The 259,353-nt window shown below is 40.7% G+C and overlaps 2 protein-coding genes across 2 annotated transcripts; one reads left to right on the forward strand and one right to left on the reverse strand.

Annotated features, from left to right (window-relative positions):
• The first annotated feature begins 13,076 nt into the window (after positions 1 to 13,076).
• LOC139217535 (exostosin-1) lies at positions 13,077 to 222,548 on the forward strand. Its single transcript, XM_070848865.1, has 12 exons — positions 13,077 to 13,370; positions 14,423 to 15,174; positions 173,909 to 174,002; positions 178,066 to 178,173; positions 184,126 to 184,245; positions 191,735 to 191,867; positions 197,550 to 197,668; positions 198,461 to 198,556; positions 207,600 to 207,689; positions 215,063 to 215,223; positions 217,170 to 217,341; positions 222,363 to 222,548. Exons 1-12 carry the CDS (start codon positions 13,077 to 13,079, stop codon positions 222,546 to 222,548), a joined length of 2,325 nt encoding a protein of 774 aa, XP_070704966.1.
• Positions 123,053 to 124,320, reverse strand: LOC139217537 (dicentracin-like). Its single transcript, XM_070848868.1, has 4 exons — positions 124,268 to 124,320; positions 123,853 to 123,983; positions 123,520 to 123,559; positions 123,053 to 123,307 (listed from the first exon to the last, which is right to left on the reverse strand). Exons 2-4 carry the CDS (start codon positions 123,980 to 123,982, stop codon positions 123,241 to 123,243), a joined length of 237 nt encoding a protein of 78 aa, XP_070704969.1. The 5' UTR covers position 123,983; positions 124,268 to 124,320; the 3' UTR covers positions 123,053 to 123,240.
• Positions 222,549 to 259,353: the final 36,805 nt, after the last annotated feature.

The following is a 259,353-nucleotide window of genomic DNA, read 5'->3' on the forward strand; positions in this document are numbered from 1 at the left end:
AAGAGGCAGGAGAGGCAGCGGGAGTGTCACTAACGCTGCAGAGGCACAGTGCAGTTGTTCAGATTTGCATGTGCTGCTCTATTTTCATGGCTTTGTGGAACAGATCTTATGTGGTTTTATGATACAAGTCTCCTCAAGAAGGGAAAATTAAAGGTCCCATATTGGGCTCATTTTAAAGCTCGTACTTGTATTTGGAGGTCCGACTAGAACAGGTCGGTTGATGGTCGAAAAACATTCCTTTTCCTTTACTAGACATGGTTGCTGCAGCTGTTTCTAGCCTCTTTCTGCACACTCCATCTTAGAAGAGCAAAAGAGTCTGTGCTTGGCTCTCACTTTTCAGCGTGTTCTTGTGAGCAGGAGCTGGCGTTAGCGAGGAAAAAAAACAATGGAGGAGAGCGAGGTGGATTCAGGAGGATTTCAGGGGGAAAATGTGAGAGGACGGTCTTAGTTTGAGGGTCTCCAGACACACCAGGGGCACGTTTTTCTGTTGAATAGACATTAAAAAGCGCATTTTGCATAATGTGGGACCTTTAAGATCCACGTTTAAAATAGATTTTTTTAAAGAATGTTATTGTGTCAGAGTTTGGCGCTAAAAATCAACAAAAATACATCAGCATGATTGCGGCCTGCAGCCTGGTCATACCAGCATTTAAACCAACAGACGGAACTCAGCAGTGCTTTTGAGTTTAGCTTTGGTCAGTTCTGATGCATACATTTGTGGCGTTGACCAACCGTAAATCATTTGGCTCTGCTGAATCAGGAGCAAATGCAAATACAACTTAACTCTTATGCATTTTTCACCATTTTGTCAATGGTAGCCACCGCATGACCCGCAAGTCACTACAACACCAAGCTTCCAGCACCCCTTATTATGCATACAGGCCGTGCAAATGAACTTTGCTTGATCACTTTCAAGACATAAAGGAAAAACACTTTGACTAAAATATGCGTGTGTCTGCATATTGGATTCTAGCTGCACGTAACTCTCTCTACTTTTTTTTTTGTGTGTGTGTGCTTCTGTTGATTGCATGTGGATCAAGGTGTCTAGGTGGGTTTTGCACCTTTGGATATCTTGAAAAGCCCTTGATGAATGAAAAGCACGAGGCCACTATTCCCACAGCATTAGTTAAGAACTCCACTCACTGCAAGAAAGGAGCTTCCAGGCTTTTTTACTTTCACTCACAACCCCTGAGATACCTGCAAGTTGAAAAAAGTTCATGTTTGTAGGAATTTTCTTCTTCTGTGCAGTAGTTTCTTGCTGCAAAAGAGGGGGGAAATGAGAAAGAACACGAGCAGGAAGCCAATTATAGTGAATTTTAGTTAAATGGGACCTTCTGGGCCTGAACTGATGCTCATTTGTTTTTAAGACTAATGTAGAGTTGGCGGGGCTGACGGTGGAGGTGTTTAGTGGTCATGTTCATTTCTTCTGCACACCTCCTCTGGCTCCTGCAGCGAGCCATCGCTTTGTTCTGCTCACTGATCAATAATTTTGCTCATTTAATTGCATTTGCCGTATGAATTATGTCCAAGGTAACAATATGTGATGCATGGATTCACGTACATACATTTATAAGGTTTGCCCCCACCATGCGATATCAGTGACAAACAGGAGAGCAACTGTTTGTTTTTGTGGCTTCGTGGCTACTGGGGTTGTATTGTTGTCAGCAGAGACCAGAGTCCAAGCTGCATTGTCTGGCTCTGGACCAATCCAAGTCACAGGGGCCGCGGTGAAAAGAAGATAAAGCATGTGCAGCAGGCATAGAGTGCGAAACAGGAGCGGCACAACACGAGATAACACGAAAGAAAGTAACGCGGATAAATGCCGTATTTACAACACTGTGAGATGTAAGCGGAGTGGATTCAGGTGTCATGTTGCTTAAGATAATAACATATTACAGTCGACATCAACACCATGATGCATTCTTTCCTGAGTGCCTGCTTGCTCCTCAAAAGGATTACCTACTAAATTATCCCTCTTCACAGACTCACTCGAAAATGTATGAGAACGTCATTCATTTGGCGTCATATAAATATTTTACTCTGGTTAGTCAGTGAGGCATGGCTCCGACTATAAATCAAAACTTGTCGTGTGTGTGTGTGTGTGTGTTTGCACTAAATGCCTACACAGAGTATGTATTGCGCGCGCGTTCGTGTGCAGGCTTTTAAAACAGAATATTAAAACATTAAAGCTGACAGGATGACAGAGTGTACTGCGCAGGGTGTTGTGGATAATTGAAATGCCAAAACCTCAAGATGGCTGCTTCATTTTAACACAAATTTACAGCTTCCATCACAAGCCATTAATGCTAAAAAATATTTTATGAGGAAGCCGTAAGAATTCATTTATCTGAGCGAATATCCGCCGTATATATAAAACCGCCTCGACGCTGACAGAAGCAGAGCCGCGCTTGCCTTTTTCTCAGGCGCACATCAGTAAGGAAAAGGCAGTGATGGACAGTCGGGATTCATTCACCTGAACCATTATAGGCCCTAATTGTTTCTCGTAGGGATACAAAGCGTTCATGGCAGCTCTTTTAGTGTGCACTGGGCTGAATGACAAAATGTCACCGCATACTTTGTTACATAATATTGCTAAATACATGCTTATGGTAAAGATTAGGATGTGTTAAACACATACTGTAGGGCCTGGTAAACGTCCATTTCCATTAATGTTTGATAAAGTGCATTGCCAAAAGTACAAGATGATCCGAATGGGCGTTTATCTGCAGCCGTAACGGACTCATCTCTTCTGGAAAGACTTCCCAGAATATCTTAAACCACGAACGGGGGCACCAGCTGCGCGTGTTGGCCTATCATGTTTTCTCCACTGGAGGGGACTTCATCACATTTTCTCCACAAGAAGAGCACCCTTGTGGGCACACTGTCACATTTTCTCTACTAGATAGGCACCACAGAGGGCACTTCATCACATTTTCTCCACAAGAAGGACACCCTGGGGGGGTGGGTGGGGGGGCTTCATCACATTTTCTTCATGAGAAGGGCACTGTAGAGGGCACTCTGGATGGGCATGAAGTCAGGGCTCTTTTGCAAGTTTTCCGATCATTTCTTAATGGACCTATTTGTGCAAATTCATTCATGAGGAAGGAAAGGTCGTTCTCCAAACTGCCCCTTCACTGTTTGAAGTGCGCTCTTCTCTCCTTTTTTTGCTGTATCATTAACATTTACCTTATCTGGAACTACTGGGGGGGGGGGGGAGAGAGTCCCAAATCAAAAGTGTATAAAGTTCAGCTCCATTTCTCTCACACACATGACTGAGACACACACACACACACACCAATAATGTCTGTAATCCTCTCGAGAGGGGGAATTAAATCTTTTTTTGGTGGTACAGTGGGATACACCCACATTCTCTTTGCGTTTTATGAAGAAAGACAGAATAGAAAGAGTGAGACGTGCAATAACATCGTACTCATAAAAGTGAGGAAAAATAAAAAGACTAAAGGCAGAACAACACGTAAAATGAAGTCATGTGAAAGAGCACGACAGAGTCACACACATGCAGTAAAGTACTCGTGTTCGTTCCTGAACAATATCTGACTGCCATTCCAGCACATTTTATTTCATTTTTGCCCGGGAACACAACAGACCTGTCCTTATCGCTTATATGAGTTATGTCATCTCCAAAAAAAGGACATTCTGTGGAGGGAGAGAGGATGGTGAAATGAATCCCACAGGAGGAAGTCTCCTCTCCAGTCTATTACATGTCATCTTGTTCCACTGGTCAAATAGGATTCCCTTTTATTTGAAAGAACAAACTGCAATTTGAGATAAGCTGTGAGCAGATTGGTGTTTTTCAGGGGGGGAGGAGAGCAGCCAACAGGCCTTAAAAATGATTCTAAATCAAGTCAGTCAGGATTACAGCTCGAGGTCTGTGTCGTGGTAAAACTCTGCTTTACTAACAAACTAAAGTCGGAGTAAAGCGGTTGTCGAGTCTGTTTTTAACAGGGTTTTTTTTTTTCCAGTCCATTCACACACACGCACGCACGTAAAAAACACATAAAAAATGTGTAAAACGCCCATACACACACCAACACAGTGGTTATCAAACATTTTGTACACACACACGGAAACATTTCTGCTAAAAATGACACAGTGAACATCTGTTGATGAGGATTTATTCTAAGGTGCTGACAAAAAAAAAAAGTAGCATTGATGGTAAATGCATGACATAAACTGTATAGACCTATTTCTAGTCGCTCAGGAGAAAAAGTCAGCAGTTTGAGGTCATTTTGCAGATATTCTGCACAATGAACTGAAACCAAACAATAAATAAAAACTAGGAATGCTAATTGTTACACTTATTTTTATTGTTAAAAAGCTAGATTAGCTCACATTTTAGGTTTTCTCAAAGATAATAAGCAATAAAAAAAAGCATTGTCTCCTGCTGTGGCCTGAAGCTTTAAGTGAAAAAACTCGTTTTAAGTGTCTGAATACATAATGTAAAATGTTGTTAATGTAGACGTTGCCTCGCGGGAAATAAAGGGTTATGCAATGACGGCTGGTGTTTCTCACTCTCACTCTCCAAACGTGTGGCTGCGATGCCGTCTCCATAACAACAGCCAACCTGCGCCCACTGAGCTGATGTGACATTACAAGCTTCTGCTGACATTTCACAGTTTGGGCAAAAGGTCAGGAGTCCCGCGCTAAAGAAGAAGAAGAGAGCGAGGAGAGGAGGTCGGGCAGGATACCCACTTCTTTACATCCCCAGCCCTCAAGGCTTCACCTTGTATCGATTGACCCTGACATGTTTCTTCCTCACGCACACTCTCTGCACACACACACACACACACACACACACACACACACACAGACAGACACACATGAGCACACACACTGCTGGTGAGCAGTGGCGACAGGAAAGAGAGTCAAGCAGAGCAGCTCAGAACTGAGTGTTGTATGATTAGGAAACATAGGTTTGATGTCATGGTACTTCGCCTAATCCAGTTAAAGTGCCTATTAAAAGTTAATAAAGCCTCCATCGTTCTGTTTTTTTTTGGGTCTCTTCTTTCTTTTGTTCTTTATATGTCTTTTGTCGCCAAATTTCATTCGTTGGTTTATTCAACAGGGGCCATAAAAACAAACATTAATACACACAGATAAGTAATGCAGCAGATGCATAAAGGCCGTCTATCTTAAGCTTATTTCACCGATTAGGCTTCAAATTGAGATTAAAACAGCCTAACAAGTGAGATGATAAAACAGATTCACGATTAAAAAAAACTGTGCTGTGTAAAATACACATTGTGGTACACATTAGGGCTGAATGTTTAATCTAGAATGTAAAAAGTGAAATAATGATCTTAAATGCATTAAACTGATGATGCATTTTGATGCATCACTATCTGATATAGTCTTTCTCATGCAATTCTTCAACACTTTGACCACTTAGATTCTAAGTGGTCAAAATGTTGCAAAAAAAAATTTGCATTATTAAATTCAGTAGAAACATACCTTGGCTGAAACAGCGCCCTGATTGCTGTGGATATTGCTCACTATTAACACTATGAACTGGAGCCAATTCCTTTCAAACAAAAAGTGTATCTGAGACTAATTGTAACAGAAATCTGAGGGACAAATAATCTCAAAACTGTCATCACACATACGGCTAGAGCGAGCGGGAAAAAAGCGCTGTGTAATTAGATGAACTGACTCTTTAATATGGCTCTATAATATATGAGTTGATTGTTGAGAAGCATTTAAAAAAAAATGAAATGCTTCATCCAGTTTAACTTTCTTTATCTAAATGCCCATTTTCTCATCCTTTGTTGCTCAGTGCTAAATGAAGTGGGGTCTACAGAGAGTTGAACTATTTGACAGGAGGTAATTATGCTGTCTCTCCTTTTCTCTGTCTGTATCCATGACTACTTGAGTTTGGAAAAGAAATGGCATTTAACCCCCCCCCCCAAAAAAAAAAAAAAACGTTAACAATGTGCGCATAACCATTACTGTCTATGCAGAGTCTGCGTTTAAGACATTTTTTACTGCAGCTGATGCTCAACAGAGCAGGTGACATGTCACGGCTCACAGTTTCTGTAGTAACAGTTTATAATGACCGAATATAGAAATTCTCATTAATCTTCCTTCATACAGCCTTTGTATGAAATTTGATCTGAACAAAGCAGGTGCAAAGATGACATGATGACATGCGGGCCAACAGTGGCCTCCTGAGCGTGACTGCATGCATTATGTTTTAATCAAGCAAACATTTTTAGTACTTCCACTGTCAGTAGCCTGCATTATATTACAATACACTACTATTATAATACTGCGTCATGCTTCATTTCCCTAACACGTGTCTGTCAGGTCAGGAATGACAACTTTTAAAGAGCTGCTGGTTGCATGGCAGCCAGTGGTACCTCAGGGGATGGAGCCGGCAAATAAGGAAAACTTTGTGGATGTTGGAACAAATTCATAATCACTGTGTCTTATCACTGATAGAAATAGAAATAATGATAATAATGTGTTCTTGTGGTATACGTGAGCTTCTAATACTGCCAAAAAAAAAAAATCCCTCTCCATGTCTCTCTGTCTTTGCAGCTGCTTGGGAGTGGAAAAGTTAAAGTTTCCTCGAGCCAGCGAACATAACAAATGCTGAGAAAACTCCATCTGCTGATAGAAAAAAGCCCCAGAACAAACAGTTAATGACCTTTAGGTTTCCAAGGCTAAAGATCAAGTGTAGAAAGGAGTTCCAATTTAAACTATCTAAACTAGCATTCGCCCTACAGAACTAAGTGATTTCTGACCTGTCATCAGTCAGTGCCTTCCTCTTGTTTCCTTTTCTCACACTGTCATGGTTAAAGTTGGTAGTTTTACACAAAAGCAGGTTAAGGAAGCTTTGAGGTTTCGGTTACAATAACTAGTCCTCACTGTTTGGTTAAAAAGAGATTAACTGTGCTAAATCAGAGCTGAATGTGACCTCCTTGTGACTCTGTGGCTGCATGACGTCACGCTGCTTCATCCTTTGATCCCAAATAGTTTTGGGGCATTTGATATTTTGCCATTATGTTGAGACACTAGCCTTTTAGAACGTCCATCATTAAAACAAGCCTGCAAACTTTTGGAAGCCATTTTGGACACACGTGGACCACCTGAGCCCCAGCTATCCAGACACCCCCCAAGTTGAGTCCTCTTGTCAGTAGCGACACACCTTTTTTTTAGCAGTGTAAATAGTAGATTGCAAGACTGGCTTTGTAAAGCTTTGTGGTCAGACATGTTGTCCTGCATTGCTCTAACTGCAGCACTACACTAGCTGTAAAGGAAGTAGGGTAGGGTATCCACTCTGGTGCCAAGCCAGCCAAACTGTCACACTGCTGGCACAACAATCTCTACCTACTTTTTATTTCTCTGGCTGCCTGGTAATCTGATGTTTTCACATGACAAATGAGAATCAAAGATTGAAATCTTATTTTATGTTGTAAATCCACACTGATGTGACTGTAATATATGAATATGAATGACAGCATATAGTCCTCTTCCATTCACAAGAGTGATGTATGCCGTCTTGTGACGTTAGCCACATTGAAATTTGGAAATTTTCCTTATTATTATACAAAATATTATTAGGTTTCACCGTGAAAACGCTGCTGGCTACTGATCCACCATGTGTCACTTCATGCCTTCTCTAGATGGAGTGGGCTTTTAGCAGTCCTGTTGGTTTGTTATGACTCTCATATGGATAATAATTACAGCAGCGCAGCCTCACTTTGCGTTTTGTTCAGCACCAGATGGTCCGAAAATGTGGAATGTTTGAAAATTGCATTGCAGCCTCGAATCCTGAGTTTGAGCATCAGAACAGAACAGGACTAGATTATAGCAGCCAGTGGCCCAGCTGGCTTTCTGTGTGTGTGTGTGTGTGTGTGTGTGTGTGTGTGTGCTGTACGTGTGTGAATGTGTGTATTACATTATTAGATGAGGTTGGGTGGGGGTGGGTGGGTCCACATGTACCCCCAACTGATGATGCAACTCAGTCAGCACTGTTTTCAGACAACTCCTCCACATGGCATACTGAGCAAAGATTTAGATGGAACTATTGAAACGTTTTGCTCCCCCCCCCCCCTCTTCCACAGTCATTGCAATGGGAATTACAGTTTCTCCTGCAAGGAAACCAGCAGCTGATGGCACGAGTATACAGTAAAAACGCTACTCAGCATCAGATACTCTGTGAATCAAGTACAGGACATTAATCCGAATATAAAATCCTTCTAAAGCTGGATCACGGTCTCATCCTAAAAGCTGGCACAGGAGAGAAGAGAGATTTTACTCACAGTCTCACCTGAACTATCCCATAAGCTTCCAGATTGATGGTGAAAATCAGGGAGTGGAGGAACTGAAGCGATGTACTGAGACTGGAAACAGATCAAAGTTGTACCAGCGGGACCTTTTCAGATTTTTCATCTCCTAATTGACCATGAAGCCATCAACACCCGCCAGTCCTTCAGACTTATAACGGCGCAGGTACATAAAAACAAAACTGGTGTGCAGAGAAAGACGGGTAGTGTTTCAGACAAATGCTGGTCAGTGCACTCTCACCAGCCACAGTCATGTCTGTGGATTTATTCCGCTGTTGTACAGCCAGAGATTAAAGATGAGAAATCCCCATGAAAAAGTGTTGTTTTCTGAGAGCTCGAAATAAATTCAGAACGTTCACCGGACTCTATTCCTCAACCATTTTGAAATTCAGGATTTATACTGCTTCTACCTTCCAGTTTTGGCACCAGAACAACAGAAACATATAAAACTGCACGAGCTACAAGTTTTGTAGAGACGTTTAGAAGACTGCAGACCTTCTTCTAGTATGGACTTGATAGCATTTACGACTCTATTGGCTAGGAGATTGATATTGTTGAAATGGAAATCTGTAGTTCCACCTACCCATACAAGATGGATTAAAGAGGTGCTCGATTTTGTTAAACTTGAGAAAATCAGACTGACCCTGTCTGGTACTGGTAGTAAATTTGAAAGGACCTGGAATCCCTTTTTATCTACTAACATACAAACTATTTTGTTAATGACACAGCATGTCATATTCCTGTGGACTGAGCACTGTGTAGTTCTTGATTCTTTTTCTTCACTTCTTTTTTTCTCCCATTTTATGTTATTTTTTATCTTATATATTTACTTTTCACTTGTGGTGATTATTCATTTTGTCCTCCTGATCAACTTTTTATTTTGGAGGGGATATGTGCCAGGGTAGGGGGGGGGGGGTGTTTGTTGTTTGTTGTTTGTTCTGAATTACAATAGCTATACGTTATTGAATATATGACTGTAATTGCTACTTTTATATGTAAAATTCAATAAACAGAATTGACAAAAAAAAAAAAAGAAGACTGCAGGCCAGATCACATGTCTCATGTCTAATCTAAAGTTAAAACCAGGAGAGGAGCTGTAGTACAGTTGTCTATACTATTAGTTTAACCTTGCCCTAGGTTTGTGCCTCACATGTAGATAGTTGAGCTCACATACTGTTAGACCTGGAATACACTTAAGCATAATGATTTCAGCCATGAAAATGCACAGAAAGTACCAAAATTGCGTGTGTCAATCATGTGCAGTGCAAAGTTAAGCAAGGGGAGATAAAATGACTTTACAGCGTGTATCTAACTCCTCCAAATCAAACTCTTGCATACACCTTTACACCAAGATTCTAGGCACGGACTGTGTCGGGTTTCTGTTTCTGTCACTGCCTTAGCTATAAAGCATCGCAGGCTGACTGAATGGATTCACATTGAATTGCTGTGTGCAGTTTGCTGGTTTCACAGTATGTGATGCAGCACTGCGCCTGCCAGTGTGTAAGAAGCATGGCACAGCTTTAAACAGGCACAAAGGGTCACCGCAACAGCTGAGCACGAGAGGGAGATCACGTGCTCCAACATCACAAGGCCTCGTGTTACTTTGAAACGGTAAAGTACGCGGGGAGGTTTTGATCTCTGATGCCTGAGAAACTAATGTGGCTAACACCAAGGTGATCATCCACCATCTGGAAACTGGATCCACATGTGCTGAAGTGCAACGTGGGCCACAAGATGGCGCTGTTCGTTACATGATGCTATGCCTGTGTGTCCAGCCTCAACATCTGTAAACCCTCTATCTGATTTATGGGATTGACTGACATCTATTTAGATCACGAGCAAAAATGAATTTTTACTCAGTCAGTGGCACCTCCACAAATAAGAGCGGGATGGATGGAGGAAAGATGGAAAGATAAGTGGTCAAAGTTGATTAAGTGGGTCGAATATTCAAATCATTAAGTGATTTAATGAGGTAAAACTTCATTAAAAGTGCACAGATTTGCAGAGGAGTCAGTTAACTAAACCTCGATAACCCACGACGAATCCCTTTAACATCATTTGCCACCAAATGATCATGAGCTCAAGGGGAGCACACGAGATTTGCAGATGTGACATGTGGATCACCGAGCTCTCTGTGTAGACCACTTCCTTCTTGTAAATCTTCTTAATTATAGGAGATGTGACCTGGCTGATGCATCCATTCAGCACGCGTGCTGCAACAAGCAGCAGAAAACAGAAGCAAATTCATTTAAAAAGTTGACATCTTATTGGAACAGCTACAAGCTGCATGAGAGATGCATCCAAAAAAAAAAAATCCCTAAACGCCGTAAAGTCGTGTTTTACAATTTACTTAAACCCATATCTGCCGATGACGCCTAAAAACTCGCAATTTCTAAATGGAGTCTGGCTTGCAAATTAAAAACAAGGATGACACGGGCAGTTTAGAGGTCCTGAATGCTCCTGTGGGACCTCTCAGTGATCTCAGTGATCTGTACATTTCTTAGGACTTCACTCATCATTAAACTGGCGCAAACAAAGCTACAGATGCAGACCGAGAGATGCTGAATTATGGCGAGCTGCCACCCTTCATCAGAGCCAACTGACGCCCCATGCGCGCTCCGATCCCCCCAACCTCCCCTCCCTCCCCTTCCCCTTCCCCTCCAACCCCCCCTAGCCTGCCAGCTTGCTGCTGTCTGGCTTATCAGCGCTGCTGCTGCTGATGCTGCTGGATGCTGCACGGTGGCGCAGCCCAGATCCAACTGAGGATGTGAGGATGGAGACGTGAGGACAACGGGGCTGTAGTGAGGATGGAATAACCCAGAAGAACCCCCAGCATAGTCATGGTGCTCATCTGATCTGTTACTTTAACCCTACTGAGAAGCCCTCGCTGCCTGCCTGCCTGCCTGCTCTCATTCAGCGGGGCGTGAAGTCGCTCCTAACAGGATTTTACTGAAGCGCGTCTCTCAGGATCAAGCGCAGGTGCGATTTCCTTAACTTACCTGGGAGGATGATTTCTGCTTATTTGTCGCCGAGCGCACAGGTGGGAGTGTGGATTTAACATTCCAAACTTTGGATCTTCTCTTTCCGGGATTTTTTATTTTATTTTTTTCCTAAAGGGGGTGGCAGTTGGTGATTGGAGATGCGCGCGTCTTGTTTAACCCACCAGTTTATTCTGGGTGGATGCTGTGGATGTTATCACAGCTGTTCTGGCAGATGATCGTGCGTTCAGATCGACACCGTGGATATACCTGCAGTGTGGCTCACGGGTAGCTGCGTGCCTCCCTCACATGAAAATCAGCCCGCGGTCCTGTCTCCAGGAAAGTTTGTGACTGGGACGCTGTGGAGGATGAAGGCAGCGCATCATTTCTGGCTTCTCTACGGAAGCAGAGCTCAGTGACTGCTCCTCAGCACGTGGTCGTAACATCATTTATCACTGGTGGATGGATTTGTGATAAGGTGATTCGGGCTGGAGAATGTGTATCCGAACTGTGGGGTCCTGCTCAGGCCGGAGGGGAGAGCAGCAGATGTCCCCCTTCCTGGGACCATAGGTGTTCCCGGTAAACAGGTAGGTTACATGAGTGGGGTTTTGCGATGAGTATCATATTATAGACTCACGTTAAAGAGAAAAAACGAAAGAGAACATTACTGTTTGAAAAATCAAGGGCAAATGTTTAGTGAATGGCACAAATAGCCCACGTGCTGTTGTCTCTCACGGCGCACCAAACTCCATTCAGAAATCCTACAGTTTAGTGCTGCATTGCCAATCGAACATGAGCTCTTTCTCAAATAAATCTCCTGCTGACTTTCTTTCATTCCGCACCAGTTGCACTATACTGTAGTTTGTACTGATGAAAATGTTTGAATTTCCACAAGTGAGCCCATGGGAAACACCAGCTTGTGTTAAATGCCTCTGAGAAGTTCCAATTTTTTGCAGAAATAAAGTGCTTCACAGTTTAGAAATTGTTATTTGTAAGCTGGATTTTAGCACATTGATTGAAGACAAATGAAAACAAATGTTTAATTACTAGAACTGTCAATGCCACACGCCGCCCAAATGTTATAGAGATATAATTGCTGCTTGCTCACTGCATCTAAATCATTACAAATGCCTCTTTGACTTTGGCTGAGGATTCATATGATGTTAAAATTTGATGAAATTAATAACATTAGAGGGTCAGCAAAAATAGAACAATTTTGCAAGGTGTTCCATTTAGTTAAACAGCACCAACAATATTGATTTTTTATATGGACTACAGATGGAGGAGCCATAGCCTTAATCAGCTTTGTCACACAAGTCATGCAGTGCTTTTACAGGAGTCTATAGCATTCACTTTGTAACAGTTTCAAATCCATCATTTTTCAAGACTTAGTTGGTTTCTGGTTACTTGATTCATTCATTCATTCATTTCCATTTCTTTTTTCTTTTAGTGACTTCAAATCCCAAAATGCCAAGCTGTGGATAGACAGGCTTCCCTGTGGGTCGAGCTGACCTGTGTCTGCCTCCTTGCACCTCCTCTCCTCATTTCCAATTTCCCCGGTCCTCTCTTCACCCCCATCTTTAGCCCTTCATCCTCCCCTTTCCCTTTCTGCTTTTCTCCCTCATCTCTTTATCTCTTTCCTCTCCCCTGCATCGCTGTCCGTCTCTCACCCCCCTTACCTCCTTCTCCTCGTTGTTGTTGTACCTCCCCCTCCAGTCCTCTCTCCCACCGCCGTTCTACCCCTCCCCAAACCCTCCACCTCCTCCTCTTCCTCCCCCCCACAGCACACATGCAGGCCAAGAAGCGGTACCTGCTCGTGTCTGTGGGGGCCGGTCTTCTCTTCCTCATCTACCTGTGGGGTCTGCAAATTGGGGAGTTCCAGCAGCAGACGTACCAATATCACCAGTTTCCCCAGTACCCCCAGTACCACCAGTACCATCAGCAGAAATACCAGTACCACCACCAGGGCCAGGGGGTGTACCAGCCCCAGCCACTGCCCCAGAGAAGCCCGTCCAGACCTCCCAGGAACTGGCCGGAGTCGACCCAGCTGCTGGAGCCGTACCTGGAGGGGGGGGAGCAAGAGGTAGACGAAAAGACACAAAAAAGGGTCTTGTCTCACCGTATATTAAACAAAAAAGGAAACCTGGTGGCTCATTTAGAAGCAGCTGTGGAGGAAGTATCCAGATACCACAATATAAAACTACCAAAGTCCTTCATTCAGCAAAATAATTATCTGCAAAATGTTCTCATCCAAAGTATTCATTATGCAGTGGGCCACTTTCTTAGTGTTATTTTAAATGATCAAAGAAATAAAAAAAGGGACTGTACATTTCCGCTCCATACAGCAAGTAAATAAATTCTTAAAAATGCATAGCTTTAAAATTGGGTTAAAGATGAATAATGAGCTTGCAGCTGCTTTAAAAGCTTTAAGCCAGTGGCTGCAAGATGTTTAATCAGGTCATTAAAGGCAGAACGAGTTGGATGAAAAATAACGTGTACATTCACACCAATATTGTCCCTCTCACTCATCACTTATGACCCATTAGAAGTGTGTGGCAGTGTCTGTATCCGCAGAGATCCCGTGTTTGGGACGTTCCTGATGCCTGATGTGTAGCCCCCGGCCAATGAGAGGAAGCTACAAAACTTGGCGGACACAGTGCCAAAAAAATATAGCAAATACAGGAAGGCGAAACGCCAAGCAGACAAAAGTGGTTTCAAAGCGAGAGTGAATCTCTTGGGTTGTCATTTACCTGTTGACCAGCACCCTGACCCTAACCATGGAGGAATCCTTCTGATTCTGCCTTTAAACAGATGTAGAAATAAGAAAAGAAACACATCTGCTACATTTTGTTTATTCTCTCTGACTTTTCTCTAATTGCTGCTTTATTATTGAGAAATACTTGATAGATTCACCCTCTTCTGGAACTTTAAAACTGCTGTGGGTGATGCTCACAAATTTTACAGACCACCACTATGTTGCACCTCGCAGGTGTCATTAGTACTCTCACACAATGTTTTGAAGGTGGACGGATGAAATTGATTCATGCACCGTACATATAAACTGTGAATTTTACTATGTGGTGCAGAAGATGTACTTTTGCTGTATTTTAACTGCTTGCCTGTGTGTGTGTACAGGAGGACAGTCCTCAGCTCCACCATCAGCACACCTCGCCCCGTGAGCGCCGTGCGATCCGCGACAACATCTACAAGAACAAGCGCTGCCGCATGGAAACCTGCTTCGACTTTGCTCGCTGCCAGTCAGGCTTCAGGGTTTTCATCTACCCGCCGCAGAGAGGAGACGAGGTGTCCGAGACCTACCAGAAGATCCTGTCGTCCATCGAGGAGTCTCGCTTCCACACCACGGACCCTACGCGGGCCTGTTTGTTCGTTCTGGCTGTAGACACGTTGGACAGGGACCAGCTCTCGGCTCAGTACGTCCAGAACGTCAGGCTCCGCATCCAGAGCCTGCCAACGTGGAACGATGGCAGGAACCACCTCATATTCAACCTCTACTCTGGCACCTGGCCGGACTACACAGAGGATCTGGGCTTTGAGGTGGGCCAGGCCATGCTGGCCAGAGCCAGTGCAGATGTGGTTAACTTCCGGCCCAACTTTGATATCTCCATCCCTCTATTCTCCAAGGATCACCCTCTAAAGGGAGGGGGCATGGGTTATCTGACACTCAATGATGCACCGCCTTCCAGGAAGTACCTGCTAGTTTTCAAAGGGAAACGATATCTAACTGGCATTGGCTCTGAGACAAGGAATGCTCTGTATCACATCCACAACGGGGAAGATATTATTCTGCTGACCACATGTAAACATGGCAAAGACTGGGAGAAACACAAGGACTCCCGCTGTGACAGAGATAATGAAGAATACTCAAAGTAAGACACACGTTTTAATTCTCTATATTATTTACGCTGCTTCCGTGCGCTTTTATCTCCATTTGAAAAGAGCATCAGTGCTTTGAAGATCTATCAATTAACAGGATTTACTAGTGTCTCATTACAGCTCACATCCACAGGCTTTGTTAGTGGTTGTCACCGGCTTGCTGTCCTGCAAAGAGAGCAGACAGCCTGCCTTTTAGGATATTAGTGCCGTGGCAGTTCTCTCATTATCGGCTCTTATTTCCTGTTAGTTATTTCAAATGCAGTGTGTTTGTGCTTCATTACAGCTCATCACAAGTGCTCGCTGGGCTTGTGTGCGGGGATGCGCATGTTGATGCCGTCGATCATTATAAATGTGGTTTATTTGGCGGAAAACTCTGCCGCTTGAGAGTGTCGGGGACGAGCTGCTGCTCACAAAGCTCCTCTCCTTCATTTAAATGAAACAGGCTGGATGCTCTTATGTGCATATTTTTTTAACTGTCATGGGAGTTGAGCTTCACTGTCGCTGTGCTCCCAAGACAAAATGCTATGAAAATGCAAGTGTGTTTGTGCGTTTTGTGCTACAGTGTATGTGCGTGTATGGAAGGGAGAGAGAGAAAGAGAGAGAGAGAGAGAGAGAGAGAGAGAGAGAGAGAGAGAGAGAGTCTGTTGAGAGAAGGAAAGTTTTGTCAGCTCAGCAGTTGGTCGAGAGAAAAGTGATCTGAGCCAAGAAGAGGAGTTCACCTTTTGAAAATTTTAGGGAGGCTGGCAGCTGAAAGAGGAGGAAACATTGGATGTGGAATGAAATGGGGAACAGCATTCTCAACTTCTCTCTCTTCTTTCTGGATATGTATGGGTATATTATAGGTATGTTTTAGAATTAGATATTGCTGAGACTAAAATGAAAACCACTATGGATCCAGGTTCCCTAAGGACTAAGTGCAGCCGCACAGCAAATGAAATTTTTACCGTGAGCACCTGCTCACCGTTGTAGGCAAATATTAGGACAGTGACACATTTTTCAACACTTTGGCCCCATTCTAGCGGATAATGTCTGAAATTAAACAATGACTGTGAGGCTAAGCTGTGACAATCCATCCAGGGCTTCCCTCAGGAAATTGGTTAACACACTGTTTTTCAGTCCTAGTCCCGGGGAACGGTCTGTATTTGGTAAATGGTCTGTATTTGTATAGCGCCTTTCTAGTTATTTCAACTACTCAAAGCGCTTTTACATCACATCCTCATTCACACATCATTCATACAGGAGGAATGTAATTCTGGAGGAGACTATTCTTTCACACTCATTCGTACTCTACCACTGAGCCACAGCTGCCCCACCCACCGCCCTTGCATGTTTCGTGACATACATGAGTCAAATGAAAGGGTCGGCTTCTGCAGAGCTTGATGACAGGCCAATCATTTGAATTAGGTGTGCTGGAGCTGGGAAACATCTAAAACATGCAAGGCCCTGGGCGATGATCAGGGCTGGAAAACACTGGGTTAACAGGCTGCAGAAGTACGGCTGTGCTCTTCTTTTGGAAAACTCTCCAATTAACAGTAAAACATGAGTCTAGTTAATCAATACCCAACTCACTTCAACTTGACATAGGCCGTGTTGGACAGAATGTGTGTCCAGTGTTATTATCTATCTCTTTGGTGCTTGGACAGTATGCTTCAGGCAGAGGGTGGCGCTGATATAAAATCCTGTGAGAAAACCCTGCTGTCATTGTCTGTAAATGATTTACAACCAAGTTTGAAATATTATGACACATTAACGTTTATTTCAATTCAGTAAATACATATCGGTCCTCTTAAATTAAGGTTATATATTAGAAAGGCCACATGTCCTCTACCATGGTGACGCAGACGTGAACACCTTCAAATTAAAGCTAAAAGTCAGCAGTGACTTATTGTTTCCTTTCAACTGTGTTGCAAAGCCAGCACAGCAAAAAACGGGTCACTGTCCCACTAATGGACTGCAGTGTGTTTCTGAAAGTGCATGGACTGTAATCACTGGTGGATAATATTATTTCTATTTGCTCCACAGGCGAGTCCCAACACTTTATCAGCTGCAGCTCACATGCTGAGAGTAAACATCTCTGCGGCGCGGACTCAATTCAATACACAGCCTTTTTCAGTTAAAAATAACAATAATAGGAAGTGAATATATGTGTGATCGTTGATCCCGTATATCATCCTGAGTGCTCCACTGGCCTTAAACTTTCTCTTGGATCGCTGTGTTTTAGGACATTTAGGACATCTACAGGTGTGCCGTGTTCTAAGATGGTTTTTGTGAGTCTGACCTTATGGCAGCAGCAACAATGGAGGAAAAGCTTTTTCTAGCAAACTGGCTGCACGTTAAAAGGATGTCGTGGTGCATAAAAATATGCTCGGGTATTAATGAATGTGGTTGGTAAAACTGGTGGTTTTATGAGCTCTTGCAGCTTTAGTAGGGAAGAAAAACAAATGGTTTGGGTTTCAGTGTCGACTCCATAATTCATGTAAAAGAGAACATTAATGAAAAGAAAGTGGCTCCTTCTTAAAATACATACTCTATTAGTCTTTTCTCTGTCTCAGTATGACATGAGCCTGATATCCAAAACCAAAACTAAAGATCTTATTCTGAGAGTGGCATTGAGTTTAGCTCTCAGGACAGTTTAGCTTTCATATCTCACATTTAATGTCTCGCTTTCTGTCCGTCTCTTATTTGTATCAGTTTACTAGACGACATATTTGAAGATTGCAAAGCTTTTTATGAAATAATGATAAAAAACTGTAAAAAAAAAGCTGGTATCAATCATTATGTTGTAATTCAACTAGTTTGTTCAGAGACAAACAAAGACGGGACTTCCGACTGTTTGTTCTACCAGATGGTTCCTAGCAGTGAACAGGTGATGGTCACAGGTTTGAATATTATGCAAGGATTAAGATTCTCTAAAACTATCCACACGATATACTCCAAACACAAAACGACTTATTTCCACTTAGATATGCAGACGTTTGGTCTTGCTCGTCGTTAAGAAACACATTCGAACGCAACACAGCAAATGCAACAAATGAAATTGCCAACAAACGGCCAAGCAATGCCCCAATCCAACGAGAAAATAAACTACGGAATGCGTCAAGGACAGGACTTTGTTCCTGAGAGTCACATGCTGTTGAACAAGTCCGACCTCTGTCTCTAAACAACGTAGCATCGCGATCCTTAGAATCTTGACTTTGTGATTGAGGAAGCCTTCTTGTCTGTGCGATGCTATTTTACACACAGCACATCGATACAGACATCACCCAGTGCAGTTGAGGGGGATCCTGCGTAGCGAGGGCTCCCTGATGGGAACAGAAACCAATGAGGATCTTGAAGCCTCGGGCGGTCGATAATTGCCCTCCAATTGAATTAAGCTGTGAATGAAGGGGCTAGATAGAGATCTCACCTCCCACTGAGCGGCGCTGGATTGAACTCAGGCTGTTTTACTGTACATAGATAACAGCCAGCTTCACCAATTAAAGCCTTTCTGTCTCAAGTGTCTTAAGTGTCTCTCCAAAGAATGTTTGATAAGGCAGGCTGGAAACTCAATTTAAAGAGCGGCAGATAAAGAAATTAATTCAGATCTCTGCCATGTCGTTCATGATAGCTGTCGTGGTCCAACGTGAGGAGAGAAGAGGATAGTGTATAGATACAGGAGGGTCAAATGTGATGATGCTGACTGCACAGTAAAACCCTTAAACATCTCCTTTCTTTGACCTCCTCTCTTTTTTTTGTCTCTAACAGACCTTGAAGCCATTTTAGCTCCTTCTTTCCTTTTTATATTAAATACAGCCATGTTTCCTGTAACTGACAAGAAAGTTCTCAATGATTTTTTTTAATATTGTTTCACAAAGATAGAATGTGAATTTAGTGATCAAAGCCAGTAAAATGGATTTCTCCAGCTTGTCATGTCATAACCATGGACTATACACTACAAGACAGATAGCTTTGTATAAACTGTCACTGCTCTTTCAGCTAACACCAATCATTGATCATGGTATTTGAGAGTCGAGATAGCAAAAGAAGTAAGTTACATGGCGTTAAGCTCACTGTAACAATTCAAGAAACACCGACTCCATAACGTGACTATAAATCAGGGGCTAAAGTGGGATCTGGAGAAAGGCACAGAAGAATGCCTTTATTCATATTAATCACCCACAGTTATCATACAGCAGCAGGAACGTTAAATGTATCTCCATATTTAGAATAGGCACTTAAACACATGGTAACTTCATTAATTATTACATTCTGTACTTTTCTGAACATCAGACCGATAAGCTAGAGAAGTCAAATCTTTTAGAATAAACCAGTGGAGTCCATCAAATCTGTTCTTTTTATTTTTATTTTATTTTATTTTACTGTAGGCAAAGCAAAAGTCTAAACTCTGAATATGACATGTTGCCAACCTGTTCCACAAATCAGTGAAATGAAACATGTAAACTGTGGCTCTTAGTTTGAAACATTATTAATATGATCAGCTCTGTAAGGTCTCTGCCTTCTGAGTTCTTCCACGTCTTGTTCACTTGTGCCCACATGTATCCATACTGGTACATTGTAAAATTACATTTTAAATCAGGAAGGATTACACTGCACATTGCGGACCGTCATCTAAACTGTTACCAAAATATCATAAAGTCACTACGGCTGATTTATTAGATGATGGTTATTGCATGCAGCTTATTGTTTTCTTACTAGACTCAACTTTTTTTTTTTTTAACTTTTTCCACTTTTACTGCTAGCTTAGCATACTACACCACCACTTTGACTCTGTCTTTCTGCCAGTCCACACCAAGTGAGGGCACGAGGAAACACAAAAAAACAAAAACTTTTGAACGGACTTCACTGTAAATAAAATGCCTGGTCTTTCAGCGAGGATAATATAATCAACAGATTTTCAGCGATTGTGCCGTTGACTGGTCAGAAACAGTGACATACAGAATGAGTTTTGACAGCTTTAGAGATAGAAAAGATCTGCCTCACTGAAGAAGGGATCTCACAAAAGCCTCACTCGACAAAATATCAGTGCGCCAACCAGCAGACACCCACACATGACAAAGACTCTCTGTGAGTGCAACGCATGCAGTAATTGCCACACACTGGACCTGCCATAGAGATATGAGAAGCTGTCCAGATCCGGGGAAAACTTTTCATGAAATTGCTGCTTTTCTGGATTGTTGGGAAACAGGACACTATCCTGACACGTATACATACAACATCTCTGAAAGATAATGATGGACTGATATTTGCAATCACACGTTACTCTGTCTCCATTTAAGAAAAATGTGTTTTCCACACTAATTGTTTCATAATAAGCAAGGAAAGACTTTGAATTAATTAGTTATAATGTGCTCTTTCCATTCAGCGTTCCTAATGTGATGCGTCCCTGTATGCATGAAGATACTCAGATGGAAACACAGCTGCTGTCACGTCTGTGAATGTTTGCAGCTGCAGAATTCAATATGTATGATGGGAGAAAAGGGTCTGGCAGTATTAATTAAAATGTCAGCTGTGGTCATGTGGGTGGCCGGTGCTGTGGATGTGTAGTGGAGTAAATACAGTGTGTGTGTGTGTGTGTGTGTGTGTGTGTGTGTGTTGTGAGTGAGCTTTTTGAGTCTTTCTTTTTTGCTACTTCTTCCCAGCCTTGTTGTGAGATGTTCTATTAAAGCACATCAAAAGTCAAAGTGCTCCCTCCTTGTTGGCGCTTATCTCCTTCCCTCCCCATCCTTCTCTCCACCTTCATCTCTCTTATTCTGCTCCTCATCCTCCCCTCCTTTTTCCATGCTCTTACTCTCTCCGTCATTCCCTTATCTGTCCTCGCTCTCACTTTCCTCCCTCTTCCCTTCTTGTCTGCCAAGCCAAACTAAACCATGCAAAAGGCTTTACTGCTGTCTCAGTGCATCTTTTAATGCAAGTCATGATGAGGAGCACCATGAAGAATATTAACTGTTTGCCAGTTTCAAAGAGAGAGAGATAAATTCAGGACTTTTACGAAACTTTGATGTGCGACTGATTTAACAATTTAATTAAAGAAACAAAAAGCAGGCTAAACCAAGTTGTTTGTGAAAATACGCATGTGTAGGAGAAGGAAATAAACTCTCATGAGAAATTGCCTTAACAAGTGCTTTAGAATGTGTTTATAAAGATGCCTAGTGAATATAGCAAATAATAAATAATACTTGTTTTGGTAGTTTTTCCATATCTGAATCGAGGGTTGGATAAAAAGGTTGCACAAATTTGTGATTTGGGGCTTTATAAAGCTCACTAAATTGACCTGATCATCTATAAAATCTGATATATATGCATCAGAAATAGGATCACACCTACAAAAAGTCAAGGTTTGAAATATTCAAAACAGTTGAGAGAGAAATCTCACCATAAGGGCTATTAATTAGCTCTTGTGATGTGTTCAGTCATCAGCATTATCACATTATCTTCACCAGCATCTTTTCAACTGCTCAGTCTAAGAAGGAGCCACTTGCTGTAGCAGCACGTATACCTCGTACTGAGAGCGGGCAGCCACCCAGCCCATCTGGCTCTTCTGTTCCTGTCCCTCTCTGAGCACTTTGTAGTTGCTGTTTCAAAGAATGCTGAATAAATAAAGTTTGCTCACTCTCTCCATCCGCTTCATCTCGTTGGCCTTCTTCCCTTTCCTCCACAACCACGGAGCTCCGTAACCTGGCCAAAAGGGCCTCCAAACCCTGGCATGTCCTCAGTGGACCGAGTCTGTCTCTGCACTGTATGCATGTTGTGTTAGTTTATGCATGCATATGAGTGTGCGTGTTGGTTTGTGGTACCACTTGGGTACTATTACGTATGCGCAACATGCACTAACATGCATGCACGGCTGTCCTGGCAGCCAAAAGCACAGATTGCAACACATCCGCAGGCAGTGTGACACCATTACTCCACTGTATCTATAGTTATAGTAATGATATATTAATGTTCTGAGTCACGTGTAGATAATCTTTAAGGACTTTAAAACAGCATTTAGGAAAATAATATCACCAAGGTTCATTTTGTACTTGTTCTGCAGCTTCAATCTTATCACATGATCTTCGTCTTTAAGGACGTTCTCGTGAAGCAGATGACGTTCGAGCCAACTCCAATTCCGCTGATGAAGATCACGAGATAATCTAAAGATCCACAATAGCTACTAGACGGACCAAGTGATGAGATTATATTTTGAAGGCAGAAAAATAAACTTTTAACTTCAACTCTGAAGGCATTAAATACCCTTTTCAGCAGCAAAAAGTAGCAAAATATATTGGTAATGTGCAAATAATCATTTCCTATGTATTTTGAGCAGGCTTGTGAGAAAAGTAAGAACTCTTTGGACGAGCTGGAAGAAAGTTATTCAATATCAAAAATTAAAAACTCTAAAATCTAGAACTTAAGTGCATTTTTAAAACAATTTGACCTAAATGACCAACTGAAAAACTTTCGTATGCAGGCCTCTTTGAAATGGTTAATTCAGCATTGTCCTCCTGCGACACTCAGCTGCAGGAAGCTGAAAGAAATTAGTCATAAATGGTGTAAACCTTCTTTAGCCAAAGCTGGCCCATGAAAACACTGGCTTAAACTAATAAGAGTTGTGGGTGTGTGTGTGTTTGCAGACATTCTTTACGAGATCTTTAGGGTTTCTTTGGGGCATTTAAATGCCTGCAGATTTCTCACCCAGTGGAAGACAGCAGCTCAACTCATCAATACATCGAAGGTTTCTGCCAAGGCTGGTTGTAGGGTAAAAGGAAGCACTATTGATCAGGTTTGACTCGACCACTGCAGCCAATCAGTAGATGAATAGAGGTTAATGTTCCTTCTCGGTGTGTGAAAGCCAAACATAGATTGGCATTTAGTTGGACAAGGCCTTGGCATTTATTTTAGCTGACCTTCTCTCAGCCTTAACAGGAAAAAGAAGTTAATGTATCAAAGGCTAAAACAGTCTGTGAAAGATCGCAAACTGGGACACTGCAGTCGTTCCCATTTGTTCGATTGATTGAATTAACATTTTGTACTCATAGAATTACACAGAATAAATGGAAGTGTTTATTCTATAAATCCAAGCCCACCGTTTGTTTGAATCTAATATTCACAAACCAAAACTCATTTGAAAAACAGCTTAAAAGTTTCAGCTTCTTTTGAAAAAATCTGCCAATCTTTTGGTCAAAATTGCTAAAAGTCAGTATAATGAGGAAATTGTTTTCATGTAATTTAATGAATTTCATAAGAGCCAGATGATTCCCTCAGAAGCTGGTGGAGACCAAAAGAGAACTAAAAGACAGTAAATATTGAACTTACGGTCAATAGGTGGCTGTAACTATTGGGTGTGTAAATAAGACGCTGTCTGCGAACAAGTTGTACTTTTCTCAGCTGCCTTTGGCTGTAGATGTTCAAACTTTCCATTATCGTGGCCACCTTTAGGACCTTTCCTCCTAAGAGCGCTTAAAAGAAGAGCTCGGGAAACAACAAGCCCTCTGGATGCTCCACTCAACAGTAACTTAAGGTGATCTTTGCTCTTTGTATAAGAGTACAAATGTTGAACCACTTCTCTCAAAGGAATGGTAAGAGCCCATTCCTCACCACATCTGTTTTACAGTTGTTACAACGCACTACGGAGGAACAATCTCTTCAAACGACATGCTGTCTGTCTGCACAAACCATGTGGTTTTCCGCAGCCGTGTGAAGTGTTGCCAGGCTTCTCCTTGTGTCCCCAGAAAATGAGCCACGAATACAATTCAACTCAATCACGTTTTTTTTTTTTTCTCTCCTCCTTTAATGCCATCTCATTTCCGCCTCTCTGCCTGCCGCACTCTCATTTCCCTGTTGTCGTTTACTGCCTTTCTTCTTGCTCCTTCTCCTTCTATTTGTTAGCCTGACGATCTGAGCTGACGAAGTAAAGGTGCGCCGGCCGCTCGCTCCCGGATGTTTGCCATCCATCCTCACTGGGAGAGACAGAGGACAAAATTAGAGAGGCAGTAAAATAGTGGAAACTCTGCGTTGGCAGGATGGATTGCTGCGTAAATACATCACGTTCTCACATACAGCGCTCTTTAGTCCCCTCTAAAAAGAAAGTTAGAGGTTTACTAGAGAGAAACAAGGACGTGTTGGTATGGCACTTTCTGCATATTTGTCTCTCTTGAGCTGACAAAAATGGTCCAAAAAGCAGAAAGATGCTGATTTCCTGTTTCATTTCTAGTCGTAGATCTTAAATACACATACATTACCGAAGATGTTTACACCTATTTCTCTTTTATAGTCCCAGGGACACACACTGGACAACTTTAGTGGTTGTCCATTTGGAATTTAACAGTTTTTGTATTGCATCTTCTTGGAGCACTTCACTCCTCTGCTTTATCGTTCACTCTCCAGCCCATTGAACAACTATATCACAATTTGGACAATATGTCTATTAATGACTTTATTGGCCCTGCAGTTGCATTCACTAAATTTCAGCGTGTCGTCATTGTGGTGAGGTCAAGGTCTGATAAAAGTCAGGTGTGAAGCATGGGTTGGTTATCGTTAATGGTAATGGCAAGCCTGTAAAGAATCAATGTAAGTCAATGCAATGTCCTGAAAAGTGTGTCTGTGTGTGTAGCATAACACGCACACACACAATCACATGCTCCTACAGGTATAACCAGTGAGAGTTGGGAGTCTCTTTGCAATTAATTTGTTTTTAGCTGGTACATTTATTCTACTTTTGTATGAGCTGAGGTCTGAAAACATCGCCTGCAGTAAAAAAATCGCCCCAAAATCTCTTGACTTGTGCCCAAGTGTCCTTGGGCAAAACAATAAATGGCTGCCAGCTACCAGACAGAAGGTGCCCTCAGAACAGGCTAGTTGTCCTTTTTCTTATAAATATGCAGGTTTAATTCGAAGGAATACATTGATTATAAGGAATGAAACATTCACCGGGAACAAGTCTACTCAAGTCAGTGCATCTGTGGACCATGGTCCCCCCCTGGCTCCCCCCTACACCACTGGATCCAGAGAATCTGCTCATCTACACCTGTTTACATCCTGAATGATGAATGAAAGATTGAAACATTATCATTATTAGTTTTAACAAATTCATCACCACATTTGGTCTTTTTAATGTTATTTTCACCTGAAATCAGTTTTTCCTTTTTCCCAGTTGTTCGTGTTTATTTTTCTGCTTTTATTGATATAAGATTTTTAAAAACCCACATGAGGAATATTTTGTGTTTCATATCTTGCCTGTGTTTTTCATTACAATGTGTGTTTGAGCGGAGATTATTTTTGCAATGCAGTATGCTATAAGCTTAGATCTGTTTTTTACAGCGGTTTTGCCGCCATCAGTAGTAACCGACGCTACAGTATTTATCCATAAAAAACTCAGAGCTAACAATATAACAATAAAAAAAACAATAAAAGATTTATTATGCTATAAACAAACCAGCTGCTTTGTCAATAGTTTTGTTTTGTCGCAGATGAAAAGAATCAGTCCTGTATAAACAAACTCTTTCTCTCACACACACACACACACACACAATGGCAATGAGGGATCTGCTTAATTAAAGAAAAGAAGCTTGTAAACCAGGAGAATCTAAGCGTCACGATGGGAGTTTAGCAATGAACCACCACATGCAGCTGTTTCTTGTAATGCTGACAAACACATATAAGTAAATATACAGTATACACACACACACACACACACACACACACACACACACACACTGCACCTTGTGCCGGAGGTAGGCGACTGTTTAATAGTTTCAGTATCGCCATCACAGGCTCTTCTCGCTCCATAACTCTGTCAGCAGGGATTTACAGCTCATTGGCTCTCATTATGAAAATGTGATATTGCACTCGAGACCCTCCGGCTATTCTTGGCCTATGGACTTCTGCAGTGTCATGGTTAGAGACAGTGGGAGACACGACCGGCGGCCTCCTCCCCATCCTCCTCAGTTCCAGAGAGTTTATCCTGGTTTTTATTTAAGAAGCGTCATCGCACCTTTTTAGGTGTAAACTTAGAACACATACCACATGATACTAGCACGTTGCTGTATGAGGACAAGGTCTTTTGGGGACGAGGAATGGGACAGAGGGGTTTTCCTGATTAATAAAGTGATTAAATTGTGCTTTTATTTTAAATTTTTTTGTCATTTTGCTACAGTTTTATGTCATAAAACATACTAACTATTGAGTTTATCAGAACTTCTGTGAATACACACAAGAGTAGCTCTTAACTCTTCAGCCAAACTTCAGGTTAGGGTCTCACACTAATGCTAAAGACACTTGTATAAATGTGGACTAATGTAGATACACTTAGCTGTACTACATACACTATATGCTCTGCACATACCCATACATATTGGTTATATTTAGCAGTTAGTACTTTACTGCTGCACATATATTTAAACTTATGCATATTTACCCCTTACTGCTTATTCTATATATTACCTCTGTACGTATTCACATTCATTTATATTCCTCTGCACTTAACTGCTTTAAGCTGCGGTTAGACTTCATTTCTTTGCTGCACTGCTGTGCTTCATGACAGTAAAGTTAAATCTAATCTTTCTTCTTAAGTCTGTTTTAGGCTCCACAGAGACTTTTCTTTCCTTAGTGATGGACCCACCAGCTTTGCTACAGTGAATTACCAAATTATGTCGTGTGTTGTATGCTAAAACAGCATTAAAATAAGGCAAGGCAGGGCAAATGTGTGTATATATATATATATATATGGCACCATTAGGACATGAGGCAACTTTACATAAACATACATAAAACATAACACATTAAAAACACAATACAAAAGAGATTAAAATATAAAAAAAAATACAAGCAAATAATAAGTGAAGATGCATTTGAAAGTCACTTAGCTGATTTATTGGAGAGCCACAGTAAACAGTAATGTTTTAATGCCTGATTTAGTGCCTAACATGTAGGGCTGCAACTGATAATTATTTCAATTACTGATTATTACTGACCTTGGTTAATTGATCATCGGTTTGGTCCATAAAATGTCAGAAATGCAGTTAAAAAAAAAAAAGAAAAGCTCATCAGAATTTTCCGGAGCCCAATCTGACATCCTCAAATTGCTTGTTTTGTCCAGATCTCAAAAAATATTCAAATTATTATCATCTAAGATAAAGAAAAACCAACAAATGTGGGGAACTTTGGCTTGGAAAATGGTTGGACTGATCGTTAAGCATTATTTATAGACAACAGAGAGATGACAAGAAATGGCGAGGTCGGTCGGACTCACTTAACTGACTGTGGTAACTTTGTAACTCACATGTTGGGAATGAAAACCAGCAAAGTGTCCCTTCAGAGTGTGTGTTTGACAGTGTGTGAGTGTGTGTGTGTGTGTGTGTGTGTGTGTGTGTGTAAATATGATCGGAATAGATTACCTCTTATCTGTTTCTCTCCCCAGGCAGATAGAGCTGGATAGCTGCTGCTTATCACCTGCTTACACTCTCAACAACCCAGCAGTCTGCTCCTCCTTCTGTCCTTCCTCCTCCTCCCTCCTTCTTCTCTCTCTCTTTTTTGTTCTCTTTTTTCATTTTTCCTTCTCACCTTCATTTATATTTCCTTGCATATTTCCTCCTCTTTTTTCCTCCCCCCCTCCTTCTCCTCTGTTTTCACCCTCTCCTCCCACTCTCAATACCTCCTCGCGTTTCCTCTTCCTCTCTTCATTCTCTTCCTTCCTTCAGTTCCCCCTTTCTCTTCTTTGTCCTCCTGTTGCCTCCTCTCCTCTCCTCTCCTCTCCTCTCCACGTTGTCACCTTTCTTCTCATTTCCCCACATTTTTCTTTCCTCCTGTCTATTCTTCCTTTTCATTGTCTTCCTTCACCATGCTTTCACTCTTTCACTCAATCCCCTTCTCTTTTCCTTCCCCTCTTTTTGCGCCTGTTACTTTGCTCCTTCCTCCTTTTGATTTCCTCTGATTCCTCTGTGATATCCTCCTTTCTGTTCAGTTCCTATACTTTCCTCCTCTCCACATCTTCTTTTATTTCTTCCACCCACATCTTATTTCTTCTATCCATCACTCTACCAAACCGTTTCCTCCCTACTGTCCTTTCCTGTTCTGTCCTTCCTGCTTCCCTCTTTTCTTTCATTGGCATCTCCATTTACTTACCTGCTCATTTGCTTTTTTTCGCCTCAGTTATCCCTCACATCTCTCTCTCTCTCTCTCTCTCCCTCCCTCCCTCTCTCTCCCTCTGTCACAGTGTGAGGTCTGGTGCCGGTGTTGTAGCGTGACAGCGGGTTGAGAGCAGGTCATTTCAAGGTTGGGATCAGACCAAAATAGGGCCGTGTGATGATAATGTGTATAAGTGTGTATGTGTGTGTGTGTGTGTGTGTGTCTGCTTGACGCCTGTTAGTTCATCCTTACATGCTGAGAGTTTGATGTGCCTGAGGCGAAAAAACTGCCTACACACACACACACACACACACACGCATGCACGCCCACCCGCGCACCCACACACACACACAGTCATAAATATAGAGCAGAAGTAGCCTCTGGGTTGGTGAGGTGAAAATGGTACCACACCCTTTGACTCCTGACGGCAGAATTGTAAAGGACCATTTCTAGTTTGCCTGGTCTACAGTATGTGATATAAGTGGCGTATGTCTGTTCAAATAAATCACACTGACCTTTTTAGGATATGGTACTTTTGCATTGTAGTAAAGAATGTCATGTTTAGATATGCTTTCTTCGCTCTATAATGGATTTCTTTAGCTGTTACTTCAGTTCCAGCGGCCCAGTTTCCTTTTTGTGTTGTGTGAGTTTGTTTTATTAAATTCACTTATCATAACATGAGAAGACAGGGGCATAAAAAATTAAGATTAAAAATATACAGAGAAACCTTAATACAAACAGATGATGTGCACATCTCTGCCATACACATCTGAATGACAAAATGTAACCCTACAAACCAACCGGGTATCTCTATGGCTTCAAAAGGAGGAGAAAAATCAATTCAATTTTAAATATTATCATTATAGATATTCCTCCTGTTTTGAAAAAGACATACAAGCAATTTATTAATTTGATATCAACATATCATTACCTTTTTTAGCAAACAGTTGCTTATTCAAACACACAGCAATCTGGAGATGTTTTTAAGGCCAGCCAACGAATGTAAGTCTAACATTCATTCTCTTTTTGCTCTGTTTTTGGTCCCCTCCTAGTCTTGAGGGAAATATCTGGCTCTTTAGCTGCTAAATGATCCACCATGTTCACCAGCTGTGTCACTGACTGCGTCTGTCTGCAGTTGTGGTGCTGAGCAGGTACTCTACAGTGATTTTCTTTAAAGCTTTGAGCTATACGCTACAACCCCGATGAACCCAAACAGTAAAGTTGGGGCTGGACAACAAAACACACTACACTGCACGCCGCCCACTAAAGCTACAGCCTGAAAATGGAAAGTGAGATAAGTGAGAAAAGAAATTGTGCCAGTATACATTGTGAAAATATTAAATACTTTATAGGATACTAAATTAACTAGATTCTAAATTTCACAGGTTTCTTGATCCAAATACAGGTGTTCCTTATTCAAAACTATAAGACAATTTATAAGGTGTGACACACAGTGGACCTTTTTCGATAGCAGACGTTTTGACATGTCATGGCAGGAAAAGCAGACATAACAGACATAATGAGTGCATTCCATGTAGGCGAACCAGTTCCAGGTTCGTGGTATGGTGCGTGCCGGCTCACTGTCATGGCTGACTGGAACATTAATTGAAACTGAGCCATCATTAATGAAATTTGTTTCACCTGCGTGTTTCCTGCTATGACAAGTAAAAAATGTCTGCCCCGAAAAAGGTCTTCCTCAGAGTCACTCACAACCGTGCACCCATATATGCTGATTCTTCACAATCACACACTCACAATAACATACATTATTGAAATGATCGTTAAGGAGCCAGGCGTCGTGAAGGAGAGCAGATTTTCACACTAGCAGGCTGATTATAGAATAGACAAGATTAGGATTGAGTGTTAATTAGTTCCTCATGGCAAACTCATGATGCCCGTTTTCCATGTTACTGACAAATAGGAGCAGCGAGTTCAGTCGAAAAAAACATAATCGAACAAACAAAATCAGAGAGAAAAAAAAAAACAGCTATGTGTTCATTAATTCACACCAAGATTTATTATACAATCTGCTTCAGTTTTGCTTTATTGTTCCTATACACTGACTCGTAAAAATAAAAAGTCCTGTTGGTGGTTGTGCTGCTGTGTTGGCAGATCTAACCTGTTCTAGTAATTGACTTGTGTTAGTTTTAATGGAGCCATATGTTGTTCTTGCTGACTGCGGCACACACTCGATCACATCACGCACAAACCGCGCTGCCGCTGTTTGACACCTTGTCAAGATTTCCTCTGGATATTTTGTATCGGTGGCTAATTCTCAGACACAAGATCTGCACCTCAACTTTTGTTTTCCTCTCTCTCAACAATCACGCTATTCGCAGAAAGTAAACGAAGGAAGACAGAGAGGGAGAACCTCTGGCTTCTGATATAAATCCCCAATTCTCCCTCCTTCTTTTTTTATTGTTATATAGGAAATAAGGGCCAGAACTGACAAATTAAAACAGATGCGCCAGGCCCTGCAAACACATGCACGCAAATGACACTTAAACGAGCAATGTATTACAAAACAATTAATTAATTTAAATTTTTCCCTTCATTTTATGTCTTAAGACAAAAGAAATAAAACATTTCTCAATAATGTAATACTGTCTGGCAGTGTTACTGCACCTCAGCAACAAGATAATGTGTTGGACTGATAACCAAACAAGTTAGTAGAAAGTAAGAGATCCTGGAATTGATTGTGTTCAATTGATCAGCTCACTTCCAGTTAATGGATTCCAATCAATTGGCTGCATAATCTACATTTGTTAGGTTCTGTTCAGAAGAACGTGCAAGACTGTAACATCAGTCTGCAGACAAGCATGCAGTCCAACTTGTGCTCCAGCATTAAAAGAATAATAATAAATACCTTTTAGTTTTTAAATGCATTTTAAAGTGTTGATCTTGAGCAGTTTATTAGTAATGTGGAAATTCCTGGTAACTAATTAAACTCATAACATTCTGTTTTTTGAAATTTTTTTTAAATCAAATTTATAAATATTTATAAGGAAATTACTAACTCACAAAAAAAAGAATTTCTATTTGATTTTCAATTCATTTCATTTCAGAAAATAAAGCACAATAAAACATATCTGCAGTAAACTAAACCTAAAACAAGTTTGCCACAGGCATCCAACCCTTTCCGCACTTCTGCCAAGAATGGAACGTCAACCAGAAGCCACAGAATCCTTCTTCACAAATTTCACAAAGCGAAAACTTGTCAGGGAAAACTTATGGCAGCCTTTGTGGTAAAAATTCTGGTATTTGTTTTGAAAGGAAACGTGTGAATCTCAGTCTTCTCGCCGCTCACGGAGCCTCGCATCTCTGTGATGTGATGACAGCAGTTTGTCTGTTTCCCAACTTTTGTTTTTCCTCGTGACCTGCTTTGTGTGTGTGTGTATGTGTCTGTGCGCATTTATGTGTGTGTGTGTGTGTAATTACGTGTGAGCTTGTGCGCGCGCCATCACCACCGTCTCCTGTGACCCTGTCTGCTATCTGCTGACAGCTTCCTTGTTGTTTTGTTTATTTCATGTCGCCATGTATTTGTTCCATATGCATATGCATGAGCAAACACACAGGCACACTAATGCAGTCTTTCCTCCCCCAGCGCAAGCGATGACACGTTCCCCTCTGAGTGCTATGGCGGCCGATTGGAAACTCAGACACACTCTCAGAAGTGAGCGTTCAAAGTCGTCTCTGTTTGTAAACGCTTAAGGCGAATTGGCTACGGCCGCTTCTCAGATGCTCCGTGTCAAAGCTGTTGGAGGGCTGGAGAATAAGAAAGCAGTTTAATCGAAAGTCTAATCTCCATTCTTATTACCTCCTACCTGTCTTTCTAACTGTGCTGTGTGTGTGTGTGTGTGTGAGAGAGAGGGGCTCTGGCAGCTCAGAGGGGTGTTCATCTCCACTGCTGTCACATTTCCACTTTCACACATCTACATGAATTGGGCTCCTTTCTGCCCATATAAATACTTTATTATTCGTAATAGCGGTACTTATTCATGTTAAAGAACCATTTCACTTTCACTTGTATTATCAAGCTGTAACTATAGCGCTAATGAACGCATTTTCAAAATATACACCACAATGGCGGAAGACTTGATTGAGCTGAGCTGAGTTTTTCCTGCTATGACAAGTAAAAAAAAAAAGGCCTGTCATAATTATACGTGAAGGTGTAATAACATAGTTACACTTTGATGTGCATTTCCACTGCAAACCCTCTGCTCGCTGCAATCATCACAGCGAATGAAAGACTGTAAATACGGCGAGTAGAGTCCAAGTCATTAAAGAGACACGGCCAGCCTCAGTTTGAATTATGCGGTAAATAGAAGAAGGTAACTGTGGTGGGCTGTATTATTAAAGCACAATAATGCTCGATATATATGTATATATATGACAATACATACATCTAGTGTTTGGGGGAGGGGGGGTGCTATCAGCAGTAATTGTCTGATACTAAGCTATAAATCAAAACCAGGACTGTGAGCACAAATCCAGCGTTGCAGGTTTACTTTATCGAAGTTATAGCTCTGACTTCTGTTAAAACAACTGTTAAAGTGATGGCAAAACGTTTTGATGTCATACTGGTTTTACCGCCAACATAAACAATTTTCTTGAATAAATAATCAATTATTTGTTCAATATATTTTAAAGCCACCATGTGTAACACCACCTTCAGTGGGATCATACGTTTTCCTGCTAGTCGTAGTGCAGAACACCTTTACCGCACAATTAGCTTTGATTACATTGCCTCCATCCTAGCCAGTGGACAGTTGGTGTGAAACCCTGACCTCCAGTGCTGAAGTGAGTGGGCAGTAAAATATTTAGTGCTGCTTCAGAAAAGTACTTGGTTTCCTCCTTGTTTGATGTTTACGTGAATTCAGCAGACACTTGTTTACCACAGCTCTCTGCCATTTGGCTCTGAGCAAATAGCGTACAGTTTGCTGTGTTCTGGGAGCTGCTGTCCACAGATTCCTATGGGGGGGGGGGACTAGTGAGAGCCGTTGGGGCGCAACCAGATGGTGTGGAGGACCAAAACAATGAGCTGAAATATGCTGAAAGTTGCAGAGAGCTGCAGGCTGTTGATTCTCAGTGGGATCTGCAGGACTAGAAACCTTTTTTGACAGTAACAGGAGGTGTTCAATTTAATTTTAAACATTTTTATTGTTCAGGGAGTCTTTTGAGCAATATTTTATGCAGGAGTACAATGTTTTTTTTTTTTTTTTTATGTTTTTCACTCACACAGCTATATGTAACTGGGTGACATTATTCACAGGGTTCTTGGAGACGGGTCCAGCTGTCGGCCTCGTACAGTATCTGGGGACCCCAGATCTGTGAGCCAATAAAAAGAGAGTAGGGCTCACATAAGTGGGGCGCATCACTTCCTTACTTCCTCGTTCCTTATTGATTTACTTTACATCTATTTTGCTTTGAATTCATCAGATTTGATTCCTGCTTCTCTGCTCAAGACTTAAAGTATGTGTTATGTTTTTATGAGCTAAAAAAAAACAACCAAAAATATTCTTTTTGTTGTGTACGAGGTGTAAAAGAAACACTGGGCTTAATTACCTAAAAAATGCAACCCGTTTGATGATATACTGTAAATTCATTGAGAAACACTAAATCACTCGTTTGGATTTTTGGTGTTGATAAGATTGTATACTCAGAAACTTTAGGAAAGTAGACTTCCTTGTACACAGACCTTTTTGTGGATTGTCTCACTCATTAGCTTGGCATTGAAGTGAAGAAACATGCTGAAAATCGTGTGTCCCTGTTAGATAACGCGTCCTGTGCACACATGCGCCATGCAAACGCAGCACGTCTCCAAAACGACTTTCGAGGTGATAAAATGAGCAGGTATGTAACATGCGGAAACAAACAAACGCTGTGTGCACCAAAAATGTGTTTTAACCTCATAATGTTGCCTCAGTGATCCATCACACACACAGCGGTCCTCACCGGCGCAGACACTGTGTTGTACACATCAAACGTGTCTGATATGATCGAGGCAGCTCAGATCAGTTTGTGATTCAGTCTCTTTGGTTGTGATTGAATCTGAAATCTTTTTACCACCAGATGGATGATCACTGGTGCCAGCTGAGCTTCAGATCACAGACTTCTGAGCGTCCAAATATGCTCACATCATCCAAATTTTCCTCTTGTGTGTCGCAGGGCCTTAAGTTTTGAAACCACGCAATAGGATTCAGTTGGGACACAGGCAAACTTTGAAATTCTGAATGTTATTCTAAAGGATTCCTCCTCTGTTGATATGAGCTGTAAGCGCACAATCTGACCCTGTGGTTTCACAGATATCGAAGTTTAGCAGCTTAAAATTCTGGGAAATGCTGCAGGGAAGTATGAAGGCATAAAATGGAAAGTGGAAAGTGTCAGTGTCAGCAGTGGGATCATATTTACATCCACACACTGATACAGCACAAACAGCCTGAAGTCAGGTTTTTACCATGTATCTATACTTTCCTATGCCGGACAAATATAGCAGTATCTAAGAGCCGCTGAGCTGCTTCCAGTAGAAGACTGTGGTTGCACTGGCTGTGCTGAGCAACTCTCATTATGCAGTGAAGTGTGAGGGAGTTACTTTGGGTGTCTGACTGTTAAGTAAAACTGCAGGCCATTTTCTGTACAGACAATATGAGGTGACAGGCAGTTGGAGCTTTACCACTTGAATCGTGAATGCAAAAATCCAGCCGTTTCTTACAGTACCCCAGTGATTTATTATTATACTTTGAAGGAGAAGTGCAAAATGGCTGGATCCTACACTTCCCATAATGCAACTTGAGAGCATCTTCTCGTTAGATGCTCCCTAGCTGGTAAGCAGATACTTTTTCAAACTCTGTATTCAGTTTGTAACATAAGTTTACTGCTAAGGATGAGTTGTTTCCTGGAGTGTGTCTTATTTTTTAGGTTTAGTTACTTTCTGTGCCCTCGACTGCAAACCAGTGTCCCATTATGGATAATAAAGTCAATCAATTCAGTAGTCAATCAATCATCAGAGTTACTTTCTTTCAGAATTGACTAGATAGCATGTTAACTGTTTACACAGCCTGCTTATTTACTACTTATTTGATGAATTAATAATACAATAAAATAATTTAGTTCACTTAATTGAGTGTATCACTTTTTTTAAACTTTCCAATACTGATCATTCCACAATCATGCCCACTTCTCCAGGCAACTGGCCGGGTGTGCAGGGGTGAGACAGTAGACAGTAATTCAACGTTCATAAGCTTTTTCACACAACTACTGTACTCTAGTCATTTTTTTTACGAACAACAAAGCACATGAATGCCCTCCAGGAGAGGTTGTCTAGAAGTGTGCACAGTCATCCCCAGTTGTACAGTTATTGCATCATGCCCCTCAAGGTGACTGCCAGCTTTTCACTTCCCTTTTGAGTGTGGCCATTTGAAACAGGTGTCAATACGTTTGCCTCGAAAGCATAGGATTTAGCAGCTGCACCAAACATATCTGCACCAACACATTCTTCGTCCTTGTCGAAACCCGGGCGTATTCTATAATAATCCTTTAATGGTCAATTTTTCACAGCACACTTTTTACAAATTGAAACTAGTTCTCTGTATTTAACCCATCTTATGTACACACACATGCCCCACACTCATGCACATGCATATGAACAGAGGGCAGCCATACAAGGTGCCCGGGGAGCGATCTTAGGGGGGTTAAGGGCCTTGCTCAAGGGCCAAAGTGGCGCTGGCGACGCTGATGTGATGGCGGTGCTACACCTGTCGGCCTTTTGGTCACCACACCAAGTCTTCTTTCCTTTGAGGGTTCTCTCAGTCCACAAACTCGTCTCTCGAACCACTCGGCCACCACTCCCCCCAATGCATAACCCACAATGCAGTTTGGTTTGAGTTTTGGCTGTGTTATGGGTCCCCCGAGGGACTAGCATGAAGCAGAGATGAGGAGTGGGCTACAGAGGCCTGGTGAACTCGCCTCTTTTTAACTCCGCACCCTCAGATTTTTATTTTCAATGCTACGTTCTTCATCCTCAACTGAAGTGACAGCACTCGAGGCAGTTTTTCAGATCTCACACAGCTCTTTCTGGAACCACAACATACTTCACACACATGTTTTTCACACATGCACTCGCACTCCTTAACACCTGTAACAACTTTGATGTGCAAATTCGGTGGATGTTCCTTTTAAGATGTGATCTGAGGACAGTTTTGTCTAAAGTAGTTTATTTACAGCAAACTGAGGGGGAAAATGTGATTTCTTAGAAATGTATGTAAAACGTCCAGCGCTGTGTGTCCCAGCCGTATCATAGTTTTAATTCCACCAGGAAATGTTCACGTGTCGAGAAAAAATTTCAAACACTTTTTCAAGAAACAGCTTTTCAACTGCTTTTCTGTGAAAGGGTCAAACTGATTGGATATGAATTAAAATTTGGCTCTGAAGAGGTATAAAGACCAGTGAACCCATGTCCACACACACACACACACACACACACACACACACACAGACAGACAGACACTGCTCTGGATTTGTCTGTGTTGATGCTGTCCAATTACAGGCCAGGATCAATGGCCTTGTCATGCTGCTGCAAAAGGTCGCTTATGTGAGTACACACAGACACACAGACGCAGACGCGCTCGCACTCAGACACACACACATACATTACCGTCATCCCCTGCAATGCGAGGTCAGGACCATCCATCAGGGTTCGTGTAGAGTTTTGTTCAGTGTCAGAGTAAAGATCAACCATCTCGCTGCTCGCCAGCCTGACTTCTTCAACACCCCTAAAAGCGAGGAGTTTGCTTACCCCTAAAGTGAGGGAGACAAACACACACACACTCACACACACACACACAGACGAATACACACAGGGACACAATAAAAAAGGGAAAAAAGGTACACTAGAGGAGCGGAAGCCAGGGGAAAGAGGTAAATAAATCAAGTCAAGGTTGTGGCCTTCCTGTGTGAAAATGAAGCCCGTCTGCAGCGTGAGGGGAAGAGGTGGAAACTTTTAATGCATGTGGGTTGTTCGTCATTACCGCCCGACACGCCAGACACACTCTTACAGCGTCAGTGGTGTGTGTGTCTGTGTGTGTGTGTGTGTGTCTGTGTTTGGGATCATCGGAGGATGTGAAAGGAGGTGAAGAGTGATGCTTTCAAATGCCTCTCCAGCTGTGCGTTGGGGAAAATGGAGCTAGCTGTCATTTGCATTTGTAACTCAAGGACGAGAGTAACATTAACCGAGCGTAAGGGATCACTCTGATGGCACACACTCGCAAATGCACACACATTTTTGTGTTTCTGCTCAAATGAGGAACCTTCCACTGGCTTTATTCGAGCCCTGACGTCTGAAATCTGAATTCAGTTTTAATCTCGCCCTGAGCCCCATGTGTTAACTCTAACTACACTACATCAACAATAAGCAAATGATGCTTATTTAAACCCACATGTAACCACAGTGAAGCTAAACAATAATGGTATATTTTTCCCATGAAAACCTCTAATGGACTATTAACCCAAAAGCCCAAGGCATAACTCAAAATTAGTCTTTTTTTAAGGATGCAAGAAACTTTCATATAGAACCTTTTCAAAGCAGGAATGTCACAAAGTGCCTCTCAGGGTAATAGAGCATCAACTTAAATACAGAAATAAAATGAAATAATTACAAAAACAGAAGAATTACACAAAGGCCAGTTGAGACAAATGGGTCTTGAGCTGCTTTTTATCCGCAGTCCACCGATCTGAAATGCAAACGAAGAGCATTCCAAATCTTATCAATCCCAAAAGCACAGTCCAGCAGAAGAGACGAACCATCTATATTTACCCTTATTTAACAAAACTGTGTCGTCTGCAAAGGTCTGTTTCCCAGACTGCTTCTTATGAAAAGAGAAAACACACAACAGAATACGGAGAAGACCTCTCATCTCTTAAATTTGCACCATTAATACCAGTCTATCCACACGTACACTCAAATTACATCCATACACAATAACAATCACTATCAAATAACATACACACATAATAACTACTATTTTTCAGGAAACCTTTACTCAGGTTTTTTTTTTTTTCTCCGCACTATAACCACAGGTTGTGTGTTACTGGATATGTATTTGAAGATATGTTGGCAGATGCTGCAAGTAATGAGGAAGGCTGAGCTAATTTAGAAAAACGGCGTCTCCGTTATATTGTTTGTTTACCGCAGAGCGCAGCTTATTCTTCAAGTGCGAAAGGCCCCACTCGCTATGTTTCTTGATGACAAACAAATTTAAGGGTGCGTTAAGTGTTAATGTGAAAAAAGAATAAAAACATCAGCCATTTGAAGCCATTTGAGCCATTTGATTTTTGAAACCCTCAAATATCAGCCTTAAAAATGTTCCATCAGAGGCTCTCTGACATTGAACAAATCTGCACATGGCTCATTGTCGGGACTTTTTATTTCTATTATTTCCTCCATTATCCACTCCTGACCGACTAAAGCATTATGCTAATGTCCAACCAACTCAAAACACGTGATTAAGGTCTGGAAAAGAGTGCGGTCACGTGCTGGCTTCACTTTTTCAATATTTAGCCAAAACCATCATCTTTCCCCAACTGAGCTCTCGTCTTAAGTTTAAATGATCTCTTCCTCTTTCCAAGTATCTTAGTAGCCTGATTAAACAACCCCATGACACAACGTTTTTTAAAAAAAAAAGCAAATAAGAAAGGCACAATTCCTTAATTGATGCCTCTGAATATATTCCAGGCTGGTATTAACTTTTCTCCAAAACATATGATTGCTCATGACGATGAACAGGATTCAAAACGCTGCCCTGTAATCTGTACAGGACAGGAGCTGCAGTACTCGATCTGACTGTCTCAAACACACACAGTCATTCCCGACACATCAGAAGATGACGGCAACCAATCATGTCAACATGGAGGTCACCCAGAAAATCATCAGCAGTAAAAGAAGAAAGCACTTCCTGTTATTCTACCATTTGTCAGCTCATGCGAACTTTATTTACGGCCCTCATATCGTGCTAAATGCCTCACAGAATGCAGAAAAAAAAAAAAAACATCATCTTCTACACAGCATAAAAGGTAAGCGGAAAGCAAAGGAACGTAGCGGAGCAAACGTAGGTGGTTTCATTCTGCCAAATCGTCTTCCTTTATCCAAAAACACAGGATCAGAGTTCGGCTGGGAGCAGGAAAGAGATCAGAAGAGATTAAGAGAAACAGAACTGGAGAGCTGGAGAGAGTTTAACAAAGTGAACATTAAGAGGTCACATGCTGTATAATTAATCAGAGCTTTGCGAGGAAGCGATTGCTCAGAGATGATAAAATATTTATGCGCACACTCACATACATTCACGTCCTAATAGGTAAAGAGCACCGAGCTTAAATCCGCCGTTCTTCTTCTCTGTTTCTGCCTCAAGGTTTACTTTGCACCACGGGCAATTTAACAGCAATTTTAGCATTCCTGTGATTAATAACAGCAAGCAGGGACAGGAGTGTGTGCTCTAGTTGCCGCATGTGTGTTTGTGTGTGCGTGTGTTTGTGCGCGGTATAAACAGAGAACGGCTTAGTCAAGGCTTTTGCTCATGAGGAATGACAATGTCTTGTTTCTCTTGCTTTGCTGACTTACATTTATAGGACAACAAAAATTTACACAAAACTATACTTAGCTAGAATCCAGTAAACTGATAAATGCTGAAACCAGAACAATTCAAAGCCTTTAATGTGTCACCCAGTCTGTGAGTTCTTGTAGTTTTTTTTTTTTTACCTCAGTCTAGTGTTTTGTCTTCCTGAAATAGGGTCTCGCAGGGTTAACAAACCAGGAAGCATTTGTCGGTCCCAACACAGCAGCTCCTCAAATGTCCTGCTATTTTCTCTTTGCCGTTTACACACCCTGGCATGTTCTTCTCAGTTATTCATGTTCGTTCCATGAAAAGTTGTTAAAGAGTTCCATGAAACGATATTAAAGAAGTGAAAACAAGCACACAAGCCTGACAGCTACAAAGTGATTCTACTGCGGACCTCCTGTGCCATAAACGTCTGCAGACCATTTTGTGGAGCAGTTTATGCTGTGACAGAGGAAGTTAAAGAAAAGTGGATTTTGCGACACAGCTAATAAGCTGCAACAGCTTCCTCCGGTTTGGACTCTCCAGCTCTCTGTTTCCCCAACCTGATCTCATGGACTGTGTATAAATAGCGTGGCTTTCTGAGGACAGTTCTTCTTTTTTATTTTTTAATGCATTTTAAGCTTTTTTTCTGTGCCATTTAATGTACTTATCACTCTGAAGTAAAGTTAGCGATATTAAATATACAACATAACGTTACACTTTCAAAATAAAATTTGCCGAAAAATGTTTCGGTGCTCAACTAACATTGCACGGTTAGGTTTAGGCACAAAAATGACGTAGTTAGATTTAGGAGAAGTTGATAGTTTGGGTCAATATAAGTATGTTTTGCTTTTTTTTTTAGTTTTCACGCGGGGACATAAACCCTGTGAAAAGTCTTATGTTTGACCCATCTAATCCCCCCAGCCTCTTCCTTTGACGCATGACAAAAAGTGCATACACATGACATGCTAAATGTCCTTAAGAAGCCATGCTAGTAATGCTCTTTTGGCGAGCACTGTGAAAGAGGAATTTGCTACGGGTCAATTTTGCCATTTTGGGAGATAAAATTCACCAAAGTTGAAGTTGCCTCATTATCTGCGCTTTGAGTTAATCCACTGACATGAATTGACTTGAACAAGACAAGAGAACACTGACCTGTGATCCCAGATGAAAATGCTCTCACTGTACAGTGCGGCTGCATCATCAGAACAACGTTCTACAGGAAAAAGTAAAGGTAAGCTCTTTAGGTAAAAGAAATTACAAGGCATATGCTAACCTGATTAGCTCAGCTACTTTAACCCTCCTTAGACAGCACTTCTCACTAATTGGTAATCCTGTCTTTGTCCACATTGTACTTCATTTTATGCTTCTCGAGTCTCCAGGAAGGCAGGTAGCTGACTGGGAAAGGAGAAAGTTTGTGTCTAATCTGTCATGACAACGTTTTAGAGGACAGAAACTGCAAGTAAAATGTAGGACATCTACAACCCCCCCCTACCCACCGCTGTAATTTCATAAAAACAGAGGACACTCTTGTAAATAGGCTAAGCACTCTCAGTGGCTGAGAATATTAATTATCCTTTAATGGAAGCCCCAGTCTGTAAGTAACTGTTCAAATTGATGATTTCAGCAAGTGTGAACTGCAGCAAAGGTGTGTGTGTGTGTGTGTGTGTGTGTGTGTGTGTGTGTGTGTGTGTGTGTGTGCTTCAGCCCCTCTGACAGCAGCATCTTTTTGCCCAAAGCGTCTGTGATGTTTTTTCACCTCACCATCTGAGCTGTTTGCCTCAGCAGACAGCATTAGTTTATGACGCAGTGGTTCTTAATGGGCCACTCAGGTGGACTATTTATATGTCCGATACTGCAACAGCACAGCTTTTTAATTTGACTGGATCAGAACTTTTTTTTTTTTTTTAATCAGCTGTAAAATAGTTAGAACCACAAATCAAATGCAAAATAACCTGTGGAAAATACCTTTTACTGTTTGAATGTGTTAACATTTCAGACGTCTTTCCTCTCAGTTCCTGGCGGGAACTGAAAGAAATTCTTGTGCTTACGATGTTTTTGTTTGTAGTCGTCGTTAAAAATACAAAAAGGCGACACATCCAAGGCAAGGAGGAGTAGCAAAGAGAATTAAAACTCAGTTCACTTAAATCACTCAAATAAAGCACACCACATTTTCCCACTAACTGCTAGCAGTACAGCACGTATATTCTAATGTTAGACACGCTGATAATGTCAACGTTTTTCACCTTACCATGCTAACATTTGCTAATTGGCAGTAAACACACATACTGACGGGAAGTCATTAGGTATTTGGTCAAATGATGAACTGATGATGGAACGAATCTAGCGGATGCTGAGATATTACATTAGATAAAATACATTTTAATGAATGATGAATGATAGCACTAGATTAAAAGTCACGATTGATCCTCTGGGGTCTTAAATTCCATGGAGATCCCTCCAATAGTTGCTCAGATATTTCAGTTTGGACCGCCGTGGTGGACTTAACTGCATATATTTCTGTTCCTAAAAATTCCGCAGTGATGTTTATTTCAAGAAATAAGCTCTCCACTCCCACATATTATCCACAGACTTCAATGTAAACAGCTTTTACCGGGAAGTACTTTCTTCTGAAGAAATGGTCACACTGAAAACTGAATAAACCACTTCAAATATTCTTGATATGACTGCACCCTTAGATGATGCTCTCACACGATCTCTGCAACAACAACTTATCAGTTTATGTCAATCTATTGAGACAGACTCTGGACTGTTGATATTTCTCTGCAACAGCACTTGGCAATGATGCTTTAGAATGAAAAATGCCGGGTCCTCGCAGCACTTCGGAGTCAGACATTGAAATAATGATAACAGATAATTCACTGTAGCAGAAACTCTGTTTAAATAAAACTTTTTTTGAAGACTAGGCAAGAAAAACTAACTTTATTTTGAAAAAAAAAAGAGGGTGTGATTGTGAGAGTAAAGGAGAAGAGGTAAAAAGGTGAGGATTGGACAGTGAGACAGCTCTGCCTCCCTCTCACCATCTAACACCCCCACCTCTGTCTTATTTTAGCCTTCCTCTATCCTGCAGGCTCTCCGTGTCTGGCTGGCTCGCTTTCCCTGTCTTTCCCCATGATGCAGACACTCTCTGAAGTTCATTTATTCAGATCCCTCTTTCTCCTCTCTCTCCGTTTGACTCGGCTGTCTCTAGTCAGATACCTAACAGGCTTTCTAAGAGTTGCCTGAAAGCGAAAGTACCACTTTTATATCCTGAGAGAGAGAAAGAGACAGAGATGAGAAGACAGACAAAAGGAAAAACCGATGCCTTGCGGGAGTTTCCCAACATTGCTCGGCAACAGAGTGTCAGGAATATCTGTCGAGGGTAGCGTCTCGCAAAGCCGAGCTGAAATGAAAAATAGGTACGTGTGCGTTTAGAGAGCGTACAGCAAGAAGCGTGTGCATTATTTTGGGCTGTTTGTGGCTTTGGAACCACATTCTTGTACTAAAAGTTTGATCTAATTTAAAGCTTTGTCAGCTATTAACAAGAGGCACATAAAACAAACAGTCACATATGCACCAAAAACATTTTTCAGCATGATCACGCTTTCAAAATAAAAGCTCAAATTCAAACACTCTCAGGCATTCAAACTGTTTATGACGTTGTCTGTTGTCTGACCTTGAGTTTCTTCAGTTGCTGTCTTTTCTGTCTCTGCTTACCTGTTGACATCCCATCCTGTGTCCTGGTATCCCATTTCTTAATTCAGGACTATTATGTGATTGATGTTTTAAAAGCCTGAGCAGCTTTGTTTTGCATATATTCATTTTCAGTGATGGAGCACAGCGGTTTGTATTTCCTGCTTGATTTGTTTGTGGGGCCCTAATGGACTCAGGATATGTTTGTGTGTGTGTGTGTGTGTGTGTGTGTGTGTTTGTAAATCTATATGCAGCTGATTTAGAAATGCCTCCGGTAGCTAATGCAGTAGCTAATGGCTGAAATAATGATTGTCGCAAATGGAACTGCCGAATCCTGTTCTTGTGTAAGGAAAGGATAAAGACCGCTGCTGTTAATAGCTGTGATACTACAGTAAGCGAGACATTCGTTACAGCTTGATATACATTAATTTGTTTCATACATGAATAACCCACTTGTATTACAGCTTCATTTACAGCTCACACTATGAGCTCATATTGTATAAATAAGAAGTCATGCTATTAGATTTCCTGTTATAGGAGTAAATGGAGTTTGTCAGTTATGAGCGGGCAGATCAATACCTGAAGTATCCATACTACTAAAATGAATAAACATGTTATTTACTACCAAAATAATCTTGTGGTTTCATCTGAATCCATCCATCCATCCATTCGTCCTTTTTTCCCTTACACTTGTTAAGTACTATATACAGTGGAATAATGAGTTTAACACATTTATGTTAAAAGAACGTTGATCCACACAAGCATTAATACGGCCAGATTGTCTGTTCAGTGCTGTTTTGAGTTTTTTGGGAGAGTGGCTCCTGGCCAATGGGCCTCAACATTGTTTCGAATCGCTAAGAGGTTTTTCTCACCATGTGAGAAAAGATTTGTTCAGCTTTGGTACTGTACTGTATTTCTATTCCACCATGACAAATACACTGCCCTCATTCTTTCAGTATTCCCATTCTCCTTTTTGCCTTTTGCAACAAAAAAACAAGAGAGGGGCGAAGAAGAGAGAGAACGTTAGGTGTGGGAAGGAGAAGGAGAAGGAGAGACCAGTTAAGAGGGGGAGAAAAGGGCGAGATTAGAGTGAAATCTGAAATATAAATAGAATGATTTCAATAAATAGAAAATCTGTAGAGTGCACCCCCACAAGAGCCCAAAGGTAATAAGCAGTCTTATTGGTATCATAAATTCATACTTTGAATCGATGGATTACTGCACTTTTGAGTACAGGCCCTGGGTTCCTGGACTGAACCTCTGTATGAAGTGTGTGTCTTTTCTTGTTGGAACATTGACTAAACAACAGCGAGGAGACACAGTGTGACTACGAAGAGGTGCAAAATGACCAGACAGATGAAAAATGAGCATAAAGACACATGGCTGTGTTATTTGTAGTAGTTTTGTTTCTCTTTCAGTCTCGATGTGTGTCTTGTGTCTGTGTGGGGCGGCGGGGTGTCTCATAATCTATCCATGGCTATTTATCAACATTACTTTGTATTAATATACAGGTACAATTGTAGTGATATCAAATGTTTTTTTTATTTTGCATTATTTTATTATACCAAACAAACAAAGTAACTTAATTCTATATGCTGTATCACTGCAAAGAACCAGGGCTTTAAATGTGACATTTTAGAGACCCCCCCCCCCCATCCATTCACACGTTTCCCTGACTTCTCACTTCTACCCTCACTTGAAAACTGTCCCGCTTTAGCATATCTGAGCCCAGACATGGCCGTCATCCATGGACCTTCATCGACCCACCACATGCAATTGACCCCAGCCACAGTAATGGAAATGGCTGTGTGTGAGTGTGTCTGGGTGTGCGTTTATGTGTGTGGAAGGGGTGGTGACGGCTTGATGGAGGAACCACCTTTGTTACTGAAAGCATAAAAAAAAAAAAAAAAAAAAAAATCAGCCATCCAGCTGTTGGCGCTCCAATTAATTTCCCTGATACTGTAGTCTGAGTTGCTGCTCACCGCCTGTTTAGTCTATCAAATGTTTCCTCTCTCCCTCTCTGTTACTCTCTCTGCTGAGGTCAGTCGTATTTGTGACAGAAGGAGGTTATTACTATTATTGTAAGCAAGGAGCAGCAGAGAGATGAAGTGAAAGCAGAAAATAAGAATTGAGAAGCGAGGAAAGCGGCGAAATGGATGTGAACAGCTTTTTGCCTTTTTTTTTTTTTTTTCTGTACTTCAGCCGGTCAAGGTAATGCCAACTGAAGCTTTTCCATAAAGCTGTAACTTTAAAAGTGAAATGGCCTGTTTTTCATCATCAAAACAGCGTATAGTATATATGATATTAGCCTCGGTGTATGGGTTGTCTAATATTACTCTTCTTAAAAGAGAAAAAGGAGGTCATGCTTGACAAAACTTCCATTAGTTTGCACAGAATGTTGTTCATTGTATTTTCACTTTTCTCCCGTGTAGGTCTTCATTTTATCCTCTTCTTCTCCGGCATAACAAGGAATAGAAAGATACAAAGATATGAGAAAGGTCTCAGCCCTTGTACCTTGTCATTTCCACTGCAGCACCATAATGAGAAAGAACATGACATGAAAAGGCCGTGCTACTAAAATGTAGAGGCATGTCATGAATATTACACCGTTACACGGAGAAATCCCTTCCCGACCCACACCGGAGGAGAATATTGGGGTTTGGCCATGGACTAGGGAGAGTATATATGCAGAGGACCTACACTAGGTGGGTTAAAATTAGTAATTTAAACGACAAAGTGAAGTAAAATGACCACAAATACAAAAGCCGACACATTTAGAATAGACGGCCAAGGGTGTCAATCACCAACAAACAGCTGAACATACTTTATACTTCTATAAGAATGTATGCCATCATATAAGCTCTTCAGTTTCATTTCAGTAGGTTTTACATGTGAAACCCTTAATGGAACCCACAATTTGCTACAATGAATTCAGGATTGAACAACCCAAATGAAAGACTCGGGCTTGTATCCACCGGAGACGTCTTCAGACCAACCCTCAAGGACCATTACGTCCAATCAGGCGAGTGACAACACTGAACCAATGAACAGCAGCGAGACAGGCCCCATTTAGTGTAATGAATATCTACACCGTATTCGAGCCCTGCAGACCGATCCCCAGGCCCTGAAACTAATTGCTGGATGTTGATTTTCGTCGTCTGGAGTGAGTTAACAGGAAATCGAACTGACGAGGTGGCAGTTCGTTAAGAGATATCAATAGTTCAAGATATCAATAGTTGATCTCGTTTGCATGGCACCTAATGAGGCAAAGCTTCAGGCTCTTTGTTATTGGATAAGTGGAGGCTGAGAGGAAGACATATTAACATGCAGCTTCAGCAACCAGGTTAGAGTAGAATAGACTAGAATAGAACACTCCATGTAATACTGCTTAAACCGTACAGTATATGAGATTGACACTGTTCATAATTGGTCATAATCCAGTTGTATACTTCAATCTTCTTATTGGTTGCTTCTTTGTTAATAATGGAACAAATATTATTTTGCTTAAGGGCAATCTTTCCTATTAAGTTCTAGACATAATAACTTTATTATTATCCCAAGGGAAATTTGGTTTCGCTGGCAGATATTAAACACATAAGTCACAGGAACACACTGATAACGCTGAGCTGCAGCAATATATAGTCAAAGATGTAAAATCAATAAAAAAACATGCTAAAAAAATCAATAATTAAAATGTATATTCAAATTAAAGCTGCAAGCAGCGTTGGAGGGCCCTCGCACGTCCGCGCTCGTCAGGGCGTGCGGCGGCTCCGTCCCGCCGCCGGACTCCGACCCTTCCACGCGGCTCAGAACGTGCATGTAGTTTGGACAGCGCGTGAAGGACTTGCACGTCACTTCCCGCGTCCCCCATGTTGCGCTAGAAAACGGCTGCTAATGACGTCCTGTATTCCAGTATATTAAGTGTTGACTTCACTGTGAAGGTCTTGAGGCTTTTCAGACAAAACATGAAAAGTGTGAAACACACTGGAGAATCTACAGTGAACTTAGAAGAACTTTCGGTGCCATGGCGGGACACTGAACTTTGACAACTCGCCACGGGTAAATCGTAAAAGATTATATAAAGCTTTTGATAACTTTTCATCTTGAATAGTGTTTTCACCAGCTGACTGAGTTTGAAGTCGATCGCTTTGACCCCCTCGGACTAGTTCGCTCATTTACGACCCCTATAAATGGCTGAAATTTTGACACTTAATTCAAAATGGCCGACTTCCTGTTGGGTTTAGGTCAACGCTCCAAGAGGCTTTTTTGTAGGTCCTATCGTCCAGCATAAGTATACCGAATTTGGTACATGTAGGTAAAACGTACACCGGGGGCTAGTTTGTCAAAGTTTTGTAGGGGGCGCCGTAGAGCCATTTTGGCCCATCCAAATCTGTTAACCCAATAAGATTATTCATTGTAGGCCTCCTGACGTGTATGCCAAATTTCGTGAGTGTGCACGCATGTGTTAGCTCGGAAATTAAAGTCGTTTTTCATGGCGAACGAGGGGTCGCCACGGCGACAGCGTTTGGCGAAACCTCAAGCCCTTCATACCTTTGCATCAACCACATCTTGAGAATGTTTGGCTCAAATTTGAGGTGTCTGTGGATAACCTGCTGAGAGAGAGACGTCCGAGAAAGAAGACATGTACCTCCTCCCGCCAGTAGGTGGCGCTATGACCATGGTTCAAAATGGCCATGTACATGTCTTCAGAGCAGGACAGTCATCAAACTGTATGAATTTGGTGAAGATAGGACCTTGTACAGTGGAGTTACAGCAGTTTTAATTTTGATGGCGAAAAAAAATTTTCAATCGACAGTGTCTGCGTCGCCACGGCAACAGCTTTTGACACAGAGTCACGGCGTTCGCTCCAGACCAACATCAACATCTTGAGGCTTTCCTGACCAAATTTGAAGTGGATCCGATCAACTGGCTGGTCTTGAGCCATCATAGCGTAAAATATAAAGTTTCCTGTCACCACTAGGTGGCGCTGTGACTTAGAATGAATATTGACATGTAGACTTGTTCGGGGCGGGAGTCTCATCAGAAATCTGAAGTTTGGTGCATATTTGATCACGTACAGTCAAGTTATTAACAACTTCCTGTTTGACGGCAAGGCTCAGAATTTTGAGAGCTCGCCACGCCCAAACCGTTAAAGATTATACAAAACCTTTGATAACTTTTCATCCTTGATATTGTTTCTACCAGCTGACTGAGTTTTATTTCGATCGCTTCAACCCCCTCGGACTAGTTCGTTCATTTACGACCCCTACTTTTCGCCATAAAATCCAAAATGGCCGACTTCCTGTTGGTTTTAAGGCATACCTCCAAGAGACTTTTCTGTGCGTCTTTAAACCATACATATACCCTACAACTTTCGTACATGTACATTATACGCAGTTCCGGGGCTGAGTTTTGGTGGCGCTATAGAGCCATTTTTTCACGCCCGTTTACGAAACCCATGAAATACGAAAATTTTTGATGTGCTTGAATTTTGTGCAAATTTTCCTGACTTTTCGTGCATGTTCAGGCCCCCAAATTAGCCTTTGTTAATACACAAGAAAAATAATAATAATTAAAGCTGCAAGCAGCGTTGAAGGGCCCTCGCACCTCCGCGCGCGTCGGGGCGTGCGGCGGCCCCGTCTTGTGTTGGACTCCGACCCTTCCATGCGCTTTTAGAACGTTCATGTAGTTTGGACAGCGCGTGAAGGACTTACACGTCACTTCCTGCGTCCTCTATGTGGCGCTAGAGAACAGTCACTAATCACATCCTGTATTCCAGTATATGAAGTGTTGACTACACTGTGAAAATTTCATGCAAATCAAATGATCATTGCCATAGACGTGTTACTTCCTGTTGCCACCAGGTGGCGCAATGACTGTGGTCACTAATTGGCATCTAGATGTCTTCAGGCCGGGACTCTTATTAAGCGTGACAAGTTTGAAAGAGATTGGATAATGTACACTGAAGTTACAGCAATTTCCTGTTCCATGGCGAACAGCGTTGCCATGGTGACAGCGTCTGAGAAAACGTCAAGAGCTTCATAACTTTGCATCATCCATGTAGTGGGAATGTTTGGATCAAATTTGAGGTGTCTGTGATCAACCTGCTGAGAGAGAAACGTCTGAGAATAAAACATGCACTTCCTCTTGCCACTAGGTGGCACTATGACTTTGAATGAATATTAACATGTAGACGTCTTCAGGGCGGAACTCTCATCAGACATGTCAAGATTGGTGCTGATTGGATCACGTACAGTCAAGTTATTAACAATTTCCTGTTTGATGACGAGTCATGGCGAGACACTGAACTTTACCAGCTCGCCACGCCCAAACCGTTAAAGATTATATCAAACCTTTGATAACTTTTCATCCTTGATATTGTTTGTACCAGCTGACCAAGTTTGAAGTCGATCGCTTGAACCCCCTCGGAGTAGTTCGTTCATTTACGTCCCCTGTAAATCGCCAAAAATGTGTGAAAAATCCAATATGGCCGACGTGCTGTTGGGTTTTGGTCAATGCTCCAAGAGGCTTTTTTGTAGGTCCTATGGTCCCGCATATGTATACCGAATTTGGTACATGTAGGTAAAACGTAGACCGGGGGCTAGTTCGTCAAAGTTTTGTAGGGGGCGCCATAGAGCCATTTTGGCACACCGAAACCCGTGAACTAAATAAGATTACTCATTTTAGGCCTCCTGACGTGCATGCCAAATTTGGTGAGTGTACACGCATGCATAAGCTTCGAAATTACGTTCGATTTTCATGGCGAACAAGGCGTCGCCACGGTGACAGCGTTTGCCGAAACCTCAAGCCCTTCATAACTTTGCATCAACCACGTCTTGAGAATGTTTGGCTAAAATTTGAAGTGTCTGTGGTTAACCTGCTGAGAGAGAGACGTCCGAGAAAGAAGACATGTACCTCCTCTAGCCAGTAGGTGGCGCTATGACTATGGTTCAAAATGGCCACGTACATGTCTTCAGAGCCGGACAGTCATCAAACTGTATGAATTTGGTGAAGATAGGACCTTGTACAGTGGAGTTACAGCACTTTCAATTTTGATGGCGTAAAAAAAATTTCAATCGACAGTGTCTGCATCGCCACGCCAACAGCTTTTGACGGAGACTCACGGCGTTCGCTCCAGACCAACACCAACATCTTCTGGCTTTCCTGACCAAATTTGAAGTGGATCCGATCAACTGACTGGTCTTGAGCCATCATAGCGTAAAACATAAAGTTTCCTGTCACCACCAGGTGGCGCTGTGACTTAGAATGAATATTGACACGTAGACGTGTTCGGGGCGGGACTCTCATCAGACATGTCAAGTTTGGTGCTGATTGGATCACGTACAGTCAAGTTATTAACAATTTCCTGTTTGATGGCGAGTCATGGCGAGACACTGAACTTTGCCAGCTCGCCACGCCCAAACCGTTAAAGATTATATCAAACCTTTGATAACTTTTCATCGTTGAGGCCTTCTCTACCAGCTGACCAAGTTTGAAGTCGATCGCTTGAACCCCCTCGGACTAGTTCGTTCATTTACGTCCCCTGTAAATCGCCAAAAATGCGTGAAAAATCCAATATGGCTGACTTCCTGTTGGGTTTAGGTCATCGCTCCAAGAGACTTTTTTGTTCATCCTGAAGAGATACACAAACCCACCGAATTTCATACATGTACATAAAACGCAGTTCCGGGGCTGAGTTTAGGTGGCGCTACAGAGCCATTTTGCCACGGCCATTTGCGAAACCTTTAAAATACGTAATTTTTCGCCATGTCTGAATTTTGTGCAAATTTTGGTGAGTTTTCGTGCATGTTCAGGCCCCCAAATTAGCGATTCATTGTTTATAAAAAGGAGGAAAAGAAGAAGAATAATAATAATAATAATAATAATTAAAGCTGCAAGCAGCGTTGAAGGGCCCTCGCACCTCCGCGCGCGTCGGGGCGTGCGGCGGCCCCGTCCCGTTACTGGACTCCGACCCTTCCATGTGCTTTTAGAACGTTCATGTAGTTTGGACAGCGCGTGAAGGACTTACACGTCACTTCCTGCGTCCTCTATGTGGCGCTAGAGAACAGTCACTAATCACATCCTGTATTCCAGTATATGAAGTGTTGACTACACTGTGAAAATTTCATGCAAATCAAATGATCATTGCCATAGACGTGTTACTTCCTGTTTCCACCAGGTGGCGCAATGACTGTGGTCACTAATTGGCATCTAGATGTCTTCAGGCTGGGACTCTTATTAAGCGTGACAAGTTTGAAAGAGATTGGATAATGTACACTGAAGTTACAGCAATTTCCTGTTCCATGGCGAACAGCGTTGCCATGGTGACAGCGTCTGACAAAACGTCAAGAGCTTCATAACTTTGCATCATCCATGTAGTGGGAATGTTTGGATCAAATTTGAGGTGTCTGTGATCAACCTGCTGAGAGAAAAACATCTGAGAATAAAACATGCACTTCCTCTTGCCACTAGGTGGCGCTATGACTTTGAATGAATATTGACATGTAGACGTCTTCAGGGCGGGACTCTCATCAGACATGTCAAGATTGGTGCTGATTGGATCACGTACAGTCAAGTTATTAACAATTTCCTGTTTGATGGCGAGTCATGGCGACACACTGAACTTTACCAGCTCGCCACGCCCAAACCGTTAAAGATTATATCAAACCTTTGATAACTTTTCATCCTTGATATTGTTTGTACCAGCTGACCAAGTTTGAAGTCGATCGCTTGAACCCCCTCGGAGTAGTTCGTTCATTTACGTCCCCTGTAAATCGCCAAAAATGTGTGAAAAATCCAATATGGCCGACGTCTTGTTGGGTTTAGGTCAATGCTCCAAGAGGCTTTTTTGTAGGTCCTATGGTCCCGCATATGTATACCGAATTTGGTACATGTAGGTAAAACGTAGACCGGGGGCTAGTTCGTCAAAGTTTTGTAGGGGGCGCCATAGAGCCATTTTGGCCCACCGAAACCCGTGAACTAAATAAGATTACTCATTTTAGGCCTCCTGACGTGCATGCCAAATTTGGTGAGTGTGCACGCATGCATAAGCTTCGAAATTATGTTCGATTTTCATGGCGAACAAGGCGTCGCCACGGTGACAGCGTTTGGCGAAACCTCAAGCCCTTCATAACTTTGCATCAACCACGTCTTGAGAATGTTTGGCTAAAATTTGAAGTGTCTGTGGTTAACCTGCTGAGAGAGAGACGTCCGAGAAAGAAGACATGTACCTCCTCTAGCCAGTAGGTGGCGCTATGACTATGGTTCAAAATGGCCACGTACATGTCTTCAGAGCCGGACAGTCATCAAACTGTATGAATTTGGTGAAGATAGGACCTTGTACAGTGGAGTTACAGCACTTTCAATTTTGATGGCGTAAAAAAAATTTCAATCGACAGTGTCTGCGTCGCCACGGCAACAGCTTTTGACGGAGACTCACGGCGTTCGCTCCAGACCAACACCAACATCTTCTGGCTTTCCTGACCAAATTTGAAGTGGATCCGATCAACTGACTGGTCTTGAGCCATCATAGCGTAAAACATAAAGTTTCCTGTCACCACCAGGTGGCGCTGTGACTTAGAATGAATATTGACACGTAGACGTGTTCGGGGCGGGACTCTCATCAGACATGTCAAGTTTGGTGCTGATTGGATCACGTACAGTCAAGTTATTAACAATTTCCTGTTTGATGGCGAGTCATGGCGAGACACTGAACTTTGCCAGCTCGCCACACCCAAACCGTTAAAGATTATATCAAACCTTTGATAACTTTTCATCGTTGAGGCCTTCTCTACCAGCTGACCAAGTTTGAAGTCAATCGCTTGAACCCCCTCGGACTAGTTCGTTCATTTACGTCCCCTGTAAATCGCCAAAAATGCCTGAAAAATCCAATATGGCTGACTTCCTGTTGGGTTTAGGTCATCGCTCCAAGAGACTTTTTTGTTTGTCCTGAAGAGATACACGAACCCACCGAATTTGGTACATGTACATAAAACGCAGTTCCGGGGCTGAGTTTAGGTGGCGCTACAGAGCCATTTTGCCACGGCCATTTGCGAAACCTTTAAAATACGTAATTTTTCGCCATGTCTGAATTTTGTGCAAATTTTGGTGAGTTTTCGTGCATGTTCAGGCCCCCAAATTAGCGATTCATTGTTTATAAAAAGGAGAAGAAGAATAATAATAATAATAATAATAATAATAATAATAATAATTCCTTCAGTTTCAACTATGTTTTTGGCCCCCTGGTCGCCTGGTTTTTTTCATTTGACGTATTTTTTCAAGGCCTACCTGCTCGGGGCCTGTGAGGTCCGTACACCTCTTGGTTCTTGGGTACTTGCACGTTTTCCTCCCTTGCTCGTTTTCCCCCACACAGTTACAATAGGGTCCTCGCACCGCTTGGTGCTCGGGCCCTAATAATTCCTTCAGTTTCAACTATGTTTTTGGCCCCCTGGTCGCCTGGTTTTTTTCATTTGACGTATTTTTTCGAGGCCTACCTGCTCGGGGCCTGTGAGGTCCGTACACCTCTTGGTTCTTGGGTACTTGCACGTTTTCCTCCCTTGCTCGTTTTCCCCCACGCAGTTACAATAGGGTCCTCGCACCGCTTGGTGCTCGGGCCCTAATAATAATAATTCCTTCAGTTTCAACTATGTTTTCGGCCCCCTGGTCACCTGGTTTTTTCCATTTGACATATTTTTCCGAGGCCTACCTGCTCGAGGACTGTGAGGTCCGTACACCTCTTGGTTCTTGGGTACTGGCCCGTTTTCCTCCCTTGCACGTTTTCCCCCACGCAGTTTCAATAGGGTCCTCGCACCGCTTGGTGCTCGGGCCCTAATGAAGCCAAATATAGAACAGACTGCCTATTTATTTTGCACCCAGGTATAAATAGCCAGACAGCCACTATTAAGCCATTTACACCAGACTCAGTGATGTAGTGCAAAGAGACACAAAAGTCCACAAAATGAAGAGGATGTGGTGGCTGCATGGGTCACACAGGATTTTCACCCAGGAGACGAGTGTCTGAACACTGTGTGAGGCCAAATGTTAAGATAGACTTTTTACTTTCAGACTTTTGACTTTTGTTTTATTATTATTAGTTTGCGGTTGCAGTTTGGTTAGGTTTAAGCACCAAAACTACTAAATTATAGGAAAGGATCATGGTTTAGGTCAAAATAATAAGTCAAATAGAAGTATAAAAAGTAGAGTTTTTCCCACATACACCTTGGTGAAAATTGCCAAATTGGCTATTCCACCCTCGGTGCAAATAGTATTGTTGGCTACTGACAGCAGACTGCAAATAGCATCTTCCTTAATAGAAACACCACCATCTTTGTATCTAAAAAGTGGATCTATAATTCAAATGAAATTGGATTTACATACAGCATTTATAGCTCGTATCTAAACATTTAATATATGATCTCTAACATATAGCAGTGAAGTTGTAAGGATATCAGCATTTAGTAAGAAGTAACATTTCCTAATATCCCTTTCTTGGTGATATATTGATTCAAGATAACTAGAAAAATGAAACACAAACTCTTCAAACAGTAACTGTATATTTTAGACCAAATCCTTTGTGGCAGGAAAGAAAGTTCCTTTGTGTCTTTTTTCTACTTTGCTGTCAAAACTTTGCTTTCTCCGCAAACCATGCCAACTGCCTGAGAGGGAAGCTCACGAAAACACAAACTTCTCTCCTCCCACCATCCTGCGAAAGAAACAAAGTTTCCATATTCTGTTTTTACTCAGTAAATAAATGAACAAAATTATTAGAACACACCGAATTGGATCACACTGGAAGCAGTATTGGATAAAAGGGTCAGGCGTGATTCAGGATGCATGTGCATATTACAGAACTGCAAGTGTTTAGTCGTACAATTTTAGCAGCAGTAAGCACCTTTATAATAACTTTTTGTTTTACAGCAATGTGTGGCAGGTAATTATCATACTGACTGTTCAAAACGCCCATGCATTGAAAGATTTCAACGGCAGCGTTGAATGATGACGGCAATGTGGCACTTTATCATTTTAAACACGTTTTATCAAAACGAGATTAGATTCTATGATCAAATTTAGAATCCAATTCAGCATCCACATCTTTCAGCAACTTTCATCATCTTTAAATCAAACCCTTTTATTTATCTTAGGGAGTCTCAGCTTATATGATATCAGTGGAACAACAAAGGAATAAGATTTTATGTTTTGCAAAAAAAAAAAAAAAAAACTGGCCACGACTTGCTTTCAGAGTACACGGGTGATATTTAGGCTTAATTCTGTTTGAATGCATTTAAAACAAAAAGTGTTCACGTGACACTGTGTCCCAGTTTCATACTACATACTGATGCCAAGCAGGTTTTTGGTATTGAAGGTTCACACGGAAAGAGTGACAAAATAAGGTACGCTGAAACCAAACGGTATGCATGCTGAATATGAAAATATTCTCCCATAATGCAAAGGAAATTAAGGAGTAAAATCTTAAAAAAAACCAAAAAGTATTTTAGAAGTATTTTTGGAAACAAAGTCTTTTGTCAAGTTTATTCAGCAGCAGCTTTACAAAGTTGCAGTTTAATTGCCAACTGTCATTATACATATTGAATGATGTCCTGTTAGTATAAATACGTTAAGTACAGTATGTTCATATTATTGTATACTATCCGTTAAACCCTCTACTATGACAATGATTATGTAGCACATACGGTATTGAATTGAAATGTGAAGTAATATGGATTTGAGACACAACACGTACTGCACAGAGCTAAAATCACTGCCTGTGACGACATATAGCCGAAGCGGAGACCAGCCGTCCCGCCTCGTCCTCCTGAGAGCTTTACATCAGGATGGGATTGGACAGGCGTGCACAGGAACGGCGGGAAACACGCCGTAATGTTGTGGGGATGTAACTGACAGCAGGGCAGCCCTACTGTACCTAGAAATCCCTGGATGCAGCCGAGAGCACTTCGCTACTGTTTTATTTACATGGCCAGTCCTCATGCCATAATATTAATCAGCCTTCATGTTGAGTTAGTGACACAGCACTGAGGCTGCGCTGGGTCAAATCCTTCACGCTGACTTTAGTTTGTTTGCACTTTATATCGTAACTACAGGTATTACTTGCGCCTGACTGGCTCGCAGGCTAAAATTGGACAGCAGGAATCAGTGCATAAGGTATACTATACTAAACAGCAGGTAACAATAGAGAGAAACATTCTACTTTATGCTTAACCTCATTATCATGTCAAACCTAAAAAGTCAGTGATATTTTGAACATATAAAAATAAAAATAAATAACCACATTCATAGTATGTGTAATAATACACTCTGTATTGTCCTAATATACAAAAGAAAAGGCTGATACACAAAATGATACACAATATAACAGCCTCATACAAAATTACAGGCTGATATATAAAATAATTGACCTAGATATGAAATAATGGACTGTTCTACTTGAAACAAAAACTGAAATATAAAATATTTTGCTGACATACAAAGTAATGGGTTATTATAATGGACTGATGTAAAAAATACCGCACTTTTAATTAAAATCGATGCTGAGTTACAAAATAATAAACAGTTGTAAAAAATAACAAACTTGAAGGACCGGTATGTAGGATTTAGTGGCATCTAGTGATGAGACTGCAGATTGCAGCCGACTTAATATCCCGTTTAATATCACCTGTTCCAAGCGTGTAGAAAAGCTAAGGCGGCCAAAGGATTCATGCTCTCTTGCTTTACCTTGTGCTGGATGGTAAACGGTCTGTATTTGTACAGCGCCTACTCAACGCGCTTTTACATCACATCCTCATTCACACATCATTCATATTGGAAGAATCTAAGTTGGAGGAGACTATTCTTTCACACACTGAGGAGCGAGTTGGGGTTCAGTGTCTTGCCCAAGGACACTTGGACATGCTGACTCAGAGGAGCCGGGGATCGAACCTCGACCTTCCGATTGATGGACGACTCACTCGAACTCTGAACCACAGACACACAATAAGAATGATCCTTCATTTGTAGCAGCATAATATGATGCTACTCCTCTTTCTTCTTCTTCCTCTTCCAACAGGAAGGGTCTCTTTAACATAAAAATGCCAATGGCACTTATTGTGTTTGTTCGGGGCTACTGTAGAAACATGGAGAACTCCTTTAAGGAGGCCTGCTTCATACGCTGATAATAAAGGGCTCATTCAAAGCTCAGAAAAATACAACAACTCTTAGTTTCAGGTGATTTCACACTGTTGAAATCACCATTTTTGCCAATAGATCCCCCTAAATCCTACACACTGCTTCATAAAATATAAAATCATTGTCAGATCTACAGCGTAACAGACTGATATACAGACTAAAAGACTGATATACCAACCGATGCACTTCTAAGATAATGAAGTCATGCACAATTTCCATTTCTTTTCATTTCTTGTTATGTATGCTTAGGGAATGACTCTACAGTTTTATTGAGATGTTGCAAGGTGACAAGTTGAGACGTATGGAGGACCCTAAAGAGAGAGATGCCAAAGAGAATTTTCATAAGAGAGGGAGAGCTCAGATTGAAGAGTCAACAAAGGGCTTCGGCAACATCTTTAGTGCCGCAGATTAAACTGTCGTGCCTCCATCCTTGGCTGTCGTCATCTGAGGGGATTCAGGGTCTGGCCTTGTTGGGTTTGATTGTCACGGGAATAAATCTCTGCGTTGAGGGGCTGACAGATGGTGACAGTAACTGAGGCATTTTGGTTTGGAGTATATCCGAAGGGCAAAACATCCAGATAAAGTTGTTAGCGCCGAGAGCAATTTTATCTGAAACTCTGGTTGTCAGCAGCGTCTTTACAGCCGGGCTGTCTGAATGACTGAAAGCCCACAGCCAGCTCAGGGGAAGGAGCTGCTCTGGATACATGCCTCATGATGTAAAGATGTCCTCAACACAATATGCCACATAAATTACCACATGAACTATTTCTCTCATGGGTGTTGCTCATGACTCTAACCCTCAGAATGAAGTATGAAAAAGTGTCCCAACCAAAGCGACAACAGTATTCTTTATCTCCCACAAACTTTGGTCAAGCTTTTGCTTGAATCCTGCTCATTTAAACTGAAGGTTGAGGGCACTTTTTGATTAGTTTGTATAAATCGCTCCAAAATTTTAAGAAAAACTTAAAAAAAAACAAGAAGTTTTTGAGTCAAATCGTGTCACCACAAAGTCCTTATGAAGTGATGCTTGTTAAGGCTGCTTCAGGCAGACAGTTTGAGTCGCGCTGGATTAGCCGATGTGTCAGCTGACCTCGTGTAATTGCCATCTCATATTGGGAGGTCTGTTTAAGCTGTCAAACTAGCTGCTCATTCTCTGCTGCTGCTGCCACTTCATTCACACCCGGCATCCATCTGTAAGCTCTGTTTCTTCAAGGCTCCCTTTTGGGGCACTGCATTAATTTTTCTGCTGCTTCCTCCATAAACTTTTTGTTTTGTTTTGTTTTCCTTCAGAAGCAGAAAGAAAAACACACATGAGGAAACACTCTAACGAGTCATTACAACTAAATGACAATATACCGTTGGCCGTGTTGCAGAATGAGCCATATGACCTTTTCCAAAAACAACTCATTTGGGCATGTTTTATCTACCACGACAGTATCATGACAATTCACATCAGTTCACTTATCGGGAAAAAACATGAACATGCGACAATCTGAGCACCACGGCCCTGACTGCAACAAACTCTATTATGAGTAAACAATTGACATCCAGTTTCCTTTGGGAAGGAAATTTGGTCACATACTGCCCAATTGTTTTTTGCTTTAGTCTGAAATTGAAAAGCAAATACGTTCTGCAATGTGGCATAATTACATTTTCCTTAACTTTGACCACAAAACCATGCAGACCCACAATATGACTGAGCATTTGTTACCAGTTGATCTAAAGCTGCTGCATAAATGTCATTTCTGGTATTCTGTGTTAAAAAAGCAGTTGGACATTGAATTACCAACTTAACGGGATGTGGAGGGAATTTTTTGGCCTTTTGTTTTCAGTTAAACCTACAGGATGCTGGACTACCAATCTTACATGGCTGGGCTGTCCTATCAGCCACATAAAGTCAGCACATTAACCACTTTGACCCATCTAAATGAAGCCATTTTTTAGCATGCTGACCCTGACATCCGCCTGACTTTTTGTTATTTTTCTTCAACCAAACCTCGCTGTTCTCTCTCTCTCTACCCCTCCGTCCTCACTGCCTCGCTCTCTGTTGCTCACTCTCCCTCTCTGATGAGAAGCGACAGGCTCAGAGACAGTCTGGATAGATATGAGGAGACATGGTGAAGATGGCAGAGCTGTGATGTGAGCCTATTACGGCGGTGGCAGCAGCAGCAGCAGCAGCAGCAGTACAGGTAGTGCTGTCAGCCCACCATCCCCCTGCACCACCTCCTGCCCTAGCTTCATCCACCTCTAACGCTCTGTGTCCACCTCTCACCTCCCTCTTCCCCCCTTTATCTCCTAACCTCCATACATCCCTGTACGCCACATAGAGGCGGAGAGTTATAAAGAGCCTGCTGCTGCTGTTTGCAAGTATCTGCTGCATCTGTACAAATCATGTTCGCAGTCATTGGATGTGATGTTGCACAAGCAAAGACTCAAATGGGACTGCTTGGATTAGCATTATTGAATAAGAGAAAAGGAAGAAGAGAAGCTGAGATGAAGTAGTAGATGAAGCCATTATATGCAGATAAACATTTCTGACAACTTTGTGGTACAGAAAAAGGGCTGAAAACAGGAATCATAAACAGTATCGAGAGCTTAATGAAATTAAAAAGATTAATTTTGATGAGTTTAATGTTGTGGCCAAAGTGTGAGAAGCTTTAGCTGTTTTTATTACCAAATAATGCTGATTGGTTGTGCACTTTACGTTGCTGAAGTCATCTCAGACAGTGTGCACTAATATTTTATCTTTTCTCAAAGGATTTTCTGATAATAGTCTATTTTTTGTCTGTTTTTTTTTTTTTTTTGAGTGGGGACACTAAGTCTGCCTGTCATTTGAGAGTCTGCCATTCCCTTCCAGTCCTGCAGTAGTCCTCAGTGTTTCCCACTTTGAGTCATCACCTGCCTCTCACACCCATTTACACACCTGTTCCCATTATATGAAAAGGTCATTTTCCCTCAGTTCCCTACCAGATCATCCATTGTCATTTCTACCTTAGTGCCCAGCCTTACCCTGTTTCCTCTTTGCCTGTTACGACCTTCGCCTGCCTGCTTTTCTCCTTTGCTTTGTTTGCTCCTTTTGACTTGCTCCTGAATTGAATTACAGTTGCAGATAACCTTGTTTTAATTCAGCTCCCGGGTCCTGCATTTAGGTCATTTCAAGCAAGCCTTTACCCAAGATGCTGCGTATTACTCTGGTCCCTTTACTGTGTGAGTATGTTAAATATTTTATTATTAGAAGAAACAGGTAAGACATTTTATTATTCAGCAGGGCCAATCTAGCAAAGGCACCAGGCGAATGTTGGAGCTGGTGATTTATGTGCTTACCCTCCCGTTCAGACAGGTTACAAGCAGACCTGGCCATGGCCGACCCGGTCAAAACCGTTACGGGGTTTGATATGATACGACAGAGGAACACCATTGAGATATTTCTGTAAACAACTGCCGTGGAATGTTCTGAATGTTTTGAATGCCGTGTTCAGAATTGCATATTAATGTTGTATTCATACATAAGTATCAAATTCGGTATGTAGTGCGTTTCAGCTGTGTGGATTATGTGTAGGTGAGAAATGTCTTATTTATAAGACTGAGAGTATGTGTCATGAGCTCACTCGCCATACCCAACCCCCCACAATGCATTGCGTCATGTCAGACTGTCCAATGACGGGCAAGGCATACAGTAAAAATGTACTGTTTCACCCACCTGCAACCCATCTGCAGCAGGCAGTATGTTAGTGTGTGATTCAGAATACAGCCAAAAAGCAAACAAACAAACATCAGTTTAGGTCTGCGCTATAGTTTAGATGTATATTTAGAACATTATCTTGCTGCCAGACAGCCGTACCCGCTGGGGAACTCAATGGTGGGGTTGCTCAATCCTGTTTCTAAAATGAGTTGCATACATTGCCTTTAAAATACTATTGATTTGTTTTAGGTGGGCATGGACACGCGTGTTTATTTTAAATCACTTTTTCTGGAGGAGGGCCGTGTTAGCTACTGTGGATTGCTTGAGCCAGCAGGAAGAGGAGGAGTCGGGTGACCTTTACACTTGCCGGGTGGATTCATTTCCGATTGCATCTACACCTGACGGAGACCCAATCACAAGCAAGCCAGACCACCTCCACACAGGGTCTGTCCGTGATCAGATACCCATAATGATCTGTCCTGCACGCCTTTACACCAGACAGGATATCCAGATACAAACCAATGCCCCAGTGCCACCCCAGCTACAGATGTAACTACATCACAGTCCTAGTTGAAACTGGAACAGTGGCTTTCATTGCTCAGGCTGGGTCCCCAGTCCTTCCTCTATTTTTAATAAACAAACCAGAGACGTAAAACTGACTAACTTAGCATCAACCTCAGCCTCATTTCATCACTGACTCCAGTGGCCTGTCTCGGCCTGCTTCTTTTTCCCACTGTACTTGATCATAATGCCACACGTCACACGACTTGCAGGGATTCCAGGTAACAGAGAGCGCTCGCTTGTACTATAGTGCTTGTAGTGCTCTAAATATTCTTTATGCATTGCTTGTCCTGCCACACTGCGTTGCCCTCAGGTAATGATGAATGATCCCAAAGAATTCTGGGAAAAATGGGCTGCTGGAGTTTACATCGTTGTTGACTCTCTCTCCGTGCTCGAAGGGTGTATTTTAGGAAGTTCACCTGAGATACCACAGTAATGGAAGAGCACTTAAGACAGCAGTGAGGATTCTCTCCCGAGGAGAGGAGCTAAAGGGAAATCTGTGAGTGCACGTCAGGTCATCGAGGACTCATGACTCACGAAACGAGGCCAGTGTTTAAAGCATTAAATGCTCTCTGCGAATTGGCTGGTGTTGTTAGTTATTCCTTGAAAATGGCATTTATTTATATGGAAATGCAGCAGATTACGATTTGAATTTAGCCGAACTTTTTACAGGCAATCAACGCGGTCACCGTTAAACAAAAACAGGTCAGGGCGATTCAGACTTCACCGCGTTTGTGTTTCTGCATATCTGCAAAACATTCCTCTAACGTAGAAAAACATTGTGCTTGCCATGTTGAGACAGGAATAGGACTTAAAGTTATCAGTTGTTGTTGCTGCAGCCTCTGTCTGTGTCTAAAGCCTGAAATAAATGTGTTGATCTGCTGTGATCGCACCCTCCGACGCTGTCAATTACACTCGAGTCTTTCTGTACACTGGAAGCACTGACGGGCTTACAAGGCTCTGCAAAACCATCAATTTGTTATCTGAAGATAATGAGACCCTCGTCTCTGATCTTAAGATAACAGAATTCTAAAAAGATGACACTGAGCTTCCATGACCGACATGCATGGTTAGAAAATACCAAAATATGTCTGATTGAATAATCCACTCACCCTTAAAAATCAAAAGATTAAGCAGAAATTTAGCGCCGTTCATCGGATTATGATTGCTTCCATTTTGACCTTACCCTGCTAAAGAAATAAAGATTAAACCATTTAGGAAACAAATTGGATTAAGGCTTATTTACTCAATTAAGTGCATGTAAACATATTCAATATCACTGTTTAGACACAAAGACAGACTTTTAAAGGATTCCAGCGTTTTTTGTCCAACATAGTTGACTCCTAAAGACATTGTCAAGTCAGATTTTATTCACATATCCCAGAATCTGTCTTAGTGGATGCTTTTGCAAGGGGGCCCCGTGACAACATTGAGTTCTGACCCTCAGTTAATCCTCTCACTGCTATTTGTGCATTTAAAATGTTTTATGTTGCCTGCCTGTACCTATAAGGTACCGACCACACTGCAGACAACACCTGCATACTTACGTTTTGCCTAAAGCCCCCAAAAAACAACCAGGCATTCATCCTGCTGGAATTCCACCACTCTCCATGTTTGCTGTATCAGTTTGTTTGATGTGATTAAAGGTAACTTTACTCTGGAATATGCACCATGTAAGCAAAATATTAAATGAATAACAAAGGACCCTGGACAAAACCAACCATACCTTAACATTAGTTTTGTTTTCCATAGCCACCATCTTTCCCTGAGCTAATAATGCTCCAGAGAGTAAGACCAACAATACTGGAGTTGGACAATTTAAAAAAAAAATGTTGGCAATGAATATAATCTGGAGTTCACAGATGATGCTCTTGTGTGACGATAGGGTTGGTGAATATTCCCAAACAAATTCACCACAAACAGTGAACCTGGTTAACAGTGACCAGCAGGTAATTCACCCCACTACAGTCTGCAGTGAGGGATGAAGAGTAGAATATGAAGTAAAGTCATAAAAAATTATTAAAATGACATAAAATGACTAAAATCACATGAAATTACTTGAATGATTTTAGTGTTTTCAATTCCAACGACCAAATGTTCAATATTGTCACAAAAGATGAGAACCTCTCTAATAATAAACGATGCAAACAGGTAACTGACCACATTGATTGAAAGTCCTTAATTGAGTCCAAATCTAATTTGTTTGTGTTTGCACATTTGTATGTATGCCTACCTGTGCTTTGAATGAACATGGTGGGAATCGGATATATTTCTCCCTCTCCAGTGAAAACACACTGATTAATGAGCAGACGCCGCGGTCTTGCAGGGCCATAATTCATATTAATTCATAATTCATATTTCATTGAGTGGATTTTTGTGGGGGCTTTGTGAATGCATATCAGGCTGACGCTTGCTCTTTGCCGATGTTTACTGTTCACGGTCGATTGTGCAGATGTAAATGCTGTGCATGTGTGCATTGTATGTGTGGATGCAGTTAGAGTGACACCACCGACTGCTGTCTCTCTCTCCCTCCCTCCCTCCCTCCCTCCCTCCCTCCCTCCCCCTCATCCTGCTCGCATTGCCAACCGAAAACTTAAAGCAGCAATTGAGTGTTGGCCTAACTTCCACGGACAGTGTTATTCCTCACTGAGAGTGAACATTTTCACTCCCTCGCCTATTCTTTCTCCCTGACAGTCCTATTTATTGGCCTCAACAGCTGAGGGAAGGATTATGGAGGGATATAAATGAGAAGAAGCACACAGAGAGTTCTGTTGGGACTTGAACCCGGGAAAAAAAAGAGAGTATAAGCTTTTCCAGGAGGGCGATCGCCTTTGTTTTACAGCTGTATATGACTCTTCCTCTGGCATGCCGCAAGGAGAACATTAACACAAAATATTAATACCACTGTCACACTTAAATACCAGTAATATAATACAAATTACTTGGAAATACAAAGTCCTGCATAATAAGTACTTTTACTTTTGCTACTATAAGTAGGCCGAGCTTGTAAATATCCCCCTGGAGAACAATAAAATCTTGTTGATATCATAATATAGTAAGAAAGTCTTTATTAGTACCATGAATCAATATTGCTGTTTCACACCTGCACAGAGTGTTGGAGGAAGTACTCAGGTCTTTTACTTCAGTAGCAAGTCCAAAATTGTATTCAAGGAACAGGACAAGAGTGTTAGCACGAACATATAAGCCTACTTAAAGTACCAAAAGTAAAAGTACTCATCATGATCCAATGCAATGAATATTATATTACTGGGAATACAGTTACTGATGTGTCACAGTGTAAAGCTGGGCCTAATTTTAATAACTTTGTTTAATGTTGGTGTGAATTTCATACAAAAAATGTACAGATGTTTTAATATTCCATATTTAATTCTAATATTTGAGTAACAGCAAATAGAATAATTCAAATAAAGTACAAATCCCTCAAAATTGGTCCACCACTGCTGTTACGGCCCCACTCAGAACTGCCTGTTGGCCATATTCTGGTGTCTGCTGGCTAATATTTGCTGTTATGTCGCTGCCATCTGTGCTGTTATTTGCTTTGGTTTTAATTGCGAATTAATTTCTTGTTGTCGTGGCTTAGCTTATTTTACTTTGCCATGTACACTGCTGATGCTTTCATGCAGTTTATTTACAAAGCAGTTAAATGTGAGTACCCGTGTTTGAGGATAAGCGCTCGGTATTTTGGGCTGGTTGGTTTTGGTTTTCCACTATAAAACTCACAGGAAAGGTAGTCAAAGGTAGTTTGGCACACACATAGAGAAATATTCAAACGCAAAGCAGTGTGTTTATGTGCCAGCCATGACAATAACTTCCTTTACTATTTACAAAAAATACAGTGCACCTTAACTGCTGTGCTCCTGGTTCTCTGCTGCGCTTCAACACTGCATAACACTTTGTAAATGGAGTTTTTCAACTGGTGGTAATTTAGTAAACATAGATGTACAATAGAGAGCTCAAACATTTGAGAAAACCATCTTTTTTCAAATGTTTCATGACTTAAGGAAATGCATTTGACTCCTCACGGCAACTTTAAGTGGTTTTAATATGACCAGGAGAAGTGGAAAGTTCTTTCCCATAATGCACTGAGATGAGTTGTTAGGGGCACGCTGTAGCCTTTGCAGTTAAGTTAATTACTGGGACTTGCAGAATGCTGTTGCGGTGTACTTTTGGTGTGTGCGCTTATGGGGGCAAAGGAAATGCATTAATCCTTGAGTCCATGGCTTTGGCTTTGAGTTTGCATTGTGTGATTTCACTGTGCACATAAAGGGACCTTACTTATGAATCTGTTGTTAAATTAATCCAAGAGAAGAGTCTGACATCTGCTGTACAACTATACCCATATGCAGACACATTTTTTTTGTCATTTTAAGAGTACTGTGCTGTGCATGCGTGTGCTTGTTTGTATTTCAGACTATGCAGTGCTTCTTAGGGGTCCTCAGCACTTTTTGCACAACAAGATTAAAAGGTCCTTCATGAAAAACAGAGATCAGGAAATATGTGACGAGACAGTTTGTAATTTATTTACTAATGAATCTGAACTCTGTGAATTAATCATAAAGTGAACAACATCAGGCGGAACAAATAATTAAAGCAGGTGTCCTCTCAGCCTCTCTTACTCTCTACTCTCTGTTTGTTTCTTTGAGCGCTAGGTGACGAGCACTCCCCCTTCATCTCTTTCCTCCTATCAGTATGTGAAAAACACCAACTGATTTGTATTCCATTTTAATGCAGCAACTAAAATGTTTTTTCACAAGTACGTCACAAGTATTTATACATGCCAATGCATATTTATACAATTTCTAACGTGAATGTGAAGCGAATGCATCCACAACATCCCTGGGTTAAATGCAGCTGGGGACGTGTCACCCTTACCCTAACGTTTTTCTTTCCATGTTTCTTTTTACAACTATCTCAGTGGGTGAAGGGAAAAATAATCTCTTCAGATTTAGAAAAGGTGAGAGTGGCAGAATAATGTAAAATAATCCGTCAGAGTATAGAATGTGGAAGTGCATTAACATGATAAAGTTTGTCATTGCATAATCTACACTGAGATCGGCTATTCTGGGAGTAGAAGTAAGGAGGGAATGACCTTCCTGCTCAGATTTTGAAATTGTATTCAGTGTTGTTTTTTCATAGGGGAGATCATGTTCATAAAACATCTATCATTTGTTGTGCTTGAATGCACCAAAAATTCAGCTACAGCCAATGGGAAGGCGCGATACCTTGGGGTCCTCAAAGCAGCGTTTCAGGGTCAGCGTTAGTAGTTGGTATGGGTAATGCCAGAAAGTGTGCTACAAGCTACTGAAAGCTACTTACTGTAGCTTGCGAGTTAAGGACAGAAGGTTTCATTAGCCCTTGTGCAAAAGAGTTGAGGCACCCCTGCACCCCCACCCCCAAGCATGATTCCCTGTCAGTCGTGTCCATGTCCACCATTGATTGGACAAATATCACCAGCAATATCACTAGTTGGTCCAAAACTTAAATATCTGCCAAAGAGTTTTAAAACTGCAGGAACTTTTGAAGCAAAAGCATCAGAAAAATGCTGTCAGCCGTGCTCCACCTCCCTTCACTCCACTTTGCAGCAGTGTGAAGGGAGGAGCTGATTGACAGCTGGAAGTGGAGGCTCTGTCTTTAAAGTTTAGCTGAACTGGTCAAATACGTGACACACAAAAACACTTCTTGAAGCCACAGCAGAGCAGAAGTAATAGTACCACGGCCATGATACCGACCTAGTATTTCAAATCGGTCCTTCCGTCCTTCCTTCCTTCCTTCCTTCCTTCGAAAGTGTGCTCTCGCTCACTGGACAGCTCAGAGAACTGTTGCTCACTCATTCATTTAGCTGCTCCTTCACTAGCCTCCACTTCACTTTGGCATTGCCAGCGGCGGCTTGTAGATTGCATCATGTTTGCTTCAGCGCTGCTCATTATCACTCAGAGAGTCTGTCAGGAGATTTATTACAAAGTGTAATTAGTACCAAAGGCAACGGCGTTGGGCTCCGGCTTGATAACCATGTCCTGTCTGTCCTGCCTTCTCAAAGGGCTAATATGTCTTCTCATTGCATTCTGTAGCACTTCAACCCTCTGTCTGTCTCTGTGTCTGACTGTTTGTCTGCATCCTCTCCTCTCTCCTCTCTCCTCTCTAGCTCCCTCTTTCCATCCCTCTCCTCCTCTCTCTCAGGCTTTCTAAAAGGGACTTTGATCATTTTAACAGCTTTATAAAGCTGACAGGTTCGCCAGAGAAAACGTCCTCTTGCACCAGAGTGGATGTTGGAGAAGTGACGTTGAAATGATCTGACATTTATGGGGTCGCCAAGGACTCGGATGACATGCTAGCCTGCTGAGGGTGAATGTCTGTACACAAAAAAGTGGAACTAGCCTGTAAGAAACTGCATGGAGGTGCCGGTCAGCTGACCACGCAGCCAGTTGGTCTCTCAAAGTTACACTCGTATTATCATGATTGGAGATGAATTTTCCCAACTTTTCATCCACTGAAACAATTTTGTTAAAAAAAAACACACTGGTTTCAAGTGTGAAATCCTAGAACATTTCTGTTTTATGTCATGGTAAAATGGGTTTTGGGTTTTTGCTGCTGTTGTTTAGACAAAATAAGCAACTTGAAGAGGTTCCATTGGGTTTTGGATTGAGAAAAATCACAGATAAATTCATTAATTACTAAATTAATTGTCAGCTGCAGCCCTGGTTCACACAGCAACTTAGGGATTAACGTAGAAGTGATTAACTGATGAATTGATCAACCAATTCAATTCATCAAAACCAATAAGTCAAACATGACTCAGTGCGAGCTGCTTAGACTTGTCTTGGTCAGACAAAAACAAGTCCTTTGAAAGGTTTTGGGACATTTTTCACCAGTTTGTAGAGCAAACAATTATTGTTTAATCAAGACAATAATTGGCAGATACATTTTTTTCCAGCTTCTTGTCCAAAGCTAGCTGCCTTTATTTTGACAGTACAGTGTACAGGTTTATAACTCCAGCCCCCCTCTGGCTGTCTGGGTTTGTCCTGTTCCTTGGTTGACTTCCTATTTATTTACAGAAAAAAAAAGAATAATTTCTGCAGAATATGGCTTACATCTAAATTGAAGCAATTATTAAAAAGTCACAAAACAGTCACTGGATACTGTTAAACTCAGTCTGGGGCATTTAGGTATATTAGGCTTTCAGCCATTGGGCCAGACAGCCAGTCAGTCTCCTAACTCTCTGCTCCATCTTGTGTCGACTGACTGACTGAGTGTAACAGGGCGTTAGAGGAAATGCATGGCCAACCAAGCATTGCGTGCCTCTTGGGGGCGCATGCATGTGTCTGTCAAGTGTGCGTTCAATTTGTGTATTCATTTGAGTGTGTGCGGGTCCAGGGGAGAGGGGTGAAGGCCGAGCTACGAGGGCAGTGGAAAGTGAAAAGCTTACAGACCGTAGGACAGCTTTATTATGGTTACACACTGAGGCAAAGGCTTGTGTTGTTGTGCGCGCGGTGGTCTTGCCCTTGGGCAGTTTTGCCATAGATCAAGGTTGTTTGTCTTAGCCTCTGTTGCGCTGCAGGCCAGAAGAGTTAACTATACATTTAAGAACAACAAAATGTCCACAGAAGTATGAATCCCAGTGCAACTGGATCAGAGCGTATGCTCAGGTTGGGTGTTTGGATTCTGTATGTGAAGCCGGCCTCTGGCTGTTCTCAGCGGCCCGTCAGGGCTCTACGAAAGAATAAATGCTGTCTGTCCATTTCTTTCTGTCTGCTGGACTGGGGATAGCACCTGCGTAACAACTGCATTTACTACTACACCTGATGTGTCTGGATGTATTTTGCTCTGCATCACAGATTGAAAAGTTGTTTTTTTTTTTAAATATAAGATTTTCTTGGAAAAATGTTACCACTTACAATACAAACCAACCGATGTTAGTATATCCAGCTCTGATCATAATAATTATGATGCTCTACGAATGTGCTTTTAGTGTCATATGAGCATCATTTCATGTGAGGTGCCACAATTTTCTCTGTTTAATGACCAGGGTTGGCGACAGCCAGTGAAATACTCAGTTCCATTTCAAAGGTTTTTTCTCCACTACTCTTTACATTACTGCCAGCTGTTTCTGCAAATCCTTAATTTTGTATTCTCATTCAAATATGCTGTGACTCGGCATTAGATCCATTAGTCACCTCCTGACATGTTTTAATCAAAGTAAGTAACACAGAAAGAAATTACAAAAGAGGACAATGCAACGCAAGAATACACAAAAAATAGATGCAGCTCTGATGCATGAGGGTTGATCAAAATGACATTCTAAACAGGTATGTCTCTTATTGCTTTTTAAAAGACAGCAGATCATAAGGGCAGGCAGAGTGTTCCATAGTTTGGGTGCTACTGCCTCAAAACTTGGGTCATAGGACGGTTGCCTGGGACAGACAGCAAATTTCATACAGTAGACTAAACCTAAAAGAATGAGCTGACGAGTAGGGATAAAGTAGTTTGGCCATGTAAAGAAGAGTCTGGCCATGCAAAGCCCTGTAAGTAAGAGGGAGAATTTTTGAATTTGGTCCGATGAGCCACAGGAGGCCAGTGAATGGATCGCAGTATAGGGGGAATGTCAGACCCCTTTGTTTGCCCTGGTGAGTAGTCTTGCAGCAGTGTTCTGGATTGTCTGTAGACCATCAAGAGCAGACGTAACTAAGTAATGAGAAAAGTACTGTAGTCAACGCAGGATGAGATAAAGTGATGTATAAGGATCCACTTCAGCAGTTGAAACTGTGGATCTCAGGATCTCAAGTTGACATGTCATATTCATGAGCTTGAAGGTTCATTCTTCATCTTGGAAACAGCAGTTTGACAGAAAAAAAGATTTTCACTAGGTTCACTTGGTCTTTCTGGAGCTTTCAGTCACAGTTGCTTGATACTGTCAATAATGGAACAGGGAAGTTTGTTGAGAGTTTATCCCTGAACTAGAACAAATGAAACTTTTTATTATCATTATTTTAGCAGAGCTCCCTGCAGACGTCACATGATAACAAGTAAACCATCTCCGTGATAAATAGGCTGCAGGCCACAGTGTCATCTTTTCAGAGGTCTCCGGTCAAGTACAAGTGAGTGGCATCCTGCTAAATTCAAGAGGAATTAAGATGAGAGTTGCATTTGTGAGCGTGAATGTAAAGAGACAAAATGAGACGTCCACCGTCTCATACACCAAGCAACAACTAGAACTTTGGTGACTTAATTCTAAAGTAGGAGATGCAGCAGAAAAAAAGTTGTGACAGTTTTGGGTCGCTGTGCGTTGACACAACAGTGAGTTAAACAGCTGAGCATACACGCAAACATCTGCAGACTTGTTATATCTCCATGTGCCTCATGAGAACCTTGATGTGCTAATTTACCACTAATAACTTCCAATCAAAGAGCTCCATGATTTTCGCAAGTTTGGGAGGTTTATTTTTAAAACTTGCTTGAAGTTGTGTACCGTCACTCTAAATCAGTATAGAGACCACAGCATCAGTACCAAAATCAGAGCCCTTAAAATGTTTGGCAGATGCTATTTGCACCCGTGTGTCAGTAGCCAACAATACTACATCCACCTGGATGTAACCAGCCAATGTGGCTATTTACACCAAGGTGTAAACTGTAAAGAGTATATTTTGTGTTTAATGTACTGTAATGCCTTTTCTGTTTGTATATGACTCATTATTCTAACCCCAACATGATCCTGCCTAAACCAAAATACCAAAACTTAACCAAACTGCGACTGAAAACTGATAACGATAAAAGAAAAGTGAAATAGAAAAGTTAACTAAGTCTACAAATAAGTTAATGGGACCAATAGTAAATCACATTAACAATCATTCTTTACACTGCATGGCCAGAGCAGGTGTACATAGCTGAATGGCGGCCTCTGAAAACGATATCGATACCATTAGAGTACTTCATTCGATACTTTCTCTCCATGCTTGATGAGGATCTTTGTCATGTTACTCCTACTTCAGGCTTTTCCAGGGACAACCCTTCCATATTTTATGCATTTATTTTTATCAGCTGCCACAGGCGGATCGTATATGTCTGCATACTGAACTGCCAACTCCGTCACATACAATGCACTTGACTTCACTTCACCACCACTGGCTGTATGGGTTGTAGCTGCCGTGGTATTGTGCCAATCACAGGTCGCGTTAAAGCAAAGACTGCTTGCAGTGATTTGTTGTGAGAAGTTTGAATGCTGCTTGGTATTGGGTTATTCCCATAGATACCTTAAAGGTATCACGTGCCACTACCCAGCCCTAAAGTAGCGATTGGGTTTTATTACATTTCCAGTTATGTTTTTGATGTTTTTTGAAAAATGTGAATGTGAAAAATGCCAATTTCCTAAAGACCAAGATGATATCTTCAGCTTGCTTTTTTTTGTCGGACTAACTGTCCCAAACCCAAATCTATTCAGTTTACTGATACATAAGAGCAAATCATCACAAGTAGCAAATCATAGCAGTTAAAGCTGTGAAGCTTGGACAAATTATGTTTGGCATTTCTACATAAAACAAGTAGCTGACGATTCACTTCCACTCGTATTATGTAAAGCAATGATGAAACTTTACACAGCATTTAGTAGTTTCTCGGTTTCTCTTTTCTCACATAATCGATAAAAATTTTTGCAGACTCAGCACACTGCATGAACTGTTGTATTTTTAGTAAAGGTTGGTTGTTCATCTTCTTCTGCCTCACTTTGTTCTAAAGCTATTGTAAAGATATTTCTCTTTACTTGCTGTTTGTTCTATTCTTAACTTGTTGTTTTTGTATCATGCAACTGTTTCTCTGCACTGTTTCCCCACTGGGATCATTAAAGTTTCATCCTCATCAACGGCTGAAGTAATGTGCAGGATTTACCTGATGCCCTTGCGTGCGTGCATGCAGGCTCTATCTATGATCCTGGCCCCTCAGTCCCTCAGTCCCTCAGTGGCTACTCTACATGACTTTGCTGAATATTATGCATATTTAATAGGGTATGCTTTCCAGCTAAACTGACCCATTAGGATGAGTTTCAGTTACAGCTCAGTTTGGCTTGAATCTCAGTGTGTATTTGGGTGTGTGTGTGTGTGTGTGTGTGTGTGTGTGTGTGTAGCCCCCTCAGCACCCCTTCCCACACCCTCCCCTCCTTTGCCTATCTGCCTATAATCAATCTTTCCTGGTCTCAGTGTCATTTGTCTAATGTGCTTCATGGTACTTTACCGTAAAGGCCTTGTGTAAATCACACTGCACTGCTGAAAATTCATCTCTCCTGCACACACACACACACAAATGTACAAATGCAATGAGGTGTATCACTGACTGTAAAGCTGTCTGTCATACCCTCATCCATTCATTCACTCATGACAGGTCCTAGTGCTGTATCGATTGGGTTATATTTAATTTCCCCTAGTTTCTCCGTTCTATTTTTCTCTTGCTTTATGCTCTTTGCTGCTGCAACAAGCCTATTTCCTCATCTTTGAATCAATAAGATTCAACTATTCCTGACTTTTAGTTGACTGGCCTGGACTGTTTTCTCTTCCCTTAAATGTTTGCAGTCTTACGGTATATATCATGAATCTGACATTAAAAGATACACACTGGACTCATGACCTTCGTTTTCCACATTTAGGACTAAAACAAGCAAATCTCTAAATCATTTAGTACAAAGCTGAAAGACAATGTTATTCTTAAGTTTTGTAGGATCAATCAGAATCAATAAGAAGTTATACTGGGAGACAAACATGTTTCACCCCTGAGCCTTTTGGTTTTACTCCAGACTGGACCTTATTCAAAAAATGCAAACCTGTCTTTATATTAACTTTGCTTTATGTTATGTCCCTTTATCCTTATTTTCCGACTTAAATCATAGTTGCACCGTGTATGTACGCTTCTCTTTGGTTAACTCTGCCTAGAAAAAAACACTTTTGCGTCATTTATTTGCATCTGCAGACAGTGGTGCCGTATGCTGCTGAGCTGAGGTCGAATGTCTGACAGGTTTGCTTTGCAGCTTCAGGTGATGTGGTTTTCTGATTTTGTCTTGGCCTGTCAGGAGTGTTTTAGATTCAGACTTTACAGGATATTTGAAAATGTAACCCTTGGTAGCTCCTAAAGAAGCTGACAGCATGAAATATTGTGCTATTAGTTTGGGCAGCATCATTCTGGATGGTCAATATTGATAATAATGCTGCAATAATGCTGTCCACAGCTGGTGTGCCACATTCCTGAACCTCTGGAATTGGAGAGTTATTGTATGTTGGCCTTAGCATCAAGATATATATATATAATATATATATAAGAAAGCAGTTTTTAATAATGTTTTAAAAGTGAAATGTTGTCATGCTCTCGTGCCTTTGCTGTGCTGTAGTTTTTACTTAAGCAATAAAACAATAAAATACTTAATACTACTAAATACTAACATTCTATAATTCCAGGTGAGGGAGAGTAATACAATCCTATACAATACCAGAAAAAATATGAACAAAGACTATTGTTTTATTGTTTCTATTATATTGAATCATATTAGAAATATAAGGAAATACACATGACTAATTAATTGATAAAATAAGATTCTTTTTCTATTCGCCACCATTTTAATACTTGTCTCAATTTATGTTCTTATACCTTCCTGTCAGGCCCATTCTTTGTATTTCATACATTTTTACCAGCCAAGAACTGGTAAGGCTGGCTAAAAGGAACTGTGACACAAATGCGTTCACACACACACACACACTCACACAAGGCACACACACACACACTCACGCACAGCACACGCATTGCATGTCAAGGCTAGTGTCTGACATCGTTAACCATAAAGTTAAAGAGTGTCCCAATTAACTCTGGGCTGTAGAGGAAACTCAGTGTTACAATGTGGTGACTACCCACTCATTAACCTTTTGATAAGCGCCAGACAGACAGACACACACACACACACACACACTAACAGACACACTAAAAAAAAATAGTGACCACAGGCAACCATGCAGATCTGCATGTACGCACATTGACAAAAACATTAATCATTGAGATACATGGAGGGGGTTGAGTCTTCATTATAGCAAATCATTTGGAAATAATGACAGCAGTGATCTCTCACTCATACCAGTGCGACTGTTATGGCTTAATGTAACAGAGACTCTGAACATGAAGGAGGAAGGTGCTGTGTGTATCATTGTAACTAATGTAGCACCATCTATTATTGTCAAATTGACAGTAAGAACTTGAAATGATTGCTGTGAAACGAGGCTGGAGTTCAGATGAATAATGAATTTCTACTTCCAATTATTCCCAATAAAGCTGTGTTGATGTGATTTTGTAGACTACGTAAATTCCCCCAAATGATCATGTAGTTCTTTGTGTTTGTAGTAAGGTGGGCATATGATCAGGTCTGCTTTTTAGCTTTTTAGCCATGCTAGCAGCATGGTCGTTGCCGGTGGCTTGCTCCACTACTTTGATCCAGACTGAACTCTATCTCAACTATTGGTACATAAATTGATGTTTTACTCAGGATGAATTGCAAAAACTTTAGTGATCCCCTGACTGTTCATCTAGCACCATCGTCAGATCAATTTTTTTTCTTCAGTCTTTTTGAATTATGCAAATCTGTGAATTAGCATATGTTAGCATGGTGTTCTGACACTAGTGCCTTGCTCAGGAGCAATGGCAGGAGGACAAAAATGTCTTTTGGGGTGGCCTCTAGAGTTTTGCATTCTGTGAAGTTTTTTGTACTTTAAGATAAGTTATTGTTTTATGTTACCAATTTGTATTTTGTTGCCTCACAATAAGAAGGCTCTAAGTTTGAAGCCGCCGGCCAGCTGGGGCCTCTCTCTGTGGAGTCTCATGTTCTCCCAATGCTTGTGTGGATTCTCTCTTTGTGCTCTGGCTTCCTCCCAAAGACATGCTGGTTGGTTAATTGGTGACTTGCCCATTGGAGTGGATATGAGCGTGAATGATTGTCTGTCTCTATGTGTTGGTCCTGTGATTGACCGGCACACAGGCCAAGGTGTACCCCGGCTCTCGACCAGCGTCAGCTGGGATTGGCTCGTTTCATTATGAAGGAGCATAGATATGGAAAAACAATAAGTTACACAGAATGGTGAACAGTAACTTGAGTAAAATCAATCTAAAACAGATTAGGATCCGTTCTTATTTATCAAGGCAATCCTCCCTTAACTTAATAATCCCTTAATAGATTATCTCGGCGCATCACTGTGGGGTATGACAAGAATTGGAAAAAGGTCAAGCGCGTTTGATTTTCACAGATGGACAGAGATTTGTATTAGCGGAGCTTGGAAATGCTATAAATAGGCTCGTTGACAAGCGCCAAACTGAGATCCCTGGGAATCCGCTAAGCCAAACTTCTGGCAACCTGTCTGTTCAATATCCCTGACCTTCTGCCAGTTTACCACAGAGGAGATATGAAAACTGTCACATGATAGCTATCACCAACACCTCACACTGTGCTGTGTTATAGGATCCTTTTTTCCTTTTTGGTAAACATCTTTTATCTTCTTCTCTGACCTGTATTTCCTCGACTGTGATGGAATTTTCTTTTAGCAAACTTTCTTTGGCGGCAGGTGATATGGGAACTGAGGTGAAAATGGAAAGCGCCATCTCTGCTGAGTGCAGAGTTAGGAGGTCTGTTTTTGCCACAAAGTCACACCAGAGCAGCAGCATTTGGGTCGCTCAAATGGTCTTTAGACATCTCACTAAGCGAGACCTGATTTGAGCCAAAATATATTCCAACTTTAGCATGGAAGTTTTTATTATGTCTCATCAGGTCAGGAAGGGTTTCATCGCCATTGTCTCAGTTCCCTGTGTGAGTATGTTTCATAGTAGAGTGGATCCCAACAGACTTAGTGTTGACTGTGATCACACGAAGCTCATGTTGATTTTACAGTAGCTCTGTCCCTGCTAGGTCAAATAAACTCAAAGCAGTGTCTGCCAACCGTCTTTTCATCTTGGGCTGTAGAGAGAGGAAGCAAGGTTCTCTCTTAAGACTACTCTTGAACCTTTAGCTGACGAGTTGCTACCCTCTGATACATCGGGTGTTTTTAGCAGGTACCTGTCATGTTTCTGACACCCCACCCACCTGAGGTGAATGCAGTGAAATACTCGTCACATTCCAAAGTCAAAAAGACCGTAATGTTGAGTCACACCTGCTAGCAGCAGTAAAGCGAAATGTTGCTTTAAGAGCACGTTGGAGAGCCAATCCTGAGACAAACTCAGGCTCAATCACAATCAGGATAATGGAGGCTAGAGGACATCTGCATGGAGATAACAGATGGGACAGAGGAGAGCAGGGTGGATGGGGATGATCAGACAGTGCAGGAAAGGCAAGGTAAAGAAACGTGAGTGTTCATCGGACAAAGTCAGAAATGGTGTGATCCCTATGGTGTGATGGTGTGATGCCTGTGCATTTGTTCACCTGCTTGATAAGCTAACAGGTAACTTGTTGTGGTACCGTACAGCAAACATCTTTGGACTTTTTTTTTATCCATAATTCAGCCATTTACACTATGAAATATTGCTTGTCAAAGGCTTTCCTCTATTTTTCTACATTGAAAGAACACCAGTCGTCTTCTTCATACAATATGGCAATATGGTTGTCTGTCTCCAGTGCATTTTAAGAACGCCCCCTGCTGGCATATTAGGGAAACCAGCTGAAAATGTCAAAAATACAGATTTTTGAATTTATTACAGATGGAATATTTCATTTATCCCCACATTTGAGTTTTAGAGCCCCTCTGTGTTTGTATGTGTACCCATAGGACAGACTGTCATGTGATTATGTAGGGGAGAGCGCTTGCTTGAATTAATTTGAAATTGGGATTAAGAATCTCTTATACTAGTTTACTTCACTGCACTGTAGAGTTAACCAGGCCTTTTTTTTAGCCTTCCTTTTAAATGAATTACCTATAATTTACTATTGGTAATTATCATCAATATAAGACACATGATGTCAAGTGTGTCAGATTACCTTTTTGCCTTTGAGTCTTTGCTTTGAATTAGTCATGAAAAGTGTGAATTCACACACAGCCCGATCATTTGATCAGACTTTCGTTAAATCGTAACAGTCAGATTAAAGTGCAAAAAATCTGATTCAGCCTCTGTAACTGTAGATAAATTTGATTCGACTCATCTATGCTGTGATTTATATTCTGTGGTGCTTGAACAAGTTAAATCCACACGAGGAAACAGCTGAATATGAGCTTCAGTCCCGTCTTCACTTTATGTTAAATTTTGCAAATATGATGAACTGTTGAATGTTGACATCCATCCCCTTACATCCATAAATCATTGTGTCATTTCCTACAGTTTGGTTCAATTATATTTTACTTTTAATGATCTACACCTGGAGCACTTCCAAGACTTAAGATGTCAGTTGTCTTTTTTAGTGCCACTTCTGTTTAATTAGCTTTGTTCCAACCAGTCCGATCAAATCAAACTAAAGTGGTGAACTCACCACAGTCAAAAATGACTGCTGCAAAAATTCATTCTAATTTTGGACTTGTCACCTCCTATGTGCAGAAAATATTTCTCACGGTATAGGACACCAGAATTTAACAGAGCAAATATAAGGCATCTAAAGACGTGGTCATATTTCAGCCTAATTTTAACATTAAGGCTTTTAAAACTGCTGGATTTGCTTATATAATATCATTATTTGCGGGTTCACTGGTTTTTCCTGCTTTCAGTGGCATTTCATTTAAAGAGAGATGTTTTAGAAAGTTATTGAAAAAGCTTGTAAGTGAGCCTTGTGGTAAGATTGTTGCGTTTCATTTTCTTTTCTTTTTTTGGCAACTTGCTCTGAGGAATAGAAACTCAGACGACAAGCAGTAATTCATAGACTATACCTAGATAAAACCCTTTTTTTTCAGCATCATTTTTTAACTTTTTGTCTGACAACAAAATTACAAATCTAGACCAGACATTTGATACCATCTTTCTTGACTGGTTTCGCCATTTGCGATCACATTAGTGTTTGATACCAACCAGGTCTGGAAATTGAAACAGAAAACCAGTCCTCACATTTTGATTAAGTGTATGTGTGTGGGTATGCTTTGCTTTGAAATGACAGCCCGACAGATCCAGTCAATCTCCTGTTAAATCTCTCCTCCCTTCTTTGATCCCCTGAGCTCATCCAGCTAAACACTATTGTACAACAGACAATAAAACCTCTTATTTATCTTTTCCTCTCTCTATTGCATTCTTCTAAAATGCCATTGTATAACACACAATAAGATTCACTCGCTTTCCTTCTGTCTCTGTCGCCCTCCTAATCACTATTGTATGGCAGACAATGCAGCAGCTGCCTCTGCTTCGCAGCGATGGGATAGCTGACTGTCAAGCCATTCAGCAACACACACACAGGCTGACAATGACAATTCATTCAGGGACTAAGTGTGTGTGTGTGTGTGTGATTTTGTTGACGGGTTGTTGCAGCATACGTCTAGCTCTCTCTGACCCTGAGCTTTGAGCTCATGTCCCTTATCATTTATTCCTATGTACACTGAACACAGGTATGTGTGTGTTTGTTACCTCCCACTATTATGTGCTTCCATGTGCTCTCTGGATTTGTGCACTTTGCTCTCACTTAAACACACACACATGCAGACACACACAACTATACCACTGCATGCAAGTCTCATTAAAGCAGAAAACAGGTTTTTTCCCGCATAATGAACACAGGTGGAGAGAAGCTGTGTGCTATTTTAGACGGAGATGCTGTATGAAGGCATCATGTTGCATGGATACAGAACATCAAGGAGTAAATCATGTGGTCATCTTTGCAGGAAAACTGCAACTAACAAACATTTTTCAACTAGCAAATAGTAAGTTAACTGTAAATAAATATGTCAGCCCCAATGAATGGTAAGTCCATGTAACGAAATTACTTTAAAATGTAATGTAATGAATTGATTTTGGACAGTACGTGTGTGCAATCAATTGCTAGTGACCGGTCAGTGCAAAACCAAACTGTCCCCGAACAGCAAACTGATTTGAGAGACAAGGAAACATTCATTCAGTGTGATCGTTAACCTGGGTTTGTGTGTGCCGAGCTAATGATCACATCTATTTCGGTTCGGTCCAAACACATACCTGTTGACTCTGTCGACTGACAGAAAATAATGTATTTGTTAGAATTACATGTCAAGAAAAAAAATAGCTGGTTCGAGCTCTGGCTCACTGTAAATTGAGGGGAATTGTTGTGGACATTTTTCATTATTTCAGAGATTTATTGATGAATCTAAAGGAATATAATAGCCAGTGGAACTAATTTGATCTGTCACTTGAAGCGTAAAGCATTCAAGTGACATTCAAGAGTTTGGTATCATCACAACATTACACTCAAGTTAAAACAGTAATCCATAGACTTTTGTTGGTTACACATGAATGAAACTCACAAATAAATTCTAAATGGCTGTATCCATGATGCTCATTCACTCGCTCAATCACACGATAATGGCATCTACCATGCCGGGTGCTGGCCTGATCATAGGAAACAAATTGGGTTTCAGCATCCTGCACATGGACACGTCTGCATGCAAACAGGAAATCACCAAACCTGTGATCAGTGGGATAGATCAGTGATCTATCCCACCCAGGGCAACACATGGCCCAACAACCCTGCAAATCACATCTTTGTTTGCAGGCGGTCATTTGCAGCATTCATTTATTCTAGAGAGATGACACAAAACACCACTTTTGATAATTCAAACATCCTTTTGTGGATTCAGTTTACCGACATGTGCTGAAGTAGTGAGGCCTGGGTCAGCGGGGCCAGGTCCCAATTATATTCAGTCTAATCCGATTGGGTCCAGTCCTCTTCTGTTGCTTCAGCTTCTTGCAGACTTTCCAACAGCTCTGATCACATGGGTGGGGCATCAGGAAAAAAAAAATAAATCTAATTTTTGAGGCGAGATGGAGGACATGACATTCATTGCTACTCTGTGTAACTGCTGTAGCTTGCTGATTGATTTGCCATCATTTTCCTGAATCTGCCAGGTTGACTGCATTTTGTAGTCTTATTATCCATAGGTGTGACTGTCCTCTAGTCAAGTCCTTTCAAACTGGGTCTCCTTTTTTGAAAAATTGATTAATGCAGTTCTGGGACCTGTTAAGTCCTCTAAGCTACAGGGAAAAATCTGATATCGCAGATTTACATGAAGTAAGGAGACTTATATGTAATGAGACTTAACGTAATACTTTTTGTTCCAGCGAGCACACGTATAACAAGTTGAACTTTTGTGTTAGAGCTCTAAAATTCTGACACTAAGTACCCTTGTACGTTCTACTCCAAATAGCAATGCTTAAAACCTCTCCAACTATATCACAGCATTCATTTAACAAGCAGGGGAACAATCAGTATGTTGGGGACACATGATTTTGTCATTCTTTTGTCACCGATTGACAATGATTTTGTATTCATAATTTAAAAGGCTACATTGCGCAGTGGTAGAATTTAAAAAAAAAAAAAAAAAAGATGAATTAAGCCTCTGAGACTTGTCCAGTTAAGTCAGTGGAAGCAGCGGTCCATCAGTAGGCTGTATTGTCTGTGTTTAGTCGTATTTTTGGACCTAACTGATGTCTGAGGACTGAAGACCAGGCAGTAAGAGATAAAAGCTCTAAACAAAGGAAGGTGACAGAGTTACGCACTGTCTTCTGCTGCTCTGAGCAAAGGGAGAGTATGTGTGTGTGTGTGTGTGTGTGTGTGTGTACCTTCGTATGTGTGAGTGTATGAGAGATGAAAAGACAGAGGCAGAGAGGGTCCAGATGAAGGGATTATATCTCAACACACTGTCCAAACAATTGTTCCCATCGCTCGGTCTCTAACAATCGCGTTTGGCCTGAGAGTCAACTGCTCAGGGAGCACTGTGTGTGTGTGTGTGTGTGTGTGTGTGTGTGTGTGTGTGTGTGTTAGTTACAGGGAACTGCTATGTTACACAGGCACACATGCATTGAAAGACTCCCCGTGGAGCTCCTTAGTAAGTTTGATTTAAGTCGTTTTCAAACTCATGATCGATACAGTTGGAAGCTCATGAGAGCTGTAACACCGCTTCTTAAGACTGCTTTCAATAAATCTGTCCCTAAAATATGTTTTACAGTTCTGTTTTCACTAAACAGGATACGCTGTATGTAATTACCATGAGCATTAATAACCGGCGCGGCTGAACTGACAGGTGCAGCCAACTCTTCCTCAACAGGAACTCCAGCGTTGTCATGGTGACCTCTCAAAAGTGTAATGCAGACACTAAAGCTAAGCAACATAAGCACCCATAATCCCCCAGCTCATGCAGTTAATTAGTTCATTTCATAAATACCACGTTTCGATGACACCGCTCTGCACCCCACCAGCAACCTGTTTGAGGACATGATCAAATTTGGAAGCATGTTACACTTCTTAGAAAACATTTTTGGTGGCTGAAGTGTGTCGGCAGTGTTTGGGTTATATGTGCCAACTGTATTAGGACACCATGCCATCTCCTCTTTCTGCTTCACTTAGTGCTATTTCTGTTTCATGTATTGCTTGTTTAGCAATAGCCTCTTGTCCTTTCCAGTGGTTTTTGATTGTTTTCTTCTCTGGAGTATTGTGTGGTGGAAGGAGAGCATGCAGAGAACGGAGTAATCGCCGTCTGGTGGATGTTGTTTTTTTTTTTTTGTTCTTTTAATTGTAGCAAGCAATTCTTTTTTTTTTTTGTTGAGGTTATGAAAAAAAAGAGGAACTTCTAGCTCTTTTGAAGTTAATTCACCAATGAACACAATAAAAGCACATTTCTACAGCAAAACAACAGCACAATTTCAAATCATATACTTGTAATATCAGAGAACTGCATTCCATGGCCGGAACAGAGGGAGAGAGCCCGCAGGTAATATGGATGGGAGCCCACTAACTTAACTGAAGTCAACTACAGAGAGTTTGTTTTTTCTAGCTCCTCACTTTCGCCACTGAGATGTTTTCTGTTGAAGCAAAGGTGGCGACATCCTGCCCAGTCCTCTTTCTGGGAAAACGGGACAGTATCTGGCCATGTGCTCCGCTTGCCAACTTTGTCTTCCCTTTATCTGAGACGAGTGGCCAGTCAGCAGGGTCTAAAGGTGCTGTCTCTTTATTCTCACTTATTTAGGGTTCAGTTTGTGCTTGAGAATAAGTGGCTGCGGTCTGCAGGGTACATGTAGCTTCAGAATTGGTCTTTCAGCCGCAGCCATATTGAGACATAAATCATTCCTTTTAGGAGAGGAGTGTGTGTGTGTGTTCTTTTATTGGTCAGGCGGGATGGCACGGAAAACATGAGTAACAGATTTTATAAAGTATTATCAATAAGTCATGTTTAACTACAAGTTAACTTTCCTTTCCAAATATTAATATAGCATTAAACAACTATTTACTACGTACATGAACAGTGGAATAATGGTGCTCTGAGCAGAGGATGAAGTGACACTCACTGCATAAGATTTTTCTCATACAGTCTTATACGTCTTTCTCTGTCCTTTGTTTTGGTTGTCAGAACAGCTGCGCGTGCACGTCAGTGCGCACATTTGTTTTGGTCTGTGATTCTGTGATCTACAGACCTACATTATTCTTCTTACACAATACTTGGCACATTTTCATTCACAGGAAAACTCCACAGGCCACCCTTCAGATGATTGCAGACAGATGTCACACATGGAAATAAACTCATCAACTTTACATAATGTAGTTGTTACTAACCTGGTGATAAAATATGCAATACTTTAAAAGTAGCACATTTACGATGAGATGTAGGCTGACTGGTTAAATCAGATTCACTTGGGGATTTAAATGATTTAGGTAGAATTATAACTACAGTAGGTAGCCACATACTGTACCTGCTATCCTCTTGCCTCTCTGTATTCTGTTGTAATGGAAGCAAGAGGAATACACAGTATAACCTAATGCTGTCAATTATGATGATAGTCAATTATTCTTATTCTATTGTTCTTTAGTTTCAGCTTTTCCTTGTTTTATATAATAATGAACTGAATATTTTTAGACTGTTACTGTTGTGTAATAGTTTTAGAAATGAGGAATTAAGGAACGTAGATTTGGCATTTTTAATTGTTTTCTGCCATCCTATATGTTAAATTACTAACCAATTGTCAATCAATGAGAACATAGTAGATATTGCATTAATCAATCATGAAAATAATTGTCAGTTTAAGTCTTTTTTAAAACTAGTTTCAAAATGTTGAGCAACTCTTAATATCTTAATAACCCTTTTACTTCTTCTACAGTATGATGTACACCTGAGGGCTCATTTTATAATTAAATAACTCTAGTCAGGGCAGTTAAAAAGGTATGTAGTATAATGTGAGCACTGGTTCGATGCCACTCTGACATATTTAACATTTCACATCAGACGTAGATGTTTTTTTCCCCCTCAGCTACAGGGTGCCTAGAAATGGACATTTTAATATAAATCACACAAATCCTGCTGGTTCCTCAAAGTTTTACCAAATCGTTAGCTACATTTCCTTGATGAATGTCAAGCAACAGTGGCATCTTTGAGCTCAAGGAATAGTCAGACCATATAAAACAGCAGGCCAATATTGCCTTACATGCTCGAACGTCCCGAGCTCACAGAGCAGATGGTGCAGTGTGACCATTACATGAGATTCACTTTTATCACCTAACATACCTGCTTAATCACGCAACAGAAGGCGGACGTTTCAGAACCACTTTGTGTCTATTGTCTGGTGGCTGCGTGTTTCAAACTGACAGGCTGCGTGTGAGGTTAAGATAGCAGAGCTGAGGCCGTATGATTTTATTTGAGATGACTGTTGGCTGTATAGGACTCCAGCGCACAACAGTTTTCACTGCTTATTAGTGTCAAAGAGGAGGAGAGGAGGAGAGCAGGGATGAGGGGGTTAAGATGGGAGACAGAGGGTGAGAAAGACAGAGCTGAGAACAAAGTGCAGGGGATGAGTTATATAGTGAGAAGGGAGGCAAGCATTTCTGCATGCGGTTATATTTACTTCTGTTAACTGTTTTTGGGTGTAAACTGTTGCCAGCTTCTTGTCTTCGCACCTGATTTTGTAAATACTGCACAGAATTTACCATGCACTCCGCAGAGATACACACAGACATTTAATGAAATTAAAGATCTGTGTTATGTGCCTGTGCAGCTTTATATATAGTATTGTCCTTTTGTGTGTGTGTTCAAAGATGCAAAACAAAAGATTATGAAAACGTTGAAACGCACATAGAATATTTGATAATATATATAACTTTTTTCTCACATTTTCACACGGTTAGCCAGATTTGTCGCAACCTTAATTGATATAAATACTGTATGTATGCCTGAGCTTTTCCCTGCAGAGTTTTAATGTATCAAAAGCTTCTTCAGCTGTCATACTTTGTCAAGATTTTAGAAAAAATGTTAGCATGAAATTGCTACAGATGAGAAGCAGCACTGTTAGCAAACACAGAGCAGGCGATTGTTATCTTAAGAATCCTTTAATTAGCAGACATAGCAGACAAATCATTTAAGTTGCTGTGGATTCAAAATATGTATTGAGGTATCGGCATTAGATCTCTGGAACTCTGGACATTTTCATTGATGGTGAACGTATTAAGTTGTGTGTCAAAAACAACACAAAACCTTGATTGTGACTGGAGATTCAGTCAAACCTTAATAGGAATTCTGGAATTCTGTTTTGTTTTTTGTTTTTTTTTCCCATCCTGCAAAAACACAACCTTAAGTCAGTTTGTCCAGATTAGATGGAAAAATGGGACTGTGGTGATTACAGGAAGACTGAGATTCAAAAACATTTCCTCTCGCTGTAACTCTCAAATGTGAACAGTTGCCTTTTGCAGCTTATTACAGCAAATTACACGACATTGAGAATCCTCAGGCGCTCTCTGAAGCCAGCTGTTGTTTGTTGCTGTTAAAAATTTACTTCGGCTTCAAACAAAGCTCTATTGCAGTGGAGAAATCCCTCAGACTTTGGTGGTGTGAAACCCATTTATCAGCACAGAGGCATGGAGTGTAATGCAGTAATGTGAACTCTACATTAAATGAAGCATGCTGTCATCTTTCTTACAGGAGACACATCCACAAGCAGGAGTAAGTTACATTTACCATTGAACTTACTAATTATCATTTTAAAAGTGGCAATTTTACAACCTGAAAACAAATTTGATATGTGATATATGGCACATTAAACGCCTGTAGCATATGCCTTCCTCTCTTCTTCTCCTTCGCTCCACACCCTCCATATTAAAACCCCGCTCGGCCATTATGGCTACAGGTAATTGATGACAGTGTAAAGTTCATTAGCCGTGTTAGCTGATATTTAGGGGATGTGGGCTGCGGGCTAAGAAATACATTTCATTTCATAGCTCATTAACCTAATGGTGGCTGTATTCTGCACTCTCTCTCTCTCTCTCTCTCTCTCTGGCCTCTGCCTCAGCCTGATGATTCAATTTCCTTAGTTCATTCTAAAGGTAATCAGACCCTCGGTGTGAAACGCCGCCTCTGCAGCCAGGTGTACATAACAAAAGAACGAGTTTGGATTTGTCAGTTCATTGTAACGAGGTTGTCCAAATGTGTCACGAACGTCTGAGCCTGTGTAGCCGACGCCATTGGTGCTTTGGAAACCTGTTCGTGCTCCCCTAATGGCAGCAAAAGAGATAAAGGGGTTGTTTCTTCTAGTGACTCATGACCAGTCTTCTAATTTCTGCAACAGTTTATTATGGGCTTCAGCTGCAATAGAATCTTTTAAAATTGAAGCTCTACTTACTTTCACTTTCATTACCCTATTTACTAGTGGTTTAGCAAAACATAGGACTTCTCTGTCAGCCATTATCAGCCACCATCACCATTAATTGTCCCACAAACCAGATGTATTTTCCAGACACGGAGGGTTGAAATAGGCTAAAATGTACCCATAATACGTAAAAATGTAGAGTAAAGTATTCTAGAAAACAGCCACAACAAGTGTTGTGGTGTTCGGTGTGTTAAGACATTTAGTTCTGATGGGAACCAACAACTGCCTGTAAGGAGAAATTTGGTCAAAAATCTTTGTTTTTGTTTCATCCATCGTTGGTGTAATGATTTGATCAGACTTTTATTTCAATAAACTTTTACGATACGTCAGGCTCGTGCTTCCCAGAAAGATGATGAAGCCCAAAATGCATGTAGTAGTTTAGACAGTGATGGTTCTGTACTGTGTGTTGTGCAGTGTAGGTAAGGTGCTACGGTGCTTTAGCAGGTGAAAATACAGTTTTATTTGGAAAAACCAGTATCTGCAGTTTACCTTTATATTCAGTTCTTCAACAGTTTTCTGCATGATCAGGATAATCCACATTCATTTACATTCAAACTCCACTGTGTCCGTCTCTCCTCAGCACTGTCCTGAAGGTATACTCAACATTTCCTCTGTCATCATGAAACGGTCAGCGAGATAGAAGTTACTTATCACTGTGAGCAGGGCAGCAGTCGCAGGTATTAAGGGAACATTAGCTTCTCCCCAACCTGAGGTGTGTGTCTGCATGTGAGAAATGCTGACTGCAGGTCTAGCAAAGGTGAGCTCCCTAGATCACATTCAAATGTTAAGTGATACACACACACGCACAAATGCACAAATACTCAGGCACACACGCGCACACACACACACACACACACACACATGCACAGGTGAGGTCCCACACAAATGTTGCTAATAAGCAGCACCACTGGGCCAGATCCTATTTGTCAAACCCCTGGGTGCTGCCCGCCAGACGGGGAGTAACCTGCTGAGCTCACACTTCTGAAGCACAGACACACACACACACACACACAAATATGCAGACACGCAAACCTCCTAGCCATCTGCTCGTCAGCGAGGTGTAACAGTAGTTTAAAAAGACTTAAAATGTACTGCAGCATACCTTTACTTACATTTATTCAAGTTTGCTACAACTGTCTTCACTAATGAAAACTAACTGTTGCAATTTACCACCACAACGCTCCTCTTGTACTACATTTACATTTTTCCATTCCACCTTATTTCCATTTTACTTATTCACTGATGAACTTCATCCAGATGAATACAATACAGCGGCAGTTATCATTAAGCCATAGTTACTATAATTCCTCCTCCTTTTCTTATTATGTTAACATAATGTTAATAATTAGTGTATATTTCAGCTAAATGGAATAGTCCTATAGTTAGACCTGTATGTTGACCGAGCAAAAAGAAAATTCTCCTTGTGCATACTCTGCAATACGCATAAACAGACAGACAATAAAGTGTGGTCACACACAGATATTCAGAGCACATAGTAACACCAGCTGACTAATTGGGGAGCATGTGTTAAAGGTAACACACACACACACACAAGCACACACGCACTCGCACGTGCTCACAAAGCAATATTGAGCTTTGGTGTCCTTGCTTTTTTTTAGTAGATCTGTCGCAGATTCCATACACATTGCAAAACAAATATTCACCTGAGACCCATTTCAAAGAGCCAATAATTCCAGCATGTTTTGAAACTAGTTTTTGTGTGATCTAATACAATGCCAATGCAATTCAGTGCTTCAGCTGTAGTTTTCCCAAACTCATTTCCGAAAGAAATCTATATGAAAAATCAATATATCTATGCGTAAGAGAGATGAGTCTCATCTATTGATAGTGAGGAAATCACCTCTCCAACAGGCCTTTGTTTATGAATAATGCCTCGCTGCCATGTGTCTAAATGCGCTGGCGTCAGTAATGGATTCTGCCCATGCAGAGCTGCTGGCAAGTGAAGCATGGAGGAACATTTGTGATACCTTTTTGTTGCTGGTGTTACTGCTGGCTGCAGCTGCTGAGGGGAAGCAGGGCCTCTCTCCCCCGCAGCGGGTCCATGCCGGCTCTCAGAATGGGCCACCAGATTAGTGCGGCTGGCTGAATATTTCACCGCGGCTCTGCAGGTTTTACCCAAGGGCCTTTGGCAGCACCTTTATCATGTTTTTGAACTTTAATGCAAACCCTGGTTTGTGTTGGTACTTTTCAAATGTTTACTCCACTTTGCCAACATTACAAAACAGTGGAGCCAACATTATTTCATTGACTCTTTCTGGTGTCATTTGCGCTACGATTCCCTCACTGCTTCGGCCTGATTTAAGCTGTTTGAATATTTCAAACGTTGCCGTATGGCGTACTGATTCCAATCTGTAAATTGATACAGCACTGTTTGCTGAATGAGCACACACTCTTAGCATCTAAAATTAATGGGACACTGCAGTCCCTTCAGTCTGGCTTCGTAACACTACATCTGCTCGCTTCCACAAAGTGCCAGCAGCTCCGAAAAAAAAAAAGAGAACGAGACAGAGAAAGAAACAGAGTCAGATTCCAACTTTTCAGAAGCCTGACCTGCTGATTTCGATTTTCTTTCTTTCTAAGGGCTATAATTGTCACAACACGCAAACACGACCCTTTTTGATGCCCCTTCTTGTCCCTTAATGAAAAAACTCAATTTCTTGTCCATAAAACATTGACCGTTAAATAGCTTTTACATTTTCTGGTTATAGGACTATCACTCACGCTCACACGAAACATATTTCGAAATAAAAAAAGTGATCCAGGTTACGTTTCAGTGTTTGTTCCTCCACGTGTATCCTTACATGTGTTACATTCACATGAACAGCATAAAGCTGAGCCTAAACATTTTCATTAATATACAAAAATTCGTATAACTTGTTCGTATTATTATTTGAAGCCTGAAAAGTTGATGGCGGTGGTTCATTCTTCATTGCTCATATGATGATGCTGTCAGCTGACTGCCCTTCACACTGACTCTCCCTCCCTCAGTAAACCTGTCCATCATTTACCCTCTTTTTTCTTAAATGAGGAGTCCTGGCTGGCCTTTTATTCATCTTTTTAACTTAACTACTAACTCACTAATTTAACTGTGACAATCAGTTTTACAAATTTAGCTCCCTGGACCTTGTATTGTGTTAACTGGATTTTTTCAGAACTTGCACACCGCTGACATGTTTCAAACGGGTTACTATGCGCATGAGGCGGACCTATTGGTGTATCCCTAATTGACACATGTATTTCTTTAGGTTTATATGCAATATTGTCACAGGGATCTCCAAGATGTCAGAAACTAGGAAAGACTTAAAAGAAAGACTTTTGGTTGTTTTGTTTCAGGTTGTGTGACAATGTGTTTTTGAGATGATGGATGGATCCATGGATGGACTTCTTTATTACCTTTTCAATAATTACTTGATTGTTACTTGTATAACTAAAGCGTATGTGCCGTCCTATATATACAGTTTGTATTGGCGCTCCTGCTGCTATTTTAAACTAAATCTTCACACTTTATGAACTACAACATGAACTAAGCACAGACAAACGCAGAGACGAGAATATGCCGCAACGAAAATAAACTCCAATCATCAGCAACCACAACCATTAGAAGCAGGAGCTCATGTATGTGTCATGTAGTCCTCCTGATTAGCAGCTGCTGTGTGCCACACAGTGTTTACACCTGCTCCAGGCATCCACCCCGCCGTCTCCACATGGGTGTGTTTCTAATGGATGTTCAAACCTGCCGCAGTTATCGTGTCCTGGATAGTGTCCTATTTTTAGGGAAGTAATTTAGGATTTTCTCAATTTAAGAGACTTTGGCGAGATCTGACATCTTACCCTTGGAGAAGATAAGATTTCAATCCCAACTGCACTCAGACCCAGAATCAGCCAGAATCCTAAATGACATTCTTTAACAAGATGTTTAGATAAACAGGTTGAATGACTCAGTGGAAGATTGGTGGTCGGTTTTGTCCACTATTTGTGCCTCAGTGTTTGTCCAGAGCACGGCGTAACCAAAAAGAATGGAATGGGCGATACAACAAGGTGACGGGAGACGCCACTCACAGGATTTTCCAAATGTGCACTGAAACATTGCTGCTGCCTCAAGTGTAACTGGGCTTTAATGTCGCACTGACAAGTTGGCCACTACGAGTGCGCTTAACTTTATAGCCAGGCCAACATGTATGGAGAGCAGCTAAAAATCTGACTTCCATTGGTGTAACGTCTGTCCCGGCTGCAGTGATGTAGACATGTACTCCGAGACATTGTGACATCACAGCTGGGCGTGGCCAGAGGTGCAACATGCAGAACACGAAACTTTCAACTGGAGACGGCAGTGTACTCTTACACTAACAAACATTTGTCTTTGGTACTGCTACTTAACAGCCAACATATTCACAGACACTGACGTCACTGGCCAATGACATTCGCCCGACACCTGCGAATGGGAGAATGTGAATCTAATGTTAAAGTGCTTTGAGTGGTTGAAAAGACTAACAAGACCACACAAGGACAGTTCATTTACCATAACTCTTGCAAGTAGTGGACTGTGTGTGTGAAAGTGCTGGACGACGTTATGAACAATGAAGTCTCTCTTTCTCTCATGGAAGATTCACCCGTTCTCCGCCTGTAACGTTATTTTAGAGACTCCCACAAAACTCAGATTATAACTCAAACCCTAAATAACGATCAACATAAAGACAAAAGCCTGCGACAAATCAAATTTACAGACCACAGTTGGAAGTTTTTGAACCATCTCTGCAACAGAAAGAAACATTAGGAGAACATGGAAACTCCACACAGACAGAACCTGGGCTGAGATTCAAATCCAGCACCTTGTTGATCTGTCAGTGAATGTTTTTTCCCCCCCGTAATTAAAATTAATGTGAACACACTCACTTTTTTTGGTAGTTTTGGGCAGACTGAGGTAAACACACACTCACACAGCTCAGCGCAGAGTTCAGCTTTTGGACGTTTAACCTGGTCTGATCCCAGGGTTCCCAGTGGCCATCTGGAGGTCCATTTGGCTTCACTGACTGGAGGTGTCCGGACCACTCGACCAGAATGTGCGGTCCCTCAGACACACACACACTCACACAAGCCACCACACAAGCCACCACACTGCCAAATGGTCTTTTGGCCTTTCGCCCCCACACAGGAAATAATCATAGCAATTACAGAATCATAATAATAAAAGTAAAGACACGTTCTATCGCTCACAGGAACATACAGTACAGTGCGAATCACGTCCAAAACAAGATTTAATGAGAGGTCACGAGTTGATAAATTGATTAAGTGATTGACAGATGATGAATTGGCAGCTGTTTTGATAATGAATTTATTTATGGATGATTGTTTTGAGTGATAAGTGAATATTTGCTCATTTTCTTAGTCTTCGACAGTTGAAAACTTTTGGACTGCTGGTTGACCAAAACACAACATTTGAAGATGTTGCTTTGTGCTCTGAGACACTATGATGGACATTTTTCACTATATTTTACACACCAAAAGTTTCATTGATGATGGAAAATAATTATTAGTTGCAGCCCGACAAATATGACCAAGGAATTATTTTCTTTCTCATAGTGCCTGCTATTTTCTTGGATAAAGGATGTAACATAAACAAGCATTACACAAATAAAAAAGAAAGAAATATATGGTTCACTTCCAATGGTGAGTCTTAAAGTTGAACAGCAGCTGCAGCACTTTAAACAACATGAAAAAGCACCTTCTTTAAATCTCCACAGCATGAAAGTTATTTGAATTCAGATGATATTTTATGCATGTAAAGCTGCGCTTACATGTTTGCCCAGAAGCATAAACATGCAAACATCCTGTGAACCTCTATGTGTGCGCATACTCACAATCTATCGCTATTTTTTTCCCCACTCATACACATCCTTAAGAAACAAGCCTGTTTGACAGCTGGAAAAAAAAAACGTCATCTTCAACTGTGAGACACACAACATCGCTTAATTGTGAAGGTTGAGGTTGTGTGCTGGTGGAGCTGTTTGGTAATTGGCACTAATTGATGAAAACACTGGCCCCAGCAATCAGTCATCTCTGGCTGCATAATCTGATATAATATGCAGCTGGAAAGGGTAGGCCTCTATCGAGTTACGTTCTCTATATGCTTGTCGTACACACACATACATACTGTTTTGACATTTAAATATCAGTTTAAGGTTAATGCGTCTCCCTCCCAGATGGGAGAGATGTGTTTAACGCCATTCTGGTTGGCGCACGGAGCTCTTACCACATTTATAATAATAGCTCTTAATAAACCAAGCAGTCTTTAAAATATCGCCATGGAATGACAGCAAGTAATGTGTTTTTTTTTTCTATTTAGTATCATTTTTTATTCAGATTCCTGTTTTATCCTCTGGCGTGAGCTCCGATCCTGTGACCCAGAACAGGATAAAGAGGTACAGAAAAACGAATGGATGGAAACATAAAAGCCAAGACAAAAGACACCTCATTAAACGTGAAAAAGACATGCACGGGCAAGTGCAACTATGTCAGTATTTAAAGTGCAACACAGTATATAAGTAATTAGTATCATTAGTAAGGAACAGGCGCTCGTTCCCTTGTTAAAGTCCCACTGATTGGTCTAGCCTGGCTCCAGACCCGTGGACTGCCACACACATCTCAGATTTGTTCAGTCATTCAAATAAGTCTCCTGTCGGTGCCCACTGATGGCACTTCCTGCCAGCTGGAGAAACAACTGACCAGTCAGTGCTTCGTAGGGCTGAAGGGATTAAGAATGCTGATGTAATTTTCCTTCAAAATCATGACAGTAAAATGGCCACGACAATGATGATGAGCGTGGACGAGATCAACGCAGCTGTACAAGCTGTTTTACAGAAATCACAACGCGCAAATCAATATATTTTTATGATCCTTGTGAAAAACATTCAGCTAACTGCTCCTAGCAACCGCTCCTGTTGCTTCTGTGTTGAATCACGTCGGCTGAATGGATATTTCACTTGCTACTGATTGATTAGAGTAATCCAAAAGTAAACTCTCTGCCAACAGGAAATTGGCAAATATACACATGATGTCAAGCTGAAGGGATGAAGTGAAATGAAGTGGCTATTTAGTCAGGCTGTCATGGTTGCCATGGTCACAATGGGTCCCCAAATATTTGGAAAAGTTCTCAGGGAATCATTTCCCAGAAATCTTTTTCAGGATATATCAGAGATATGCGTTTGGTAACATGGAGGGAAGAGATTTTCATGAAAATAATCTGAATCTTAGTTTTAATGGGTTCATATATGGGTTTAGCTTTATTGTGCGGAAAATAGTGAAGCTTTATAAATTAGTTGGTAGTCAACCTATGTTTCCCACATTGGGAAACATGGTCTGACTGAGACGAAAGAGGCATTTAAATACGTTGCAACATGGTAGATGATATTTTGTTTTTGTATCAGTCTTGACTGTGACGGATCCCTGTGCCTATTTGTATCAGCATCAACACATCTGTGATGGCATAGCAGCGCAGACACTTAAAGTGTGAATTCATTTAAAGGACTGGTATTTTTAAACCTGGGCCCTATTCTTACATATTCTAGGTTCAAAATGATTGTATGATTGAACTGAGTGGTTGAATTGTAATTTCACCTCACATAACACAGGAGTTGCTGGTCTACCGCTGCTTCAATAGGTTACTTTGTTTGTATTGTGTGCCTTTGGTGTTTTAAAGATGTAGTTCAGCTCTGAACTAGCATGTTAAAACATGAAAGTCACCAAAAGTAGACTAACAATGCCTGTGCTCTGCGAGGTAAAATCATTGCTTTTGTCAAGGGAGTCTGGGGCTTTGAACCAGGCAAAATAAAAGTTGTTTTTGGCTACACAAAGAGGATCTTACAGGGCTATCTCTCTGGATCCTTCCCGTTATATTGTCATACACTTCAAATAACAATCTGAGACTGTCCGTGGCAAAAACATGCACTTTTAATGGACATGACAGACACGGATGTCCCAAAGGATTACATTGCAGCCATTGTAGTCTGTTCACGGCTGAGGCGATCTAATGGGCTTTTTGTATCTACCAGTCATTTAGAAAAAATATGGCCCAGGTTTAAAAATATTGGCGTTATCCTTTAATTTGGGAACAAGGGTAGTTGACTCAACCTGAGATCCATGCAAAGCTTTGTTCTGCCCAACAGGAATTCCCCACTGTGGAAATCAAAGGCCTGTTTGAGGACACGATTCGAAGGACTTTATTAATGATACGAGCAGCAAAATAATTTGATCAGTCCAACATTCTAGTAACCGTGGCTGGGCAATATTTGTTGTTAGCCAGAGTTGCAGAAGTTGTGCATGTGGTATTTAATGAAGGCATCACATGTTTGTTAGTCCATTTTCAAGTAAGGGAGCAAATACTAATATCCACTTTATGTATATATCAATTTGTGCTACAGCATACCCTTACTGCTTTATCTAGACACCATGTGATTTAAATGCTTTAGTTACAGAAACAGTGTGAAGACAAGCACATGTCAGCAGTGTGCCTTTAATCAATAGACACAGTTAATCTAAAGAAACACACTTGGGTAGTTTGTAGTTTTGCAAAGAGCAGCATGTTTTGGGATGGTGTTCAACATTTTTACAAGTTTTCTTCCTAAAGGGACAGCCCATAAAATATGCTGTTTCTCATTTTAAAGGATACATTTATCAGTGTGCAGTAAAACAGTGACACTGACTTGGACAATCTTTGGCCTGTGCTGAAAGAAGCTTATTTACTGGATCTGAGCGATTGTTTTTTATAGGGCTGGATTAAAAGGGTCCATATAAATGTAGACAGCTGACGATGTTTCATGTCTGTCTTTAATTGTGGTTTCGTTGTGTTTGTCTGACAACTGCCAATATTTCTGAAAGGATAACAAATGAAACTTAGTAAGTAACTAGTAACAATATAATCATTTCAATTGTCCTTGTGTTTAGCGATGGTTACACTGTGCAAGAATCAGAACTTCTCAAAGAAAACATTCCAGTGTCAGACAAGGATGAGTCAGTCCTCATCTGTCTCCCTAATCAGTAAACTTTGGCATACAAGTATACAACTATGCTATGCTTGTAAGTGTGTGAAAACATTACACACATTATATTACTGCCTACTGCAACCTTATAAATAAACTGTGAACGGTTCGTTTAAGGTGGTAGGAGACTCTGTTACCTTGTCAACAATATTTTATCCATTTCTGCCTTGACAAGACTAAATGCATAAAAGAAAGTGATCAATTTTTCTGGTATGAAAATGCACAGAAATTGCGAAAATATCAAAACAAAGATTGATCAAGTTCTGTTTTACCTTTATCCATTATTAATTCAACATCCCATATTTTATTAAATCATGAATTTAAATTCAGTCATCCTAACCCCCACTGATGACAGCCAATTTGTGGGGGGGGGAAACGCTGTGTGCTCCACAGTAGTCGTGGCAGCACACAGAAACCCGCACAGACACTGTGAGCGTGCACACACAGACGTCCTGCTGAGCTCTGGTGAAGTTAGCAGCGACACCTGACAGAGCTCCCACAGTGCACCACTACTGTGTGAACACGGCCTAATCAAAGCTTTTTCTAAGATTACAGAGAAAACGACATTTATTATGAAAATATGGAAAATTTGCATTCAGACATGGGAGTAAATCTTTCAAACTCGTAATCTGTATTATTAATACCATTAATGTGTATCTGAGTATTACCAGAAATAGAGGGATATTAGAATAAACAATAATGCACTTTTTTTTTTTTTATATTACGACTTAGTTACTCTGTCACCCTGGCTATGTGATATGAGATGATATGGGTCTCATGGTGAGAAGCAAGTAGAAAATAAAATTTTATTCTGTTATCTGTTATGTGAAAAAGCTTTATATATATATTAACTGTACTGCATGTTGTGTGTAACTAGCACAATTTAGCTTTTTTGACTGGTTCATTGCTGACGTTGTTTGGGATAAAAAGTTTGTCTCCTGTAACTATCTTATCCGTATGTAATATGAGTGGGACTGGCATGACTGGCAGTATGTGCAAAGACAGATAGGCAGAAAATAAAGTAAAATCAGTATTTAAATCAGCCACACTGGAGCAGTAAGTCAAGCTGTAAGCACAATATTGACACAGTATCACCTTAAAAAGTAATCACAAACAAGTTAGCTACAGTTGCCTTACATATCCAGCAGAGAGAGAGAGCAACATTAGCATTTGAAATCACGCGTCTCGGCCATCAGATGAATCCAAGTCCAACATTTAGTCTCACTTTAGCTCTGTTTTGGTCTCCACCAACTCCTGAGAGCAATATCTGAGAAATATCTGCTAAATGCTCCGCGATGTTCACCAGCTAGACATAAACAATGTCTGTTCTGCTGTTTTGTGCTGGACAGGTAGCGTGCAGAGGATTTATCGAGCTTCTTTTTTGCAGAACAGCTGCCTGCTGCTGGAAACAGGAGTGGACCGCATACTAATATTTGCTGACCATGAAACCAAAACAATAAGATGCATGTACAAAAGTTCATTTAGCAGAGGGGAACTGCAGAGGTGGGTGAAAACTTCTCATCACTACTAGCAATCCTGTTCTCATCACAAATATGATCCACTGTTAACGTAAAACTAGTGTTAGATAAAAAGGTATGTCATTTTGGCCGAGCTGGGTCCTCTCAACAGGTGGGAAAGCAGCTTTTGCATGTGACCCTACTCATGGTAGTTCTTGTCACATCAGCTCTCCGTCACATTAAGCCGTTGAGGTTTTCCTTTCCAATTCTAGACTGGCTGTGACATTAGATTTTGAAGTGACGGATAGAAGCCAAGAGGCATGGCTTAAAGTGAGTGATGAATGGAGGAGCAGAGGAGAGATGATAAAGTATTCTTCCGAACTTAACTCGCACTAAGCTTTATATCTCTTCTTAAATGTAATTTAAAAAAAAAAAACGAAATCTGTAAACAATGGGAAGTCAATACAAACATAATAAGATGGCAGGGAACCCAGTTGTCGTGCAGGAAAACTGCACATGTTGTGTTGATGCTGGTCGGAAGCTTGCAGCTTTCCAGCACTTGGCAATGTCAATTTCACAATCACTGTCGCACAAATAAATTCCTTTTCTAAGGTCCACAACCTCAAAGACTTTGCACAGCGGGATCACTTTCAGAATGACTGCTATCACTGCACATTCAGAGCTGCCAACCAGACTTGCAAATATGTGATAGGAGACTCTGCCAAGGATATATCTCTTCCAATTTCTAGAGACTTAAATCATTTGGAGGCACTGGCTGAAAAGATATTTGATTATTGCTTAATGACAAAGTCAGCTTTTATTAGATTAGTCTTAAGCCCACTGTGCCTGGACCTGGTGATGGAGAAAGGTTATTTGGGTACACGGTATTCTTTTGGGACATAATTTGCATAGATTGATGTATACAAAACACACCGTGGAGTGCTGTTGAATGAGAGCAAAGTTTTGTTTAGTTGTGTCATTTTTTTTGTTTCACAGTGATTTTTGTAAGGCAGAGTAACACTAAATGGAAAAATGTTGATTAAATCCACGCTTATTATAGTCAGACACTGACTGCAGCTTGAATTAAAGCCAGTAATTACAAATTTAAAATTTCACCTTTATCTTAATTTATACTTTTTCGCTGAAAGACTGCGCGGCCACCAGTTCCTCTGAATATGGAGCTTAAAGATAACTGTCCTCTGGCCTGAAATCATTACTTTATTTTATACTCATTCCACGCTTCAGTCCATCTGAAATACAACATTCACTCTCAGCAGCGCCGTTTGAGAGGAAGAGGGGGAAAATGCGGCACGGTGGAAAGGGTTCCGATGGATGCTATCTTTACACGCCTGCTCCACCGAATCGAAGCCTGTTGAAGCACCTGTTTAAGAGGATAGATTGCAGGCTGATAATGAGGAGCAGTGATCTGCAGCTCAGACATGTGATCTCAAGACCGGAAAGTCACTTGTTCAAATTCTGTCCAGTTGGGAAAAGCTGAGTGGGGAAATTGGTCATTTCCTGCGCATTTTTGCAATATCAGTGTGCATTCATGCGAGACATTTATTCCCCACCTCAGCAGAGCTGCTCAGCGGCCAGCAGTTTGAAGCTGGTTGTACTGGGCACTTTCCAGATATGAGAACGTTTTTGTATAAATCTCTCGCTCCCCTTGTTGCTTTAAAAAAACGAAGATAAACCAAATTCATTCGGGTAATATGTTTTGCTCATTCCAATGTTCCAAATAGGCACACAAACACATCGTGCTCTCACAAAAGTTGTGGGACTGAGTGGCGGTGCTAGCCTAATCCTGCTCGCCAGTTAAGTTGTCAACTCATGAAAACAGGTTTTTGCCTGGGAAGCTTTCATTTTCAGGAAAAAGTTTCACTTCACAACTTTGACACTAATTCCTGTGATTCTCTAATTTCTCTAACAACCAAAGTTGTGGATGGTTAAAACTTTAATAACTTCGTCTCTGTGGTTTTATTTGTCTAAATGAACGGTTAGCAAATATCACTGCAGTATCACATAATCCCTTTGTGGGAAGTAATTCAAAGTTGCATTAACTTTATTATAATTAAAATGATCAAACTGGAGCCAGCCTCCTTTGCTAAGGAAGTGAGATGGGGCTGAAAGCTTGGAAAAAACAGAGTTTGCATCTTTGACACACACACACACACACACACACACACACACACACACACACACACACACACACACACACACACACACACACACACACACATACACACATATGTGTTTAACCCTTTCATGCACTGCAGTGTGCAGCCATTCAAAAGCTGTTTTCTTGTATATGCATGACTTTTGATGGCATATCTGCACATCAGCCACTACCGGGGAATGATACTGCATCGTCTCATCCACTGCTACCCAGTGCCAAAGCCATTACAAGTGAAAAAAGAGTGAAACCAAGATGGTCGACAGACAGCCAGAAACACCAAGTTGCTCATTTTTTTCTGTTCAAACTCTCTATAAAAAGAGACCCTGGCAGGTAAGAACAATATGGGAACATCAAGTAACATCTAAGGAGTCGTGCAATTGCTAAATTTTCCAAGTATTGGTTTTATATTGGGAGGAAATTATGATTCATCACATGTCCACTGAAGTGTACATCATGCATCACTAGCTGTATTTCAACTACTGGACATGTTAAAAAAATATCTGTATAAGTAAAAATCTTGTTTTTCATGCCTAAAGATGAATAAAAACATAATTCATGCATGAAAGGGTTAAATTGTAAACATTTCACAAAACATTATTGGACTTTAGGCAACAGTTTCCAACACAGCAAGATGCCAACCAGTGTGAGCTTCGGTATAAATGTTGACTTTCTGGTTGAACATTAAAAAGTCGTGGCGTAGCTACACGTAGAGCAGAATATTATGATTATGTACGACACGTCCCCCTAGCGTTGTGGTGGTCAAATCTCTATTAATCCCCTGTGTCACGCATAACTCTAGTTTAAGTCCATGAAATCAAACACGTGGCAGCACAGGGTGTTGGAGTTGTGCTGTGTGGAGGAAAACAAATGTCAAAGTAAACATTTTGCTGCTTTACTGGATGTTCGGGAGACTTTCTCAAACAGTTATTAACACTTGTGTATGAAAGGCTCACTTTATGGAGAGGCTGTTGCATCATTTGTAGTATACGGCCTCCACGTGTGAAGAGCCATCAGCGAGCGGCGGCCACGTTCTCAGTAACGACTGAGCAGCAGCAGCAGCTGCCGCCTTTTTAAAATAGAACCAGTGAAGGTTGCACGTCCCCTCAGGTTAGTTTAGCTTCATTTTTCCATTTTCTTTGTCCTTGCGACCTCTCCGGCTCTCTATTTCTGTCACTCACGTGTCTTTTGGGTCACAATTACTTGATCACTAAGTGCCTTTTAAATTGAGGACGTCCACTAATGTTTGATATGTTGTGTAACTGCTGCCAAATGAGCTGAACAGATTCATGGCACAGTCCTGCTGCTGTTCCCGTCCACTGAAGCATATTTGCTGTATTATCCCCGGCCGTCTTGTTTATTTCTCTTTTGTCATTGACAGTGTGCCTTCTTAGATTACGTGCTGATTGATGGCACTGTCCCCTCCAGCATGTTTGCCCTCCTCGGACTTCTGAAACCAATGTGTCCCCGCATCACTAGAGGACATTATAGTTCAGATACATAGAATTGGTGCCAGACATGATGGATCAGACCTATTTTCTTTATGTTCAGAATACCGTTTTAAAATACCATTTCTGGCTCACTGCAGACAGATTATGCAAATATTATTTATTTAACGTCCCTTAAGTTCACATAACTGCCACCACAATAGACTTTACAGGATATTAATAGGATTTGAAATGTAGAATGAACAGCATGGTCGGGCATTTTGATGGCTGCAGCTGTGACGGATGAGCACGCACGGACGTGTGTGAATTCATCCACTTTCCCTCACTTCCTTCATGATGGTGCAATTTGTGATTTTACGAGAAATAAAACCAGATTTATTCCTTTTTTTTGTTTCAGTCGAAGCGGTATTTTATCTTTGAGTATTTTTTTGTCTTTCAAACAACTTTCTGTTGAGTTTTTTTTTTTTGTATGATAAATACATAGTTTCTCTCAAAACTGCTCTTGAGAAGTGTACCATAAGCTTTTAGCCATTTAAAAAAAAAAAAAAAGATTCAAATTCACCTCGTCGTTGGATATAAATACATGCTAAATGTACAGTTTGGAGTCTGTTGGTTTAATTTATTGATTAGTGAACTGACAGAAATTAGTCAGGAACAATTATGATAATCGATTAATTTTTCACATTTTTTAAGGAAAGGTTAACTGGTTCCAGTTCCTTGGTCTGTATCTTTTGGATTTAAACGGATGTTTGGACTCAAAGAAATTATAGAGAGCAATTTCATTATTTTCTGCAGGTTACAGTCTAAACCAGGGCCACATCAGCATAATGGTGTCCCTCAAAGGGCCACATGTAACTGGAAGACAGTATAAATGTAACTAAATGTAATGTAAAATAAATGCAACTACTCCTTAATGTTAAATAACTCTCAATTTTTTACTTATTCAACTTACAAATATTACATATATATTTGCATCGATGTAAAAAAAAGATGTTTGTTATTATAACATAAATCCTTTTAATTTGTCAGGTTATGAAACCCACATTACTCCATCAATCAACGATCAAACGTCGACACTTTGGCATACGTAGCTCCGTGTTTGGTGTCAAAATGCCGACGTAGATTGTACTCTTTGACAACCGCCACCGCCTCATAACACAAAAGACCTGCCGGTTTTTCTCCTTGAAGCACAAACATGTATTCGTCTTCCCATCTTTCTTGAAACAGCCTTCCATCTGCATCAATTTTTCTCTTCCTGGACATTTTGGGTCATTGTTTGTATTTCTAAATTCCACATCAATCGCATTGATGTGAATACACTGCAAGCTAGTGGTGGGATGCCGTCACTTCGCGGCATGCATTATGGGAAATGTAGTTTATGGTCAATGCACCCTTTAGGTTTTTTTTATTTTAATACGATCAGACCTTTTAAGCCCTCGCGGGCCACATAAAATGACGTGGCGGGCCACATTTGGCCTGCGGGCCTTGAGCCTTGACACATATGGTCTAAACGATGAAGTGGTTAAGAGGTTAAGTGGGTAAGCAGCTAAGTGAGAAAATGACTGGCACTAACAATAATCTTTAGTTGCAGTCCTAAAACAACAATGTGTAATATTTATAATATCTATTTTATATATTAAGTTCAGGAAAGGACACTATCAAAGACAAACCAGTGAAAATTGGGAAAAAGAATAATGATATCTCTTTTTTTTTTAATACTTCTTTTACAGTTAATAAAATGTACGCAATATTAAAAATGAACACCAGTAAATTAATGCCACCACAAATGAGATGTGACATCTATGTGGCATTTCTGTAAAGATATCCGCCATGATCAGTCTGCACGGGGCCTCTCCGTCACACAGTGTGACAGGGGCCTGCAGGCCACTCCAGGACTCCTCTTTTATGGAGGGGGGGGGGGGGTGGGGCCTGTTGGAGAATACTCTTTAAAATATTATGCATGTCAGACAGCCTACACTGATTTACACTTTTACACTAATGACTTTTACACGTCCGTGTCCAGGGGCCCATTGTCTCATAATCCATCTACACACACACACACACACACACACACACACACACACACACACACACCTTTAATGTCAGGTAATTTAAGTGAAGCTTGAGCGGAAAGTATCAGAGAAGTTGGCTGCTACATTTAAGTAATTAATACATCATGTTGTTGGGGCTGCAGAGTTGACCTGAGCAGCTCTGTTATGAATGAGCATACGGCAGCTCTGATGATTGATGGTCCTACCAGACAGATTAATAGAGCTGCTATTTCCAAAGTATAGCCGGAGAATTAGGCTGCTGATTTGCATGTTGCTTTGATGGCTAACACTAGCGAACACCAGCCAATGCTTTCAGGTCCCTGGTGGGTTTATAATGTAAAACAATGACAGTGGTCTGGCTTTTGACTACAGAGGGAACTAATTGAACTCGCCTCTGTGGGTCGGTCTGCTTTGTGTTCTGCGTTTAAGAATTTTGCACCTGATGAGGATGTAATTAATTCCAATCAAATTAGATTTAGACGTTAAGTCAAACATGTCCTTTCTGCCAGACTTGATTCGACTCTGAAAATCAATCTTCAGTTCATCGCAGGACATAAAATGCACAATAAAGCTGAAATAATAAGTAGATTAATCACAGAAGTGATTTACAGAAAACTGAACTATTTTTCATAATCTTTTAATCATCTAAGACAATTTTCATGAGAATGCTTAAGATAAACCAGAGTCTAATAGGGAAAAGTAGTTTGTTCTGTATTTTACTGACAACCCTTTGGAGTCCTCTAAAAGATCTGTTTGGGAAGCCCCGTCCCACAGATTCAAACTGGCAACCTTCTCTCACGGTTAACTGATTCCAGGATGTCCTGGACTATGGAAGTAGTGCATATACTTACATACAACGCTTTTTTTATATTGATGATACAAATGTTTTCTCAGAACATACAGTTATTCTTGTTCACCAGAACACCATAGAGATAGAAAGTTTTTTTTTTTTTTTTTTTTTTAAAGGGAAATGTGTTTTTTCCCCAGAGCAGTCAGTCTTTTGACCATTACTGAACTACCATAAAGCTTTGTGTGACAAACAGACGTAAATGTTATGCAAAGACTTAACTTCGACTGCTTGAAAACATACAAAACCTGTGGAAAGACTTTTTTCAGGCACAAATTCACATTGTTTTATGTTTAAATACCTGTTTTGATTGACAGATCTGTCACTTAAAAAGATTCAGGTGTACGGAAAAGGATGTGCTCATTTTTTTTTTTTTTTAAAACACAGGTGGAGGAAGAACTGGGTGTTCTGAGCGAGCAGTGATGGGAACAGTCGAATTCACCACTCACCAATTCACGCTGTTTGATTGACATGTGATCTTTGGAAAGTGCAGCTCTGAAAGAGCACAGCAAATAGCATTTAGTACCTATAGAGAAATGATAACAGAAATGATTTGTGAACGTACATCTGCTGATGTTTGAAGAAAAGATTTAAATATTAATGTTGAAAAATGGAGACATTTCCCCCATACAGACCTTACAGAGGAGTTCCCATTGAGTAGTGATAGGTTTAGCATATTAAGATGTGCTTGTAGCAAGGTGGTCAGACCCGTATGAGGAAGTTCCCATACCTTTGATTTTTTTTCTTTTGCTCTGACTGTGCAGACTGTCTGTTTGATGGATTGTCTCTATTCTCTCCCTCAGTTCCTCTGTCTACTGCATACTGCAGAACATAATGGAAAATGCCTATTCCATCTCGTGCACACACGCTGCTTTCTTTTAGGGAGTTTTTTTTTTTTTCCTGTTTCACCTCACCTCCATTTTCTACAATCCATATTTATATTTCTTGTTCTTTTATAGTATACAATAGCATGACTTGATGTTGAAAAGCAACAGTTGAGAAATAGGAACTTGGTTTTTACCTTTTTCTAAAAAAGTGGTTTGACACAGTGGAGGTAATGTAACTTTTCACCACTGGACATCCTTTCACTTTTTGGAGTTCGTCTTCGAGTGCAGTGAGCTATTGGAACCATACAAGGTGAAATTGAAGGTGTTAAAGGAATAGTCTGATGCTTTTGGGCTGGTGTGATTTTTCTCTTCAGGTGTTGTACTAATACATTTTCAAGCTGTTTTGTCAAAAGAGAACCTTCTTTACAAGAAAATATGGTTCACAGCGTCTTGTTGCTGCAGGAAACACCACAAATTATAGAGCACTTATGTGCAAGTTCTGGTCTTTGTACAGCGAGGGTCGCAGGGGGGCTGGAGCCAATCCCAACTGACTTTGGGCGAGAGGACTGGTCACCACTCATGATGAAACATTGTCTTGGTTTTCCAGTTGCATCGCTCCTCTAATAGTTTGTCTTTCCTTCCGATTCTCCGTGTCCCTCGGTCTCCTGCTCATTTGATCTGATTACTAAAACTTGAACAAAAATTCTGAACCTATAAGCATCCATATTACCGTAGATGTCAACTCAGAGTACAATACAGGTAGCACGAGGATTGAAAAAGATTACAGTTTGTTTCCTCTGTTCTTGTTTCCTCATCAGTCTCCACCTTTTTCTGCTACACAATCAAATGTATGTTTAATCCCCGTCTTTTAGGGGTTTCCCCGCTGCTTTTCAAAGTCAGTGCTGTTGGCACTCAGTTGGCAGTTGCTGGTCGTCTTGTCTGGATTTCGGCACCCGTGACGGCAGATCTGCAAGCACACGGCTATGACAGTGATACGGAAAATGTATCACAGGCTGATGGAATACAGATACAAACCTACATATTTTAAAGAGACAAAGAAGAAAGACAACATGCATGAGTGTCACACGTGGGCAAACTGCATGTTCAGCTCTCTCAGCTGTTTACTGCTAGCTGTCTGTCTCAGCATGCTTTTACATAAGCTGACAGACTGTGGAGCGGAGGCTGCGGAGGAAAATGAATTCAGGGAGAAGAAAATGAAAAGCAAGGTTGAAAGTGAAGGCGCAGAAATGTCCTTATTCTCTTTCTAGCTGAGCATTAGAGTTAGACGTGACGATTTATTGACAACACAGCCATGATAGACATTAAACTGTTGTACACGGTTGTTTGAGGTTGAAAAGTTGGTGTTTCAGGAAAAGCAAAATGCAACACAGTGCAATGGAAACAGACTTAGCGAGTGAATGAATGATGTACAGTACATGAAGCTGTGAAGCTTTCGCTCCAGTGAAGAGGAGAAGAAAAACTGCCGTAGATGGAAACAACAGATCTGTGTGGAGCAGACAGAAACTGAAACAAACGTAAATGCCATGTTTGTTTACTTCATCTCATGGTGCCCTCTTCTGCGCTGGTTTAATGGCACCAAAATTGGAGAATTAGCGTCACCAGCTGTTGATCTTGCTGCGCCTAAGTCCTTATATTCACATAACCACAGTGAATGAAAATACAAAATTTGTGCTAAATTTGGATAGAAATTTTTACTGGGAGGGAAAAATGAGAGATAAAAGGAGCAGCATCACTTATCAGCAATCAGTTATCAGCTACTGTTCGTCTGGTAAAAGGATTTGTTGACACTTTTCTTATTGTATTTCCAATAGTTAATAACATCCCTTCAATTCTTGAAAATTCTTGGGATTCTTGAAAATCACAGATTCTGTATCCTCCTGTTTCATAGACATGTTGTGTCTTTTTGATAACATATGTCTGGTGTCTGTGTGACCCTTTCATACAATATCTCTTTTTTTTTTTTTTTTTATTGCACACACCCTCAGATACTGACTTTTTGCAAAATTCTCCTTCTTGTTTATTGTCACCCTAAGCATCATTGACTTGATTATCAAAATGCAACCCATTTACAGCCTTTAAAAACAACTGATAATGATGCTGATTAGTTCTTTTCGACTTTTGAGATGACCCATTTATCAGCAGGTATTTTATTGTTTTCTTGTTATTTACTGTCTAAGCACTTTATGGTTAGACTTCTTTGTTTCAGACTGCAGTTATCAAAGATGCTTATTCTGCTGTTTAGAGAAGTTTGGTGACATTTTTCCTATTATGGATCCCAAAAGAACATATGTGACAGCTGGCTCTGTCTGCGCTTTGAATGACAAGTGGATGAGAAGATAGATGGATGAACTTTCTAGCCTCCGCAGCTCTTAAGTGACCTGATTAATTGAAGGGTAGAAACGGGATGAAGTTGTGTGTGCTGGCAGGGAATCGTTGAAAGATCACTTTACACTGATGCACAAACTTTCCACACGCCGCAATTACCTCTCCATCGGCGAGAGGTAATTGGCATCTTTGCCGTATTTGGAACATCATTTCAGAGTTGCAATGGCAAAGTTGTGTGGAAGCCTGCTGATTATTTCAATCAGCCCTTTCAAACCTTGAAAAAAAAGTGCCATCTAGTGAAGTGCGATCCTTGGCTTGTATTTGACGTGGACAAATACAAACAGTCTGAAACATTCATCTTTCTGTTTGCTGTGTTTTTTAATGAATGGACCTTTTGGGGTCCGTCACAAAGGGGCCGATTTAACAAGCTCATTTTTGTGGACCAGAAAGAAGATTATGAGCTCCAATATACAAACATAATTCATTAATGACCTCATTTAGTATGCTTTCTATTAAATATTTGCTCATGCCAAGTGTCACTTGAAAAGAAAACATATATTAAGATGTAGATTGATGTCATAGGTAACCGTCTCAAGTGGATATGCAACATTAAAACATTTCAATAGCAGCTACATAATAGAGAGAAACACAGAAAGGAAAAGAAAAATTACACTGGCTTTTACGTGATGTAAAAGACAGCTTAACAATCTGAAGACCCAAAGGCACCTCATTCAGTGAATTGTTGAAGTTGCCTGTAAGGAACAAAGACATCCTCGAGAAAGTCTTGTCATCCGTCTTCATTCATCCCACTCTGACTCACGTTAGCGCTCAATTATCTCTCCACAGTTTGTCTTCATTCTGCTCGAGGAGATTTAAAGGATGGCGAGGAGAGTGAGAAAGAGGGAGTGACGCTGACTGAGTGATGTTAAATAGGAAGCAGACAAACAGCGGTGGGGAGAAGTGGTTGTGTATTCACTGAGGGAGGAAACGGAGGGCGGCGGTATGGCCGGAGAAAGTGGGATATCTTACAGTATGAAGCCTGGAAACCTGCTAAGCTGTTTTCCACCACACCACTTTCAAAGAGCAAATACTGTCATTAGGAATGAATTAAAAAAACAGTTTATATTGTCAGTCCTCCAAATTAAATGTCAAAATACAATGTTTTTCCAGAAGCATTTATAAACATTTTCTGGTGAAATATAACCGTGGTTACATTTCGGTTAGGTTTAGGCACAAAAAATGACTTGGTTAAGTTTAGGGGATGACTGTGGTTTGTGTTGCAACTCTCAGTTTGGGTCAGGGAAGGATCGTGGTCACGCTTAAAACTGTTGACTGTTGGTAGGAAACGAACGGCAGTTTCCCGTGAAGTCCAGTATCTCCTGGACTCATCCATTCACCACCTCCTCTGTGCTATCATTCAGTAACAACATCACCTCATTTCCTCTTTTGGTCCTATCATAATCACCAAAAGGGGACTTTGTCACTTGAATGTATACATACAGTGTGTTGTCGGGAACTCGATGAAAAAAACTAATGCTGTTTTTATTTTATTTTGAAGGGCAATCTCCATATTAGTATGTAGGCCTATGTATGGCCTACAGTGTAACTGTGTAGGGGCTTAAAGCTTAAAGGTTCTAAATCTGTGATGGACCCCAGGGGTCCTTGAGAGGGTTCCAGTGGATCCTCAGAAAAATGTTTATTAATCACTAGATTTTAGCCCAATGACAGAATCTATAAGAATGAGTTCTCAGTTCATAGGTTTTACAGTCTTCATTGTTATAGACTATGGATGTGCATCTCCATCACTGAAGGGGATGACTTTAGCATCTCGAGGCACTGCCAACAACAACAAGACAGTAAAGATACTAATGAAGCAACTACCAATGTGACACAATACAATATGATTCACTCCTCGACACAATTGCAAGAGAACAGGACGCTATGCAATACAAAGGGTTTGATTTTACCACTGCAATTCTTTTTAATCTTCTCTAGCACAGCTTACTGGGCTGCTGTTTCATTGTGACTTCTGAAAAACACTTGGCCCTGTCACAAACAGGCCTTTTCACAAGTCCTCTGTGGTGCAAAAAAATATTTTAAAAAAGGAAGTAAATTATTGGCAGTTCTCTGATGCCGCTGGTTGGCACAAATGCTCGACATGACTCGACATGACTCGACATGACTCAACATGACTCAACACCTAATTTCAGTAAACATTTGTGTACATTAAAACGTAGGCCTGGAAACACACAGCTGAGACCTTAATCTTTAATTTGCTGCTGGTTCAAATATTGTAACATAAATCAAACTTGTAAAATATGCAGAGAGTAAAAAGTGTTCCAACTAGAATCATCCTCCTTGACGACAAAGATAACAGATATATTGATTGATTAGAATTTACCTGGTATGGAATTAATCTTTGGATGCTCTGAGTCAACATGCAGGTACAGGACAAGAAGATACAGGTGCGCATGCGCACATGCGACCGCGCTCGTGCCCGGCAGAGATAGTGAGAGGTAATGGGTTGATTTGACCAATGCTAAAATGTCAAGTTCACCCCAACCCACAATCTTTTCACTGTGAATGGATATTAATTAATAAGTATAGATGCTTATGGAATCACTAGATCTTATCAAAGAGAGTAGGGATCTGGGGAACCACTAGCTTAGTAAATAAAGCTCCACATATCCGTTTCTTCCCCCTCTGAATCTGGACTCACACGACCAGCTACTAACTGGCATCGCCATCACTCACCACCACCATGGATCAGGAGCTCTTCCTCCACCCTTCAGACAGCGATCCCAAAGAAGATCAGCCCCCTCCTCAAGTTTCAGAGTCTCCTCCATCCTTCGGCGGCCCCGGCTGGACTCAGCTGTCCACAATCCACCGCGCTTTCATCCTCCGACGGCTCCAACGATGTCGGACCTTCATCCACCAGCACCAGAGGAAGATCCCGGCTTCAGAGTCCAACAGATGTCGCTCCCTCCAGACGTCTCTCTCCGACCCGCTCAAGATCCGGGCACCGACAGGTGAAGCACACCTGGCCGTCATTCCGACCGTCACTCACCTACAAACATTTCCCGGCGGATCGTCGCTGGCCAGAAGCTCTCCACCAGCGCAGCATCCCTTCCCGCCGTCCTGACAGTAAGGTAAAACTTTTCAAACTTTTCACCGACTTCCATCAAAACAAAACTCTCCCTCCAAATATTTCGAGCACTTCCGGGTTCCCTACGGCGCGTCCGCGGCAACGCCGGTGACGTCATGTCGCATCCCACCTGGGCCGAAGAAGCCCCGCCCTCCACAGCAGGTCATATCTCACCCTGCACAAGCTCTCCCTGTTCCAGAGCCTCCTCATCCCTCTGTTTCCCTCCAACCTTCACTCACAGCCCGATCACACAACATGCATCCCTCCATCCCTCCATCCTTCCTCTTCCCTTTCTTCTGCCCTTCCTATCCCTTCTTCCGTCGCCACTTCACCTGTGGCTGCCACCACCACACCAGTCTTCTCAGCACCACCCACTGCACCCACTACAACAGCCTGCAGCAGAGCCATCAGCCAAAACCTTATTTTTCCCTCCTGTTTCTTCTTTTCCGCCCCCTTCACCCCCCCACCCCCCCCACCCCCCCACCCCCCCCACCCCCCCACCCCATAACCCATACGTTGCTAGTTCGGTGGCAACGGTTTCTATACATACCCAGTTCTTTTTGCATCTCAAGCTGCTGGACGCTTACAGCAGTTCAACCAAGGCACGTACTGGGGAACTCTAGATTCTGAGTTATATTGTCGAGTTTCCATCCCGTCACAACACGTTTCCTCACAACCTGAAACGCTCATAAGCACCTCACCGTCTGAGGCACTTATTTTGGGGATCTGAATACCTAGACGTCTTTGTGAGTGAATAAAGAATTAAGAACAACATGTATTTTTTTGCAACATGGATCCTGTTTTTGTTGGTTTTGCATTGTTTCAGTCGAATCATTAATGGAATAATTCTCCTGAAGTGAAGTGCTGAAATCTTGCCAATATAACATTTTATTACGTTATATTTTACACATTTAAAGATTAGTTCACTTGTCATGGGGAAAATAAAATCCACCGCCTGTGAAAGTGATATATGGCCTTCTGTGGTTCGGGGGTTTTTATTTAATTTTGTTGAAGCAGAGAGTGGAAAACAAAATAGTAGTCACATTATCACACTCATTCAATTTACAGTTAAGTGGTTTGTACACCACAGCAGTCTCCTACTGTCTGTAATGGAGGGTTCAGGTGTTGCAGCATGCTAGAGTTACTGTCTACAGTGTATAACAGGAGGAACGCGAAGATGACATTTCCCTGCGGCATGTCTGCCCTCAAAAGACACTGTTTCGCTCGGATCAGCAGATCAAGACCTGATCACTTTACATAGGGCTGTATTGTAACTACTGTAACTGCTCGCACACACGCACACACACACCTAAAGCTAGCTTCAGGTCAGACGCAGATATGCTGGAGTCTGCTGCCCATCATAGCTGCATTGATTTCCTTTCTTCTGCGTCAGGCTGTCTTGTCAACAGACTCCTCTGAGCATGGAAGATGAATTATTCACAGGACAGCTAAGCCAGGGTCTGTAAATAAATACTTAACTAATATTGGCCCCCACAACCCACAGGTCTTAGCTTACTGTAAAGGGGGCTTTGAGACAAAATGTTCTAAATGCACATTTTCATTCAGCCGTGTTGGAATCTCTTTAGTATTTAATAGCTGGTGGTGACGTTAACCCATAATAGTGTTCCCTCACCTCGTACTGCACGGATGGCTGCAGTCTGGGCAGAGTTATAGTTTTGTCAGCCCATCACAACGTGCAGTATTTAGGATCTTATGTCAGTTTATTTTATCTTTTCAAAAAGTTTCAAAATCACACGCACAAATCCGCGCTAGTGTTCTTCACAGAGTACGCCATATGGTCACTGATCCCTCGCAAATGTGAGAACAGATACAGATACAGAAATCACAAATGTGCTCATCCCTCAGGTTTTTTTTTTTAATCTAACGAATGGTTAGACACTGCTTCCACTGTTGTTTCTATCAAACTCCATTCCAGGCATTTTGTGATGCTAAATCAAGCAAAAACAATAAACGAGCAAGAAAATAACATAATTACACTATCTGTGGAGTAGCTCTAATTACACTAATGGACACTGTCTGAAATGTATCTCCCTCTATTTTTAGGCGCCTCCATCGTGAAATCCTATCAAAGGGGTTTTGTGCGGCGTACCTGAGAACACCACAGCAGGGATTTCTAGCAGTTTTTTTGCTGAATCTTATGCTACACATGATATTTATAAAAACCCCAACATAAAACCTTGACTGGAATAACATATAGTGAGTGATGCCTTACATATCATACTGATTTCAGAATAGTATTGTTGTACCTAACTTCAGGTACCAACGCAGTTCACAGTTTCTGAGGCAACTCTCTGAAAAAGGTCAAGCAAAGTGTCAGAGCCCCGTGATGTCTCTTTCAGGCCTCCACCCAAACCCATTTTCTCCTGTCTTTCCACCTGTCAATCTCTTTGCATTTGTACATTTTGTCTGCAATCACTCAATTTTATATACAGTTTATTATAATCTTATAAAATCCTTCCCACCAGTACACAGTTTTAGATTGAAACCATAGCAAACTACAACAAATATCATTCTTTACAGATTTTAAAAGCATGAGAGAAAACCAGAGGAAATGCAACATATGAACCATAGGGACCAATCATGGGGAATCCCACCAATCTACGTCAGACCTCTTTCTTCTACGCTCCCTCCTAAGCTGTTAACTGCGTGGGATAAATGACGGCATGAGATTCTTTTAATTTAACAAGGGGGCGGTCATGTTATGATTGTTACGCTTCATAGGTTTAATCCTACAGTGTGAAGCAGCAGGTCTTAACCCCGATTTGTGACTGTCTGTCTATTTTATGAGCTTTGGATTAAAACATCTGCCATGTGGCGTTTGCTACATGTAATGAGGTTTGTAATAAGATCAGCCTGCATGACAGTGGGATCACAGCTTTTTCTCTGTTACCAAGCGTTGGGCTCCTGTTAGACTTTGATCTGAGCGGACAGCTCTTTGTCTCTCTGTATGGATTTGACAGAAGAAAAGGAGTTAGTGGTGTTCTCTCTGTCTGCTCTTAATGTCGAGCTCAGGCACTTTATCTTGTAACTGTGGCCACTTTGGAGAAGGGGGACAAAGATTCTTAGTAATAATGGTCAACTCCTCTTCAGCTCTTCTTTTCAGTTTGAACGGTTTGTGAGTGAGTGCATGTGTTGTGGTTATGTCTCTTCAGTTGCGTCTACAATGCTGCAACTAATGATGATTTTCATTATGGATACGTCTGCTAGTATTTTGGAGTGAGTTAATGTTGGTTCAGCCGAAGATATTTAATATCAAGTGATATAAAACAGAGAAAAACAGCAAAATCACACATTTTACAGGGTACAACTGGAAAGTGTTTGATATTTTCAGTTGATAAATGAATTAAATTGAATCATTCGTTTCTTATGGAAAATTGTAGTTGATACATTTTTCTGAATTATAATTGAATTTATGATTGAGTGACAAACATACGCAGACTTTTCAAGGGTTAAATCTCAATATAAGTGCTCCATGTGCATGTGTGCATCAGTTGGAGGCCGCACAGCTTATTGCACTTGTTTTTTTGTTTGGGTGTAAATGGTTAACACTTTGTTTTACCTTAATTAATTTCCTAGAAAGGTGCAACTGTGAAGTAATCTGAAGGTTCCCGTGAAGTACTGGGTCGTTTGGTGATAATTGGTGTAAAAGGAAAATGTTCACTTTCAAGTCATTAAAGACTGGGCCTGGAACACTGAGGACACTATAACAACATGTGCTTCTAAAATAAGTTACACACTCTGTATGACCTGGATAGTCTTACAGTCATTCTCATCATTTCCTCATGGAAAGTTTTTGCTGCTTATCATATCTGTCAACAATACATGTTGTGGAAACAAACTCAAAAATACACAATATGTCTCTCTCCATTGTAGCGTGGTAGAAGTATGAAGTGAAATGGAAATGCTTAAGCAAAGTAAAGTACTTTGAATAATATTTAAGTAACCGCTCTACTTAAACGTAATGCTAATCCTCCTCCTAACCTTCAAAGCCCTCCATAACCTCGCCCCTCCATACCTGACTGACCTCCTCCACATAAACACACCCAGCCGGACTCTCAGATCATCGTCCTCCATCAACCTCACGATCCCTCCTGCCCGTATGACCACCATGGGGTCCAGAGCCTTCAGCCGCTCTGCCCCCCGTCTCTGGAACTCCCTCCCACCGGACATCAGGAACATCAACACTTTGACCATCTTCAAATCTCACCTCAAAACCCACCTGTTTAAACAAGCCTACTCACTGTAACATCACTCTGCAGATCTCCCACCCCTTGGTTTTTTACATTTTTTGACTTTTTAACTTGCTTTTTCACTGTTTGTTTGTAACTGTGTGTTGTACGGTGTCCTTGAGTGCCTTGAAAGCCGCCTATAAATAAAATTTATTATTATTATTATTATTATTAATGTGCAGACATGAATAAGACTCACGTGCACGCGTCACACAGCTATGCGGATGAGGATGACACAGCTGTACAATGTCCTCCCGCAGTGAGTTTAGGCAGCTCAGTCAAACCTGGAAGCAGAATCAAAACCGGCTTTTAATGGATTTACTCAGCGGGAGAGGGGGGGGCTGCGTATGCGTTGTAACTCTGGGAGGCTTTTGTTTGTGCTCAGCTGAAGAAGAGTGGACATAGCAAAACAGCGCAATGACTCACATTTGTCACTGCAGAGAATACAGTCATTGGTTTCAACATGACTGTCAAGTCATTTTAAACACCTAAGACATCATTTCCAACACTTCCGCCACAGTGCACTGCATAACGTTATGACACATGTCAAGTGCTTGTCATTATAAGTCATAGCTGTACATGAATTTTAAGTCAGTAAAGTGCAGCTTGAAGTTGGGTCTGCACTTAGTTCTCCGTTCTGCTTTTTCTTTTTTCTTTTTTTTTACCTCTTCATGCCATTTCAAAATAGGAAGTTGGTATTTACAACCTCTCCCATGTGATTTGAAAAAAACTGCATAAATTCCCGTTACTTCAAATGTCTGCCATCACAGATTGACGCGTGAAACTGACTGAGGTCTTGGCTCTGCAGAAGGAGGAGAAGCAGCGAAAGGATGTCTGCGCTCCCTGAGTTTTTTTTTTCCCGCCTCCGATGCGCAAACCCATCAGAGTGGAGGCAAAAATGACATCAGTTGCGAACAATGCTTACAAATCAAAATTGCTCATAAGAAAGATGTCAGTATGTCTAACAGAAAGAAGATAACATTCCTCGAGGCAGTGAAACAACAGAGCATTTAAAGGGGAAGATATTTTTGATATGTTTATTGATATCCTGTATGAACATCTGTCTGTTTTCCTGCCTGTCTGTCTGCCAAAGTGTCTACGTCTCTGCTGCTCTGTGTTGAGCTGACAAATACAGAAGGATAGAGAGAGAGAGAGAGGGAGAGAGGGAGGGGGAGAGAGTGAGGGAGAGAGTGAGGGAGAGAGGGAGGGGGAGAGGGAGGGAGAGAGGGGGAGAGGAACTGCTCCACATTCGGCCACTGTTTGGGAGATTGGTGACATCCACCATATTGATCAGTGCATTAACACTGACACACACACACACACACCTATGCTGGAAGAGTGTGACATGATCCCTCAGCCTCATTCCTTATTTCAAACCTCCTACATCATTTACACTCTTTTCCTTGCCCCCACCTTCCTCCTCACACGTTTTTTTTATTTTCTTATTTCTACCATACTTGCATGTTTTTCTTTGTCGCTCCACCTCATTTTCCACTTTCACTGTATGTGGCATTCAGGTTCTTTTGTTATAAGCAGCTCTCAGGGTGAAGCAACTTTTTCCCAAAGAAAAGATTTGGCCCCAACTGTGTGCAGCTACGACAGTTCCTCTTTATGACGGAAGAGTTTTATGTTATTTGCAGCACATCTGGATGCCGACACACAGCAGCAGGCACTAACAAACAGTAATGATAATGTTGGAATTAATTTGCCTCCTAACAAATTTAATGACAGTCTTATAAAAGTTGTCCAAATAAGAGAGTACAGAATGTTTGTCGATGAGACTTTCTGGGGTTTGTGCTTAACATTAAAATAATAATACTAGTTGTTCTGTATATATATATATATATATTATTATTATATACTATTATTTCTTTGGTATAGATGATACTGTAATGGACAAATAAGAAAGTCAACTGCACAAACTTTTCAATTACAAACATAAGAAAAATTGATCTTGATTCAGAAATCAGACGGGATAATTACTGGTTTGCAGCGAGTTAGAGAAGAGGGGAAGAAGACAGATGGGCGAGGGGGAAGATGGAGAAAATGGAGTGATTGCGCTGCTGTGTTCCTGTCCTAAAGCTTTTATGATTGATGGCATATTTGTCCCTTCTTTCTTCTTTGCCCCGTCTGACTTCTCACAAGCAGGCTTGTATTAAGAGGCCACTCCAAGACGGCAGGGGAAAAAAGCTCCTCAAAAAACGTCTCATTTTTCAGATGCCTTGTTGAAAACATCGAAGACATCTGATTAGAAATAAACTTTAGAAATTAGATTAAATCTGCTGATCAACTGGTCTTTAATGCCGTGACAGAATCATGGGACAGTGATGTTTCCATGACATAAACCAACTGTTGGTCTTCATTTTTACTTTCATGTCTCTTCAAATTGTTAATTTTATTGCATTAAATTACATTTTTCTCATGAATCTGGCTACGTCACGGGTGTAAGTATTATAATAGTGTAGTGTTATAATTACTCCACCGCTGTGGTCACGACTGCAGGATTGTATTCTGTCCCACTAGAAATAAGAAGTTGAACTGTGCCACATCTGTATGTCGAGGGTTTTTCAAAAGCACATTATTATTATTATTATTATTATTATTATTACAGCTGATCTTCACCCACTGGGCCGACAGCTCGTATGATCGGTGAGAGTCTGTAATGCGAGTAAGTGAGGGGGGAGTCACCTGACTCTCCAGTGTGGCTGAAATCACATTGACTGAGCTGTCATTGAGACATACAGACCTCTCATGCACTTGAAATGCAGATGTCAGGATCCACGCTGACTACACGACTGTCTCCCCTCTCCCTCCCTCCTCATGTATTAATGACATGTCGATAAAGAGCTCTCCTGTTACACACACACACACCCATCTTTAACCTTGATGCTGATCTGTGTGTGTGTGTGTGTGTGTGTGTGTGTGCCCTCTGTCGTAGCTCTTCTATTATTTACCACGCATCTCTGTCTGGGTAGGGCTTGTGTGTGAGGCCAGCAATCGCCTCTAGGTAAACAACCGCGGCCAATGACACGGGTGACCCTCACACACACACACACACACACACACACACACACGCACACCTCATCCCTCCTTTGACCACATCTCATTTCCGATCGATGTGTTTTAAGCAAAGCCCCATCCGCCCAAAACAAACTTTGCCTGTTCAGTTGCTGTGTGTTTGTTTTATTTTGTGGGGGTGTCATTTTCAGTGTTGGTCCATGATGCCCTTTAGCTTGTCGTCAGGCGACAGTAGAGAGATCTATCATCCCTATCTTTGACACCCCGTCCAGCCTGGACTACTCTGTCTGAAACCAAATTAGCTGGTGGAGTGTAGGAAGGAGGCAGGAGGTTTACACACATGCAAAAGTTTAATTGTCATTAACACCACGTGGGAAAATTCCGTTAGCACTCTAATTAGTTTAAACAAATGCACGTAACTAAATGATAAAATACATCAATACAATACAAACAACCACTGGATTAGTTTGCTAATGAAGAAAGCTTAAAAATGTGATGATGGTTAAGTTCTGCAGCGTCTTTTTTTTTCTTCTTCTATGATTTCTAAAATCATATTTTCTGCTCTGCTACTCTCTTCCTTCCGTTCCAGTATTTTACACTTCGTTCCTATATCCTCCACAGCCACTGCAAACGGGCTCTACGCTGTTGGTTCCTGTAGTGCCGTAATAGGTAATGCTTTTTCTCCTCTTTATTTAAGTAAGGGAGGACAGCGATTGTTATGTTTTTCAGATAGCCACGTTTCATTTATTTGACCGACAAAATCACCAATCACAGGGCCCCTACATAATTCTATGCCAAATAAGTACACCTAAAAAGAAGGAAATGAAAAAAACTGAAACATGCAGACATGCAAACATCACATGCGTCACTCAGACACAGTAATTCACCAAACTACATCCCAGGACCACAAGTTATGGTGTGTATCCAGCCAGCGCCAGTGATCTTTACATATCACATATGTGTTGCATTAACCCCTTGAAGGTCCTCAGAAATAATCACGTTAAAGATCCTTACACACATAAATGTGTATGCATAAAAACAAGCCATAAAAATGTTAAAAATCTTTCTTTTTTTAAAATTTTTTTTAAATAGTTTTTTAGACCAGCATCACCCCTAATCATACATATCAAATTTTAATTAGTTTTTTAAAAAATTAACCCTTAAATTGCCATGTTTTTGTCATGATGCGCATCATTTTATGGTCTAAAATACACAAAAAATACATGAAAAAAAATGAGAACTGAAAAATTCACCATCTTGCAAAATTATAAGCAATATGCATGAAAAACTGATAAAATATGCTAAAAATAAAAATCATAACACACTAGAAAGTGCTGAAGACCCTCAAAGGGTTAAAGACAAATGAAGACAAAATATTTGATTTCACCTTTCTACAGCTGGATAGTAAGAGCCAAAACACTGGACATTGGTGGAGCAAAGTGAGGCGATGAGAGACCTGCAGGTGATGAGCCAGTTGTGAAGTAACTGTGTCTTGATGAATTCATCCTCACAGCACTTGCACGCTGTGTTAGCAGCACTGTATTGTGCAAAGCATTCATTTTGTAAGTATTGCTTGATCACCATACAGTATCCCACTTGTTACATGGCTATTTACTACAGCAATCAATAACTTAACACAAAACATCAATTTAAACTTTATCTGCTAAACAGGAATGACGGACTGTAGAATGCCGTAATTGACCAATCAGAGTGTTCAATAAAGCTGTGTAATGATAATAATTAACCAGAATCCAAACAAGTTAAAATGAGAATATATTTGATAGCAGAGCACACCATGCCTCTTAACTGTTCAGACATGGTCTGTAAGAGAAGAACAGGAAGGATTTTTACCTCTTTTATCTGCAAAATGTTGTGTAACCAGCGTGCATAAGGCCTTCGAGTAACAACAGGATGCTCAGAACAGTCAACATCCTGTTTGCTGTGTTTAAAGACTTCATAATATCCACTTTTAACCTCACATGTATTTTCAGGGAAACTGGTGCCCCTGAAAATACATGTAATTACAACAGAACAGAATTTTCCTATGACGCTGAGAAGAAAATGTGTCTAATGTGGATCTGTTGCATCATGGCTGACACCTGATTCACATAACAAGGTAAGTGTCTGCACCAGTACCAATCAGACACCAAGCAGAGACTGACTTTTTGCATTGCGGTTTTATTCATCAGGACAGTTTTGTAGTAGCAAGCCATTTCTACATGATTCTGCAAACCTGAGACTTCTGGTCTGTTTGCTGATCCATTTTTTTTTTTTTTGCACTGCTAAGCACAAAGCATAGTATTTATGGGGCAATGATTACCCCTCCAGATCACATCTTAAAAAAGACCCTGGTAATCTGCAGGTTGTTGACCTCCGTAATCAGGTTGTACGTTTTGGGAGCCTACACGACGCCAGTTAGATCCATACCTTGGTGAAGGAAGGAATTAGGAATTAGGAATTTATTTTTTGAATATTGACATGCGTCATTATTCAATCAGTTACAGTTATCAGTTAACTATTAGCCAGGAGTCCTTACTTTGAAGTCATCTTCCTCATAGCACGGTCGTATCGGTGCGCTACACAGAGGGGATGAGAATGAAATAACATCAAAACAATATCATGGATTTATATTATTACTAAAGATTATTTAGTAATGTTGAAGATAATGGTTACAATTTAACAATTCATGTTTATTCTAATATATTAAAAAACAAACAAACTATAATGTAGTTGTAAGCAGATATAGTGTGTAGTGTTTTATGACATTTCTAAATGAATGACAATAAAGTAAACGGAGCTGCAATGATACAAAACATGGCTCTATAAAAAGAGTTGTTGCTAAATACTATACATTGATAAATATCTATAAATAAATATAAATAATAAATGATAAAAATGTGCTTATATCTGCTTGTAACTCCAATGCTGTGATTTTGAGAGAAACAGGTATGATGTGCGACAAAGGTCACCGAGGTCACCTGGAATCACACCAGCTGCAGCCATTCTGTCTTATGAAAGTCTTGTTTGAGCCCGCAGTTAAGTGCTTTGTAACAAATACTGCTGAGCTCCCAGAACTAAATAAATGATTTAGTAAAACATAGAACTTCAACAACACAAAGTACGACCCTAACTTTGTAATCCGTTTAATAACTGAAGATTTTCAAACTAAAAGTTGCTGGAGACAGCATTAAAAATGTATCTGAATGCATTTTTTTTGCATGTTTTATACTAATGCTTTGTTCACAGCTTAGGTGAACCGACTGAAGTAGCCCATGTAAATCAAGGGAGATTTACCTCTCCATCCCTTCCTTGCTCCTCTGACAACGGCCTTAATACCCTTAAAAAAACTCTCCCCGGGGTCAGCCATGAGGACAACCAGCGACAACACCAGAAAGACAATAAGATACTTCATCCTGAAAAACAAAAGCACATCACAGTGGCCACATCCAGAGTCAGAATCTCTTCGCTCACTACTTTAACTCATCCGACAACAGACTTTGCAATCATTAACATAAACGTGATGATTACATTTTACTTCTTACCTTTCACCAGATCGATTGTCAGAGCCAAACAGCTGAACCAACTGTGAGGTACCTGTCTCTTTATAAGGGCAGAGGCGAATTCATTTTCAGTGTTGTCATGTTGTATTACTCACTGTATTTTGCAATGCCAAGTTCTGCAGATGGATGACACGATGGTTTTATATAATCTTAACCTCTAATCTCATTTCTCCAAATTCAAGAACGTAGAGGTGTGAGAAAGTGATCGAACCAAATATATTTTCAGTTTGGGGAAAACATCCTCAAACCAAACAACTTGCTTCCAAAAACCTATTTCACTTCTTTTGTAATTTTGAGTATCTTAGGCTTTCGGCCATCATATTTTCAAGTCTTAAAACTGTAGTGAGACACTCATGTGTGCATGGATATAGTTTGGAATAATATTATTTTTCCTTCTGTCCATACATTTCTTCCTAAAGTGATTTGAATAGAAAAGCTGCACAAATACACTGTTGCCCATAAAGTTGGAGTCATTTTTCAATCCCCCCATCTTTGTTAAAGCCTGAATACACAGTTTGCAAAGGTTAATTGTGGTTTAAGTTTCACTGTGACATGTTTGGAAGAGTTTGATCAATAAAGTTGAGAAGATCTACACTTTATTTATCAAGAATAAATCACATTGCCACAATCATTTCATGAGAAGAGGTAAAAAAAAAACATTTTATTCCAACTTTATGGACAACAGTGTATATTCCAAAGTTTGTCTTGAGTTAGTTTGAGGCTTCAGCAGTCTGAGTTAGACAAATTCAGGGCATTTAAGCGTCCACCTACACAGAATTTAAACAATTTACAATTTACATTAAGTGATAATAACTAAATTACTGTGATGCTTCATTCTAATCAATTATAATTCATATTTAAACAGCTATATTTGCATGCCCATTGTCAGTGAATGGATACTGACAACCAACTAGAATTAAAAACTATAATAGAGACTAACGGTCGTTTGAACCATAGACTGAGGCTTGCACGGACAGACCGACATCCTGGTGCGAATGAAAGCATTTAATGTCGAGTATATTCTGCCTGTCATTCGTCAGTGTAGGAGTGTGTGTCCTTAACCCTTCGGAGTCTAGGACCGCCACACGGCGTCAAAGTCACATGTCGCACGTTTGAAAACGTAAAGCTGTGACACAAGCAGGCAGGTGCTCCATTCAAAGACTGTTGGAAAGCGGACACTTCAAACTTTTTACAAGTGTTTGAATTTTGTCGATCAGCCTATTAAGACTAAATTTATGAAGAGCCGAAGTTGCGCACTACAGCTCTTCTACGAGTTAGAAGATGCTGAATCTGGGGAAGAACGTTCTGATTCTGAGGAAGACTCCTTTCAGAGGATGAAGTGGATGCTGCGCGTGAAGACGAACGAGAGGAGGTGTCCGCGCAGACCCCCGCTCCTCCAAAGATCCAACTAGTTCCTGCTCAGATTTTGTGTTTCTTTTGCACTTTTACATACAGTGTGTCCATATATTATGTCAAAATAAATAAATACTTGTAGAATCACATAGGTGAGGTTGTGCTGAAAAGAAAGACACAAAGAAAGGCAAGCTAAGCAGTTTTAATGGGAAACACAAAGGTAAAATGAAAAGTAGCAAAAAACGCTGTTTTACCCCAGACTCTGAAGGGTTAAAGGCGCTGATTGCCACAAACTTCAAGTCATGACATTCTTAAGTGGAATCACATCTAGTGGCGGATGCTTTGCTAAAGGAATTCATGACCTTTTGGTCTTTTTGAAGGCATAACTGAGGGAGTCTGACTATTTACTGACTATCAGACGCATCACTCCCAACACCCAAAAGCCACAATTCTCATTTTATAAAAACCAGAACAGTACAGAATGAGGTTTCCTTCTCTAACAACGTGTCTTTGGCTAAGTGTGACACTGTTTTATATGAAATTATAAAATTCAAACATTGTAATGACGGGAGATTTCATGTACAAAGACTTTGGAGGAGCGATTCTTTTAGAAACATCACAACTGATTTAGCTCGGACAAGATAAAATGATGATGCAAAAATTGTGATATAAAATCAAAGGAATAGGAATATTAGGAATAGGAAATAGGCATATTGACTGAATGCCAATAAAGTAGAGATTACCTTTCAGCTTTATTTATCAGGATAGTTAGCAATATGAAGCAACTTTACATTTTATAGAGCCAATTGGAGCTGTGCCAAAAACTGTGCAACTACTGGTTTGTCATGCAAAGCTCATCTATACGTTTCTTGTTTTGCAAGGCAAAAAACCCTCAGCTCAAACCATCCAAAATGAGCAGATTCAGTAATAATCTGGCTGAGCATCAGTGTAGTCCGCTTGCTGCTGGTTTTGCTGGGCCCTCTGTCTTCTGAAGAGAGTTCAAATGAAAGTTGAAACAATTAGTAAAACGATCAACAGAGGTCTGTCAAAGAATGTTAATCCACAAAGATTTTAATTAGCGAATAACATTTTGCAATAATTGTTCGATTAAAATGACAGAAATCTGAAACATGTGGACTGCTGTACTTTATGACGTGTCTCATGGATATCAACAGTGATTAACTGGTCAGAAGCGCTTACCCTGAAGCCATCTTACGCATGTTACGGCCGTTTCTGTAGTCTAGATGGACAAAAAGATGAAAGTGGCATGAAATGACAGTTTTCTGTTGTTGTTCAGCCAGTTTATTAATACTTATATAGGTTTGCAATTAATAAATAAGATGAATAATGCTCTCTTCATCGAGGGTGAGGTTTAGTGCTTTGTAACAGATACAGCGGAGATGTCAGGACTATAAATAAAAGACTTGGTTAGTCCAGTGGGGAACATGTTCTGTAAAGTCATACCTGTTTGTTGATGTGGGACTGACATAACCTGCTGTTTGTTAAAGTCAACACAGAATCTATGTGATTTACCTTTCCATGCTGACTTGACACCTCTAAGCGTAGCCTTGGCCCCTCTCCAGATAGATTTAAAAAAACCCTCCCCGGGTTCAGCCATGAGGACGACCAGCGTCAGCACAAGGAAGATCATGACACACTTCATCCTGGAAAACCAAAAACACACCTGGAGTCGGCTTTGCTTTCAAAGTCAGCTTGCACAGTTTATTTCGCTGTGAAAACTGAACATTTTTAGTACAAAAATTTTCTTTGCGGTGAAATTTTTTTTTTTCATAATATCTTTTCTTAGCTGTCACACATCTGTTCACTCAATTCATGGATTTATCCAACAATATAGCAAGTCCTGATATATCTGAAGGGCCAAAGTGACATATTCTAGTGATTCTAGTGCAACATAAAGTAATATAAAGTTTAAGTATTAGTTTTTTACCTTCCCACAGATTGATAGTCAGAGGCAAAAGACTGTTGTACTGTTGTCCAAGAGTAAAGTCAGACGTTGTGGCATCCACACTTCAAGTTAATTTTTGTCCTCACTGGTTAGAGTGGGTGGGGCTGACGTCAGCGTCTAAGGACTGGCATGACAGTCAGCAGAATGTGGTTTAGATTCAAGATTCGACTTCCATCTGTGAGCAGACTTTGAAAACTGAACAAAATGTGAAACTCAATGGAGTTTCATGTGTTGGCATATACTCAGTACTACGCACTAAAACAAGGACACAATGACTTTGACATGTGCCAAATGTTGTGATGAACGCTTAAAAAGATTTTGTACTGTTTAGGGTAGCAAAGAAATACTAGGGTTGTGTATGTCAAGGTTCAGTAAGACAATCTGATGTATCAAGTACATTTTGTTCAGCCTAAAGTGACTTAAAAGGCCCGTAACTGTAGACTACATGGTTTTGCTAAATGCCACCGATGGGATGCTCCATAGCTGTGACCATGTGGTTTTTGCTGAAGGGGCATGATGTTTCTACTCAACAACAAGATTCAACTTCCATCTGTGAGCAGACTTTGAAAACTGAACAAAATGTGATGTATTTGCTGTTATGTTATTAGTATTGCTAGTGCACACAGGGTCATTAACGTCACGGTCCAAAAAAAGGGACCCATAACCCACACAGACAAAAAGCCATAACATCTTTTGTGGTACAAACAAATACCTGGAATGACCCTTTAAAGTCTGAGCTAACTGGCTTCACTGATCTCTTTGGACGCCGCAATCAGTGGTGTCAGCACAGATGTTTTTCTATCAGTCCAAACACACGCCGTGTCTGATTGGAGCAGAAACTCAAAAGTCCTCATTTTCTGAAACTCCATACAGTTTAGCATCTTCTACTGAGTGCAGGATTTTTAAGGATTCTGTCAAGTCAGCAGCTTCCATATTTTTATCTATTACAGTTCAGAGTGAAATGTTGTTAAGGTTGATCACAAATGGTGGAGCATTAGGTTGAAATGCATCTTCTCTTCTAGTATTCAAGAACTAGAATTTGCTCTTTGAATGTGCACAGGGGTTATTACAAACCAGAACTGGAGCCTCTACAATTGGAGATTATTTGCTGGGACTGGTCACCTGTTGCCTGACAGTTGCTCACATCTAAGAAACACCTAAGGAGCTGATAGGATCATGTAGTCACCTTTGGACAGAGCCAGGCTTATTGTTTCTGCCTATTTTCAGTCTTTGAAATAAACTAATCTAACTGGCCGCCAGCTGTAGATTCATCTTTTACAGGCAGACATGAGAGTGTTATTTCTCCTCATCCAACTCTATGAGCATATTTCCTAAGCCATCAAACTTTTGCTTTATGCATTCCAAACTAATTGCTTAATTATTAACATTGTGTAAAACTGTATTTTCAATCTCCTACACATCGACGGTCCATTCACGCAGGTGTTTTCACTTATTTTGCTTCAGTTTAGGACTGTGTGGGCGTGGATAGGCCCTGCTTGATGGAAATCTGCAGTAAAGAAAACAAAAGGTGGCATGTATTCCCCAGCATAGTTTGCCCCAAATTCAACCTGAGGAGATGCCATCATCATCAGTGTGGGTGTGCAGGATCATTTAGGGCTGGTTTTGTTACTGCATTCCTTTGTGCATGTTTTATGTCAGAGCTTTGTCCATGACTGTTTAACATAGTGACCATGAATGTCCATTAATTCATCCAACTTTTCTAGCAGCTGTCGCAATTTGTATTAACTGGAAATTCTCATCACACGATCCCAAGACTTTGCATGAAGGACAACAAAAGACTGAATATTTACTTCTTACCTTTACCTTTACCTTTCTCACCCACTGATCTTCGCTCAAGCCGAGCAAATAGAGCAGTTTGGAGACCTAAACGATGATGCGGCTCTCTGTGCCTGTGGCCTGTTTATGAAACGAGGGTTGAAATCATTTTCTCCCCGTCTGTGTAGTGAAAGCGTGTCTCTGATTGCTTTATCCAACACCAAGTTCTGTGCACAGACAACAGGGTGTTTATCTAATCTCAACTCTCAGTGTCACAAAAGTTCATGCTTTTTAAACTATGGGAAATAATTGCTATGGACTCAATGGAGTTTCATGTGTTGGCATATACTCAGTACTACGTACTAAAACAAGGACACAATGACTTTGACATGTGCCAAATGTTGTGATGAAGGCTTAAAAAGATTTTGTACTGTTTAGGGTAGCAAAGAAATACTAGGGTTGTGTATGTCAAGGTTCAGTAAGACAATCTGATGTATCAAGTACATTTTGTTCAGCCTAAAGTGACTTAAAAGGCCCGTATCTGTAGACTACATGGTTTTGCTAAATGCCACCGATGGGATGCTCCATAGCTGTGACCATGTGGTTTTTGCTGAAGCGGCATGATGTTTCTACTGTAGCTTTTCTTTTCCAGCAATATGCTGTGAAAGCAGTTAGACTAAGGCACCGAGAAAACCAGCGAAGGGAAGCGGTCACCATCCTCATCGCTGTGTTTAAAATGATGAGTTTGGAGTGTTCTAACGTAACACTACAATCCATCCTGAAAATGAATCTAAATGCAAACATTTAGTGATCTGAGTTGAATGAGAATTTTTAGGACCATTATTTATTCATTTATTTATTTAATCATTTATTATCTGCCTCTGGCTTTTCTCTGAAACACTGTCCACTGGCAGTCTTTGTCGCTGGCACACCTTGTGCTACACGTATTTGCCTTGAAAAGTACCTCACTAAAACAAATGCATCCAGAACAAGTCCCTTCGGTCACAGTCTTTGTCATTCACAGAGTCTAAATTCTCACAAAAAAAGTGGGAAACATTCCCTTCGTGATAATGGTTCCTACATGGGGGATAAGAAAGCAGCTGGTGTGAGGCTTTACTGTTTTGTGTCTCTTGGTGCTGAGTGAAAGAAATGGAGATAAATACATGTTTATGGAACACTGAGAGCCACTTTTATTTAAATGCTTTGACAAAAGTGTCAAAATATAGCTGAAGTACTTGAAATTTGGTATTTGCACAAGATATTTCTTTTTATTTTTTATACTGTATACTAGTCTTATGTTATATTATTCTATTATTATTCTATTTTAGATTGTACATATTTTATATTTTCATATATTGTTTCTTTTTTTACTATTGTTTTTGTGCCTTAAGTGTTGGTTGACTTGCGGTGGCTGTTTTCTGTGGGGTGTCTGTCTGTACTGCTGCAGTAACAAAGCAATTTCCTGTGAAGGATTAATAAAGGAACTACTCTATTCTAAGCAAGCCTGTGAAGCTGCAGTGACTGTGGGAAGTGCGCGGATGGTCGCCGCATCAGATGTCAAGCCACAGCGATTGTGTAAGAACATTTATCAGCAATCAACACATTGATGCTGCAGGGTGAATAGTTTCACATGCAAAACCCTCATGGGAGGAGGTGATCAGCTGGATCAGCATGTGGAGGAAATTACAATGCAGTTTTCTCTTATTTGAAGTAAAAACATATGTTACATACAAGATTTTCAGTAACTTCTGTGAGATTTGTTTCCCGTTACTTAGAAATACTTTTTTCTGAATATAAATAAAGTAAATCTAAAATGATTCGTACACACATAAGTGACTGACTCACCCAAATTCATGAAAATATCCAAACACAATAACCAAATGCAAAAATAACTTTGATATAATAATAAATTTTTTTTTTAAAATCATTTGAAACGCAGCAAAATGAGCCTTTTAACCACCTATTAACTTACTCAGTTTGTACTTTTTAAGACTTGTAACCACTGTGGCTTAAATGAAAATAAAACCAAAAACAAATGAACACACAGTCTTGGGAAGCTTGATAGTTCTTTCTTGACGGGCTGCAGCTGTACATTTTAGTCCTTTCAGAAATAGATAATCACAGAATTATTTTGCAACGTAAGATAATGACTCATGCTTCTTCATGTTAAGTGGTGTGAAAGAAGAGGAAGTTCCCACACTGCTGCTGTCACTTCACATAAAAGAGGTCGACATGTTCTTCATAAAGTCTGCAGCCCTTAATGTTCTCTTTATGGTCGGGACTTGGTCTTCTGGACGGCCATTTTGTCTTAACAACATGCAATTTGGCCCCTGAACTTCACTGCGGTACTTTGTTGTTTTCCATGTATTTTGCAGTACATCAATTGCAAATGATTTCTTTTTTTAAATTCTGTGTCTTGGAATCCACATTTTGTTATTTTCACATATCAGCCTGTCTTGGGTTATCACTTACTGAAGCCTCTGTGGTCGCATCAGTCATCTCACTTCATACTTCCATTAATATCTCTGAAATACACTACTCACAAAAAGTTAGGGATATTCAGCTTTCAGGTGAAGTTTCAGGATGAACCTAAAATGCATTCTAACCTTTCCAGGTGAACTTAATGTGACCTTCTCTAAACCTTTGAATGCACATGTCCAACTGTTCAGTGTTTCAGTACTTTCTGCACCAGCTGCTGTTCTCTAACAAGAAGCTTAACAGCAACATTCACAACAGGTTTGATCCATGAATCCACCAATACATTTCCTGCTTCAGTTAGAATTGGTATTTAAACAGTCCTCCTCATCCTGCTGTTCACATTCTGACATCATGAGACCAAGACGACACCTAACAGTTGATCAGCAGCACCTCAACACTGGAGGCTTCAAACAGGAAGTCCTCAGACGGAGGTGTTCACTGAGCTTAGAGGGTCACAGAGTGTCATCAGGAGGTTGCAACAGAGATACAGAGACTGGAAGAGTCACAGAAAGGAGAGGAGTGGACGTCCTTTGGCCACATCCCAATTTATTGAGACACCAAAAAGTTTTTGTTGTGGTATACCTACCACTGTTGGTAGATTTTCTTCAAATGCATTGTTTAAGATGAAGAAACTACCATTGCATGCTTCTACTTAAATGCCCTACTTTCATGATATAATATCACTGTAGCATTCACTTTTTACATTTTCCATATATTTCACCTAAAAGTCGAATATCCCTAACTTTTTGTGAGTAGTGTAGATGTGTGTAGCGACTGACTGTAAAAACCGGGGCATAGAGGACTGTTCAGCTGTTACAACAAGCCAATATTTGTTGTAATGATCCTTTCAGGAGCTCAAAAGTCTTTCAATGAAATGCAGTGTTCATTTTGAACACTTTTGAAAAATAAAAAATAGCAATAGTTCAATGTTTTGTGTACTTTGATAATTTATTTATTCATTCGATACCAACTGTAAACTACTATTTACTATTTACATCAGAGCTGTGCAGTTACGTAAAAGATACACCTTCCCAGCAGCCAATCAAAATCAAGTATTCTCAGAACTCATATGACTTTGCATGGCCGATTTGGCATGAGTACAAAGAGCATCACCACAGCGAAGACACTTAATCCTGCAAACAAAACACACTTAATGAGTGCATGAGCTCTCTCTCAGAGTTATTTGATTTGTGTGAATGCTAGTTTTTTTAGTTAATTCACTCAAGTGTTATTCAGGCTGCTAGTCACAACAAGCTATATTCAAAGCCAATTCTCAGCTCCCAATTTAAAGTCTGCTTTGATCACAAGTTAAGGCTGGATGAAATATTCAGTTCTTCATTTTTGCATGGGGTGAAAATTAGAGTGAGCGAACTGAGCAGTGTGAGCTCTCTGGCTGGTGCCAAGTGAGTCCGATATACAGAACATGTCTCTTTATGTGGAGTTAAGCTGAGTTTGTGTTTTCTTATTCATGCCACAATACCCAGAGCAGACCTCGTCTAGTCCAGAAGCTGATGCCAGTTCACAGAGGTCTCTCATCTTCAAGTTCTTCTTGATTCTGTTTTTCAGCCGTCGACAGTGTGATTGGATTAAAGATAATTTAGCATTTCAAGATTAAATGTCATGTGCTTCTTGAACGACTTTGAGGACTAATGGAGGGTTTTTTTTTTCTGTATTTCAGCTTTGTTGGGAATTCAAATGAAATTTCTATACACAAGAGTGGAGGTAATGCTAACCTATTCATAGATAAATCAGTGGCACATGGATCTTGCCATGTTACAGTTTATTAGTTTTGAACAATTCGTTTTCTTAGCTGAAGTTTGTACACGTCAAGCACTCTCATGCGTCCTCATCTCATCCTGACCAGAAACTGAAATCAGTGGATTTCTATGTTTTTAATGGCCACCGCAAAGTTGAAGCCAACTTAAAACCTGAAACTCCAAAGGACTGATTTGTCATGTGTTATACTTTTGATATAATACATTGTATTGCCTCTTTTTTACTAGTCTACTAGTGGTTGAAAGTATAACTTTGAATTTCCCAAGATGCCCCCTGCGATCGAGGCATTAGGTGAGGCAGAAACAGGAAATATGTATGAGGCCCAAAACACAGCAGATGGAGTTGCTTGTGCAACAGCTTGTACTTTTTCTTGTCCATGTTATGTAATTGTCTGAGGTCCTTATGACGGATACTAGTTGCTGCAGCTAAACTTCAAGTTGTAGTTTCACACAAATGCAGTGCATGGGGAAAAAAATATACAAAGGAAAGAAGAACATCCACCTTCAAATCTCTGCTCTATGGGCACTTACAACAGAATCTAATAGCACTAGAGACTCCTGATGCACTATTTGCAGTCCTATAGCACTGTGAATTTTCTGTTTCCCTAAAAAAGTGATCTTACCTATCCTAGATCTGTGCTGAACGCATGCTTTGAGTAACATCTTGTTTTCTTTTGTTTCATTGTTGGCCGGTGAGACAAAATTGTACAACAGGATCATGTCATACACTTCATTAGAAACTAAAGATCCCTGTGTGCTCTGTCTTTTTTTACACCAGGTCACTCGTGTTTGTGGTTTCAGTCCATCACACAACAAGTAGGAATCAGCATTATGTATCACCTGAGTGAAATAGATATATATAGAATATGTTCCTTGACATGCTCTTTATAATGTAGGCTCTACATTTGAGGATTTCGTTTTTTCAAAGTAAAATTCTTCATGAATTTAGTAACGTTTTTAGTTACTGTGGTCGAATAGGAGACCCAGATACCCAGGACAATGCCCAAAGGAGTGGACAGTAACAGTGAATAACTAAGGTAAGCTAGAAGGAAAGCTAGCTGATTGTATTTAGTGATTTCATTTAACATGTTTGGATGCAAATGTGTATGAAAGTGTGATTGTTTCAAGTTTTCGTATGTGTGCATTTTGTGTGCATACTGGAGCTGACTTGTCTTGTGCTTTTGGGTCAGTAGCGTTGTATGTCTTGGAGTTCGGGCATAGAGGCCTTCAAGCGTTTAGTATTACCATAGAAACTGAAACCTCAATGCCTGCTGCTGCCAAGTCTTGCTGCAGGTCTTTTTGCAGTCACTCGAAGGTTTTTGGCCACCTTCCTCCTCAGAAATCTGGTGGCAGCCATTGATAGCTTCATCTTTCTGACACGTCCAGGTAGTGTAGCCAGTGTTCCTTTAGCTTTAAACTTGCAAACTATGCTTCTCTGGGAACATTCAGTGTCTTTGGTATCTTTTTATATCATTTTCCTTGTTTGTGTAAGGCAATGATCTCCTCTTTTTTTGGACAGTCCTCTTGACTTCTCTTGACCACATTTCATATTTCATGTCACTGTGAACAAACCCCCCCCCTCCAGCCAGTCTGGGTATTTGATATGTTCTATCTCAAGCACACCTGATGCAACTAATGAGGCCCTTGATTAGTTGCATCAGTTGTGCTTGAGACAACAATGGTTTGCAAATGAGTGCTCTTATGAGGGATTCTATTCAGGTATCTGTATAATTTTGAGACTGCTGTAGTCATTAAAACTGACATATTGTGTTGAATTTGAAGAAACCGGCTATTAGTTGTACTGAGCTACTTGAATTGTTCTTGTTTGAGTTGCACATTGAACACAGCAGGAAGTTTTTGAATTTGCCAACACACCTAATTTGCAATGGGGGTTGAATCATTTTGAGTGCAACTGTATACACACACACATTTTCTGAATATTTTGTTTTGTTCACAAGTTAATGAGATGTAAAGAGTTAATTTGTACCTTTCAACTGATTCAGAGTCAAAGACGAAAGGCTGTTTTCAAAGTGAGCCGTGTGATGTAAATATCTATAGGTGATGTAGCTCATGTAGTCAATGGCCATGTAATATTATATAAGTATGAACATAAACTCTCATAGCATTTCAGAGGGATAAATAATTGACCTAATCTAAATCTCAAAACCAAAGTCATTTCATGCACAGATTCCTCTTCCCATCACTTCCTTGCATTCAATTTTTAGGTCAGCCCAAGTGGGCGAATGATTAGATTAGTGCTAAAACAATTAGCCAAATAACAAATTAATCAACTTGACTCCCATTAAAAACACAATTAAAAGTTACAACAACAACTTCTTTGATAATGAATCAGTCATTTGATAAGCAGAAATGTAAAACATTCACAGGGCCCAGCTTCAAAAAAATTTATGTGTATGTGTATCTCTGTTATTTATCATTTTAATCTAACTGTTTTTGGGATTATTTCTAAAACCATTATTGAATACATTTGTGTTAATTGGTAAAAAAAATTGGCATTCTTCACTATCACTGTCATTTTAGACAGAGAATTAATCAATAAAAATGTATTAATAATAATAATAAGAAGAAGAATTCAATACTTATTATATATAACATTACAATATTATTGTTTTTAGTTGTGGTCCCATATGATGTTCAAGAACTGACCATGACTTCAAGAAAGCTGCAGATTTCTCTCAAATGTAGCTGTAAAGAGTAAGCTAACACTTTAGCACTTTAACACTAACAAGACATTATCACATTATACATAAATCACATTATACAATAATCAAATATCACCTGCATAAAGATGGAAATTACAAGTATTTACTTAAATAGCATCAATTTGTGTGTGTGCATATCAAATGTAATATTTCTCAGCGACTCTCTTTTGTCAGAACATTACATTAAGAACATTTGCCAAACATTTTATCGTGTGGAACACAATACAAATGCTCATACAATGCATTGAGCACCAGTGCGGAAAGGATTTTAGAGACAGTGTTTAAAGTGAGGCTATGTAACTCTTGACAGAGAAAATAACAGTCTCTCTCTTTTACAAATGAAATTCTCAGTGCTTTCTGTTACCTTATTTGCTCTGGTATGACCACTAGCTCGTGTGGCTAATTTTAGTAAACATTAGATTGATATTGCTTTAAAGCAACTTTATGACTCTTTGGTACTGTTGTTGCACTATGTTTTCAAATCTGAGATGTCCAGTAACTGAAGACTTTTTGTTCAAATTAAAACCCTTTTCTTAATATGTAGATTTTTTTGAATAAGACAGTAAAAATATTCGGTGTATTATTATGCAGATTTATTCAGAGTGACTGACATTTAATTTAGGCAATCCATTGATTAAGTCAATGCAAATATATTTTTTTAAAAAATGGTTGCCCCCATTGATAGATAATTTGCAAGCGGCATTCTCGTTTCACAGTTGCCTCCACAGTCTAGTCATAACCAGCGCGTCCTGGAGCGTAATCAAATGCACGTTTGTCAAGCTGCTCTTGCTGCTGTTCCACCTTGTGGTGCCCGGTAATGAGCCTAGAGGAGGGAGAGATTATAGTGTTGATATTAGTATTATCATATATGAGCGATTTTAGATATGAAGTTGTATCACATTCAATGTGACAATTACATAAGTGTCAATTTATTGTAGCAATAGTAGTTTAGTAGTTGTAAAAATAATAACATTTATAGAGGCATAGATCCTTACCCATGGATCAGTTTGCCGGCTAAATAAAAGAGACAAGAGGAGTGAATGATTACATTAAATCTTTACTTTATATCATGCATGAGAGAAAAAAAAAAGGTCACAATATTACAAAAACATCATTGTATGTACAGTACAGAAGAATCCGATGTTAGTAATACACTTTATTGTTATTAAAGTCATGTATCCATATGTGTAATTAATAACGAATGCCCTGATGCTACTGAACCTGCTGATTTTAATTAACTGGCAATATTCCACTTGGCAGACAATATGTCTGTGAAACCATTTATTAGTTATTAGTTACACGTGTGCTTTTCCAGCTATGTTCTGTCAAAATATTTGCTATTAAACAGCCAATTGATTCCGTGACTTTACCGTGAAGTGCTCCATGGAGAAGCATTCCGAAAAAACACTCTCCAGGTTCAGCCATGAAAACGACCATGGACAATACAAGGAAGATCACAGTACACTTCATCCTAAAAAAGAAAAGAAAGAAAGCAATAGTCAAATACTTTGTTTGTTCACAATGAACGAGATTGAAATATTTAGATCTTACCCTTCCACTAATTCAGAGTCAATCTCTTATCAAACGGAGCAGAGAGAGGTTTATACCTGTGGGCCGCCGCTTACTGGTAGACTGGTGCACCTCTTTTTATATATGCAGGACTCAGTTCTTGTGTAATATTTCTCAGTCACTTCCTCACATTGAAGGTTTCTCTTTAGCCCGAGTGGAAGAGTGATTATTCTATTGTATCAAATAATAGTTACTTAAGGAAAGAAGTGTTCTTTTTATTCAGAATTTTAAATGTTGATTTATATCTCTTGCTATGTTAACACGTTTCAATGTTTCCTGGCAATTTTATCCCTTATTTTTGAAATAACAAATTACTAACTGAAATAACCTGTGAATTCTATGAAACTATGGCTGTAGGGATGGTTATTTAAAATGTTTCAATACTAATGGATACGATAGGGTTTCTACCTGTACATTGGAGAGGTGTTAGGCTCTACCCAACCTCACACATTTCACCTCATTTCAGTAGTTACTGGATGACGGTTTAAACACTTGTCTCCCTCATTCTATATGTGCCCTTTTTCCTGTGTGATGTAGCACCACTGTTCATTTCAGTCGGGAACTATCTGATTACAAAACATGCACTCAATGCTAGTTTTTGATTTTTGATTAAACAACAACCACTATATCAACATCAGCTGACTACATTGGTTGCTGCCATAGTTGGACTACATTTTTGAGTTAAGATTTGTTGACTTCTTGAAATGATTTGGAGATTTACATTGCCATTCATCTTGAAATCGTAATCATTATTTTTGCATATTGAGTGAGCAAACAGTGAGCAAAGGTAATTTTAAGGTAATATCCTTTGTGTGAAGTCTTTTGTTTGGTGACTACACCTCTACAAATCTAATGCTCTAACACCACTCTTTGCAGAATGCATTGGTGTTGGTGTTGAATTAAAGAAATAAAATGTGAAACTTGCATCAGGGATTTTCAAGATAGCATTCACTGCTTTTACTAATACTGCTATTTCTACTCATACACTTGCATTCCCATTCTTATCCCAGTTTAAAAATATATTTTTGAGTGCATACTTGGTTGACCTTGGTTTTATTCTTGTTTTTACTTCTATCCCTCAAGTTTCTCCCATTTCTCTGTGCTCTTTTTCTATTATTAACACAGAACACCAATTACATTTTGTGATGTACTGGCAGTTGCAGAGAGCGTAGTATTAACGGTTCTGTGTGACATGACTGAGAGGAGGCACATTATGTTTATGCAATTTGAGAACAAAAGTGGGCCAAGAATGGATCCTTGGTGAATACCACAAATGAAATGAATACAAATGAAATTAAAGCTGCAAGCAGCGTTGGAGGGCCCTCGCACCTCCGTGCACGTCCTGTTGCTGGACTCCGACCCTTCCACGCAATAAAACAGGGATTTTACCGAACATAACATCAGTGCTTCTCTTCTACAGCTGACTCAATCAGTGAGTTTGTTTATTTCATTGTGTTACTTCGATGCTTTTAATGGTTAGTTTGGATCCAAAGAAATATTTATATAGCACACAACAACACAAACATACTAACCGAATGAGGCAGCAGCAGAACAGCAGCTTCCTGTGTTCTGTGTGGTAAAATCCCTGTTTTTGTGAATGTAGTCTGGTGTGTGTGCAGAGAGCGATATAACGGCTGTTTGTGGTTAAACCAAAAGGATCTTCCAGGTCTCTCTCTCTAGGGATCCTTTCCATGATGCTGTCACACACTTAGAATAACACTCTGAGCCTGTCAGTGGATCAAACAAGCACTTTTAGTGGACCTACTGTGATCAGGTGCAGTTGGCAGTCGACTGAGGCAAACTGGACCAATTGAGCAACTGAGCTGCAGTGAAACGAGGAAAGCTTCAGTGTGACTGCAGGATTAGTTGGTTCTGTCATGAGGAAACCAGCTGGAGGTTCCTGCAGGGAGACTCTGACCCATGTGACGACGTGACACCTCATCGCTTCACACCGTCGCATACTAAGAGCAGAAGATGGGCCGCATGTGTCGTACATCCAGATCACACACCTGAACACAACACAAGCTGATTTGTAACGCTGCAGTAGGAAATATTACATTATAATTCTGGTTGAAATAACCCATTTTGTCACTACAATATTTATTTGAAGGTTTCCTTTAAAAACAAATGTGTCTGAGTGCTGTTCCCTTTGTGTTTAGATTTTTTTTGGCCTGTAAATGCACCAGTGATAATATCTAATTATATGAAAACACACTTTGTCCGTGACTACTCAATTTAAAAGAAGAGCTGGAGCTGGAGGCAGGACGTGGTTAGCCTAGCTTAGCATAAAAAGTGGAAGCAGGGGGAAACAGCCAGCCTGGATCTGTCCAGAGTTCAAAAACACACCTGTGAACACCTCTAAAACTCATAGACGAAAACACGTCCCACGAGCCTCGGAGCGACGGGAGCACTGACCGAACGCTTCATTGACTGCCATGTTAAAATGACAGAGGAGGGAGAGAGAAACACTTCTCTTGCGCTCATTTCACCAGATAGAGACCTCAGATTACATCTACGTGTTCAGGAGACTCTCTTATGTCCACTGGTCTGCACTTTATGGCTGTGACATGGACCGTTTTCAGTAAAACCTGCATTTTCAGGGCAATGCAATAAAAAAAAAAAAGTCAGGGCATTACGGAATTTTTCACCACGACTGAATTTTCTGCAAACTTTCAGGAGTTTTAGTGCATGTTTAGGCCCCCAAAAATGCAATTCATTGGGGAAAAGGAGGAGGAGAAGAAGAAGAATAATAAGAAGAAGATTTCCTTGCATTTCAACTATGTTTTTGGCCCCCTGGTTGCTTGCATTTCATATATTTTTTCAGCCCCTTCGTGCTCGGGGCTATGGGGTCCGTACACCTCTTGGTTCTTGGGTACTGGCACGTTTCCTCCCTTGCACGTTTTTCCTACTCGCATTTCTATAGGGTCCTCGCACCGCTTGGTGCTTGGGCTTGAAGTTATTAACAACTTCCTGTTTCATGGCGAGTCATGGTGAGACACTGAACTTTGACAGCTCGCCACGCCCAAACCGTTAAGATTCTGTAGAGACTTTTAATAACTTTTCATCGTTGATGCCTTCTCTACCAGCTGACCAAGTTTGAAGTCGATCGCTGGAACCCCCTCGGACTAGTTCATTCATTTACGTCCCCTGTAAATCGCCAAAAATGCGTGAAAAATCCAATATGGCCGACTTCCTGTTGGGTTAGATCATTGCTCCAAGAGACTTTTTGTGTTCGCCTTGAAGAGATATATGAACCCTCCGAATGTCGTACATGTACATAAAACGCAGTTCCGGGGCTGAGTGTAGGTGGCGCTACAGAGCCATTTTGTCACACCCATTTGTGAAACCTATGAAATACGTAATTTTTCACCACGACTGAATTTTCTGCAAACTTTCATGACTTTTCGTGCATGTTTAGGCCCCCAAAAATGCAATTAATTTGCCTAAAAAAGAAGAAGAAGAATAATTCCTTGCATTTCAACTATGTTTTTGGCCCCCTGGTCTCCTGGTTTTTTTCATTTCACGTATTTTTTCGAGGCCTACCTGCTCGAGGCCTATGAGGTCCGTACACCTCTTGGTTCTTGGGTACTGGCCCGTTTCCTCCCTTGCACATTTTTCCCCCTCGCAGTTTCAATAGGGTCCTCGCACCGCTTGGTGCTCGGGCCCTAATAACCTAAATATTTTCCTAGATTTGGCAGGAGAACACATTGATACACTGTGTTACAAGTGTTTCAGTATTAGTAGTTCTCAAATCTTACAAAACTGATAATTAGTAGCCACCTCTGTCAGCTGTCAATGCTAAAACCTGACTGAACACTGTTAAGAATTAAATTGTTTATCATAAAAAAACTTCACTTCACTTCACTTTTTCACAAGATTATTTTATCTCTTTTCATAGAAAGACAAGATTTCACCATCACTGAAGCTTGGTGTTAAGCACAAAACTGGCTAATTCATTATAAAATTGGAAAATTATTTTATATAAATTCCTCCAGAAACAATCTTTCTGTCATACAGAATCATTTAATGCTCTGTTTGGAGGCAGCACCTCTAGTACTTTTTTTTTTTTTTCCCCACAAGGCGCTGTGTGAACATGTGTGTACATGCATTATGTGTCTTTGTGTGGTTTATTTGATCCAAATGAGGCAATGACAATGCAAAGTCTTTGCTGTATCACTGTTAACAGCTTGATTATTATCTTATCACCCACGCTCTGTTTCCCCTTCATTTGCCACATTAAGGAACTATACATTCTAACAGTGAGAAAGTTCAAAGACAGAGTAGAAAAATACGGAAGTTCATTTAAACTTTAATTGCCAAGTGACAAAAGACAATTCCCCATAGTTTATCTATTGTTATTACTACAAGAAAAACTGAAACATGTTTATCTATGATTAGTCTATTGAGGATTTTACACTTTGTACTAGTTTCTTCTGCTACTCTGTTTTGCCAAACATCTATTTATTTTATGCAGGCCAAGACTGCTCAGGGGTCATTGTAGAGTTCTCCTTTTGGATATTTAATGTTTGAAACAGCAAATGTTATACCCTCAATGAAATGCTGATTTACCAAACATATTGTACGAGCAAACCCTTTGCAGTTATTGTTATCTCACTTAATAGTTCACTTTCATGTCTCACCTTTGATCACCAGGGCTCCGAATTAAAAGTATGTACAATAAAACATGACATTATATGTGAAATGATTGTCTGCAGTGGCAGCAGGGTGGAAAAAGAAATGAAATGCAGCACAAAAAAAAAAGAATCCTGCTCAGCGGCATCAGGCATTAAGTTGGCTCTGAGGTAGGAACCCATGCTTTTATGTTCATGCACCTCTATATAGAAAAATATCCATCTCCACTGACATATGATAATTTCCTTTTGTTAATGTTGACACATTAGGAGCACATGAATGATAATTGGTTACCTAGATGGAAGCCATGATGGAAAACAACCACCAGGCATTCAACCAAAAATAGAGCATATTTGTAAGATGAAACCTTTCCCCTGACCACATTTCCAGTGTGTGAACTAACTAAATAATGTAAAGTGTATTGATTTAATGGACACATTGTCAAGTAAAAACGTGCTGCACATCCATCCAGCCTGACCTCTATGGGTTTTTTAACAAGTTTTCTCACCTGGTTCTTCCATTCGTGTGACAGGAAAGATAGTGAGATGACTTAGGTCTTAAGGTGATGTGGAATGCCAAGAAACAAGCATCTCGGGATGATCCTGACAAACGAACAGACAAGAAGGAGCCACGAGCAGAGGGCTTTTGCTTGATCCTAGCGTAAGCCCCTCTCTGCCGTCTTAGTCAAGTCTCACTGTAGCACGGAAATCTCAGAAGGACGCAAATTCACAGCATCAGCTAATATAGACTTTCTCAACAATCCTCACTTCTCTGCACTTTGTTTTATTCCTTCATGCTTTAATACTTCTGGCCACCACTTTTCTGTAACACCAAGAATCGTCTGCTACGGGTGGATTTTTGCTGTTTGAGACGGACTTCGAGTTTGTTGAAGCACGAAGCTTTGCTCCTCACCGCTGCAGCTTTTTGGTGTGATGACACTTCAGCAAGCCATTCTGAATTACACCACTGTTTCGCAACTGGAAAAATTGTTGGAGAAGGCCAAGCTAACATATTGGCAGCCAACTGAGGTTTTTCAATCACGCAACTAACAGCATAATACAAGTTGGTTGTGGGTAATAACCTTTTACAGATGTGAAAATAATCACACTGCAAAAGTAAAATATACATAAATATAGTATCAGCATGGGAAAAGAAAACAAAACTAGAAAATAGAATCTATGTGCAATTTATTGCTTCACTGCTTCAAGTATATTTCATTTTTAATTTTGAAGACTGAAAGGAGGTGAAGCAACATGATGGTCTTAAAACAAATTCCTTAAACTCCTCTTGAACTAATTTCTACCTTCCCACCTCCGTATTCTTACTGTTCAATGTTAACTTTCGGCACAACTTTCTAATGTCAAACCGAAGTTATTCGCAGGACTTGGCTACACTGAGCTGGAGCCACCAGAAAGCTACAGTAGCAGCCACGGGCATGTCTAATGGGATTTTCAGAATAATCTGCTACTTCCATAAATTCTCATGCGTCATGAGTAGTTACAAATTAATGACGCTGGAGAACAAAAAGCTTACTCCAGCCCGAGCAACATTAATTCAATAAAATCCCTGGATCTAATTTTGAAAAGCACTCGCAGCCACCGAAATTTCAATGACAGGAGAGTCATCAATAAGTGTCAATTAAGAGTCAAACTACTACTTTAGATGATCCATTGAAGTGGTTCTCCCCACAAATCCAAACTACCACCTCTGTAGTAGTAGCAGCAGAAGTAGTTGTAAAAGGGTCCCTCTTTCATGGCTGCGATGAGCTTAAAATCATGTTTATGATCAGAACTGATTCCAAGAACCAAATTCTAATGGTGACCAAGTATCAACATCCACACAAAAAAATCACTCAAACCTCTCTTGTAGTGCAATTCACTTCTCCTGCACACCTGGATGTTACAGACCTTCAAAATATACATTTTTCACAAAAATATGGCTAAATATTAGCGCTTTGGTTTGCATTCTCATCTTTGGTTCCATACCCAGTAGCAGTGGTGGTACCTCTGGCTTGTTTGTGCTTTCCAGGGAACATAACTGCTAGCGGATAATGATGGGGGATGAAATTGCATGAATAGTTCATATATTTGATGCACTGCTAACATCTAAATTATCGTGCACCACTCTGTTGAGAGCAGCCCCCAAGCTGATGCCTGGTCTGTGAATTTGGGAGTTTTGTTGGGGTTTACAAACACAGACTGTAATTTCTGGGTATGAGGACATATTTCCTCCCATGCAGGTGCAGCACTTGGTCACCCAGAGAAAGTTTTTCAAAGTTATTGGTGTTATTATCCCCAACTCTTCTATAACAATGCAGTGTTAGCTACACACACTCTCGGGCACTCTTCTTTTCATTACAGTTAGAGCTGCCACTCTCTGCCTGCTGCCTGCTGGGTTTTAGGGGTCCTGATGCCACTCACTGGCTATTGAATAATGACCCCGTGAGACCCGGCTTTAGCCTAATCCCTACTTGAAAGCTGTCCTTCCTCTAATTCAATCCCACTTTAAACCCTTGCTCGAGACAGACGAGTGGTGCATAACACACACACACACACACACACACACACACACACCTGGATTAATGCCCGGCTTGAGTGGCTGTTCCACCAGCATACTGGAACTGGAAGAAAATCAGGGATCTTTACTGCCGTCATGCTGTTAATGTAAAGAGAGACACTACATGGCAGAATTCTGAATAATAACTAAGTGGTTGCTGGGAGTTATTTGACCAACCAAGTGCCGTATGTGCTGACATGGTTTTTGTCTTTGGGTCTTTAGGATCGGTTTTTCTTGAATTCTCTTTCTCTCTGTCAGTCTCAGCCTCTCAGTGCTCGCTGTTTTCAACCATATCAAATGGCCTTCATCATCAGCCGTTATGATTTCGTCCATAGGTCTTGTCAGCATCAATGCCCTCCACTGATTAAGAGTGTGTGATATGGCTGAAAGCTCCAGAGACAAATGGACCTTGAGTTAGGAGTGCTTCGTCAAATTGTTTTTCATTCCAGTGACTGCTGAATAGACCGCGCTGTTGAAACATATCGATGAAGAACATCAAGCATTGGATATGTTTTGTGTGTGTGTGTGTGTGTGTGTGTGTGTGACAGGCAGTCTTATAAGAACACACAACCTCTGACAAAGAGACAGTTGGGATGCACAAACAAATTCACAAACACCTTCAATGCCAACTTGGTTCATTCCAACAGAGAGTACGTCACATTCTGCTTGTCAGAGGACTTTCCTCACACACCCACAATATTAAATACATGCATGTACACAGAAAAAGAAGACAAAACATACAGAAACGGGTATTTATGAGAATGAACCACGCCATGACGCACGAGTATTCCCATGAAGATACAAAAACATTTTTGACTTAGCTTAGCTAGGATGATATCAAAAAGTGAATGAACTTGACTATCATTTATTTATTGTACACCACAGCAGCCCATTGGATCTCCCACTTGAGTTTCATTTAACAACATTTCAATAAGAAACTCAGGAGATTTATAGAAACACAAGGAAGGATTTGTGTGGTTTGTGACATCCATATGAGAGACTTATTTTTCAGGGCCAGCAGTTTAAGAAAAGGACACAAGCATTTACAAATACTGCACAGTCTAAATGTTTTTTTTAATAAACTAGTTTGATCAGAAGGGCTTTAGAGAAATGTTTAACTTGACACACGTGCACAGTACAGCACAGCATAAAGAATAAAAAGGGAAGTAGTTATTGTTCCAAATAGCTGTTTAATAGGCTAAAAGCACAACATATCAGCAGCCTCTTTGAATTTTAGCTCACAGCTCAAATGCTTCTCTTACTCATGAGCATCTGCACCTTTCTGTCATAAATTGAAAGAGGAAAGTCAAGAAGGAATAAAGGCTTGTGTGTGGAGAAACCCTCAGTGGACTTAATAAATACACTGTTGGTATCTTTGGTTTTTATGCATAATACAAGATTTTAACAGTGACTTTTTACGGTGAAGAAAAACAAACCATGGCACTGCTTTGGAAACAACACATTGTTGGTCCTGACATTACAAAATTACCACCACAGATACAACGACAGTCTCAGTTCCCTTTTATACTTCATTTCTTATGGTATTTGGTGTCCTTCCAATATTCCAAAATGTTTGCATGGTTTGTTGTCCTCTTTTTTTCTTTCTTTCACAAGTTCAGAAAATGTCTTGGAAAAAAAAAAGTCTTTCTGTGACGATATCAGTGTCAAAGTCAGAGAATCATTTCTTGGAAATACAGAGAACTGAAATGAGGCGGGAGGCACGAGGAATGGATTCTCAACGCTGACGAGCAAACCCACTGCCTGCTCCTCTGGCTTTTGATATACAGCTTGAACACACACACACACACACACACACACACACACACACACACACTGAAGCTCTACCTCATCATTGCCACAGAGCATGGAAGATGAAAAACCCATGAGTGTACGCATTTTGATTCTTAAATCAACAGTGTTTTGATTTTGGTTTTGCTACAGCAGAGCGTGAAGCAGCTTATTATCTGCTTCATTACTGGCAGGAGGACAGGGATGTGTCTCTGTGTGGTGTGTATGCGCATGTGTGTGTGTGTGTGTGAGTGAGAGCTTTGTGTGTATGTGTGTTTTCCTATCTAGATGTGTGTGAGCCAAAAAGTTAACCAAGCCCATCCCGCTGTCTTATGAGAAACTCGTACAGTTTTCTATTCCACAGAGGTGGGAACATCTTAGATCGAGTAAACTGAAAATTTTTCTTCTTGCGTCCACAGACACATCAGAAGTTACTAGATAAAGCCCATTATGAATTCACCGCACTGAAGTTACCAAACTATATTTCCATCTCTTCACCATTTAGAGCGTTAACTAACGTCCCACCTAACTAACTAACTAACTGACTGACTGACTAACTAATTGAACCACAATCAGGACAAAGAACATAACCTACATCCATACAATCATTCTCTGTTGTGAAGATCTCAGTCCACAGTGAAAAGCCTGAACGATAGCTTTTGCTCATCAAAGAAACAAAAATGTGCTTCACGGGCAACATCTGGTGAGGCACAGCTGGTTCAACCTCCAGTCTGTCCTCTCCTGCCCTCTGTGGCCACTTAAACTCTGTTCAGTACAGCAAAACTTGTGATTTAGGAGATCTTAGTTTACATACACATCACTACAGGAACCGCAGTCTGAGGTCTGCATTTTCAGATTCGTTCACTCTGGAGAGCCTTTCCCTACGTCTTTTTTGGGTAAGATAAACTGATTGTAAGTGAAACATCACAACATAGACAATATTTAGCTATAGGATGCAATGAAAACGTTAGTGTGTGTGAATTGGTTGCAGCATATTTAGAAGTGTTGTCAACTTAAAGTCCCTGATATTGTGTGACTGTTTGTGTTACTGCTGAAGCATCTGCACTGCATATGTGTGTGTGTGTGTGTGTGGGTGTGTGTGTGCGCGCGCGCGCGCGTAAGAGAGTGAGACAAATGAAGGACCCCACATGACTTCACTAAGAGGTTTCCTGTCTGAACTTGAGCGCTCAGAGGTCTGCTGTGGCAGATAGGACTGCTGCCTTTGTTCACATTACAACCCTAATTAGGCAGAGCATTGTGTGTGAGAAATACGAGAGCATTTCTCAGCGTGCGCCCCACTGAGTGTGTGTGTTGTTTGTGTGTGACTGGGATATTGAGAGTGACAGCTGAATGTTGCCACCAGCACGCTCCACTTGTCTCCTTGTTTCACTTCAGACCAGCTGAGTGAACTGCTGGCGGCAGGCCAAATGGAAAACACACACACACACACACACACACACACACACACACACACACACACACACACACACACACACACACACACACACACACACACACATATTTTTGTACTTCTATACTTGAAGACTCTTACTGATTGAATTCTGTTTGGTGTAGTTTTCCTTTCCTTAACCTAAACCTAAACCCAGTCTTAACCCTCAAACAGGCGTTTGAAGACCTCAGGGCCGGCCAAAATGTTCTCTTGTGAGCTGACAATGTGGCTTCTCAACACATTTTTTTTTTTTAAATCATCGACACTTAGGGGGGCAGCCTTAGTTCTCATTTTCCCAAATTGCCCTCCTTCTCAAGGTCTAATTCTCTAATTAGTTCGCACAATGCTAGAAACACAAGACTACACACAAACACATGCTGAGACAGATACTGTAGGGCTACATTATAGATGTCCGTTTTCTAACATAGACTCCCAACATTTCCCCGGAGAATCAGGTCCGAAATAAGAACACAAATAAGTCGCAACCTGTGTTGATGGAAAGAGGCGATGTTGATCATTTATTTCTAAACGTGCATATGAGGACTTGGAATTTGGCTAGTATTTTTTAGGGTTTGCTTTTTTAGGGTTTAGAGCTACTTTTTTAGGCTACTTAGTTAAATACTTTTACTTTTTTCATTGTGGATTAGAAACTGAAATGCACGCCGTGTCGAATCAGGTCACAAATACAACAAAATACCTGCAACTCACAATATTTTGTACATTTTTATTTTGCTTATTTATTTGTTTGTATTCATGGTGGTGGTCACTTTGTAACACCAGAAATTCCCCTCGGTGATCAATAAAGTATTTCTGTCTATCCATCTAAAAGCTTGGTTTTGAATCGAAATAGGTTGCTATGCAATTTGTCTTGGCAAACTATGAAATATATGCATTGCATAAACTCTGAGGCAACATTTAATTGACTGCTCAATGCTGAAACTAGAACAGAGCACAGTGAAAAACTAATATTTTAAGGTGGAATATAAATGTAATGTTAATTAATTGTCACTAATTATGCACCCCCACTTTTAACTATAACTAGGCGCTCATGCGGATATAGTACAAACGCACATACAAATAGAAATATAGAGACGAACACATGCTCACAGCAAAAGCAATATACATTACCAGGAACTATATGCGAACTCAGGCAAAAAAATTGAACATGGCTGTGTGGACGTATGCATAGTACCCATGCTGCAAATGTACTGCTACATATTTTACATACATACAATAAAACCCCGAGACAGCAACAACAAATTATCAATAAACAGTAATATATGAGGTAAACAGGCGCAACTATGAATGCAGAAACAAACAAGAGATATGATTAACCGCTAATTTTACTCAAAAGCTCCTCTGTAACAGTGCTCCAATACTCCAATACTTTTCACCAGTGACATCAGTGTCAGTGAACCAAGGAGGGAAGAGGAGCAGCAGCTTTACAGTTTCGTGTGAGAAGAGAGATTCCCATACGAAACGGGAATAGTGTATTTAAGCTGCAGTGAATACTTTAACCTAATCGTGGTTTTTAGGTGAAATAAATAAAGTGTTGCTGAGACACTGATTTCTGTTTGCCAGTGTGTTCCCAGAGAGCGTGATTCTCCTCCTGTCTGGCCCTTCCTGTGGGACGCCATCACTGCTGAAGCTAGAGGCAGTTTATGAACAGGCCACCCACCACCAACTGCCTGCGCCCGCGATCATGTGCAGGTCAAAGTGTGTGTGTGTGTGTGTGTGTGTTGGTGCTGTTGGAATATTTAAGTTTTTCCCTGGTGAATGGAAGGCATATCAAAGACAGAGTCTGCCAGCAAAGCCTGTGGTATATACACACTGATAACATATATTTATACACAACTCAAAGGCATAGCAAAGTGTGCTTGTACTGTAGCATCACACTGCCCGGGGCGATGTTGATGTTATTTTTGTTTTACTCAACGCTGTCCCTTAAATACTTTAGCATGCAGACAGCTTGGCCTGTGGCTCGCACTGTTGTTAGCCTGAAGCTAAGCCACCCGGCTGTTAGGCGGATGCAGCCACTTACTGCCCCCGTGTTCAAAATTAAAATTTACTGACTTTAGCGGTTAAATTATACATTACCCAGATTTTTAGTTGTCACAAAAAGCCCGCCGGCCCTTGCCATAAACCCTGCCATACTAATAAATATCAAAGAGACAACACCCAAAAAGTGAAAATCAATAGCATCAAATATTCAACTTAGTGATGCTTTCTCAGACTTTGGAATCACCATCACTGACCCAACCTGTCCGTTAGGTTGATAGCGGACTCTGGTGACTGTACAATCACTCAAAAAATGTGAACATAAATCCTGTCTGCGTTCATCAAGACAAAGAGCAGAACTATTTAGACAGGTTGTCTGTCCACCAGGGCTTTGTCTTTGTATGTGGGGAAGGAAATGGGTTAAGGTAGCAAAACATAGGCTGTTCTCTCGTGGATGGTTAAAACTTTTTGTGTACAGAGTCGTGACTTAAAATATTTAGTATCTGGCCTTGTGCACTTTTAATGTTAGAATAACACCATGAGAGATCTGATTCTGATTCAGACTTCTTTTTTTTTTTTTACTTTTCTTTTCTCAAGGCGATGGAAACTGGACTTTGTCAGAGTCAATAAATAGATAACAAAAGCTTACCACCACCACCACTACTACTACTACTACTACTACTACTAACTACACCAGCCTGCCTGAGCTGATGAATGAAGAGATGAGACAGTTTCCTACAGTGGCTTGTTAAAATCATTAGTTAGTAAATTCTGATTCTTAAATTCCGCAAATTCAGATCTAGGATTCAGGGAGAACGCCACACTCGCTACACAGTGTTTCTCCCTCAGGTGACTGTCTGTTGCCCTAACATAGCATATGTCACAGCACTAAGTGTGTGTCGCTACGGCTCACTGGAAGTGTGACTAATGTGCTGTACGTGACTGCTCAGTCCACCCTTGCCTCCTCGAGCCCTCCCTTCATGGTCATCCACCCTTCTGGTGTAATCTCTAATATTCTCCACCTCTTCTCTGCTCTTTCTTCACGAGGCACTTCGCTTCACCAGGATATTTACTTTATGATTGATGCAATCTATTCATTTTTCACTGTAAGCCCATTTCCGTCTGGTGTTAAGTGCTTCATATCCTCATTATGTCCCGACTTTATGTAGCTTGATTTGCACTTACACAGGCTGCTGTTTTACTTGTGTAATTACTATTGTTATTTGATAGTTCAATCTTCAGTATTAGACATAAAATCTGACCTGCGGGTGTTTTGTTGTCCTATAAAGTTTAGAGATGCATCCTGATGCGAATAGGAAATGCACTGCACATACTTTGTTGCTCCTTCATTAACCTATTGCTCCAAAGGAGATCGGAGGCACGTCTTACATTCATTTGCTCCCGTATGATGTATTATTGAGTTTAATGCAACATAAATGAAAGTGTTGCCTTTTTTTAAAAATTTGTTTTGCTCAAATCTGGATGCCTTTCTTGTGAACAAGACGGGGGAATAGAAATCCCGTGTATGCTAAAGCACATCACAGGATCCTAAAGTGATGCAACAACCCGTGTGACAAAAACAATCAGAGTTTTAGCTGTGAGATGCATCTGGAAAAGATGTATATGTGTCAGGAACAATGAGCAGATATTTTTCTCGAGAGCAACTGCCATGGTTTTACATTTTGGAAAAAACAGAAACAAAGACCCATGACAAGCCAGTGAGAGGTGTGAAGAATCGATATCTGAGTGATGGTGAGAACTGTCAGTCATCTACTGAGCTCTGGTTCAAGTAAATGGAGTCTTGCCAGGCCGCTGTGAGTGAAGCAAAAGCTGTTAGGTAGTAGTTATTAGGTTTATCAGAAGATATTGTTATATCTTGAACGGAATAACCACTAACCCATGAATTACCATCATGTTGGACCAGTCCACATCTCATGATTTAGGCCCAGTGTGAACATTTCGTCCCAGTGCAGAAAGTATTGTGTCCTTTATGTAAGGAGGCAGGAAGTTATGTTAAGGGAACAGCGGCAGAGGGAGAGTGGTTTTGATCACGGGGTACATCGGTAGGGGTGTGAAGCACTTACACCCATGTTAACCTACACTGATTTTGCTAGTAGCCACCAGGCTTTGGCCATTCAAAACGAAAGAGGTCAAGAAGAGCGATGAGGGAGCTGGTACCACATCCATGCTGATAATGCTGGTGTCCAGGTACCTGCTAAAGCTAGCTTCTACACAGCTACTATTTTGGAAAACACATGTTTTTTTTATTTTTTTATTTGATGTGTAGGCTAATTGTATCAATATTGTGTGGAAAACAATGTGATGTTTTCTCGGGAATACTCTTTCAGATAGGTGGTTGTCAGTGAGGTTGCTTGCACACAGGTGCAAAAAGACCTCAAGGATGGAGGTTGGTTGGTCGATAGGTGTGTAGTGTGTTTGACTTGCGTGCTGGACATCAGATAGATTTGCATCCTTAATGTTTGCCATTTTGTATATAGTGGTCTAACTCTAACCGTAGTTTAAGTGAAGTCAACAGTGCAGCCTGCTGAAAATACAGTGAAAGCTGAGACGCTGCTAACTGACATGTCTAAGCTCAACATGTCATAGAACTAGTCAGGCATTTTCCATGTCTGTTTGATGCATGAGTATCACGGTCTGCTTCATTAATCACACTGCTGCCAAGCTGTCTGAGGTTTCTACATGGTCGGTCCTGCTGTACAACAGGCCCACTAAACTGACTGTAATGGACTGAATATAGGCTCATGTCTACAGTCCGGGAGTCTCTGTCTGTTTTAATCTTGCTCTTCTGTAATACCGACTTGGTTTAGATAATTTGAAGAAGCTTTATTGACTGAAAAACAAATCCAATGATAGAAACAGGTTTTGTGAGTGTCTTTAATGAATAATAATGAACGCTTTGAAAGTATTAGATAAATTAACTACATTTGTGGCTTTCAAAACCTGTTCATTGTCAAACTTGTACTCTCTTTGAAACAAAACCTCATGTTCTATTATTGTAATTTCAAGATTGTCACAGTCCCCTGAGTAGCAGCACATATTTTATAACTGAAAACAATGGAAGACAAATAATAATAGTAATACACTACTGATAACCTAGAAGAGAATAACACTAATATGGAAAAAAAGAATCAGTATTATGCTAAGGAAATTGGGATGCTTTGGTCATTTAGAGACTATTTTAAATCAATCAGACAATATTCTTACACAACTAATTTAACTACACACTTAACAAAAATACTCAAGTGACAGAACAGTATTACAGCTTGGACCCAGAATCAGGATGGACTCACATGCACGACACCAGACACTTTTTGACAGTTGAACACTCTTTTAATTCCACAATGATAACAATACAATGGCTTACAATGGCTTATACTTGAATTTACTGGCAACATGAAACGCTTGGACAGGATAAGATGATCTGGCACAAGACAAAGGGAGACGCAGACTATTTGTACATGAGGTAATGGGGAACAGGTGGAAACAATCAGGGCGGGGCAGACAATCACAAAGGCGGGAAACACACGAGGGCAGGAAGTCAAACAGCCTGAAACGAGAGGAGAGTTAGGTTTCACAATAAAACAGAAAGTGGGAGACAAGACTAGACACGAGTGAACTAGACAAACTTAACAGATACGACGAGACATGACAAACAGAGGTGAAGGTTTAAAAGAAATAACATTTTATGCAGGTCAGTGAATGTCTCTCGCAAGAGAAAACCGATATAAAGCCACTATGTGTAGAATTTCAAAATGTTGGACTTTTGCACCCACTAATGGTAATGTTAAAAATACACTGTGGATCTGAGCCATGGTCACAGAATGAACCTTCAGACTGATGTAGCCCAAGTATGTGACGATATGTGTGCTAGAACCTCAACTTCAGCTTCAGCTCTTTTTTCTCCAAGAGGAAATTTGTCTTGTTGACCGACACAAATTTCTAATTTTTTTCGTATCCCTGTGTACAAATCTCAAGCAATGCATTTCTATGGGATCATCTTTTTGTGTCAATATTACGTCTTTTTCTCTCTCAGTAGGACATAAATTCATAGATTGAATTTGTGACTGTTTCACAAACTTCTGTGAGACTGGGTTGTGTAGCCATGTGAACCTCAGCAAACCCACAGAACTGCACATACGATAGATTAAATGTACTATACTATACTCTACTATAGATAATAAAAACAATATGTAAATAGTGTGCTATACCTACCACAAAAACAAGTACCAGAAAGTGGTACACAAAATATTTAGTGCTGGCAGCACGGTTAGGCATTTTCTTCACCATCGTGAACTATTGTGTTTATTTGAAAGACAGAGATAGTAAAAATAAAAGTGGATGGAGAAGCACACCTAATAAACTATGATAGCTTCCTCCATTTTGGACTCTCTGTCCCCTAACAGATCAGCAACAGTCTAGACAACTCGCAGCAGGTCAGCGTTGCAAATGCACTGGTCAAAGACTGACGTTTGACCTCAGCACAAAATAATCATGCAAATTGACTTCACCCCCCGTTAGGGAACCCACTGATTCTGACGATTTCATTGGAACAAGGAACAAGGTGTGACCGGGCCCTAACGCTTGGGTGCTGCTGAGTGCAAAAAAGAAATGGCCCAGGAGAAACACCCCTCAGACTGGTTCTAACCTTTCAGCTCATAGTTCTTTAAATGATCAGTGACAGCGATGCCTCTGTACTGCTGGTGTTCAAATTTGAAAAGGGCACATGTGACAAAAGTGGCAGAAACTGACAGCCCCTGAGCACCCATCTGAGCATTCTTATGAAATGTCCCATTCTACATGAAATTATATGACACCTCTAGATAAATAAAAAAAAAAAAACAGTGTAAAGCTGTTGGAGCTCTGCAGAGAACATCAGCGCCTTATTATTTTCCTATTTGTAACATGTTATATTGACCTATATAACAGTCAGGATTAATAAACCAAACCAAATACTGGCGGGCAGTAATGTTATCGTGGGGAACGGGTGCTCAGAACTGTGTGTGCGCGGAGATCGTACACACAAACACAGGCACACACTCTCTCTTGCCTGAGGAGACAGCTTGCAAACAGCATGATTTAGGAGGTAGGCCACTGGGAAAAAGGAGTGTTTAGGAGAGGAGGAAAGGAAAAAAAAAAAAAACAGAAAGGAAGGATGAGAGGGAATGGAGGACAGAGGACAAGACACCCGGCCCCATCAATTACCCAGTTAAATGAACAAAGAGCAGCAACAGTACACAGGCTAATTTTAATCAATGGAGACACGTGGCATTCTTGGGGCGGGCAGCAAATTAACACTTGGAGCAATTAATCTGGTCCCGAGCACACCCCTTTACCCTTTACCTCAAAGAAAAAGAAGAAACAATGAAGATTCTCTCCTCATTCAATCATGCCGGCATAATTGATCTTGTAGCTTAAGGGTGCTGACTCGACGGTAGAGTAATTATCAAAGATGCATTAATTCAGTATTGTTTTTTTTGTATTTGCAACGGACGTTTCAAAGGCTACATTTCTGAGGTCTACAGTCACACGGCTGGGGAATAGAGGGAAAGCAGGTTGTCCACTAATTGCAGAGTTGATGGTTTGATCCCCAGCTCCTGTCCTGTACCCTAATGGTGCACCCAGTGCCTTACGGGCAAGCTCACCGCCTTTGGCACCCGAGTGTGTGTGTGTGTGAAGGGGTGAATGAGAGGCACATTGTGTAGTTCTTTAGGTAAAAGTGCAGTTGTTCACCTAGCTCATCAGATTAAACTGTCCAGAAACAGTTTTACTGTAAATTATTAGCATCGGTTGTGTTTTAATTTCTCGGGCAACCTTTCATTTCTAAGGAAACAGTTGATATGATGGAGGCTTGTTACGTGTCTTTTTATACACGCGTCATGATCTTATCACAGATGAAAAATGAAACCATGAAGACACCGTTGGTTGCCTCTTCTGCCAAACCCAGTTTGTCACACACAACTAATAACAAGTACTGTTTTAGTTAGATTTAAGGAAGGCTTTCAGTCCAACTTTTATCTTTTTCATTTTTCGCCTGACATTTATTTTTCAATTATCTAAAACTCAAAAAAAGCGCATTCTTAATTAGCTCAGAACAGCAAGTGTTTTGTATTTTTTGCTAAATTAATTACATAAAGATAATTCTATTATCAAAATTGTAGCAGAAGTAAAGATATCTAGATAATTTCCTCCTTTATTATAGTGATATGTACCTGTCAGGATTAAAAGGAACAGCAGTGAGACCATTAGCACAGTTTCACAGTTAGAAACTTAATTCACAACAGAACTACTGTTAAATAAAAGTGAGATAGATAGATAGATAGATAGATAGATAGATAGATAGATAGATAGATAGATAGATTTAAAGAAAAACACTATGTCTGCTACTTTAATGCTGCTTTTAGTAAGAGAACTGAATGAAGCATCACTGTGTTCTCAGATGATTTTTTGGGACCCTCATCTTTCACCATCCTTGTTAAGAAATGAGTCAGTGAGAACCATGGCGACAGCAGCTATCCAGGCTCGGAGCCACTGTGGCAGCTTTTTCTCACTGTAATGAATTAGACCAGCAGGAGGTCAGCACCACAATGAAATAAAGAAGATGTCGGGCTCTCATTTTTTCCCCATGGGTTATCAACACACACCTAGCCATTAATGGGAGAAATCTGAGTTTTCAAATATCAACATAATAAAAATGTTAACAACGTGGGTGATGTTAGGTTGTGAAGAAAACAAATGATATTTTTCCCTTGAAGTACGTGTTGTCATGCACCATATCTACTGGCAATACAGGAGACAGAGGGAAACAAAACTCACACGGCTATGTTAAAGGAACAGTTTAACATATTATGTCGGCATAATGGCAAGCAGTCGGTTATCTTAGCTCTGCAGAATTAAAACAGTGAGATTAGTAAATAAATCTACCAGGATCTGGTAAAGTTGAACTGGTAAAATGCGACATACCTTACAGGTAGCATAGTCCACCAAACTGAGTGCACCGTCATTAAAATGAATTAAACTGGCTTGGATTGATAGCAAGAGGATCTTTGAGGAAAAAGGAGGGAGAGAGCAAAGGAGAGAGCAGATCTTTTGGAACACAGGAGGAGGAAGGCACTCGGGTAAGTGGAGGGCTGGGATATCACAGGGAGCGGAGAGTAGATGATCTGCGAAGATAAGGAGGAAGATCATCTCAAAGGAAGGAGATCTAAGAAAGAGGAGCAACGACTCCAACACAAGACCAATTATCCAACGTGAAATGCCTTTTCGCCGTGGACAGATCCCATTTCAGCTTTGGATCATGTTCCAGTAAAACTGAGCCTCTGATATTCCTATAACTGATGATCCGTATTAAACAAGGCTTCTTCTGTAATACATTTTGCATTTCCTTTGATCCTGAGAGATTTATTGCTCGCTTTCTTCAGTTTAATTAGAGAAATGACTGCTCATTTAATCACGCTGTCTGTTTTCTTATCAGAGCAAACACTTGTGATTCTTCATGCACAGTGAAGTATTTAAATGTTAAAACATTTAGTCTCTGACCACAGTTGCGCTCATCGAGGTTTTCGTGGGAGGTTTTTCTTGTTCTCGCTAACAGATTAGCGGGAGGGTTAGTGCGAACTACGCCAAAACCAGATATTCTCGTCAAGCCTAAAGCTGATTGTCTCAGCTAGTCAATTCAATTAATTCAGTCACTTAATTGATGAGTTAATTGGAAATTGTTTTAATAACCTATTAATAAATTCTATAGTTCTCTAGTTTCAGCTCCTCCAATATGAAGATTTGCCGCCCGCTTTCTGTCGTATATGACATTTTTAATCATTTCACAAATTGAGATGTTTGCCCACAGAACATATGGAAATGCACAAGAACAACTGACATGATTAGCTGATTAATCTATTGGCAGATATTTATATGGTAGCTATTTTGCTAATAATTTTTACGCATAAACATCGATGGTGACAGCCTCTCAAATGTGAGGATTCGGTTCTTTTTATAATTACTTTTACCACATTCATTTGTCAAAACCAAGCAAACGCTCGATTAATTGAGAAAATATTCAGCAAATGCATCCATAATGAAAACTAGAAGGGCACCAGACGAGCACAGACCTCCACCAAGGCCAGTTTCGAAAAAACTGTGAAAATTATATCAACACCATTCACTTTGCTATATAGTGTTACAGTTTGTTCATTACTGTTGCTTGTTCATGAGTTGGAGCCAGATGTGCTCTGAAATTCTTCCTTTTTCCTTTAAGTTACATTTGGCCTGTAGTTTTTCTACGATCCTGCAGACAAACACATAAACAAATGATCAAAAAAACCTCCTTGGAAGAGGCGATAATAATATATCTAATTATATGTAATAGTACAGTAATAGGGACATTAGTCTGCATTGCGTACATTTTTCTTATGATACGTGCGCATTTATATATTAAGTATTCAGTATTTGGCTTTCCACTCATCAAGCTTATCTCCAGCCATAACAGGAATCTGTTTCAGCTGGCCAGCACCAAAAGACACAAACTGGTTAAGTGGAATATCTAAGGGATCAAAAGTTTTTTTTTGTTGTTGGTGAAGACCAAAACAGAGTTAAAAGGAGAGGGATTTACCGTGTGATTTTTATTGATAACAAATTGAAATGAAAATGCAGGACTTAGTGTAGTTTTACAGTATAAAAATAGTATTTTTTACTCATGTAAAGGATCTGAATAGATCCTTTACATAAGAGTCTTGGATTGTTGGCCAGAAAAAAAAAAGAAATGTGAAGACATCAACGTAGTTAATTGAAGTGTCTAATCATGATAAGTGGCACATTAATCATTATTGATAATAATTGTTAATTGCAGCCCTAATCATATCACATAAGTAAAAAAAAAAAAAATCCAGAAAGAGGTCCGGCCATGACGTTTCATTTAGTTTCTTTTCTTTTCTTTTCTCTAGCTTCATGTTTAATAGAACGATGCTCCACTCAGAAACTACACAGTCTTACATGTTCACACAACAGGGACACACACACACACACACACATACATGCGCCCTACCACTCCATCAAAACTACATAGCCACAGGCCTCCACATTAACACTTGTCTCTTGAAAAGAAATGAGAAAAAAGTGTAGAGAGTAAGAAGAAGTATGGCCTTTCCCATTTTTATGTTTGAGGAAAAAAAAGAGGGAGAGAAAGAGAGAGAGTGATTGAGAGAACCAACTTCAATTAAGCATTTGAGCAGGAAAATCAATATGGGAACTGATGACGTCCCGGGCCTTTCATTCCTCACTTAGGACCCGGCCCGTCTAGAGGCAACGTAGACACACACACACACACACACACACACACACTGTATATAAATACTGACTGGGTATAAATCACGCTACAGCCAACAAGAGCACGGCCTTCGATCTCATGCCTTGGGCTTCACCATCTGCGTTTCCCATCCATCGATAATGAGTAATGATCATCATGTGATTGCAAAAAAATCAAGAGTGAATAGGAGAAAGCTAAGTATTGTTGTTTGGCTGTATCAATATTATATGAACTGTAGACATTTCTGATGATACGTCTAGAAAGAGATCTCACTGTAATGATACTACCACAATGTAGAAAACAGCCATTATAAAGTGAAACTAAAGTGAACTCATGATGATGTCACCTTAAGAACATGGCTTCATTCCTATTTTACACAGGACTTTTATCTTCAGTTAAACTTTGAATGTGTTCAATAATTAATTACATCTTCTTTGCCATCTCCACCATCATCATCTCCACCATCATCACTACCACCATCATCATCTCCACCATCATCATCACCACCATCATCATCATCACCACCATCATTATCACCATCATCTTGAATATGTATTATTTCCAGAGAAAGCTCCATAGACCTTATCATAGTTATTGTTCTGCTTACGTCCTTGCTAGTAATTAAATACACACTAAGAACAAGCAAGAAGAAAATGCAGTGGCTGAGAACTTAAAGGGTGTATTCACCCAAATTACAAAAAAAACCCCAACCTTTTCCTTTAACTCACCTCAAGTGTTCTCAACCTTCGTAGTTTTCAGATATCCATCTCTGAGGTCTCTCGTTCCAGAAACAATGACAGTAGAAGTAATTATCCCAATGAAAACTACTACATCACTGTTTGTGAATTAGTCGGGGGATTTCTGCTGACACTGATTGTCCACCCATTATCAGTGCCTTCAGGGTCGCGGGGGAGGCTGGGCCTAGGGTACACTCTTCACTTGTTATCAGTCAATCACAGGCCCGATACACAGAGACAAGAAAACCACTCACACTCACACTCACACTCACACCCATGGGCAATTTAGAGTCACCAATGAACCTAACCAGCATGTCTTTGGACTGTGGGAGGAAGCCCACACAAGCACGGGGAGAACATGCAAACTCTGCACAGGCCGGTTCCAGCTGGCCAGCAGGCTCGAACCCGGAGCCGCCTTGCATTGAGGCAACAGTGCAGAATTCTTTTTTTTTTTTGTGAAGAGAGAAAGGTGGGGAAAGAGACTTGGGAAATGACATGCAGCCATGTGTCATCAGGCTGCCCCTGTTTTTTAAAAAATCATAAACGATATGACATTCAGATCCAACTTACATTGTGGCAGAGGTTTCTAAAAACACACCAAACCCTTGATGTGATCATAAAGTTCCCGCAGTTCATCATTTTAATTCATCCACAAGTAGTGATTTAATGCGGTGTCCTGAGAAATAAAGTGTCCACTGGTGTTTAGGGAGAAATAATCAGAGCTCTTCTGTAATCCTAATGCTGAGACAGAGATAAAGAAAATAACACGCTGTCTGGGCCATCTCTTATCAAAGTCATCATCAGGATCCCTGCATGAAATTCCATATTAGTGTGTGTTTGTGCATTTAAGCGCGTGCCCGTGTTAGCTACCTTTGTAGTGTTCAATAATTCAGCAGCAGAAGACATCGTCACATCTCTGATTTCCTGCCTGATGTTGTTTAATGCCTGTCGCTATCTCTGGAAACAGGGAGGACTTGGAAGTGTTCAGCATGGGGGGGGAGGGGGAGGAGGGGTGGAGGGGGTGACTTTGACCCGCCTGTTCTTCTTCACTTCTTCGTCACTCCTCCTCTTTTCTGGAAGGAGAGAGATAGGGAGCGAGCTACAGTGGAGGCAGAGCGGGCGGGAGTTAAGTGGCGTGTATTCAGAATTATTGATTTCTGGCTGCCTGCACTGAGGGTAACCTCACAAGTTTATTTTCCATCATGTGTGAGTGCGAATAGTGTGCCTCTGCGGTCATCACTGGATCTCTACGAGGAGACCGGAGCCTGCCATGCTGAATAAAACTGAAGCTTTGAGGTTTAGTCCACATGAGACAGTTCACATGATGAATTATAAAAAAAAAAAAGAAAAAAGAAACTGCTGAAGAGGAAAAGCTTTGTCTCTCACAGAACAACAGTCACTTTCACTGCTGCGTGTTTTCTGCTGACTTATTAGTCACATGATTAATTGTTTGAGGTATTTTCAAAGCAAAAACAAACATTTGCTGCTTCTGTGTTCAACACGTCACCTCGTTGACTCTTGATATCCTCGCTGCATTTGAAATGTTAACTGTATATACTGCAGTTGTTACGACATATGTCGCCTTTTAATAACAGAATGATTAAATCTGTCATTGACGTGGCCCTTTAGGAAGGAGCTGTATGTCCATTTTGGCTGTTTGAAATGCTTTTACTGATTATAACCCACAAAAGTGTATTGCTGCACTTTATACATTTAGAAAATATAATAATATCATATTCCATGCACAAAATACTGAACACACTCAAAACTGCAGTTTGTTTCCATTTATATTTCTTTTGTAAGTGTTGTAACTCATATGTTTTATTTTGGTTCCGTCTATTCTTACCTAATACTGTCTCAGTAAGCAGATAAGGAAAAAAGACCACAACAGAGAATCAGGAGTGAAACTGGTGTGTTAAGTGTTTTAACACACTTGCACCACACAAACACACACACACACACAGAGACCTTCTCCCTCCATCCTGGCTCTATAAAACCTGCAGGGGCACAGGGAGGGTGCTAATGGTGCCTCACAGCAGACACATCCACACACTCCTCCTGGGTATGTGTGTCTTTTCATGTCGTAGAGAGGCATTACTCATCAGAGGCAACTGGCCAACTAACAGGCAGTGAGATAGATAGATAGATAGAAGATAGATAGATAGATAGATAGATAGATAGATAGATAGATAGATAGATAGATAGATAGATAGATAGATAGATAGATAGATGGATAGATAGATGGATAGATAGATGGATAGAATAGGAAGGCTTTCAGTCAGATTTTTAGGTTTTTAATTTTTTGCCCAACAACGTCCAAAACCTATTTGCATTTTTTTTTTAATGATCTAAAACATTCTTAAGTAGCTCAGAACAGCAAACGTTTCCTATTTTTGCTAAATGAATTACATTAAAGCTGAATCTATTATCGTAAATGCAGCACAAGTAAAGATATGAATTCCCTTCTTTACATTAGTGATGCACGCCTGTCAGGACGAAAAGGAACAGCGGTTAGAACATTATTTCAGTTTCACAGTTGGAAACTTCACTCACAACAGAACTACTATTAAATAAAAATGAGATAGATAGATTTTTATCAGCACAAAACATATTTACTTGCATATTAGTTATATAGCATATAAAGTTCATTTGGCGCTGCAAACAGAATAGAGGCCCACTTGTAAAAACATTGTTCTCTAACACAACTAGAGGTCAAAAACATCGCAGGGTTCCTTTAAGCCCTCAGTGGCAAATGATTTGTGCCTTATTTAGAGATTGGCCTAATACATACTGTACTGTATTAACTTTACACGCCTCTACATTCTGCATGTCAACTCTTTTGACTCGTAACAAAATTGCCATTAATGTTCACAGCCTTTCTGATAACAACACACACACACACACACACACACACACTCTCACACAAGCCTTGCTGATAACGCACACAATAACCGGCTCTCACTTTGATTTGGAAATGTCAACCCTTCACCCGCTGATCTGTGCTTGGGAAAAAAAATAAAATAAAGATGCACTGTTTGCAACTTTTTATTTCTCCTCTTTGAAGGGATTTTTGTTCGCGGTGCTGAGGGAGCAAGAGGATGTCGTCCATGAAAGGTCACAGTTGATTGGTTAACAGCAGAAAGCTTTTACCTGCTTTGTGCAAGAATGTCTACCCGATGACAACATCTCTTGTTGGGCCCACTCGAATGAGACTGGATACCGTGCCACTAAATTCTTTTTAGATGTACCCGCGGCCGCATAGTGACACGCCGTCACTGAAAATGGCTAAAAGATAAAAAGGAGTTGAACGGTCGTTGTTGGATGTGGAGAATTTATTCAACTTAAAATGATAAACAGTAAAAACTTATGAGCCAAAAAAATGAATAATAAAAACTGTTTTTCTCTACAGACCTTTGTGCACTCATTATATATAAAACAATCCCCAATAATACAGAGTTTAGCTTAATTATATTAAAAATAGTTAATGATTAGAATTCTATCTCTACTTACTTTACTAAATCCATTTTCTTTGCAGTTTTAATTATGACATTTTTCTTCATTGTGATGTATGATAATTGCAGCATGTATTTGATGAGCTTATTTTTTTTTTTTTTAGGATTCCATGTATTACAAATGATACCTGTGGATTATAGATGGTTAGTTCAACATATTGGTCCTGAGTTGTACTGTAGTTTCTCCATTTTTCATGTCCAGCAGCCCATGGATGGATGGATGGATGGATAGATGGATAGATGGATAGATAGATAGATAGATAGATAGATAGATAGATAGATAGATAGATAGATAGATAGATAGATAGATAGATAGATAGAAGTGTAACCACAAAACGGCTTTGTTAGACACTGACCTTCAGCAAATTGGATGTCAGCCATGTTGTGACCTATCCACATTGAAGGATACGTCTTGTGTTGTATTATTACTATTTTTCTTATTGCCAGTAAATCCCATGAAAAGACTGGGAGCAACCCCATCTGCTCTCGTTGAAACCGTAACTCTTTAAAAACATGAATGCTACTTTCATGTAGTTGTTGGCGATGTCGTTTTTTTTAGCGCGTTACCCAAACAGGATTTCACACTGTATTTGTCTCAGATTGGATTTGGTGCACTTAAAGTACATCGCCCATGTTCCTAGTGATAAAGGGAAATGTCACCCACTAGAAACAGCGTGGCCCACTGCTGTGTTTTTACAGGCTTGTGGGTGACTATTGAGCTCTGTGGCACATCAGGCTGTGGCCACACAGACAGTACTTTTTTAGGCTCCATTTGTATTGTTGGGTTTGGTGTTTTGAAAAACATTCAAAATAACCAGTCTTATCCTTATCCTATGTGCAGCTTGTCAGCATCATAAAATGTAGTGTTTCAGTCCTGTTTCATTCGTGGCAGAATCCCTGGCTTTATGTAAGCGATTCAAATCCGTTAAGGAATACAGCATAGAGGTATCAGGTTGGTACTCAGCACTGACAAATATGATCAGTTGAATTATTGCCAGTAGTATGTGAGGAAAATAGCTGGATTGGTGATTCCCTAGTTGCACGTTGGGGTCAGTACTCTCACCTGACTTGGGCATCCAAATATGCTATTGGGAAAAAATAATAATTATCAAAGATAATTAATAGTTATATTGACTAATTGAGTAAAGGTTGGCATTATTCACTCTTGTGCAACATTTAAGAAGACGGCATGTGTTGTCTAGAACAATAGGGAGTGTGTGTGTGTGTGTGTGTGTGTGTGTGTGTGTGTGTGTCTGGAGGACTACAAAAGTGCCCAGTTAGAGTTTGTTACCAGTCCTCAAAAGGGAAGACGGTCCTTCAGTGTGCTGCTGCTTTCTCAGCCTGTTGATGAGTCAGGCTGGAAGGAGAGAGGAAGAGCAGTGGGGAGACTCTGCTCTGACTGACCTGACGTTGTGGGGGTCATGTGGCACACGTTGACCAATGGTGGCTGGAGAGCTGGGTCCAGGGGCGCATTAAGCACATAGGTGTGAAACTTAAGGACTCTGGGAAACTGAGTTCAGGGAGGGAACCCCGATAAATGAGTGGGCCAGACATCGTGTTTCAGATTTTCGATAATGATCAAGGAACTGTGCTTCTGTCTGCGCTCCAAAGCTGTTCTATATACTATTCAACTTTTTTAAACCGTCCATACAGGTACTTTTCCAGCATTTATGTTTTTTTTCTGTGTGTGTGTGTTCTGTATATTAGCTCAGCTTCTGTGTGCCTATGTGTGTGTGTGTGTGTGTGAATTAATATTCTGAGTCAGACCAGTCTGCAACATTAAGCTTTAATACCAGCCCAGAGACCTGTGTTTCAACTCAGCCAGAGAAGGGAACAGTCTCAGCTGTGATGTTTGTGTACACACACTCACACACATACCTAAACACACACACACACACACACACACACACTGAGAAATATGGAAATTTCTCTCTGTCTCAAAGATACACCGACACACCAGTGAACATGCAAATGATTCTCTCTCAAGCTCACACACACACACACACACACACACTTGAAGCTATGGTGTTTCTGTGAAGTCGCGCCATCTGTCTTCAGGAATTTTGATTAAATTTGACGGGAGCAGACCTATATAATAATGGCATTTTCCCCTCAAAGTGGTTTTGGTGTAATATACATTTTGAGGAACCTCCTCGGGGACTCCTCGGCACCCCCAGCCTCCGCCTGGCCTGCCCTCCCGGAGACCCCCGGAGCTGCTGCTGCTGTTTGGATATGAAGGTTAAAAACATTGTTAACGAAAGTCGTGCAGACAGTACTCCCAGCATGTGTGCACATAGCGGCACACACACAAGTTTGTTTTTGCCTGTTTTTACTCTGGGTTTGTTTATGTGTTTGAGTCCAATACAGAGTTCGATCCCCCCCCCGTCTGACCCCACTGGCTTGCTTTCACACTTGTGTTTTGCTGTTTGTGGTGAGCTTGCATAGTCCCTCCATCGACGTCGTGAGGGTGTAATCCTCCTGTTGTCGGGAAATTACGTTGGTGGCATTTTTGAGGAAGAAATAGCAGAGCATGAAAAGGAAAAAAATCACATAAGAGCCCCTCATCTACTACCACTCTTGGAAAGGTTATCACAGGACAGGAGTGAGGTATCTTATCTAACATTTCCGTGACGTGGGAGCACCGTTTGACTCCAGCTGATCTCAGACCAGCTCCATGATAGTGTCTTTCATCATACATGTGAACACAAGCAGTCTTGTTAACTTTAAAGGTTCAGAATGCATCAAATATCGTCCAAAAAGTGTTTGTGCTTGTCCTGATGTCCACACTCTGTATAAAGGCGGTAAGAATTTACTTATACAAATAGGAATAACAGTGCTGTCAGACAATCTGTACAACACAAACAGTGTTGTGCTTGTTTTACACTTGAAAAGTGACTGAAAAGTGATGGAAAAAAGAAACGCTAAAATCGTCTCTCACCCCCACAAACCTTGTTGATCGCTGCATTAAGTAGACGTGCTTCTCTAGTTACTGGCTCCCAACGATTGTCGGATGTGAGGATACCATGAAAAGTGTTTGGGGGAGGAGCTTTTTTAATTTACCATACACTCAAATTAGAAAGTTTTAAATCCCAATGTTCTCTCCACTCAACTGCACTCCTATTTCCTCCCTTTGTTTGTGGCCATCAAAGCATTAAACATTTTCCATATGGCCTCTGAATTATGTGATTTGTTGACTGCAGATCGGAGACAATGGAAGCGCTTTTAAATGCACGGGCACACCTCCGCACTAATGTGGGCAGACACATTCACGAGACGGTGCCAGAAAGCAGCTCGTTCTGCCTCTCTCTTCACACACACACACACACACACACACACACACACACACACAGAGACACACACACACACACACACATTCCCCTGCTACGCTCTTTGGTGCTGGACTAAATAGCTTGTTGATGCTTTGACGAGTTTTTAAACAGCTTCCAACAGACTCTAAAGAGCCAGGTGCTGATAGACTCTGCTAGGATGCTGCAGCAGCTCGCGCTATTCCCTTCAGTCAGTTTTTAGCCTTGACCACGGTTCTTTTCATGGTTTTATCGAGATGGATTCTGAGCCGTGCGCTTTGAATTGTTGTAGTTGACACATTTCCCCTCTGTATCCTGAGTTATGACCACTTTTGCCTTAAAACCTCACACAGGAGCAGCTTGCATACTTATTTAAGCATTTCCTCACTGTACTGAGCTGTGGGACCATATACCCAGCCGTGCTTTGCATTTATATTGACACTAACCCCTGATCTTTTTTTTCATATATATGACACAGAATGATTAATGGATCTAATTAGTGAACCAATGTTCAAGGAATCATCGTACCATCTATCTACCTACATATCTAAAGTGCATACCTAAATGGAATGATGTGTCTTTGTTGCCTTTTGACAAGTATTAGCTGCATTTATACTTTTATTATATTCACACACACACATAGATGCTTGATAAGAAAAAAACTAAGTAAAGAACAACAACCTAGACTACCCATGTGCTACCTTTTGCCCCCCTGACTTGTTTTTTTATTAACACTCACTTATGCTCTTTTAGGCCCACAAAAGGTAAAACTGTATTCGATTAGAGCTTGTCAAAGAGAAATACAAACTTCTAAATCATAGACCAGAATGGGAGCTGAGTGTAGACAAAATACTGGACAGGTGGACAAACTAGTGACTGTTGATGCGTCTGCTAGATGTGAGAGTGGGCAGCTGTTACAGTGTAAAGATACTCTGTTACAAGTAAAAGTCATTTTACTGTATTCAAACTGGTTATCATCAATATATACTTTAAGTAAAGTCTCTTACAAATAGCTTGTTCTTAAAAAACTAGTCCCGTTGCCATGCCACGTCAATATGCCATGACTACTGACTATTGTCTCTCCAAATTGCAGTAGAAAATGACTATGCTAATTAGCATGATTAAAATTAATTTAAAAAAGTCACTAGTTACTAATCAGTTGCGTGTAATTGACACACTCAGGGGATAACAGAAATGAAGTGTTTCCAGTGAGAAAAACGTCTGGGAATCTACTACAGTTGTGTCCAAGTCAGCTTCTTAGACACACACACACACACACACACACATATATGTACATACACACATACCCCTCAGCTCCCCGGCCTGACCTAACAAATCACAACCACTTCACGTCTTGTGTCACCGAGGGTGCCTCTCCTTGTGACTCCCATTTTGATTCAAATTTATTAAACCACACACTCTTTCTTCCTCCATTTTTGTTTTCAACTCCGTGTTGCGTCAGTGCATACACCCTGACACACGTAGTGTAGCTGCACAAAACTCAAAGGGGTTGAAGCAGGGAGTCATCAATGAGTTTATATCCTCCTTGTTATTTTAACGTGCTTCATTTCACATCTTTAGGCAGTGGAAATGAAAGAGAAAATCAATTTGAGGTTTTGTTTTGATATTGTTCACAATGGGAAATGTTCCTGAGTTGATTCTGCTGTATGTGGTGGCTCTTCACTGTAATCAAACAACACTTGCCATTTTTCTAAGGGTCTAAAACAACCAATGTGAGCGGCCTGCAGTGGCCATAGTAATTATGACTGGAACACAGGACGAAGTCACGTGACGTGGTGTAAAGTAAGTCCAGGGAGGGAGGAGCTGGAGTGTTTTAGTGAAAATAGACCAGGTACGTATTTCGTAAAGCAGAATGCCAAGCTGCTTCTGGGATGCTTAGGAACACCAGCGCTTCTGGTGGAATTTGAAGTATCAACTAGAGCGGCCGCGATCACACTGGACTTTCACCCAAGATACCGTTGATCATGTTCCAAGTGAAACGGAAAGCCAACGATGACGTGTTAGAACTGACATGTAACGTCACATACATTATGTAACTTTTGACTTTTAACTTCACTTCCTTAACTAACATGCTTCTTCTAACCCAAACCATGATCTTTTTTTCATAAACCAAGTAGTTTTGGTGCCTAAACCTCACCAAGTTGTTACCATTTCACAAAGTTAACTTATGTCCTTAACAGCAGTTGAGTTATTTGCTTGCTTGTGGCTTGTTCACACATATAAGTGTTGTGATACTTACTTCTAATATGGCAGTAGCTTGTCTTGTCTTGTCTTGGTAATAAGATACTCAGAATTTTCTCCTTTGGTTTTCCACTTCTGATTGTTCACAGTTGCATATTAGCTGACTGAGCAAGTAAGATCAATCTACAATCAATCCATCCAAATTCCTGTGTTTTTAGATGATTTAATTTCAAAAGAGAGTCAGACCAGAGTGTTCATATTTGTGGTGCATTTAATGACCTCGTCTGACCAGATTAGGCCTCTCTAGACTTCGTCTTTCACTCCTGACTGCCCGTACATTCTGTTTTAATGCTCCTAAAATCTTTCTCTCCTTTTTTGCAGCACTTTTCAGCGTAGCATTCCACTTGTTCCGTTTATTTACATTCTTTTATAAATTGTGTGAGCAACATTTTAGCCGCGTTGGCTTTTTAATGAACAAAGGCTGTGTTTCTCTTCAAGGGCATCCCTGTGTAAGTGTCTCTCTTTTATAATTAATGGTTCCACACGTGTGAGGCCTCACACACACTGAACAATTACACCAAGAGGGACCACTGTGGATGCCAAAGCCTTCAGTTCTTTTTTTTTTTTTTTTTTTTGCCTGAATATGTGTGTGTCTGTGAGTTGCTTATTTGTAGTAATTACAAGTAATGCCATTTATAGTTTACATAATGCACTGCATTTATAAAGATAAATGTTGGGGGCCTGGAATCCCAAGGCTTTAGTAGTTAGATAAGTGTCCTGCTTACAGTGAGGTTAGGAATAAGGTCAGAGTGTAAACCACTGTTAATACAATACAACGATTTTTTTTCCATACCTTCTTTGTCAGCAAAGAAAATTGTAGGTTTTTAAAAAATATATACGAAATACAACCTGGATGCTTTCAGGCAGACGTATGTATGTGAGTGTGTAATATAGTGTAAAATGAGCAACGTCTAGATCGGGACATTTGATGAGACTATTTGATTAATAAACAGTAAACATCATAATCAGACCAAGCATGGAAATTCCAACCTTTTGACAGATCAGAGGAAGAAAGAGTGCACGCTTTGACTGTTTTTGATACAAGGTCATATTTTAGTCTCAGTAAGTGTTAAAGATGCCCTGTGGGGGTTTTCTTGTAAACAAACAAAGTTTCTGTTTACACTCAGCGTTTCTCTCCAAAACATGTAGTTTCTGTCCTTGACACCAAACAGACATCTCAAATGAGTTTTCTTCCTCATAAAAGCTTTTTTTTTTTTTTTTGTTGAAAGTTTTGAAACCTGCATTGTCTTCATCCATCTTCCTCCTTACATTTTGCTGCATCTCTTGGCACTTCACCTCCATCGGTGGAATATGTGGAGTATGTGAACATATATGAGGCATCTGACTTGGGTTTTTTTCCACCGCTCTCACGTACTTACATATAAACAGACAAAAAGGGAGACAAGAACAGCACAACTGAACGACGGAAACACACATTTAACTTAAGCAAAAAACTGTGAGGAAACATAGATGTTTGCATTATAATGTAGGTTCAAATAGGAACCTCTCCAAAATGACCCCCTTCACACACTATTCTGTGTATAATAGACACTAAGTAGTTCACTCAATAGACAAGGCAAATAGTTTGTATAGCACATTTAAACAAGGCAATACAAAGTGCTTTACATGAGACATTAAAGGAATTAAGAGAAAAAACACAAGGCTATAAAAAAAGAGTAAGAGAGGAAAACTAAAATGGAAGATAAAAACAAGAGAATAAGAATAGAGTAAAAATAAGAGAATAGGAATAGAATAAAAATAACGTCTGGTGGATTTTGGCTTTTTTCAGACAGAAAAATGTTATTTTCAGTGAAAACCAGGCCTCAGGGTCCACTCTGCGAGGCCTCGTATTGATCCATCACCTCTGAAACTATTCAGTGTCCTCTGCTGTGAGAGCCCTTTTACTTTATAGTGAACAACACTATTTCTTTTGTTTTCCAGCTAAAATGTTCTGAGTGATTCTCTGTGGCATGTATTGATTTTTAATTTTCTCTTATTGGGTATCATCCAACTCTGTCTTTCTCTCGTCCGTCTCCCCGTCTCTTTTCGTGCACACACACACACAGAGGAAAATACCACACATTGTTCAACACCCACACATCGTTACCACAGACCAGCTATTTTTGAAAGGACCAGATTCATTCCAGCTAATTATACACAGATTTTTTTGTTCCTGTGCGTGCAAAAGTTGTTTGCTGTTGTTATTCCTGCTGCAATCAGACACTGAGCTCCATAGCTTAAGGTAATCAAGTTCCTACTGTGACGAGCACAGCTCAGCTAATTGTAAGAGAAGAGAAAAGTGGAGGTCAGGTGAGAGCCAGTTTTGCACTAAAACCTATTTAAGTGGAAAAGAATGGAAAACTACACACAACTGTGGGAGAACTGAGTGCTTGCAAAATATTTCTTTTAAAAGCGGCTTTCACCCAGATTCTTTTAATCTTTATTTTTGGTGATCTGATTTTGTGTTTTCTTTAAAATACACAACAAATCCTGGATTTTTGATTTAATTTCATCTTATCTATTAATTTGGAAACACAAAAACACCAAACCCTGTGTGTTAGATTATATAACAAATAGTGCTCATGTACACATATACAACATAATCACACATGCAATCAATTAAATTCAGACATCCAGACAACACATCCTTCTACACAGAGTGTAGTGATGCAATGATGCAATGATTGTGAAAATAGTGCATGTACACCACTTCATACTTGGCTAACATGGTTATACATGGTGTCATGTGACTGTATCATGTGTATATTGAAGATAGCAGCATGCATTGTCACTTTAGTCCACTGAACAGCAGTGGTGTGAGCTGTTTATTTGTGTATTTCACCATTTGTTCACTCTTGGCTCAGCTCCTGCCCTCTTTGGTTCGAATATGTGTGCACACTCCCATTTGTACCCCCCGTCACACCCCCTCCTCTCTCCCCATGTTTCCTGCCTACCTCTTAACTGTCCAACAAAGCCAAATGTGCCAAACACGTGCCAAAAAAACAACAATTTATCTTAGCACTGTTTACAAATGGTTATGAACACAAAAAATGCAGCTTGGCGGAGTTTGGCAGCTCATTGCGGGTATAACGTTCACGTAACGTTCATTTTTAGATCACTACTCTGTTCTGGGTGTCAACAGCCGATGCAGAGCATGGATCTTCTCCTAGAATATCCGGTCCAGAAGAAGAGTGGTAAAATGACTTACTATCACATTACTTTCATCCAAAGCGACTTAGAATAAGTATATTCAGCCATGAAAATATAGCCCTAAAAGTGCAAGAGTTATACAAGTACATACAATTCATCAAGTAGGCCAACTGCCTCAAGAGCTAGATGTTAGAAATAAGAAGGTTTTCGTTTTTGTTTTTTTTTTTCATTTAAAATGCAGCTTGGCGGAGGGTGGCAGCCCAGTACGGGAGTAACGTTCATGTGACATTCATTTTTAGATCACAATTGCAAGTTGTGGTAGTGTGTTATTCAGCTAGCTGATACTATGCTAGCTAATGCTGGCTTCTGGTGTGTTGCTACTAATTATGTTTACTAGCTATTAAAGAAAATCAAACATTAATAGCTATACAAGCCCATGATGATAACTTCTGATGATGATGACACTTCAGTGGCAACGCAGCATCACAGTGGCTGGCTGTGTGGGCCGTTTTGTAACTTTGTCGTGGCGTCCTTGATCACTGACCTTTTCATTTCTAAACTCAGTGTGTGGAGAGTGAGTGGACAGCAAAGTAGCATACTGTAGGGAAAGAGCATCCAGTGCGGAGGGTTCACTGAAACCTCCAGCTGGTCTAACGTGAGCGCCACTCTGGTCTTAGATATTTCTGCAAGTGATCCGCGCCTTCAGTCCATCGCTGTTAGTGGGAGAAGGCTGTTTGGTCACAATATTAGTAAAGTTTTACCTTTTAAATGCATATAGAATGCATTTACACTGCATTTGTTTCAGCCTCTTACCCATATTTGCTGAATGTCTTTAAATGTCATTTAATGCCACTCAGATACTGTGAGTTTCATCTTGAAGTTTATTAAGCTTCATAGATTTATGTAAGGTTTTTTTCTTGCTTGCAAATGGTTGTTAATGAAAACAACGCAAACCATTACAAAAACAAAAAGATAGCAGTGTCCATGAGATCATACAATCCCCTGCTGCCGCTCCCTGCACTATAAAGTAATGGTGTGTGAGGCATTAGTCGCCATGTCACGTCTGGGCCAGTTTTTCCAGGAGATGCAGAGCCTGCACCACCTGAAAGAATCTCTACGAGGTGTAACACCTCACATAGGAAGTCTGCTCTGGGCCGGCATACCAGGAAGCACCAGCACGAGGAGGCTGCTGTGACAGCTGAATCAATCAAAGTACGAGGCCTGGCAAAAACCTGTGGCACCCTGGGCCAGAGAGTCGAGGAAGCTCCTCAGCAGTTGGTTTATTTGAGAGGCAGTCAGCATCTGATCCAAGGGATATTTACCCCAAACATCTGACACACCATCTACAACTTGCTCATACAAAAGTTTTTATCATCTAAGACTTTTCTTACGTTTTAAGGTTGCGACCGGATTAGTAAATCATTAGTTACCGAGAACGTATTAAGGCTTTCATGCTACAAATGTAGTGTTAGATTCATGGTCGCTGGTGGAGCATGCAGAAATTCTATTTCCTCCATGTATTTCAAAATAGTACTTCAAAAATGTCGGTATGGTGCAAATGTGCACTCTTTATTCATGCTTAAGGGCAAGTTAAGTGCATGCATTTGTTAAACTGAGAAACAAATGTTAATATTTAACAATCTTCTATCTGTGATATTTTAGCCAATTTCTTTGTGCAGTTTGGACTCGTAGTTTCTTGTTGTTATTTGGCCCCGTTGGTAATCTCACTGTTGCCATTCCTGCTTGCATCTCAGTATCATTATCGTTTGTGCTTATTTGGCCAGGGACCTCGGGTGCTCGGTATTCCAGAGTCAGGCTACAGGGTGCAGCTCAGGACAAAGCGGCTCTACTTTCATGGTTCTGTCCAAATCCGGCTGAAAAACAAGACTTTTTTCCTCAGAGATAAAAATGACATTACAAAAAAACTAATCGTACAAGAAATTAATCAAGGTCGTAAGACTAGCGTGAAACAGAGAGGCTGCGTGGTGAAGTGAGGTTTAAGTGTAGTCAGACCGTTTCTTTGTTGTTATTCCCGAATAATGGTGTGTGTGTGTGACAGGCTGTCTCTGTCTGTGTGTGCCTCTAGGACGACCTTGTCTTTGGGTGACAAACTGGACACCTGACATCTTATTTTGCTTTCTCTCTTTCCCACAAACACACACACAAACACACAATGGCACACACACACACACACACACACACAGTTGCAGTGACAGTAAGTGATATGCCAGGTATTCTGTCATCAAAGACTTATCATACACACACATTATAGAAGCAGGGTTTCCAGACAGGTGGACACACACACACTCACACGCATGCACGCACACACACGGGCACACACACACACACACACACACACAGGTGACTAGTGGTGAGGTTGTGAGGACAGTTGATCCCCAGACAGATTAGGCTGCAATCTGAAATCTCCTCAGGCCAGCCCTGAGATCATATGTGCACAGACACACACACACACACACACACACACACAAACCTACACACACACACACACACACACACACACACAGAGTGGCACCAGAGCTTTAAAGTCACAGAATCTGAACAGACTTTGACTTTCTAGTTGAAAAACTCCCCAAGTTTGAGGGGAGTGTGGGACAGTCCAACCATCAGGGAGTTTATTCAGGGCTGCTATGGGGAGTGTATGAATATATTTACTTTAACTTGCTAGTTAAGATGAGCTTAGTAGCGTCAATTTAATTAGATCAATGTTGCATTTCCGGCATTTCCATATAAAGCCAAATGCTGTTTTCAGCTATTGTTGGCACTCCAGAGTTATGCAGAGGCCATAGTGGGACACAGAAATGGTGTATTTTGCTATGTTGTGAAGAACTTTTGAGTTAAAAACACACCGAATGCGAGCATCTGTGGGACAAAAAGTTAATGACGTGTTTTTCCACACCAAAAGCACAAGTTTGACATTGCACGGGCCAAGATTCTATTTACAATGGAGATGCAGTGGCACACCCTCTCAGGCAGCTGCACGAGGAATAATAACGGCAGGTTTTGCGGGTCAACTTAATTGAACTTTGGCGTCAGTCGCGATAACCCGCTCAGCACACATCCAACAGGATTCTGGCACCGACAGGAAGTGGACGCTATGACTGTGATAACGTTACTATAGAGAAGCATAAGGTAAAAGTACATTTTGTGCATCTCTGAATCCCTGGAGTTCTATAAATGTACGCTCCAATCCTGTCAGGATTTCAGTAAAACAATCTCAAGCGTGACAGAAAGTAAGCACAAGAAATACAGGGTTAGAAAATGACGAGTAACAGAATTTCGAATGTAGTCCATAGCGTCCTTCTTGGCTGCTTTGTGAGAATATGCGCGGCTTTTGTGTTTGTGCACTTTGAAACCCGGAGCTTTTGTTGACCGTTTTGACTCAAACCTCAGTGAAGTGTAATGGTGAATGGACGGTCCACTTGTGAAGAGCCTCTCTGTTCTTTTCAGCCGCTCAAAGTGCTTTAACCCTACATTCATACGGGAGGAATCGAATTGGATAGAAGGAGACTCTTCACACACAAAGCTATGCTTTTAGTGCAATTTGGTTCAGTGTCTTGCCTCAACAGGAGGACACTAACGCAGGGGCCCGGGGATTGAACCTGCGAACTTCTTGGGATTGGTGAATGACCCGCTTCAGCTCCGAACCACAGCATGCACCCGGCGCACTGTTGAAATCTGTTGTTCCCGTTATAAATCGATGAAGGTGCAAGCTATAGGGAGGGAGTTTTGATACTAAAAATTGATTTTCGGTGGCTTCCTCTAAGCTTTACAGTCATGTTAGCATAACTCAAAATCTGCTAAGCCCCAGCCTGCCCTAAGGGGCTGCTAACATGCACTAAAAGATTTTATCAGTAAAATATTAGTATTGGCCGTCAAACGCTCTCATTGATCCCACTTGATGGATACACCAAGCTGTTTGATTAATAGTTTCCCCAACACGACAGAGCGAAACCTTCACTAAACTAACCCTGTGTGGAGGATTCTCTCTTCACACGCCTTGATCAGATGAAATGTGTTAAGGGCCATTGGTGTTTGATTATATAACAGCTGTGGACTGCTTTTTTCCCCATTTCATTATTTATCTACCTTGTATCCTTTGATGTGCAGAAGCTGCCACTCTGCCTGCTGCAAGAATATGATATATGAAAAAGACCAAGTCCTTGAAAAAAAATCTTTGCCAGCCGTATAGGAGTCAGCTGCTTTTGCTCGTTCTTTGAAATGCGTGTTTGTGGATGCTGAGGAAACATCGATTCAGGATTTCATTGTTTTTCATTTTGGCCTCAGTTTCTTTAAGCTCTCCAGACGTCATTGTCACCTGGAAATGTAATAAAAATGCCTTTATGTTTTGGATTCTAATTCTGGAATCTGATTCCTTCTCTCTTTTTCTCTTTTATTTAGGTTTATAGTATTTTCCCCCCTTACAGTACATTGTGTATTAAAGCCCATCAGATGAGCACGTACGCCAGGAGAAATGTCCCTTTCCTTTTGTGCTTTTTCTCAGTTTCTTCTTCTTTGGTTTGCTGATGCATTCTTCTCATATTCTAATCTGATTTTTTATTCATGTTTGTGCAGATTCGACTACCAAGAGCTGCTCCATAACTCCAGCTTCTGCCTGGTGCCCCGGGGCCGACGTCTTGGATCCTTTCGCTTCCTAGAGGCCCTGCAGGTGTGTGTGTGTGTGTGTGTGTGTGGTGTGCATGCATGTGTGTGTGTGTGTGTAATATGTGTGTTTGTTCTGCTGTGTGTTATGTGATTGCATTGGAGTTGACCGATGGTGGATTTTTGGCCGATATAATGATGATTTGCAACAGGAGAAAGCTTATAGCTGCGGGGTAAAATACGTTTGACTCCGGCCACATTGAGCCGGGCACTCTGCACGCTGCACTCTGCACACAGGGGAACTTGCCAAAATCCGACCAGTGTGCTGCCGTCGACTTCCAGAGATGGACAGCCTGGGAGCAGAGAGGCTGTCTGCTGGAGGATGAAGTTGTTGGACGTTAAAACCATAAAGGACGGACTTTTTCGGGTTAGCAAGCCATAAGTGTTCTGGGTGAAGGTGTCTAATGTTGGAAAACTCATAACACTGTAATTAAAGTCAAAGTGAAATTCCTCACTAGGCCTCTCTATTGAGCCGTTTCCACACGGATTCTAGATATTTAACAGTAAACTGTGCACACATGACATCACATATAGTATATTTTTAGGTGGGCACCTTGAAATTGTCTTCATTCAGTGAGAAAGACCAAGTTAGGAGATGAGAAACGCTGAGGTCTCCCAAACGGAGCCCCAGTTGACTCAATTTCCACCAAAACTGCAAGTGAAATATTCATATTATTGATTTTTGTTCTCATTTTATGAATAATTTACCCAGCTTACTCCTGTCCGTTTTATCTCCTAAATTAATCATCTGAATGCTGCTTGAATGCAGCGTTTCCCCACACCGTCCGGACGTCATTCTGGGGGAGAAATGATTTAACTCTTTATTGTGTTTCTACTTGTGTAATAAACAGTCAAATTTATAGGAGCTAAAGAGTCTTTTATGTGATTTATGTGAGGTTAAACAATATAAACTCCTCCTCTAATCAATGAATTCCCAGAAACAATACCAAGAGCGTGACATTGGCGCTGTAGAAAGGTGAAATAGCTAGTTTGATTCCCCATCACTGTTATTCTCATGATTACTGGTAAAGGCTTATCAGACAGCCTGTGGAGCTCCAGCTGGGACCTACAAGAAATCAAAGAGTTCCTCGGCCTCCTCTTACCAACAGTTGATCTTATTACTATTGACAATCTGTCATCTCCCTGCCAGAGAAAAAGCCTGTTTCTGTAGATACACCACAGAGAAAAGAAAGAGGACGTTTATACACGTCCTCAGTCCACGGATGTGTTCATCTTTCATTAGCACCTTGTTTCTCTCTGTCTCTGTGTTGTTTTGACACTAAATATCCGTCAGTCTTTGGCTGTCTTGTTTTTCCTCGCTTTCCAATTATAAGTTCTGTTGAGGACAGACTGCCCACTTTAGGCTTCTTTTTCAGACCTTTCTGGTAAAATCGCCCATCAAACTGAGTTGATTTGTTAAGCTATGAAAGTGAGTATATGCCTTACGTACATGCCTTTGATTGTAGTGCATTTATTCTACATGACTTCATTTTATTATACTTACTTTCTTTGTTTATCTATCAATCAAGCAGGACATAAACTCCACAAATCTCTCCGTAGCGTCTACATTTCACATCTTGGCACACTAATATTCTCTGTATTTCATCAAAAAGTAATGAAATAGATGCCAAACTTTCTGGTTACATTATTAAAACAAAGAGTTTTTCTTGAAAGATGCACTCAGGGATTGGACGAATGCTTGGCAGGAAAAAATGAACAATACTTTAAAACTAAACTTTCATTTTAAATGCATGTCAATTATTTTAAGGACATTCTCAGCAAATCAGACCTGTTTGGCAGAGGTGAGAAAAGAAGAAGAAAAGAAAAAATACAATAGAAGTTTGATGATTTCGATACCGATCATCAAAATTGAGAGGACAACAGAGGATATGTGAGGAGGATGACAGATAGAAAAGACGAGAAAAGAAAAAAGTCATCTCCCAAAGCCAGACTAGACTTTGTGTAGACAGGTCACTGATCATGTCCTCGGCATTTTGTGAATGTGCTTTAATCTCTCAGCTTCACTTGATTGAGAATCCAGTCATACTTGAACTTTAAATGAAAATACCAGACTCGTTGAATTTTTTTTTTCCAGCTCTTCTCCGACACTGCTTGAGATCAAACCACGCAGTGAAGATCCTAACCCATTTCAGCCCAGGATCACATGGAAGTGTGTAACAGACCAGCTGATTCACTAGACAACACCGTGTCACTGTCACATTTTGAAAAGCACACATTCATGAATAACGACCACAGCAAAGGACAAACAAAGAGACAAAATCCACGTAGAGTGGAGGTCATGCAGGAGGAGGGGGTCGTTTCCCCATGTGACACTAAAAGTCAACACTGGTTGTTTTAAGGAAGCAGTTATTTCGAAACAAACCATGATCTTTTCCTAAATGTAACAAAGTAGATTTGGTGCCTAAACATAACCAAATGGTCTTTTCATAAATCTATATAGCCAAAATATCACCAATACCTGAGATGTTTCCCAGGTTTGTTTTGTTCTGAAAGTATTCTAAGACATACATTTCATATAAAGTATCCTAACTATAAAAATAGCAATGACATCACGAATATTGTTAAAGAGTATTATAACAGAAGTAAGATTAACACAGAAATACAGTAGATTACAATTCTATGAGATAAACACATCAAATGGATTCATGTAAATACAATTCTAAAACAGTTGATCAGCGCCAAAAGACACTAAAAGCCACATCACCTTTATTTCAATTCAAAGAGAAGGGATTTAAAAGCCTGCAAGGAAAAGGGTTCCTGCATCCGTCCTCTTGTCACCTCTGAACCTTACAATTAAACCCTTTTTTTGGTTTGGTTTGATTTCTATCCAGGGATCATGGATATGTGACTTGACAGCGTTGTCTTGTCTGGCACAGATGAAACTGTTTGAGAAAAATGCTGGCTGTGATGATCAGAGTTCAGACTTTGACACACACCATGCAAAGTCTGTTGCCACCACTTAACTTGACATCAACTCAATGCTCCAATGTTGCCTTTTGTAAGCTCCTTTAGGCTCGATCCCTCATCCCCACCACTACGGGATTAAAAAACACAGTTATTCAAACCTGCCTGCTTTCTATTTTACACACTTTTAGCACTGACGTATTAGAATGTGAGTTTTTATAATATTTCTCATAAAATGAACTGTCTTAGATAAGTAACAGGCTGTGGTTAATTTCCCTTACTATTAAATGAATATCTGAAATGTAATTTGAACTGAGAATATACAGTAATGAAAGTACACAACAGATTTATAGATTAGAAATATGTAAAGTGAAAGAAATTATCCAGAAAACAGCATATTTTCCCTTTGAACACAGTTTAATAGTAGCAGCAGAGTGCACAATCAAATCCGATCCATTAACCACAAAAGATGAACAGTTGCAAGAGCTTCGTCATAAAATGAATTTACGGCGACGCCGAGCGCTCCTGTGGGAAATGAAAACAGTTCCTGATGAATTAAGTCACATTAATGAATCTTCTGAATATTGATGCACACAGGGAAAATAAATAAATACACTCTATTTTGTCCTTAATCTTTTTGGCAGCTCCATTTGTGTCGGCAAAACTCTTACTTGGAACACTTTGAAAGTGTCTCATCAGACAGAAATTAAATCCCTCAGTGGAGGGAAAAATAGATCCCTCCCAGTGCTCCGCTTTAAACTTCTGGTTAGACTTTATGTGCTACTGGGATTTTTCTGCCTCTCTCAAGCTGTGAAAAATTGTCGACAGAGAACTTTTTTTTTTCTCTCTTTGAGGCAGAAGAGTTGAAAATGATGTTAAACTACAATAACATCCAATACTTTAAAAGAGTTAAACAATAAAATTTTAAAACAGGATTCTGGCTAAACTCATGTATCCAATAACTGCATCTCACTTGACACTGTATACAAAAGACTTCCTTCACTCACACAACGTTTAGATTCATCTCAATAAATCACCATGTACTGTAAAGATGATTTGCTGCCCACTATCATTTATTTAACTCCAGTTCCCAAGAGGAATTATTTCATGTACTACTGATGCTTTTTCTCTCTTTATCCTACCAGGCGGCTTGTATCCCGGTTATCCTGAGTAACGGTTGGGAGCTTCCCTTCTCAGAGGTCATCGACTGGAGGAAAGCAGCCATCATCGGGGATGAGAGACTGCTGTTACAGGTACGGAAAAACGATGGAGTCATGGAAGGGTACAGGACGGCTTCTGTAGGATTATTGAAAGGATGGATGGGTTTTTAGATAAGACGAGCCTTTACCGACGCTCGGTTGGGAAATTCAGGTGTTGTAGCGGCAAAAGTACAGAAATAAGTACAGATAGATGAATAATTAGAAGTATACAAATTAAGAATAAGAATGGATATATAGATAGAAACTATACAAGAGCAAATACATGCAAAATTCCAAGTGAACTAATAATGCAGTACTGTCTCAATTAAGTCTCAAGTGACATTGTGGTTTGAATAGGAGCATCAAAGTGTAGCAGACCTATATGTGAGAATCATTTTTTCTTCATAACATAGAAATATGATGTAGCACATTATGTAACAAAGTAATGAAACACAATGACATAATATAATGTAATATATTACAGGGACATATATACACACACACATATGTAATTTTATTTATAGCATTGTAAATATATTAGGGATATAAAATGTAATTATACTTTAACATCATTTATAGTATAATCCATCAATAAGCATAGAATCTAAAATATAGCATTGGTATCGTATTCATATAAAACACAATACATATTATCTATTTTATAGCATGCACACAGAAAACTGAACAAGTTAGAGTGAAGAATATATAAGAAATGTTACTGATTATTACATTTCACCACTACAGTAGGTATGTGGACAGTGGTTAGTAAAAGTGACCACAGAGTGACCTGATGAAGAGGGCGAATCTTCATCACACTGTGCAGCATTAAAAGATAAAATGTGCCCTTTCATCAGGGGCTAATTTAGAGTCTGGATGGTGAAATGTCAACACCTTCCCTGATATAATTGCCATCTCTGGCTCCAGATCCTCCTGGGCAGTCTCAAAGATCCAGCTGTTGGCTGATTCAAACAAAGAAGCACAATAAATAGATCGGGAATCGAGAAAGGAGTTTTATTAGCTTGATTTCTCTAAAACATGTGATAATTAAATAATGGTCTGGACTCCTTGCAGATTTTCTGACCACTGATGGATGATGAGCATGTGGGGGGGGTGGATATTTGAGTTGTTTTTGCCCCATAAACTGCAGAAAAGTGGATGGAAAATGTTTAAATGGTAATTATCTCAAGCAGGTAACCTGAATTTCAGCTCAAGGTGCATCATTAGCCTTTAGCGTCTATCATCACATGACTGTAAAATCTATTTTTATAGTTTTATTTTATTCTAACCCAACAGCTGCGATATTCACAGTCACTCACACCTCCGCCAGGAACTATTTTCATCTTAGTCGGATTATTCTACAATTGGATCACCTTCTGTTCCCTGTAATTACGGCAGTGGACGGAGCTTATGAAATTTACATTCTCTAATTACTATCTATATTACTACGTGCCACCTGCGTGACCCATACCACCCCCAGCGCAGCAACACAGAGGTGTAAAAGTGTGTGTTTTTGCGTGTGTGCCGGGGGGTTGGAGACTATGTGTCTCCCTTTAATTAATGTGCCCCTCTTCTTCTCTTTCTCTGTGAATCACTCGACAGCACACACAAGCCATCATTAAAAATAGCCCAAACTTGGCTTTTAGATGAAATAAAGGCATATTTTTTTTATCGTTAAACATTACTGAGACTCACAATGATGCACCAGTGTTGTCACTGTTTTGCCCGTCAGCGAAACAAAACCATCGATCTAAAAGTGTGCTAATTGTTGGTTATGATAATATATGTATGCGGCTACTGTTGTGTTTTGACAGGGTGAAACACTGAGGGTGTTACGTTTATTACAGAGTTAGTTTGATGCAGACATGTGAGGAAATATTCAAGATAAATACAACAAAGATAAAAACAAATAATTCTAAGGCTTTCGGGATAAAACATAGAATTAAAGATAAAATTAAGCACATGCTATCTGCGTTATACACATTTTCAGCCCATTGCGCAGAGAGCAACACACTCGATGACCTGTCACGTTTAAACACACATCATGCAAGGCACATTTCTACCCAGCAATCTGGTGAATATTGTTTGTCGCTGAATTGCGTACCTCCAATCTTTGCCAGATTGTTTCCTCTCCTCCTTAAAGGAAAGTGAGTGAGGGAGGTGACCAGAGTCGGGGCAGTTAAATGGGCCCATTATGCAGTTTGTTTCAGTACAGCAGCCCTGTGGTTTCTCAGATATTTCCCTGTGTAACCTCCTCAGTCCACCGTGCTGTCCCCCATTGTTTTTCCTCACTAACACCAGCTCCCGGCAAAGCGAAGGTACTAAAGGCAAAGCTAAGCTCACAGATTGTTCTGCTCTTCTAAAACAGAGCGTTATTCTAGGACAGAGGCTGAAAACAGCTGCAGCAGCCGAAATGTGTTTTGTGCACATCAAACCATGTAAAGCTGTTCTAGTCGTACCTCCAAATGAACTTGAGAAAGAGCAGAATAAGGGACCTTTAGACATTTACGTGAGCAGCACATGCTGACATTTTAACATGCGATATCTTACATTTGTCACGTAAACAACCCAGAAAACTAATTTGTCTATATGTTGATTTATTGGATGTGAAAAGGTGTATTGCATGTAAGAATTAATAGATTTAATATTGTACAGAGCAAGTTTTTTACTAAGAATTCAATCAGTTTCTGGGAAGGGCGTGTCAGAATGGGCTCTTCCAAGATCAGGACTTGGGGTCCATTGCGCGGTCGACTAAAGACCTTGAAAAAGTCATCAAAAGCATCAAAATACCCAGAAACCATTAAATGATTTGAGCTAAATGTGCAGCATCACTTCAGCATACTGGAGGTACGATCACAGACACGAACATGAAGGCTATCTGGCTGGTAAACAGATTCTGGGTGGTTGCGTCTTCGTCTCTTTGTCACACTCACGCAGAGACTCACTGTTCGACACATCGGAGCTCAAACACCTGCTGAGAGAGTTGAATCTCATTACTTTCAATTACATCACTGAGAACTGCAGTACCTGGCTGTTTAATATGTAGAGTTTCTATCCCCCCTGTGGCGAGGAGACATGATCAACACGCAAACGCCCAGACACGCACAAATAACACACACACACACACACACACAGACAGACACACAGAAACACACACACACACACAGACCCAATGCCCCTGCTGAGAAACATAAACACTATTAGAGTCAATCGCGGGGAAGAGAATTGAGCTGATCTGATTGGTGTTGTTTGTATTCCACCTCAGAGAGCTGAACAATTAAAGCTCACTCGTCAGTCAACAGATCCCAGTGACGGCAACAGCAGCACACACACACACACACACACACACTCTGCTCTCAGGCTCCTTGGTGAATGTGGGGTTTACTAAAAAGTACACAATAAAGAGAAGTCTTTGTCGTGCACTTTTTAGTGGTTACCAAAGGGGTGAAAGCAATCAACAACTCAAATCTGGGCGAAAATCACATATTGTAGTTTAACTGTTCATTGGGCTTTAAGAGTACTTAATTAAAGGTACTTTGGTGCACATCCAGCGGCCCAGCTGTATTCTACATGCCTGCCTTTGTCTCTTCAACATGTGTTTCAAGAGGACTTTGTTTACAAAGGTGGTGACCAGCGTTCTTCTGCAGCAGGAAACTAAGGAGCTCAAACAGTTGTTATAATTATCCAGTCAATTTAAAAATCACAGTGTATAAGCGCATCGGGCTCGTGCCTTGTACTCGAGTAGGGGGGGGGGCGTTCCTAAAGTCTCTCATCTTTTTGTCTGCTGCCTTTACAGAATGAATTTTCCACAAGTTCCTTTGTTGCTGCTTGTATTATTCTGCCAGGCTGTTAAACAAGGATATAAACACCGCAACCAGGATATATCCTGAATGAGAGGTTTGGAATATCAAAGAGTACATGTTGGTATCACACCCTGTTTCTAATAGAAATGGAGGGGTGAAAATAATGAGTCATATCTGCCAGCTGCAAAATATTTTTGGATAGATGGACAGGCTACATGTGTTCTTTGTTAGTTTGAACTTATTTGAAACTTGATTTTTGAAAAACCGACAGCCCGGGGGGAACAGCACCTTTGATATGTGAGAATATAAAATCCAGGTGAAAATTGGTTTACCCTGAGCATTTCTTCTTTTTTCATTTTGGTAGAAAAAAACCCCATCCCAGACAGGCTCCATGTTGCTTGCAGCTGCATCATTAGGCTCCAGGATGCTCTACACCTCGAGAAGAGGCTTCTTGAGAGATGGAGCCAAGCAGCTTTGGACTCTCTGATTAAAACGTTCTCGTGGGTAACTGCCAGCATTTCAGCTCCGGTTCTTCTCGACAGACTGACGTTAGCGCCATTAGTCACTATGTCACTGTTAGACCACAGTGGCTTTTCTGCTGGCCATGTTTGGCAGGTTGGCACCACAGCTTTTGTTTGAAGAGGTTTTTGGGTGTGTGTCCAGAACACCAGAAGAGTCGTGGGCTCCAAAGACACCACCTCTTGAGGGTTGATGAGGCTCTTCGGGGAACACTGGCTACAAGGCTGCTTGCTCTCTTTTCAGCTTCATTGTCAATCCGAGCTAGGGCCCCGTCATCCCCATCAAGGAGGTAGTTTGTTTCTCTCCAAACATCCTGCTCCATCTTCCTGGCATACCAAGATGCTAAGCTCCCTGGTCAGTTTGGCAGGATATTCGTCTCCCTTAATTTCATCCCTCCTCTACCTCTCCCCGAGGGTCTTACTGCTGCAGACCACAAGCCAGCTGCTCCTGTCTTCCATGACGATGTGAGCTGGGACCTCGGCTTGCCTCTGGTGCACCGAGAGCGGGATATTTTGGGCTCCAAGCGGATCAGCACAGTTTGATCAGTTTGTTGGTACACTGCCATTGCAGGGCTCCCCTGAGGTACAGGAACAAGTTTGTCGTCGCTTGATATGTATCTGAAGAAAATAAGTGAATAATTGGTCAAGTTTCTTCCATTCAAGCACTATATGATGAGTGGCAACGCGCTTCAACAGTACAGAGATGAAAAGATGACTTGAATCTTAAGTTTTTTATTTTTTTTTTTAAAGGTTTTCAGTTTTTTTCCTCTGTCATGTGTTTTTATATGAATAATAATTGGATTTTTTTTGCCAAATGAGCCCCTTTGTAGAGCTGAAATAATTAAGTGATGAACAGAAAATGAATTGTTGACAAATTTGATAGTAGATCAACTGTTCGCCATTCATCAACCAATTATTTGCACACAACAGCTTCTGAAATATGAGGATTTGTTCTTTTCCTCCGTTTTATGTCACTGTGGAGTGGATATCTTTGGGTGTCGATCGTTGGCAAGTTTCAAAAGGTCGGCTTTGATTCTGGAGGATTGTGATTGACACTAACTGATGAATTAATAACAAAGCAGCCCTACTCTAAAGTAGGTACCCTCGTTCCCAGGGGGTAGTTCTTTAGTGCACCGCTAATATTACTGTTGTTAGTAATGTTAGCATTAGACTGTTTGTTTGTAAATGTAGAAATATAGTAGTTTAGTACTAGTAGTGGTAGTAGTTGTATACACCAGTTGCATGGTTACGGCCTCCTCTGCTGGGGGGGGGGGGCTCTGGAAGCAAAACTGAAGGATGATGAAGGGTGGGGATCTGGAAGTTGTACTTCAAATTCTAAAGGAAAGTCCACCAATCTTACCCACTGCACTTTTAATAACATCGACCATAGGATCTGAATACAGTGAGATGAACAGCAGGTGGTTTAGTTATCATACTGTCCAGGGGGATAAGCCGGTTGATGGACAGAGTAAGATGTGGGGGTAAAAGAGTCTTGAGGGAAAGAAGAATTTCCTTAAATCTTTACTGCATGTCCACAAAATTACTTATGCTTCCTCCACCTGTCTGCCTGGCTTTTTTCCACGCAGCAGTTCTCAACCCCTCACTCACCATTGTTTAAAATCTAATTTAATCTATCTCACTGTCATTTTTTTTGTCCTCCTTCTTTTCCTCCTCTCCACTTCCTCCAGGTTCCCTCCATTACCCGGTCTGTGGGCCATGACAGGATCTTGGCTCTCCGCCAGCAGACTCAGTTCCTCTGGGATGCCTACTTTTCTTCTGTAGCCAAAATCGTCTTAACTACATTGGAGGTAGGCTTTTAAAAAATGGTCTTAATGGGAGTTTTGGATTTAGTTTTGTCAGGAGAGCTTTGCTCAATCAACTGCTACGTCTTGCTCTGTGCTGCACATTGCCACGGGCTCATATATAAACTTTTAAAAGAAATCTTCCTCCAGCTGTCAGTTATATTCTCTGACCTTTTTTATCCAAAGAAGGTTAGCTGAACGTGCCCCCTCTTTGCTGGCACTGCCCTGCCTCATATTGATACATTTCTACCCAGAGGCTGCTCAGAGCAGTCTTCTAATAATACATTGGAGTGGAGCTGCACTGAAGCTGCACTAAAGTAATTGGGGGTTATTTGTCTTGCTCAAGGGTACATCAAAAGTCAGTTTTGATGGAGTGCATTCTCAGGTCAGTCTTACTTTTTTTACAGAACTACATGGGACATGGGATTAGTGCCAGCTTTGGATTTTTGATTTTCAAAAGCACACACAAAGGGGATAATGCTATGACAACAGTGACATTATCTTATTATGTATTTGTATATTAGCAAGCAGCTGCTTATTGACATATCAAGCACACATACAGCAACATTCTCATTCATGAGGAGTTCCACATTCATTCGCCTTTTACTTCTGTTTTGATCTCCACCTATTGCTACCAGATGCTGAATGGTCTATTATGTTCACCGGCAAGTCCCACTGGTTGCCCGTCATGCTGGGCAAGTGGCACACAGTCGGTTTATCAGAGCTCTTTAGCTGAACAACTGCAACTGCAGACAAGGTTTCTGATGAGATGACACTGAAACATAACCGTAAATTAGCAGGCCATTATATAATAGAATACTCTGTTTAGTTGAGGGGAAACTGTAGAGTGGTCATTTTTTCTGTAGGTTTGTCACCACAAGTGACAAGTTCAGCTTTGAATGATGATATTTTGTTTGCTGGTTACTGGTTGCATGAACATATGAAGAGTTTAAACTTGAGACTTTAAACTATTGAAAAGTCACTGGACAGAAAGAGAGAACAGAAGAGCCATTTTTTTAGACATCTGCTACTTTACAGGGTAAAAGGAAGAACGAAATATTAACACACTTACACCTTGTGCATTTTTCCAAGAATATTCAATTAAATACAGCCAGCAAACCCCTTCATAGCAATATTATGAAGTAGGGAACTGGTGCACGCAGCAATCTGACAATCTCTGACACAGAAAAGCAACATGTATTCCAACACGGCATATGGAAATAAAGTATGTTAATGCCTGCAATCTAAACACAATGTGGGCATGAGCTGCAGTGCGAACTGCCAAATGTGAGGGAGGTGCGTACTGCCTGGCCAGCCTCAGGTTAGAGAGGCTGCACTGTGCGTGTGTGGGCGCATATACCTGTTCTCAAGACTAGAAGGCAAGAGGCTGGCTCATTAAATGACCTTGCTAGCTCAAGTGGAGAAGATGAACTCGTCTTACTGCCGTATAAGAGCCTCCATTCTTCACAACCTTGATTCAGACCTCAGGGACTAGTCGCTCTCTGTGGCATCTTCGAATGCAGACGCAGGAAATAATAACCCTCTTATTACCACCACTATCATCATCAGCAGCATCATATAAACATCAGTATGAACTCTTGCAGAGCTCATTATTGTTAACAACGATCACTTCTACCACACATAATAGAATCTTTATCACCATCACTTTCTAAAATCATTGCAGTAACAATGAGGGCTTGGTCAGATGGGATTAGGATCCCAAACATCTAAGATATAATTACCAACATGGGCCTTCGGTTATTTGCATATAGAATGAGATTAGAATCACTGTATTTTGTGCACAGTTTAATGGTTGACAGGTAGAAATTAATGCAAATGCACATGAGTACGAATTCAGAGTTTGAAGGTAAAATCTGCATTTCTTTTTTTTACCTCACGATTTTGAGTTTAATTGTTGCACGGTACATATTTAGAAGAATTCCACTTAGAGAAGGAAAATCAGCAGCTAGAGAGGTTCGTAATTAAGCTTAATTGAATAGGTTGTGTTTTTTTTTTTTTTTTTACAACTATGCCTAGTGGGGAAAGAATCTTTACCAGCATCACAGCACTACAAATTTAGATTTTGTCATTATGTTGTATTGCTCTTTTTGCCTGGCTCACATTAAACTTGCAATTCATTTGCAATTAACCGAACAATTAAGTTTTCGGATTTAAAACAAGCCTGTGTAACTTTTGATGATGATTGGCGACTGCGGCCACAAGTCGTTCAGCAATTACAGGGTAACGTTAAATGTTTAAATATATAGTGCAAGGAGAGAAGAAGCAAGTTTGTGATTTACTGCTTGTGAGTTCACCTTTTTACTTAGAAGGGAATCGCACATTCTGACTTGAAGACCTTTTTGGCTGGATAGATTTCTAGGTTTGCATTTTTATATAATAAACAGAGACAATAAATCAACATCTAAGAATTAGGAATGAATATTAAAATAATCATGAAGACGTGTGTAGTTTTAGCTCATCATACTGACATACAGCTGCATTTCTTTACTATAATAAAGTACAGATTTGGTTGTGTAGCTTAGTTAGCATGCATGACATGCCCCCGTATTTTTTACTATGTCTGTAGGTGTTCTTATTTATGCTCAGCTTAATAACGTAAACATTTCTCAAATTGCAGCATTTTTCTCTTGAAATCGCAGTGACAACAAGACCTAAGTGACACCACCAAATGCCCAGTGCTAGCAGGGTATGAAATTAGAAGAAGCCCACTGACAGCCATATACAGCTGGCCAGATGTGCTAAAAACTCAGAGCCAGCACGCCACCGGGCTAAATGGGTGAAATGAGGCGTTGTTGATAACTGTTGTGTCCCACATACTGTGAGACTGACAGTTGGTGTCAGGAGGTGTGTGTGTGTGTGTGTGTGTGTGTGTGTCTGCGTGCGTGTGTATGTGCGTGTGTGTGTAGAAGGTGGAGTATGGGTGTGTGTGTTAAGAGCCGGCTTTAAGTGCCAAGCCAATTCTCCACAGATGAGCAAACAGCTCTGGAGTCAGAGAGTAAAAAGAAAACCAGGATGCCTAATAAATGTGTTCCTTCCTTACTTTGTTCTCAGTTCTCTGTTTTAAATGCAAATAGATTTTAAAGCAGAGTTTAAAATGTTAATTTCCCATTTTCAGATTTAGAAAATCTTGCTTACGGTGGATATCAATTGTCTAACTAACTATAAAAGAAGGTGTGTGTGTGTGTGTGTGTGTGTGTGTGTGTGTGTGTGACCTCTCCAAGATGGCAGCCACAAATACCACCTCTTGGCCTCGGTGCCTCAGATGTGTGTGTGTGAGACCTCTCCAGTTTGGCAGCCTATCTTCCTCAGCCGGTAGCTAATAGGATAACACAGCTGCTGCTCCCCTCCCCCCCACAGCACAGTGGTCAGTGTGTGTGCACCTAGAGAAAGTATCAGGCCAACATTAGACTGGAAAGGATCTTTGAGCTCAGAATTTCGCTTGTTGGACTTTCTTTTAACTATAAAGGACTATACTTGGTGGGGTCCAAAAACTGGGAGCACTCACAATGTAGGGCCCCACAGTGTTTTATGGGGCCATTTTGCTTTGCACCACTACATTTTTCTAAGCTATGTTGTTATTGTGTGGGTGTGTGTACGTGCACGGGAGCCTAGTAACACCTGAAAGTGCCATTTCCTACAATATAGAGCCTTCAAGTCTCTTTCAGTATAAAGCTCAGTTTATAACAGCACCACAAAATATTCGTTTTGTCATTGTGTTTTGTTCTAGTTACAGCAGCGAGCGATTAAATGTTGTCTCAAAGTGTACGTAATGCAGATATTTCATAGTTTGCCAAGACTAATTGCAAAGCTACTTTACTCATTTGGGCATATTTCCACTCAAAACCAAGCTTTTGTTGTGTTTGTGACCTGATTCAACATCATGTGCATTTGGGTTTCTAAACCACAATAAACTTGGAAAGTAACCATAAACCCTAAAAGAGTAACTCTAAACCCTAAATGGAATATTAGCCAAATCCACATTGTGTGTGTGTAAAAATAAAATATCAATGTCACATAAAGGTGGGACTCTACATCGCCTGATTTCCTGAAGTCTTTCCAGCAGAAAGACCTGAAGGTAAACTTTTCATGCTCAGTGACTGAAAACCAACCACACAGACATCCAGGGCACAGTAATGTAGATAGTTAGCATATCTTAAGTAGTTTTCCAGCATTTTGTTTGGACCACAGCAGTGTAGCTGTTAGTTCTGACTGGGCCTGAACGCTCCGCTGTGAAGCTAGCACCGATGGGAGAGAGGACTTTTTATGATTTCTCGTAAAATAAAGGCTGGTTAGTTTCTGGAAAACACTTTAAAATGCTCATTTACAATCACGGCGTACTTGTGCATCATGGCCTGCCTCTCGCGGACGTCCTCGTCTAAACCAAACAAAGTGTTTCAGTAGGTTGTAACACTGACAGTCTCCTGTTGTGTGCTGCACGTATGAAAGGGCGACTTCTGATGTCTGGACCTGACACTCCATGAATTTTCACAACTTTATATGAGAACATGACTTAGGTAATGATGGGAAATGGTACATTTTTCACATACTGTTTATGCCACAGCCAGATATAACAACTTTTGCTCCAAACTAAAATGTTTAAGAAAGGCAGAGTTGTCTGACCAAATAGTGGTGGTGCGAGAACACAGGTTTGTTCCCCTCAAGTCTAATAGTGGAGGAGCAGCTGCTCTGCCTGCTCCATTGCCTATGGTTGTGCATGGGTGTGCATGTGTGTGTTATTCTGGGGGCCAAGCAATCGGCCCACTCCTAAAGGACTCGTGTTCTGAATGGGCACTACACTAGTTTTCCAAAAATCCTTAAAAATCAAAAAACTAGTCTTTTATTTTGTATGTTTTTGTAACGACAGATCGGGTAAAAGTCTTTACTGGCAGATTCGGTACACAGGCAGGCAGTCAGAGTGAAGGCAAACAAATCCAAGAGGGGCAAGGCAGAGTCAGAGTCAAAGGCAAGAACGGGAATTAAAAACCAGGAATGTAACATGCAAGGAAAACTGCTGGAACGCTTGTCACGGGGAACGAAGACAAACTGGCACAGAGGACAGGGGAGACGCAGACTAAATAGACTGGGGCAGGCAGGTAACGACACACAGGTGGAACGGGTGGAGACACAATCAGTGATGGCGGGAAAACACACAATGGGAGGAAGTGACTCTACCTGAAACGAGAGGAAAGGGTAAGAAACCAAAGGAAATAAAGAAACATGAAGGACGAACAGCAAAACCAGAGGTCGGGTTTGTTCTTTTAAATACTTTACACCTTTATATGAGAAAGGTATTTTTTGATGGTTTCCTGTTGCGTAAATGTAATTCAAGTCACTCTTTTCGCAGTCATCATCATAACAAAAATGCCAGTAATGAGCCCTGAAAATCCCATATAGCGTCAGTCTAACACTAACTGGTATTAACACACTCACACTGCAAACCTGTATCTCCCGCTGACTCGATAAAGCTTGCTTTTATGCCGTAAAAATACTTCTTTATTACCAAGTACATAAAGCCATCACACCTTCAGAAAGTCTGCTGGTGTTAGTCACCTGACCTGAATTCATTACCCGAAAAGGTGGCAAGTGTAGAGAAAAGGAATTAAACGAGAGAGGAGGAAAAGAGGAAAACGGAGCGAGGGGTTGTGAGATTTCCTTGTGAGAAAGACATTTTTTGGCTCAATCCCACCAAAGCTTGTCACTCAGCATCTGGTGAGGCAGCCAGCTCCACGATCATCCCTCTGCCAGTGTCACTCGCCAGTTTTAATCTCTTAAACAAGTGTGTCAGTGCCGGGAAAAAAACGAGTTCTCTAAAAGTGGGGCTGTCTATGCAGGAGGAAAGTGCAAATATTTTTGGAAATTGGTGTTTACATGACCTGACAAACAGAAAAAACAGCTGTGGTGTTCAAAAGGTAGGAAGCTTACAACAACCAGGGTGCATTGTGCCGCTATCCTCATCATTTTACAGCAGGCACACAAAAAGTACAATCTGTGGAGGACAGTTAAACATTGTTTTTTTAGCATATGCTACCCATACTGTAATAAGCCAGTTGAAAATTGGCAAAATATCCCTTTAATAAACGCCTACAAATGCACGTGTCACTTCACATCACATCAGTTTATACTTGTACTGTACAACAATTCAGGGGGGAAATACTTCTATACTACTACTACTACATTTACAAGTTAGTTTAAATTAAGATTTTACACACAAAACATAAAGGAACTAATAAGACATGATACTCTGTTGTTGTTAAAATCACCTCAATACAGTGAAAAATACTTATACTTGAAATTGAAAGATGAAACATTAAAGCATCAGTATTAATAATTCGTCAGTGTTCATTTCGCTAATAATACTTACCAACAAGTTCCCCAAAATGAACAATAAAACAGAATAACACAGATAAGTCATCTCTAATCTGACACCCCTGTCGGCAGGATGTGGTACTAATACTTAGCTTGTAAAACTTCACCATCATTTTAAAATGAATACCTGAGTTTAATTGTGGTAAACAAGTGACATCCCTGTCTCTGAACTTTAGACATCTGTGTATTCAGAGGCCCAGCAGCAGGTTGAAATGTGTCATTGGTCCTCCTCTAAGGCCCCCTGAAGACTTGGCTCGTGACCTTTGATAACAAGCCAGAAGGATAATATTAGCTAAATAACTAATGGCTTCCTCATGTTGGGAGCAAGCTGATGCCCCGAGTGAGGCAGTTCAAGTATCTCTGGTCTGTTTCGCCTTCTAGAGAGTTCCCCGAGCACAAGCTGCGGCTGAACAGCTGGCTACTTTCGTTTCCAAATATCAGTGCGTGTTGGGAGTGAGTGGGAGAGAGAGTAAAGAGGCCGTTGTGATGAAGCTTGCGTTGGTTTAAATGAGCCACATTATGTGTCCTTGTGCTCGCACGGCCAACCGATCGTTCCCGGATCACACAGAATAGTAGAAAATAGAAACGTAGGAGTGATTCTTTCAATTTGCGTCTTCCTTAATTAGCTTTAAATTCAATTCCGATTAGTGCTTTAAGTGTATATGTGTGTGTTCATCGCCTGTTTCCAGCTTTGTGACAATACACATTTAAGCTGGCACAGAACACGTTCGATGTGATGGTTCAGCTTATGAAGTAGGAGAACGTTCTCAAACCATTAAGGAAAGTCCCCAGTTCATCTGAAAAATTCAAAACGGACAAATTTTGAGATATGTGGTCTTCTTTGGAAATTATATTATATGTTATTGTGTGTGTGTGTCTGTGTGTGTGTTAACTATTATTGAACTAATCACGTCTTTCATTTCATCTCGTCACACCATCATATCCTCACTATTTTCTCTCCCCCCTGTTTTCTTTGCTCTACAATCTGTTTCCTCCTTTTCCTTTTTTTTCCTTCTGTTTCACCTTTGCCCTCACGTGTTTTGTCTCTTCTCATGCTTCCTCCTCCATCCCCTCTTTTCGCCCCTCTTCCTCTGCTCCCTCCATCCAGATCATCCAGGACCGTGTGGACTCCCACGTGTCCAGAAACCGGCTGTTGTGGAACTCCCTACCTGGTGGTCTCTATGCACTCCCCCAGTATTCAACTGATCCTGCCCAGTTCCCTTTTTACTATGCCATACTGGGTAAGTGCTATCATCATTGCTAGGTTGATCATTGCTAGGTCATGATGCAATGAAGGTGATTTAAAATTCTGATTAAACAGACATATTACAAATATTTTTAAAGTGCATGCATACCTCTCAGGGATATCATCATTTCTATATTTCATATAAATGTCCATAAAGGCTTAATCATAATAATAAGGTGCTCCTCATAACCTCAGAGTTTTATCACATTTTTAGGTGTTCTAAGATTTCAAAGTAATGGAGTAATAGTTCTCTGTACATTGCAAACACCAACACCTATTTTGGTCAATGCAATCACGCAAATTCCAAATGTTTCCTTTCAATTTATTTCCAGGAAGATGTCGCTTCTGCCACTAACAGCTTGCCTGCACAGTTTTTTCTGGATGTTAGTAGCACAGTCTTGACTTATCAAAGAGACAAACATGAAATCAGCAAATGTTCAACCTCACGTAGCTGCTGCAGATTGAAGTGCTGGTGAGTCTGCTGCTGAAGTTCAGCAACTTAAAGCTCCAGGCAAAGACTGAAGAGAAAGTGTCGTTTGCGTTGTGTATATTTCCATGTGGGTGTGCATAGACGGGCGTGCGGACTGGTCATTCTCAACAGACTGAGGCCGTAACTCAGATCGATGTCTGTCTTTCTCGGAGGAATTGCGGACACGAGTGTTAGAGGGAAGAGAGAGAAAGGAGGGATTGAGTGCTAGAAGGAGAGACGGAGCAGTATGGTTTATGCGAATGCAGTAAATCACCATTTTAGCTGCTGCCATCTCCGGTGCTGCTGCTCAGGGAACACCTCGTCGTCAATGCCATGTGTACGACGGTCTCGCTCTGCCACCCTCCCATAATTTTTGATGGCAAAGCAGTTGCAACTTCTGGCTGATAGTTTGAAAAAGTTTGACTCACTGCTCAGATGTAGTGGCCTGAGGAGCTGTAAGAATATACTGATTTAATAGCTCCAGTTTACATCTCTACTTTAGTTTGTGAAAGTTGCTGCGGAGCCACTTTAAGCTGTTTATGTTGGAACGGTTTGATTCTGTGTTTCTTGGTCGAGATGGCTCGGAGAGCATAATGCATCAAAAAGTCATAGCCACGCACGCACAGTGCATGTCCTTTATCAGTCACACACATTAACCCTACCATGCCCGGTTGTGTGGCTACTATTTTATCATGCATGCATGCAAAAGGGGAAATATTACGCAAAGTGCACTGGTGTGCAGAAAGACCTTAAACTATGAGAAAAGACCATCCTCTCACTTTTTCTCCTGGTGCATCTACCTGCAAATGTGTGTGAAAGCAATCCGTTCAGATTTGGCCTCTCTTGTTGAACATGTGACCTCCTTCAGCCCATCAGCAGGCTGCTGGTCCCAACCCACTGAAAACCTGAATCCACCTCGCTGTCCACCATTGCCATGTGGCTAGCTCTAGCTCTGATAATACAATGCTGAAGATACAAGGAAAGCACACACTGTGCCGTTGCTGTCTAAACAAACTGAACTCTCTGTGGAGGTGAAGACGCAGCAGATTTACTTTATTTCGCATGGATTTATGACACAAATGTCCCCATAGCGACGACTTTCAGTCTTGGCCTCTTCGGTGTGAGGTGAGAGTGAAAACTTCAGGGCTCAGGAATGAAAACTTCAGAAGGATTTGGCCCCTGAATTCAGACACAGCTGCAGACTGTTGCTCTGCCTATCTGTGGTCACATTCATGAGCTAACATCTACGGTGCTGAAGCGTCTCTCTCCAAGCGTCTGTCTCTCTCCAAGTGTCTGTCTCTCTCCATGGTGCTGAATTGTCTGTCCTTTCCCAAGTGTCTGTCTCTCTCCATGGTGCTGAATTGTCTGTCCTTCTCCAAGTGTCTGTCTCTCTCCATGGTGCTGAATTGTCTGTCCTTCTCCAAGTGTCTGTCTGTCTCCATGGTGCTGAAGCGTCTGTCTCTCTCCAAGCGTCTGTCTCTCTCCATGGTGCTGAATTGTCTGTCCTTTCCCAAGTGTCTGTCTCTCTCCATGGTGCTGAATTGTCTGTCCTTCTCCAAGTGTCTGTCTGTCTCCATGGTGTTGAAGCGTCTGTCTCTCTCCAAGCGTCTGTCTGTCTCCATGGTGCTGAAGTGTCTGTCTCTCTCCATGGTGCTGAAGCGTCTGTCTCTCTCCAAGCGTCTGTCTGTCTCCATGGTGCTGAAGTGTCTGTCTCTCTCCATGGTGCTGAAGCGTCTGTCTCTCTCCAAGCGTCTGTCTGTCTCCATGGTGCTGAAGTGTCTGTCTCTCTCCATGGTGCTGAAGCGTCTGTCTCTCTCCAAGCGTCTGTCTCTCTCCATGGTGCTGAATTGTCTGTCCTTCTTCAAGCGTCTGTCTCTCTCCAAGCGTCTGTCTCTCTCCATGGCGCTGAAGCGTCTGTCTCTCTCCATGGTGCTGAATTGTCTGTCCTTCTTCAAGCGTCTGTCTCTCTCCACGGTGCTGAAGTGTCTGTCTCTCTCCACGGTGCTGAAGCGTCTATCTCTCTCCATGGTGCTGAAATGTCTGCCTCTCTCCAAGTGTCTGTCTCTCTCCATGATGCTGAAGCGTCTGTCTCTCTCCAAGCGTCTGTCTCTCTCCGTGGATCTGAAGTGTCTGTCTCTCTCCGTGAACCCACTGAAAGCATATGAACCCACTGTCTTTTTCCTCCGTGCTTCTCTGTTTACATCAATTTGAGTTCACAAACAGACATAATGCAACACGTGACGATTACATGTTGATAATTCTATATTCCTTAAATTATTTAAAACTCCATTAGTTAGAATATGACAATACTGTATATGAATGTAAGATGAAACGTCAATATTTCTGTGCTTATTGAGCAGTGCAAGCTACTATACTACCTCCTGTATTTACTTAGTGCACCGCGTGTTACACGCCACATGCTCACTGCTGATATCATCCATACCCATTATTATATCATTGATCAATGGGCAATGCTCGGTGATAAAACAGGCGTCCTCCAGGCAATGAAACACAAAGTGCTCCTGATGTGTGTGTATGTGTGTTACACCTCCCAAAATACTGGTGCCACGTATATATATTGTTGTCACCTGTGCTGTGACATTCGGCAGCGATCTCATGTATAGTTCTTTTTTGAAATTCACAATAAAACATATCAGATCTGAATGAAACGTATCATTTGATTTTCACTCATTTGTTTTGGAACATTGGGTTCTTTTCTTTTGCCCTCTCAGCGAACACCTCCTCAGTGCTCAGCCACTATGTTTCTGCTACTTGATTTAAAGGTGAGCGGGCCAGTACCAAATAATACAATACCTATTCAATGTGACCGGCAAATGCAATAGAGTAAAGGGTAATAACATACTGACACTCGCCTGCAGACGGGCACAAAAGACAGTAAACTGTCCACTCACCAGACCTCGACTTTTACTGAAAAAAGTCATAGAAAAAATACACCACTTATCAGCCACTTACAATGCCATCCTGATATCTATTCCCAGGTGGTGGAAGACCCATTCACATATTGATTCATGTGACTTTAACAACTCACACCTCACAGCCAGGTGGACTAATGACCCACATGTGACCTCAACCAATCTCAACGTGTTCAACCACCCCACAGATATTGAAAGAAGAAAAATGGTCACAATCATTGCAATTACTACCACTACCACTACCACTACCACTACTATGGATAAAGCTCCAAAATGCTTTGTCCTACACTAAGAGTAAAGTACTATTGTTTTATCCATTAAAAAAATAATCTTGTTCTGCGTAGAATAATTTATCTGCAAACAATGCTGCAATTAAAGGTGGCATAGCTTCCCTTCCAAAAAAGCAAAGATGAAACGGGAAGGACTGAGCCTATTTCTGTGATCCCCATGAGGGCAGACCTCTTGCTTCCATAAATACCGCTAAGCCCACCTGAGATGGCTGGTCAGGGGGCCTGGTGTCAGAGAGATGGATAGAGCAACACTAAAGAGCACTCTGGCTCCACTTATCCATGAGGCTGTGTATTCCCCTATTCCCACACCCACCCAACACTTAGCATGCCATGTGTCTGCAATCCTGTGCCTTCTTTAGTTGTTGTGCACATATTTTCCCCAATTTACCTTTTTCTCTTGATTTTGAGTGGTTTGTGTAATGTGAAATGGGTTGTTTGTCGTGACGAACCCAGTGAAAAGCATCATCTGACCCTGCAGTTCCGCTCGGCTCTAAAAGGGTGTTTTAGTGTCTTTCAGCTTCTTGTTTTTTCAGCCCGTAGCTTCAGTGTTTTGGTTCACTCTCACCAGTTTCAAGTAGCAGTAGCGACAGACAGCTGCTTTCAGCAACAAAAGGCAAAATTAGGGACCAGCTAACGCACAGTGGAGCATTAAGCAGCTAATGAGGCAGATATTTCCCTCAGGAGTTGGTGGAGACCAAAACAGAGTTAAAAGGAGAATGAATATTGGATAAAAACATGACTAAAAAAAGAATGCTAATGGTGCTCCGTGTCTCCTGGATGTATAAATAAGCAACTGTAACACAAATGTTCAGCTTTATAAAGATCAACTTTAGAAGGTGATGATATGCTAATGTTGTGTTTACGGCTTGTTCTGCCGCCCCCAGAATCTATTGATACTACTTTTAAGAAGTTATGCGCATCAGATTTCAGAATAGCTGAAATTATACAATTAATAAGAAAAGCTGTCTCCAGCAGGTGTGTTGCTCGCTGTTGCAGAGATGAATTTTACTCATCCCTTATGATGGAGGCTCTGTTTTCAATTTGTGTGATGCAGAAATTAATCTCAAAATATAAATGCACAGGCAGTATATTATAAACTGATCGCCTCGAAAAAAACAAATACATTCTCGGTTCAATTAAACAGTCCCGATGTCCCTAATATCGTCAATCCACATGATTCATTCGATAATCAAACTAATAATCACTTCATTCTTACATCGTTCATGAACATTGATTATAATCTATTAGTGGGCATGTGAACACACACTGACTGGTGTTAAATACCCAGTGTAGCGTGGCTGTAGTTCTGCATTGTACTGCACTACCTTTCTGTTCAAAGAGGGACATGAATGGATTCATTTCTTATGAAATAGAAAATGTATTCAGAAAATAAAATCCAATCGTGGAGACCAATGCTTTATAATATTGATACATTTCTTTGGCACAGGCTGCCACGGGGGGAATCAATTTCCTCAACTCCATTTACCCATTGTACCGTATGCTGGGGATCATTTATCGGAGGTAGTAATTTAAAGTTTGGTTCCGCTTCATACATTCTCTTTTTGTCCTGTTTGGTTCATTTATTTGCCTCAATAGAATGAAAAAAAAGTAACTAACAAGAACTGTTTTATTGTAAGGTTGTAGAAAATGTAATTACTACTTATAGGAGCAAATCAGCATCATTCACAATTCACTAAAGGAGGCACCCAAAGCAAACTGCTCACTTGTGGATTAGATATGTTTACTCATGCTCAGTCATGGGAACCAGGGGTATATATTCTGTCAGAAAGATTGATGAGGGGAGCACCAAAGAGCGCTCTGTGTCCAGTTAACCGTTATAGAGCTCTATGGAGAGCTACATCTGCACAAATCTGTGTTAAAAACATAGATACAGTTCACCCAGTTCACAGCTGTTTCTATGAATGTGTGTGGGTGTATATGTGCGTGTGGTGTGTGTGTGTGTGTGTGTGTGTGTGTGTGTCCAGGTAAGAGCCCTTCGCAGGAGTTCACAGCTGTGATCCATACAGTCACTCCTCTGCAGTCCCTGATCTCCCCCGTGGTGAAGCTCATCATCGCTGTAGCCAAGTCCAAGTTCTGTGCACAGGTAGGAAGTGTGTCTACATCTCACTGTAATGCGGTGCTTGTGCAGCAAAGGAAAATAATGAAAACCAGTCTTAAATACGACCAGTCAAACGCAAAGCTAAGCGCGCACACCATGCTTCTCAGTATTTTGTGAGAGAAATGTATGTCATGTTTTAGAAAGCTCTGATTCCTCTTTACCTTCCCTCTGCTATTCACCCTCCTCCGTTTCCTCCGTCTTCCTATTATTTTCCTCTGTCTTCATCAATTTGTACTTTCATCTTATACTGTTTGATGAGGACCTACAGCCATTCCTCAAATACAATACAATACAATACAATACAACAGGGCAATATGCGTCATATTGGTACTGGATATTGAAATGAAATACCAATGATAGAACGACATTCCAGTCATAAGAGAAACAGTAACTGTACCGAGGATCACGACAGGAAGGAAAGACTTCCATATGTAATCTTTAAATCTCTTATAATCATAATACTCATCATACTGTACAGATTTATTCCCTTAAAATGACAGTTGTATTGCCAATTTTTTGTTTTTCAGAATAAGAATTGTTGCCTTTGCCTTTGCATGACTTCAATAATCTTACTGATATACTATAATTCCACTGCCTCCAGTAGAAAAAACACAGCCTGAAGTGAAGATGAAAAATGCATCCTGTGATTCTAATGCATCTTTCAGCTTTATTTTGTGAAAGACATCCACCGTTTCAGAAACCTCTATGCAGAGACTAATTCCACATATGTTGAGGTTGATGGTTACGTGATATTAACCGACTCCATTCCCCACACAGATTGTGGTTTTATGGAACTGCGACAAACCTTTACCTCCCAGGGACAAGTGGCCCTCCACCAGCGTGCCTCTCACTGTCATTGAAGGACAGACCAAGGTAAAAGCTTGTGGGATTTCTGCATTATTTATCAAAAGATTTTGCTCGGCAGTGAAGGCATTTATCTCACCTTTATAAAACAGAGCTGCTCAAAGGTACTTTGGCCAAAATTTGCCAGTGGTCTACATCAGAAATCGAAGCATCAACCCTTCGGCTTCTACAAACCCACAATACCTAAACATTAATACACAAGAAAAGGAAGGATGAGATAGAAATGTGTAAATGGATATAAAAGAAATGTAATCTTATAGATGGTTCAGAGAATGACACAAAAAGAACAGGGTGGACTGAATTGAACTGAATACCACAATTACTGATTTCTCACCAAAAGGTGTTTCCCAGGAAAATATACTTGTGGGTTCTTAGGATTTTGAGCATGCATGTACTTGTGTGTTCATATCCTGAAGAATATCTTGTACTGAAGCAAAGACTCTCCGAACCTCATTAATGCTTCCTTGCAACCGTCAAAGATATAGTCCAACTTTACAGCAAGTCCATTTTTATAGCCGCAGCTTTTCAGCAGGAGCATTTTCTCCTCTGATTACTTTTCACGCTAAAACTGAAGTTTAGAGTTAAGCTGTGTCGCAAAATGATTTGTGACTGACGGAGAGTACGAAATCTGTAAACATAAACTACGCAGACAGGTCTCAAATAGAGCCGTGCATTTAGAGATAGAGCGATAACTGCAGGGGGAGGAATTCTGAACACTGTTTAGAGCTTCACATCGTGATAAATGATTCAGGAAATTAAAGTAAATACCCTTGAGTACGCCAGATGTTCAGAACCCTGTGGGCTCTTATTATATTAAAATCCGAAGAAGTACAAGAGTGGACTCTGATCAAAGCTCACTGACGCTGAAATGTATCACTCTGTTAAATGAATGGCTTTTATTTGCTCTATTATGGGGGTGCCTCTTTGGTTTCGATCGTTTGCTGCAGACAGTTCTGCACTAGGTGGCACCTGGTCTTTGTTATTTGGTCTTTAAGTGTAACATATGAGCATATGAGTCATACTGTTTCTACTGCTGCTGCCTAAAGAATCCTGCTCAAAACCTTTTCTTAAACATTCATCAGAAATCCCCACAATTTAGAGGTTTTGGTTAAATTTGATCTTCCTTCCAGACTGAGATCTGCTCGTACCACATACATAAGCATCAGTAGCATCTGCCTACAACCTACAAAGCTTTTCAAACAGTATAGTATGATGGATTTTAAACGGTCCTAATTACCCCCACAGGTGTATTTAATTCTTTTTTGGTTTAGCTGATTTCACCTCTCCACAGGACTGTGTGGGCGTGTGTGTGTTTGACAGACATCTCCCTCGCTGTTAGTTTTGTCACACCCGTTGTCCCCAAATCAATCTGAGAAAAGGTTAGACTATTTAGAATGAAAAACACCTGTGTGTTTATTGGCTACCTTCCTAAAAACTGTCCAATTGATGATAATAATAATAATAATAATAGCATTTCATTTTTTGGGGGTGTGCCACCATCTGGTTCAGGCCAGTTGCCAAGTGGGGACATTGGGGTAAAGTGCCTGCCCGCGGTGCATCACTGACCCCCCTTCATGCTCCCAAAATTAATTTTCAGGCAAAATAAAAAAAATTAGACTGATTAACAATTAGCGTGTCCATTTTAATGTGTGAAAAGTTATTCTGAGTATCTAAAAGGTTTTCACATAGAGCTGCTGAAAGTGCTGCAACCCCCCCCATCCCTTAGGTCGGTGAGGTATGTTTGTATTTAGTTTTTTTGTCATGTTACACTATATAATATAATATGTGCATATCATAATGCAAAAGGTGCATCAGCCTCTAAGGCTATCACTGACTTCCATCCAACAATATTGTAAAAATGAAATGTAAATCTGAGATGATTAACAGGTCAGGAAACAGTTCTCACAACACGTACTTCAGAATGTCCTCCACCATTGCTCTCATCTCTGTATACAATGCCCGTGTGGCCTTTTTGAAATATTTCCGACCAGACATTTCATATTGCATCCAGGGTCTCCAACCCTTTATTTTCTAGGATGCCGTAAGGTCTAATCAGCTGCTTTCCCAACTTTGAAAAATGTGGCTCTGCATATTTGTTGCATTTCCTGCATATTTTTGTTGAGCTCGACAGGTTTTACACACAACAGTTTGCTTGTCAACAGAGTTTGATTCATCTCCGTTCTCAGACTTGTATGGAGACGCTGTACGGGTTTACGTCCTGTAAATGAAACGAGCTCTCATCTTGATTAGTGCCCTCTCTAGGAGTCATGAATAATGACATTCTAGTGAGGTAACGGTCAAAATGCAGGAAAATCTCAGGCTGCAGTGATCGTAAAGTCAATAAAAGACATCGATACTTGATGCACATTTATCGATCATGCATCACGGGACCAGAGGTGACGATATGTGGACATATCGGCTATTTGTCCCACCCCTACTTTTAATGATGAGACTGAAGCAACATCGGTTTTAAATCTCCGCTATTAGAGTCAAGCTGGGAGTGTGACATTGTTGGGAATATTCTCATTTGCAGTATTATTGAGCAATATTCTGTCTGCACATACACAAAACTGTTATGTGATAAAACTGTCTCACTCATTTTCACAGTTTATATAATTAAGCTTTGTGGTCTAATTGCTTCTGTTTGTTTTCATGTAAATTTGGCCCCCTTGAAATACAAGAATAACGTTTCCACTAGTGACGATAACACACGTCTCAGAGGCAATATACAAGTGTGTGTGGTATCCAACAGCGTCTATGTTACTATAATTAGTCTTGTGGTGTATTGTCATGCAGCCCAGGCAGATGCTCTTCGGTGCATTTCCTTCCAAGCACTTGCTGTGTTTGTTCCCACTATAATGACCACACACACAAAGTTTGTGATTTGCCTTGACAGAGCGCAGCAGCAGCAGAGTCATTTGCTGTTGGTTATGAGTGTATGTGCAGTACTGTGCAAAAGTCTTAAGCAGGAGTGAAGAAGTGCTGTTAAGTAAGAATGCTTTCAAAAATATAAGATTTAATTGTTTCTTTTCATTGATTTACAAAATGCAAAGTGAGCGAACAGAAGAAGACTCTAGTCAGGTCCTACAATTTCATTTGTAGGTTGAAACAGACATTAACTGAAACAGAAACAGCTGTAGGAGGCTTAAAACTGGGTGAGGAACAGCCAAACTCTGCTACAAGGTGAGGTTGCGGAGGACAGTTTCATGTCACAGGTCGTCATGACAAGACTGAGCACAGCAACAAGACACGAGGTAGGTCTACTGCATCAGCAAGGTCTCTCCCAGGCAAAGAGTTCAGAGCAGACTGGTGTTTCAGGATGTGCTGTTCAAGCTCTTTTGAAGAAGCACAAAGAAACGGCCAACGTTGAGGACCGTAGACGCAGCGGTCGGCCAAGAGAGTGCAGCAGATGAAAGACACATTATGTTTACTTGAAGACGTCCAACAGAGCCATCATCTCAGAACCAGCAGAAACCAGTGGGGCCCAGGTACACCCATCTACTGTCTGGAGAAGTCTGGCCAGAGGTAGTCTTCATGAAAGAATTGTGGCCAAAAAGCCAAACCTGCAACATGGAAACTTGGTCAAGTGACTCAACTATGCACGGAAACACAGGAACTGGGGTGCAGAAAAATGGCAGCAGGTGATCTGGACTGATGAGTCAGAATTTGAAATATTTGGCTGCAGCAGAAGGCAGTACAGTAATGAGTGTCTGCAGGCAGCAGTGAAGCATGGTGGAGGTTCCTTACAAGTTTGGAGCTGCATTTCTGCAAATGGAGTTGGAGATTTGGTCAGAGTTAATGGTGTCCTCAATGCTGAGAAATACAAGCAGATAGGCAGCCTACATCCACAGACAGTCTGTGGTTAGTTCTCCAAGATGTTTAGAACAACCTAGAATTGATGCTACGTTGAAGGCAAAAGGTGGTCACACCAAATAATGACTTGGTTTAGATTCTTCTTCTGTTCGCACACTTTGCATTTTGTGAGTTGATAAAAATTCAAATAGGTTTCTTGTCCTTAGGATATAAAAATTAAATACTTGAAAGGAAAAATAGTCGTAGCTAAAAGAACCCAAAAATGAATGTTGGTTGGAGGAAGCAAACCATAGATCTTCAACCAACAACCCATACCACATCCACCTGCTTCTGGTAGAAGCAAAGGATAGAATAGTCAATATTTGCATAGTTACAAGCAGTCACTTGACAGACTGAACAATCACTCATTTGTTGCTGTTGCATACAAGGAATTTGACCCCAGTGTCCAGACCAATAATCATGACGAATCTAAAAATAGTAGGATATATAGTAGTAGTAATAGTAGGACAACTAGGAAGCATTACAATGGGACTTTTAGGAATTTAAACTTTTAACATTTCAGAAAGAAAGCTTTCTTTCATGCAGATGTCGTCACTATTAATAAAAAGGTTTGAAATTATGCTGCGAAGGATGCACTGAATGTATGTAATGGAAGTGAAATGTGGCATGTTTAAACTGCTATAGATCAATCTAAATTTGTAGTAAAGCCCACATTGTCTCAGAATATTCCAAGTAACCAACTCCTGACTGGCTAATATTTTATCATCACTATTATTATTTCTACTTTAACCACCTTGACAGAGTTATGGACATTAGAAAATCACGACCCCGTCACATGTTTCTGTTTCTACCTTTGTTCCCCTTATTTTTAAATTGAATACAAATATGCAAAATATAAATCTTTAGCTGATGACCAGTACATTTTGAATGTGCAACAAAAAATAATAAAGTATGTAGTAAGTTAAAACATATTAAATAGGGGCTACATTAAACAGATCTTTGAAATATAGCACTGTGTGTTCCCTTCTGTGTTGGTTGTAAGGGGTAATGTATTGTGTCCACATACAGATTGAATTCAACAAGAAAAACGTTCAGGTTTAGGCCTTATGTAGGTGAAACTTACTAATTACAAGAATAAGCTTTGTCATGTAGCACAAAGGTCTGAATTTAGTTGTAATGTCGTTTTGTAACGACTGGGTAACCACAAGCGGGAGGACTCAAAAGCACAACTCAAGACAACACTCAGTTCAAGTAAAAGTCTTTACAGTAGGCAGTCAGAGTAAAGGCAAACAAATCCAGGAAGGGCCGAGGTAGAGTCCAAGGCAAACCAGGAACATAACACACAAGGAAACTGCTGGAACGCTTGTCACAGGGAACGAAGATGAACTGGCACAGAGGACAGGGGAGACACAGACTAAATAGGCCTCTGGCAGGCAGGTAACGAGACACAGGTGGAAGGGGTGGAGACGCAATCAGTGGTGGCGGGAAAACACACAATGGGCGGAAGTGAATCTACCTGAAACGAGAGGGAAGGGTAAGAAACCCAAATAAAATGGGAAATAATGAAACATGAAGGACAAACAGCAAAACCAAGAACGGGTCATGACACACTTGGCATGAGTGTTTGCATTATGTCCACTCTTATGCCAGACAAACCTCTATATGTTTCCAAAAAGCAGATATAGAGAGACCTGCAGGCGGAACCTTAGAAATAACTAGTAACTAAAGCTGGTAAAAAAAAAAATGCAGTGGAGTAAAGAGTGCAATATTTGCCTCTAAGATGAAGTGAAGTAGAAGTATGAAACTGCAAAACATGGAAACACTCATTAAAATGCAAGTATGTTCATTTGTATTGAAGTAATGTACTTTATCATATTCTACCACTGTAACTGGACTAATTTGATTGTAATGAGACTGATCTGGAGACTGTTTGGTCTGAAATGACACGAGATCGTACAAGTTTAAATGACTTAGCACATAGCGGAGAGCGACTGGTTGATGATCACATGACTCTGGTTCCTCACAGCTTGGCCTTGCTACAAGTGAGGTCCTGCTTGCTCAGCATTTATGACCCACACGTCAATATTATCAAAGGAGTGACCTATGGACTCCTCGCCACTACTGTTAATATGTCGACTGTATCTCACCTTCATCAATCACCTTGCCACCTAGCGTATCTTTCCCCCACATCGTTAATTTTATATTGATAAGTTAATCTTGAACATTGATCCTGACTCCTTAGGTATGCATTTGAATTATACCAAAAGGAGCATGGAAGATAAGAGTTCAAAGGTCGAGTGGGACCTAATGTTGAAACCTGATTGGACAGAGGGTCAGGGCAGCAGACTTGAGTAGAATCGATGGTCTTATGTTGACCTCAAAATATTCCTCTGATATTTTATTTTAATTAGACTGGAATGTCTCTGGGGCTTCATCCAGCCAATGACACGGAGCAACATTAATAGTTCTTCTGAGTCATGTTTGTGTCCTCCTGGTCAATGTAGGTCCGGTCTGAAGTCCTTTTATATTTGTTTTCTGACTCTTCAGCTGCTAAATGTTCCAGTTTCTGTCTTCCAGTTTGTGCTTGGCTGGTAACATACAGTGGGTGTGTTGAAACATTTTTTTGCTGAAAACAGCTGGCAGATGATATATAACATCACTGAGATATAGCTGTGTCTGGAAGTAAGTTCATTCTTAATCCTTAATCCATTTACATCTATTCAACCCTGTTAGATTATTAAAGCATTGAATATAAGCATTCAATTGCCTAATCAACATAGAACTTTTGAGTCATATTGCCTACACAGAGAGGAATCAGGTCAAAAGGACTTTCCTTTAGATTCTTTCAGATAGTGACTGAAATAGTTGAAATATGCACACAGTAAGACATCAGAATAGTGGTCCGGAAATGGGACCACTCTGGTACATAACAGCTGAAATAGTAAAGAGCATTTTGTGCGATCCTTTGTCATACCAATAATGACAAGTAAAGTGTTCATCACGACAGAAAGAGGCTGTCCATAGTTGACGACGGTGTTGCAGATGGCCATGCAATCTTTGACTTTTAACTGTAATTTACAGACATCCAGATATATCTGTGACATAAAGACAGAGCAAATACCTACAGACTCCCCATGAAGTAGCAGGAATCATGGCAAATATAAAGAGAGGAAATGGGTGGAAGGAGAGCAACAAAGATAAGGTTCAGACCATTGAACTGCCAGCGATCTCAGTGGGATCTAATCTCAGTCCAGGGGCAGAAAAGCATCGACACCAGCCGGAGGGAGGGAGGGAGGGTTGTCACTCAGACAGGTGTGCTGACAGACTTGCAGTACATTTGGGTTCAGCCATGAGGGTTTGAAGGCCTGTGTCAATTTTGATGTTGAGCAAACCAGCGAATGCACCCAAAGTGTTTCAGAATTTAATGAAAATGGCGAGAAAAGAGAAAGAAGAGAGAAAAGCACGAGCAAATCAAAAAGGGGGGCCACAGGAAATAAATGATAAAGTGATAATGTGAAGACTCCATGTGCTGCAAGACCGGCCCATGACAACGTGTGTGCATTGTGCATGTGTGCACATGTGACTCTTTGATATTATTACATTCAGACCATTAGTCCAGGATGAATGCAGTTGATTACTAAGCAAGTGGCTAATTTACTACAGCCAATTACACTGTGATGGTGGTTTTCATAGGAAAGCCAAAGAGACTGTTCCACTACTGTGAACACCATCCTGTCTGAACTAATTACCTGCCTGCTGATTGTAGGGCATCCATCCAAAGAAAATACATTTTCTCACTTTAAGCATGGATTTAATCCATTTTTTTTTCATGAGGCCCTCTCAAATAATTGGAGGAATTCAGGGGATTTGTGTTCAAATTCGTTTGATGTTACGCTTAATTTCTTGATGAATTTGCACTGAGTCATTAAGCTGAGATGGAAGTAGACATTAACCTTGCAGATATTTGTGGTTTTTACTTTGCAAAATAAGCCTCTTAATATTACCCCTGGGGCTGTAAATTCAATCGACTTTATTTCAGACAGAGAATCCAAGTTAAACGTCACTGCTGTGACAGTAGCTAACACGGAGCTTCAATTCAATTATATAAACTCTTAGATGATCAAGATTATATATATATATATTATATTATATATATATATATATATATATATATACACACACTTTGGAAAACTCAGGAGGTTGCTCAGTAAAACCTACAACATTTTGGAAGCCAAGTGTACAACCAACAGGTGAACAGTGAATAATATTTTTGCCTAAAGTGTCGACTGGACATCTGCTGCTGTACATCCGCTATTTCATGCATGGATTTAGAAAAAGGAATAATGTTTTCTTGTGCTGCGTCACACGTTTAGGCTTCACCTACTGAATTTTGACCTACTGAACTACTGCTTATCAATTGGACCAATGGTGCGGTCACACGACCCTTCTGTACAACTAAATGGCTCCACGCAGACGAAAAAACGGACGTGATGATACGTTTCTTGTGTCTTGATCGCAAAAGATATAAAATGAAAAAGAAAAAGTCGTAAAAGAACATACCATTTTGAAAAACCCAGTGAATCAGTGTTTTTCTTTGCCGACCAGTTTGTTCAGTCCACATTGAATAGAGTCGAAACACGAAGCCCTGTTTGTATGTTTTCAGGGAAAAGAGCCGTTTGAAATCTTGGCTGAACCGTAGCTACTCAACAGTTAAATAATTCACGCTTTAATTACAAGTCAATAACATCATCAGCAGCTCTCTTTGATGGATCAACGTCCAACTACGCTTTCTGTTAGGCAGTGAATTGATAAAGACTCGCACAAAAGTTATTAAGTCAGCTGGTTGATCGATGGACACACAGCAGGGTGTGAAACAAACACATTTTCTCGATGGCCGTTTCATGCCTCTATACCAACTCTTTTAAACCTATCAAAATTATGTATTATGGATGCAAATATATTTCCTGAGAATTCCTATTACAGGCTCCCTCGTTTCCTGTCATCTAATAAAAGTTAACAAAAAGAAAAAAAAACAACACAAATTACTTTAAAGAAGCATGAATTTCACACCATCACTCAACACATCATTATGTTCTGGCTGAAAGTCACTTACCAATGACGCTCACTGTGACTTGGGAATTTAAAGCAATTGCAAAAATGTATTATATAACACAATACAGAGTTGCTTTTGATGTGGTATTATCTCTTTGTGTGTGTGTCTCTCTCTCTCTCTCTCCAGACGATGAGCAGTCGTTTTTACCCCCACAACGTCATCCTCACCGATGCTGTTCTCAGTCTAGATGAAGACTCGGTTCTCTCAACTAATGAGGTGAGTCGCTGAGGACTTATCAACCAATTGGCAAGACACTGCTGGTTTTATTTTTACGAACTGGTGAACTGAGACACTGATGCTTTATCAACAAAATGACGTTAGACGGCCACACTCCCAAGAGACGAGACCAACGCAAACCATTATCAGGCATCTGGATTGGAATCTCAATTACTGAATTAATCACCAAGTTGCTTAAGTAAAGAAACCAATTCAGCATGGCAGCATGCAAATAGACTGAACCTTTTCTGTGTCACACTGTGGAGATTAAAAATATTATCTTTTAAACTGAAATAATGGACTGTTCACCAACCCCTGCCCCCTTCAGTGAAGCTGTCTGTTCTCAGACACCTTAAAAATGCTAACAGCTTAAATGCTAAATTCATCATTCTTATTTTAAACAATAGGTCACAGGTACACAAAAATGCCTTCCCATTTGCAGCTAAAAGCCACTAAAATAAAAAAAAAATATATAAAATTAACTATAAAATTAATCTTGATGGCTAAATACATGATATTGTGCTAATAATTCGAGGCTAAAGCTGCTAGGCAAAAAGTTCCCCTTAGTGATCCTGTTTATATTTCACTTTTAATAAGGGAAAGGGGCATTTAGGATATGGACTGGCTGATGTGTTTGGTAAACTTGACACTTACTCAGGTAACATTTGGCACAAAGAAAATGTATTTTTTACTTTTGTATGCATTTCAAAACAGAAAAAGCAACCGACTGTGGAAACCCAACACTTGAATGATTTCACCAGCTGACAGCCTGCTTCTGGAAATGTTTTAATAACCAGCTGCAGTCTGCATGGTTTTATGTCAGCCAAAGGTGGTGATGTCTTAACACAGTATTGATCCTTTGTGAAATGAGGCAGTCCGCCCACGCGCGGTCATGAATACCATTCATTGCAAATGAATTGCTCCACTCCACCAAACATTACAATTGCCACTGAATAGGGGAGGAAAATGTGCTTTGCCTTTAAAAGGAAGATTCCAAATGCATTAGATGAAAACGATCTCAGTAAAATGTCTGGGAAGTTTAGCGAAACAACAAAGTTAAACAACAGGTTTAAAATACAAAACAAGTTCTAATTACAGACATCAATATTGTGGAGGCTCAGTGATTTAACATGTTGCCAGGATGCTCAAGACCCGGTCTTAATTAAATTACTGTGCAATGCGTGGTGTTAGTATAGATACTGTTAAGGTGGTGTTCTTTTAATTCAACTTAACGCTGATGAAGGGAAAAAGAAAAATGCAAAGGAGAGAGAGGGCTAACAGGGAAAGGGGAGAAAAGGGAGAGAAAGGGGATTAGAGATGGGAAAAGCAAAGAGGGGAAGGGAAAAGGGAAGAAAAACACACATATAGGAGAAAAGTGAGCAGGAGGAAAGATAGGAGGAAGAGAAAAGTGCAGGGGGGGAAGAAAGGCACAAGAGAAGCAGGGTATGAAAGCAGGTTGAAAAGGGTGTAATGAGAAACAAAGTGCTTTCACAGAGTCAGGAGTTTCACGAGATCCATTACTTCTGTGTCTGTATCATTACACTGTCAAAACACAGAGCACCTCTTTGATTAAAGTCTTACTTATTACTTAAAAGACAGGATGGGAAACACCCTTGTGGTTTGTTACACTGATACCTGTTTTAGAGCAAATGAGAAACCAGTGAATTATCCAAAGTGTTGTCAAGGGAGAGAATAATGTGTCTATTCTCTCTTTTTTAATCAAGACTTTGACATGTAGGCAGAGTTAGTGCCGTGCCTCTTTAAGCTCTCTCGAACTAACAATGCAAATTTTACATGTAAGTGTAAAAGCATAGGTATCCTATATCTCTCATATGTATGGGGTTTTTTTAGTTCTTCATTTCAAATTATTAAAATTTTACTAAGATTTACGTTTTTCTGTGTGGCCTTAGGTTTTTTTTACAGGTAATGTGTCGCACGAATACTTTGTACAGCCACAAATCTGAATCATAACTTGTCTTGTTGACCAAAGACAAACACAAAAATATAAACCCATTCATGATATATTCTGAATAATAAATGCACTGCAAAATTTAAAGCCAAAAAAGTGCTGAAATGACAGTCTTGCTTTGTAAAAATAATTAGCTGTGTTTCACTAGTTGAAGGCTTTTAATGTAAAACTAGCAGCAGTGGTGAAGGTGAAGCGGTGGATATGCTAATGAGCTGTTCCCGCCCATATCTGTGTGACCTAATTATCGCCGTGATTGTGAGATTCCAAATAATATGAATTGGCTCCTACTCATACATTTTTTATCAGATACTGAGTTTGGGATTACTTCTTTAATCTTGTCTTTACGGGGGGGGGGGGGGGCACAAGCGGCCCATGTTAAAATGACACTTCCTGCAGTCTGCACATGGGCTCTGTAGTCAGTCACGGCTTCAACGTGTAGTTTTACTTCTGAGGAGGCACACATTGCACCTCAACCCCTGCACGCTACAGTTTTTCTTATACTGAAAAAGAAGATGTCAATGAAGATGATGAATGAATTAGTCTTTCCAAAATTTGTATATCAGTTAAAAAGGCTTCTTGGTTACGTCAGGTTAGGTGATAACTTTCCGCTGAGTGGTCAGGGATGGCAGCAAGTAATAATCTGTAAATGTAGTTCCTGTATTGCAGGTAATGAGTCTTGATATGTATTCTCTTTCCGTTAGTGATTAGTGTTTGAGCCACTGTTTATCTTTATTTGCTGTTTAAGACAGGCAATAAGACATTACCTTCCAAACTAAGGGCAGGCAAATATATATATATATATATATATATATATATAATGTTGCACCACAAGTCACTAGTAGTTACATTCTATTTTAAATGTTGTTTTTAGGCAGTGAAATGATCAGAGACAGCAACTTTGTTTCTCTCCAGCGTTTCAGCGAGTAAAAAGCTGCAATCCATAATGGATTGTAAGGCCCGGAGAGCCAAGAGATCCAATATATCTTTAAGCTCTGAGATGTTTTATTGATGGGAGCAAGTCAATGTTCACCTTTTCTACGCTGACAGGATCACAATTACACTTTATGGCACTACAATTTGTGGCACAGCAATACGAGGGAGTTTGTACAACTAAACTTTTATGGGTGCACAAATTGTTTTATGAAACGAGAGTAAGAAAAAGAAGATGTCAGAGAGGAATCGTAAAGAGGAAGTGGAGTGAATCTTGTGCTGTGCTCACGAACCCGATGCTTTAATTGCCCTTTTAGCATGGTGAGGGGATTTATTGAAAGGAGATGAAATATGTCAAGTGAGTGAAAATGTGCGAGAGAGAACATTACACTTTTAATAGGACTTACTTTCATATCATAATACCTCAGTGGAAGAATGGCTGTGCCAATTTCATAATTACATTGTTTCAGCTCATTAAATGTATGATTATTCCATGAAGAGGGATTAGAGAAGGGAATACGACTGAAAAACCTGACAAAGCTTTTGTTTCTCATTGGGCGGCCAAGCATGCTGCTACGTTATGCCCTTTGGAAGACATTTTCAATATGGCGGATATGGAAGTAGTTCTTCAGCAGCGATGGCAGAAATTTGAATCCTCTTGTCATTTAAAGGCCTGTCTAGGTTGTTGTAGAGTTTGGGGCGCATTTCATCAGTTCTGCGAGGTGGTCAGCTTTGGACTTCATCATAATCATAAACCCATGGAAATAAAAATATGACCTCAATGGCCTTCTTTGCCCACTTAGTTCATTTTAATTAATGTAACATTTTGACACTTTTAGCCCCCGTGTGCTGCTGTTACAAATGGGGTTTTTTTAAATATTTTTTTCCCACTTCATCATCAGCATTACACATGAGGAATTCTAGGGGACAAAAGGAGAATAAAAGTACACCACAAACAAGTTTTCATCCGGCTGATTGCATCCATGTTTTGAGGTCCAAAACTATGATACTACCAGATATTGGACTGACATGTAGGATTTGACTATATTGTGGGAGTGATGGACTGGTGCATTGAGGTAATATATCCTGCTTGCTCTCAAGCGTATAGAAGGCAGCATGGAGGCATTTTCTAACTATTAAAAGCCAGCAAAAGCCACGTACAATAATTGGCTTTTATGGGTAAAGACCATGTTTTTGATTCTTCTAAGAATTATAGATTACATCAACTGTGAGGTTACACAAACACGGAGAAAAAAGTCATGTTTTTTTGTGAACATCTAAGTAGATATTCAAAGCAGAAGCCCGAGTGTGAAACTCTGCACTCAGAGCTCAAAATGCCACCTGTGACTTAAGTGTCACACGTGGCATTTTGAGCTCTGCTCACACACATCAAGTTACAAGTTTTAATTTGCGCCCTACGTTTGGTTGTGACAGGCAAACTGGAATTACATCATTAGAGTTGGAGGAGGGGGGGGTTGGCACAATTCACTGCAATGAATCTGTATCCATAGATTTTTTTGCACGCTAACAAATTCTTTTTCACAGGTTTACTGAAGGTGATATACAACCACAGGTTATCTTACTAACTCAGTGTTGGCAAGGTGTTGCTGTGGTTACCACCTCCTGTTGAGCCGAGGAAATGTTTGATTTATAAGTACATTCCATGCACTTATATATATGTTGTCACTATTTAGTGTGTCTGAAAGTATGGGGCGTACTGCAGTGGTGGGCCGTGGCCTTGTGGTGCAGCATTGCATGCCAACACTGTCATAGAATAAGCCAAAAGAAGTCAATGAAAGAAACCGGAGAGAGAGTTGACAGCAGATTACTTTGGGAGGTTAAAAGTTTGGCAGGACAGAGTGTTCTGTAGCCTATAAATATTGGAAAATACTTTAAGAGTGGTCCAGACCAGACTTCACTCCACACCGCAGAGAGTACCTGGTGAGGACAGCCATAATTCAAAAGATTCTTCAAACTACAAACCTGCAGTAGTCGCTTTTGGCCGCAGCGTGGACCTTACATCCCAGCTGGTTGTCTTGGATCACACTGAGACTGTTGGTGAAACTTCATCAAAGCCACAGCACTCCAAAACTGCTGGATACAAACTCACTTTAAGACACATTTTCCTCACTTTTTATCATCATAAAATCATTTGGAGGTTTACAGCGAAAGGCTTCAAAGGGAGCAAAAGAAAAAAAAAAAAAAAACAGATTGAAAACACAACTTGTCAAAACACATTGGAAAAGACCACATACTGAGGGAGGATAAGGGCGCGAAAATGTGATGTAACTCCTTTTCATCTCATAACATTTGGACATGTTAAACCTAAATGTCGGAAGGGATTTGTAGCAGATCTATTGCTGGATTGACCCTCTGCTCCTGAGATCAATTTTGGCCTTGTAGAATCTATTAGTATGTATTACACACACCCACCCACACACACACACACACACACACACACACACACACACACCTACAAGCATACACACGGTTCAACTTTCAGTTCAGCTCTCAGTTCTCCCTTGAATTCCTTGAGTCATATCAAGTCTCTGATTTAAGCCGTAATTAAGACAGACAGATTATGAGCGCAAAGAATCTGAGTTCTGTCATTCACTCTCACTTGTAAGCTCCCACACAGCCATACACACACACACACACACACACACACATGCCATGTCACATTATAAAGAGCTTTTTAATCTCTGAAGGCAAAATTATATTTGCATGATATCATTAATCCTTTCAGCACAGCTGTGGAGACATCTGATACATCTCACATACAAACACAACCACACACACGTACAGAGAGTGACACACACACACACACACACACACACACAATGCGAGCACATGGCTAACACATCCGTTCATCAGGGGCTACACTGAGAATGGCAGCTCCAACCTTTCTCTCGGCTTAGCGCCGACGCTTTACAGTAATTGCTCACGCGATTCATGACAGAAGCCGCAAGGTATCGCTAAAGAACATCCACTTTCGGTGCTCCCGTCCCCGAATCCATCTCTCCACCGCTACTATTCTGGTAATTAATTTTCTCCCCCGGCTCCTGAGGTGGTGTGTGTGCATGTGTGCATGTGTCTGTGTGCATTACCAAGTATTTCATTATGTGCTGATCCCCTTATTCTCTGGTGTGTCTGCCTGCGTGTCTCAGTGGTGTTTTTGAATTCAAAAGAGGCACTTTCTCAGGTAGTTCAAGCTTCCTCAAGGACACCAGGTGCTCCAGACAGCTTCACATGAACATTTCTTCTCCACGGGGGAGCCTGAGGGGGATACAGAGCCGGACAGACATGCTTCACAGGCATGGATGAAGCATATGTAGCTCCAGAAGCCCTCTTGGCGCGCTGACTTATTAGAGAATCATGCAATTGTGAAGCATTAGCATGCCTTTTGAGTTGCTCAGTGCTTCTAATTGTGAATTCCATTTAAGTCAATAAATTTGACGAAAAGACATGAGCGGAAGCGGACAAGCATGGGTCTGCTCTTGGTGGTGCAGACAGAGGAATTTACAACAGAACTGTTTTATAGTCAAGTAGGTTTTCAACATGCAAGGAATTTGCCTCACTATTTTGGTGCATAATGCTCACAACAAACAGTAAGAGAAAAGAAAAAAAACTGCAAAATTGACAGCATTTGAACCTGACATGATCACAAAGCAGTGCAGACTGTTTTTATTATCTTATACTAACGGTATTTAACATTTGGATACAATGACAGTGTGCATGCTGGAGATCAAACAGCATGTTTAATAGTGATCAACTAACAAAAAACAGCAAAACATTCATTCAAGTATATTATAGTATATTATTACTATACTAAACTATACTAAAATACCCTCAGGGACTGGAGCTCATTCACAATAAACACAGCCATTTTCATTTGAAGGCTTTTACACTGAATTAATTCCTGACGGTTGTCTGTTAGGGTTTCTCTTTTGGACAGCCAAAAAGAAATTCCGACAGAACACCTTTATTTTGAAAAGCTGTGATAATTTCACAGTACATGCTCTGGTTTAAAGAGGCCACTAATAAAAATATCAAACCTTCACCTGACCCATCCTGTAGAAATCATTAGAAATTAGAGGTGAAGCCCATACAGGTTCAGAGTGAGAATCAAAGGTCTGACTTTCTAATGAATCGGCTGTAACGTAGATGCTTAAATGAAACTTTTCAGGTGGGAAGGAATCTGCTCTTAGTGCTGAAATGCCATTTGAAAAGCTATTTGAAGAGGCAGACAGTTGTTTTGATGATGGCCTTGCTGGCTATGCAGAATAAATGCCATTTGATTTGCTTTTTGAATAACTTGCTTATGTCTGTCTACCTGTTCTACAAGTCGCTAAATTCTAAAATGATTTTTCATGTATTTGAAGAAGCTTTATCACCTCTTTTCCTCCTACAATATCTTCTCCTCTCCATTTTTTTCATTTTCTCTGGCCTCTTTCTTTACTTTCTGCTTCCTCAGGTGGATTTTGCCTTTATTGTGTGGCAAAGTTTTCCAGAGCGTATCGTTGGTTATCCAGCAAGGAGCCACTACTGGGATAGTTCCAGATCCCGCTGGGGCTACACCTCCAAATGGACCAATGACTACTCCATGGTCCTTACGGGGGCAGCTTTCTACCACAGGTGCAAAAACAACATGGTCTTCTGCTGATCAGTGAAGCTTTGCAAGAAGATAGCTTTTCATTGCTACTCATTCAAATGACTACCAATAAACTTGAAGTACTTACATTGTAGGACATTCATAACGACTTCCTGTCATTGCCTGAAGCTCTGAAATCTTGAGTTCTGCTTTTCATCTCGTTTTATGTTGCGAAGCACCCTCATATTGCAGCAGCAAGTCAACCAAAACCTACTAAGGTGTTTTCTCATTTGATCTCCAGAGTTGCCCCTTCACCCATGTAATACTGAACAGGAGATTTGGTCTTTGTCAGACCTGTCCTCACCTACTGGAAATACTCTAGGCCAGGGAGTAAGACATGCAGGAGGCAGGATGTAGAAAGTACAGTAAAGAAACGTAAAGTTTCTTTTACAGCGCACTGAAGACGGCAGATCAATAATGACATGATCGAAACGTCATCTATATGTCCTCTCACTCACTGTAAAACCTCCAGGCAGTGACCTGCGTTATTCATACATGTGCTCAATCGGACATCACACAGACTTTGTACTGGAGGGCAGGCAGGGTAAAGCCTGTTTCATTTCCAGTCTGACTGTTTTGGACATTTGCATTTTCACACACAGCTCCTCCAGGTAATGTCTAGATAAGTTCAGGGTTGCAGTGCATGTGTGAAAGAGGCTCTAGAGGAGGTGAATGAGGAAGAGGTTGCATAAGTTAGGAGGACCGGCCTACACAGTTGACCTGAGGTGTTGTGTAGGTATGCTTGGATTGTGCCATTTTGGAGCATATTAATCATGATTTTCTTGAGACAAGCCAGCATTCATGTAGAAGAGGTAATGATTCGCTGCTTTTTGTGCATTACCTTACAGGCTATTCCTTTAGATGCATAAAAATAAAGATGAAAAATAAAAAAATTATATTCTTAAGACTAGTAATAACATTTTCACTTAAGTCAAATAAACATCTGATGTGGTCTACCACATGGAAAAGATATTTATATTATATTATCATTTGTTATATATTTAGCTTATTCTAGGTGTTGGTCTATTTACTTTGAATTTGGATTGATGTATGATTTTGAGATTAATTTAAGCGAAATACTTAAGTGCATGCAGGAATTTGATGATCGGTTAACCTGTGTTAAATCTGCTCAATTCTTGCATGTTATTATCTTCCTTTAATAGATTTTTTTAAAGGCTGGAATAAGCTTACATAAAGTATGAAAGTATATGTTTTATTATGCTGTTTGTTTCGATGGTGATCATCAACTGGAGCTGTAACACAGCATAATGACAATATAATATACATGAGCATACTGCTAATATGTAAATTGGCAGTGACCAACACAGACTGTCTTGTGGTGCAGCGGGTGCAAGATACAAAGCACATTAAAAGTAAGCTGCATTTTATTTTTTAGTGGAGTAATAGAAATGGAAATGGCATAATGAGATCTTTCTCTGCCTCTGTTGTTCCATGAAGTCATTGTCAGAAACACAAAGCTAGGACTGAAAGAAAAGATGGTAAACTGAACAGAGAAGAGTGTTGCACTCCAAAGGGATTTGAAGCATCTTTTCATGCAGATAAACAGCTCTATTATTGTTCTATTGTTTGGACGCTCAGTGCAACTCTTTAGTCCTTTTGTTATTCAAATTCTCAAATGCCAGCGCAAGGCCGGAAAAATGAGTCAGCGAGTGAGAAGGAAAGATGGAAAATGTGTGCGTGTGTGCGTGCACGTGTGTGTGCATGAATGTGTTAGTGTGTGAGCGAGGGACAGCAGACCTTAGCAGGAAGGTAACAGAGTTGACAGTGATCTAGTGCTGCATGCTGCTGAGAGTGCAACACAGCAACCGTACATAATAGAATAAAATAGAAGTTCAGCTTAAAAAAAAAAAAGAAGTAAATACACAATTAACCTCATCTGTCTTTTTTCCTTTATGTGTATGTATGTCAGATACTACCACTACCTGTTCACCCACTACGTCCCGGCCAGCCTGCTGACCTCGGTGGACCGCATGGCTAATTGTGAAGACATCCTGATGAATTTCCTGGTTTCGGCTGTGACCAAGCTGCCGCCAATCAAAGTCACACAGAAGAAGCAGTACAAGGAAACCATGATGTCCCAGGTAGAGCTTTATTGTGCCGAACATGAAGTCCTCAGCTCCTCTCGTAGAGGCGTCTGTCATGGTCATTGTGATTCTGACCAACCAGTGCTCCACCTGCAGGATGCTAACACTGCAGGATGGCTAGTAGTATGAAAAAAATTCATAAATATGCATATGCAATTATTGATTAGACTTTTGTCTTTACTGTCTTTGAAGTAAGAAAGAACGTAAAAGCTTCACTGAGATTTGTGATTTTTTTGGGCTCTATAAAAATAAAATTGAAATATATGACATCACACAGGTACAAAGACCAGGAATACAACCTTAAAACATGCAGCCATCCCACTCTCTGAGCAGGTTGGTTATCCTGTGTTATAATACATCCTTTAAAACGTGTATAGTAATTAAATTATCCACTAAAATTAATCAACTAAAATCAATACAATCAATAATCACAGATGTGACGCCTCGCCTAAAGTTAAGTTTAAGAAAACCAAAAAAATAAAAAGATTATAATTGGTGCTTACATGAAAAGAATCGATGTAAAGGCAATGACAAAGTTTCCATAAAAACACAAACTTGTATTGAATAGGATTGAATGCATTTCCTTTCTCATTACACATCTGTGGAACCTGTATTTTCATTAGCGTGTATGTTTGCTATCAGTCTTCCTCTGCCCTGTCCTTTGCTACAGCATTTCTTCCGACTGATCAGTGGAATATTTTTAAACAGGCAACAGAACGGTGTATCATATCACCTGCATCCTATTGCGCAAGCTAGTGAAGCACAATATACGAATACAATGGAGACGCCTTTGTGAAAACAATGATCCTACTAGTGGTCAAGAAGTCAAGAAGTGGTAAAAGTGGTAAAATAGTTTTAGGGAAAGTAGTTCTCTGACTGCCTTTTTATGAATAGCAAATGAGAAAAGTGATACACCTCTTTGTATTGGATGAGCAATAATGAAGAACCTTCAGGCCACACACAGTCCTGACCTTCTCTTTGGGGGATCCCTATATGTGCATGGTTTGTGTGTGAAAGTGTGTGTGTGTGTGTGCTTCATGTGGCCAGCCCCATGTCAAGTTCTGATTGATGGCCTGACCACAGGCAGGATGATGACTCAGCAGTATGGACTCAGTGATTAATGTCTTAATTGTGAAGGCAGCACGACAAACCGAGATTTACTCCCTCCCTCCCTCTATCCCTCGCTCTTTATTTCTTTCTTTCCTTCTTTCCTCCTTTTTTCTTTCTTTCTTTCTTTCTTGCTACTTTGCCTCAAGCAACAGCAGACGGGCATTTAACTGGATACGGTGGAGGAATCTTTTAGGAAACTTTGAGTGGCAGAAACAGTTTTGAAATAGCAACAGAGGCCCAATTTGTTGGCAGATTCTTATTATCTCATAGGTGCCAAACCATTTCTTTGACTTGACTGTTTGGTAGTTTCATTGTTCTATCTGACTCTCAGTACCCCCCGCTGCCACCCTCCTGCAGCACACATGATGAATCTTCTCCAACTTCACACCCCTGTGCCACAGCTTATCAGAGGAGGCTGCCGCCCTCCACCTTGCCCTCAACTGCTCCCCTCCTCAGCTTGTCTACCAGCAGCCACCCAGAGACCCCCCCCCCTCCGGCATCCATTTCAGATAACCAGGTGAGGAGAGAGAGCAACAGGATACAATATCACCGTGGAGTCGTCCAGCAGCTATTCGGCAAGCTTAAAGTGCTTTGAATACTGAGGAGAACAAGAAACAGCATCTACACAGTTCCAATAACTGTTATACTGCACATAATCAAATATCTCCATGACCCACTGGAACTTACTGGAAGGATTTTTGTTTGATTTTCAAACGTTTCATGGAACTTTAACACCATCAGTTCCTTCCAGATAAGGGGACAGGCTCATGAAGGTCCAGATGGATCCCCTAATGTCAGTCTGGGCAAAGGACGACATTCATTGGCAGATGCATTAAGTGCACCGGTCCAGTTTTACAAAGCTGACATGCTCACAACCTCACTGAGTACTATACAATACACCGTAGCAATGTGGGTGATAACGTTGGTTTGTTGTGCCAGGTGGAACATTTGAAGCTTGATGTCAGTAAAACACAGCATCTGCTGGTGATAAACACCAAACCAAGGACTCTCTGGCTTCACAGAAAGGTGATATGTGGATAATAAGCTGCAGCCAATAGTGAGACCCTCTAAAGCAACAATACAATTTGTGAACAATTTTTGGCTCTATAAAACTCTCAGGAAATGTTTACCATGGCAGAGTGGGTTTATTTGGACCAGCACACTGACTGACTGACAGTCAGTTACACAACCTGCTAGTTGGAGACTAAAAAAAGTGGCGGAGCAGGCTGCACTTCAAACAATATGTGAAAGACACCTAATTGCACGTTTCCTACCAGTCAGAATTTCTGCGCTGCTGTTTGCTGGAGTGTCAACAACTACTCAGGGGATTCCCACCAGCTGGTCAGGCCGACGAGCTCTGTCAGTGTGATGAACCTGGATTGTCTGGAAGAGCAGGTGGTGAAAACAAATTGTGGGAGATACAGAATGTGTCAATGTCATGACAAGCTGTCAATGATAAAGAGCAGCTTCACCGGCATCTTGTTGCTCCTACAACCCTGAAACACCAGACTGCAGTCATACGAACATTTGGATGGTAAAAATGTCCCGTCAATGCTCGTCTACAAGGGATGCACATGATGTTGGTGAATGAATCTGCATGCCAGCATTCTTTATGCCCTGATTCCCTAGTGAAACCCCTCCAACAACCTTTCCCTTAATAACAGAAGTAAAATCATCAACAAAAACAACAGATGGGCCAGAAGTAACCATGTAAAGATGCCTCATAACAAATGCACAGACAACAAGTCAACAAATGGTTCTACCTCCCACCTCTGCCTTTACCCGTGCATGCTAAAATGATAAATTGACTGCATTTATATTGCACTTTTCAACTTGGATAGGACAAAGTACTTAAAGCCTCTCATTCACCCACCCACTCACGCTCACACACAGATGGCCAGGGAGGTGTTATGAAGGGTGGATTGGGTTTCAGTGTCTTGTTCAAGGAGACTTCAGCATGTGGGCAGGAAGAGCCAATGATCGAACCACCAACCCTACGATTAATGGATGAGGCCAGTGGCAAGTCGTTGTAACAGTGCTGACTATTGACTCCATCCTCTCAAAAGCCCAGCAGAACATACTTTATGCATCAGCTCAGGAAGTTTAACCTGCCTCAGAAGCTGATGATCCAGTTCAATTCTGCAATCCTATAAACTGTCCTCTGCATTCGGTTTGGTTTGGATCAGCCACCCATCAGGACAGGAACAGACTACAACGTACAGTCAGGACAGAAGTGAATTCATCTGTACCAACCTGCCGTTCATCACTTGTGCCCAGAGTCAGGAAATGTCACTGCAGACCCATCGCACTCTAGACACAGTCTGTTCCAGCTTCTCCCTTCTAGCAAGTGCTGCAGATCACTGAGGGCCAAAACTACCAGACATGGACCAAGAACAGTTTCTATCCACAGGACATCACTCTGATGAACATCAGTCATACAGCAAGAATCTCTATGCAATAACCCTGTTATACCAAACTTCGGCTGTACCTTTATACTCTAAATCATATTTCATCAGCAAGAATTTGCTGATGCAGTATAACTACCTTGTGTCTTGTTGCTGTGCTCAGTCTTACCATGATCACCTGTGACATGAAACAGTCTTCCACAACCTCACCTTATTGTAGCAGAGTTTGGTTGTTCCTCACCCAGAATTAAGCCTCCTACACAGCTGTTGCTGTTTCAGTAATGACTGTGTTTCAACCTACATATGAAGTTGAAGATCATTAGCACTTGTTTGCTGTAATTGGTTAATCATAAACCTGACCATGATCCTACAAAATCCGTGACTTTGTGCAAGTGTACCTAAAAAACCCCTTGAATGTGTCAGCTTGGCAAATAAAGCTCATTCTGGTTATTATAGGAAGCAAAGAGTCAGAGGTCCAAAATGGAGGAAGCTACTGGTTGCTTATTAGCTGCCTTGCATCATTCACTTTTATTCAGTCTCAATCTGTTGGAGTTAGGCAGTCTATATCGGAAGAATTGTTTGTAGATAGTTATGAGACAGAACTCAATGATATGTTAATAAATGGTGTCAACCTAGTCTTCCATCAGCGATCCAAGCTAAGAAGCTTTCTAATAATGTACAATCTAGAGAATGCAATGCCAGGTGCGACGTAACAGCCCAGTACAGTGAAATAGAAGAAGTTATCATAGTTTATTAGCTATATTGCTTCATCCACTTTTATTTAACCTCCTGTGTTGGTTTATAGCCTACTCTACAAAAGAGGAACGGTTATCAGACATGAGTCAATGGTACAAATACTGTTGAACTCACTGTTCCATTACCAACAGACCTCACAAGCTTGCTGAGTGGCAGCTATTTTTCCCTCTTCAGTGACTCTTTATTGAATGAAGTAATGTACGATCCTCTGATCAAAAGTTTTTCCCAAAGTTCAGAGTAGTTCAAAAGTTCAGGGGGTTATTTAACGGTTCAGTAAAATAGAGCTCGGGTAGCCATTGTGACTGACTAGCATAAATACGTCCCAGCTGGCTAGCGTGTCATTAGCTCTCCAGCTACATAACTGACCACCTAACCCTGTTAGGAGTCACTATATCATCAAGCTTTTAGAAGCAAATACTTAACAAAAATGTGCAGATGATTTTTGCAGAACCATTTTCTGGTGTGACAAGGCCTTCATCGTGTGTTATGTATACCTAGGATTCACTTCTAATTCTGATGTTTCTTGTGCTGCACTAATAAAAGTTTACTTTTTACTATGACTTACCGTGGCATGATTAAATAGCATTATAATGTTATTTATAATGTCATTTCTGTTGTTACAAATTGTTAGGATTATTGTCTTGTTATATTATCTCCTGCCACGACTGTTGATTGCTGTTATTAGTTGCTCTTATACATTCATCCTCTCCCTCTCTCTCTTTTCCACCCCTGTTTCTCCAAACCAAGGGCTCCAAGGCATCTCGGTGGGCCGACCCAGACCACTTTACTCAGCGACAGACCTGTACGAACGCCTTCAGTCACTGGCTGGGTTTCATGCCCCTGGTGCACTCCCAGATGAGGCTGGACCCTGTATTGTTCAGGGACCAGGTTTCCATCCTGAGGAAGAAATACAGGGACATTGAGAAGCTGTGAATGCACAAGGATACACATCAAATCATTGGCAGAGTGAGAGAAAGTGAGAGAGGCTGACCACGTGTTTGTGTTCTTGCGGTTCCTGTCCGACAGGCCGTGACTAGAATACATGCACTGGAAGTGAACATTTGTGAGGCTATAAAGGAAAACTCACACATGCACTGGACATAAAAATGATAAAACACTGAGGTACGCATAAGGCACTTAACTGTGTATTTCTATGAGAAAAAACACTGATTCTGTATGCGTGGTTGATAACAGTGAGGAACTGCGTGTACTCGCCATCTGTGACAATACACATAAATATGAACGCATGGATACACATGCAGCAAAGACCTGGACATATTCAAGACAGTCCTGACCACAAGCATACAGTATGTGTTGCATGGTTTGAACAAGACAACTGTATAAGGACCTGAAAAACTCAATGTGTTGTTTGAATTAAAAAAAAATCTAAGAGCTATGTTTATTGTGGAAGTTGGACTGTTGGCAATAGCGAAGTATACAGTACAATGGGGGACAATTATGGAATTATGGATTATAGGTTGTATTCACAAGTCAAAGGACACACTCTCTGGGGTTATGTATGTACAATAAAGACATATTGTGGACAAAAGGAGCAAACTGTAGATTCTTGGTCAGGCCACATGACAGCTGCTACCCCAAAATACCCAGAGACAATGGCAATATGCCTCTTGTATACTATAGTAGATTTTCAGCAGCAGTTCTTGTCTGTATGAAGAAAATAAAAAATAAAATAAAGAGATGTTATGTTATAAGACAAGAGACCAGGTCTCAATACCATTTCTTGCTTCCTTTCTTACTGTGTTTGGCAATTTTTTGTTTCTTTGACATGATTTGTTTTGCCTGGTTTAGGACAAATGATATAAAACAATCTGTCGTGTAATGTGAAGATAGGAGACGGTCTTTGAAATGGAGGAAATTGCGAAAGCGGTAAAGGACAAGAATTTCAATGATAGTGATCAGAAAGCTGAAAATGTTAGAGTTAGACCGAAGGTACTGGTATTAGTACAATAACAAGGATATTGTTTTTCTTGACAGAGAGATTAAGTATTACCAGTGAAAGGTAAACATTATGTGTCCATAAAAAGAACAACACTAATCAATCTGGTGTAGCACAGGGATGCTCGGACTCATGCAGGGAGGTAATCAGGCGAGTGCATAAGCTGATAAGTGGGCTCATGGACGGCAGGTGTGGAGACTGCAGGCTGCCCTCGCAAATTGTGTGTGTGTTTTGTGTGCTCTCTCTGAGCCTAAACCTGAACTCTGAGTTGATTAACCCTGAGATGGGACACTCCAGACTATCTGATCAAACATAGTGCAATCAAGTTGTTCACGGTGAACATAAAAAGCCACTGTGAATGGAGCGAAGATAGCAGGATTCGCAATGAAGAAGAAACTGCAAAAAAAAAACTAACACTGCAGGAGTAGCATGACAGCATGAGTTGGCGTGGAGAAAAAGGCTGAAGACGTGGCCTTCACCCAAAACAGTGGGTGGCCTATTACTGAGGGCATCCCTGGTGGCAGCTCATTGGAGCCCATTACCTCCCAGCACACAGGTTTCTATATAAAGGGTAGGTTTAACATTCATCCTTTTGCCAGTATTGAGGGGGGCTGGGGACTCCCTTAATCCACCCCCACCCCCCCTCAGTACCTCTGAGACACTGGGGAACCCTGATTAACCCCTGGTCATATTGCCACACTTACTGATGGAATTATTAGGCTCGTTGAGACTCCTGCACTCCACGGCAGCAGCTCTGCGTGACTGTAAGTAAATGAATATTCCACAGACTTTGTGTGATGGCTTTGAGTATACATCAAACAATGTAGCTCCTCTGATTGCACCGGAGGATGATGATGATGTCAGCAGCTGTCTCTACTACGGAGGATACAGTGGTGCTTCCACAGGTATACAGGTTAGAATCATACCTATCATTGATTATTCACGAGATATGACTGCCATAGATGTCTCACTATGACCTATTTTTTGATAGTCTGAAATGACAATGTGTGTATGTATTGATTTCACCATTATGCTGTGATGATAGAAGTGTTGTTTTCTGCTATGGACTGGCTACAGTGGTTAACATTAGGCTAAAAGTAACCATCTTAGCTAAGGCTACCTAAATATTAGCTTTGGGTACATCGGCAAGGACATATGAAATGAATGTTACTTTACTGTCATTTCAAAAGCATCACACATATCCCAACAATAGATACAATCGAGATACATCACTTTATTTAAGGTGCTTTGGTGTGACAATGTGACAACACTGCCTCTGACAAACACACTTTGAATGGCGCAGGCCGTAACCAGCCAATCATATGACTTGCCTGACCACAAAAAAAATAAAAGTGGCTGCGTTTATATTTCCATTGAATGTAAGAGGATGCAGCTGTCAAAGAGATGTACTTCCAAAAAAAACCAGTCTTTTAAAGTAGGTGTAGATCAATGTGGATCTTCTAAAACCGATAGCAAAAAGTTTTGGATTCAACATGCTGCTCACCGATGTTTTGTGCCAACCAGTAGGAGTCAATAGCGCAGAGACGAGGTTGTGAGCCCTCATCGACATCCCGCTCAGAACATTACCTTTTGGACCATACAGCCAAGCTGAGGCTCTGCTTCTTGGAACTGAAGATCTCTGCAGTGGTCAGTGAGTGAGTCAGATTTCTTTCTTTCTTTACTTTTGGTTACACAAGATGCTTGTCCGAACTGTCTCTCACCTTTTTTGTTTCAACCGTGTGCTCGTGGTACAGAATGTGTAGCACACATCAGACATGTGTGTCATCTCAGTGTACTTCAGCTGCAGCTACAACTGTGCTGCACCGTGCTGTACATCAGTGTAAAAACAGGCTCAGGAACGGCCACCACCAAGGCAGTCGTAGACAGGACGACGTAAGTTTTCTAGTGCAAGCGGAACGATTGCTAACCTTCCCTTGTCCGGTTTTATTTTCAAAATCTTGTGACGATAAAGTTGGTGAAAAGGCAATCCAGTAACTAATGGTTAATAATAAACCTGGCATTTACCACAGCAATGCAAGAGCAGTTTACCCTGATAAAAGTTTAACAATTGCATCAGTGAGTGAATGAGTACATTTCTTGTAGTCTGTAAATTCTATGTATGCACACTCAGTCACATCCCTTTCATGTATAGTGTGGAGGGTTGTCCCACAGCCATAAAGAGGCCAATCAACCATCTTTCCATGTCACTCTTCATTTGTCTCTCCCTTCATCTGTCTTTCATTGATTTTTCCCTCTCACCTTTCGTATCCTCCCTCCTCTCAAAGACAATAATCTTAATCACCTGATCTTACTGTCTAGTTTTCCCTGTACGCCAGTCCTTCATCTAACCCCCTTCTTTTCTTTTCAGATTCTTCTCCTTTGTTCCCTCTCTCCCAACCAATAACCAGGATCTCTTTATCATCTCCAGGTTGTTGGAGTTTTTTTCTCCTCCGATATGCTCCAAACTAAGATCCACAGTCTCAGTGTCATTCCTTTCATGTAACATCTTTGCATAATGTAAATGAAGACACCAGAATTTCATACGTGCCAGCTGATTTGATGATCTGATTCTGCCACAGTAACACAGTTTTCCAAAAGGCTGCAGTGAATTTTATTCTATTAAGTTTATTCTTCATAATTAAGGGGCCATTTTTACCGCTAGTGAAATGCCTATTTCTCTTAATTTTGGCAGCTGAGTTTCTTAAATGATTTCATAAGCTATAAGCCACCATAGTGTGAGGAAGCATCAATTACTGTAACTGTACTCTGCATGAATAAAATAGTATTTTATTTCATCTGGTTATATTTTGTTACCTATGATTTTCTATCATGACCTCACAGTTTTTGTAAAACCCTGTAAAATATGATGACATTTGCTGATTCTAGATGAAGTTATTACAAAACCGATTGATTTCCCATCATCGTGTAAAGGTAGCACTGAAATGATTGGTTAATTAATCTATCAATCAATCAACAGAAAATAATTTGACAATCGCTTTGGTAACTGATTGATCTTTGAGGTCATTTATCAAATGACAAGCTTGTTACAGCTTTTTTCTGTTTAAATAGTTATCTGTCTTTGGAATCTGTTGCTAAGAAGAAACAAACAATTGTTAAGGTGTCATCTTGGGCTCTGGAAAGTTATAACGGGGATTTTTCACTGTTGAAAAAATATACAGTTTCATTTATAATGAAATAAGCATAAGGTGCAGCCATGATCTCCAATCAAAACAATTATGTCCTCTCAGGTCTGTCTTCCACTTCCCTACACACTGTATCATAATTCTAAATGTTTCTTTATGTATTAGTTTAACTCCAAAAAGCTTTTGTATTTATCCAGCCTTGATCAGCCAAAGTGTTTGACTGTCTGCCAGCCTGTTTGTAATAATTAAACCTAGAGATGGTTTAAATTTCTGCCTGTTAACCACCTGAAAATTATTCCCTAACCTTGCGTCCAAACAATCCTTAGTGACAGTCAGGTAGTTGAATATGTACTCATATATCATTGAGATTTAACAGTAGCCTGTCAAAATGAAGTGGCACCATTTGTACTAACACTGAATTTCAGTCAAATTTGTCAGTGTATGAGACCAGAATTGACAATTTCCATTAAGCATGAACTATTTTCCAAACACATTTGTTCCCTCTTTTCTCACTGTGCACTCTCTTTTTCTACAGCCTGGCAAACCACCAGAGCCAACAGATGATTTAGTGTGAGCTACAATGGCTCTCATTTCAGTTTGCTTTAGGGAATTCTCCTTTTCTCTCATGATGCATTATCATGGTACCTGCAGCCTGTAAAATGTCTGTGTGTGTGTGTGTGTGTGTGTGTGTGTGTGTGTGTGTGTTTGGGGGGGGGGGGGGGGGTCATAATGTACATATTATCATACATACTGTATGTATGTATAACAATGATGTTTAACAGTTAACAGTACTCTTGAGACCACCAACACCACCACCACCTACTGTAGCTCTGGGCTGTGAATTCCTGATTCCTGATGAATATTAAATGAGTCTCTGTGCATAAAGTATCACCAGATAGTTGGTCTGTTTCTTTACTTGGTTGGTGACTAGTTCTTGCAGGCAGTTAAATTCCAACTTGATATTCTTATATGGACTAGTTCTGTTCTGTGCTATAGAAAACTTTGAGTACACAGATTCCACAGTAAGGCATTAAAATAAGCCCAAAATGACCAATATAATGTTACTGAAATGACTAATATGAGCATTTGTCTGATCTGCCACCTCTGTGGTTAAGGATTGGTTAAGTTTAGGCAATGAAAGCTACCATTGGAATGGTTTCAGGCGTTGCAAGAAAGCATCTACCAGCAGGCCAGAAGGTGCAGGTGGTTTGAAATTAGTAATACCTTCAGAAAGTGGAGTTACATTACATATATCACGTATTTTACCTCAGTTAAAATTTCACATGGGACACAAGCCCCACTCCAATAACTGAAAGTCCTGTATTTGACCCATCCAACCACCAGAACAATATGGACTGTGCTGCTCTTTACACTACGTCACTTTAATTCCTCTGTTGCTCTGCTCCCATCATAATTACTATGTCCACTAGGCACTTCCATCTAAATATTGATCTCATACAAGGTGGCACTTTACCAACAAGATGATAACAGCCTACTGAGGTAATTAAAAGGTAGAGTGGGGCCATGCTATCTCATGTCAATGCTCCTGATGACAACTGATAGCAGCCATCTAGTGGGCTGATAACATTCGAATTGGCTGCCTTTCCTTAATGAATTGACCCACTGACTCTGCCACTTCTCACTTATTACTATTTGTCAATACCCACAAGCTAGTATTAAGCAGCCTACGACCTTCTCCAACAACGTATTGTATGTCTGCTGCATGACTGCCGAGCATCTCTTCACATTTATTTCTATATCCTTGAAGACAGGGGACACACAAGGAGCCCGACAAAGTACGTTCCCCACCACGGACATCTGTCCACACCTGCTAAAGGCTCGTTGCTGAGTCCCTTTTTCAGCCAATTACAGAAGATTGCAGACACATTTTTGCATCAATCCCGTGTCACTTGCTATCCCACAGTTCTTTGAGTGGGAAATCACAACACTTTCATAAAAGTGACACCGTTTTGAGGCATGTAGCAAAACATGCGCTGAAATGTTTCAAACCAGCCTTCCAGCATAATCTGCCTCTCCACTGTGTTGTCGTGTCCTCACTGGCAAGGTTTTTGATTTTCATTCATTTTGTCTATCTGAATTAGATTTAGACTAATGGTCCGCTGACATTTCTGTCAGATTTGCAGAGTTTGGAGTTTGAGTTCCAGTTTGCGGTTTGCTTTTTTTTTTAGTTTGTGATGGTGCTGAGCCAATAAAGGTGCATAAGTGAAGCACAAATATCCGTGACTCCTGCATATTCATTCTTCTATTATTATTCTTCTGTCTGCCTCTGTTCTATCTCAATATGATGTGAGCCAGTGAAGCAGAGAGAAAAGGCCTCCAGTCTGTAAAGAGCTGTCAGCAGGGAGTCCAGACTATAATACTTGCACTGTCGTTGCAGCAGACACACACAAAGCCCTCCTGTCTGTAAGAGCATGTTAAAGGGCCTTTTCTCCATTATGATCAATAAAGGTCAGTGTTGGTCGTTGAATGTGATCATCCATGGGTTCCCTCTGGAGGAAAGTGCGCCGCTTCACTTCTCCCTGTTTGCACTTATTGGACAGCGCACATGGATCCCTGTTCCTGCTGATGTCAGAGGAATTCAGGCAGCACGGAAAACTTGCAAAGAATAAATGCGGCAGTTAGAAAGAAAAGGATTCAAGTGACGTAAAACAGTGGAATTTTGATATCCCCACTGATCCATGAAGACGTCTTCAGTTTTGCTTCAGTGTTGAGTTAACCATATTAGGAACAATTTAAAGGCCAATACTAGGTCATAGCCAATAATAGATAGATAGAATTACAGTAGAATAGAATAGACATTATTGCTGAATGTAACAAAACAAGGTGAAATTTCATAGATTTGATCCTATTTTAGCTTCCCCTTTAAATTTGCTAAAAAATTTTATTGACCTCTATGTAAATGAGTGACAGGTCAAAATGAAACTGAAGCCCAGGAATTATGTCGGAACAAATATTCTGTTTAAAGGCAAAAAATTAGGATGAAGACTTCTTTTCTGGTTAATCATCTGTAGTTCTGTTTTTCAAAATAGCAGCTCACTTATGGCAAGAAATCCAAGGAAGTCAGAGAAGTACCCCAGGACTACCATAAACTTCCAAATGAAAGACGGCTGAATACATGTTTTATAAAGTTAGTTATATAGTTTATTGCAGAATTACTCAATATCAATGATGGCTTTTAGATTGAATAAAACAGGGAAGGGACTGAGCACTTGTGCATCAACTGACAAAAAATCATCAATATCAAAATCAGAATTGTTAAAAAGAAAACACTTAATTATGAAAGGTACATTTTTGGTCTTACTTTTTAAATCCTCTTCAGTATCTTTCAGTATCTTTATTTTTACTGAAGAATGAAGTTACATTTTCTTTTTGCACTGGTAAGCAACTGCTGCCAATTTGCATCCTGCAAGCTCACAAAGCCAGATGTGCATATGTCTGACATTAAGATGTGAAAAAGAAAAACGTTATAATAAAGGAGTGGCTTGGGTGACCCCATTATATACTGTATGTCTGCAGTGGGAGAGAGAAAACTGTAACATCCTAACATCCATCTCGTCCCCCCCCCATCAGTCCATTTGACTCAATCAGTCCTGACAGCAGGCCTCTCCTTTCCTTTCATCTCTCACTCTCTCGCTCTTTATTTTTTTTTAAGCCATCAGCATCCATCTCATTCGTTACGGCTCTATTATGCAGTGCTGCCGCAATAAAATAAAGAAACGCATGAATAAATCATAACCTAACCCAATCGCTCTGATTCACAGAGTTTGGATAATTATTCAGTATTTCATGAGAGAGCACTCATTGATTTGGCGTGACCCTGAAGAGTTTCCAAGGTTATGGAATGGGAAATTGATCGGCAGCAAGCGATGATTGAGAGAGGAGCGAACTCGCAGACTATCCAAATATTCAAATCTCTCTCCCCACTCTCTTCCCCCTCTCTCTGCTCCCGCTCCTCAAATATCCGTGACCAAATGGACTTATAATTGGAAGTCAGGAGGCCCAGAAATACTCCTCACCTTCTTTCTGAGTCGTCTAGATATTAGTTCTGGCGAGTTACAGGGTTGATATGAGCACATGGGGAGAAGATGAGGGAAGGAGAAAGCCATTAGGAGGGGCCCATGGCTAGTATTTGTGAGGGACTTTCTCATCCTGTAATTTTCTTTTTCTACTTTCTTTTTTTCCTCACTCGTACTTTCTGTTCTTCACACACACAGACACACATTTAGTCGTCCATCTTTTCCCCTTCCTCCAACAATGTTTCTCATTATAGCCTGTCTCCTCACGTTTGTCATATTGGGCAGTCACCTGTGATGATATCATGGAGTACTGGGGCGTTGTGTGCATGTGTGTGTGCGTGTGTGTGTGTGTGTGTGTGTGTGTGTGTGTGTGTTCAGTGGTTTCAGAACACCTCCGTGTGACTCCTCACATATGTCCACACACTCTCAGATACATGCTGACAGTGTCAGAGTCTGAAAGTCTGATATGTCTTCAGAGTCCTTATTTCTTCCTGGTGGGTGTTGAAAGTCCCCCACTGTCTGAATTGAAAAAGGACATGCGTCTGGATGCATGAATCCTATTATGGAAGAACTGAAAAGTGGAGAAAGAGAGGAAAAGGGAAGATCAGGCAGATGGATTTTAAATGGAGCGACAGAAGATGTGCCGACACCGTCTTCACCGACGGATGACAAGCGGCGGCCGTTTGTTCAGATGCTACATAACAGCTGCTTTCTTTCAAACATAATCACAAACTTTGTCCTGCATTTAACCAAGCAGTTCCGCAGTGATTAGCGATAATAGCGACTTGAACTCCACCAGTCGTATTTTTGTCTTTCACAACCTTCACCATGTCCGTGTTCTGTTTGGGAAGATTGTGTTTTACTTTCACGGCTCTGAATTGAAACTGAATTATAAGAGAATGGGGAGCAAATAATGTCCCAGGTGGACAAAATGATGATGTATAGGAGAGAATTATCCCTCCTTCTGCCATTTGTGACGCTCCTGAAAGCAAATGAATGCTAGAAAGAAAATTTGGTCTCGGTAATGTGAGGTACACCAATGCTAAGTTTGTGCTACAACTTCATATTAGAGTGTCTTAGGTGATATAGATTTTATGTTTGTTCTTTAGTTAAGTGCAAACATTCAAATAATCTCATAAGGTGTCAAAGGACTGTATGAAAATGATTGGGGTACGGGGGATCAGAAGAGAGGGAGATATATATTCTTTACTTTTCGCTAAAGGGAGGGCAGTCTGAATTTTCTGGGAAAGCAAAGAAAAGAATTTGTTTTTTTTTTGTAATCCCAATTTATTATTTCACTGTGATATTGGGTTTTTTTTCCCCTGAAGGTGTGTTTAAGGACAACTATCCACTTCTTCCTTGACTATTACTTTGCAAATTTCCTCTTATTCCAGAGAAATATGTTTTTTTACAGTGTTTACGTAAAGTGAAAGATAAGGTTCAGGCACCCATCCCACCTCAAATACAATTAGATAGTGTTATGTATTGGAAATAAAGACATAAATACAATGTTGTTGTTGTATTATATCTATTATATAAATATTGTGCAGTCAAGAGCTGATACTAGACGATGGATTACATTGGAATACAAATTGCTTTCAGTGTGCTGTGATTGAAAGTATCTCTGGTTTGGTTGCAAATGGACAAATTCCTCTGATGCCTACAAAGTGAACTTTGTTTGAGTTCTTTGTGTTTCTCGGCTGAGGTCGAATAAACATCTCAGCTGTCTGAAATGAAACCCCTGCGCATCATGCATCCCCGTGGTCAAACACACTCGTACACACAAGCACACACAAACGGACATCTGTACACAGAGCTCCCAGTGGGAAACGTCAGGAAATGAGATCTGGATCTGGAGGGGAGGAAGTTGAATTCTAAAATAAGAAAAACAAATCAACACCACTGAAACAATCTGGCCAGTGTATGTGTGCGCTAGTGTGTGTGTGTGTGTGTGCGGAACAAGTGTAAATGAAATGATCTACACACTTTGTAATTGCTTTCTACCCAGCTGGGCTGCTGTTGTCATGATTGAGAGAGCAAGACAGCGATGGACAGTGAAAGAGAGAAACCAAAAGGAAATTCACTGAGACATGGAAATACACACACCTGAAAATTATTGAGTGCAAAATATATGGTATTATTTTGTAAATGTTCCGGTTGAGGTGCTTTCACAACTTTTAAATGACGACAGACTTGATGACTGGTCAATAAAACTGAAGAGAGTTCCTATGAATACAGTTTCCCAGCAAAAGTACCAATCCAAGATTGCAGATTATTATTAGAATTGAGACAATTAAGCGCCACAGTGATGATTTTGCTTGTCGCAACGAGCAAATTGACCTTCACTTGTATATTGTTTGCATTATTTGACAATTCTGAACAACATTCAATCCCACCAGGAAAAATAATGATACTAAACAACCTCACTGAATTAAAATGAGGCCACAAGCTGTCGTTACTTAAATCCAGGTCCTTGGGGCAAATGATGTGATGGCGAAAGTATCAGTTAAAGTCAACTGTATGGAAAAGCTGTACGTGCATAATTAATAAATATCTGTTCTGACTCTTCCGTAGCTGCAGATGAAGGCGTGCCCGACAGAACGGCATGTGCACAAAGCTGCAAACTCCTAATGATTGTGATGCAGCTCAGTCTAATGAACTGTAAGAGTTTCCACAGGTCTAAATGTCATGGCTTAGTGGAAAAAAGGTTTTACGAGTTTGAGAGAGACAGAGATGATGTAGGCAATTAAAATACACTTATTTGTATGAAAGGTTATGTGGTCGCACTGTGGAGTCCCAAGCATGTATAATGTTTGTATGGAGTTTGTGATGCCTGATTATAAGCCGAGGAGTGATTAATTAACTCTTTATTCTATTGGCCCGTTCTAGGTTTCCCAGAAATAACTATGGGATTTGGTGATAATGCGTTCAGGTGTGTGTTAAAGGACCTTATGACCAGTAGATGCTTCTCCTCCCGCTTGCAAACATATATGTAATCCCTGGTGGGTTTACAGCGAGGTTTAAGGGTTTGGGGGAAGCAAATGTGTTCTTCAAAATGTTTTTTAAGATGCTGTGAATTGCCAAGAAGGTCAGAGTGTCTAAGAGGGTTAGTGACACACACAAGAAAGACAGAGTCAGAGGTGAAAAGATAAAAGGAGACAAAGAGAACAGACTTACCTTTTCAACCTTTACAGACACTTACACTGTCAGTGCTCCTTCCTCAGTAGAACGACAAACTGAGAGCAGCAGCCCCAAAGGGAAAGTGACATTTACCTCTTTTTGGCCTACAAAGAGCCCTTGACTCCTAAATAGGCACTGGCACACTCACACACACACACACACACACACACACACACACACACACACAGTCAATGCTTCCATTAAGCACTGAACTTGTGGCAATTTAAATGTCTCTGAAGAGCAGACCTTTCCACTTGTGAGGCAGAGAGCACACAGGTGTGGAGATAAGATGAAATCTTAGACAAATGCTTGCGCGAGGCTTGTGGACACATGTATCAATGGATAAAAAAAAAGGGAAAAGAAAAAACATGGGGAATAGGTCTGTTTCACTTCACAGTAGGAGAAGCACAGGTGTGCATAATACAGTGAACAAAGGCTGAACTCCTTTTAGCTGCCTCAGTTGCAGTTTTATTGTGCAAGCTATCACGCCAGAAAATGTCATCACGAAGACACGTGAATAGAACAGAGTCATCGTTAACACCCGAGCGTTCCCCTCCATGACAAAACATCTGTGTGGTTACTGCCTGGAGGTGAGATTCAGCTCTCCTGACTGCTTGCTCTCTAGTGTCAGCCTCTCTGTCCCTTTTACATTAAAGCACACGGTGGCATGAACTCTACTTTCTGCTGACAATCCCGCAATTGAATGAGTTAATGAGATTTTAGAGAAGCAGTAGAAAACAAGGTTTTGTATTGAGCCCCAAACTTTCCTATTTTGATATTATTGACATTTGTGAGGAAACAGTACAAAATATACACTGTGTTAACCACCACAACATTTCTGGTGCTTAAATATAGTATTGAAAATTAAATGATTCAATTTAAGAGGTTTGGTTTCAGATGAATTGAATATCAAATTGTTTTAAATTTGAGCAAAACCAAATGTAATCGGCTGCAATTAATATTTATTGACTATTTATTGAAGGCGAATAATAACAACAGAGACAATAAAACCATCGGAGCAACCGTGTCTCTAAAAGTTGTGTTACATGCTACTGATTTATAACAGCTAATGTGTTTTGAGAGAAACGTGCTGCCTCAGTTAAGTTTTCCCATCAACATGTTCAAGAAACTTAAGAATATATATAATAAAATAATAAAATTTTAAAATGTGCATACTGATTTTCTGCAAAAAGTTAAATGACGATGTCTGTCATATCGCTTATAGCAACCAAAGCATTGTTTTTAAGATAATGTCGGACACCATCGCAGTCACAACTAAGAGCAATTTAGTGTTTGTTCTTGTTGACAGCACATTGTTGCACCAGAAACTCTTCCACCACCAGCAGCTCACTTTGTGCTGCATCATGTGAGCGAACCTCCCATCTGCACCTCTCCTCCCTCCTGGGCATCACCACTCTGCATCAACGTAAAGCATATTTCATAAGTTCAGGAAAATCTAAGTCGGAGGAGACTATTCTTTCACACACATTCACACAATCACAAAAACTAGTCATAATATTAGTAATAATGACTTAATATGACAATATAGCAAATGTTTAATGTTGAAACTAAATTTCAACTAAAATTCACTCCTGAAAATATCTTAATCTACCTCCTGTCTTTGCAATGTGTGTGTGTCTGCGTGCATGTGTGTGTGAAGCTGTTGAGCTCTGGCCCCCTGACAGAAAAACTCTATCTTGGCATATTTCCTGCTAAGCAGAAGAAAATGCAACCATCTATTGCAGGTAACACTCCCATCTGTCAGACGAGGAGGAGGAACAGGGCTGGCAAATAAGCCACACTCTTCACCTCTGACACACACACACACACACAAACAGAAACTCATCTTAAATCTTTTTGCTTTCTGTCTTTTGTCAGTGTTTCAATTTCACTGTACACTTCCTGCACCACTGAGCAGATAGAGAAAGTAAGAAAGAGAGAGGGCTGCAGAGGAATGACAGAACAAAGAACAGTGTCACTGTCAGCTCGACTGAAACCCATCAAAACGAATAAAGCTCCTCCAAATTTCCTTTCACTTCAAATAGGAGCATCCTTTCATTCACGATCTACTGGGTGAGCCATCAGTCTGTGGTAACTTACTTAAAAGGAGTGAGTAGATCACAGTTTTAATATGATATTACCATTGAAAATACTTTTTTCGTTCTTAATTGATCCATCAGACCTTAATACGAGCTCATCAGAGCACTGCTTCCTTCCAGTCCGTTTCTTTTAGAAGCAAAGCCCAACTTCTAATGCAACGTTCTTTAAAATTATTTGTTTATACATGAAAATATGAGAAGTATAAGATTGCTACAGTCTTTAAAAAAACCTAACCAGGACATGGGAGAAAAATAATTAGGTATAAATAGAAAGTTTAGGGATTATTTAAGTTTTGGTATCCCATGGGAAATTCCCTTATAGAGGATTTTTGGCCATTTTGGTCTTAACTGAGGTCTTTTAAGCTCCAAAAAACTTAGTTGAAAGTTAAAAGTTAAAAGTTGATATCTACAATTCCATAGCAGCTGGGCAACTCCATGAGCTGAGGATGATTGTGTGATATGATCGAAAGCTCAGGTACAACTACTAAATGGACCTGCTTAGGTTAGGTTTAGGGTTCCCTTTGTTTCTCATATCAGTTTATTGTGTTTGGTGTGTCTGATGTTGTAAAAACAGAATTGTCAGGTCTTGCAGACCCAACTTTCTTAAAACAAGGGCAAAAATCTGTTGCTGCCTTTCAGATATTTTAGTTTTTACTTTAAATTCTGCTCTTCAAAAAATGCTTTAGAAAGGAATTGGATTCATTTTTACAGCACCGGCAGACTTTATCACTTTTTCAACAAAGTCAGTTATCGTGAAGCCATTTAAAGGACAAGTCTGGTATTTTTAAACCTGGACCTGAGATGGCTTGTAGGCACAAAATTTTAGGAAATAATCCATAATATCGTCTCCGCCAGCAACCGGGAGCATCCCCTGAACAGGCTACCACAGATGTAATGTAATCCTTTGGGTTAGGGTTAGGGTTAAAGTACACTCACTAAAAGTGCTTGTTTTTACCACTAAAAGTGGTAAAATAGAATGTTTGTATGCAAATTGATGACAACATTTTGCCTCGGCGTGTAGTGGAGTAGAAATACAGTATAAAACAGCAAAAAAATCAAATACTCAAGTAAAGTACAAGTATCTAAATATTGTAATTAAATAGTAAATGTTTGACTTTCCACCAGTGCCTACTGTTGTGTTCTCTATGTCCTGTCACTAAAGATAAGCTACATAAGATGTTAATTTGTTTTGCAGAGAAACTTAAATTTGACCATCTGCTGCCTCCTGCAGCTCTGGGAGGGTTGTTTTAATTATTTTTGGATGCGGACTTTTCCATCTTGAGGCATATTTTGATACTTGCCTCTAAGGACTTATGACGTAATTACATTACGACAATTAATTATATAGTAATTAATCATTTGGGTAACAACATTACTGCTTAATTTCCACAGAATGCTTTCCAGGTAAATGATATTACAGTAGATACAGGCTCTTTGCCTTTGGTTAGGCTTTGGAGAACTGCCTCCCCTCCTTTACCCCCACACCCCTTCCTTACATCCTTTTGTTCATCTATTTTCATTTATATTTTACCTCTGTTTAATTTTCCATCTGTGGTCCCTGGGCGGCAGAATAGGAAACTATCTCAGATTTAAGAGATGCGAGATAGTAGGCAAGCAATTATTCGAGTTGCTTTTCACACATTCATGCTTACTTCTGGGAGCAGTGAGGTTCTTTTACTCTGCATTATGGTCAATTGAAGCTCCAAATGATGTTCATTAACATCAGTAAGGCTGCATTAAGCTGGTAATGATTATGAAGGTTATATTCAGTCGTGCTTACAATAATTCCTGCGTGGAAAACTGATGAAATATTGGTATTCAAAACAAAGCAGCAGGAACTTTCTTTTTGATTGAAGCCACAGTAATTCAATATTCAATTTTGTGCTGAGTGCACACAAATGCACATAAACACCCATATAAGACACATGGTGGGTGACAGCAAAAAGCAACAGGGGAATTTAATCAGTATTTAAATTGAAAAGAATTGGACTGTCATCACAGTATAATTTGGATTGTAAACTGTGTCTTTTCAGTGCCCCAAGGTGTGTGTGTTAATCTATGTGTGTGTGTCTGACTCTGATGAGACAGGGTACACTCCATTGTTGTCCCGCAGTTTTCAATTTGAGGGTCATTTGTTTGCATTATCCAGTTTATGACAGGCGGGGAGGGAGAACGCCACTGTTGTATCTGATTCTAATTATTTAGCAGCTGTAAAACACTTGTCGCTGCCTCTCCTGTTTGCCTCTACCTCATTTGTCTGACATCGCCCTTTTTTTTTTTTCTTTTTTACTTGCTTATTTTCTCCCCCGTATCTCACACGTTTTTCTAACCAACAGTTCGCTGTAGCAGTGCCGTTTAAAGGAGCACTCCAAGATTTTAGGAAATTTGTTTCTATAATTTCTTACATAAAGTTAAATGAGAGGAGCAATAACATTTTTTATTACATTCCAAATGAGATAGCGCTGACATTTTAGCTTAGATTAGCTCCCCTTAAAGAGCAACATGTTATTGGCGACCTCCATTGGTTTAATTTCTCCCCATGCTGCAGTGAAGTAGACGTGTACTCAAGGTTATCAGTACAGTGTGACATCACTGTTGGGTGTGGTTGTAGACAAGAAGCACATTCTATTAACTTGTGTCGTATCTTCTCTGATGATGATGATGTGCAGTTGATGAAAGGAAACTTCCGCTGACAACGACTTAGTGAATAAAAATAGGTTTATTACAAAAAGGTCAGTTGTCTAACAGGCACCATGGAAGCCTGGGAAGACGTTCAGCCAATTGTAGGAACAGACAACGTAACCCCCGGCCGAATCTGCTGCCTCTGTCCCCGTCTTCCTCGAGCCACCTCTCTGGTCACTTCTTTATACCCCCTTTGACCATACATCCCAACATCTGGTTTTCATCCATATAACAGTTCTATTCTTTGTTTTAGGGGTATAAGGATATATTAGAAGGACACCATCCCCCAGTATCTAGTGAGGGGGAGCAAAGGTCAGATCTCCACTGGCCAGGTCAGGCAGTTCCCAGTCTGTCTGTCTCCAGATAATCGATCACAGATCCGAAACAGAGAAACACTGACCACTACCACATCATATGCCCTAAAGGCACATACCAAACACTACATTCATATTTATACTCACTAAAGGCACATATCAGACACTACATTCATATTTATACTCACTAAAGGCACATATCAGACACTACACTTGCCATTAGCCATTAGCTTAGCAATCCCTTTAAAGAGCCAGTGGTCCTTTGTTTGTTTCTGTTTTGTTTTTGTCACGCAAGTTTTAAGTCTTAAACTGCGCATTTGACACTCCCACTAAGGTACTGTAGTTGTTTATACAAGTTACTTTATATATTCTTAAGAATTAATTTCTTTTACATTGTATATAAACTATAAACTGTGTAAGCTATTTCTCTTTGAATTTGAAATTTACAGAAAATGTGCTATATCACTCTTTGTTGCTGGGAAAAAAAACACTCTACGGCTCATCAACCAAATCTTCAGTCTTGCAAGGATACTGAAGGAATAATGGAAGTTTTTCCATCCAGTCTACATGTGGTTTATGGACTTGGTCTGTGTTTATAGGTTTATAAGTAAAACACATTTTTAAGTTGTGCCTTGCATCCATTTCTGTGCAACAATCTCTGGGTGGATCTGAGGTGCAGAGCACATCCACTTTGGTGCTTTGCTGGTTATAGTTCCTTTTACGTCAGTGTTCTGTGACTTCTTGCACACTCTGAGATGATTTGCAGCCAAGTACAAAGTGGTTGGCAGCTCGGTCCTACATTCACAGTCATGCAGGCATTGTGCCATACTGTTTTAATAAAAAAAAAACTGAGCTCAGTCTGAAGCCAAAGCTTTTCATTTTTGAGTCAATCTAGATTCCAAGAGTCACATATGGTCTTTGAGGTCAGCGTTTGAATGAAAGAATGAAATCACGGCTAAATGTACCTAAAATGGTTTTCTATCAGAGAGAGTTTCTGCTAATAGCTAAAAAAAAAAAAATCTGTTTGTACGGCATGCCATGCAAACATGTTAGAGGGCAAAAGTGCTGTTCCAAATGGTTACACTCAAAGAGTGAAAAGCAGTCAGGAAATGACAAAGTGTTGTCATCATTGGTATTTATTACTGATGTGCATGTTGACCCACAACCTACGTCTGCAGGTTCAGGCGAGAAAATATTATAGTTTGGGTGGGACAGAAAGTAACAAAGCAGCATTTCCGGTAAGGTATGAATGCCTTACAGAAACAATGCATGAAACAGTACACCTTCCATCTCCTCTGTTACTCTGTCTCTCTCAGACACACACACACACAAGCAGCATTATCATCATTAGACTGTTGAGGCTTCACCTACGCATTTTTCGCCCTAAATGGTACCCGTAGCTTTTAACATGGCACACTTAATCAGAGCAAAGTTAAAAACCGGCGATGCTAAGGGTCGCAGAGTCCTTGTCTCTGTCTTTATTACGTCTTGGACCAAGAATCGGGAAGGACTCAAATGCTCTCAGGCAGTTGAACAACTCTTTCATTTTACAATGACAAACAACATTTACAATAGCTAACTTGAATTCAATGGACACTTGAACAAGACAAGACGATCTGGCACAGGACAAAGGGAGACGCAGACTATTTATACATGAAGGTAATGGGAAACAGGTGGAAACAATCAGGGCGGGGTAAAAAAAACCCAAAGGCGGGAAACACACAAGGGCAGGAAGTCAAACAGCCTGAAACGAGAGGAGAGTTAGGTTTCACGATAAAACAGGAAGTGGCTAAGCACGAGTGAACTAGACAAACTTAACAGATACAACGGGACATGACAGTCTTTGACTCTGTTGGTTTGCAGGTTGGATTTGGGGGTTAATGCATAATGGGTCATGTGAGTTCATGTACCCACATCTCAGAGTATAGAACTAAAAATAGTTGTGTGTAGAATGAAAAAAGAAAAAGAGGGCTTAAAGGGGTGGTTCAAATCCTGCTTACCTTCCCACCTCTGGCCAACTGTGAGGTGAGTGTGACAGTCAGACAGTCAATACCCAAAGCTTACAGAAGCTGTCAGACACAGTCCAATTCTAAAGTCAAAAAGGTGTGTGGGGGGGTAAGGGGGTTTCAGATACTGTTTGATCATCTGACAAACGCTTCTGTTGAATCATACTGGCCCCCTAACCCTTAGGAACGGCAGGAGGGATTCTGCAATGCAGAAAGATCTTGGAGTGGAGCTCATTGCTCTTTCCTTTAAAGGAACCAGTTGAGGCTTTTTTCTCTTGCAGAAATATTCCACACACATCTAACTGTGAAGGGACCCCAGGGCAGACTGAGAGCAGACTGGAAGGATTATACATCCCATCTTGTCTGGTTCCACAGGGAGAGCTGGAGGACGGCACTGGAGGAAGAAGCATGTCTGGGATACCTTGCTAGGCGTGTTGTCACGACTGTGGTTATACTTCCACAGACCAAACAGGGTCAGGCACAGCCACATTGTTGCATCCTAAGGACAGACACGGCCACTTTATGCCACACAAAGCAATATACCCAAAGAAACACCATCGACAGTCTCCGGGACAGATGCCACCTCTCTCCGTCTCACCATCTCTGTCTCTCTCGTTCCCCTTTTCAGAAATTAATCAGGCGACGTGTACTTGGGAAATGAGGTGACATTTTCCTATAATGAGAGCGATGGGTGGAAGGGAAGGAATCACTGCATTTCCAGGGGCCACCATCGACAGAGATTGACATTTTCCATTACAGAGTCAAAATGTACATGTGTTGCTCCATCTGAGTTGCTGTGTTTGTGTGTGTGCATGTGTGTGGTTTAAGGTTCGCTTTGGCAGACGGCAAGGAGGTCATCCATCTTGTTACAGCCATATCCCAGAGTCTTTGTGTGTGTACATTTGCGTGTATATGTGCTGGGGTGTTTGTGCATGTGTGTGGCACACACACAGTCTGCTTGGGTGCAAAAGTCTGTGTGTGTGTGTGTGTGTGTGTGTGTGTGTGGAGTGGTGGTAAGGTGAAAAAGCATGATTTATGGAAGGGAGTGGTGCTGGAAAGCTCTAGGTACAGCGACGCCTGTAAATCCTGATAAAAAACCTGGATAGAAGCAATTTAATGCCATCAATCTTCCTTCCTAGGGGCTGTGATATATTGGCAGGTAGAAAGGTGTGTTTTGTGTGTGCGTGTGTGTTTGTGTGCGAGTGTGTGTATGTTAAGGATTTAAAGATATAAGCTAGACTAATTTCTCAGATAGACAAACCTGCTTTTGACTAGTTCAAACGTTAGTTGACGGCTGCTCTGTGGATTTTACACTAAGCTATAGACTGTGCAGCACATGCCTTAACACACACTTCACGGTACTTTTATACGGCACTTTTTAAACAGCAGAACACACTTAGGGCACAAACACAGTCTACACAAGCACACAGACGCAGACCATTCAAGGTTTTGTCATATGAGATCGATTTCAGGCACTGTCGCATTCTGGAATGTGTCATCTGGAAATCGGAAAGCGAGCGCAAGCTGCAGCCTGAGTGACGCAGCTAGCAGGTGTTACGGCATAAAACAAGAAGAAACAGCTGAACACTTCTGTTTGGCTTCACTCTCGTTTAAACAACCGCAAAGCTCCAGCTTCAAAAGCTCCAGCTGAACATGTCCATGTGACTTGGCACATTCGTGACACTTTGTCACCACTTATTTCAAACACAGATCCCGTCATCTATAGCGTGTTTGCAGTGAAATTTCCCCAGGAACTAGAAACACTTGGAGGAACTTTTCCATCACAGGGAACAGGGTCTAAATTAAGTTCTGCAGACATTATTTGTTTTTGAAAGTACTTGAACTTTCGGGATGCAGTTTGCAACACTGAACATTTCTGATTATTTCAGTATTCACAGCATTTTTATTGTAGCCACCATTTTTAAAGGCAGAATGAGTAGGATTTCCCCCCCCAATCAATCATCACTTAAATTTGTGGCATTGCCTGCAGAGACCCTGCTGCCCTCTTCCTGCACTATTCTTATTGTCTTTTGTTGTGTTCAGGATGTTTGTGGACGTCTCAGTCTCATTTCAGCGGACACTGTATGATAAAAAAATGTAGCATCCACGTAACATGGCTGTCTCCATCTCTTTCCTCTGCTCTGTCTGAGCTACACACACATATTTTTGTCATATACCGTTGCTGTGTTCTGGGATTAAATGATTCACTTCAGATATAAATACTAGCCCAGCTAGTTGCCCTAAGAGTCTGTAATGCTGCAGTATGGAAGTGGTGAAAGTACACTACTCACAAAAAGTTAGGGATATTCGGCTTTCAGGTGAAATTTCAGGATGAACCACCACCAATACATTTCCTGCTTCAGTTAGAATTGGTATTTAAACAGTCCTCCTCATCCTGCTGTTCACATTCTGACATCATGAGACCAAGACGACACCTAACAGTTGATCAGCAGCACCTCAACACTGGAGGCTTCAAACAGGAAGTCCTCAGACGGAGGTGTTCACTGAGCTTAGAGGGTCACAGAGTGTCATCAGGAGGTTGTAACAGTGATACAGAGACTGGAAGAGTCACAGAAAGGAGAGGAGTGGACGTCCTTTGGCCACATCCCAATTTTACGTTTACCCTCGTTTACCCTCCACTGTTGGTAGATTTTCTTTCAATAAATTGTTTAAGATGAAGAAACTACCATTGCATGCTGATACTTAAATGTCCTACTTTCATGATATAATATCACTGTAGCATTCACTTTTTACATTTTCCATAAATTTCACCTGAAAGTCGAATATCCCTAACTTTTTGTGAACCCTGTACTTTGCTATTCTAACCTACGTACTTTACCAGTAGTTCGACTTTGACCAAGTGGGAATTAACGTCAAATGGATTTGTCCTTTTTGACAATTGTTCATGTTTTAAATATCAATCTTAGTGTTCTGTCGGAGAAAATTCGGTGCAGAAATACTGCATGGTCATGTCTGGTCAGTACATTTGCACTCGTGTGCACATACTGTGAATACACTGTGCATATTTTCCACTACTTAGTTGTGAATCCAGGACATAATCTGTCCCTGAGCGTAGACCGAAGGCTAAAAGAATCACCCAAAGTGAAAACAGCCTCGTGTTGCAGGCTCCTCTTTACATTCACTTGCCCACAGGTTAATAAGAGTATGATTTATAGCACGACGGTGCTACATCTATCTAACCACAGCTAGTGTCACTACTCAGCTCTGCTCTTCTCCATTAAAAGATACTAAATACTTCAGCAGCATCTCAACAACACAAGACTACTGTTAATGTGATTTTGGTAAGGCAAGCAGTGAACAGTGAATGACAACACAAATGAGTTTATTTACTCATCATGACGTCAGTCAGCTAAATGATCTGTGTAATTATTTACTATTCGCTCTTGATTCTTGCACCTTATATTATCTCTTCTTTGGTAAACACACTTCCATCAAAGGTTGAAGATGGTGAAGCAGTGAAAGCAGAACTGGGTGACACATTTAGTTGTCATCAATCAGAAAACTAAGAGATACCTTTAACAACAGTTAGACCAAAGGTAATGCAATGCAGGCGATACTAACATGAGTTAGTGCAGCGACAAGTAAACTGAATTGTGAACTGAAATTGAACTCTGCGTGCCTCTGACTGTTTAAATAGTTAATAGTTCCCTGTGGGTTTAGTTATACTTTAAATCTGAGTCCCATAACCAGGGTTTAGAATTGTTTCATCACAAATGCAACCTTCTGCGGCCCTTTTAATGTGTTTACAGCCCAGCCTCCTCAGACAGGCTGGGCCCACCTCCGCAGCCTCTGAATATTTTATCAAGGATATCTGACAAAAAACACAATTTTTAAAATTGTTCACATTCACTAGAGAGATCCAGGGCAAACTGAATCATTTACATATCATATTTAATTGTTACGACCAGTTAGTTCCTCTCAGGTCTGCTCCAAAACAGTGTTTTGCGGGACAATGAGGCTGCATCGACAGCGTTATCTTTCTGTGTGACAGACTTGACAGGAGAGGCCTTGAGAAACGATTTAATTTACCTCTGCAGGCACTAAATCACACCCAGTGAGGACATCTACTTCACACACACACATAAACCAATACACATTTGCAGTCTGCACACAAGCACACACACACATAAGCACAGGCAAACATCCCACAAAGACATAAACACCTGACACACACACACACACACGCTGATAAATCAGTACCTCAAACCATGAGCCTGTTCACTGCTGTTATGCTGAATGCTGATTTTTCTCACTCCAACTCTCACATCAGATTTCTAACAGTTGTAATTGTCTGAAAGTAGAGCTACAGCACAAAGCCGAGAGAGTGTCCTCGTCACACAAGTACGGTTTCTGCAGTCTGTGATTTATGAGAAAGCCCACTCCCTCATTTTGTTATGGCGCCGAGCAGATCCTCCAAATCCTAACCACCTCACTGGGTGAATATCAAGAAATTTGGGAATGGTGTTTTACTCACTGAACAGCATAATGCCACATTTATGCCGTATGGGAGTTGCTGTACTGTGTGCTACTGAGTAACTCCCAGATTCCAACTTATAAGTTGTGACTGGGAAATTGATTTTTTGGGAATTTTTCAATATATCCAACAGAAGAACACAAATTGGCCGACACTGAAGGCAATTAAAGCCAACTTTAATAGACATAGTGCCATCTAGCGTAGCAGTAAATCCACTATAGTCGGCGGTTTGAGGGTATTTTTAACCCTCACGCGACCAACTCTGCAGTCAGCTGTAAATATAAGACCCTTTCCCTGCTCTGCCATCCATCCAATATGATGTGAATGCGGCATTATCACTGCAGGAGGTGACAATGCAGTACGGCTGTAAACACACCTGTATTGTAAAGTGGAATATAAGTAAAAGTAGTCAGATGCATTTCTTCAGGCAGACCTTTGTAAAACAGCTGTGCTGACCAGAAAGAGGCTGTCTGTTGCAACACCTGCCACATGTACACTTCAGTACGTTTGCACTACACATTCATAAATTATACATATGTAGCAGACCATTTCACATTGTCTGTAAATTCCTAATAAATTTCCTACTATTTCTTTGAAAGAACTGAGTACTTTTGCACTAATTAAAGCTCTGATAGGGGCAGTGTTCAATTGGTATACTTTGCAACGTGTAACCTACTGTCTTTTAGGCTGTCAAGTACAAGAGAGAGAGAGAGAGAGAGAGAGAGAGAGAGAGAGAGAGGTTTAACTCAATTGTAATGTCTTTGACATCAGTGGCATTCATTTTTTTGTTTGTTAGTCTGTTTCCCACTTTTATACCCAGAGGCAGATTACAATCATTTATTTCAAAATGTTATTCAATTTTATTATTGATTCATCTGATCATTTGTACATTATTATATTTTAATTTGTTAGCGTCTATATTTCCATTTCCCTAATTCATATCCCATGCTTCATTAGCACCTATTCTCTAATTGGGTTTATTAAAGTTTGATACACGTCCCTCAGGCACATGAACAGACACCTCACCCGCCGCCTGACAGTGTATATAGAGGAGGCTGAGGACAAGGTGCCGTGTCGGAGAATAAAGTGTCACCTGGAAATGTCTTGTGATGAGTGTCGGTCCAAATGACATCAGTCCAACATCCCGCCAACTTTAAGCCCAGCGTCCACACACCTCATGACAGATAGATTAAGGTTTTGACAGCCTTAAACCTTCAAAGCTCACATGTCGACACATTCGTCTTTGAAGTTTTACTTTGCTGCTCCGTCTCTCTTGACCAACGCCGGCTCTCTCCCCTCAGAATGACAGACCCGTGCACGGCGAGACACCGACTGTCAGACAGACACAACACGTCTTTCCCTGAACTCACCTGGCCTGCCCGTCTCTTTTCCACAGACACATGCGAGTCGTTAAAAGGATTCCAGCACTAGACGCTGCACTGATTTCTATGGACATAACGGGCTAGTAAAAATGTAAAAAGTAGGACTCATGCTGTTGGCTGATATAAAACACCAACACGTGTTGTTTATCCAAATTAAAGTGAGGACTACAATTATGGAGCAGTGCATATTTAATGTTAACTTAATGCATTCATAATTAATGATCTAAATGGTGTAATGAGAACTATTTTTGTTTCAGCGTCATGATATTTTGGGCAAAATGCACCACAGTGAAAGACCCATCAACAAACAATCAATAAGTCAACATTTATAGACACTGACGGTGACGATTAATGCGTTTTCCTACACGAAAAAATTAAAGGAAACCTCATTTACCAAAACCTTACAGCAATAATAAAAGCTGCTTGGAAATGAAGCAGAAAAAGGGGGACTGATGCCTGATCCTACTCACTGCTGTTAAATAAGAAATCTCTGGTTTGTGTATCACGAGCATGGAAGCTAAATCTCAGTATTTTGCAGTATATCAGAGATTTAAATCTGCCATCTGGTGTGACATTTCCGCGCCGGCTCACCAGTAGTGAAGCATTTTTGCGTTAACCAGCAACGATTGGTTTGCCACAGCTGGAAGAGGAGTAGGCTACGGAGACTACGCCAATAAAAACCTCAGAAGCATCCAAGAAACGTTTATATAAGTAAGTAAAAGTCACGATATCAGGCTTCCTCATAGGCATGCGACGACACTGTTTGGTGTAGTTACACACTCATTGCCAGAAGGGGGAGACAAAGGCTCGGCTCTGCAGATTCAACTAAAAGTTACAATACAAAGTAAAAGTCCTGCATTCAAAATCTTACGTAAATAAGATTTCAGAATAATATGAATCATAAAACCGGATTATAATTAGTGAAGCGTTAACGTGTGAGCATCGCTAATGTTGCAGCTAGTAAAGGTGGGAATGATTTTAACTACTTTATATACTGTCTGGTAGCTTAATCCATAATGATATGTCATTGCATTAATAACATTTCTCTCTTACATATTCTTATATTTAAGTTGTGTGGAATAACAGACAGCTCCGACACCTGTCTGGAGCCTGGCTTCTCACACACACCTTACACACCCACACGCATGCACACCTCCCCTAGCGCTCTGTCACCTTTGCCAATCATCAGCTTGTCTCGACTCCAGACGCAATCACTCATCAACGTCACGCTGAAACACTTGGAGCAGAAAAGACCAGAGCCAAGTGACTTCCTGACACACACAATAATACTTCGAAACTACCTCCACACGTGCGCTCACACAGCCCACTGTACGGCGCACTGTACTGTACACTGAGCTGATGCTGTTGTTTGGTTGCGCCGTCAAGGTTTCTCAAGTGCACACTCATTTCCACAGCGTTGGACGGACACGAGACTTTTCTGACGGAATCCTTAGAATAAAAGGGGGAACGACAGAAAATCAGTATGTAATCTGTATTTTTGGAACAGCAGAGCTCAAATATTCAAGCCTGTGTATATATAAAAAAAAAAGAAATGTTTACTGCAGTGAGCAGAAGCAAAGTATTAGTTTTATGGAGACCTGATTAATATTTAAGCAGTCCTAAACAGTTTGCATTCAGATTCTGGGTCAATCTTAGATGGATTCAGACACGACTGTGCTACGTTTTGTTCTTGTTCGCGCCCTGAATTTTTCTACAGCTCTGATTCGCACCTCTGTCTGGCTTCTTCTCCGTACTCCATATGAATTTACACTGGGGAAAAACTACGTTCCAACCACAGGCTCAGTTGCACACTTTGCTGTTCTTGTGAGTTCCCTCTTTCTCTTCTCTGAGGGTTTCAGGACTGTTAGGAAGCCTCTCCTCTCCTCTCCTCTCCTCTCCTCTGCAGTAGGGAGGGCAGGCAGCTTTGTGATAACCTTGCCCTGTCATTGCGTTCTTAGAACAAATCTGCTCTTATCAGGATCTTGTAGCAGGCAGCAAATGCAATTTCCCAGCTCCCCCAGCGGGCGCCTGCCTCAAATCCTCTACGGGCAATCTGCCTGTGTGATCTGACGTCTTTAAGAGGGACTTGAACCGAGGCGGCATTAGCCCATCTGACAACTAGCTCTGCCTCTGACAAAGTGTCAGCCTCGTCCAGTGTCTCCCTCACTCTTTCTCTTTGGGTTTCACACTGATTGCTTTCTATCTCTTTCATTCTTTCTGTGTATTAGCATCTCTTTTTTCTCTCTTACTGTCTTGTCTTTCTCTGTGGTGCCACTTGTCTGTTCTCAGGCCACAGATCATAGCAATTCATTAACAACTTCTCCTGTCTATCATGCCCCCCCCCACCCCCCACTCCCCACATCCTAGGCCACTTCTCTCTTCTCACTTGGTCCCATTTCTCCACATTACGTTGGATCTGTTCAGGCAGGCTGCTGCTGGGGTGAGAGTGTGCATGCTTGTGCCTCGATGTGTGTGTGAGTGTGTGTGTGTGAGTCATGGTTCATGGTGTGAGCCTTACATTTCAAATATACTACCTGTTCACTTCATGCCAGGGCACTGAAGCAAACACCGGCTTAGTCATCATTTTTGTTCTCGATGGTACCATTTTTATTTTAGGATTATTTTTCACAACAAGCTATGTTGCTGACCTGCTGCCGTCAGCGAGGAGAGAAACAACGGCGTGTAAAATGAAAGACAAAAGACTTGAAATATGAGTACAGGTGAATATTAGCACTACATGAGCCATCAAATTACATCAAATATATACATCAGAGACCTTTTGATTTGATATGTTAGAGCTAATCGCTGGACTGGGTTGGATTGAACAGGTCTCACATTAAACTAAAATAATAAAGTAAGGCTGCAAAAAAGAATGAGAGAAAAGATTCTTATCCCCATTGATTTAAACTTCTGTGACTTTTTATTTCTGCTCCAACCCGACACATGTGCCGCTCTTCTGTCCAAATTAAAGTCTGGCGGTATTAGTCACTAAGCTCAAAAATAAAGACAAAGAAAATAGTGCGGAGAAAGCGCTTTGGCTGTAAATTTAAAGTAAAGTCAATAAATCAATGTCATTTTGCAGGAAACAATGCCAAACATTTCCTGGTTAGGAAAGTTTTCTTTGTCTTATGTGAGCTGAATATCCTGTTTTAGACTGTTGGTCAGACAAAATAAGCAATTTGATATTTACAAAACCTTAAGAGGTAATTCTCACTAATATCTGACATTTCAAAGGCCAAACAACTGAGAAATAAATCAGCGGATTAGTTAATGATTAAAAGAATCATTAATTACAGCCTTACTTAATATTGTTATGCCACTTTTTAATTTTTTTTTTTATTATATCCTCACTTAAGGTAGAGTACATCTTGCAGGAAACATATTTAATAATCTAATCTAATGTCTTAGCTCATCAGGTCAGGAGATCACCAAATTAGCTGTCAAACTCTGGGAGCCTTGAATTTCTGTCCAAATTTGATGATAATCCATTTAATAGTTGTTGAGATATTTCATTTAGTGGTTTGTCCAACCCATCGTCATTGCTCTAGCATGGATAAATAAATGTATAATCCTAAAATGCTTGTGAGTGTGAGAGGATGTCTTAGACAGAGCAAAAGAGACATTATTACCATTATTACTTAATGTAGACGCAAAAACGTCAATTTCTCCTTTATATATACACATTTCATGTAAAGAGACCTGAGATTAAGTCCACAGGAATAATAACAGGCTCTTCTTCTCTCAACTCTCTTGTCTTGGCAACAGCATCACTGCAGGAGCCTGACAGCAGCCAGATGAAAGCTGGTGTGACTGAGAGTCACACAGCCCTCAGAGGGAGCGTGTGGTGCCACTGATGAGATGCTGCACCGTCGCTTTATATCCTCTGTGGTAACACGGCCGCGCTCTGATATGGAACCAAGAAGAACAAAAGGAAAATAAAAGGAAATATTTCGTACAAGTGTGTCCAACTTTTCCCAAAATACCTCTTATTAAAAGGTGGCTGTGCTTTGAATTGTTTGAAGTAACAAATTGGAGCATCACGTATTTAAAAAGGTGCAATGTGTAGAATTTAGGGATGTGCATATGAGCAAAAATGGAATATAGTATCCTGTACTATCACCTGAAACTAGGAGTCATTGTGTTTTTGTAAGTGGGTCCTCTTTCACGGAGTTCACCATGTTGCAACGCCATGTTTGTACAGTAGCCCAGAATGAACAAATAAGGGCCTTTCGTGTTTTTACGTTGAAGTGGCAGCTTGAATTGGGTGGTGCAAAATAAGGAAGAAGACCAGCACCATTGTGTGCTGTGATAAATGGAGGATCATTCTTATTATTCGGCACAAGAAAGCGTGAATTCTTCGGCCGCTGTAGCATCTCGACACGCCGCAACCTCATCGTTGGAAGCCGCTAAATCCTGGTCCCTACACACGGGTCCTTTAGGTGTTCTGTAAACGACGATGGGATCTCAAGGAATGATATATAAAGAATTTGTTTAGTGAGCCCAGTAAGAAGTCAAATAAATCTAATGAAATTCCATTAAGTAACCTTGTTCAATAGTTTGGGTAATTTACGTATTTGCTGTCTTTCCAAAAATTAGATGAGAAGATCAGCACTACTATTGCGTCTGTCCATTCATTACAGAGCCAGCCCAAAGTGCACATACTGATATACACAGTTACTTACTATACTTACAAAATACTTAGCGTGGAAAACAATGGCTTGATACAATGGCTCGACTTGGTAATAAAGAGACCTTGACACTTGACATAACAAGACGATCTGGCACAAGACAAAAGGAGACGCAGACTATGTACATGAGGTAATGGGGAACAGGTGGAAACAATCGGGGCGTGGCAGACAATCACAAAGGCGGGAAACACACAAGGGCAGGAAGTCAAACAGCCTGAAAGGAGAGGAGAGTTTTAGTTTTCAAAATAAAACAGGAAGTGAGAGACAAAACTAGACACGAAGGAACTTAGACAAATTAACAAACACGATGAGACATGACAGTCATGACATACAGGGTCATGAGAATGTTACCAATCCTCTCATCTACCTCTCTAACTCTAAATCTGACAGAAACTTCGTATGTTCAGAGTTACTATGAATTATTTAAGCTAAAATCCCCCGAATCAAAGTGATGTGAATTTCAGCAGGACCCATCATAACATGATGATAAACTTTTTGTAAAGGCTAAATGTCATATCTATTGGCCAAAAAGAACCCCTCCCACCCCACCCACCCACCCAATTGCTATGTTTTCCCCAAATGCCTCAGCCAGAAATAGCCATGATCTTTCTGTTATTTTAGCTTTTTAAATTTGTCAAACAGAGGAAAAGAGTTGAAAAATGTGAGGATTGGATTTTTTTTTTCATTTAGATGATAATAAACTTTTTGTAAAGGCTAAATGTCATATCGATTAGCCAAAAAGATGCTATGACAGTGGGTGTGGGTTCACATGAAGCTAGTAAATCAAATTGTTTGTCCACCAGCTAATGCCATCAGCAGACACAGAAAGAGGTTAATTGTCTATTTTTGGCCCAATTATACAAAATGGAGCAACGGAGCTCATTACTGGTTTAAATTAATTCCAATTCTTCTTAAACTTGGTGCAGTTATAGAGGAGTAGTGCCTACACACGTCGACTGTGTGGAGCTAATTCAACAAATGTTGTTGAGCTAATTGGTACAGATAAGTACTGATTGGCTGAAATGATTAAAAGTGTCCTGTCTCACATCCCTTTTCAGCTGTAGTCATGACAGAATGTGAACCTCCTGTTGTGAAACAAGCTGGTAATGAGGAAAAAAAAAAAAAGAAATGATTAAAATTTGTTGAAAATCCAATCTGCAGTACTGGCATAACTTGACAGCTTATGATGACAGGTGCACTGCGCTGGCAGAGGTATAGCTCTGCTAAGTGCCATCTTGTTTACGTTGTTTATAATTCGTCCAAGTATGACTTCATGAGAAATGTGCAAATTAGAGCACTTCCTCTCAAGTCACGGTGCACTCCTGTGCACTGTAAAGTGTCATCGTTAAAGCTGCTGGTGCAGTCATGTCGTGTTTCTGTTAGTCAGTCTACATTACAGCGCTTTCAGTCTACTGTCATTTACAGAGTAAACAGAGTTGTGCTGTAATTTTAATCATAAAATACAGATAAAAAGAACACGTTAGACATGCAACTCTTTAGTCAAAATGAGTCTTTCCAATTCTGATCAATAACTTTTACAAAAAAAGGAAATCTAAACATTGCACCGCAGCAAAAGATGCAGCTACTGCGGCTTTGTGGTGAGAATGCTTTGCCAAAGCATTTCTTACATGAAGCATAAAATGTATATATAAGAAGTTGACGCTAACACCGCAACCTCAGCCGTTGCTTTATGGAGTCGCCCCCTGCTGGCCAGTAGAAAGAATACAGGCTAAAGCCCTTTTAGCGTTGGCTTCTGTTTTCGGAACCAGACGCTACGCACATGTGGAAAAAAGGCAGCTGACATACAGAAACTGTCAGTTTTGCTCAAATTTTTTACTTTGTGGTTTGTTATGTCTTATTTGTTTTGCTTTTAGTGGCTAATTTTGAGGTGGTTTAGTCGTTATTGCGAATAGAACTGTGGTTCTAGATAAATGCATTTATATTTGCTAAATATCTATATTTAGGAGATGTACTATTAGCCATGATCAAACCTTGATTTGGAGTGTTACCATGCTAACATTTGCTAATTAGCTGAGAATGATGGGAATATTATCCATGGGTATTTCGACATAAATGAAAAAAAATGTTGCCCTGATGATGCCACTCGATGACTACACCTCACCTCTATACAGCTAGTGTGGGCTCCCAAAACAGAAAAATTCACCGGGTGATATGTGAAGTCAAAGGGGGAGCTCAAAGTAGAGTTCCATTGACTTCCATGCTGGAATAACAAACACTGCAGACAGCGCTTTCCATTTACAAGCTGCTCTGCACTGTCCTCCTCACAGCCTCTCCTGATGGAGGCAAAGTCAACGATCAATTTACTCATAATTATGAAAGTTATTTTGGCCCCAGAGAGCACTCATAATGTGGGCAGAGTGGGGAAGCTTACCCATCCTGTCATTTTAATTAGATCCAGATTTACCTTTCGCAGCCTTAAAAAGCCCCACCGAGGACGGCAGAAGTTCATTTGGCTTCGGGTTTTGTTTCTGAGCCTCCGCCACACTTTGCTAACAGGCAGGATGTTGGCTGGGAAACGCAGCTCAACAAGAGGTTTTTCTTACTGACTTAAGCACTTTATGCTTGTAAGCTCGGTGCTGTTGTGGATCTAAAGTCCAAATACACAGTGTTCATATGCAGTCGGCAGGGCTGCTTCATTCTAATTGTTTATTCAGTTGGGTAATTCACTGATTGATTTTATAACTACCAGTCTGCCTTGTCCTTTCAGTATCATAGGAGGAAAATGTAGGAAGGTTTTAGTGATATTATCTTTATCTGTACTTCTTGTTTTGATGTGAATAAAGGACACTGCTGACCAATAACATCCAAATCTTAAATTCAGCAGTGAGACACTATTAAAAGAAGGATAATAATAGCTTATTTTACAATAAATGTCAGCAGAACTCTTTCCTGATTTACAAAGAAAGAGAGCAATTTCCTCTCCATGACTCACAACTCTTAAATAAATAAGATATTCTTGAGACTGAGAGATAACACAAAAACTTAATCATCCACACTGAAACCCCCCCACTTGCTATTTTCCCCCCCAAATGCCTCAGCCAGAAATAGCCATGTTTTGTTTGTTTTTCTCTTATTTTAGCCCTTTAAATTTGTCAAACAGATGAGATGAGAAATGTGAGGACTGGGGTTAACTGGTATGAACAGCAGCCCATGTGATGTGCTGGAGTCAGTGATTTAACTTGCGGGGAGTTTAATAGCGTAATTGTGTGATATCACATTTCTATAGCAGTTTAAAGGAATAATGCATTCTTTTTTTTCGTATAGATGAGAATATACATTTGTTCAGTGAGTATGAGCCAAGAGCCAGGAGGTGATTAGCTTAACTTTGCACACAAACAGCATATAAACTCAATGTACAAAGAACAAGACGAGACATTGCTTGTTGATTACTTTAAAGCTTTAAAGGTGCTGGTAGGCGGATTTTTGGCATAAAGCCTGGAAGCAGGGGGAAACAGCCCGCCTGGCTTTGTCAAAGGTTAAAATAATAATAATGATAATTAAAAATAAATAAAGAATTCTGTTATATCTTGTTTGCATAATTTGTGTAACAAAACAACACATCGGCTATAAATGTCAAGTAATGATTTTTCGGGGGCCTCCAATCTTTTTGCTAAGCTGAGCAAAGTGCCTGCTGGCCCTGCCTTTATAATTAGATATTTATATAGAATTAATTAATTAATTAAAATATAATTAATAATATAATTTTTTTTAATTTTGTGCACAACACCACCCACTAACTACTGGAATATTAGGAACCTCCTAATACGCTACGCAATGCATAAGAAGCAAGCATGAACACACAGTATCACCGGGGAGTGCAATGAACAAGTTATTTGGAGAATACACAACAACCATGACAGATGTTTGTTATGTCTTCTCAGAACAGAGAGCAGACAGGTACCTGTAGAGGACTCTGTGTCGGCTGTGTTTACTGAACCTGCCCTTTCTGAGAATAGAAACCTACTGCTAATCTTGACTCAAATAGCAAACACTCACATACAAAGGTAGTTCCACCACAAACACACAAAGACACACACATTTTTGCTCGCGCACACATAAACACACACACACACACACACACACTCACGCCACTTCAATTAGATTCTATTGGATTTTATTAAATCTTCCTTGAGCTTTCACTTCACAGCAGCATCCATCAGAGGATTATTATTTATCTTGCTGTCAAGAACTGGCAGCTCGTGGAATCCCACAGAGACTGAGAGCAAGAGTGTGTGTTTGTGTGGGTGGGTGTTATATGTGTGTTATTTTGTGTATGTATATAGAGGCACTCCCCTCTCTGTGTGCAGATATATGCATGTTGTGTCTTTCTGTCTGTGTGTGTGTGTGTGTGTATGTGTGTATGTGTGTATGTGTGTGTGTGTGTGTGTGTGAACTCTCTGGTGTTTAAGTTTAACGCAAATGTGTTGCTCCGAATGGGAAATCATGGGAGAAATTAGCACAGCACATTAGATCCATGCATGTCTGTATTATGCAAATACAGTTAAAAATGCAAATGTTTTCATTCAACGCTAATCGCTGAGAAGATCTCATCTCCCGCTCATCTTTGATGCATTATGGAAAAGAGGAATACATTAACCATAATTGGTGAATAAGAATACCGTATATGTCTCTTAACACGTGCCATTTGCCCTCAGTGTCTCATTTGTGACTAATGAAAGACAGGTGATCTCATCCGGACAGCCAAATGCTGGATATAGCCTATTGAATATGCACATATATGCTGTGAAGTCAGATGCATCTTACTGTTGTTGATTATTTTATTTAAGCTATGATGAAAAAGCAGTAATAAAAAGAGTCACTATATGAAACACCCTCCTGTTCCAAACACTGGATTTTGAAGCTGCTCAGCCCTACGTTAACTAACTATCTGTTTGATGGTCCCTAAGAGTGTGGGTGAGTGTCAGTTGATGTGCCACAGGTAGTGTGTATTTACTTTAGTCTGTTAGTAACAGAGAAAAAAGAGAGAATCAGAAAGATAAAATACTGTAAAAAAACAGCACCGTTTATATGATGAAGTACAATTATTAATTTAATATTTACAGACATTTAAATATATGTACATGAGTGAGAAGCCAGTTGCTTAATCTGCTCTGGAAGGAGGCTGCTCGGTGCTCCTCTGCTGAAGCGTTTGACTTCTTCCACTCCTCCCTCACCTTCTGCTCATTCTTTTTGGGGAAGTGATAAAAAAAGTACAGAAACTCAAAAAAGACTTCAAGAGATAATAATCAGGAGACAGTATCTGACATCTTATCAGGTTGGATCTGGTCTAAGTAATTAGATTCATAATTACTTCATTAGAATTTCCATGAAAATGCATCCTTACCTCTGAGAAGAAATTCTGGAAGAAGTGGACAAAGCGGTTGTTCTTCTTCTTTGCCTTTTCCTCAGGTTTCTGGATGAAGATCTTTTCAATTTCTTCACCAGAGTCAGTGGAAGTCTCTGGTTTGACTTCGAGTGAGGTAGCCTGATGAGCTGATGAAACCAGGAGGCTAGAAGACAGCAATGCAAAATTTCTGGCATCTTCTGGTGACTCATCATCAGTGTGGTCCAGCAGTTCTAGCGGAGTGGACTTTGGGTCTGCTCCCACCACAGCAGGGGAGGAGGTGCTTGCAGAGCAACAGGAGTCCTTTTCGCTCTCTTCCAAGTGTTCAAGTGGAGTTGGCAGGATCTTTTTCTTCCCCCATCCTCTGAAAAATCTTCTCCACTTTGTCTTTTTGCCTTTGGATCCTCCCGCTGCTGTCTCCTCTTTGTGAATTCTCCTCTTCACTGCAGTGCCTTGTCCTGCCTCAACAGGCTCAGTGGACTGCCAGGTATCAACAGGCTTGTCGATCATCTGGGAGGTGACCATTTTGGTGGAGGAAGAAGTGGCACAGGTGGCAGGTCTTGTGCTCTCCTCTGACCTCATGGCAAGTCTGGAGGTTGATTCTGTCTCAGTGGTCAAGATTTCATCTTCTTCTCCGGCATCTTCTGGTGACTCATTGTCAGTGTAGTCCAGCAGTTCTAGCGGAGTGGACTTTGGGTCTGCTCCCACCAGGGTCAGGGTTAAAGGCTCTGTGGTCTCCAGTGTCTCGACAAGCTCAGTGGACTGCCAGGTCTCAACAGGCTTGTCGATCATCTGGGAGGTGACCATTTTGGCTGCCTTAGTGATGGCTGTGTGGGTGGAGGAAGAAGTGGCACAGGTGGCAGGTCTTGTGCTCTCCTCTGACCTCATGGCAAGTCTGGAGGTTGATTCTGTCTCAGTGGTCAAGATTTGATCTTCTTCTCCAGCATCTTCTGGTGACTCATCGTCAGTGTAGTCCAGCAGTTCTAGCGGAGTGGACTTTTGGTCTGCTCCCACCAGGGTCAGGGTTAAAGGCTCTGTGGTCTCCAGTGTCTCGACAAGCTCAGTGGACTGCCAGGTCTCAACAGGCTTGTCGATCATCTGGGAGGTGACCATTTTGGCTGCCTTAGTGATGGCTGTGTTGGTGGAGGAAGAAGTGGCACAGGTGGCAGGTCTTGTGCTCTCCTCTGACCTCATGGCAAGTCTGGAGGTTGATTCTGTCTCAGTGGTCAAGATTTCATCTTCTTCTCCGGCATCTTCTGGTGACTCATCGTCAGTGTAGTCCAGCAGTTCTAGCGGAGTGGACTTTTGGTCTGCTCCCACCAGGGTCAGGGTTAAAGGCTCTGTGGTCTCCAGTGTCTCGACAAGCTCAGTGGACTGCCAGGTCTCAACAGGCTTGTCGATCATCTGGGAGGTGACCATTTTGGCTGCCTTAGTGATGGCTGTGTGGGTGGAGGAAGAAGTGGCACAGGTGGCAGGTCTTGTGCTCTCCTCTGACCTCATGGCAAGTCTGGAGGTTGATTCTGTCTCAGTGGTCAAGATTTCATCTTCTTCTCCAGCATCTTCTGGTGGCTCATCTTCAGTGTAGTCCAGCAGTTCTAGCGGAGTGGACTTTGGGTCTGCTCCCACCAGGGTCAGGGTTAGAGGCTCTGTGGTCTCCAGTGTCTCGACAAGCTCAGTGGACTGCCAGGTCTCAACAGGCTTGTCGATCATCTGGGAGGTGACCATTTTGGCTGCCTTAGTGATGGCTGTGTTGGTGGAGGAAGAATCTTCTTCTCCACCATCCTTCTCTTCTGTGTCCAGATTCTCTGGATCAAAGAAGCTTTGACATACTTTGGTTATCTCCTCATCGATATTCTGATCAAATGATGTGATCATCTCTGAGATGTCGGAGTCAGTGCAGGAACACCAAGAGGAGAATGTCAACGTCCTGGCCTCACTGATGATGGAAGGCGTGCGAGGGCTGGTGATCTCGTCGTTGACTGAGTTTATGGAGAAAGCAGGAGAACTACAGATTTCATCCATGTTCATCTCTTCTCCTCTGCTCATGCGACTTGAATCAGAAATCTAGTGGAGAAACACAAACATTGGAAAATATATTTAATACTAGAACCACCAACAATGCAGTACCTCCTAGAACCGCTGTGAGGTTACTTTGACCTCGCACCACTGCAGGCTTTATAATTGCAAATTAGAAGTCTGTTACTGGAATATTTGGTCATCTTTTTTCAAAATTGCACGTAAAAATGGATGAAATAACATAACATCAGAATTTTATGAATTTCAGCATGCTGTAGAAGACGGCGACTGGCCATCTGCGGGTGGCGGCTCTTTCTGGAATGGAGTATAAGTATCCACTCCCACCTTTCTCTTGTTATAATAGTGCACTGGTG

The sequence above is a fragment of the Pempheris klunzingeri genome, chromosome 18, assembly GCF_042242105.1.
Source record: "Pempheris klunzingeri isolate RE-2024b chromosome 18, fPemKlu1.hap1, whole genome shotgun sequence".
NCBI classification, from domain to species: domain Eukaryota; kingdom Metazoa; phylum Chordata; class Actinopteri; order Acropomatiformes; family Pempheridae; genus Pempheris; species Pempheris klunzingeri.

Bases quoted from the DNA above. Each gene is read 5' to 3' on its own strand.
- LOC139217537 (XM_070848868.1), bottom strand. From the start codon at position 123,982: ATGAAGTGTGTCATGATCTTCCTTGTGCTGACGCTGGTCGTCCTCATG. The intron at 123,560-123,852 runs GTAAATCACATA...TTGTCCATCTAG, and splicing joins TGTCAAGTCAGCATGGAAAG to ACTACAGAAACGGCCGTAAC. The intron at 123,308-123,519 runs GTAAGCGCTTCT...AACTCTCTTCAG, and splicing joins ATGCGTAAGATGGCTTCAGG to AAGACAGAGGGCCCAGCAAA.
- LOC139217535 (XM_070848865.1), top strand. From the start codon at position 13,077: ATGCAGGCCAAGAAGCGGTACCTGCTCGTGTCTGTGGGGGCCGGTCTT. The intron at 184,246-191,734 runs GTAGGCTTTTAA...CCCTCCATCCAG, and splicing joins TCGTCTTAACTACATTGGAG to ATCATCCAGGACCGTGTGGA. The intron at 217,342-222,362 runs GTAGAGCTTTAT...CTCCAAACCAAG, and splicing joins AGGAAACCATGATGTCCCAG to GGCTCCAAGGCATCTCGGTG.